Source organism: Scleropages formosus, chromosome 19, assembly GCF_900964775.1.
Source record: "Scleropages formosus chromosome 19, fSclFor1.1, whole genome shotgun sequence".
Lineage (NCBI taxonomy): Eukaryota > Metazoa > Chordata > Actinopteri > Osteoglossiformes > Osteoglossidae > Scleropages > Scleropages formosus.
The window spans coordinates 19557057-19834385 of NC_041824.1; the positions used below are offsets into that span (position 1 = coordinate 19557057).

General features: G+C 43.0%; 8 protein-coding genes, 2 long non-coding RNA genes and 1 pseudogene across 12 annotated transcripts; 6 read left to right on the forward strand and 5 right to left on the reverse strand.

Annotated features, from left to right (window-relative positions):
• The first annotated feature begins 15760 nt into the window (after window positions 1-15760).
• On the forward strand, window positions 15761-17215 carry LOC114909183 (craniofacial development protein 2-like; annotated as a pseudogene).
• Window positions 17216-21370: 4155 nt separating this feature from the next.
• On the forward strand, window positions 21371-25282 carry LOC114909184 (Fc receptor-like protein 5). Its single transcript, XM_029246485.1, has 10 exons — window positions 21371-21397; window positions 21483-21767; window positions 21857-22156; window positions 22616-22906; window positions 23002-23277; window positions 23900-24190; window positions 24287-24562; window positions 24668-24958; window positions 25072-25238; window positions 25277-25282. The coding sequence occupies exons 2-10, from the start codon at window positions 21587-21589 to the stop codon at window positions 25280-25282; spliced, it is 2079 nt and encodes a 692-aa protein (XP_029102318.1). The 5' UTR covers window positions 21371-21397; window positions 21483-21586.
• A 23222-nt stretch (window positions 25283-48504) lies between these two features.
• On the forward strand, window positions 48505-49208 carry LOC108939073 (putative high affinity immunoglobulin gamma Fc receptor IC). Its single transcript, XM_029246153.1, has 2 exons — window positions 48505-48777; window positions 48883-49208. Exons 1-2 carry the CDS (start codon window positions 48546-48548, stop codon window positions 49155-49157), a joined length of 507 nt encoding a protein of 168 aa, XP_029101986.1. The 5' UTR covers window positions 48505-48545; the 3' UTR covers window positions 49158-49208.
• Window positions 49209-49211: 3 nt separating this feature from the next.
• Window positions 49212-50548, forward strand: LOC108939075 (uncharacterized). The gene is made up of 3 exons (XR_001966483.1): window positions 49212-49644; window positions 49729-49788; window positions 50309-50548. It is a non-coding gene; the product is annotated as an uncharacterized LOC108939075 (long non-coding RNA).
• A 2089-nt stretch (window positions 50549-52637) lies between these two features.
• On the reverse strand, window positions 52638-53514 carry LOC108939253 (uncharacterized). The gene is made up of 4 exons (XR_001966496.1): window positions 53433-53514; window positions 52977-53042; window positions 52843-52902; window positions 52638-52729 (listed from the first exon to the last, which is right to left on the reverse strand). It is a non-coding gene; the product is annotated as an uncharacterized LOC108939253 (long non-coding RNA).
• A 1221-nt stretch (window positions 53515-54735) lies between these two features.
• On the reverse strand, window positions 54736-57754 carry LOC108939142 (Fc receptor-like protein 5). The gene is made up of 7 exons (XM_029246486.1): window positions 57748-57754; window positions 57290-57583; window positions 56900-57196; window positions 56460-56744; window positions 56089-56364; window positions 55233-55523; window positions 54736-54761 (listed from the first exon to the last, which is right to left on the reverse strand). Exons 1-7 carry the CDS (start codon window positions 57752-57754, stop codon window positions 54736-54738), a joined length of 1476 nt encoding a protein of 491 aa, XP_029102319.1.
• Window positions 57755-60773: 3019 nt separating this feature from the next.
• On the reverse strand, window positions 60774-77232 carry mybpha (myosin binding protein Ha). 2 transcript variants are annotated; one of them, XM_018760234.2, is made up of 14 exons: window positions 76964-77232; window positions 75739-75813; window positions 75442-75489; window positions 75096-75230; window positions 74183-74350; window positions 71918-72006; window positions 71582-71777; window positions 70873-71012; window positions 68908-69067; window positions 67734-67870; window positions 64492-64678; window positions 64142-64192; window positions 62074-62117; window positions 60774-61070 (listed from the first exon to the last, which is right to left on the reverse strand). In XM_018760234.2, the coding sequence occupies exons 1-12, from the start codon at window positions 77151-77153 to the stop codon at window positions 64164-64166; spliced, it is 1554 nt and encodes a 517-aa protein (XP_018615750.1). In that variant the 5' UTR covers window positions 77154-77232; the 3' UTR covers window positions 60774-61070; window positions 62074-62117; window positions 64142-64163. The 2 variants fall into 2 exon arrangements, with proteins under 2 accessions (XP_018615750.1, XP_018615749.1); XM_018760233.2 differs by lacking the exon at window positions 75739-75813 and having other exon boundaries at window positions 76964-77231.
• Window positions 77233-80427: 3195 nt separating this feature from the next.
• On the reverse strand, window positions 80428-81925 carry LOC114909171 (uncharacterized). The gene is made up of 2 exons (XM_029246411.1): window positions 81710-81925; window positions 80428-81529 (listed from the first exon to the last, which is right to left on the reverse strand). The coding sequence occupies exons 1-2, from the start codon at window positions 81750-81752 to the stop codon at window positions 80781-80783; spliced, it is 792 nt and encodes a 263-aa protein (XP_029102244.1). The 5' UTR covers window positions 81753-81925; the 3' UTR covers window positions 80428-80780.
• A 7836-nt stretch (window positions 81926-89761) lies between these two features.
• nav1a (neuron navigator 1a) lies at window positions 89762-147083 on the reverse strand. Of its 2 annotated transcripts, XM_018760614.2 has the most exons (27): window positions 146849-147083; window positions 125964-126102; window positions 120257-120572; window positions 113160-113925; window positions 110900-111304; window positions 108133-108174; window positions 107869-108011; window positions 107043-107219; window positions 105615-105667; window positions 104804-104827; window positions 104145-104222; window positions 99875-99958; window positions 98519-98630; window positions 96287-96408; window positions 95501-95685; window positions 94988-95150; window positions 94637-94832; window positions 94312-94409; window positions 93935-94030; window positions 93521-93689; window positions 92438-92673; window positions 92112-92263; window positions 91917-91991; window positions 91613-91809; window positions 90685-90803; window positions 90342-90539; window positions 89762-90033 (listed from the first exon to the last, which is right to left on the reverse strand). In XM_018760614.2, the coding sequence occupies exons 1-27, from the start codon at window positions 146926-146928 to the stop codon at window positions 89938-89940; spliced, it is 4521 nt and encodes a 1506-aa protein (XP_018616130.2). In that variant the 5' UTR covers window positions 146929-147083; the 3' UTR covers window positions 89762-89937. The 2 variants fall into 2 exon arrangements, with proteins under 2 accessions (XP_018616130.2, XP_018616131.2); XM_018760615.2 differs by lacking the exon at window positions 104804-104827.
• Window positions 147084-248167: 101084 nt separating this feature from the next.
• On the forward strand, window positions 248168-258092 carry csrp1a (cysteine and glycine-rich protein 1a). The gene is made up of 6 exons (XM_018760617.1): window positions 248168-248294; window positions 252054-252163; window positions 254180-254348; window positions 254510-254639; window positions 256049-256142; window positions 256505-258092. Exons 2-6 carry the CDS (start codon window positions 252055-252057, stop codon window positions 256579-256581), a joined length of 579 nt encoding a protein of 192 aa, XP_018616133.1. The 5' UTR covers window positions 248168-248294; window position 252054; the 3' UTR covers window positions 256582-258092.
• A 3269-nt stretch (window positions 258093-261361) lies between these two features.
• On the forward strand, window positions 261362-266859 carry phlda3 (pleckstrin homology-like domain, family A, member 3). The gene is made up of 2 exons (XM_018760616.2): window positions 261362-262418; window positions 265350-266859. Exon 1 carries the CDS (start codon window positions 261969-261971, stop codon window positions 262386-262388), a length of 420 nt encoding a protein of 139 aa, XP_018616132.2. The 5' UTR covers window positions 261362-261968; the 3' UTR covers window positions 262389-262418; window positions 265350-266859.
• The last annotated feature ends 10470 nt before the right edge of the window (window positions 266860-277329 follow it).

Genomic DNA, 277329 nt, shown 5'->3' on the forward strand with positions numbered 1-277329 from the left:
GCTGGTTGTAAAATGCAAACCACGATTCCCAATCCAGGTCTATAAATGCCATGGAAATGGCAGCGAGACCCTGATAGCTGGCACTGACATTTATGACATTTCGTCACATTGACGCACAGTGTGTTTGCTTCATTGGTAACAGGACTAAGAGGTTAAAATAAGAGGGTTTCTGGCTTGAGAAGCATGAAAATGTCATGATATAGATACAGATAGATATGCGACAACAGAACTTTGTGATCCAAATTTTTACAATATCATAAGATAAAACTTCATCAAGATGTGTTATATCAGTTTTTGAAACATAAACCTAAAAGTATGCTATGTAACCATTTTAAAATCACCACAACTGCTTGCACCTTCTGCAGGGAGAATGTACTGCATATGGGATAACTGTAAATCAATTGGAAATAATGTTATTCTCTTGTCATTTTAGTATTAATACCACATATCAGCAAATTTCACTCTAGATTTTGTTTTTTTTTCCATTTATTTATTTATTTATGACATCTTATGCACCTTGCTTTACGCTGTACTTGAGTTCCAATAACACAAGTACAGCAACATAAGGAGTTGTGTTTCAGTTCTTCCTTTGAAGCTCTCGTTCTAAACTGAAGCTTACAGTTGTGGAAGCTCCAGCTACTGAGTCCTTTATTTAGGATTTTAGAAATAATTTAATATTGCTGGTTAAAGTTAATATTAAACTGAGTGTTTTTCTGTACTGTGAGTAGCAGGTTGGAGGAGAATGACCAAGTTCTGCAAGTGGGAAAAAAGCTCATCTCCTATAAGCTCAGAAGAAGATGAAGTTCCAGTGGACATACAGTCCCCAAAACTGCATGATGGGAAAAGTCCAGAGTCTAACAGCTTAATGTTGTTACAGGCTCATAGTAACTTCAGAAAATTGCATTGAAAATGAATTTTTAGACATGTTCTGCCTGGTGTCAACAGGACATGCTAGAAATGTTGGGTGTAACAGTGTGGAGACAGTTTTCATGATTAATCATAACCTTTGATACAATATTTATGATGTAGGCATAATATCCTGTTAATTCCTTAGTGTTCATAAGCTTGTGAAATGACAGGCATAACAGTACCTAGTTTTCAGGTTTTTGTTGTGTCTGTGTGGGTTAACTCCCACAGCTCAAAGACATTTGGTTTAGGTCAGTTGGCAGTTATATGTGGCCATCCTGTGGAGGACCAGCACCCCGTCCATGTGCAACACCTCCACCTTGTGCTCAGCGATTCTGGGATAGGCTCCAGTCCCCCTCGACCCTCATCAAAAACCTTGTTATACAACGTAGCATTCATACATGTTAATTGTTCATGTGTCCTTAATGAAAATGGATGGATGGAGGTAGTTTTGTTCAAGTGTAGATACTGGAGTCCTCCCCTTGTCCACCAGATGTCCCCATTGTCAAACTAGTTTCTTTCATCACATTGATACTATCGCTCTCTCTCTCTCTCTCTCTCTCTCTCTCTCTCTCTCTCTCTCTCTCTCTCTCTCTCTCTCTCTCTCTCTCTCTCTCTCTCTCTCTCCCACCCATGTCAGGGTCTCAGGTTTCTCAAGGGTGCCTCTTCCATGGGACTCCAGTCCATCACAGGATACGAGAATTTATACATTTATAGCAGTTAGATCTGCCAGTATCACTTTCCATCTAGTCCATACACATTACACATACACTTGTGTGTTAGAAATGCAGGTAAAAATTCCAGTTGCCCTGTTTCTATATCTTTCCTCCTAAAAGAAATATATTTTCCAAAAGCATTTATTGTTTACTTATTTGTTGGTTTTTGTTGGATGAGTACACATAGCAATATTTTGAAGATTCCCTGCTTTAAAGATTCATCTTGCCACAATTTGTATTATTACTGTTGTTATATCATCCTCCCTCAGTCATGAATGCAAAGAGAGGAAGGGCCAAGTTTTCTCAGCACCTAGAAACAACAAATCCATTTCTCATGACAGTCACTGAACTAAACACAAAAACTCTGCTCTGCAGTGAACGACACATTGAACAGCTACACAAATATTCACTGTGAAACAGCAACAATTTCAGTTAACATACACACACACACATTGTCTAAAACCCCTTGTCCCAAGCAGGGTGAAGAGAAGCTCGAGCCTAACCTGGCAACACAGGACACAGGGCTTGAGGGGTAAGGGACACACCCAGGATGGGACGTCAGTCCGTCCCAAGGCACCCCAAGTGGGACTCAAACCTCAGCCCCACCAGAGAGCAGGACCTGTTCAAATCCACTGCACCACCACACCCCCCCCCCCCGAATTACGGTTAAACTTTGTACAAAAAATGAACGTGAGTGGCAGTGCACCATGGGAGGAAAAGTTTCTGATTGCCACTACGTTATGGGTCTGTAACAGAGACAGGCTCCAGAACATACTAGTTTGGAAGATGCAATGCAGATTACGTACCATGTATATTTCCTTGTTCATACAGTAAGTGCTTTTCAAGGGTTTTTTAACATGTTCAGTACTGACATGTGTAGATGTACAGAAGTGTACGTAATCAAGTGCACTGTCTCCCAACGTTTCACATTCTCAAATGCCGGAAATTGGTTGGGAAATTACCCAATTTATCCCAACCTATTGAATCCTCTGCCCCATCAGGAGACAAGAGTCAGAGCTGCAGGGATACATACCCACAGGTGATCTTGGCACTGGTGTCTTTCATGGTATCTAGCAGTGTAGGTCACCATGGTGAATAAGGTGTGTGGGCTAGCAATACTACATAGAGTTCTTTAAAAGTTGCTTTAGAGAAATGTGTCTGCTAAATAAATAAATGTAAATGTAAATGTATGTAGCCAATAGAGGGAGGTATGGTCAGTCCAGAGGTATTCTTCCTGTCCCAGGAGGTAGAAGTAGAGGTTCAGAGCTGTCCACTTGACAACCAAGCACTCTTATTCTACATTATTGAAATGAAGTTCCCTTAGGGGCAGTTTTTGGCTGATGAACCGGTCCACCCCATCCACCTCCTGGGAGAGGACAACACCTAGACCTCTGTCTCTGTCTGAGGCATCAGTGCGCAAAATGAAAGGGAGGTGGGCAGACAAGGAGGCGGGGGGTTGGTCAACTGGGTGAAGTTCGGTGAAGAAGCATTTGTAATAATTGACCAGGCCTAAGAATGATTTCACATGTTTCTTGGTTTTGGGTGGGAGGCATGCTGCAGTTTTATCTATTTGGGACCTATGGAAGCCCAGATTGTGCACCTTTGTTGGGTTCCCTATGGAGCAAGTGGTCCCAGTGCAGGGACCTAAGTGTTCCTCCACCCAAGCAGTTGGGGATAAACTCGTGTCAGTGCAGGAACTCAAACACACGTTCTTCTGATTGCACGGCAACAGAACTGACTGCAACGCTAACTGCTGTGGTTTATGGCTTTCCTGAAAGGTATTTACAGCTTAACAACAGCACAGTTTGTGTGCTACAGTTAGTAAAAAAAAAAGGATTTGTTTTTTTCTAAAGCCTGCTGTAGGTGATGCTTCTGGATGTTTCACAAACTACATTCAAGCATTAGTGCAGTGAGAAACCAGAAGCTCAAAGAAGCATCAGTATGTCTCACTTAAAACAAACTTAAACACTTAATTGGTCACACTTAAACAACAAACAACTACCAGGTTCACTTATTTAAATGTTTTTAACGTTACACACTTCATAAAATGAGGTGTAAATATGAGCCACAGATAATAAAATGAAGTTTCAGGGATGTGTTAAATTTGCTCTGTTACGTCTTTGCAGATCAGCTTCTAGAGCATACGTTTAACGTATATATTATATGTTATTATAGTTCTCTTTTTTTTTCAGTTGGCAGTGGATCTGAAACATTAAGAACTATATTGAACCACAATGATCTTAAACACTATTGACATTTAAAAAATGTAACTACAAAATTTAAAAACAAACAAACAAACAAATAAATAAACAGAATTAAAAAAAAAAATCTTCTGTTTGCTTTAATGGATGGCTGAAGGGTTACGCTACACTCTTTTCTCAGATTATAAAAAGTTTCACATCTCAGCTGCATTGCAGCACAGCTTTCACTATTCATATTGAAAGCCACTGGTTAAGTTACAGTACCTATTTAGGGTACGCTTCAGTGTTTCTCACAGACCACCAACACCCGGCAGCCGAGTTCAAAATTAGAAGCTGAGAGATGAAGAACCTGCAGCCAGTCTGTCTGTGATACTGCACCACAGGCCAGATGAGACAGAAAACATTATTATAACTTGGAGAAGGAGAACAAAAAACCAGCACAAGGTCCAAGCCAGACACACATTATGTGACATTATGTCTGTTGAAAGAACCTTCTGTCTCAGAACAGCATACAACAGAATAAGTCAATAATAACAGAAATATATGAAACCGGAGCAAAATATTAACAGTATTCATGTTAGCTGGCATCAGTAATTGTTACATTAACCAGATAAACCTGCTGAGGTCTGAATTAATAAAGAAGAATGTATAACAATGGATGAAACTATGTATACATTAGAAATTCACCAGAATCAATTTATTTAATTTACTTACACAGCATGTCCCACACTGTAAGGTTTTTGTATAAAACTAATTTAATCTCTGAAGGGTACTGCCAGGATTGGATGAGCTTCAGTCACATGATTCATTTTATATGTCCTGTCACCAGCTGTCAGCATTTTTTAATGAGACAGATGTTTCTCTAACACAGAAAGAAAAGGCAGTTTTGAAACAAATGACGGGATGAAAATGTATTGGTTTCTGAAGATTTGTAAGTAGAATCTTTTTTTTTCTTTCATCCTTACAATGAATGAGCAGATGTTTTGCCCTTTATATCACTATAATCGTTGTGTTTTATGCTTTGTACGAATATTATACACAACAAAATAAAAAATATACTGTATTATTATAATTGTTGTTGTTGTATATGATATAATAATAATTATTATTATTACTACTAATAATAATAATAATAATAATAATAATAATAATAATAATAATAATAATAATAATAATGATAATATCCTATTCTCATATTCTCCCTCCCATTCTTTTATAGATACAGCTACTTCATTCTGCCTTTGTTTTGGGGTGGCAAGTAAGTATGTGACGACAAAGTGCAGCATTAAGTCAACAGTCTTATCTGCAGTCATAATTATTATTTTTTTATTAACACTGATAAAAACATATTAATTAACCTTATGTTTACTACTTCAGACTTAAAATTATTCTTAAATTAGAGAGGGTGGGGTTGGGCAATGGTACAGTGGTGCAGTGGGTTTGACCAGGGCCTGCACTCTGGTGGGTCTGGGGTTTAAGTCCTGCTTGAAGTGCCTTGTGAGGGACTGTTGCCCTGTCTGGGGGATGTCCTCTCCCCCTCTAGCCTTGTGCTGGGACAAGTGATTTCAGACAATGTGTGTGTAGGATTATTCTGTAAATTGTTAATCAAAAGCATGTCTTTCAACATGTAACTTTTTCTTTAAATCTTCTTTCTCGAAAAGCATTGAGTGCTCAGGCTGTTCTGACTGCAGACCCTCCGTGGTCAGAGATGTTCCCAGGAGACACGGTTACTCTCACCTGTCATATCAATGGATCTGGAGAGTCACTGAAGGGCTGGAATTTTACCTGGAGCAGAAGTACACAGAAGAATTTAACTTCTGAGATTGAACACTTCACCACTGGACCTGTTCATGTACTCAGTCCAGTGAGAGAAACAGACCAAGGACAATATCAGTGTATTGGGCGAAAAGAAAGTGTACATTTTTACAGTAACCGTCATGAACTCATTGTTTCTGGTGGGTAATTTTAATTAAAATGAGTAATTTATAATCTCTGAAACATCTCATCTTTACACCATTTAAATACTGAAGCCTTGACAAACATTACAGGTGACCGTCCTCAGGCTGTACTGACCCAAGACCCCCCGTTCCCAGTGCTGTTTACTGGTGAAAATGTAACCTTAAAATGTGAGATCAAAAAAGGATCACAGTGGAAATATTCCTGGGGCAAGAAAAACCAACAAAACCTTCTGGAAAAACTTACATCCAAATATGATGATGGCCACCAGACATATAGACTCCAGTCCGTGACAGTGAGAGACAGTGGGCAGTATTTATGTCATGCAGAATACATAAATAACCCAGTAATACAGCCGTACAGTGGATCTCTATCTCTTGAGGTGTTGGGTGAGTGTTGAAATATATAATATACTATATAATATTTTATAATACATATAATACAGTTTTCTATAATTTTTTTTCTCATGACAGACAAATGACGAATTATGAAACGTGAAGCCTTTTGTCAGGGAAAATTACTAATTTAAAATATACATTATTAGAGAAGAAGCCAAAGCAATTCTAAAAAAGTCTGCTGGAGAGATCTACACAGGAGAGAGACTCTCACTGACCCGTACAGTAGATGGAGATTCAACTGGCTGGAAGTATCTGTAGCAAAAAGACACACAGGGAGCAGTTCTGTCCAACACTGACAGCGACAGTTGTACTGTGACTGGTGTCTTTATTTTTTCAGGTGTCCCACAGTCCATCCTGAATCTACAGTCAGGATGGACAAACATGTTCCACACTGAAACAGTCACTCTGAGGTGTGATGTTCAGGGGAGTCCTACTCCCTGGGTGTATAAATGGTACAGAGATGGACAGGAGATTCCCATCAGTGGAGATGGAGACACTTACACAATCCCGTCTGCTGCTCGGTCACACTCTGGACAGTATGAGTGTAGAGGAGAACTTCCAGAGAGAGCAGTGACCTCCCCACACAGTAACTCTCTTCTACTCACTGTATATGGTAGTGCATAGCATTCATATTTTGTATTTATGTTAAGATGCTGTACAATGTTTTTGCTGTGCTGAAATAATACCATGAATGTCTTTCCTACTTCTGTTTATGAAGAAACTCCCCCAAAGCTTCAAATACCCATGGAGACCCCCAGTGAAGACATTTATACAGGAGAGAGACTCACACTGACCTGTACAGTAGATGGAGATTCAACTGGCTGGAAGTATCTGTGGTACAAAGACACACAGAGAACAGAGCTGTCCAACATTGAGAATGACAGGACTGATGGGTCCAGTTACACCATCAGCTCTGCTGCTCCGTCCCACAGTGGACAGTACTGGTGTCGAGCTCACAGAGGGGGGTTTTACTCTCACTACAGTGATTCTCATAAAGTAAATATTCAAGGTAAGAGATTTCATTGTTATTGCTAAGTTATATATGTATTTTCATGTCCGTATTTTGCAATCTTCATAATTCTTCCATGTTGTATTAATATTAATAATAGATTTATCCTGCAGTTCGTCCATATGCTGTCCTGTCTCTGGACACTGGATGGACACAGATATTGACCACAGACAGTCTGACACTGAGGTGTGAGATCCAGGGAGACTTTTCTCTGTGGAACTACACATGGTACTCAGATGGACTTCAGATCCCACTAGAACACAATGGAGAGACGTTCAGTGTGACACCTGAGAATGGATCCTATCACAGGGAATACAGGTGTAGAGGGAACAGAACTGAGAAGCCGTTTTACTCCGTGATCAGTGAGGAAGTAATACCGGCCAATGCAAGTATGTTATTAAAATTCCAATGTGCGTTACCTCTAGAGCAGTTTCAGTGAGTAAAGTGCCAAGACATACCTTTATTCGTGAAGTTATGGTAACTATGTTTCCCCATCTGTTTTTTTTTTTCCTCCAGTCTTCCGTTGTGTGGAAAATTTGCTTCGGATCTGTCTTTGTGGGGTAATTCTGCTCTTCTTGTTTGCCATTGTGACACAGGAATGCAGGTAAATCTGAGATGTAAATATGCAGAAAAAGGGAAAAATTAACTGTGTTTGTGAAGCCTGATAAATATTAAGCATTGTAGTAGTGTATGAAAGAGAAAATATTGTTACATTCCCTACTTAAATTGTACAAATACTGTAATGACCTGCATTACTGTGTTTCAGCGGGGAATTTGTTTATTGTAAATAGTTGAATTATGCATAAATTGTAACTAAAGTGTTCAACCACTGGGGGCACTTCTGGGGAAAATAATGAGGTGACCATGTCCCCCAGTTGGAAGCGGAGAGCCTGGGGGTGCTACACAGGCTGGGAAGGCTGGCTTGAGGTGCAGGTCCTTGAGAAAACAGGGTCCACACACAGAGAGCATTATTTCCCTGTGTGCCGGTGTTCTAATAAAATATTCAAAATGAATACTGCCTGTGGGTCCTTCTTCGCCCCATCTAAACCTGGAGTGCCACGTACCACAATATTTTCATATATTTAATAACTAAAAAAAAATAGTAAAAGACTTCTGAAATGCTCTGTGCCTATAATTTGTGTGATGATTTTCCTTGAATGACCAAACCATTAAGGGTACTATTGCTAATAACCAAAAAAAATTGCGTTACTGTTTCTTTCATACAAAACATTAAAGATACCCTGTGTATTAAAGTAATTTACATTTATTTACTTAGCAGATACGGGGGGGCGCAGTGGTGCAGTGGGTTGGACTGGGTCCTGCTTTCCGGTGGGTCTGGGGTTCGAGTCCCACTTGGGGTGCCTTGCGACGGACTGGTGTCCCATCCTGGGTGTGTCCCCTCCCCCTCCAGCCTTACGCCCTGAGTTGTCGGGTTAGGCTCCGGTTCCCCGTGACCCCATACAGGACAAGCGGTTCAGAAAATGTGTGTGTGTGTGTGTGTGTGTGTGTGTGTGTACTTAGCAGACACTTTTCTCCAAAGCGACTTACAATGGATACTATGTAGTGTTATCAGCCCACACACCTTATTCACCGAGGTGACTTACACTGCTAGATACACTACTTACAATGGGTCACTCATCCGTACATCAGTGGAACACACTCTCTCTGTGACACTCACACACTATGGGTTAACCTGAACAGCATGTCTTCGGACTGTGGAAGGAAACCCACGCAAACACAGGGAGAACGTACAAACTCCACACGGACCAAGCCGGGGTCGAACCCACATTCTTTCACACCCCCCAGGCACTGTGAGACAACAGAGCTACTCGCTGTGACACCATGCCACCCCGCTTCTGTCAACATTCAAAAAAATTAAATTTTTTAAATGTTGTAAAAGGTTTGTAATTTTTTAATTTTTTTTTATTATTTTTTAACTGGAGCAATTCACAAGCACTGATTTGCTTAAGGGAACTACAGCAGCAGATGAGATTCAAACCTGTAATCCCTTGGCCCATAAGGAGTAACTTTACCACTATGTGCACCGTGGTAGTCCCTGACATACTGCTGAAATTATTTCTTTACCAAACACATTGAGAAACAGTGAAATACAATAACCAGAGAGACACTGACAGTTTAAAATAGTAAAAGTAAAAAATAAACCCAGTTTTATAAAAAGTTATGATATCTGAGTTAACATCTTCCTGAATATTAAAAAGAAGAAAAAACTCAGCAGAGGGTGATGCATTACAGTATCTGTACAACAAAGTGTGTTTATTAAATTGTAAAAAATGCTTTTCTGTTGCATACAAAACAAGCATTTCTGGGAATATCTGCAAGAAATTTAAGAAAAGTATAATACATTTCAGTAAACTGCAAAATTGTAAATATGAATTATCTAGGTTATTAAGTGAAAAGATGAATGCACAGAAAGGCTTCTTTTTAACAAAACAATATCAAGTGGCACTTATAACAAAAAGAAAGGTATAAAAATAAGTTTTCTTTTTTTTTCCTTTCTATCAGACAAAACTTTTCAGTACATCTGTGATTGAGCATTTTAATGTTGAACTACATTTCCCAGCATGCCCCCATTGTGTGTATGGACTTCAGTAAAATAGATTCAGATGTATACATGGATCTTTAGACTACTTTTGAAAGGCACTTTTAAAGTATGTTTGTCAGTTTCAATACCAAACTGCTATGATTTAGAAAATTTTCAAGTCTTTACAATTTTTATTAGACAACTCAAAATCTGACAGGCATATTCTTCCACAGCTGCTATTGTCATCTATCCATGTAGGATCCATTCAGACTGAGAGAAGTTGTGGCATATGAGATTGTCTTTCTTTCAAAAACCTCCACTCTTGGTTTAGTTTTGTATGAAAGTAGATGAAGTTTTGCAGTAAAACTTACACTGTCCTACCTCATGCATCGGTGGAAGAATAGAGCATGAAACAGGACACACCCTGGACAGAACATCAGTCCATTGAAGGGCAAACTCTCTCGCTCTGTCACACACACACATTATGTTTCTCCCGAAAACATAATGGCCATCCACTGTGACCTCAAAGAAAAACATTATTGTGCTGCATTTTCATTTCACTGAAAAATTATTCTAGTTCAGCAGCAGCACAATCAATGTGCTAAATTTGAAATTTATTTGTTTGTGGTAACACCTCATTTAGACCCCAGCTGTTCCTGGTTGTTCCACAGACCCACGACATTGAGCCAGCAGTGGAGTGTAAAACCAGGACAGACAGAAGAACCAGGTCACACATAAATAGAATAGTTTCCTTCTCATAGGTTTAAGAAACAACCGTTAAACATGTCTTGGACTTACTGCTTTTTGACCACTGTTTCATTTTACCTACTTTCTAAAGTGTTTGTTACACTTGTAAAATTTTTTGCAAGCTTTTTCTAATTGTCATAGAGACAGGCTGGAGACAGGTCAGCAGTGGACCTAATTGCGGGTTGGTTTTATTCTTTCCAGTGGGTTCGAAGGGCAGGACACAATCAAGGTCAGGGACAGACAAAGGTCTTGCAGGCGTAGATGTTTCAACACAGGCAAGCCAAAACTCGGTAGTCGGAGAAAACAGGCGAGGGTCAAAAACCAGGAACATGAGAATCAAGCAGGACGCAAAGAATGAGATGAAGACACTGAAACTGCAAGACCACAAAGGCGGTTGCAAGAATCCGCATAGTGTTGTGGACACGGAGCTCCTTTTATCCCAGGTTTCATCAATTAACCACAGGTGTTGCCACTCCTCTTGTTCCCAGGGGCGTGACAGTACCCCCCGCCATTATAGGCGGCTCCTGCCACCTGCTGAGGCCGGGGTGGATGCCCCCGGAGCCGGGGCGCCAGACAATCCAGGTAGTCTCTGTGAAACGACATCATCAGGTCTGGATCCAAGATGCTTCTTGCTGGCACCCAACCACGTTCCTCCGGGCCATACCCCTCCCAGTCGACCACAAACTGCAGCTGGCTGCAACATCTTCAGGATTCCAGGAGTTCTTTGACTTGATACGCCAGGGTTTGATACACCAGCCTGCGGGACCTGGAGGTGCGATACTCGATACAGTTTTAGGAGGGAGACATGGAAGGAGGGGTGGACCCGGAGAGACGGGGGCAGACGCAAGTGGTAAGTGACCAGATTAACCTGGCGGATGATCTGATATAGGCCTATAAAGCGGGGGCTGAGTTTTCGGGACAGGAGATGCATTTTCAGGTCCCTGGTGGTCAACCATACCCACTGGCCAGGACGAAAGGAGACGGGCCGCTGGTGGCGATCTGCCTGGTGTTTATACTGTTGTACGCTGCAGCATAGCCGGGCGGTGACCGTTCTCCAGGTTTCCTCACTATTCTGATACCAGGCGACGACGGCTGGGATCTCTGTGCACTCCGGATGCCAGGGGAAGAGGGAGGCTGGTACCCTAAAATACACTGCAAAGGTGTAATTCCGGTGGAGGAATGGTGCAGGGAGTTGTGGGCATACTCAGCCCAGGGCAGACATCGGGCCCATTGCTGCTGCCTCTGGCTACAATAAGACCTCAAGAACTATCCTAGGTCCTGGTGGAGTCTCTCAACCTGTCCACTAGCCTGCGGATGATAATGTTAGGCTTACCGCAACCCCCAGCTTCAGCGAGAAGGCATTCCAGATCTGAGAGGTGAACTGTGGACCTTAGTTGGAGACAATGTCCTCCAGAAGGCCATACAGTCGAAAGACCTGATGAAACAGGGCTTCTGTGGTTTCTGAGGTTGATAGGAGTTGGGGCAAGGGTATCAAGTGACAGGACTTCGAGAACTGGTCGAGGACTGTGAGAATGATGGTGTTATCTTGGGATGGTGATAGGGCTACCAGGAAATCTATGGACACATGCAACCAGGACCGAGCTGGGACAGGTAGAGGCTCTAGCAGACCTGGAGGCTTCTGAGGACGGGTCCGGGCTTGGGCACACATCTCACAGGCCTGTATGTACTCCTGCACATGCTCCCTCATGGATGGCCACCAGTACCGGTCTTGGAGGAGGGAAAGGGTTCTCCAGTGGCTTGGGTGTCCAGCCGCAGGGGAGTCGTGGGCCCACTGCAAGGGGGAAGGTCGGAGTCGGACTGTTACGTATTGTTTATTTTCCGGCCTTTCCGCAGGTCCGGGGTCCTGTTCCTGGGCCTTCTGCAGCTCTTGCTGGAACTGCCACCTTACCAGAGCCACCACGCAATGTTCTGGTGAAATGGACGTGAGCAACACCCTTTCAAAATGCACGCAGGACACAGTGTCTGTCTTAACGTTCTTGAACCCTGGCCTGTAAGTCACCATAAACCAAAGCGTGTGAAAAACAAGGCCCATCATGCCTTCCGGGGGTTCAGTCACCGTGTCTTTTGCAGATATTCAAGGTTTCTGTGATCTGTCAGCACAAGGAATGGATGGGTAGCGCCCTCTAGCCAGTGTCGCCATTCTTCTAATGGTAATTTAATGGCTAACAGTTCTCGGTCCCCAATATTATAATTGCATTCAGCTGGAATCAGCTTCCTTGAGAAAAATGCACAGGGGTGAAGCTTTGGGGATTACTTTGTCTTTGGGAGAAGTCAGCGCCAACCCCTACCTCTGAGGTGTCCACCTCCACCAGGAAAGGGGGTGAGGGATCTGGGTGCTGCAGGATCAGGGCCGTTGCAAACCGCTCTTTGAGCCTCTGAAAGGCGGTCTGGGCCTCCCCGGTCCATGCCAGCTTTGTCCTTCTTCCTCGCAGCAGTGACATCAGCAGGGCCGCCACCGAGCTGAAGCCCCGAATGAACCTACCATAGAAGCTGGCAAAACCCAAAAAATGCTGCAGGGCCTTGACCATCGTAGACTGGGGCCAGTCCAGTACCGCTTGCATCTTGTTCGCATCCATGGCCACGCTGTCAGCCTTCAGCACAAACCTGAGGAAGGAGAGCTGGTTCTGATGGAAAACACATTTCTCTCCCTTAACGTACAGCCAATTTTCCAGCAGCCTCCGTAGAACCTGTCTCACCAAGCAGAGATGCTGGTCCATCGTCTGGGAGTAGACGAGGATGTCATCAAGGTAGACGAGCACTCCCTCGTTTACCAGGTCCCCCAACACATGGTTGACAAAAAGCCTGGAATACGATGACACATTGGCTAGGCTGAACAGCATGACCAGGTACTCGTAGTGGCCCAAGAAGGTACTAAACGCGGTCTTCCACTCATCACCCTCCTGGAACCAAATGAGATTGTACGCACTGCGCAGGTCCAGCTTTGTAAATATTCGAGCTCCGTGGACCTGCTGCAGTGCTGTGGTGATGAGCGGCAAGAGATGTGGGTATTTTACCATAACCACATTCAGCCCTTGACAGTCAATGCAAGGCCAGAGTCCTCCATCCTTTTTTGTAATAAAAAGAATTCAGTGGCTGCTGGAGAGGTGAATGGTCTAATGATGCTTAGGCAGGGACAAGGGGTAAATCCTACATCTAAGGGGAGTCACTCCCGGCAGCAGATCGATGGCACAGTCCCATAGTCTGTGTGGGGACAAGGTAGCTGCCTTATTTCTACTGAACACCTCAGCTAAGTCCCAGTACTCCCTGGGCACGACAAATGTCTTGGCTGTCTCTGGGCTCTCTATTGTGGTGGCTTGACAGGCTAGCGTCAGGCAAGAGGTGGCACACTGTGACACCCCATGCCACTAACTTCCCCCAGCTCCAGATGAAGACCGGGTCGTGCTTCTCCAACCATGCGAATCCCAATATCACAGGGGTCTCCGGAAACCGGATAAGATACAACTTTAGGTCCTCAGTGTGGCATGCCCGACCTGGACTTGTAATAGTGCGGTCTGTTTATCCGCCACTCCCGTACCCAGTGGCTGGCCGTCCAGGGCACTTATCCGGCATGTGGTTACACAAGGACGTACCGGGATGTTGTGGTGCTCAGCGAAGGACATGTCCATAAAGCAGCTGAAGAATGCCTCTAGGGGTACCATGAGCTGTGTGCGGAGAGCAGCACTCACCTCTCCTCCTAGCTGCCTCAGTTCCGGAGCCTCAGGGGATGTTGATGCCTCCTGTGGGGGTAGCCAGGGATGGGGCAGATGTTCCCATGTGAGAGTACCCACCATAATAGCATTTTCTATAAAATGATCCAGTGTCCAGTCCTTCCCTTGGTACGTCAATTTTGCTTGGATCCGGGGGTGCAGCCCACGGTAGAAGGAGGCAAAGAGGGTAGCCTGGTTCCAGCCGCTCTTCTCTGCCACTGTCTGGATTCCCTACTGGATCACCATCAGGCGGTCGCTGGCCGAGCGCGCTGGCAGTGGGTGGTAGAATACCACCTGAAATTGCTTAAGAAAGCGCTCATAGGTGGTGGGCTCGCGCTTGTGCCAGACCATTGTAGGCCAGTCCAGCGCGGGTCCGGTTAGCAGAGGAATCAAGTAGGCTATTTTACTGGCATCTGAGCTATAATCATGTGGTTGGCTAGCAAACACCAGCTCACACTGCATAATATATCCCTGGCATTTCTCAGGTGAGCCGCCATACCTTTAAGGCGTGACCAGCCGGGGACCCATCGCTGGCAGACACGGGGCAACTACCGATGATGTGGGTGGCGCAGTGGAAATGGCTGCCGGTGTGCTCACGGGGACCGATTCGTGTGCCATGGCGGGGTTGCGGACCTTTGACTTACACACCAGGTTTTGGAGCATCTCCAGGATCCGTCGCAGGATCTGATCGTGGAAGCCGAGCAGGGCTCCCTGCACGGACACCACATCTTGCAGATGCTCCAACTCTGCTGGGCAGATTCTTCTGTCATAGAGATGGGCCGGAGACAGGTGAATAGTGGACCCAGTTGCGGGTTGGTTTTATTCTTTCTGCCGGGTTCGAAGGGCAGGACACAATCAAGGTCAGGGACAGATGAAGGTCTTTCAGGTGTAGACGTTTCAGGCAAGCCAAAATTCAGACAAGCCAAAACTCAGTAGTCTGAGAAAACAGGTGAGGGTCAAAAACCAGGAACACGAGAATTAAGCAGGACACGAAGACCGAGATGAAGACACTGAAACTGTAAGACCACAGGGGCGAATGCAAGAATCCGCTTCGTGGTGTGGAAACAGAGCTCCTTTTATCCCGGGTTTCATAAATTAGCCACAGGTGTTACCGCTCCACTTGTTCTCAGGGACGTGACATTAATAAGTATATACTTAAGATAAACTTACTTCATGCTATTACAGATCAAATTTCATATGCAAACAGCAGAAACAAACAAATCAAGCAATACTTATGATTTACTCAGTCAAGGTATGACTGTATTTTTTTTTTTACTGAACCTTACATAATTACAGTGACATGGGAAAGTTTACTTTGTACTGAAATTTATTAGCAACATACAAGGTAACCTACTGAGAAACTTCTTCAGCTTCATAAACTACTGGCAGATGTTTTATCATCATATTGCAGGTTGTTTTCAACCTGCATTTATGTTGATGTTAATATTGCGTAGTACACACGCCCCGCCGTTGCCGGTCCCAAGCCCGGATGAGAAAGGAGGAGGGTTGGGTGTCGGGCTAGCGACCCGTCCCCATAAAACCCATACTGCTGAAGAAATGACGAATATCTCCTCAGCTACTATTCCTGCGAGCAAATCGGGTCCTTGCCAGATGACGGCATCGGAGCAAACCAGCTATGGGGTCCAACGCCTGAAGAAGGATGCGATTTTCTCGGCAAAAACAATTACTAGACTTGGCACCTGGAACGTTCGCTCACTTTACCAAGCCGGCCGGCTTGCCCAACTCCTTCTGGAATTCGACAATTACCGTGTCGATGCACTGGGAATTAGCGAGGTATGGTGGATCGGCAGTGGACAATTGGTCAGTGACGGAAAGATCATCCTGTTCTCCGGTCCTACAGAATGCCATGAACGAGGTGTCTGTATCATTCTAAGCAAACGAGTGGCTGAATCCCTCATCGGATGGAAACCTGTGAGTGACAGGGTAATCACTGCATGCCTCCGGACCAAGAACATCCGAATTATGATCGTTCAAATCTATGCACCGACTGACAGCACCGATGACGCTGACAAGGACGAGTTTTGCGGCCAACTACAAGATACTCTCGACGAAATACCTCCTCATGACTTGAAGATCGTCCTTGGTGATTTCAACACACAGCTGGGTGGTGATCAAAACGGATTTGAGCCTACCATTGGTCCTTTTGTATCATCGGAACATCTGAGTGACAATGGTGAGCGGCTGATCTCGTTCTGCGACCATAAGCACTTTCTTTCCACATTGTCTTATTCACAAGAAGACGTAGCGTGCGCCAGACAGTGTCACCTTTAATGAGATCAATCACATCTGTATCAGTCGACGATGGCGGACATCTCTCACGATGCGCAGGTCTACAGGGCGGTGGATGTTGGCTCTGATCGTTATCTAGTCCGGGCAAATCTCAAGCTCAAACTCAAACGTTAAAGGCAAGTCGTGGTCAAGCTTCCGTATGCCTTAGAAAACCTTAAAGACCAAGATACCACCACAGGGTTTGCCCTTGACCCCCAAAATCGGTTCGAGACCCTTGCTGATATAGCTGACATCGAAGACAGTTGGACGATGATGAAACCCATCATCCGGAGTTGTGCAGACGAGAAGATTGGGCGCCGACAGGGAAAGATTAAAGAACGATGGATCCAAGACAGGACATGGCAACTGATCAATGAAAGATGAAGAACAAAACAGCGTAGGGATCAGGCTGATGCTGGGAATGAACGAGCACTCACGACTACACTATATGCTGACCTCGACCGTCGAGTCAAACGATCATGTCATCGAGACAAGAAAGACTGGCTCCTACGAAATGGGGCAGAAGCCCAGGACGCGGAGGATCGCAGCAACTCCAGAACGTTTTACCAAATCGTTAGCGAGCTTACAATATCGTGGAGCTATTCCAACATCTCAATTAAAGATAAACATGAAAAACTTCTCCTGACCAAAGCTGAACAGGACGGAAGGTGGATGGAACATTTTCGAGACATCCTCAACCAGTCTGAGCCACCTGCCATGTAAGATTTCACCGTAGAAGAGGTGCATAACGACCTAGATGTCAACATGCGCAACATTTCGATCAAAGAGACGAAGATGGACACATCTGCTGGCACCAGGGGAAAGTCCCCGAGGATTGGAGAAAAGGCGTCATCGTTCGGCTCCCCAAGAAAGGCAATGTCACCGACTGTGCAAATTAGCGAGGCATCAGGGTTCCAGGGAAGGCTTTCTGCGCTGTTCTTTTACGTCATCTGCACCGCACTATCGACAAACGGCTGCGAGAAGAGCAGGCGGGTTTCTGTAATGACCGCTCCTGCTGCGAGCAGATCTTCACCCTATGAAATATCATCGAGAAATGTGTTGAATATGGCCATGCAATTTATATCAACTTTATAGACTTCAAAAAGGCATTCGACAGTATCCACCGAGACTCATTGTGGGCGATCCTCCGGGTCTATGGCGTCCCAGAAGCCTTCATCACCGTCTTTAAGGAGCTGTATCTTAACTCCTCATGCTGCGTAAGGACCGACGCAGGGCACACAGCTTTTTTCGAGATCACTACCGGCATCTGCCAGGGCTGCATCCTTTCACCGATCCTCTTTCTCGTTGCCCTTGACTTCATCATGAGAAAGGCAATTGCGTACGTTGAAGCAGGCATCCCTTGGATGGATCAAGATCGCTTGACAGATCTAGATTTTGCCGACAATGTGGCCCTGCTCGCCGAAGACGAAACCCAGCTCCAAAACACAACCGAGAGACTCAGCCACGAAGCCAGTAAGATCGGCCTGCGTATCAGCTCAGAAAAATCCAAGATCACGAAGACCGGACCTGTAGGCGTGCCAGCCAACATCACCGTTGACGCAACACGACTGGAGACAGTGGAGAAATTCACCTACCTGGGGAGCATTGTTTGTCACGATAGTGACGCTAAGACCGGTGTCCAGTGCCGGATCAGGAAAGCTTCGGCCATGCTCCATCGCCTCCAGCACATCTGGACGTCAGTTTCAATCTCCCTCAATATTAAGTTACGACTATAAGCCTCCATTGTCGTCCCAACCGCAATCTACGCATGCGAAACTTGGAAGCTAACAGCGAGCAATGTTCACAGGATAACTTACTTGGGTTCAAGTCCTGTTTCGGGTGCTTTGCAACAGACTGGCATCCTCTGTGGGGTGTGTCCCCTCCCCCTTCGGTCTTGCAATCTGTGTTACTGGGTTAGGCTCTGGTTTGCTGAGACCCCACTCGGGACAAGTGGTTTCAGACAGTGTGTGTGGATCACTTAGGTAAACTGACAAATCATCTATCCTTATGAAAAAAGTGGTTGAAATGAAATGGACAGGGAATACATTTTCTTGAAAGAAAATTCCCTCAAACAAAAAGCAAAAATAAACAACTATTCAACAGACATTGCATTTATTATTAATAAATTATGAATAATTACTGCTGTACTTTTTAACTCATGGTATTTCAGCAGTTCTCAGTGTTACATGTATATCAGCTGACATTTTTAACTGTAGAATGAAATGCCTCAGTCACTGAAGACAATGTGGGTTGAACTTCCCACTAAATTTGCAAGGTATTGAAAAGAAATATTTTATACACTATATTGTACAGAAACCTTGTTTTTCTTCTTCAGTAAGGTGAACAAATCAAGTTCATGGGGAACAGCGAGTGGTACTGCTGTCTCACAGCGCCTGGGTGGTGTGAGAGGACATGGGTTCGGTCCGCACTCAGTCTGTGTGGAGTTTGCATGTTCTCCCCGTGTCTGTGTGGGTTTCCTCCGGGTGCTCCAGTTTCCTCCAACAGTCCAGAGACATGCTGTTCTGGTTCACCGATACTGAGTGACAAAGAGAGTGTATTTCAATGATGTATGGATGAGTGACCCATTGTAAGTAGTGTATCTAACCGTGTAAGTCACCTTGGAGAATAAGTGGTGTGGACTCATAGCACTGCCTAGAGTTCACTGGAAGTCACACTGGAGAAAAGCGTCTGCTAAATCAATGAATGTAAATTCAGGTCGACATGCGTTAAACATGCAAAGGGTGGTGAAACCATAGAACTTACTGGTAAATTTATTTTTATGCACAACAGGCATCAGTAAAAAATGTTTCAACATTTTTTATAAGATTTTGTTATGTCTCTCTATACTTAAAACATAGTTTTCTCTTGAGGTCAGATTGTTTATTTCGTGCCATTTGCAAAATAAGCTCAGTGTTGTCCGTGGTTTCTGCTGTTCTCTGACCTGTGGTACTCAGCAGTGAACATGTTTCTCTAAAGAGCACATGACCTGGTAAAGTCCAATCATGTCATTTCTCTCACTTGCGGAAAAGTATATACACTCAGACAGCATCTTTTGAACAAACTTGAACAAGAGGCTGAACAGCTAGACAGCTGATTTACATAACATGATGAATTCCTGTGGAATATGTTTATGGACTTGTGAGTAGACATTTATGTTACAAAATCATATGTAAGATCATATATAGTTTTATATTTGATAACTTTCAATTAGCAATTCGGCTAAATCATCCAGAGTTAAATACTATGTTTAAAGGTACTTAGCAGAGTCCAACCTAGGAAATTCAACTGGACTACTGCACCTCTCTTGTCCTGTGTCTGCATCTATTTCTCTCTGTTTGTTGGAGTTTTCTCTGAATTGTATGTGTCTTTGGAGAAAAGTGTCTGCTAAACTAATAAATAAATGTAAATTATCATTCAATGATGTATCGAAAACCTGAATATTTCATAGAGAGCCCAGGCAGAGGAAAGCTTTTACCTCATCTTGTGGAAAATGCTCACAGCAATGTTTAATTGTAGAATGCGTTTTAGAACAATTCTGTTGATTTAAGTTTGATTTATTATTCATTGCTTGATAATCTGGGGTGCAGTGGCGCAATGGGTTGGACTGGGTCCTGCTCTATGATGAGTCTGGGATTTGAGTCCTGTGTGGAGTGCCTTATGACACACTGGTGTCCCCTCCCCCTCCAGCCTTATGCCCTGTGTTGTTGGGTTAGGCTCTGGTTCCCTGTTTGGGACAAGTGTTTCAGACAGTGTGTGTCTGTGCTTGATGGTCTAAACATGTAAGAAGTCATACAGTTATTGGTCAGTCATGAAAGCAGCTGACAGGATGTCATATTTAAAGTGTAGATGATACAGGATCTCCTCAGTGTGCTCCAGGTGTCCTCACTGACAGACTTGTTTCTTTTGCTTTGTCGACCCATCCTTTTCCTAATTTCAACAAAGCCTGAGTAGTCTGTAGCAACAACGTGATATATTATATGATTAACAGAGTATAAAGCTTTGCAACTAACTGTGCTTAAAACATTTTGAAACTGAAAAACTGATTGTTTTTCCATAACAGATTTCAAATATATTTCTAAATATTTATGCAGCTCTTTATGACAACTTAATCTTATTGAGAGGGGGTGCGGTGGCACAGTGGGTTGGCCCGCAGTCCTGCTCTACGGTGGGTCTGGGGTTCGAGTCCCGCTTGGGGTGCCTTGCGATGGACTGGCGTCCCGTCCTGGGTGTGTCCCCTCCCCCTCCGGCCTGGCGCCCTGTGTTACTGGGTAGGCTCCGGTTCCCCGTGACCCCGTATCGGACAAGTGGTTCTGAAAGTGTGTGTGTGTGTGTGTGTGTGTGTGTGTGTGTGTGTGTGTGTGTGTGTAATCTTATTGATGTAATTTAGATCAATATGTTTCTGTTGAACAACCACAAATGTATCAGACCCATTGAAGTGAAGATAACTGTTTTATATCATGTACAAACTAAGTTACAAGAGTCACATGTGTTCCACTCTTTTCTCCCACATTCAGTGCGTGTTCACTTCTTCAAAAAATAGACAAGTGTGACAAAGATTAAATGGGCGATTCTGTTCACTGTACAATCATTCTGTTTCACCATCTGTACATCTTCTGAGTAAATTTATACAAGATCAGCAACGTTGGCCGTACATAATATGAACACATACAGTGCACTCTGAATATGTGCTCGAAAGGAAAGAATTGTTAAAGTGGTGGGGAATCTTTAAGAATTTCTATAATATGTATGTATTTATGAAATACAGACGAGATGAAGAAGTTTGTGATTTCTTACTAAGCTGGTGCCTTACCGAAAAATAAACAGCGAAGAACAAATTACTTCTCACAGTGTCACTGTTCTGTTCTTTCATAGACATCATGGCTCTGCTGAACACTTTCCAGAGAGGTAATTCTCCAGATCTTAGATTTTGAAAAATGCCTTTTTCATTGTTTAAATCAAGTAAACAGCTAAGCTTTTCTTTCTGCCCCAGACTGCAGTGCTCAGGTTGTGCTGACTGCAGACCCTCCATGGTCAGATGCGTTCCCAGGAGACAATGTTACTCTCACCTGTCAGGTCACTGGATCTGAGGGCTGGATGTTTCTCTGGAGCAGAGTGAGAAATGGAGAAACCTCCCAACTTCAGGGATACAGTGGCAAAGGAGGATACCGATACGTACTGAGTCCAGTGAGAGAAACAGACCAAGGACAGTATCAGTGTACTGGGAGGAGAGGAAATGAAGTTTTACTCAGTAACTTCCACAACCTCACTGTGTCTAGTAGGTCATTTTAATTAATTAACTAACTGTGAATTTGCCAATAAATTGCTCATTTTCATGATGAAGTTGAGTTTTCTTACATTTTCCAGGTGATCGTCCTCAGGCTGCAGTGATCCAGACCCCCCCAGGCCCTTTGTGGTTCACTGGAGAAACTGTGATCCTCACATGTGACATCAGGAGAACATCAGGAAAGTGGAGATATTCCTGGGCAATGAAGAATAAACAAGGAGCTCTAGAGAGTCTGACTCCCAAGAGCAAAGAAGAGCAACAAACTCACACCATCCAGCCTGTGACAGAGTCACACAGTGGAGAATATCTGTGTCAGGGAGAAAGAGGGAAAGAGAGAGTAATACAGTCTTTACCTGGATCTGTTGTGTTAAAGGTGTCAGGTAAGTAAAGGAATTGTTTATTTGAAAATATGTTTCATTGTCAAACCAAATTAAATATTTGTGTCAAATACCATATACCATCCTTAATTTTGATGAACCTTAAAGTGTTTTTAAATATTTATTATCATAGAAAAGACTGAAATAACACACTCTCAGTCAAGTATATTATATTATATTATATTATATTACATTAAACGGGGGGTGCGGTGGTGCAGTCGGTTGGACCTGGTCCTGCTCTCCGTTGGATCTGGGGTTCAAGTCCCGCTTGGGGTTCCTTGCGGCGGACTGGCGTCCTGTCCTGGGTGTGTCCCCTCCCCCTCCAGCCCTCCGCCCTGTGCTGCCGGGTTGGACTCCGGTTCCCCATGACCCCGTATAGGACAGGCGGTTCAGAAAATGTGTGTGTGTGTGTTAGTTACATCATATTATAACATCCTTTACGTAAATTTATTTTGTTAACAGGTGAAAAGCCAAAGGCAGAAATGAAAAATGTGTTACCCACTGGAGAGGTCTACACAGGGGACAGACTCACACTGACCTGTACAGTAGATGGAGATTCAACTGGCTGGAAGTATCTGTGGTACAAAGACACACAGGGAGTAGTTCTGTCCAACACTGACAGTGACAGGACTGATGGGTCCAGTTACACCATCAACTCTGCTGCTCCATCCCACAGTGGACAGTACTGGTGTCGAGCTCACAGAGGGGGGTTTTACTCTCACTACAGTGATTCTCATGAAGTAAATATTCAAGGTGAGGATCTGAAGAATAATCTGCCTAAAATGTTTTGATTTTAAAATCAGAAAGTCCTGTGTGTTGGACTGTGACTGCTCTCTTTACTTTTCCAGGTGTCCCACAACCCGTCCTGAGTCTACAGTCTGGATGGACAAACATGTTCCCCACTGAAACAGTCACTCTGAGGTGTGATTTTCAGGAGAGTTCTACTCGCTGGGTGTATAAATGGTACAGAGATGGACAGGAGATTCCCATCAGTGGAGATGGAGACACTTACACAATCCCGTCTGCTGCTCGGTCACACTCTGGACAGTATCAGTGTAGAGGAGAACTTCCAGAGAGAGCAGTGACCTCCCCACACAGTAACTCTCTTCTACTCACTGTATATGGTACTGTATACGTCCACTCTATTACTGTCCTTGACCACTTGTCCAGCTCAAGGTTGTGGTGGTCTAACCCTTATCCTGGTGACACAGGATACACCCTGGATGGGTTACACACTGTTGGCCATGTACAGTCACCAGTTAAGCTGAAACACGTGTCTTTGGACTGTGTGATGAAAACTCACACAAACTGGCCTGGTTTTCACAGTAAATCTGAACAGCCTGAGCACCATGAGGTGGCAGCGCTCCCTGCTCCTCCACTGTGCTACCAATACTGTATGCTAAGATTTCTTCATTATATTGGATTAGAGTCAACATGGGTGGAACAGGGGAATGTTAGAATACCCTGGTACTTCGCAAATCCCAGTCCAACAACATATTTAAGGTGAAAAGTTGACTCTGGACTGGAAGCCTCTTCCAATGTGCACAGTACCCTGTCTCCAGATCATCACAATCGTGTACTGGACAACAGGTGATGGATGGATGGATGGATGGATGGATGGATGGATGGATGGATGGATGGATGGATGGATGGATGGATGGAATGTTCATCTCAGTGACTGTCTTCATGAAAGTTGATTAAATAGAAAATACAAGTAAGCTTCTTTTCAACATATTGTTTTCAAAGGAACTGAACCAGAAATACAAATTACAATGGAATCCTGCTGTGGAAAGATTTCCACTGGAGATACTCTCACCTTGAGGTGCACACTGAAGGGAAGTTCTACTGGCTGGAAGTATCTGTGGTACAAAGACGCACGGAGAACAGAGCTGTCCAACACTGACAGTGACAGGACTGATGGGTCCAGTTACACCATCAGCTCTGCTGCTCCGTCCCACAGTGGACAGTACTGGTGTCGAGCTCACAGAGGGGGTTTTTACTCTCACTACAGTGATTCTCATAAAGTAAATATTCAAGGTGAGGATCTGATGAATAATCTCCCTACTAAGGGTTTAATCTTAAAATCAGAAAGTCCTGTGTGTTGTATTGTGACTGCTATCTTTACTTTTCCAGGTGTCCCACAACCCGTCCTGAGTCTACAGTCTGGATGGACAAACATGTTCCCCACTGAAACAGTCACTCTGAGTTGTGATGTTCAGGGGAGTTCTACTCGCTGGGTGTATAAATGGTACAGAGATGGACAGGAGATTCCCATCAGTGGAGATGGAGACACTTACACAATCCTGTCTGCTGCTCGGTCACACTCTGGACAGTATCAGTGTAGAGGAGAACTTCCAGAGAGAGCAGTGACCTCCCCACACAGTCACTCTCTTAACCTCACTGTATATGGTACTGTATTGCTTTCATATTTTGTATTTATGTTAAGATGTTCTGCAATGTTTTTGCTGTGCTGAAATAATACCATGAATGTCTTTCCTTCTTCTGTTTATGAAGAAACTCCCCCAAAGCTTCTAATATCCATGGAGACCCCCAGTGAAGACATTTATACAGGAGAGAGACTCACACTGACCTGTACAGTAGATGGAGATTCAACTGGCTGGAAGTATCTGTGGTACAAAGACACACAGGGAGCAGTTCTGTCCAACACTGACAGTGACAGGACTGATGGGTCCAGTTACACCATCAGCTCTGCTGCTCCGTCCCACAGTGGACAGTACTGGTGTCGAGCTCATAGAGGGGAGTTTTACTCTCACTACAGTGATTCTCATAAAGTCAATATTCAAGGTAAGAGATTTCATTCTTATTGCTAAGTTATATATATATTTTCATGTCCGTATTTTGCAATCTTCATAATTCTTCCATGTTGTATTAATATTAATAATAGATTTATCCTGCAGTTCGTCCATATGCTGTCCTGTCTCTGGACACTGGATGGACACAGATATTGACCACAGACAGTCTGACACTGAGGTGTGAGATCCAGGGAAACTTTTCTCTGTGGAACTACACATGGTACACAGATGGAATTCAGATCCCACTAGAACACAATGGAGAGACGTTCAGTGTGACATCTGGGAATGGATCCTATCACAGGGAATGCAGGTGTAGAGGGAACAGAACTGAGAAGCCGTTTTACTCTCATATGAGCAATGGTGTTGTGCTAAACAATATAAGTAAGAGAATGTTTTATTATTATTTTTTTTTTCTTAATGTTTTCAGTTCTTTCTTTTGCCTACTTACTTCCATACTTACTTGATCAAGTGTCTTTTTTCAGGGCTGAGCTGCATTTGCTATTTTGACTGAGTGAAGATCATGAGAAATTCAGCTGCAAATTTAAGTATCCCTTAGAAGTAGTAGTCAGAATCATTTTATATTATTATTATTATTATTATTATTATTATTACTACTATTATTAAGCCAGTGGTTTAGTGATTACAGCTGGTGCCTTTGAGCCCACTCCCACCACCAGCTGTAGTACCCTAAGTTCTATAACTGGGTAAATAATTATAAGTAGCTTACCACTGAATGTTACATTGGTGAAAAGTGTCAGCTAAATTAATAAATGTATTGTTATTACTATTATCACAGTCTCTTTGTGAACAAGTGAAAATAAAAATTTTAATTTTACGTGTGGGCTACGTGCCCTGCAGAGAGATGAGAAATTTGCTTCCAACAAATTCAAGGTGTTTTACACATCAGAGACCACAGGAACCTCTTTATCATCAATCTAACTAAAGAGAGAGATTCATTTCCTCCATACATCAAATTTTGTGTGAACTTATTACCGTCTATGTGTTAATAATCTCCACAGAGGTTATTTTCTCACAAATCACACTTTGCAGAAAAAGCTCATATCCAGCAGGTGACAAACAGTACCGCAAATTGGTATAACTCCTGTTTGGGTCCAGGATGTAGTATTTTGATGACAATTCTGATGATATTTTTCCCTTTCAAGTTTAGCAAAGCAGGTACGGCAGTGGAAAAGCTGTTGCCATGTAAACATTCCCTATTCAGATTCCAGTTTCACTGCAGTACGGTTTGGCAAAGATAATCAGAGATGTGAGATTTAAAGATTTAAGTAAGATTTCAAAGTGTCCTAGATGTGATTTTGATATGTTACTTTGTTTACATATGTCGATGAAATCCCAAAGAGTTTATACGATATCAGCCCAGAAAGTTCTAATACGTGTAGGTATCTGCAACCAGTTTTCATACATGTGGGGTGTGGGACACTTGTGTGTTCCTTTGCGTTAACTACTGTACTCTGTTAACTACTGTATTCTGTCCGGTTTATCTCATGCCAGGATTACCCAGGTTACCCAGGTGTACTCAGTCAGGGGTACTTACAGCTATTGTATGTCATCACACGCACCTTCTTGCCTCTTTACCTTTCAGGAATATACTTCATAGCGGGACTGTCCGGCGGCCTCATCCTTATAATCCTCATGGTCCTGATTGCTGTTTGTCTGATATCAGGTTTGATTCTTCAACATGTATTAAAATTCCTTATCGATCTCCTGTGTTCACAGAGGGATTCATCCCCTGTTTAGTGGATACAGTTACAATATGAACATTTCACCGTTTCCATGATTTTCTCTGGGGGACATGACACTGCATTCCCAGCCCCTAAAGTCACAAATTTTGCCAGAATATGACAACCAATAGCGTCACCAAGAAAATTCATTTTCAAGAATGGGCTGATGATCATTGAAAAACTTTAACAATGAGTGCTAGAACTGTATGTTCCATCATAATAATAACTTGTGCTCTTCTTTCATACATAGCATTAAGCATCTTCAACATAACTTATTGAAGAATATAAAATGTTTTAACTTTCAAAATCCCTCCAGTCATCGTATTCTCTCTTCAGGGTTATACTTTTAATATGTAAAATTTACATAAATATCATTCATTATATTTTTTCCAGCTAGGTTGCTTTGTGGCTGTCTGAGGGCATGTCCTGTGTTAGCCTGAGTCAGATGGGGTTTGTCCATAATCTTCTAATCCTTTATGAATGATAAGTCATTGTAACAACATATGAGTGAGGCATATACTGTATTGCACAACGCATAAATTGTATTTTTGCTGAGATGTACGTCACTTTGGACAAAAGCATCCGCTAAATGAATAAATGTAAATGTATTGGCTTGCACTACGATTATCAGAAAATCTGAGGCCCATAATCACAATCATGAAATAAAAAAAAAAAAAAAAGACATGAAAGTGAAAAGGTTACCTATCCTACTAATAACCTACAGTAGAACAAGAACCAAAAACAAATTAAATCAAAATAATTTTTTTTTTTCAAATTAATAAAATGAGGAGGATTAAGAAATCTTCCTGATTTTACCAAGAGAGGGACTTATTTTCTAACCCTGCACTTATGAGAAAATTGAAATACTGTGGATAGAAAGTGCTTCGCTGCACAGAAGGGTTTGTCTAGTGTAGTGGGTAGCTCTCTACTAAGTACAGGAAAAAAAAAAGTGCTTCATTTGTATGAATAAATTTCCATAAATTTAATATCTGCTAACCAGGGGATCTGCATCTGTAAAGGACTGGGTATCTTTACCAAAGGCTGCTGTGATTTCTTGTAGGGCAAAGGAAGAAAGCCCAAAGTAATGAGTTTTACTCCATTGTGAATACGGACTACACAAGGCCAGGTGTGGTGTAGTGACTGTTGTCTTCTGACATTGGGTGCTTCTGTTACTTATGAGGCTTTTCCTTAACTATTTTTTCCATCTGCAGGCACTTTAGTCCCACCTACTGCCATTTATCAAGATATTCAGGACACAACTGAAACCACAGGTCAGTCTGTAGCCCCTGTACTCTTTCATTGTACTGATCCTTACGTATCTGTCAGATTTCAAGGGTCTTCTTAGCTCACAGAGATCTTTCCAGATATCCACCCCCAAAAAGCAGTACTTCAGAATAAGCAAACACAAAACCTTACAGAATGTCCAGAACATTCAATGATTATAATTATAATTGCATCTAATTTTTACATCTGCCTGTATTTCTGGATGCTCAAGAAGTACTACGGTATGATTGTCTACTAACTGTGGGATGAGTGGATCACATATGATCACTAAACAACTGACTTACCATTATGTTGCCGCCTTGGTCAAACACAGGAGCTCTTTCAGCACCAGGCTGGTCCGCTTGTGCTGTTGTACTATTCCAAGGAGCTCTTTTCTGCCAACAGACTCATTGTATTAATCCCAAAGAGATTAATAAAGTTTCTTTCTTATTTTCTTTCTTTCTTGCATCTTTAAAGGTCTCACAATGTTTATATCATACAGTGTTATGATTTCTTGTATAGATCAAAAGATGAGAACCAATGAGGTTTACTCCATGATGAATCAGACTACATAACTGCAGGTAAGTACATGTGGGATGTTTCTTTTTAAATTCTTCATTTCTGTTTCTAAAAAGTGTTTTATCATTCAGTTAAGTCCCACCTATTGCCCTGTCTGAGGATATTGTCCATGGCATGAAACCACTGACCACTAAAGTCTCTGCATTCATTCATTATCTTATTATAGTAATATACACATACACACACACTTTTAGAACCACTTGTCCCATACAGGGTTGCGGGGAACCGGAGCCTAACCCGGCAACACAGGGCGTAAGGCCGGAGGGGGAGGGGACACACCCAGGATGGGACGCCACTTCGTCACAAGGCACCCCAGGTGGGACTCGAACCCCAGACCCACCGGAGAGCAGGACTGTAGTCCAACCCACTGCGCCACCACACCCTCCCATCATACTAACACATTTTTAAAATATTTTATATCCGGTTAACCTCTACCCATGTTGTTTCTTCACTCTCAAAACTTATTTCTGTTTCTGCTGTATCTATTTAAATATTTGTAATAACACCAAATGGATTTTTTAAGGTTTTATATTCTGTCTTAGATCTCCATTGCGAAATTTAATAAAATATAATATGCTGTGAATAATAAATGATCAATCTATAAAGTGTTAAATAAAGTGTTTTAGAACTGTGAGTCTGTTTTTGTAGATTCTGTTTCTGAAATCTGTAAAAGAGTTGTTTGGTTTAAAGCTGACCTTCCCGCTATTCTCTGAAGACCTAGTTTTTCACAGCACTGGTGGTTAGATGGTTGTGGTTTATAAAATAAGAACATGTTTTAGGTTTCAGATGTAACTATAGCAGTTCGTCTATGCTGTTGCTAGGCAACTGAAGAGTTGTCCCTTAGAAGTTAACAATACACAGTTCTCACAAAGTCATGACATGTTAAAGTATTGATCTGCTGCAATGTACTCACATTAGTAAACTGAGTACGAGGATGTTCAAACACGTTTCTATATGAACTGTGCACTGGGGCTGAGGTAAACCTGGCCTGCAGCTCCTGGAAGGCGTGACCAGCCTTTTCTGTCCATAGTAGGTGCATGGTCTTGCTTGCAGTCAGAGCAGTGAGCGGGGCTCCAATGTTGCTGTACCCGTGGATGAACCTGCGATAAAAATTTGTGAAACCTAGAAAGCGTTGAAGGGCCTTTACCATGGTGGGTGAAGGCCAGTCCAGCACTGCTTGTACCTTACAGGGGTCCATGGCAACCCCCTCCTTGTTGAGGATGTACCTGAGGAACGATACCTAGGGTTGATGGAATAAGCATTTCTCCCCCATGACGTACAGGTGGTTCTGCAATAACCAATGGAGCACAGTTTATACTTCCTGGACATGTTCTTCTTGGTCCTAAAAAAAAACGAGAATATCGTCCAGGTACACCAGGACGCATTCATTAACCAGATCTCCCAGCTCATGATTTACAAAGGCCTGGAACATGGAGGGGGCATTGGACAGGTCAAAAGGCATTACCAGATACTCATAATGCCCCAGTGTGGTGATGAAGGTTGTCTTACACTCATCACCCTCCCTGATTCAAATAAGATCATAGGCATTCCGGAGGTCCAACTTGGTAAAAATAGTCGTCCCATGTACCCGTTCTAAGGCAGAAGTGATTAGCGATAGAGGAGAAGGGTATCTTACCATGATGGCCTTCAGACCCCCATGATCTATACAAGGCTTCAACCAGCCATCTTTCTTCCCTATGAAGAAGAAGCCAGCGGACACTGGGGTTGTCAAAGGTCTGGTGATGCCCACTGCCAGGGCCTCCGAGATGTAGTTCTTCATGGCTTGCTGCTCTAGAAGGGACAGGGGATAGATCCGACCACGAGGAGGAGTGGTCCCTGGTAGAAGATCTATGGTGCAATCCCATGGGCAATGTGGTGGCAGCTCAGCAGCGCAGGCCTTGCTGAAAACCTTGGAGATCCTGATACTCTGGTGGAATCTCTGCCTGGGAGGCCCCCTCAACTCCTTCCACTGAAGTGGCACAAGAAGGCAGGTGGAGACACGAATGGGAACATTCCTCACCCCAGGCTACAAGCTCCCCAGTGCTCCACAGGAACACCAGGTTGTGACTAGCAAGTCGGGGGAAGCCAAATAATGAAGAACTCGATCTCCTCCTGTGCAAACCCCTTATCCATACAACACCCTGCGGCCTCAGAATTCACCAATGCCCTGGCCTGTAATACCCGCCCAGACCATGACAAACTAATGGGTACCGTTAGCTGCCCGGAACGGAGAGAGGGACTGGCCTGTGGTTCCTGTCAGGTTCTGCATGAGGGACGCATGGGGCAGGAGGACTGAAAATGTCTTGGCTCCCCATAGTACATGTATAGCCGGTCCTGGAAATGGCATCTTCCCTCGTCGGGGATCAGGCACCCCACCCCACCCCTACCTCTGGCTCCTTATCCAGGGAAAGGGATGGGGGAACTGCCACCCACCACCATGGAGCCCGCTCATGGGCTAAATTGTCCATGACCACTGCAGTTTCACTGAAACGGTGCAAGGTCCACTCCTCACCCCTGTATACCAGCTTTGGCAGAGACCGAGTGATTGAAGACCACCTCAAGCTTTTTCTGGAATGCCGCATACTACATATGGGTGTGGGATGACCAGGCGCCGGTCCAGTGAGGAGGGACAATACAAACGTTAACTTTCATTCATCTGCCTGATACATTAGTGGCGAGCTAATAAACACTGGTTCACACTGCATCAGAAATCCTCTGCAGTTTTCAGGCAACCCATCAAACCTCTCCAGAGTAGCCAGGCAGGTTTCCAGTTCAGGGGCTTCTGGGGGAGTTGCGTGAGGAACCTCGCATGGAATAGCTTCTGGTTCCGTGGGGTCTTCAGTGGTGTTAATTATTCCACTGTCCTGGAGAGCAGCAAGCAGCCCATGGAGCATGTCCTGAATCTGTTTCAATGACTCCTCCTGGGCTCCTATCTGAGCGCCTTGTGTCGAAACAGCAAGACGCAGGCGCCTGAGCTCCGCTGCACCCATAGTGGAGGCGGAACCTTCTGTCATACTGTGGTCCGGAACAGAGGACAGATGCAAGTGCGAGCTCCGGTTTTCTTTATTGAGGGGCTTTAACGCAAGAAATGTCAGGGGATGGTCTGGGGTCAGGTGATCCGCAGCCGTTGTTGCAGGATGAAGGCAAAGGGCGAAATTTAGGCGAAACAGACCAGAGAACAATACCAAAAGAGCAAGACTGGAAAGGATGAGTGGAAACCACTGCAGTGGCACATCTGCAAGATTCCTCTTCAAGGTGCTTCCAGGGCATCTCTTTTATGCGGTGTTCCCTGAATCGACGGCAGGTGTCGCTGCTTGACCACTGATTGGAGGCATGACACTCATTTTTCCCCAAAAACATTATTGCTTTTCTGCTAATATTTTGATACAGTTTGATGAGGAGGAATTTCCTTTTATCTCATGATTTTCGTCTGTTACATTTCTTACAACATTTTGTTTTGTTTCTGATATGACATCTTAAAAGTCTTTTTTTTTTCTTTCTTGCACTTTCTTCTTGAAGGGTATTTTACCAAATTAGAATTTTACCATTAAAATGTTAAGTTTTATCAGACACAGAAGGTGTCACGTCCCTCACAGCCAGCACATTGGCGACACCTGCCGTTTTGTGGTGACATCCTGGCCCTGGCCCACCACAGTAAGGGTGCTCCAATGCTTCTTTGGCTTCACCAACTTTCATCGTCAGTTTATTAGAAATTTCAGCACTGTGGCCGCTCCCCTTAATGCACTAACCTCCAGCAAGGAACGATGACTCCCTTGGGGAGAAGAAGCAGAGAGGGCCTTCCAAGAACTAAAGACCCAGTTCACCTCTGTTCCAGTGCTGAAATAACCTGACTCTTCTTTGCCATTCATGGTGGAGGTTGATCCCTCTTCAGTAGGTGTGGGAGCTGTCTTGTCCCAGAGGCAAGGAGATCTGCCGAAACTATACCCCTGTGCTTTCTTCTCTAGAAAGATGACCCCAGCTGAATGTAATTATGACATTGGAAACAGGGAACTCCTTGCTATTAAACTCACGCTAGAAGAGTGGTGCCGTTGGTTGGAAGGCACTGTCCATCTCTTTTTAGTATTTACCGATCACAGAAACCTTGAATACCTTGAAACCGCTAAGAGGTTAAATTCCCTCCAGGCCTGATGGGCGCTGTTCTTTACCAGATTCAACTTCACTGTGTCCTATCAACCAGGTTCCAAGAATAGGAAAGCCGATGCCTTATCCCGAATTCACGACCCTGAACCGACGCCCACCAATGCAGAGGGGATCTTACCCAAGGGATGTGTGGTGGGTCCGGTCCAATGGCAACTTCTCCAAGACCTACAAGAACCCCAGGCTAGTGAGCCTGAACCTCCTGGGAAACCTGCAGGATGAGTTTATGTGCCCAGTTCCTTCCACGCGGCAGTGATGAAATGGACACATGAGGCCCGGGAGGCAGGGCATCCTGGTATCCAGCGCACCCTTTCTCTGTTACAGGGATGATTCTGGTGGCCTTCAGTGTCCAATGATGTCCGGGACTTCGTCTAGGCATGCGCCACCTGTGCTCACACTAGAACCCTGCCCAAAAAGGCAGCAGGTCTCCTGGAACCCCTGCCTACACCAACCAGACCCTGGACCCATGTTGCCCTGGACTTCCTAGTTGACCTGTCGGCCTCCGAGGCTAAGACAGCGATACTCTCTGTTATAGATCGCTTCTCCAAGGCCTGCAGACTGGTGCCTCTCCCGAAGTTGCCCACTGCTTTTGAGGTCACTGAGATCCTATTCGAGCACGTCTTGAAGTTGTACAGACTTCCCAAAGATATTGTTTTAGATCGGGGACCCCAGTTCACCTCCCGAGTATGGAAGGCCTTTTGGAGGCGACTCAGAGTAACGGTTAGCCTTACCTCTGGGTACCTCCCGGCCGTGGAAACTTGGCACAGTGAGAGCGCCTGCGTGTGGAGGACGGTCCGGAACCACCTGCTCCGCAGTATGGAACAATATAAACGTCAAGTGGACTGACACCGACATACCCTTTCCTTTGTACCAGGGCAAAGAGTATGGCTCTCCACCCGGGATTTTAACCTGAAGACACCGTCGAAGAAACTCGGGCCTCATTACATAGGCCCCTTCAAAATAGTACGCCGAGTAACACCGGTTACTTACTGCCTTCAGTTACCTCCTGACCTCCGAGTACACCCCACGTTCCATGTCTCCCTCCTGAAACCAGTAGGAGTGTCCCTACACCAGCTGCCGGGAGACACCACACAAGCCCCTCCGTTGCCTGTTGATGGTAACAGAACCTACAAGGTCCGAGCCCTACTGGACTCTTGCCGACGGAGGGGTCAGTTTGCAGTATCTGGTGGATTGGGAGGGGTACAGCCTGGAGGAACGCTCGTGGATGGCCGTTTCTGATGTTCTAGACCCTGATCTAATTGCTGTCTTTCACAGGGACCATCCAGAGCATCCAGCCCCTCGCCCCCAGGGCCGCCCATTGGTGGGGGGATTGTTGTCACATCCCACGCAACCAGCACATTGACGACACCTGCTGTTTCCTAATGGAAACAAGGATAAAGAGGGACGCCGAGGAAGCCTGGATGCGGAACCTTGTTTTGCCACCCTTGTCTCCTCTCCAGCAGTGTTACAGTGAACATTTTCCGATATCGACCTTTGCCTTTGTATTTCCTGACCACGTTCTTTGTCTAGCCCTCTGTAGTACATTTGCTGATCGCCTGACCTATGCCTGTCCCACGACTTTGTTTTTTGGATTCCGTTTTGGTTTTATTAAACATCTTTTAAAGAAACTCTGCACTTGAGTCCATCCTCGTTAAAGCGCAACCATGACAGAAGGCTTGAATTACATACTTATGACATTGTTGTCTCTAAAATTTATTTTGGTTTCCTTTTCCTCAGTTTCCAGTGCTGTAGAGAATGTGATATGTATCTCTGTGGGCATCTCCGCTCTCTTCATCCTGTCCGCCATTTTGATACAAGAATTCTGGAGTATTCCAGGGTGTTTGAGTCAGACATTCATGAGTAATGAATGAAAAAAATTACAGCTATTAAGTGCTGCTTTACCAAATGTAAAACGTGTTATTAATGAATATGTAATAAATAGAAAGATGATATAATTTGATGTAAAAATACAGTTGCAAAATGAGAAATCTATAATGAGGTTTACAACTTTCTCCACAAAATATTTTTAATTTACTCTCTTGACTCGTATGCTTAACTCTCTGAAATCTACAAGCAAAAAAAAATAAACATTTCAAATGATGAAAAGTTTTCTTTCAGGAAGAAAGATTTTTCTATTTATCTTTTAATGTTGCACAGTGTTTGTGCAGTATACAGTAAGAGAGCATTATTGTGATGCATTTTATTTTGCTGAAATATTGTTCTTACATTTCTCTGACACATTTCTCCCAAGCGATCTGCAATTATTTAAACCCTTAGACAGCTGGGTAACTTTTAGGGTAGCAATCTGGGGAAGTATCTTGTTCAAAAGTACTATAGCCAGTGGTGGGAACGGAACCTGTGAACTTTGGGTACCAAGAGAGCAGCTCTAACCGCTGCTCTACCAGCTGACCTATTTAGCATTGACACAGTCAACGAACTGAACTTAAAACTTATTTGATTGTGTTAAAACCTCTTTTAGGCCACCTTGTTTCTGGCTGGGGGGGCAGTGGAACACTGAGTTTGGCCTGTGCCTACTCTCTGGTGGGTCTGGGCTTCGAGTCCTGCTTGGGGTACATTGCGACAGACTGGTGTCCCATCCTGGGTGTGTCCCCTCCTCCTTCAGCCCTGTGCCCTGTGCTGCTGGGTTAGGCTCCAGCTCGGTAAAACCAGTATAAGGTGATACAAACAAAAGAAAGATGCAAACACAGAAAAACAACAATAATAAGGTAAACAGGAAGCCAGAGAAAACAATCAAAATCACAATAAAAGAGGTTCATAAATCCAGACGCAAGCTCTCCAATGACCTCCAGGAAGTGTCTCTTCAATATCTGGGAAGTCCCGCCTCTCCTAGTCCAGCAAATCAGGTCCATCACTCCTGGATTGATATTGATGGACAGTTGTGACTCCAAAACTAAGTCAGAGGAGGGAAAAACAAATTAAAAAACGCAATGGACACCCACTGTGAATGTAAAGAAGAACATTACTGTGTTGCATTTTCATTTCACTGAAAAACTGTTCTAGTCCAGCAGCAACACAGTTAATGTGCTAAATTTAAAACTTATTTGTTTGTGCTAACACCTCATTTAGACCCCAGTTGTTTCTGGCTGTTCCACAGACTACAGACATTGAGCCAGGAGTGGAGTGTAAGATCAGGACAGAGAGAAGAACACAGGTCACACATAAATAGAACAGTCTCCTTTTCATGCTTTTAGAAACACCTATAAATATGTCATGGACTCATTGCTTTTTAAACAACTGTTTCATTTTACCTACTTAACAAAATGTGTTTGTTACACTTGAATAATTTCTGCAAGCTTTTTCTAATAAGTATATACTTAAGATAAACTTACCTCAGGCTATTACACATCAAGTTTCATGTGGAAACAGCAGAAACAAACATATCAAGAAATACTTATGATTTACTCAGTCAAAGTATGACTGTATTTTTTCTTTTTTTAATGAACCTTACATAATTACAGTGAGATGGGAAAATTTACTTTGTTCTGAAATTTATTAGCAACGTACAAGGTAAGCTACTGAGAAACTTCTTTAGCTTCATAAACTACTGCTAGATGTTTTATCACTATATTGCAAGATATTTTCAACATGCATATATGTTGATGTTAATATATAGTGGGGAAAAAAATTTAAGTAGTCCAAGGCAAATCCCCAGATTGATTTTGTCTGTATATACATAAGTATCTATAGATTATATAGTACACACACAAAAACAAATACATGTTGAGATACGTACATGGTATGTATTTCATTTCCCATTCAAAGTGTAAGGGCTACAACCATAAGAGTCCACAAGATGGGCACATTGTAAGATTTTTCACCTTTTCATGGTCTTTTCAGCCAGTGAGAATGACCACACCAGTTTTTAAAATTAAACTTAATAGAAAATTTAATTTAACTTAATTGGATCACTTAGTTAAACTGACAAATCATCTGTCTTTATGGAAATAGTGGTTGAAATGAAAGGGATGTGAAATAAATGTTCTTGAACAAAAATTCCATTAAACAAATATTTAAGAGTAATTGTATTTATTATTTATAAATTATGAATAGCTACTGTTCTAATTTTTTTGTTTTTATGCACAACAGACATCAGTAAAAAATGTTTGAACGTTTTTAGTAAGATTTTGTTACGTCTCTCTATACTTAAATCATAGTTTTCTCTTGAGGTCAGATTGTTTATTTCGTGTCATATGCAAAACAAGTTCAGTGTGTTCCGTGGTTTCTGCTGTTCTCTGACCTGTGGTACTCAGCAGTGAACATGTTTCTCTAAAGAGCACATGACCTGGTAAAGTCCAATCATGTCATTTCTCTCACTTGCGGAAAAGTATATACACTCAGACAGCATCTTTTGAACAAACTTGAACAAGAGGCTGAACAGCTAGACAGCTCATTTACATAACATGATGAAGCCCTGTGGAATATGTTTATGGACTTGTGAGTAGACATTTATGTTACAAAATCATATGTAAGATCATATATAGTTTTATATTTGATAACTTTCAATTAGCAATTCGGCTAAATCATCCAGAGTGAATTACTATGTTTAAAGGTACTTGAGCAGAGTCCAACCTAGGAAATTCAGCTGGATCACTGCACCTCTCTTGTCCTGTGTCTGCATCTATTTCTCTCTGTTTGTTGGAGTTTTCTCTGAATTGTACGTGTCTTTGGAGAAAAGCATCTGCTAAATTAATAAATGTAAATTAAGTCATTAAATTACAATGATTTATGCATCTGTAAAGGAGAGTCACACTAGGTAGATTTCCAATTAGTAGTAGGCCTATGTGTCAGCTATAAAATAGGTCTGAATATACATTCATACTTTGATATGTGACTTTTAATAACAACACAAATAACTAACGGAACCCAGGAGTGGTGGGTATTTGGACCACAAAGGTTTAAAAGTCTTTAAAACTCCAGCTAAATGTTTATCTCTGTTACTGTTATATAGCTTGATCATTATGAGAGAAGAGAACTCTTTTGAAATTAATTGAACTGAACTGAGTCCCAAAGAGGCCAGATAGTTTGTGCCTGAATTGCAGGTGTGTTGGTCACAAAAAGTGCCAGATTGAACGTGTCAAGGAAAACAGTGTGAAAAGTGACAGCATAGCCAGATTTGGGCAAACTTGATCTACAAGGAGGACAAATGGTAACAATTTGATGCCCACTGACAAGGACATATACATACTTCACAGGGTAGTTGCTAAATGCCATTAAAGTGCAGACTCAAAAATTACTTCCGTATCCACAAAAACTGTATGTTGAGAACTTCACAAAGCTGGAATTTGTGGTTGGGCTGCTGTTCAGATACTGCTTATATTGAAAGCCAACACACACAGAGACACAACCTGGGGTAAGGAGAACAAAACATGGATTGCTGGGCAGTTGAAAAAAGTGTTATGATCTGATGGGTCATTGTTCATATTATTTCATATATACAGAAGGGCTTAGAGTGGAGAAAGCCAAATGCTGGGGTAGCATCTTTGTCAAGGGAGTCATTATGTCCAATGATTGCGTTGCATGGTTGTTTAACGGTATCAAGGAGTATGATTCCATTTCACAAGATGGACTCAATTGTGGAAATACTGTTTCCTCATGATGTTCCCGTATTCCAGGATGACGATGCCACTGTACACACAGCTAAACAAATTCAAGAGCGGTTTAATGATGAAGTCACTCTGGAAAGTGGCTTAGGTCTATTTGAATCCGCACTGCAAGGTTCAGGAATAGCTTTTACCTCATTGCTGTTAGAGTGTTCAACACTGACTAATGTCTCACTTTTTGCAACTAAAATTTACACTGATCCCTGCAAGCACATCACTTGCATTGTCACTTTTAAGTGTTCTGACTGTTTATTGTTATTGGCATTATTTATAGTTTTTATGTGTGTGTGTGTGTAGTACTATCTATTGTGGTGTCTGCAGTCCGTGGAGAAGCACTCAGGAAACAATTTCATAGTACTTTGTACATGGTACTTGTACTTATGACAATAAACCTTGAACATAAACTTGAAGTCTGACTTCAGGATGGAGTCAAATACCTTTCAAGACCTTACCAATTACTAGATCTACACACCATTGAACCTTTGTAGGAAGTTCTGGAGTGAAGTAGATTTTCCCCTTTTTCATCCCCCAAATACCTGGACACTTTTCTTTTTGAATAATGGTGCAGTATCCCACTACACACAGTTCAAGACTTGTATGACAGTGTTCCAAGAATGAGAAACTCCTATTTAGGTCCTTATTGTTAATATACAGGTCGGGGGGTGTGGTGGCACAGTGGCACGGTGGGTTGGACGGGGTCCTGCTCTCCGGTGGGTCTGGGGTTCGACTCCCACTTGGGGTACCTTGTGGAGGACTGGTGTCCTGTTCTGGGTGCATCCCCTCCCCCTCTGGCCTTACGCCCTGTGTTGCAGGGTAGGCTCTGCGACCACGTATGGGACAAGTGGTTCAGAAAATGTGTGTGTTAATATACAGTGTTTTGGATATTCTGTCTGAAATTTTTATGCATTTTCTTGCTGTGTGGGGGCACGGTGGCACAGTGGGTTTGGCCGGGTTCCACTCTCTGGTGGGTCTGGGATTCGAGTCCTGCTTGGGGTGCCTTGCGGCAGACTGGCGTGCTATCCTGGGTGTGTCCCCTCCAGCCCTATGCCCTTGATGGATTAGGCTCTGGTTCATTGCCACCCTTCTTGGGTCCTGTGTGTGCGTGCTGCTGCATTACTTGTTTACAATGAAAATTTCTCCCTATAAAAAGTGTCTGGTATATCAAACACCTGAATATTTCATAAAGAGTCCAGAGGAAAGCTTTAACCTCCTCTTGTGGAAAATGTTCACAGCTATGTTCAATTGTAGAACGCATTTTAGAACAATACTGTTGATTTAAGGTTGATTTATGATTTATTCCTTGATGGTCTAAACATGTAAGAGGTCATACAGTTTTTGGTCATGAAAGCAGCTGACAGGATGTCATATTTAAAGTGTAGATGATACAGGATCTCCTCAGTGTACTCCAGGTGTCTTCACTGACTGACTCGTTTCATTTGCTTTGTCGACTCATCCTTTTCCTAATTTCAACAAAACCTGAGTAGTCTGTAACAACAACGTGATATACACATACACACACATTTTCAGAACCACTTGTCCCATACAGGGTCACAGGGAACCGGAGCCTACCCGGCAACACAGGGCGTAGGGCCGGAGGGGGAGGGGACACACCCAGGACGGGACGCCAGTCCGTCACAAGGCACCCCAAGCGGGACTCGAACCCCAGACCCACAGGAGAGCAGGACTGTGGTCCAACCCACCACGCCACCGCACCCCCACAACGTGATATATTATATGATTAACAGAGTATAAAACTTTGCAACTGACTGGCTGTACAAGATTTTGCAATTAAATAAATTATTGTTTTTTTTTAATAACAAAGTTCAGAAATATGTCTAAATATTTATACAGTCCTTTATGAAGACTTAATTTTACTGATTAAGATAAATACATACACGTGCACTGCTTGTCCAGAGTAGGGTCACGGCGAGCCGGAGCCTAACCCAGCAGTGCAGGGTGCAAGGCTGGAGGGTGAAGGGACACACCCAGGACAGGATGCCAGTTTACTGCAAGGCACCCCAAGCAGGACTCGAGCCCCAGACCCACCACAGGACAAGCTGCAACCAAACCTGCTGCGCCACCGCACCCCCCTGTCACGTCCCTCGCAGCCAGCACATCGGCGACACCTGCTGTTTCCTCATAGAAACGGCTATAAAGAGGGATGCCGGGGAAGCCTGGATGTGGAACCTTGTTTTTGTCTCCTTTGTTTCCTCTCTAGCAGTGTCACAGTGAACCTCTTCCAACATCGACCTTTGCCTATGTATTTCCTGACCACGTTCTTTGTCTAGTCCTCTGTACTACGTTTGCTGATCGCCTGACCTACGCCTGTCCCATGACTTTGTTTTTGGATTCCGTTTTGGCTTTATTAAACGTCTGTTTACGAAACTCTGCACTTGAGTCCGTCCTCGTGAAGCGCAACCATGACCGAAGGTTCCGCCTGCAACCAGGACTCAGTGGAGTATGCACAAATGCATGCGGCGCTTGCCACGCAAGGCGAGATTTTGGGAGCGCAAGACCAGTCACTGCAGTGCCTGGAACAGACAGTAGACAGATTGATCCAGGCTCTACAAGCAGGGGGAATCATCCAACCCGCCACAGTGACGGCCCCCGCTGAACAAGCCCCACCTGCACCACCAGAAGCCTCCAGTCGAGCTACACATATCGCCATTCTGGAGCGGTATGATGGCAACCCCGACCAGTGCCAGGACTTCTTCATGCAATGCGAGTTGGTTTTTGAGAGCTCCCTTCGCATGTATCATACTGATGATGCAAAGATAGCATTCGTACTATCGTTGCTGAGCGGCCCGGCCCGGGCCTGGGCTGCAGCAGGGTGGCGCACGCATCAGAGAACCACCTATGCCGTTTTCCGTGACAAATTTGAAGCGATCTTTGACTACCCGCACGTGGGGCACGCTGCAGGTAACCGTCTCATGCGCCTCAGCCAGGGGAATAGGACCGTGGCTGAGTACTCTCTTGAGTTCCGACCCCTCGTGGCCAAGAGTGGATAGAACTCCACTGCCCTCCTCACCTGTTTCTGCAAAGGGCTGAACTCCCAGATCCAGGAAGAGCTCACGTACAGGGGTGAGGATTGGGACTTCGACCTGTTTGTGGAGACCGCCATCTCCATCGACAGCCCTGGGGAGGCCAGACCATCCACCCGGGGTCCGGCCCCGAGGAGGAACCCGAGCCCATGCAGATAGGACAGGGTCATTTTGGGACAGAAGAAAGAAGAAGGCGTTTGGTGGGGAAACTGTGTCTCTATTGCGGGTCCCAGGAGCATCTCCATGCCATATGCCCGGTTCGACCACCCCAAGGGACCTCCAGAGACACGAAGGTGAGTCCTGGGGAGCACCGGGGACAGTTGAGGTTGCCAGTGAGTATTGCCTGGGAGGGAAGCCAGGTACAGGCAAGTTCCCTAATTGATTCAGGAGCAACGGGCTGTTTTATGGACTGGGGCTTTGACAGAGTGCACCATGTCCCTCTTAAGACATATGAGGTCACCCTGAGAGTGAAAGCCCTCGATGGTCGACCCTTGGGGTCAGGGGTAGTGGATACCCGAATCGTCCCTCTCCTGCTTGAGACAGGAGCCTGTCGCCACGAGAAACTGACCTTCTTTCTGATCCGAGCTCCAGACACCCCGATTATTCTAGGTTACCCCTGGTTGACTCGCCACGACCCGGTCTTCAAGTGGAGCATCAATGAGCTGGTCTCATGGGGAGAGTCCTGTCGTTCGTTTTGCCTCACTCTTCCTTGTTAGGCCACGTCGGTGGAAGGGGTACAGGGCCTCCCCCAGCCGGAGATACCCCCTGACTACGAGGACCTACGAGAACTCTTCAGTAAAGCCCGCGCCGCTGAATTGCCTCCTCACCAGTCCTGGGATTGCGCCATTGACCTCTTACCATGTACTACACCACCTCGGGGTCGGGTATATCCTGTCATTACCGGAACAACAGGTCATGCAGGAGTACATCAGGGAGGCCCTCGCGGCCAGGCTGATCCAGCCTTCTACTTCCCCTGCGGCGGCAGGGTTTTTCTTTATCAGTAAGGAGGACGGGGGACTAAGGCCATGCATAGATTACCAGGGGTTGAACGCTATAACGGTCAAATACCCACACCCTTTGCCTTTGATCGCTCCAGCCTTGGAAAGTATTCATGGTTCAACCTGGTTTACTAAATTAGACCTCCGCAGCATGTATGACTTGATTCGGATCCATGAGGGGGATGAGTGGAAGACGGCCTTCTCCACTACACTAGACCATTGTGAATACAGGGTCATGTCATTTGGCCTAGCTAACGCCCCCTCGGTTTTCTAGGCCTTTCTGAACCACATGTTGGGGGACTTCATTAACTGCTGTGTTATCGTCTATCTAGACGATATCCTGATTTACTCCCGGACCCGAGAGCAACATATCCAGCAGGTACGGTCGGTCCTCTGGAGACTCTTACAGCACCGTCTCTATGTCAAGGGAGAAAAATGTGAATTCCACCAACGCCAGATCTCGTTCTTGGGTTACATCCTGAGCTGGGAAGGAGTTTCCATGGACCCCAGGAAGGTCAGTGTGGTGACATCCTGGCCTCGACCCACCACAGTAAAGGCGCTCCAACGCTTCCTAGGCTTCGCCAGTTTTTATCGTCGGTTCATAAGAAATCTTAGCACAGTAGCAGCTCCCCTTACTGCGCTAACAGCTAGCAAGGATCAAAGACTCCCTTTGGGGTCGGAGGCAGAGAAGGCCTTCCAGGATCTAAAGAAACAGTTCACCTCTGCTCCAGTGCTGAAACAACCTGACCCTTCCTTGCTGTTTGTGGTGGAGGTCGATGCCTCCTCAGCAGGTGTGGGAGCAGTCCTGTCCCAGAGGCAAGGGGACCCGCCGAAGCTATACCCCTGTGCTTTCTTCTCCAGGAAGATGACCCCAGCCGAACGTAATTACGACATTGGGAACAGGGAACTCCTTGCTATTAAACTCGCGCTTGAGGAGTGGCATCACTGGTTGGAGAGTGCTGTCCATCCGTTTGTGGAACCTAGAGATCACAGAAACCCTGAATACCTTGAAACCGTGAAAAGGTTGAATTCCCGATAGGCCATGTTCTTTACCCGTTTCAATTTTACTGTGTCCTATCGACCAGGAACCAAGAATAGGAAAGCCGATGCCTTATCCCGGATTCACGACCCTGAACCGACGCCCGCCAACCCAGAGGGGATCCTGCCTAAGGGATGTGTGGTGGGTCCGGTCCAATGACAACTCCTCCAAGACATCCAAGAAGCCCAGGATGGTGAGCTAGAACCTCCTGGGAAACCTGTAGGTCATGTTTATGTGCCCATTTCCTTCCTCACGGCAGTGGTGAAATGGGCTCATAAGGCCCCGGAGGCAGGGCATCCCGAGATCCAGCGCACCCTTTCCCTGATACAGGGACGGTTCTGGTGGCCTCCGGTGTCCGATGACGTCCGGGACTTCGTCCAGTCCTGCAACACCTGCGCTCAAACCCGGACCCTGCGCGAAAAGGCGGCTGATCTCCTAGAACCTCTACCTTCACTGACCCGACCCTGGACCCATGTAGCACTGGACTTCCTAGTTGACCTGCTGGTCTCCAAGGGTAAGACAGTGATCCTCTCTGTCATAGATCGTTTCTCCAAGGCCTGCAGACTGGTGCCCCTTCCGAAGTTGCCTACAGCTCTTGAGGTTGCTGAGATCCTGTTTGAACAAGTCTTTAAACTGTACGGACTCCCGAAGACATTGTTTCAGATCGGGGACCCCAGTTCACCTCTCAGGTGTGGAAGGCCTTTTGGGGACGACTCGGAGTAACGGTCAGCCTTACATCTGGATACCACCCGCAGGCCAACGGCCAAGCAGAACGCCTATATCAGGATGTAGCAAGGTATCTCCGAGCCTACTGTTCCCAAAGGCCGCACCATTGGGCTCACTACCTGGCCTGGGCAGAGTATGCCCACAACTCTGCACCGCATACGTCCACAGGTATGTCGCCCTTCCAATGTGTTTTAGGCTACCAGCCTGTTCTGTTCCCTGGAGAAACCTCCCAGAGTCCTGTTCCGGCCGTGGAATCTTGGCACAACGAGAGTGCCTGCATATGGAGGACGGTCCGGTCCCACCTGCTCCGCAGTGCGGAATGCCATAAACGTCAGGCGGCCCGGCACCGGCGTACCCTTTCCTTCGTACACGGGAAAAGAGTCTGGCTCTCCACCTGGATCTTAACCTGAAGGTCCCCTCAAAGAAACTCAGGGTTCATTACATCGGCCTCTTCAAGATCGCGCGACGAGTAACACCGGCTACTTACCGCCTTCAGTTGCCTCCTGACCTCCGAGTACACCCAACGCTCCATGTCTCCCTCCTGAAACAGGTAGAAGTGTCCCTTCACCAGCCGCCAGTCGACACCACACAAACTCCTCCGCTACCTCTTGATGGGGACAGAGGCTACGAGGTCCGGGCCCTACTGGACTCTCGCCAACGGAGGGGTCAGTTTGCAGTATCTGGTGGATTGGGAGGGGTACAGCCTGGAGGAACGCTCGTGGGTAACCGCTTCTGATATCCTGGACCCCGATCTGATTGCTGCCTTTCACAGAGACCATCCAGAGTGCCCGGGCCCTCACCCCCGGGGGCACCCTCCTTCTAGGCCCAGGGCATACGGGTCGCCCGTGGAGTGGGGGGTACTGTCACGTCCCTCGCAGTCGGCACATTGGTGACACCTGCTGTTTCCTCATAGAAACGGCTATAAAGAGGGATGCCGAGGAAGCCTGGATGCGGAACCTTGTTTCGCCTCCTTTGTTTCCTCTCTAGCAGTGTCACAGTGAACCTCTTCCGACATCGACCTTTGCCTTTGTATTTCCTGATCACATTCTTTGTCTAGCCCTCTGTACTACGTTTGCTGATCGCCTGACCTACGCCTGTCCCACGGCTTTGTTTTTGGATTCTGTTATGGCTTTATTAAACGTCTGCTTACGAAACTCTGCACTTGAGTCCATCCTCGTGAAGCGCAACCATGACACCCCCAATTTAAATAAATATCTTTCTTTATAGAAATCAAGAATGTATGAGACCCACTGAAGTGGAGATAACTGTTGTATATCATGTACAAAGTAAGTTACAGCTGTCACATGTGTTCTGCTGTTTTCTCACACATTCAGTTAACTGTACGATCGTTATGTTTCACTATCTGTACATCTTGTGACAAAATTTCAAAACTAAAAATCAAGACTTAATCAGCTGCTACACCCCTACTAGACCACTTTACTTGTCTACTTCTGCTCGCTTGGTGGTCCCACGCATGATAAGTAAAGCACAGAGGTTCTCTTTTCTGGCTCAATTGTGGTGGAATGACCTCCCCCTCTCACTGAGAACTGCAGAAACTCTTGTCTACATTCAAGAATGGTCTGAAAATTCATCTTTTCCAGTTTCACTTTGCCCAAGATCTCTCAAGCTCATGTATGGTGTAAATGTTCATGCACCTTGACTTTATGATCATAGTCAGATAAGCCTTTACACAGCTGCTACTCCTGTATTGTATGTAAATGTCTATGTACCATGGGGGTGCGGGGGTGCGGTGGCTTGGACCCCAGTTCTGCTCTCCAGTGGGTCTGGGGTTCGAGTCCCGCTTGGGGTGCCTTGCGACGGACTGGTGTCCCGTCCTAGGTGTGTTCCCTCCCCCTCTGGCCTTGCGCCCTGTGTTACCGGGTTGGCTCCGGTTCTCCATGACCCTGTATGGGACGAGCGGTTCTGAAAATGTGTGTGTGTGTGTGTCTATGTACCTTTAAAAAAAAATAATTAAAAAATTGTAGAAAGGTGATTAGGATTAGTCTGTCTTGAATTTGTGCACCTACTCTAGCAATGAACATCAGTAGAAAGAAACTAACTAGATTCACTTAAGAATAGCATGTTTGCAACAATGTCTCCCTTTCTCTTAATGTAATGCACAAATTGCATTTCTCTGAAGGGGGCATGCTGGCGTGGTGGTGTGGCAGGTTTGGGTTGTGTCTGCTTTTTGCCGGATCTGGGGTTTGAGTCCCACTTGAGGTGCCTTGCGACAGACAGGCATCACGTCCTGGGTGTGTTCCCTCCCCCTCCATCCTTGCACCCTGTGTTGCCAGGATAGACTCCGACTTCCCGCGACCTCGCTGGGCACAGGTGGCTTCAGTCAGTATATGTGTGTGTGTATGTATTTCTCTGACATGTACATTGCTTTGGAGAAAAGTGTTTGCTAAATTAATCAATGTAAATGTAAATTTATACAAAATCAGCAGCTTTAAGTGTACGTAATATGAAGACACACAGAGAACACATACAGTGTACTTGAAAGGAAAGAAATGGAGGGAAACCTTTAAGAGTTTCTATGTATATATTTATGAAATACAGATGAGATGAAGTAATCTGTTATTTCTAACTAAGTTGGTGCCTTTTTTTGAAAAAGAAACTGCTGAGAACAAACTATTTAACGTAATTTGACTGTTTGGTTCTTTCATAGACATAATGGCTCCTCTCACCATTATCCAAACAGGTAATTCTCCAGATCTTTGATTAAGAAAACCTTTTTCAGTGTTTAAATAAAGTAAACAGCTAAGCTTTTCTTTCTGCCCCAGACTGCAGTGCTCAGGTTGTGCTGACTGCAGACCCTCCATGGTCAGATGCGTTCCCAGGAGACAATGTTACTCTCACCTGTCAGGTCACTGGATCTGAGGGCTGGATGTTTCTCTGGAGCAGAGTGAGAAATGGAGAAACCTCCCAACTTCAGGGATACAGTGGCAAAGGAGGATACCAATACGTACTGAGTCCAGTGAGAGAAACAGACCAAGGACAGTATCAGTGAACTGGGAGGAGAGGAAATGAAGTTTTACTCAGTAACTTCCACAACCTCACTGTGTCTAGTAGGTCATTTTAATTAAATAATTAACTGTGAATTTGCCAATAAATTGTTCATTTTCCTGGGGGGGGGCACGGGGGCGCAGTGGGTTTGACCGGGTCCTGCTCTCTGGTGGGTCTGGGGTTCAAGTCCTGCTTGGGGTGCCTTGTAACGGATTGGCGTCCTGTCCTGGGTGTGTTCCCTCCCCCTCTGGCCTTACGACCTCTGTTGCCGGGTTAGGCTCCAGCTCCCTGCGACCCCATATGGGATAAGCAGTTCAGATAATGATGGTGTGTGTGTGTGTGTCTGCATGTCTGCTCATTTTTATGATGAAGTTGAGTTTTCTTACATTTTCCAGGTGATCGTCCTCAGGCTGCAGTGATCCAGACCCCCCCAGGCCCTTTGTGGTTCACTGGAGAAACTGTGATCCTCACATGTGACATCAGGAGAACATCAGGAAAGTGGAGATATTCCTGGGCAATGAAGAATAAACAAGGAGCTCTAGAGAGTCTGACTCCCAAGAGCAAAGAAGAGCAACAAACTCACACCATCCAGCCTGTGACAGAGTCACACAGTGGAGAATATCTGTGTCAGGGAGAAAGAGGGAAAGAGAGAGTAATACATTCTTTACCTGGATCTGTTGTGTTAAAGGTGTCAGGTAAGTAAAGGAATTGTTTATTTGAAAATATGTTTCATTGTCAAACCAAATTAAATATTTGTGTCAAATACCATATACCATCCTTAATTTTGATGAACCTTAAAGTGTTTTTTAATATTAATCATCATAGAAAAGACTGAAATAACACACTCTCAGTCAAGTATTATATTATATTATATTATATTATATTATAGTGGGGGGCGTGGTGGTGCAGTGGGTTGGACCACAGTCCTGCTCTCTGGTGGGTCTAGGGTTCAAGTCCCGCTTGGGGTGCCTTGCGACGGACTGGCGTCCCGTCCTGGGTGTGTTCCCTCCCCCTCCGGCCTTACGCCCTGTGTTGCCGGGTAGGCTCCGTGACCCCGTATGGGACAAGCGGTTCTGAAAGTGTGTGTGTGTGTGTGTGTGTGTGTGTGTGTGTGTGTGTGTGTGTGTGTGTGTGTGTGTGTGTGTGTGTGTGTGTATTATATTATATTATATTATATTAAGAGGGTGCGGTGGCACAGTGGGGTTGGCCTGTGCCTGTTCCCTGGTGGCTCTGGGGTTCAAGTCCTGCTTGGGGTGCCTTGCATCAGAATGGTGCCCTGTCCTGGGTGTGTTTAAAGGATGGATTTTAAATCTTTTACATCTCCTGTGTGTTGGACTGTGACTGCTATCTTTACTTTTCCAGGTGTCCCACAACCCGTCCTGAGTCTACAGTCTGGATGGACAAACATGTTCCTCACTGAAACAGTCACTCTGAGGTGTGATGTTCAGGGGATCTCTAGTCACTGGGTGTATAAATGGTACAGAGATGGACAGGAGATTCCCATCAGTGGAGATGGAGACACTTACACAATCCTGTCTGCTGCTCGGTCACACTCTGGACAGTATCAGTGTAGAGGAGAACTTCCAGAGAGAGCAGTGACCTCCCCACACAGTAGCTCTCTTCTACTCACTGTATATGGTACTGTATAGCTTTCATATTTTGCATTTACGTTAACATGCTGTACAACGTTTTTGCTGTGCTGAAATAATACCATGAATGTCTTTCCTTCTTCTGTTTATGAAGAAACTCCCCCAAAGCTTCAAATATCCATGGAGACCCACAGTGAAGACATTTATACAGGAGAGAGACTCTCACTGACCTGTACAGTAGATGGAGATTCAACTGGCTGGAAGTATCTGTGGTACAAAGACACACAGGGAGCAGTTCTGTCCAACACTGACAGTGACAGGACTGATGGGTCCAGTTACACCATCAACTCTGCTGCTCCATCCCACAGTGGACAGTACTGGTGTCGAGCTCACAGAGGAGGGTTTTACTACAATTATCAGAAAATCTGAGGCCCATAATCACAATCACGAAATAAAAAAAAAAAAAGACATGAAAGTGAAAAGGTTACCTATCCTACTATTTACTAACAGTTGAACAAGAACCAAAAACAAATTAAAACAAAATATTTTTTTTTTCAAATTAATAAAATGAGGAGGATTAAGAAATCTTCCTGATTTAGCCAAGATAGAGACATTTTCTAACCCCACACTCATGAGAAAACTGAAATACTGTGGATAGAAAGTGCTTCACTGCATGGAGAAATTGCAGAAGGGTTTGTCTACTGCAGTGGGACGCTCTATACTGAGTACAGAAAAAAATGTGCTTAATTTGTATGAATAAATTTCCATTAATTCAATGTCTGCTAACCAGGGGATCTGCATCTGTAAAGGGCTGTGTATGTTTACCAAAGGCTGCTGTGATTTCTTGTAGGGAGAAGGAAGAAAGCCCAAAGTAATGAGTTTTACTCCAATGTGAAAATGGAGAACAGAAGGGCAGGTGAAGTGTAGTGAGTCTTGTCTTCTGATTTTGGGTGCTACTGTTCCTTATGAGGCTTTTCCTTAAGTATTTTTTGATCTGCAGGCACTTTTGTCACACCTCTTGCCATTTATGAGAATATTGAGGACATGACTGAAAACACAGGTTAGTCTCTGTCCTCTGTACTCTTTCATTGTACTAATCCTTACTCTATCTCTCTCAGATTTCAAGGATCTTCTTAGCTCACAGAGACCTTTCCAGATATCCATCCCCACAGTACCTTACATTAGTTCCATAACTATCAGTGATAACAACTATAGTCCTATAGTTAAAAATGTGAGTAATTTTTACATCTGCCTGTGTTTGTGGATGCTCAAGAAGCACTACAGTATGAATGTCTACCAACTGTGGGAGTGGATCTGGATCTGGAACTGACTTACCATTATGTTGCCACCTTGGTCAAACACAGGAGCTCTTTCAGCACCAGGCTGGTCCACTTGTGCTGTTGTGCTTATCAAAGGAGCTCATTGCTGCCAGCAGCCATCAGACTCATTTTGAGAGATGAATAAAATTGTCATTCGTTCGTACGTTCGTTCATCAGACTATATAGCTGCAGGTAAATACAAGTAGGATTTTTCATCTTACTTTGTTTATTTCTGTTTCTAAAAAGTGTTTTGTTTTTCAGTTTCAGGCAGTTAAGTCCCACCTATTGCCCTGTCTGAGGATATTGTCCACAGCACTGAAACCACTGACCACTAAAGTCTCTGGATTCATTCATTAGCTTGTCATATTAATATATATTTCTTTTCATATTTTATGTCCAATTAACCTCTGTCCGTGTCATTTCTTCACTTTTAAAACTTCTCATTTCTGTTTCTGCTGTATCCATTTAAATATTTGCAATAACACCAAATGGATTTTTTTTCTTGTGTGGTGGTGCAGTGGGTTTGGCTGGGGCCTGCTCTCTAGGGGATCTGAGGTTCGAGTCCTGCTTGGGGTGCCTTGTGACAGATGGGTGTGTCCCCTCCCCCCCAAAATTGCACCCTGTGTTGCTGGGTTAGGCTCCGGCTCACCGCGACCCTTTCCCCCCCATCTTGGGACATGTGGTGTCTGTGTCTGTATTCTGTCTTAGATTTACGTTGAAAAAACTATAATATGCTATCAGTAATAAATGATCAATCTATAAAGTGTTAAATAAACAGTGTTTTATAACTGAGAGTCTTTTTTGTAAATTCTGTTTCTCAAACCTGTAAAAGAGCTGTTTGGTTTAAGGCTGACCTTCCCACTATTCTCTGAAGACCTAGATGGTTGTGGTTTATAAAATAAGAACATGTTTTCGGTTTCAGATATAACTATAGCAGTTTATCTGTGCTGTTGCTAGGCAACTGAACAGTTGTCCGTTATAAGTTAAGAAGCAAACACAGTTCTCACAAAGTGACAACGTTAAAATATTGATCTGCTGCAATGTAGTCACATTAGTAAACTGAGTACACATGCATTCACTCTTCTGAGTACAAAGGAGTACAACTGAAAATCTTATATTTTTTACAATGGCTTTGAATGATTTATTCATGTTTAATGGACAGCATCCGCTATTAAAATGTACGCAACCTGCTGTTTACAGTATTTTTTTTTTTTGTGCTCAAAGGCAAGTAGCCCATGTTTTCACGTGAAGTTAATAATGAGAAATTGTCTTATTCCAGGTTTTCCTGCTGAATGAAAAAGTGCAACTCATGAAACCATAGATGTATAAATTTCTATATTATGTTACACGGAAAATTCCCTTAGAATTTCTTTGACAATTCATATTCTGAGAGCATTTTACTTATCAAACTCGATAAACCTCATAAAGTAACACCTCTGTTTCATAAAGACCTTTACCCATATCACTTTATCAAACAAGCTCAATATGTCGTTGTGCCACACTCCGTTACAAACACTGACGCTGATATTTTTACAAGACAGGAAACCACTGAAATGAGACGGTCTTCAGTTCAGCATACCTGACTTATTTCCTTCGGTTGCTTTTTCAGTGTAACACAAAAAAAGACGAGACTCTTTCTCTTTCTCTGCAAAATACTGTTTAATGAAACCATCAGATCAATATTTTTTGGTCCTTAACTATCTGGTTAACTTTTCATGCAGTTCAACTTTTCAGAACTATTATCTTAATGACTCAGCATTTCAACTGCTTAATGGAATAACAGTGAACTTTATAACTCAGGTAGCATGTTTTTTACAGACAGGTGGTCCCCGACTTATGGTGAGGTTACGTTCTGCGAAACTCATTGTTAGTCAAAAATTCATTTAATACACCTAACCTACTGAACCTCATAGCCTAGCATACATGCGATGGCCATTACGGGTTTGCCACTTTCATGCTGGGCAATTATTTTGAGTTTCTCCTCAAGAGTCATTTCCCTGCTATTCTTTCCACCAGCAGCAGGAGACACAGATGGGCATTTCTGTGACATTACGGATGCACAAAACAAAAGTGCACAAAGAAAGAATAATTCCAAATGTGGGTCCAAATGTAATATTTGGTTTTTTCAGCAGTCAGATCTGAAAAGAGACCATCCTGTAATAAATTGATTGTTTTAATAATTGAAAATTCAGCATTTTTTTTTTATATAATCTAAGGTAGGCATACTCATAGCTCTATAAGAGCATTATATTATGATAGTCGGTAGTGAACTGTCTTCTATGTCTCTTTACCTGATGTGTTTGTTTTTCTTGCCTTATGCCTGTGTTAAAGTGCTCTGTGTCACTGCGTGAGAAAAGCACTCTATAAAAATGAATTGAACTGAATTGAATTGAATCTATTTATCTGTTTCTTTTTAGAAACCGGCAAAAGGGTCATCAAGTGTCATAACTAAATCCACTGTTTGTCATTTCTGTATGCATTATTGATAACATACTGAGGTCTTTATGGGAGTCAAATGAGAGGTAACAAATAGCAGAAAATGTAGCAAAGAGGCAGAAAATAGGTAGTAAAACACATAGGAAAGTGCATCTGAAGGAAAGATGACTGAAGTAACTAAGAATAGTTTTACCTTAGCTTAAGGTTTTGGGTGAAGATTATAGTAAAATGAGACAGCTGCAGCCCCTGAAAAGAACAAGAACGTTTATTATAAAGAATCATTTCACTAAAACTGTGATTTTTACAAAGGATGACTGCAATGAATGACACTAAACTTTCAATGTGAATTCCAGACTGACCTTGACTTTCGATGCCTTCTTCAATTTCCTCATAAATGCCCATAGATGGTTCAATGTCATCTTAAAGCGAAAAATAGGATTTTGTAGAAATAGACAGAAAAAGGGTCAGAAGTAAAAAGTTTATAACCTCTTACCTGCAGTTATGTAATCCATATTGACCATATAAAACTTCTCATCAGTCTTATTTCTCTTCTTTCGGTCTGCAAAAACAAAAACACATTTCATAAACATTAATATAACACTTCATCAATATAAATTTTATTTCATTGCACTGCATCTCAGGAAGAGAAAATAGAAAAAAATAAGAAACATATCAGGCTCCATTGAATCTTGACAAAGGCTGACCTAATATAAACTGTGATAAATGGTATTAACATCATTGTTAAATACTGCTACTACTACTACTACTAATAATAATAACAACAACAAACAATAATAATAATAATAATAATAATAATAATAATAATAATAGTTGTTGCATTAGGTTCCATTAATATCTTTGAATCTACTCGCTGTATAATTTCAGATTGTGTTATGTCTTTTGATAAGATGATATTTCCATGCAAAATACCATTCTCCTGCTGTTTTACCTGATTTCCTGCATGGTTTTTTGCAAACAGCATACAGAACCACTAGGGTGACGAAGAATAGGACAGAACCAGAAAGCCCCACAGTAAGGTTAATTACTGAAAACAAAACAGAAAATAAATTAGCACAGGTGACTGATAGCTAAAGGGGGGTGTGGTGGTGCAGAGGGTTTGGCCTGTGCCTGCTTTCTGGTGGGTCTGGGGTTTGAGTCCCGCTTGGGGTGGCTTGCGACAGACTGGCGTCCCGTCCTGGGTGTGTCCCCTCCCCCTCCAGCCTTATGCCCTGTGTAGCAGGGTTAGGCTCCGGCTCACCGCGACATTTCAGTCACTGTGTGTGTGTGATTGATAACCAATAATAACCAACCAGAAGTATTGTTTCAGACATATAATATTTTCTTTTTTCATTTTCTTTTATACTGTATAGTGACTGAGTCATAAACATTGAAAACTTGATTGTTATTTCTGTGCAAAAACTTCACTGTCATTCACCATTCATGATCAAATCAAGAAATGTGATTGCCAATTTTTAACTTCATCAGATATGTCGACCAGGGAAGGAATGAACATGGTTTCCTTATGTGTGAATGTTTTTTGGAGTGCAAACACGAGGATAAGATGCAAACACGAGAGCACACAATCTCTGCACACCCTGAGCTACAATGTAACCACTAGCATTACCCACTGTGCCGATGTCTCCCTTTCTTTAGAAAAATAAATATACAACAGATTTTTTAAACCGACAACGTAAAACTTTTCTGAATTACAGTTTTCACTTGATAAGACACCATTAAAAAATGAATTCGTTATGATTTTAATGAATGTTATACACATTTTACAAAGTTGAGCTTTTTTTTTTTTTTTTTGAGCTAACAATTTTCACCAAAATGACTTACTTTGACTTACCATTTAATAAACAGGGTAATTTTTACTGGACTGAATGAAGGTATATACCTTAGTCAAGGGCACTACACTTATAAAATTGTTTATAATAATAATTTTGAACCTGGGTCCCTCAAATCCAAAAGATGCTGTTTTCACCACTGAATCACATTTCCTTTTACAACTTGATAAAAAAAGTATAGATAACTTGTGAACACTGTGGCATGAGCTATCAGAGAATCTGTATTTCACATAAGCAGCATTTTTGTTACCTATTGACTATGTTCTAAAGTAATTTGAGGTTGAACAGGATCTAACTGAATAAATTTACAGTGTTCCATTAAACTGGTCTATTTGCTTGTTTGATTGCCATTATTTGAAGTGGGCAATTCATTTTAGCCAAATTAAGTACCAGGAGAGCTTATAATCACAAGTTCTCCAGCAAAGGGTCACCTGAGTGTAAGAAGAATGGTTTATTCTGTTAAAAGTAATTAAGCAATGTTATGCAGCGATTTTAAGAAGAAATCATATTTACCATATTTTCTTGTTACCAAACCATTGCTGATATCAGAGTAAAATGGCTTCTCTGTTCTGTTTCCTCTACACCTGTATTCAGTCTCATTGAAGGCATTCCAAAATCTCACACTGAACGTCTCTCCATTGTATTCTAGTGGGAGCTGAAGTCCATCTGAGTACCATATGTAGTTCCACCCAGAAAAGTTTCCCTGGATCTCACACCTCAGTGTCAGACAGTCTGTGGTCAATATCTGTGTCCATCCAGTGTCCAGAGACAGGACAGCATATGGACGAACTGCAGGATAAATCTATTATTAATATTAATACAACATGGAAGAATTATGAAGATTGCAAAATACGGACATGAAAATATATATATAACTTAGCAATAAGAATGAAATCTCTTACCTTGAATATTGACTTTATGAGAATCACTGTAGTGAGAGTAAAACTTCCCTCTGTTAGCTCGACACCAGTACTGTCCACTGTGGGACGGAGCAGCAGAGCTGATGGTGTAACTGGACCCATCAGTCCTGTCACTGTCAGTGTTGGACAGAACTGCTCCCTGTGTGTCTTTGTACCACAGATACTTCCAGCCAGTAGAACTTCCCTTTACTGCGCACCTCAAGGTGAGAGTATCTCCAGTGGAAATATTTCCACAGCAGGATTCCATTGTAATTTGTATTTCTGGTTCAGTTCCTTTGAAAACAATATGTTGAAAAGAAGCTTACTTGTATTTTCTATTTAATCAACTTTCATGAAGACAGTCACTGAGATGAACATTCATCCATTCATCACCTGTTGTCCAGTACACGATTGTGATGATCTGAAGACAGGGTACTGTGCACATTGGAAGAGGCTTCCAGTCCAGAGTCAACTTTTCACCTTAAATATGTTGTTGGACTGGGATTTGTGTGGTACCAGGGTATTCTAACGTTCCCCTGTTCCACCCATGTTGACTCTAATCCAATATAATGAAGAAATCTTAGCATACAGTATTGGTAGCACAGTGGAGGAGCAGGGAGCGCTGCCACCTCATGGTGCTCAGGCTGTTCAGATTTACTGTGAAAACCAGGCCAGTTTGTGTGAGTTTTCATCACACAGTCCAAAGACATGTGTTTCAGCTTAACTGGTGACTGTACATGGCCAACAGTGTGTAACCCATCCAGGGTGTATCCTGTGTCACCAGGATAAGGGTTAGATGACCACAACCTTGAGCTGGACAAGTGGTCAAGGACAGTAATAGAGTGGACGTATACAGTACCATATACAGTGAGTAGAAGAGAGTGACTGTGTGGGGAGGTCACTGCTCTCTCTGGAAGTTCTCCTCTACACTGATACTGTCCAGAGTGTGACCGAGCAGCAGACGGGATTGTGTAAGTGTCTCCATCTCCACTGATGGGAATCTCCTGTCCATCTCTGTACCATTTATACACCCAGTGACTAGAGATCCCCTGAACATCACAACTCAGAGTGACTGTTTCAGTGAGGAACATGTTTGTCCATCCAGACTGTAGACTCAGGACGGGTTTTGGGACACCTGGAAAAGTAAAGATAGCAGTCACAGTCCAACACACAGGACTTTCTGATTTTAAAATCAAAACATATTAGGGAGATTATTCTTCAGATCCTCACCTTGAATATTTACTTCATGAGAATCACTGTAGTGAGAGTAAAACCCCCCTCTGTGAGCTCGACACCAGTACTGTCCACTGTGGGACGGAGCAGCAGAGCTGATGGTGTAACTGGACCCATCAGTCCTGTCACTGTCAGTGTTGGAGAGAACTGCTCCCTGTGTGTCTTTGTACCACAGATACTTCCAGCCAGTTGAATCTCCATCTACTGTACAGGACAGTGTGATTCTCTCTCCTGTGTAGATCTCTCCAGCAGACTCTTTTAGATTTGCTTTTGGCTTCTTCTCTAATAATGTAAATTTTAAATGAGTAATTTTGCCTGACAAAAGTCTTCACGTTTCATAATTGGTCATTTGTCAGTCATGAGAAAAAAAATTATAGAAAACTGTATTACATGTATTATAAAATATTATATAGTATATTATACATTTCAACACTCACCCAACACCTCGAGAGATAGAGATCCACTGTACGGCTGTATTACTGGGTTATTTATGTATTCTGCATGACATAAATACTGCCCACTGTCTCTCACTGTCACGGACTGGAGTCTATATGTCTGGTGGCCATCATCATATTTGGATGTAAGTTTTTCCAGAAGGTTTTGTTGGTTTTTCTTGCCCCAGGAGTACCTCCACTCTGACCCTTTCCTGACTTCACATTTTAAGGTTACATTTTCACCAGTAAATAGCACTGGGAACGGGGGGTCTTGGGTCAGTACAGCCTGAGGACGGTCACCTGTAATGTTTGTCAAGGCTTCAGTATTTAAATGGTGTAAAGATGAGATATTTCAGAAATTATAAATTACTCATTTTAATTAAAATTACCCACCAGAAACAATGAGTTCATGACGGTTACTGTAAAAATGTTCACTTTCTTTTTGTCCAATACACTGATATTGTCCTTGGTCTGTTTCTCTCACTGGACTGAGTACATGAACAGATCCAGTGGTGAAGTGTTCAGTCTCAGAAGTTGAATTCTTCTGTTTACTTCTGCTCCAGGTAAAATTCCAGCCCTCCAGTGACTCTCCAGATCCATTGATATGACAGGTGAGAGTAACCGTGTCTCCTGGGAACATCTCTGACCACGGAGGGTCTGCGGTCAGAACAATCTCAGCACTGCTCTCTGGGGAACAAATGGAAGCTTCAGAGTAAAAACCGCATGTTGGTGAGACATTTCCATGGTTAATAATTTACATGGCAAACTTTACATCAAAATATTAATATATTAAGATTTTAAGAAGTAAATCATGTATTCATAAATTTCTTCATATAGGTTCAGTGTCTTACTTGACATGTATGCAAAGAAAATGAAAGTGGTGGCATCTGAAATGAAAAAGTGAAGGAGAGAAAGTACATTATACATTACTTGTTTAATCGTCAGAAACTGACAGTTTTGTGCTATGTCAAAAGAAGAGTCTAAGATACTAAGTCTTATTCTCCTAATGTAATGCACAAGTTGTATTTCTATGAGATGGACGTCGCTTTGGAGAAAAGCGCATGCTAAATGAATAAATGTAAACGCAAATGTAAATGTACTTATTTGCTTAGGATTAGGTAACATTTCTGATACTGGGCAAACAAAATAAACAAGATTATTTTTTTTCAGCTTTCTTTTTCTATAGCATTGCATATTTAAGAATGCTAGAAATGTCACTTTGTTCAAGTTCACATCTCCTTGGGATGAAAGGATGGAAGAGGCCACTAAAGGAATGATGGCTTGGTATGAGGAACTGGTGGAGCGGTGCGGCTCAAAAGGCTGGACGGCTTGGTGTGTGCCCATTGAAGTAGACAGTCTTTGCGTAGGGCTTGTAGTATGTGGGATTCAGAGGTGAGCAAAGTAGAAAGGCCTTGAGAATTGTTACTGAAACTGTGGAGAGCCCTACTTGGGGTGGGATCCCCTCCCGTGGGATCCCCTCCCTCTTCAGCCTTCAGGCTCCAGTTTGCCGCAACCCCGCTCGAGACAAACGGTTGTTGATAATGGATGAATGGGTGGATAGTCCCTCAAAAACTGTAAGGATCCGGGCCCTGAGGCAGCATACCAGCCCCACAACACTGTACTCCTTCCACTTCGCTTCAAATGTGGGATATTATTTTGGTGTTTGCATGCAATGTTTTGTTTTCTCCAAACTTAACATTTTGTACGCTCACCAGAAGATCCACCCTTTGTCTCACCTATGCACAAAACATTTGTGGATGTTGTGAAACATCCTGGTGGTCTTAAGCAGACTTGAGACTTGCGAGGGGCAGCTTTTTTTTAAAAAAAATTTTTGAACATTTTGAAACGTGTGAGAGTATGTCTCCTTTGAAAAAGTTCTGATTTTGTAAATGCAAGTTTTTTTTTTTTCCCTTGTCACACCATTTTTGGTTTATACATGCAGGGTTTACATAATAATCTTCATTTTCGTAAGACAACTTGCTCAATACGTAGGATATCACTGAAAACTGTAAATTGTCGAAACACTTAAATGTCATAACTGAAACGTATGTTAAACTTTCATGTGTCAAAACAAAATTAAAGCACATTTTATGTTACAAAACAAGATTCTCTATGAAGATAATTTACAAAAATTATAAGAATGAATAAAACAGGTTTAATCTTATTTTAATAACTAACTGTTGCAGCTCATTATGTAAGTCATGATGGACACAAGCATCAACAAAATTATAATAATGGTTAATAAAAATAGCAGTTAAATATGCAAAGCAAAAAGTATTTTACTTACAAGTCCATGCTAACTGTAGACACAATTTCATGATGCTATGCTGTCAGATCTGTCTTCTGGTGAACCTCAAATGTCACTAAAGAGGAAGTGAGCACAATGTGACACCTCCTGCAAAGAAAAAAATTCTGTTGAACACATCTTCTGTAATTGTATAACACTGTGGAAAACATTACCACAATAGTTTATTGTCATTATTTGTGTCCTCCAATAAAATTTTTTAGTACTTTTGAGGTCTACAGTACTGCCTTTGGCTCAACACGGCAAGATTCATTCTGATAAAAGTTAAATTATGCCATAGTATTTGCAAAGGATCTCTGCTGAAACCCCTATAATGGTTAAAGTGTGAAATATTTGTACTCAGTTCCATACTTATAAGCACCTCCTTCATGAAGATTCTTCAAAACATGTTTAAACCAACTTTCCTTTGACATTTTGAAGTTTACGATGTCCTGCTTCCAGTCCCTGACTAGATTAGCCAATTCCTTACGTGCTGTTCTTTATTTTATACAATTAGTAAAAACAAATTCATTAATTACTAAAAATTATAAGTAGTTACAGGAATACAAACTAATCATATTGTTCAGCATAGCATAAGTTTTTTTGCTCATCAAAATGCAGTAATTCTTTTAAAATTTTACATTTATTTTTCTATGTAAGCCTCTAAGTTTTAACTGAATCTTGCTTTCATATCATGATGCAGCCAACCTTACAGGACTACATTTAAAATAACTATGAAGTATTCTAAGTAGTATTCTTTTGTTAAGTCCACAGTTATTTCACAAAGCTTCCTGTGCCTCCAGTGTCATATTAACATCTTCACTTCAAATGTTTTCTCAGACAATGTGACTTTTTTTTGTGAAATGAACCTCTGTGTGGTAAAAAATAACCACCATAAAAGCCATCAGTGTGCAACTGTACTTTCCACAGTCTTCTCATATATTTGTGCTAAGACCAAGAGTGCTCACAGATCCAGAGTATAGGTGCGTGATTGCCAATAAGCTATTGTTTGTTACCAGTAAACGAACAGGAAATGGTCACCTGGAGAAAAGTTCTCTTCCTCTTTCACTGCTGCTTCTTCTGTTGGCAGAACAATTTGAAAAAATGGCACGGTGGCACAGCGAGTAGCGCTGCTGTCTCACAGTGCCTGAGTAGTGCGAGAGAACATGAGTTTGATCCCGCACTCAGTCTGTGTGGAGTTTGTATGTTCTCCCTGTGTCTGTGTGGGTTTGCTCTGGGTGCTCTGGTTTCCTCCCAAAGACATGCTGTTCAGGTTCAGCCATAGAGTGCGAGTGGCAGAGAGAGCATGTTCCCCTGATGTATGGATGAATGTCCCAGTGTGTATCTAGCAGTGTAAGACACCTTGGTGAATATGATGTGTGGGCTGATAACACTACACAGAGTTAATTGCTTTCGAGAAAAGTGTCTGCTGAATAAATATGTTAGTGTGTAAGCAGAAATCAGGCAACTCTGACTAAAATTCCTAATTTATGAAACAAGAGATTGTTGGAGGTGATAAAACTTTAAATCAAAATATACATTTTAATGAAATTTAACCTTCGTGCACTTTAACACAACTGTTATGATGCAATACAAGTTGATACACATATTTATTGGGTACACACCTGTTCAAGGTTACATTACAGGACACAGCCAGGAATCTTTTTTCCATCATTTCTTACAATATAACTCAGCTTTAAGCAATTAAACATTATTTTCCTTGGGGTCTGAAGGGCATCTTTAATGAAGTGTAGGCATTTTATGACAAAAAACATCACTTCAGAAGCATCGATTTAATGATACAGGAGGCTGGACAACTCCGCTTGCTAATCGCATCTCTTCTCATATTTATACTTTTCTGCTCTCTCTTCAACCACCTTCATGGCTCTTCTGGAAGACAATGTAAGGCAAAGGAGGAGGGTAAGTAATGGGGTTCAGAACTTTATCAGCAATGAGCCTTACATTTGCATTCTTAGGGCACATGGAAGGATTTTTATTGATGTTTGTACCAGAACCTGTCAACTCACGGTCCAGCAGAGCTAGACAGAGAACTACCTGATTCAGTTTACAGGTTTATCTGAGCTCTTTCTGCTCTGCTGACGATGTAAGGAAAGCTGAAACAGTTGACTGGTCCTGCAAGGCTGCTAGCTGATCAGTCCTGAATGCAGTGATGACATGCATTATAGACACTTGAGGGTCGTTCTATCCTCTCCTCCTTATATTAGTGTTTTACAATCCCCACATTCTATTTTTAAGCTGGATACCATGGTGGCACAGCAGGTAAAGTGCCTCACAGGATATGTGCTGTGAGTTTGAATATAGGTTTGATCTCCACTTAGTCTGTGTAGAGTTTGCATGGGTTCCTCCAAATGCTCTAGTTTCCTCAGTTGAATTGGTGACTCCAAATTGCCTGTGGTGTGTGAATGTGTCAGTTTATGAGTGCGAGTGGCTACTTTGCAATAAACTGATGTCCCATCCAGCCTGTTCCTGCCTTGTCTCAAGGGCTGTGCTTTGTGTATCAGCCCTGCACTATTTACTGGAATGTAATACGACAGGATGTTGATGTTTGTGTCCTTGCTGGCGAGACTCTTAGTCAGGTGCCTTTAAAAGAGATCTTGAAGTCTCGGTGTAGTATAATAAACTGAATATCTGGACAAAATTAGAGCAGTCTCATATGTATCAAATGCTATGAGGCCTAGCTTTCACACAGGTTATAGATGGTCATTGGTAAGGTGTGTAGCGGCAATCTCCTGTCGCCCTCTTTAGATTTCAGTGACAGACCAGAACATTGAACAGAAACTTTTCCACGCACTGAACAGCAAAGTTAAGTATTCTTTACAAACAATGTCCTTCCATCTGTGCAGTGTCTGAAGTGAGAGAGCAATTTACTCACCCTGCTTGTTTCGAGGTTTCTGTTCCTGCTGGTCCTATTTGAAACTGTCAGACACATGAAAAACGGAATATAAGCAGGGGTCTGACAGCAACTGTGCATCACTGGTTTAAGGAGATGTTATTTGTAAGCAGCAAAAGCACAGTATTACAGTATATCATTCTAATAATAATTTATTAGACTGTGATCATACATCTGTGTATATGCTTAGTGGACTGGTCTAGTACTTCCCTGAGAAAATCTGATTTTTAAAATCCTTCTGACCTTTTTCAGAGCCTTTGTTTTCAAGCCACGAGACCCAATAAATTACAAAAAGCCTTGCATGTCCTCCCAGCACTCCATATTGACCCTACAGCACCTCCCTTCCAGACTTTAATGGTGTAGTGTTCCTCCAAAGTGTTTTAAAATGCTCACTATTGGAAAATATTTTGATAAATAAAAAGGTAAGAGTTTCGAACTCACATTAAAGCATGGATATGCTACAGTGCAGAAATATACATGTGTGTTTCTTTACAATGTCGTAAGATAACCGTTAGCTGATGGAAAATCTATAATGAGATATTATCTTGCATCTCTTGCATATCAGCCAAGCAAAGGAATGCAAAAAAAAATTCTTTAAACACTATTTCAACTAATCGCAACATCATTTAAGTGTTTATTAATCTGAACATGAATACGTAATTTCTTTTCTTCCAAAAACTTGAGATATATGTGTGGAAAGGTGCAGTAATGCAGAGCTTTTCCAGCATGAACATTATCAAGCCTTTTCTGCTGGGTGGTCACAGGCTTCTTCTGCTGCTGCTGTCGAGTCAGGGAAATGTGAAGAAGTCACTCACACTGGCCACTCAGAGGATCATTTTCAGCACACCACCTTTCCCTGGGAGAGGCCACATTCCTTCAGTTTAGCGATCTACCATGTATGGCTGCCTCTGGGGGAAGCCAGCTGTCCAACTTCATTAGGACTTCAAAGAAAAGAAAATAAATGAAAAATCCAAGTCTTCCAGTTTCTTCTAGACTTTGAAAAGGTAGCTGTTTTCTCTTCCATCTCCTCATGAAGATGAGGTCCAGCAGTACTCAACTTCAGTCAACCACATGATTGAACTTACTGCTTTGGGGACACTTATGTACTGTATATTCTTTTCTGGAGTCCTAAACATGAAACAGAGAGCTTGCTCTTCAAGAGAATGAGATCTGTAGCCTGGTTTTACACTGAATGAAAAGTATAGAAATTGAAGCCCCTGCTCAGGATCCTCATTCACGTTGTCCAGTAGAGATCTCTGGAAGACCTTGTCTGCTGCATCACATTTTCTGCTACTTCATGGCATTTCCAGGCTGTGAGAAGCAAGTGGTCATATTGTGTGCTGCAGGTATGAACTAGATGATGCAGGGATTGCAGTTTCTTTTCTGTATAAGCCCAACAGGTGGTAAACCAAAGGAATTTAAAGTCACTGACACAATACGTATTCAGGATAAATGTGTATCTCCTGAAATGTGGTTTGAAGCAGATTTCTTTTTGCAACTGCAATTAGGCCACAGAAACCCCCAAGAAATTACTTCCAACCCATAGTGGCTCTTCAACATTTTTCTTAATATTTGACTTTCAGTTTCATGGCAGCAATTTAATGCTAATTTTTCACCATCCACTGTAAGATGTCAGGTTTAAAACTGGGTTTCCACCCACATGTTTGAAATGAAACCAGCCTCACCACTCCAGCAATGATAGGTGTGAGGGTTCAAACCAGCCCCAGCACTCCATATCATGTTGCTGCAATGTCACGGTAATTTTGAGAACCTGTTATGTGTTGACTAGGGTATTCACAGAGCAACCTAGGCTTAAATCGCAGAATCAAGTTCTTCAGAAATGACCCCATCTGAAACTCAGGCAATGTCTTACTAAGATGGACTATCATGTGATTAATGACAAGCTTAATTATACCACATAGTCTTGGGGAAAATTCTTAGCAGGTAACATGTGATCTGCATTCCAGTTTCCCAGAAATTGAAACAAAAAGAGGTAAAAAGCTTGCCCCCTTTTTGCCCCCTTTTGGCACACTGCTATATTCCCACTGACCTGGATACATGTGGATGTGGATCTATTTCTTGTCATCTGGTAGAATAACCTCTGTTGGATGAAAATATATGTAGCCATTAGGTAATTGCTTGCAGAAACAACCTCAGGCAGGTTACATTTGAATTAACCCCTGGTTCCAGCTCTGCCCTCTCATCTTGATTTATATTTGACATTTGTCTTGCATATCACAGAAACAACACTCAAAGTGTTAATTCAGATTGCTCCTCCCCTTTTGACCTAGTGCCACCTCCTTCACCATCCTTATACATCTGGCATGCAGCCATTAAAAATGCATATATTCAGACTTCCCCTTTCTGTCCAAGCTACCCACTACCCTACCTACGACTTACGCTTAACTTCCAGCTTGCAGGCCACTGAAGCCTCCCCATGGTCATTTTTAGCACGGCATGTGTAGACACCACCATCAAAGCTGCAGGGCTTGCGGATCTCCAGGCAACACACGCCCTGATTGTTCATCTGCCGGTACTTGGGGTCATCACCAATTATCATCTGGTTCTTCATCCACTCAATTTTAGGCTGCAGAGAAGGGGAGAATTGAAGGGCAGGTGTTTCAACCATGAAGTGCAGCTGGTGCATTCAGCCCTCTGAACTACTTCACCTTGTATGGGTTAACTGCCTAGGCCATACAACATCTCCCAACGCTGAATAAGCAATAGCAATATATCCATGGCCAGCTTAGGAGTCCTCCACCTAGTGGATGTTGTATCTGTTTATTTGTTCTAAGGACAATTTCTCCACTTTGTCAGGCAGATCATCTGGAAAGCTGGCAAGCAAGCATGCGGCAGCAAAAGCTTAAAAGTCATGAAGCAGTGTAAGTCCAAAGGTTTAGAAAAATGACAAAACTGAAAGGAAATTCAAGTGTCAGACAAACAGCATAGAGAAAGAGAAACTAAGATATGCAGTATGTCTGCAATGCATTAAGTTTTACAATTCCATACAATTTTTAAAACAGAGAAAAAACTGAAAATGTTCTCAAAGTGTTGGTGGTTGAAGCTTAATGACCTATAACTAAGTAATTACTCATGTTAAGTACAATGCACATTACTTTGTTACCTGACATTATTTTGCTTTTCATCCATATTAAACTAAATACATTACTTTAAAAGGTTTCAAACAAATTTGATTATTATTATTATTATTATGTGGCTTTAAATTTAAAAATTAATGAAATTAGGCTTCAACAGAAATTGAGTGCAGGAGCTCAGGAACGGATTTCTATGAATTGATTATTTCTGCCAAAAAAGTGTATATGTGTCTTAATTATATTATATTAAGTTTGCTAAGATGGCTACATAGCATTAGAAAAAGCTTCTTAAATATCATTCTTTAGAACTTTTGGGAAATGCTCTCTTTAGTTCTTTTTTTCCCACTTAAGTTTGTTTCACAATTCAGCTCTTCCAAACATCTTAACTGTCTTAATATATCTAGATCATCAAAAAATAAAATTAAATAAGGACAGTAACAACTCATTAAAGCATATGTCATAAATGAATATTTGTGATGAACATGACAAAAAGTTTAATTTTGCACCATCCAATTACTCTTAGAAACCAATGGACTGAAGGTGAGAAAACTATACAAGCTGAATAAGAGTTGAAACACTGCTGTGTCTTTTTAAACCAGTATAATCCATATTTTTCACAGTCCACTGCATCTGTCTTCCAACCAAACTACACACTATCACAACCACATCACAAGTGAAACATAAGTAACTGTCTAGCAATGACCTTTTGTGACCTTTCTTTAAGAGCACTATTCATCTAGTTAGTTGAAGCTGGAGTCCTACAAAGTAACTGCTGTGTGTATTGCGCCCTGGTTTGAGTGACATATTCATTGCTGGAGAAGCGTGAGAAGTCCCAACATCTTTCCAAGCCGACTGAATTCCTCACCTCCAGAACCATTTGTGGGCTTTGAGTCATGTTCTCTGGACTGTGAAGAAGCCCTATAAAAGCCCCAACTCTAATAGTTTGGCTGCTGGAAAGACAACCTGCTACTGTGGAGGTGTGAGCAGCTGAAAAATTTGTCCTGGAGTGTGTCACCAAATGTTTTCCACTACAGCCAAGTCATCTCTCCATGAAGCATAGAGTCTGGGCCCAACTACTGTAGATTTCACACTGAACATGGTTTGAACCACCAACAGATGGTGATGATGAGCAGCAAAGATTATGAGGACTGGTGTCAAGACACTATGGGAGAGAAGGATTAGTTGCTCGAGACACAACCTCAGTGTGAACAAAGGCTGTAGAGCAAATAGAATAAAGACCCGCAAAATGGTGTTTGAAAAGAGTGACATTTTGACTCTATGTTGAATTCATCGCATCATAAAATGAAAGCAACACCCATCACAAAGTGTGAAGAGAAACAGAACAAGCACCGATAACAAGTGTGAGTTAAGAGGGCAAAAATAGGAATTATAAGAGCCACTTTGCTGTGAGAGATAGGCACCAAGAAGCCTGTTATCCCACAAGGTATTTCCTGTTATCTCTTTCCATAAACTTATAGGCTCTTCATCAGGTTCAAGTGTGTTCCCGCATGAGATTAAAAATGTACTATTAATATAGCACAAAGGGCACTCTTTGCATCAGGATACCCTGTTCTTCTGTTAGAGGACAATACATATAAAACCACTTATACTGTCAGATCTCTCTTTACTGTTTTTACACTTCAGTGGTCACCTACAGATACATGTGATCACCGATAAATTCCTCAGCATGAACCAATACAGATTGGACACACAGGACACAGACAAACAGTGGATGGATTGCAAGTAAAAAGTATGTTATACCATTGTCCAGGAAGGTGGTACTACTTCTACAGCACTGGTCTCTTGCAGCTGTGTACCTTTCTAGTTTCATAGAGTTGTGTTTCTGCATATATTTCTCTAGATCTGTTAATGAAATACACTTTTATTTTCTTTCAGTTGTGCGCCACTTTGGAGAAAAGTATCTGCTAATGTAATGTAATGTAATCATGGTTTCACTTTTGAATACTTTGGACATGGTGGAACAAACACTTCACCTGATGCAACAGGCAGATGTTCCAAAGACAAAGGGGTGGCTTTGTGCAGATTTTTAGATTGTGCAGACTTCAAAGTGGAGGAACAGGCTATGGGCTGAAGTTTGCTATACTTTGTGGGGGTAGGGGAGTGGGGTGGGTCATCGTTGGCCTTGGCATTACTCCCATTTTGTCCCTCGACTTTCTGTTACATCCAACCCAGCTGTCAAGAAACCTGACTCTTGGCGTTCCTTGGCACAAGAGACGGGGAAAAACAAGCAGCAGCAGCCAAAGCGAAATGGTAACAAAGTCTGTAATAAAGCATACTTTTCTTACCATTGGGCAACTGCAACCATATTTTTGTGCAATGCCTGTTGCATGTGGGTAACAGTCCCTCTTTAATTTACTGAGTATGAAGCCAAGGATGTGGTGGGCAGTCAGCGAAAATTAGATGAAATCACTCTGCATCTGGTAATTAGTCTATTCAAGCATTTTATTCCTTCAACATAAAACACCATGTAAGATACCAAAAGAGGCAGTAAGATGCCTCCTTGATAATTATGATTAAGACCTTTACCTTGGGGAACCCCCTCACAGAGCAGAGAAGCTTGGTGGTGTAACCCACAGTGGCAGACCTGTCAGTAAGAGCCGTGGTGAATTTCGGGGCCTCGCCAAAGTCATGTTCCTTGTATTCGGGAGGCTCGTAGACAATGCCTAGGAGAAATCAACCAATCACAATCATGGCTGATGCTTGAGCAGGGGACTAAGAAGAAGGTAGCTGAGCCAAACATCCTGGCAGGCTGAAAAGCTATATTCCCCATTCAGAATTGATTTGATTTCATGTAAGGGTGTCTGGCTCTCAGTCCAAGGTATTAAAAAAAAAAAAAAAAAAAAAACATCTGGCTCCACCTACACGTGTGAGTGTCAGGGGTGCTGGCTTTAACCATTCTTCAGATGACTAAACTGTCAGTCAGTTCAGCATGGAAAATGTGCTGATGATTGACAAACCATACCTGAAAATGTGTATTTGATATCAGTGTAATGCATTTATCATCGAGTATTTCAGCAAATCTTAGGTACCTGTGTAGGTGTCATACTGCAGAAGGTAAACCTGAAAAAATACCGAAAGTGAAGGACATTCATTCCCACAAACAGCAAAAATCCTTTAGCTGTTATTGTGCTTGAAGAAGGGAGTCCCTTGACTACAGTGAAACATCCCAAAGCTTTGAGACACCCATCTTTCTTTGTTTTGCATAGAATTTCATGATATACTTATTTCTTCAAACCTCTCATGGCTTGCTTCTGTTGGGACTGGTATCTGGGCTTAAGGAAACACAGACACACACACATTGTCTGAACCGCTTGTCCCATATGGGGTCGCGGGGAGCCGGAGCCTAAACCAGCAATACAGGGCGAAAGGCTGTAGGGGGAGGGGACACACCCAGGACGGGACACCAGTCCGTCGTAAGGCACCCCAAACGGGACTCGAACCTCGGACCCACCAGAGGGCAGGACCCGGTCCAACCCACTGCACCACCGCACCCCCCTCATTTATGGAAACACAATTCTGAATATACTCTACTCAGAGCACTGTTGTAATACTAGAATAATGTTGCCGGAATGTGAACTGTTTTCTGAGATGTCATCTGTAGAATTCTGTGATACCTGCCTTTCTTCGGCTGTGCTACACAGTGCTTCCAGAAATCCAGGAAGAGTAGTCACTGCATGCAATGAAAGCAGCTCAGCCTCACCTGTTTTCTGAATTCTTGCCGCAGTCTTTGTGACAGAAGCTTGCTCACTCCTTCCAACCTTGTTTTCAGAGAAAACTCTGAAGGAGTAGGAGTTGCCCATGATGAGGTCAGAGACGGTGGCATTCAATTGGTGGTAGTGCTCCAAGACAGTAAACCACTCCTGTTTGGGAGAGATAATGACCTGTAAGACCATTGATCTGAGATCAACAAGGATTTGGAGAACCAAGCTCTGGTCAATGGAAATGAACATGTGCTGCACTCTGGTGTACAGCAACATAACAATGTTTTAGCCATTCCTTTGAAAAGTGGAACAGGACACAAGGGTGTTCATTTAATCTATCCATACATATATATATATATATATATATATATATATATATATATATCGATTTTGAAGATGCTTAACTCTAAAGCACCTTACAATCTCAAGTATACAGTAGTGCATATTCAACAACTTAAAACTTCAAAATTTAGACACAGAATACTTAAAGTCCAGTTTGTTTATTCTGTTCCACTGTTTTACAGGTACATATTACCTGTGATAGCTCATAAATGTAATTCTTGAAGTATATCCCTTAGCAATGACTGCATCCTATTGTAATAGGACTGCAATACCTCAGGGCTCCATCAAGAGATACAGAAAGTATTCAGTTGTACTTCATTCTTATTTGTGTGGTTGGTAGGGACTGGAAAATTGCTTAGTAGGTATAAGACATGCTGTGCAATAACAATTAAAACAAAAAACTGTAGATATCAGGGTAAGGGCTGGGTGTGTAGTAAGAGTACTTAATTTTGTGTTGCTGTCTCTCTTTCCATCTTAACTACAGCAGTTACAAAGTTTTACAGAAGAACTTCTGTAGAAAACAGTCCAATGTCAAGACTGCAATTATAACAGCATGTGTAAGTTTTTACACATGCTCTTTCATTCCAAGTGAAAATCTTTGCCACATCTCTCTTATGTTATCAAGCGCCAGTATTTTTCATCCAAGAGCCTCCAAGGCAGCAGTGTCTTTGAGACATTTTGGTGTCAGGACCCCTGGGCTCCCTAGAGGGGTTGTCAGGACAAGGACATCTGTTACTTGTCTTAAACGACCTTACAAGCCTAGGCTGACATGGGAATAGCCATATACAGTGATGAGACTGTATGTGCCACCCCACCCCTTCACTTCCCCCAATCAACCCTTCCCACACCAGGTTTAGACTTACAGACTTGGCAACGGGCTAAATTAGTCCTCATATCAACCTCATGACAGTGCCCAAACCCCCTCCGCCAGTTTATTGCCACTAGCAGTGCAAAAGCTGGCTGGGCCAGGTTCCTGTCAGTGCTTGCAGGAAGACAATCAGTCATACCCCTAAAAAGCTTTGCTGCCCCTTCCACACGCTCCAGTCGATCTCAAATCAAAACTGACCCACCTCTTAATCCTTGACCCTAAAACCAGAGCGGGAGAGTGCTGGCGGGCATGGGCTACATCAAAAGCAAGCACCCTGTGCTGGTGTGGGGTAAGCAAATACACCATGTGGTACTGCTGCAAAGTCTGAAAGGATTCGTCAAGTCAGCTTTCTGTTCCATAGAAACATTTCCTTGACGTCTTCACACGAGGTTTAATAATAAATGCCCCTGTTCTGGAAATGTCACTGTGTTAGCAGGTTTTGTGTGACTGTTCTAGGACGCCTGGATGCCTGTGGCTCAGGGCTCTTTTTTTCTTGTGGGGCCATGTATGTTGTAAAGTGAGACTCTTGCATGTAGAAGAGTTTTCACTACTGTACACCCTTGCAGATTCTGTATGAACTGGTAATTTACCTTTTCACAATAAATGAAATAGCTTGAGGTATTCATTATTTAACCTATCTCAATAATATTTTTTTAATGAATTCTTAATATATTTTAAAATAAAAAATGAAAGGGTGTCAAAGTGATGCAATTATAGAAAATGTAGTGAGGAAAACAGTAAAGTATCAGGATACCCCAGTCTTTTTGTCAGACTTCTGGACAGCGTATCCGGTGATTTCCGTGTTTCCACTGTCTTTGGGTGGGGTCCATTCCAGAGCAGCATTGAATCCCCAAGTATCCACTATCTTAATGCTGGTTGGAGGTCCAGGAAGCTCTGCAAAGAAACAAGGAGAAATAGTACCCTGTCAGAGACCAAGAGTCATGCAGGAAGGCAATTTTAGAACCGCACCTACACAATCACAATGTGTTTAGCATCCACATGTGATCGTGATAATTTTGTAGCATAATTGATGCTTTTATCCAAAGCAATTTAAAGCATTTAAAAAACTGAATGTTTAAGCAATTTACATTTACATTTATTTCAGATTAAATTCCTGTCTCAAGTGTAAAACGGAAAGGTCCATCACGAGGTTTCAACCAGCAACTTTCAGATAATAGGTCTGAGTCTAAATCCATCATGCCATCTGCATCAGAGACCCCACAATTTCATACTTTCAACCATTTACACAGCTTGACAGATGATAAGGATATTAAAGTTGAGAGGTTTTTGTGGCAGGTTCCGTCCCGGGGTTTGAACAGTTCTTTTATAACCACTCCCTAAGACCAGCTATTCCTATTCAGCAAAGGCAACCGATGTTTTATGCAACCATCATTCATTTCCATACCACAAAAACCACACAGATGCAATCATTAAAACAGCATCGTCACTCAAGTTATACTCACCAACTATCTGAATGGTGATGGTAACCTTGTCCTCAAAGCTGTCCACCTTGACACACATCTCATACTTGCCAGAGTCATCCCTCTCAGCCTTGCGAACGAAAAGGATGCTGTCCTTGTTAGTGTTGCGCACGTTGGCCTTCTTTGGATCCAGGGGCTGGCCATCCTTGGTCCAAGTCACCACAGGCTTGGGTTTGCCCTGCATATGACAGGAATGCCTTTTTTTATCTCAAACACATGATGAAACCAGCAGCTTCTTGACTGAAAAGATTTATGCTCAAAGTAAACTATTACAGGATAGGGAAATGCATGTGGCATAGATTGTGCAGGAATGCTTACATTGAATGGGATGACAAGGTTGACCTGCTCACCAACTTGTTTGACAAGCCTTGCCCTCAAGAAGCGAGGCAGGCGGATCTTGGGACGATCTGTGAGGAAAGAAAGAATGGGAATCTTCAAATAGATTCTGTCATGTGAAACATGTGGTTCTAAGTAAAGTCTATTTGACTGAGTTTGTGTGTGGCTGCACTGCGATGGACTGGCATCCCATCCAGTATGTACCCTTGACTTGCTTATGTAACATGGTCATTACTCTAAAATCTCTAACGTTTCAATGCATATGTAATTGCCTTGCAGTGCATGCTAAGAATGACAGACCATTGGCCCTTAAATAGCCATGTCTTCATGCTGGTGTTTGTGAGGAACACATGTAGAGCAGCTAAAATTAAATTGTACATTCGTATGGCTTTTATGAGCCGTACTCTAAAAGTCAATAAATAACATGGACAATCTGAATAAAGTCAGGAGGAAAACTGTTTGTTGATTAATAGTCTCTAGAAAGGGTTAATCTAAAAATAATGATTTATCTTTAATACTGTTTTCCTATTTGGGATAACCAGACCGTTGGTTCTGTGGTCTCCATAGTCTTAGCAAACAACTGAAATACAAAGTGGGAGCACGGGGTCTTCCCTCCCTTGTGGTTGCACAGCCACAACACTGCTGCTGGAATTCCATGCACCCTGCCTCCATCCACACATGTCTCTATCACTCTACAGGGAATACCGGCACCTCCCCCCCGTCCCACTGCACATACTGTCCCGACAGGATACTCAGTAACTCCATAAACCCATGAGCCCTAATCCACACTAATGGTTACACTTCCCAGCTATTTTGCAGGCATGTGTTAGCAAGCTGGACTTTCATTTAATAGTTTAATTTCCATCCATATCCATTTTTTAATGGATTAATGATGTTTTTACTGAGATCCTATTTGCACATAATGTATAATCAAATACCCACTGGGGATATTGATTTAAATATTACCAATTATTAGTCCTGGTATGACAAACTTAATGTTGCACTCATTTCACTAGTGAAATTAGTGCTGATAAACATAGAATCAGGACCAAAATATCCTTATGGGAGAAGATAAAGCAGGGATCTTCTGAATCACAGCTGTCAAAAGGAGGGCTGAAAGGCAATCTTATTTTGATATTTAAATTTGTGTTTGAAAAGTGAATCAATGTCCTTAAGATTCCATCAAGGACACTTTTAATGGCCTGGAAAGCCCATCCATGATTACATACGACTGCCTACTTTTCATATACAGAAATAGAAGCTGCATTCGCCAAGACATAACTAAGAATCTGAATCTGGTTGCAGAGAAAACCTTCCACAAATGCTCATCTATTTGGATTATTGAGTCATTTCAGAGTGGCAAGTATGCCTGGATAACTTATTGGTATAAGGTCTCTTTACTCGGCACTTTGAGCAGATGACCAGTTTAAATGTACACGTCATACTCACAAAGGGCATTCAGAAAGAAAATTATCTTTGAGCTACTACAGGAAGTTTTTATTCAAGAAAAAGATAAGGTAATTCAATATTTTTAAAAATTAAAAAGTACCAACTGAGCTCAGAGTATGGTTTACATTCCTTTTGTGTGCCTCAACCAGCAGTGTCTGTAAGCTCTTCCAACAATGAGTACCATCTGCCCTCTTTGTCTTGTAAGGGCATGATTCATGTCACAAGTGTTAATGTTCATAATTTAATGCTGATGAGAGCCCATGTCAGCGCTAGGCGCTGAATTTACATACACGCAGCTGCAAAGCCCATTGAGCATGGACACCATTGCCAGAAGACGGTGCCGCGACCACCCCCCCCTAAATTTGATCTGGCTTGATGGCAGAAGCCACCTGAGAGCAGTTGTGAAGGCCTTCTCTGTCTATCCTGGCATGGCAGGGCAACCTTATTTACAAACATTTTTAATAATATCCAACGTGATGAAGTATAACACAACCTGAAAACAATTTACAGTGCTCCCTAACTGTGGATTACATAAGGGTTCCAGCTCTGCTTTTGGCCTTTGAAAAGCAAGGCTTTGCCAAGAAGTGCCCATCATAATATATCTGGAAACATTTGTAATGCTTTATGCACATTTACAGACATGACATACAGTAATCATGGAGAGTATAATCTATTTAGAGTTGAGAGATTATTATTTGTGTGCAGTGTAAAGTAAAATGCATGTGGTGCATGCCAACACAATAGTCTTCAGGGCAACTCCGTGTCCTAAGGGGGTTGCCGCAAGGCACAGTCACTCACCAACCACCTCACGTATGTGGACGGGCTCAGACAGGGTGGCAGGATTACTGGGCCCCCCAGCGTTGACTGCCTTCACACGAGCATGCAGCAGGTCACCGGCGGTCAGGTTCTTGATCACATAGCGGTTGGAAACGATGAGCTCTGGATTTGCCACCACCCAGTCATTTGCTATAAGGAGCAGCAAGCAGACAGTCATCATCCATGTTTAAAACACGGTATTAATGAACTTTCAGCCTTAACTGGTGTGGTAAAGTTGACAATCAATGTGGTGAAGTTCAAAGTCAAATTAATTCTTTGACATATAGAAGTGTATCCTGCATCACTGATCATACAAAGGTGTTCATGTAAAAGAAACAATGAAAAGACAGAAAATTCAAACTCAATCATTGCATTATACGTGCATGTTGTATTTTTTTATATCTAATAACATTTTCCATTTTGCAGCTTAATACTTCAATTGCAAATGGTATTCCAGAACAATCTGTCATTGGTTAAATTTGTAATCTGACAGACATCCCCAACTGACATCAGCTCAAGCCTTCTTTCCAAATGTGGGCCTTGCGCATTAAGTGACATGAAGTGAAACACATCCTTCCTGACATCGGACAGGAGGACTCGATCTTCTTGCAACTTGCTGAGAACAGGTGCTCTAGACCTGATGATGGAGACACCTGCTTATGCCGCTATGTTTCAAAACGTGTGTCCTTTAATTTATGATACCTTGCCTGAAAAGTTGCCACTGCACAGATCAAGTTTAAACCAAAAGGAAGTTGACTTTCGCCAGGACATGGGGTACAACACAGATTTATATATACACCCTGTTGTACATCGTGTCTAAGCGAGAGTCAGCTTCCTTTTCGTTTAAACGTCTTCCAGTCCTTAGCCAGAGACTGAATTAAAAACTGGAACTTACTTTGGTCTTTACAGTATTCCACTGTGTATCCATTCAGGCCAGATTCCCCAATCATTTCTGGAGGTCTCCATTTCAGAGTCAGCGACGTGTCGTTGACATCCTCCACTGTCAGGTTCAGAGGCTCGCTTGTGGTAACTGGGATTACCAACCAAAGGTAGAAGATGGGTGGAAGTTAACCTCAGGTTCAACACCAGGACAAATGGCGTAATGAATAAGTAACACAATTCTGTAGACATTAAACGAATAAAAAAAGCCTGAAAAAAGTGGATTTTCTTTTTTTCAAAAGAAATAATAAAATTGAATACGTGTTTATGTCCTTAAAAGCCTGACTTGTGAGTGATTTTACCTGCTGGAGGAGGAGGCGTTGGTGCTTTGGGCTCCTCTGCAGCTGGGGCTGTTGTTCAATGAACATGAAGTTAGTGGCAGATAATACGAAAGAGAACAACAAAGTAGAACCATTTTCTCAATTCCATTAGCTAAAATGCTCAAATCAACCATTCTTAAATTTTTTCAAAAGTCTCGTTCTGCCACATGAAAGAAAAACAGGAATGATTCGTTTCTAATTTGAATTGTCTGACAATGGCTTTCCTAAATGACATATGGCAAATAAGACAGATGGTTTGTCCTAGGAGTGGTGCTTTACCCTCAGCGGTTGCCTCAGGAGCAACAGGGGCAGCAGCAGCGGCAGCAGTGTCTTCGGCAGCAGGGGCAGCAGCGGCTAGTATTAATTTTAAATTATAGATATTAAGCAACGACAGAAGCACATAGCTGATTAACCAACATAAACTGAATGGGCAGAATAGCAAATAAATCAATAAAAAATAAAGAGGCTGACAGCTTCAATAACCTATTGCTGAGAACCACTGACTTCATAAGTCTATTTTTAGTAAGCTGGGAATGGTCCAACTCTAAATTAAATACCCTATTAGACATTTAGTTCTGGTCAGAATTTCCAATATGACTAATATACATCAGTAATTAAAGTGCAAGATATGTTTGATATTACAATAGATACAAAATATGACGGTACAGCATATGTTAAATTTAAATGTGCGATGTTGCGGGATGCAATAAAACACTAAACACACTGAAAGAGCAGTTTAGGACATTTCGGATAGTTTTGCCATCGATAAATAATGCAGATGTTGGGTGAGGAAATTTACACATGCAAATCATTTGGCGGAATAGCAACTTGTTAGGTATTATGAGGGACCAAAATATATCAGTAATAGTTTTCAATGGAGTTACAGACCAACATAAAGCTTTCTTGAACCCTGGCAGGGGGTGCCCCCAGCCTTGTTATAATGAAAGGAAGAATTATTATCATTAATTAAATTGCATTTAATCTTGAAAAGTAGTCTCTGATGAGGAATCATGCTTATAAAACCATTATCCTGATGTGTTAACGATGCTTACAGTTACACTGAAACTTCTCAGGAAAGCAGGGCAAAGCACTGCAAGCTGTCCGGCCTGAAATGAGACCTAGTACCAGCCAGGGGCTCCTTGCTGCAGCAGCTCATGTTACATACTTCACGAGCAACAGCTACATGTAAGTGTCTGAGATCAAATGAACATGCAACACAGCCACAATGGACACACACTGATCTCTGGACCTGTTGAAAAGGAGCAGCTAGAGTGAAGAACTCTAATGACATTTTTGAGGTGGTTATAGAAATAAATACCATGTTCAGCATCTTCAACTGAGCTGACAAGTATTCAGTGTTAAACCGCTACTACTAAATATTATGTGAATAATTATTATATTGCATTAATAAAGAAAAGTAAGCCAACCTTGTATTCCGCAAGTGCCAGAAGAATTGAAATAACTGGCTTGGGTGTTTAGATGGCTCTTGTGGATGATGCTTTACCTTCTGCAGGAGCCGCTGCAGGGGCCTCCTCGGGTGCAGGAGCGGGAGCTGGCTCAGCTGGAGCTGGTTCTGCCGGAGGTGCGGCTGGAGCGGGTTCGGGTGCCGGGGCAGGAGCACTGGGCTTCTCCTCCACCTTTGGGGGTGCCTTCTTGGCAGGAGATTTCTTTATGGGAGCTGGTTTGGCTGGCATGGTGCTTGAGAACCGTAAGAGACAGCCAGTCCTGTGGATAAAAATTTCCCAGGAGGGTTCTTAAATTTATATAGCCGGTGACTAGCGCCTAGGAACTCCACCCCTTCGACACTTTATATATAGCAGCACGCGAGCAGCGGCATCCCCTTTCCCGATTTGAGAGTCCTAGAGCGTGAAGAGGTCCGAAGGGGACCCTGGCATTTTCAGCGCTCTGCTTGCTGGCACATATCCAATTTTACTAAAATTTCGACCACTTCACCTGCAAAAGGGTATCAACAGAGTGAAAGACATTCAGAAAGACAGAGCGTGTTTATACAATGGCATCGCTGAGAATATCTGAACAGTCGGCTTGAAGATATCAGTTCCTGTGGAGGACCATAGAACACTGTATGGGATCAGACATAAACTGAAACACTTGCTTCTTTGGCTCTGGGATAAAGATACAAGATACTTCTGTTTTGTTTTGTTTTCTTTTGTGATTTTCCAATCCCTTGCATTGCCATTGGACCCTGACTATTTTGTGTACGAAAACAAAGACATTTGTTACTTAGGTCAGCGTCTCTTACAGAACACCAATCTCCTCCTCTTTTTATTTTGAGAAGAAACCTCTACATATCATTGTTTTTCATTAGGCAAAGAACTACATGGGCATGCCAAATACAGAAGAAGTCACTGCTAATATATTCAGTGATGCAAAGTTATATTAAGTAATATTTAAAAATGCAAATTTGTTCAGCACCATAACACTACAGAAATACTATTTCATCATATCTATAATGAGGCAAAAATCATTCTTATACTTTTTTGCGGAAAGAAAGGTTTTTAAAAGGTTATATCTGGGATGTGAGTCACATCATTTGTGTTCTGTTGTGGTTGAACGTAAAGGGTACAGAGCATTGTTGTCAAATCTTACTCGGCTGATAAACCATCTCTTTTGGTTATAAAGCCACTCTTCAATGAAACTTTCATTTTAAAAAGCTTGTTTTGACACTGTGCGTCTACATTACATGTCTTTTGCAGTTTGTTGGTCAAAAACCTTGCTTGGCTGAACTAAAAGATGTGTGTGAGTGTGTCGTTGCTCTGGTTTATGGATGAGTGATTTACTGGTGGTAGTGTACTGTACTGTACTGTACAGTCTCCACTCCCTTTCAAAATGTGTTCCAACCAACCAACAGCTACAACCACTTGTCCCGAGTGGGGTCACAGTAAGCTGGAGCCTTAGCCAGCAACATAGGGCACAAGGCTGGAGAGGGAGGGGACACACCGAGAATGGGACACCAGTCCATCGCAAGGAACCCCAAACAGGACCTAAGACCCGGCAGAGCAGGGCCCAGCCAAACCCGCTGCACCACCGCACCCCCCTTAAGTGAACACCCCCCTTACAACTATATTTGTCAACTTGCTCAGGTACAACCAGTCACCTTATTGATCATAAGGATTGACTGGATTCTTTACGTAGGTCATATCCAGCTGTGGAGACCTGTAAGAGTGTGCCGACAGTTTTGTGTCAAATCTATAAAAGTTATGAACAAATACAAGAAATGTCCATGCAAAAGATGATAATAACTGTATTATAGTGTCCCCTACTGGACAAGATGTCCTATAGAAAATTTCACATTTATGAATCAACATTAATAAGTGTTTGTATTATCATTATTGAAAGTTTTTAATTTTAAATTTTTTAACCAGAAAACTTGTTAGTTCTAATTTCTCACAAAGAGATACAAACAGATAATTATATTTATATTTTTATGTAAATCTATTTATAGCATTGTGTACATTGTCTGTTTATATTATATATTGTATACGTTGTTGCCAGACTGTGGCCTGTGTACTGCACTGTCTTGTCTTGCTTCTGCACTCATCTGTTGTTTTTGTCTTTTTACAGACTGCATTGTGTGTTTTATGAGGCATGGAGTTCCAAAGAGAAACAGAATTTCGTTCTCCTGCTATGTGTAACTCCTCTATAGACACAATACCTATAGTATAATGTTGACCTTGACTTTGCAGATCATCACAATATACAAATGAACATCAATTCATATACCTGTTTTCCCCAGTGGAACTTTATCATAACTTCTCAAAATAGTTTTTGCCTTCAAGCATTAATGTCTCATTCATTTCCGTGCCACACAAATCTGGCAGAACACACCTTTACTGTGAAATTTGAAGTTAATTTTATTTTTAATGAAGCTCAAAGTTAATAAAGAAATGTTTAAATAAGTGATACAAAATAAGTTTTACATATGGATACATGTGAAATTTTTACAGAACCCAACTAACACAAATTAAGGGAATTCTGTATTATTTAGAGTTTTTAAGTTGTGATTAAATATTACAAATACAACACAGACAGACTTCTGGCCTCAGCTGTGTTCATTTGTTGAGCCATTGCACTTGTGTACTACTGTGCTTCTCTTTTGTGCTTCCCTTAACTTTACATATGCAGTTTCTCCTTTATGGCGAAGTGCTCAGATAATGCAATACCATAGTAAATTTTTCGTATAGTACAGTATCTAAAAAACAACTCACGACAACTATTGTTGATCACTAGTGATGGCAAGACATCGATTACTGCCACAAACTAAAAATGTTTTTGGAGTTTTTTTGTAACTGCTAAATGTTTCAGACATATTGAGTATTTATATTGAGGGATGCTGTTGGGGTTATCTACTGTAACTAACATTGCTTGGTTTCATTCATCAGGTCTTGCTCTGGTTCAGCCCTCATCCTCAGATACTGACCATGCATCGATGTTGCTCGCCTACTTATAGGAGCAAGAAAGCACAATCCAGGTATTGTTTTTTTATTTCAAACTTCCACCATAGGAAATTGTTTGTACTGTATCTAGTCATGGTACAGGCTACAGTACATACAATCTCATAAAAACCACTGATTGCCATTAATGTTGAAAATAAATTGTCGATTATGAAATAACTATTCTCATAAATAAGCCTTTAAAGTTTGCGGTGACAAAAGCCAGTAATGTACAGTTTTGAGTTTTATCTTCATTGAATGAGGACAGAGATTGAAATGTCTTGCATGTCCAATTCCTCTTGGTCTTGTCCTCAAACAAAGGACCATTAACGAAATTTAAAATAAAGGGTTGGAAGAAAATAACAGCAACAACAGTCTACAAACAGTTTATTTTTATTATACATAAAATGAGTCACAGACATATCAAATACAATGAGGTCTTTTATAAACTTAAAACATACAAATCGAAAGTGTAAAACGACACATTTCAAAACAGTGACAACCATTTGGCCACTGACTTTGTGAACAACTTTACCTCAACCATATTCCCATTCTGTAGGGTTTTGTCACTTGTGGGCTCCACTTTCTCACAGCTCATGGTATCAGTTCCTTCATTTACTGTTTCCAACAGTGTAGCGCAAGATACCTGAAAGAAACACTTCAAGACGGTAAAACCTGGGTTATCATAATTGTGTAAATACTAGCCAGATTCTAATAGCACAAAACATTCAGATAACACAAAGAAAATGTGAAACCACCACTAGGTTTAACAATAAAACAAAAGTTCAAAATGAATGTTAAATACATGGTAAATAAGTTGCAAAAATATTCTCAATAACTCTTCCCTCTGTAGTTTATAGTACACCGACTCTATAGATCTATAATCTCACCTTGATTAAAGCCACCAACTTTCACAGACAGGAATTTCATAACTTCATTGACCATCAGAGTGACTAACAATTCCATGGTGTTACTGCTGGCCTCTGAGGGAGGTTTCAACACTATCTGGGCACTTTTTCCACCACAAACATCTGAAGTTTCACTCTTTGCTACAGAACGTGACACATCCTGGAGTGGACCACTGGGGCTTGCCGCTGTGGCCGCAATCAGACCTTCGGATTTATCATAATGCTGGGTAAGAAAGCAGAAGAATTCCAGCAGCAAGTGTCTCACACACTTCCCGATGAAGACATGAACTAGCTCAGAGAAAGCCTGCCTTGCTAGTTCCAGCCTTCCGCCTCCTTCTGTCTTTAAAAGTGCCAGCTCAGTGTTGATCCTGTAGGACGCCCTTTTTAAAACGGAGAGAGCATTGCTGTCCACCATAATAAAGCAGTGCACCTCCTGAACAAGCTCAGGTGACAACAGCTGTATGGTTTCTGTAGATCGCAGCATGTCCAGCCTTCTCTCTCTAGCTGAGTTGGTATCTATGAGATCAAGATCTTTAACCTGCTCAGCATCTTGGAAAATTCTCTTCATGATGATGTCCAGAATATTTTTAGCAGTGAGCTCAGTGCTGGTTTCTTCACAAGAAGACTGGAGAGGAAAGCTGGATGGAGGAGCATGACTTGAGCTTGAGATATCAACAAAATGGGAGGATCCCTGACTGAAGATATCTTTTGGTAGGGGAACACTGCTCTCAGCTTCCTCTTCCTTGGTTGTCATGGGTATATCAACAGAATGGTAGGATCCCTGACTGAAGATATCTTCTGGTAGGGGAACACTGCTCTCAGCTTCCTCTTCCTTGGTTGTCATGGGTATATCAACAGAATGATAGGATCCCTGACTGAAGATATCTTTTGGTAGGGGAACACTGCTCTCAGCTTTCTCTTCCTTGGTTGTCATGGATATATCAACAGAATGGTAGGATCCCTGACTGAAGATATCTTTTGGTAATGGAACACTGCTCTCAGCTTCCTCTTCCTTGGTTAAGAACTCCTCACTTGGAAGTTCCAAAAGGCTTTGGCTTGTTGGTTTAAGGGACTCTTCGGAACTGTCAGAATTGTTACTACCGACGTTAGTCACCTTCTTTCAGACACAGATATGATCTTACAGACAAAGCCTAGCCAATGCGTTCAGGAATGAGAAGCAACAATGGTATTTTTAAATGCTCTAAACTGAGCCATATACAATCTGAATCAAAAAGCTGAAAAACAAAGTTGCTCAAAAGCCTTCAGTTTAGAGTTAGGAAAAGTTCTGCACTGTCTCAGTGCACACATTTCATATAGTATTGCGATACACAATCAGCCTTCAACTGATCAAATCTTGACAGTTATAGAAATGATATAGAAAAAGGCATTAAATATCAAATTCAACACCAGGTATACTGGCCTTGACCTGGATGAGGAAGAACTGCTGTCAATAATGGTAATATCAAGTACTAGGGCAAGTGCTGGGAGGGTGATTCTTGTGGCAACTTCTGACACCCATGTTGCAATGTCTGAGCACAGGCTGGTAAATTGACTTCTTGTCATCTATCATAAAGACAGTTAGGAAGATGCACAACATATGGGGGATGCCTTACTATGAAAATATTATTTCTGAGATATCATAAAAATTCTATATTCAGATGACACTGAAATTATAAGATTTTTGCATTCTATTAATATTGTCATAAAATGTTGAAAATGAAAAATGTATGATGTCAAATATTCTTTCCCAGTTGTGAAAAACATTAAATTACAGTAGCATTCTGAGCATTAGTTGGTGGTAAAACAAACTGTGTTATTACCATATTCTGTATGTCACTGCGACCCAAAGTTGCAATAAAAATAAATACCAACATTTTTCTGAAATTTTAGAACTGATACCTCAGCTTTTCCACTGCACATGGCTAGTGTGAACAAATGGGGATTCAAATCCATGCCAGTCCTTAAGGGACTTACCTGTGCTCCAGTGTGGAGGTGTGGGATGAATGCATTTTAAAAATAAAGCTTCAGAAAAAGTTATTTTCAAATGCCATAGGGTAAACAATGTTAGGAATGACTTCATCAAAATTCAACTGCAATACATTGAAGTCTACAAACATAAATGAAAATTAACATACAGTAATAAAAGAATAAATTACAGAAAACTTACAGAGCTGTGCATGCTTTCCTGAACTTTATTCCACTGCCTATGAAACAAAAAGAGAGATCTTGAGATTGAGGAAATAAGTCTAAACTCTTATTCAGGATCTATTACTTTAAATTCTTTTGTTTTACATTCACACCAGATTACATAAAAATAGAATGTAGACTTACTCTTCGTTTAGATGTTGAAGCAATGAAGAAACAAGAGGCGAGACGTTTAGTAAGTGTAAAGGTGGGGAGCACGCACCCCTCACTCTGGCCGGAGGGTCACATGTCTCCTGCAGAGTCGGCGAGTTGCTTTCTTGAGACTCTGCTCGTAAAACTGAACATGTATGAAAGGTGAACACAAGATAGCGATGAACACATTTCCAACTGTGCCAGGCAGCGCAACAACAGATTACCCAGAAGCTTTCTTCCATATCCTCCGGCATGATGGAATTAAACTAATTTTGACTTCTTCCTTGGGCAATCATTTCATTCTCTCAGACATTATACAAACCATACCACAACAATATTTAACTACTGGAGCTAATGAGTTATTGCAGGATTTATGTGTATTCTTTGTTTATGATGCATTATTATATTTAATCATTTCAAAAACAATTGTTTACATTTAGCTGACGCTTTTTCTCCAAAGCAACTTACAGAGTGGAGGTTATAATTATTTACCCATTTATACAGTTGGGTAACTTTACTGGAGCAATTTAGGGTAAGTACCTTGCTCACCAGTACTACAGATGGAGGTGAGGCTCAAACCTGTGACCTTTGGGTCCAAAGGCAGTAGCTCTAACCAGTAGTAGCTGATAGCAGTAGCTGATAGCTATCAGCTATCCCATTCAAATCTTAATTGAAACAATTTAACAGCCATATTTCTTTTATTTGAGAACAGTAGAAAAAAGAATATAATTGAGAAATCTGAAGGAATTTTAATGAGTTAATAAGTTTAATGAATTTTTGCCTCAAGTTAATAAAAAGCAGTCAAAATAAAGTTTCTAGCTATGCACCAGTTTTATTTTTTTTTTTTAATTTTTTAAAAAAAATTAAGAATTGAATAAATTGAGGGACTGCTATCATTCAAATCACACGGTAGCAGCGCTACTTGGGTAATTAAAAACAAAATCAATAACGAATAGGCTTCTGGGCCTAGTTGTGTTTACAACTCAAAGGCCAGGGTAAAAATTTGATAAAACGGGAAATTGTTTGCAATGCTGAAAAGCAGATCTGTCAGCTATCAGGCTGTTACCTGCAACTTTATTTGTGTTCTCATTGGCTTTTTTTCTGAGAAAGAACTTCAGTTTTTCCATCTTGCAAGAGATTCAGATTTCTCAGCCGTTTACTCTAAACGAACTAGGTAGCATCCCTGAAACAAAAAATACATGCATAAATAAAATACAATTATACTTGCTTTCGAACAACATAAGCAAATACATTTTAGTCAGGAGAGCCAAGGCTGTGCTAAACTTTCTGTGACATTTAACTTTGCAACAGCAGATATTTTTTTTTGTTTTTGTGTTATATATATTAACTCTTGTCAGCACAAAGTATATTATATAGTATATTAAATACTATAGATCATTCTTTTACTTTATATTGTTATTAAAACTACATTTTTCATGCATTCTTATTTCAGTAAACTCACTATTTTGTATAAATACACCAGGATTTTTTTTTTGTTTCACAAATTAACATGTCCTACCTATTACAGTTCAATTTCTGGATAGTTTGGTTTCTTGCACAATTTTTTTTCAGCTGCTAACTGCAAATACAACCCTGAAAATGCTGACAGGCTCAGTAACAATTTTAACTGACAGGGTTAAGTGACATCATACTGTAACTACGGACATAGCAACTTGAACCATGTACATAGTAACAGTAACTATGTAGCTATAGACCAGTCTAAAGATGATAGTATTATTTCTTACAAAAACAGTTTGACTTTTTAAAGAAGGGATTAAGTATCATATGTATTTCAATTTACTTTTCTAAATGTGTACCATTTAATAAGGTTGGAAGTAGTGCTGTATATTATTTTTAATACTATGCTGGCCAAAATAAGTTCATGATCTTCCACCAAAAAAAAAAAAAAAAATCAAGTTTTGGCAGGTTCCACACAGTGTGGAGGATAACAGGCAGCAAGGTCTTCTGTTTCCACTGTGAAGGTCAAATTAGGGTAAAGCTTATTTTCGGCTATTAATAAGTCCACCTTATTTGAATTTACACTTTATATATGAAAATATAATTACATTAGATAATTCCATGCAAAAAATGGCCATCTCTTGTAAAAATTTCTGGCACGCCCTATGGCAACCAGACCTTTTGGTCATGTTTTGGTATGTATTACATCTTTATATCTGTGCATTTCAGTGTAAAACAAGACACAAGGTTCTTATCCTATGGCATGACTTTTATTGAAACAAATGAAGAATGTTATATGGATTTGTTGCCTTCATATACCCTGTTAATTCAGCAGGGCTGCTCTGCACTGAAGTAATAAAAAGGTATGTTTCCCACCCTCAAGAGACATTTCCTCTTTGATATTAAGTGATTGTTGTCGCGGATGATTAACTATTTACACTGTTTACAACTGCAATGTTCTGTACAAAATAGGAAGAAAGTTTTACAAATGATTCATTATGAAAAAAAGAACATTTGTTTAAAAAAACAAGAAAAAAAAGTTTAAAAAAGAAAAAAAAATCCCCCTTCCCCCACACATATAGTTAGGTCCTAAAAAAAATCTGAAAACACAAATATGACATGCATTGACAACATTTATAATTCCATCACATTTGCACGTCAGTTACATTACATACCATCATTACACCGTTTTTCTTTTTTTCAATTCTGTAATTAGCAACAAGCTTTCTGCAAATTTTAAGACTCGGGTGACTACTCAGCAACCTGTATTGGCTTCAGGATAAAGAAGAGATGAATATATCAAAGTTAAAAAGTTTCACGTTTTCTCTCCAATGAAAGCTGCGTGAGCAGAATTGTCGCACGCATTGGCTTTGGGTGTCCTAGAGGACAGTTAGTAGTTAACATTTCTCAACGGTGACACATTACAATGATTAAATTACTGGTATCCGAGTGTTTCTTAACTGATCCATGCTGACTTAAGGTAATATTTAAATGGAGGAGAAAAGGCGAAAAAAAAAAAAAAAAAAAGCTATTAGATCACCATTAGGATTGCTTTGCCGCCATTCCAGTGAAAAGTAAGCACACACAAAAGACAAGAAATAACAGTAAAGTCTTCTTTTCCGTCTCCTTGTCAGTCTTTTTAGAGATTCCCACTACTTCAGGCCACTTGAATAGGACCAGAGTCTTTGGCTTACCAGCCCAAACTGTTCAAGCCATATGGTACGAGGTCTCGTCACTAACTTGACTCGCCTTGTAACACTGGAAGTTTGAGCAACAGATTTAAAGCATGTTTTGAATGCATTTAGATAAGGCCACAGGTCCTAAAAATTGTGGTCAAACTGATACACAAGAACACCTTGCACTACCTTAACATTTGTATCTGCCTTCCCCATCCAACACATCTCCTCCATTCTTCAAAGGGAAATTACTGCGGCCCTCACCACCTACGGGAAAGTCATTGCAGATTTGTCAAAGAATAACGTAAGTGGCACATATCTTGGGCAAAATATTTTGTTATTTCAGTTCCTGTACAGAATTGTACAAAGTTTGCCTAAGCCAGTAAAAGTTGCTTTGTAGTGCTCAAACACAATATAGCTGCTCCAGCACGACACATGAACCCACACAGAGGAACAGACACAACAATCAGGCAAATTTCACACAGGCAGGAAAAATGGCTTCTGTTGTCTGCTTGCTCAGGCAGCGGTTGGGGGTTGTCACTCTTCTGTTTATTTTATTTTTGAATTTCTACTTGTAGTTCATCTTCTGCAAGTGAATTTTCCATAACCAGTTAATCAGGCCTCGAGCCAATTTCATTTTTATGTAACCATGGCTTTCATTTCACAAAACATTCCTAATCCAAGTATCTTGCTCCTTTTTGCTATTACTGTGTTTTTATGTACTATTCACACAAAAAATATTGTATAAACAACCTCTGCAGAAATTGCCAGCCTTGTTTCCCAAACCAGACTTAATTACTTAAAACTATTATCCAGCAGTCTGAGATAATCTGATAATAGCTAATAAGGCAAATACTTCAGCAGCAGAACAGAAGCCATTTTGTTCCATAGCCAAACTTGCAAATTAGCATAAGAGGAAAAAAATCATCTCTAAGAAGCTTCATTAAAAAAAATAAAAAAAATAAAAAATTAATAATAATAGAAAGTGTCATTCAGGGAGTTTTTAGAAAAAAGCATAAGTATCCATGACTAAGACGCAATCTCTTGGTACTGACAACTTGGTCAGTCTTCATGATGTGCTCAAACCTACACTGCATGATGGAGTGGGGATTCTAAGACTGCCTTTTAAGACTTGACAGATGTATTTATTTAGTTGTAAGCTATAAGCAAAGCACTGACATTCATATATACAGCTGACTTTCTCATATTGGACCATACTATTATAAAATCCTAAAAATCAAATCAAAAATCTTTCCTTGCTACATTGTTTGAGGACACTTAAAACTATTAACTGCAGGGCTAATTGGAGAGATGACCATTTGGAACTTACTAGACCACAATTGTAACGTTATCCCCCTATAAACTAATGTGGCCTCTCTGCCTCATGTAAAACACCCAATTTTGTCCAAATTACTGGCAGTACTTATTATGGTCATGCAGACTAACAGTAAGGACTGCAAGTGGGAATGGGGTGAAGAAAGACTTTCCACTATCTTTCAGATATTCTTTAAAAAAAAAAAAAAAAAAACTAAAATGTGAGAGTTTTCAGGCAACCTAGAAATTGAGGCATGGAAAGAAGGCTCAACAGGTTAATTTTCAGCAATAGATATGTTTCTCAACATATGCGGGAGGACAGGGTTGCACCTTTTTCCATGAGGAACTGTCATTTCAACTACAGCATAGTTTGATAGCACCAATTTCATCAGCGCTGTTCTATGGCTAGCAAACCATGTGCATGGCATTATATAAAAACTGGAGCAGGCAGCAACTGTACATTCCATTTCCTTTTGAGATTACTGTCTCCTACTTGCATACCTTCTCTGTGTAATAACAAAAAATGTCCAATATTTAAGAATGTAAAGATGCCTGCATCTTAAATGACTATTGTTAATAATACTTCTCATGCTGAACAGTTCAAGAGGTCAACTAAAAGTGTCAGATGATGCAATAAAACTAATGATTAGGCCTGCTGCTGCCACCATTGGCTCTTTCACAATACAGAATGAAACAAGTTAAATACGCATTATAAACCTGAAAAAAGTTCTACTGTATACTTTATATTTTAGATAAGCACTTGTGATTCAAGGTATCACAACACAACATTTCCAGTTTACCAAAACAAAATACAACCTGCATTAAAGAATTTTGCCCACATGTATCGCATAAGAAATCTGAAGAGAACCATCTTAATGGCGTATTTCTCTTCTTGCTGACTATGCAACAAAGGCTCAACATTACTGCTTATAATGGCATCTCAACCCATTTTTAATAGTGTAGGAGCCCATGTTTTTATGCTGAGAATGTTTTATGATGAGAATGTGGAAAAGCGAAGAGCTTCAGGTAGAAGGAAACACTGCCCCCACAGGACATCCAGGTAAACTGCACTTTTAACTCTGTTCTTGGACATTAATACGATAAACTTCAAATCAGTTGTAATACATCTGATGAACCAATCCTACCTTCCAAACATACAAATTACTCAATGAAATAAAGTGCATTGTTTAATATCTAGTAATAAAAGCAGCTTAAAGTCTTATCCTCTACTTCACATTGTCTCAAAACAATACAGTTAGTCCTGCAACCTGCTGAGGGTACTGCAAACTCCGTATCTGATAGACGTTAATTCCTATCCCAGATAGGGTACAGATTTCTGCTGTTATCAGAAATGCTTAATAGTGGGTGATCAACTTCAGGAAATACAACATGGAGTTGCTATATTAAGGCCTTTGTTGAAGCACCATATGATTTAGTCTGTATTGAGAATTGCATACATTTTATAATATAGGTCTTCACAACTTGGACATTTGGGACAATTTCACAAAGTCTTTTCAATGTTTGCAACAGAAATATGTTGAAAACTTTGACAAATAGCTATTTTACCAAAACATTTAATCTAGGGAGAAGTGATGGTCTGAAAAGCATTCACCTTGAATAGGACAAAGATAGAACAGAGTATCATCAGAAATTGTCACTGAAGCCATTTAAGAAAAAGCTGTTTGATCATTCTAAATAGAAACATGGACATAATTTCAATAATTTTTACATGCTTATTTTATCTCTTCACATGAAAAAAAGATTAACAGTACCAAGAGTTTCAATATACAGGATTTTACTGATGAATTTAATTTATTAAGTAATACTATGTCCTGCATATTGGATATTTGATGTCCCTGGTGCCACACAATGATTCCCCCCCCCGGCTACAAGCTGTGAAGACCAATCAGGTGCAAAGAATACTGTAATTTCTATCATCAGCACCTGATTCCTTGGGTAGTATGAATGGTAGAAGTAGAACAGCAATGGATACCAACCTTAAGAATAATCATATTTAAAACATAAAAATCATAAATATTCTTTAAGAAAAAACAAATGTCACAGACTTGTAAATAAAATAAATTCAGAGAAGGGTAGATATCCTCTCAAAGTTTTCAAAACAAAGCTCTTTCCGTATCAAAAAAAAAAAAAAACTGGGTAGATGTAGTTTTCAAGAGAAGTATATTGGAGGTCTGGTAGATGTATAACTATCAGAGTTACTTTGTTTCTGCAAAACTAAAAATAAACTCTTGATGCCGACAGACCCAACACATGGATCCCGAAGTAACAGCACAAGCCATCCAAAATGTTCAGTGTTTAACTTTCAGAAGCTTCTCAAAGCGTGGACTGCATATTGGGGTCCACCGGTGTTTCCTGGTCAGGAGATTCAATGTAATTGGCAGCTTCCTGCAGCTTCAGCAGCATTGCCATCTGGGTCAAACCATCGTAACAGGAAAATTAACATGTTTGAAATGAACATGAGCATGTTTAAGCTGAGTTAGACACTTGTAAGAAATCCTGCACAGTTATTCACTAGACATCTAATCACATTCTCACAAATGTTGACTAAAGAATTCAATAACAAAATTTATAAAGAACAAGTTATGTCAATTTGAAAAACATTATGACCTTTAAGAAACATAATTAATGTTAATACTGAGAAACTTTGACAAAGTGATACCAGCAATGAGGTAAACAAAGGGTTTAAGGTGATCATCCTGAAGGTGAAGATATCTCACCAATGGGTCTGACTCAATGCAGCTGGCTGGATTCTCCTTTACTGTCCTGTCCTCACTGGGTTGGGCCATGCCCCCAGGACCCATGCTTGGTGGAGGTAGGTGGAACAGTTTGGCCTGGTCTTGCTGCGCTGAAGGCCAGGGCAACGTGTCCCTCACCCACTCAACAGGATCCTCCCATGCAGCCTTCTGACCGTGAACCTATCACACAGGAGCAGAGGCAACTCTTCAGACTGTTAAGCTAATGCAATAAGAGTGAAACTTCCTTAGCTTTGGGGGGATATTTTAGTGCTTCATTCACATCAACATGTCCATACATCTTTTTGGGGTGTTTGAGACCACGCACCTTGATGCCATCCTTGGCTCCCTCTTGTAGATAGGGGATGATTGAGTGGTTCCATAAATCTATGAACCAGGAACGGAACTCATCCACAGTTACAGGGCAGGACAAGAAAAAGCAAGGCCCTGTAGAGACAAACACACAGCTCAAAGCCAATAAGCCAAGGAACATGATGTCAAAGGGTCTCAAAAACATTTACGACAATTTGTCAATGATTTTTCGGTGTGGGAATATCCAGTAGCCCCCCCCTTATCCGTGGGTGATGTGTTCCAAGACCCCCAGCAGATGCCTGAAATCACAGATAGTACTGAACCCTATATCTACACTGTGCTTTTTCCTATACAGAAGAAGAAGAAAGAAAACTAGTGACCAATGTCCAGATCATCATACGTATAGATTTTCTTTTTTTTTTTTCCTTTTTAATAAAGGTTTATTTTATAAATTAAAAAAAAAGAAAGGGTTACTTGAGCACAAGTACTACGATACCATGACAGTCGATGTGATAACTAAGATGCTACTAAGTGATTAACGGGCAGGTAGCGTATACAGCGGTGACACCCTGGACAAAGGGATGATTCACATCCTGGGCGAGACAACGCGAGATTTCATCACACTACTCAGAATGGTGTGCAATGTAATACTTATGAATTGTTTGTTTCTGGAATTTTCTATTTACTATTTTCGGACCGCAAGTAAACTGCAGAAAGCGAACCTGTGGCTAAGGGGGGGACTACAGTACAAATAGAAACACTGCTGCTTGAAGCTATCCTAGGAAATTCTACCGAATTCTTAAATGTAGTGTGTATTTCCATTACATTTACATTAGCCCCCCAAAACCTCATCTTTTGCTTAAGGATTTATACCAGTTTTTTATTTATATATATATATATATATATATATGCACTTCCTTCACAACTTTTCCAGGATATCATACCAATAAGGAAGTCGGAGGTACTTTGCTTCTCCAGGAATGTGTGGAGGTGATACCAGAGCTTTGGCACCCAGTCCAGCACCCGCAGAAGGTCCTCGTTGTCCAAGCTACTCTCGTTCTCTGCTTCAACTAGCTTCCGGTGCAGGTAGCGCACAAGGAAGCCGTTGGCCGGCTCCACATTGTTGGAGAATGTCACCATCCTAAGAGAGACCAAAGACCCACAGTTTCAGTGTTCCAGGTAACCACATTTCCATCACCTGTGACACTTGCTCCTCTTTTCTCATAACTCATGCACTGGCAATCTCACCTGAAGCTGAGATGCAAGCCATGGTTGGAAGTCATCTTCACTGTTGGTTGGTTAGTTGTTCCAATAACGTATGGGCTGAAAAAGCAAATGTACCACATGCTAGGCTCGATGCAAAATCAAAGGCAATTTCAGTGCTCAAGAACCATGTAAACAGTGGTTATCTCTTTTGAGATAAACTGTGATGCTGCAACCTACCATTTGTGATACTTGCAGGTCAGGGCACTGTTAACCAACTCGCTAATAGCTGCAGCGTCACTAAGATCATCAAGGATAACAACCAGTGGAATATCTCCTGTGCTTTCCAGGTCAATCTGATTTGCCAGATTGGAAAGATACAGCTGGAGATCCTAAGAATCAAATAAGGAAAGTAAGACATTGGAATCAGAGATTTACCAACAGAAAACTCAAGGCCATGTTGGCAAAGCTGTGTATGTCCATGTCCCTCTTGAAGGATTGGTGGAATGTTTAATAATTCTGAAGCTTTATCCTACGGCTGCCGCAGGCCCCTGTAGCTCCCTCACCTTGCAGGACTGTCGGTGCATGTTGTAAGTTACAGCGATGCCCTCAGTGGCCTCACGGCCGCTACGTTCCACCAGGTACTCCGCAAGCCTGGAGGTGAGGTAGGTCTTCCCAGTGCCACTTGGGCCTGACAGGATGAGGCGCCGGTGCTTGAGGAGGAGGCTGATGTAGTGTTGCATCATGGGCTTAGGGATCAGTGTTTCGAACACCAGACTGTCCACACACTTCTCTTTCAGTCCTGGAAACAAGGGGAAGCCAGAGAGCCATGAATTCAGACATGTTAAAGAGTGAATGCCAACAAACTTGATAAGAATAATCTGATTATATTATCAGACTAGAAAGTTGGTCTAGATACACAGAGAGAAAATGTTTTTGCAAAACTAGGGAACAAACAACATCTTTATCATGACCCTCAATCGCAGAGGAATACAGCTCCTTCAGAGACTTCCAATACAGATGCAGTTATATTACACTGACAAATTTTAATAAAAAAAGGCATATGGTCAGTTAAATAATATCCCACATAATATCCATCATAAAAAAGGAGAAATTTGTGGAGGTGACCAGATGACTGCCATGAGCCAAGTGAATGACCACCAGGCAATACCTGTGAACATAGCACCAAGATATATGAAATTAAAAAAAAAAAATATATATATATATATATATATATATATATATGTTTACATTATCACAGAATATATATATATATATATTCTGTGATAATGTAAACAAAAATGTTCTGACAATTCAAAGTATAGGGTTATGTTGAACAAGATCAACAGTAACTATCTTAGCAGACTAGCAAAGTCTTGTGGCACCAATTCTCACAATATAACAGTGGGCAAAAATACATCAGAAGCACTTCAGAAATGACCTCTGATACTGAGTACAAAAAATAAAATGAAACTCCTAGAGCAGAGGGGCAGACACCATGCTAGGTTTATGCTGGTAATATAAAAAGTTGGACCCCAGTCATTCTTGGCCACAACTGACCAATGGCACCAAAAGACATATCCAAGGCTGAAGGTTTAACCACTACTCTAGCAGCTGCAAGAAATTTGATCAGAGACATAGCCACTGACCTTTCAGTGAAATCAGGATGCTGCAAGAACCCTTAGCCACACAGTGAGAAGGTGTCATTTCAGGCGGCTCTGTCCCCAGCACCCTTTTGCTGTGATTTATTTGGTAGCTGTAGATGGATTCCGTGGACAAGCCCAAACTTGAGGCGAGATCCACTTTGTTGATGTACTCCTGTTGAGAAGCACAGATCAAATGTCAATAGTCTACACTGATACCAAGGCATGTGACAAGGAATGTACATATAATCAATACAACTGAATCATAAAAGTGGGATTGCAGAGTGGTTAGGAAAATTAAACAGAAGTAGGTCTAGAAAGTACATCAATAAAATTAAAGCTCAAAGCTACGTGGGAGATTTTACATTGTTATGGAAGATTATTATCTATCACATAAATGATGTAGTTACTGCAATTTACCTTGAAGGCCTGGCTGATGGCTGCATCCAGCACAGCCCAGTCTGTTTTGCTGTTGACCTTGACCAAGCCTATGAAGAAGTCCTGCTGCTTTACCTCCTGCACAATGACAGATGGCACAGAAGACAGTATTAATGGCTGTAAAAGAAGTCCAGTGTATTTTTTAGCTTAATGTTATGTAGACAAACATGGGCATCCTACAGAACAAGAACAAACAGCTCATTTAACAACTGATACAGCATGACGAAGAGGATGCTCTCAATAAAACTTAGTTAATACTGTAGATGTAATTGCAAGATGCATATTAAAATTTGCAGCCATCTTCCTCGCTATGTTGGGTCAAGCCAGTCATTCTTGGAAAGAGTAAGGATAATGCTCACATCTCTGAAGACTTGTTGGTCAGGCACACGAACCAGCACCCTGATGTGGAATTCATCCTTCTGCAAGGAAAGGTTCAATGAATCCATCAGAGGGGCCTCTGCAGAAAGAAATAACATGTAAATGATATAAGTCAATATACTGAATTAAGAGCCTGCAGATGTGCTATTTTTATGTTTAATTGTAAGTCCCTTTGGAGAAAAGCATCATCTTAAGAAAAAATTAAGCATTTTAATCTCATAGAAGGATCTGGTATGGGAACTAGGTACAGGTATTTAATATTATACTTTGAGCATCAGTCTTTGAAAACTTGTGGCTGAAACCAACCTGGACCACTGCACTCATTGAGGCTCAGGCTGAAAGATTTAGTGAGTGACATGGTCAGGGATTGCCGTGGCGATGAAGACAACAGCAATGTCAGGCCTGAAGGCTGGGAAGTCGAGTTGAGAGGGCCCGAATTAAGAGTAGGGCCCGTGCCAGTCTTCAGCTGGTCATTCTCAGCCTTCAAATTCTCAACAGTCATCTGTTGGGGATTGTAAATGGGGTTAGTTGGGGTGGTTCCAGAAAAGAAGTCCCTGATTACCACAATGACAAAATAATGAGATATTCAGCTACTTCTTTAAATCATGCAGTCACTAGACCAATGGATATTTGTCTGCAACAAACAGGGTACCATACCTGCATATTATTCATGGCTTCCCGTAGCTGCTCCAGCTGGTGAGCGGAGTTCAGGGCTTCCAGGCGGATGTCTGTTAGCTTCATCTCTTTCTCCCAGAGCTCTGAACGCAGCTCTGACACAACCTTTTCTTCGCTTTCCGGCTCCTCTGTCCCTTCAGGAATTCTGTGGAGATGCATTCAGATCAAGTTGAGTTATCAAAAGAAACTATCAGCGTACAAAATTTTAGTAAGTCCGCCCATTTAAACAATTTTTACCACATATTTTCAATAAATCATTTTGGGTTACAACACGTTCGGCAGAGAAATCACACAAGGATGCAAAGGTTTTTGATTTGAATCTTATGTAGGTAAGGTCAAAAAAGGTACTTATCCTAAATTGCTCCAGAAAAAAAATACCCAACTAGATAAATGGGTAAATAACTCTATGCACCTAAACATCTTAAGTCACTTTGAAGACAAGTAAATGAATACAAGCAACACATGACCACAGTACAAAGAGCTACAGTAATTTACATGGAAGAGGAGGCAGAGGTAGAGGACTTGAGGGAAGTGGGTGGGGCATCCCCTCCATCATGGGAGAGTTTGGGGGAAGAGGGGGCTGAGGAGTCAGGGGTTGCGATCTCCTCGATGTCTGAGTACGAGGTGGTGGACTTGGGACCCTTCTTAATGCTGAAGGCCTTGTTGAATGAGCTCCTCAACTAAGGAAAGAAAACAGGAGAGGTTGATGTTAAATGCTGCAAAATCATGGCCTCTGGTGGAAGAAGACCCACATAGAAATAAACACATGGCATATTATTTTACATAAAGCATTGAAGCACATGGTGTATACCAAATTAATCTTCCAATGACAATGAATTGAGAAGACTGGCACATTTTCAAACCACGCAGCCATTCTGGCATTTCACAGTACATCACTGCATCTGCTTGAATGAGAAGGTTCGCCCTATTGACCAGTGATTCAATTTGTATTCTAGTGCTTCTTTTTCCTGTAGTGAAGAGAGGTAAGGACTAGAAGGAAAAGTCAGAGTTTCTCAGCAAAGGGGAGCACTTCAAACACATTAAATTCGAAGGCGAGTGGAGGAAATAGCTGCTTAATTGGAGATGCATGAAGAATGTGAACGGTTAGGGGCTTGATGAATAGTAATCCACATAACCAAGCACTGTAATTTACCTACCTGTTTTACCTTTTTTCACTAGCCAGTCACTAAATATATGGATGGTCATTGTGAAATCATGCACAAAGTTAAACCCTCAGGACAATTTTTACTTGTAGTGGCTTTAAATTTTATAGTTCTTTACCCAGCTCTTCTTCTTTTTCTTCTTGGCATCAGCATCTTTGCAGCTGCCAATGCTGGAGTGGCTAGTGATGCTGTTCAGGCTGGAGATGCTCTCAGAGGAGTTCTGCCGTTTGATACGCAGCTCTGTGGTTGGCAGGAGGAGAAAAATGGGACAGAATGAATGGTCCCAATGGCATCCGGATGAAGGCAAGAGTAGTTACTGGACCAGCATGGCTGGACATCCCAGATAAACTGACTCATGGACAAACCTTATCAAACTCAGCCAAAGACTGTGAGGAGCAGCAAGCTGCTAATGTGGTAACACCTTTGAGCAGGATATTTACAGAGGATTTTTTTCTGAAAGTCTGCATAAATTGTTCTGGAAAAATATTTCCAATAAACAAATAAAAAAAAATAATTAAAAAAAAATCAGTAATGAGTGTCATTCTTAATATAAGTCTGCTTCATATTTTACTGAATCTAAGGTGCTCCCACCAAAACGATGAAAAGTTGAACAGCTCCACATGCATCACAATCATTTCAATATATAACTTAGACCCGAATTAATAATATTACCACAGGAAAAACAATCTCACTATACACTGTCCTGCTATAATTAATTTCATGCTATTATCAAACAATTAAGGGTCTCCTATATAATTAATTCCTCAAATATTTGTTGGATTTTAACTTTTCTAGTCTTTCTACTAAACCAAATTAAATCATGGAAGCTGTTAAAATGTACAGAGAAGGTCCAACTGAAATTGATCAATTTGCAAGGGCCCACAATGTCTCCACCAAAAATTAACTGTAAACAGGAGGAGGAAATAGGTTCAGCGAGAACAATTTTTTTGTGTGTTTTGTATCATTAAGACTAACCCTGTCTCTTCTGTTAAAAATGATAATGTTTCTTGAATTAACCAGTTCTACGCTTGCATTTGGATCAGTGAACTGTACAATTATAGAACATTACAAATGGAAATCAGACTAAACATATCCCAAAAATATCCCATTATAGTGCTGAAACAAAAAAAGTCTTAACCAGTGAAACACATATATTTAACCATTTTTAAAGCCAAAGGACAAATTAATAAATTAGTTCTGGATATCAGCTGAATTAAACAAAGGCTTTTCCAAAGCTAAGAATTAAGTATGTAATAACAGTTTAATTGAAATACTGTAATAACAGTTTTAATGGATAGAATGATATTTGCTGATATTTTCACTAATATAGGAATTCCGGATATTCATTTAATTCATAAATTCCATTTATTATTAAAAATAATAGCAGTATTACATCTTCTTAATTTGACTCATGCCATTTAATCAGCAGCCCATGCAAGCTGAGCTCCTAATTTGCTGTAATTCATTTCAATATTTGGAATGACTCAGAACAAATGGGACAAAACATGTTACTGGAGGGCTCTTTTGAGGCAACCAGTGGACTTAGGTTTCCCCCAGGAATAGATTCATCACTTACCTGATCAGTCCCTTAAAGCAATGTGTGTTTTAAAATTCTTTGGGATTAATCAGTCCCACAGATATTTAAAATGTTGAAATACTATGAATGATTCAGTGTATAATTATGGTAATAAATAACAATACTGTTTAATGACCACTATACTATTAATTTAAATATATATTTACTAATGTTTTCACTATTGCAGCTATTTCAGAATTGACACAAATCATATTAACCCATTTTAAGAAATTGTCCTCAGAGAACACCTTGCCTTTGGCATTACGTCAATCTGACTGTATTCAATGAACAATACATTCACCAAGAACTCATCTGGAACAAAACTAGTATGCAAAAAGGGTCACCAGGAGCAAGACTGAATATCCCTGGAACATATTACATGATGGATTAGAGAAGTTAAATTAATTGTGCCAAATGAGCTGTCACAAACTCCGTTTTCTGACCCTCAGACAAGCGCAATTTCATGTTTTTCCATTGTCTACGGTTAACCTATGCAGTCACCCATACTTTGTCCAGCTCTGCATCACACTAAATTCATCTAGATGAGCCAAAGTGCTTCACTTTGTACAATTGTACAATGAAAGGGATAAGAAGTTCATCATGTTATTTATATTGTTTTGCAACTTATTTACAGCGAAAAATAAACATTCATCTATCTTTCCACAGACATAGTAGATTATCAACAGAAATGGAATTATAAAGTAGCACAAAAAAAAATACACTGATTCAAATGTTTACATAAAAATGCACATTTGGGTGGCATGTCCTTCGTACCTTTGGGAGCAATGTCGGGGTTGCTGAGCGCCCCGTGGATGACGGCTTGGGCCTCGACATTCTTGGCTTTCAGCACCTCAATGGTCTCGCGCAGCTCTATGAGCTCCGAGTCCTATATGGACAGGTACAGCACACCATGGATCAGCTCAGACAGCACCGCCTAGGACAACTACACTTGATGTTGAAGCCATTTCTGACAAGAAGGCACCCACAAATGATGGTGTAGCACTTCTCCCTTCCTCGACCTTTCTGACAGGGAGTACCCACCAAATGATTCCATCCAGAATCGAATATCAAAAGCCCACAGAGAAGCTTCTTAATGCGTTATGTCTCTTCCAAAGTTCACCCTCAGACTGAATTCACAGCTGTATTAACTTAGAGCTTTGTTTTTGGGAAAGGGGAAAGGTGCTCAGCAGGCCGTCATGGCCAGGGTCACCGTGTTTGCTCATCGCTGACTGCACAGCAATTTACCACCAGACAAAGAGCATCTCTTTAACTGTCTAGACGCTGCTCTGAATAGCAATGGGGTGTGAATGATGGAGACTGATGGAGCGTGAAGCCAGACCCCTTCCCCACACCCCCTCACCAAGGTAAGTAGCCTGCCACGTTGAGAGAGGAACGTATGACCGCACAAGAATGCAGGTTGGCCTACCCTCAAGGTAACCGCGGTATCGCTTTTCTGCCACAGCCTGTCAAAGAACTCCATGCTTTTGCTGAACAAGCTAAAAAAGAACAAATAACCACTAAGCTGCCTACCGGGGGGTTGTCTCCGGACTGTGACCTGAACTTCCCTTCATCCCCCACGTCAGAAGGCCATCCCTTCTCCCTGCAGTCTTCTATGTTCCTGGTATAACAGCTCTTTAATGACTAAGGCTATGATGAAGTTGAGCTGCACAGCTGTCAAAGTATACAAACTGTATGGGCCAGCAGCCTTAGAGACACCCAGTGCACCAATAAAGGTCTACATAACCATGTCACACTGTATATCTAATTTACATTACAATACTATGCCAACTACACTACAGCAACCAATACTATACAACCAATCAAGCCTTATAGCATTATTTTCACATATGGGGTTACAGATTGAAAAGTTAGAGCTGCGGCCATTGAACCCGAAGGACCCAGGTTAGAATCCCATCTCCTGCTGTACTGCCCTTGATCAATGTACTTATCTTGAATTACAGCAGTAAAAATTACCCTGCTGTATTAATGACTAAATCATTTTAAGCTGCTTCTTACTGTAAATTGCTTCAGAGAAAAGCATCAGCTAAATGAATAAATGCAGCATTAACTGTGCTGTGTGCTTTATGTTATAGTTTTCTGAACACTTTTCATAACTTAGAGGAAACGTACCTTTTGCTCAGCACTGGCAGACAGTGTCTGCAGGCGGGTGGTCATGAGGGTAAGGCTCTGTTCAAAGGCAGCCACCAAGTTTGCCTGCACCAGAAGAGGGAAATAAGACATAAGAGTCAAGCCACTGCATGTCACAAATGGTCGGAAGGGACTCCACGGGGCCTTCTTTGGTGCGATCGGAGAGGTTCAACACAAGGCATGAACTCAGTTTCACAGAGACGTGCCCCAAAGAATGTCGCATCATGCAGCAGTCTTAACTGCAAACCATCATGAAAACCATCGCAGGTAACGTACAGCTTGATCAAATTTAAACAAAGAAACCCTTAATTACAAAACAAATCCACACATGCTGTCCCTACAGCTGTGGAGTGTGGAACAGGTTCCTAAAAAAACAAGAGCGACTAAGGGATGGAAGGCAGCCAACAGGGGGTGACAGCATGCACCCATATTGGCAAAGGACTGATTGTGACCGTCCGGCGAACCTGACCCGACTGCTCAACCCCAGTGTGTGTTATTAGCCAGATCAGAGTGGCCATTGTCCAGGAATAATGAGAAGCCAAATTATGTACATTTTATCGTAGAGTACCTCTTATTAATCCCCCTTATTACCGAGACCGCTACAGATAATTAACACACTAATTAACCAGCTTCTCATAAACATGAAGCACTGGAAAGTTCATTTTTTGCAAAGACTGGCACTGTAATAAAGCTTAAACTCAATGAACTGGTGATTAGAGGGAATGAAATGCAGAGGACAAAACTCTATTAGTGCTGCGACTGCATTAAGAGTAGGCCGTCGTGCTTCCCGAACAACATTCTCAAACCCTTCGACACAAACAGAAGTAAAAAAGCTCAACCACCCATCAGTTTGTAAACAGGAATAATCACTAAACAACAACAGACATGATATTGACACTCGGGTAACAAGGTTAGTGACCAAAATAATCCCATCCAGTGAGGTCCTATGACTGGTAGTACTTTAGTTTAAGTTGAAAAATGGTGATTATATGTATAAATACACATCACACAGAGACCTATTTTAATATAAATTGGTTGAAATAACACCACAAATTAATCAGTAGGATCGACCCACTACAGAACCCTTGAAGTACTTACCCCAAAATACAATAAAAATTACCCAATTGTAAGAATGGATGATAAAGTATCTTAGAATAAAAACCTAACATTGTATATAGCCTTAAACAGCATCAGCTACATAAATGGAATACTGTGAAATTGCATAAATTTAGTGTAGACTTTTTTTCTTTTTTTTTTTTTATTGAGTGACATCTGGAATTTTCAGTTTTTTTTCCTCACTAACACACAGCTTATCCATAGTCTAATCATGCTAGGGGGACTGATGCTGCTGTATACTCGTGCAAATGAATAACAGGAGGAAGACGATGGGTAGGAAGGAGTGCCACATTTCATTATTCCTTCACTTGGCTGGAGAACACTGATAATGCAGGAGTGCCCTGCATCTGCCAGGAAATAGATTTTCCAGGATGACTCAAATAACCTTGTCAAGCAGAGGGACACGCGCAGCAGGAATCGAGAGCATTATTCATGGAGAGGATTGCGGGCACCACAGGTGGTAGGTACACTAGCCAAGCCAAGCCATTGAAGACGCTAAGGCGCAGCCTGGTAATCATAACGTTCTGGAACGAGCGACTTCCCCCTTTATCCAAAGGATTTACTGGCCCTTGGGGTGAACATAGATTGCTTTTTTCCTGAACTGCACTTTTTTTCGTTCACAAAATGTTTTCTTCCACAGCGGAAGAGGGGATTGGCACAGAACTGCTGAACTGGTTCGAGCCCCCTGGCAAATACGCAGAGGACAAGGACGGAATCCTGTATACCACAAAACACGAGGTAAATCCTTCCGAGGAATCAAGTGCAGATGCAAATATAACAGTTCAGCAGAGGAAACAAAACTGGAAGTTTTTGGTTTATTGTCCAAGACCTTCGAGTAGGAACAACAGAACTTAACTGCTCAATTTCTATAAATTGTTAGAAGTAATTCTGTATAAAAAGTAATAAAAACAACACAAGAAACCAGCACAACTGGCAACAGATGACAGAAACACAACAAATAAAAATGGATTAAAAAAAAAAGAAAAAAAAAACCTGAAAATGAACCCAAAAACTGACAGGCAGGTAGAGTGCAGTAAAGCTATCAGTGTCCCAGTGTCAGGGAGGACAACCTGCAGATAAGTGGCTTCCCCCAATCGCCCCGGGGGCCCGACATTACTGAGCACCGTCTCAGTAACGGCACAGCAGATAATGCAACTGCTAATGGTCCTATCCTCCGTTGTCACCCTCGTAAATCGCACAATGACATTAGGCAGAGGCCAAATGCAAGGCGAGGGTGGCGTCGACTATTGAATGTGTCTCTGATGGATGGGGTTTACCTTGCCGGGGAAGGTGTAGCTCTAGGTCAATGTAGGCAATATACATTTTCCATTTCCAAGATTAATGGCTGCCTCCTCTACCGAAATCAAACAACACGGTGGGCTGGATGTACTCAAGAGTGTTTCAGTACAGACCTATGTACATTTACACCCTCACAGATACTCGAGCTATCCTTTTCTCTCAACACCACTAGCCAAAGCTCATGCTGAACTCCCAACTGTACCATTGCTATTCCACAACGCCCCCACCCTGGGGTAGCAGGTGGTGTCACGGTCAGAGCCAACTACTTGCACTCGAATGACTCAGGTTCGAACTCCAACCCCAGCAACAGTACTCTTGGTCAAGGAACCCTGATTTGAAAGTAAAAGTATATTTTACACAGCAGGATAAGTAGCTTAACACTAAGTCGCTTTGGAGAACAGCATCAGTTAAATAATCAAAATGTAAATGTGCTTCCCTTCTGTGTGATGAACTCAAGTGTGCCTCAGTACATCACTGATGCTCACCTGGTGCCAGGCTGTTTTAGGAAATAGTTAATCTGTATCTGAATGCAGGTCTTTCAGAAGTACAGCTAAACATACTAGCAGGACACTGTTGCCCTCCTGCCGGGACCAGGCAAATGAACTGGTAGAGATTTGGAGAAAAACGAGTCGGTGTGCCAACTGTGCTGAGCTGCCTACGCCTCTATCAAAAGTATTTACATGCACCAGGGGAAGAACTTGGTCACTTTCCTTATGGAGGTTATTAATATGATCCACCACAGCCGCGCTGTCCAAAATAATGAGGCTTTAGGAGGCATGTTATTTCAGGAGAATCTGGTGCAAGTTTTCTAAATGTAAAGACAGTGATGATGACTGGCTGGAAATGATTAAACAAAGCAAAGTCAGACACTCAACCCTCACATGAGTGACCGCTGTGATGATGTCAGAGTCAGCACATCTAAATTGAGTGTGAACATCTGTTTTGGTGCCTCACGCTGTAGCACTTGTGAGTTACCATTACCCATAGGCAAGGGAGATGCATCATCTTCATCACGGTCATTATCACTGTAGTCATAATCATCCTTCCCATCTTACCTTCTCTCCTTCAGGCCTTAATTTACACTCTGAAAGCCAAATATGAGGCAGAGAGGAGATATTTATGTTCCACAGCATGAGAATCCTGTCTAGATTGTTTTCCTGCAGTGTTTAGAAGTTTTTGTGCCAAGTACTCTTGGATATATACATTACGCAATGATGAACATCGTGCCTGTTGTTGAAACCCAAAGCACAAATCCCATCTTGGGTCTGCTTATTGACGATCCATTAATAACCTAATAATCTGACCACCCTGAATAGTGCTTGCAAGATAACCAACTAATTTTGGATTTAACAAGGATTTACTCATGTGTCATAAAATATGAAGAGAATGATACCAAAGAACGCTTTGGTAATATGACATCCCGCACTTTCAAGATAGGCTGGAATTAGAGGCTGATGGTGTGTGTCAAAAACTGGTTAGGTTTCAAGCCATGAGATCGATGGCACTTGAAGCACATGTTAGGAGTTTCTGAAATGTAACAAATATGAAGGAAGAGGGCACAGTCTTGACATTGCGGCAAGAGGTGGACTCAAACGTCTCCTGAGAGATGGACTCAAACTTTTCCTGATTTCCAACTTACTCCATAAACTTCACTAAAACATCTGTCAATCACCTGCAAATTCCCTGTCAATTCCATAAGCAGCTACTGGCGTGATGTGCACACGCCTGCATCTACAAGTCTTTGTCTGTTGGCAAAATGGACTTTCTCACGCCGAGGTGTGCGTTGCATTGAAGAAAAGCATTTGCTGAGTGAATCAGTGTAAATGTAGGTACTTACGTTGGCAGACAGCTGAGTGGTGAGGTTGGCCACCTTCTCCTGGGACGACTCGAGCTCCCTTCTCAGCTTGCGTATTTGCTGTTGGAAAAAGAATAGCAAAGCAATGTGTCAATCAGTTATAGTTAGGCAAAAGGGTCAGCAACTCCTTGTTTGTGACAGATGCCACAGAAAGGACCTACATCACTGTTCTTCATCCAGAAGCTTAAATAAAATTTTCACAATAAAAATAAATGTAGAGAATAAAAATGGTGAAAATGAAAAGGGTGAAATGAGGTGAAGTGGAACAGCGCCAGGGGCACTGCCTTTCATAAGGACATTTTTCAAGGTCTTAAAAGTTGACGCGCTGCAAAAAAAAGAGATGGAAGATGGGGCGCTGGAATGGATGGAAGGGAAATGATGACAGGAACCAGGCAAAGCCGGTGGTCCCAAATCCTCCCTGAAGAGAAAGCCTCTTGACAGATCAAATGGGGGGAGGTCATGTAAAGTAGAACCCTGGTAACAGAAGAAACAAAGTGGGTGTGCAAGCAGTGTGTGGGTGACTTCCACTGGCCACCTTGTTGGGAGCAGAGTTTTGACCCAGCTGGCGTTGATTGGTTGGAAGGGGAGAATCGATGGAGAGGAGACATGAGGGAGGGAAGGAAGGACAGAAGGACACTCACCTCACCCTGAATCCTCTCTTCTGCCTGAGAAAGCATGGAGATGAAGGGGGGAGAGAGAGAGAGAATAAGCTTTTATAGCTAAAGCGGGGCCAGCAAGGGACAAGGTTCAAGGAGGAAAGGGGGGGTGCCACCTGCCCAATGTGTACCATCTTTGAAAACATACTGGACATTATGTAACACTTTCCAAACTTGAGCTCAATCTAAACGATATTTGCTTCAGTAATTCTGTGTGTAGAATTATTTCCAGAATTTGTATGTGCTCAAAAACAATAAGAACATAGCACTGTAAAATGTTATAAAGAATGAATTTGGTGAGTCTGATTGCTTGGAAAAGAGGAGCAAAACCAACATTACAGTAGGTGCTTGGCTCACAACACATGGCTCCAGTATTTCCTTAGAGACTCTTACGTGAGCTTTGGCACATCCTCATGGCTCTGATTACTGGTGTATGTTTTCTCCTCCACAAATGAGTTAAGAGGCGTTGGACAAAGCATAAATCATTTTATTTTCTATGAACAAGGTCCCAAAAAAACCCCAATGGGAGTGACTAGATGTGTAGATGGATATAATCCAAGTAACAAAATCAATGTCTCAAACGGGTATGTGGAAACTTGCACATAGTCCTTGGGCTGCAGCTACATTTGCTATTTTAAGGACTCACATATATTAAGGGCAACCTGTATTGATGCTGTGAACCTTCTCCACCGTAGGGTACAGTACCTGAGACAATTCAATATTTTTACAAAGCTCATAATCCTCATTCCCAAGTACGTATTCAGGGGTTCTGCTGTTGATGGCACCGCTTACTCACCGAGGAATAGCTGGATGAAGCACTGGATGCCAGTGAGAGAACAGAGCCATGCACTGGAGAAACAGAGAGATGATAGAAAGCAACATTTTAAAAATCAGCCTTTTACATTTGTCTATATGCAGTTCAACCACGAATAACGGGACTAATTTGGGGGGGGGGGGGGGGGGGGGGGGGGGGGGGGTCATGTAACTGACTTGTCTTTTCAATCTTTTTTTAAATCATTTTGACAGAGTAAACTTGATATATGTTAGTGATATATTATGCTGCATTTTGTTAAAATATATCATGATGATAAAAGACACCTGTAGAGTCACTCAATAATAAAATGAAAAATGCTGTAATGGAACAGAAAAAATTACCAATGGCAATGTCACCATGACACTTCTATACCAAATATCCATCTACATGCAAATTTGTGTTATTAAAAGTTTGATCGTTCTAATTCCTGGTCACGCATGGATAAACTGTATGGTGGAATTCTAAATGACAAAGTCAAGGCCTAAAGTTCTCAGCCCTGGTTTTAGAAGCATGGCATGTTTTCAGTCTTCCCAAAGTCTTTAAGAACACGATTAAAACAAATTTCAAATCCAAGAGAACTCATTTAATTTTCCCTCTATGCTAAGGTTGTTAGCGGTTTAATTCAAGTCGGAAAATCCGTGGACGCTGCAGCCTGCCAAGATCAGGGTCGAGAACAACTCTACAAATGGGCCCTCTGTGGTCCAACAAAAATAAATAAAAATGTTTGCGTGTTCAGGGCCTGTTTATAAATGAGTTTGTCAATGCTGCCTTCTTTTCAGGTTCTATTTAAAACATTCAAGATCAGCAGCATATAAACACTCGATCTGTAGATTTTGGGTGGTGCAAAACCGAACACAAAAACCAGTGTGCAGGCAACTGCGGCCCCAGTAATGACCAAACTGGGTCACATTTGTGAGAGCTGTGTTCCTAACAGCATCTTTTTCAAGGGAAAAACTGCCAGCAAACAGATGAAGCCCTCCTCCTCTTCATTTCATATGAGATTAAGAGCTGCCTACATCTTACTGGAGAGTTGAGCTGAGGGTTTACACTGAAAACATGATAAATATCAAGCTCTCTCTCAATGTTAGAAGTAATTCTCAAAAAGAATAATTTATACTTTACTGGTGGTCAAGAAATCCATTCAAGGGGGAGGGGTTCCTCTCAGATTGATTGCCAATTCAAAAAAAAAGCCAATTATATGGTGCACCTCTGAACAGACTGACAGATAACATTTTCTTATTTTTTTTAATCTAATTATTATACAATAATTATGCAGAAGTTGTCAAATATTTTTTAAAAAAATTTGCACAGGAGGTAGAATGTGTTTTGGAGGTTATGTGATCTGTATATCTCTGTGACTGCAAAGCGGTCCACCACAAAAACATTTGACAACAATTGCGTTACACTCACCATCATCCCCGGGCTCGCGGAACGATCCGGAGCGAACCATGCTCTTTGGCCGGTCTGCTAGTGACAGCGTGCTGCCAAGTGGGGAGGCGGCATATAGTTCAAAGGAGCCGTCATGGGCTGGGATGCTGTTGGAGCGGGTCATGCGTGGGGTACTGCCATTACTGGGCGTGGGGGCCACTGCAGAGGTGGAGTGGGGGTGGGAGAGAACAAGTGTCAGTGGTAGCTTTTCTACTCTGGAACCACACCTACCTGAAGAGTTCAAACCTGTGACACTGCGTAGGGAAACAGAAAAAAAAACTTTCCCTGGTCCCTGAACATGTGCTTCATATGCTCGGTTAGGGGTTATGGTTAGGATACAATTACATTTATTTATTTGGGGCTAGGGTTTACCTCACATTATGCTACTTACAGTGATTTACCCATTTTTATAGCACGGTCATTTTTACTGCAGTAATTTGGGATAAGTACCTTGCTCAAGGGTACTTCAGCATGGGTGTGATTTGAATCTTTATGCTTTGAGTGGAATGTGACAGATCTTACCACAGCACGACCTCTTACCCTACGTCTATTGGGGGGACCAGTGGGGAAAAAACAGTAAACCTTCAGAAGGACGGTGGAGATGTTTTAACAGCAGCGCAGCAAAAACACAATATTTAGAATCATTCCAGAAGCGATAGATAAAGTTGGGTTGACGTTTAGCAAGTAAGTCTCCAATCAAGTAAAAGTGACAGAGTACTGTCCAGCCTATCGTGTGCGAAATTTCTGTCAATGTATTTCCTCTGTGATGCCTGTGAGCCACAGGACAGCAAGGGTGCGAGATGCTCACCCACACTGGTGAAGGGGCCCTTCCCAGCAGAGGACAGGGGGACCGAGGTGGGTGAGGGTAGCTGCGGGGGGCTCTCGGACTCAGTCAGGCTCACGATGGTGTGCGAGTGGCGCCGCTCCTTGCCCTCATCCTCTGATGGGCGGCTGGCAGGAGGAAGCGGAGACATGGGAATAGAGAAAATGCCGTTACGGTTGTCAAACAAGAGCATGGTCAACTGCAAGATCAGCAGGAGGTCCGCCTGTTGCCAACGCTAAATCAAATTACCTTAATCCCTTCTTGGGTAGAGTGTTCCTGTCCCTTTGGGAGCTGCAAAATGGAAAACAATGACATAATTAAACGCCTGACAGCGCATTTTGTAGAGATTAGCCGGGCAGCTTCGTGCCGCACCCAACAGGGGTGGAAAACAATTAAAGCACCCTGATCAACTCCAGACTAAGTACATAACACATTATGGATTATCTACCAGCTGGGTCCACTTTAATATTTACTATTACTGTGTGTCTTACACATTCTAGAGCAGAACAAGAGTTTAAAATAAATTTGTCACTTGACTTTACAAAGACCGCAAAAAATAGGCTGCTGCCACCAGCATCACACAAAGGGTTCTCCTTATGGGTGGCACCGGCGTGTCAGTTGCTATTCTGTGTTTATTATCAGTTTGCATGATGAATATGTTCGTGTCTGGGTTTTATTGACACTGTCAACCACTTTACTGTAACCAAACTGTGTAGAAAAGGGGTTCAGAATATGACATTACAGTATGCTGCAGCAGCGAGCTAATGCTGAAGAAAATTAAAGCCATGGTGGCAAATTACAGATATGGTATTGAGGTGTTATAATCAACCCAGTAACCATAGCTTCTTAGAGAAAGCAAAGCTGCACGAGGAAGACCAGCTACTTCGGGGTGGGGGGTAACGTGCTGTCCAAGACTAGTCCATCAGCCACCTTTACCCGTGTTTGACTTGCTCATCCAAGGCCTAGGCAACTAATTCAAATAATTCATAAGTGGGGGGGTCTTAACCTCCACATTTGCTGCTACTGTTAATTCTAAAATTTATTCTGCATTTTACAGTTCTATATCTTTGTAATTATATGTTCAATCTACACTCAAGGAAGTTCAGAAATTGTACTGTGTTACATTTGCATAATGAAAATAAAGATTAATTTAGTAGTTTGGTAATCCGTAAGTTCGTTGACTAATCTCCACAAGCACCAGGCTGTGAGGGACTCGTCAACTGCAGATGGCCTAGATACCTGGTCAGCAAGACATGATGGGTGTTAAACGTTTCAGTTTAATCTTCAAAAATATAAACATTCACATTTCCCATTTATTTTTAATGTTTATTTTCTTCACTTATCCATATTCAAGAATTTATTTGATGTGGAGCAACTGTCAATGGAGATTCCATATCCAAATGTTGTTATCTGACACTAAAACAAACCCAAACACTAGGAATGTAGGACTGAGTTAAATTCAGCTCACCTCCACAGTGTTTACTGCTTGTGTCTGGTGTTCCTAATGGTCGGTGATCAATATCAACATAAGGAATAGTGTGCAGGTTTATTGGATGAGTTGTACAGTGAATTTTTAATTCACTGCAGCTTTAACAGAACTAAGCCCATGAATGAATAAATTAATATTTTAATTTTTAAGCTTTATCAATTGTGCCATATTGGTTATTTACAATTTTTTAACTTCTGGTCCTAACTGTGTTCATAAATTGAAGACCCAGTGCATAATTCCCTTCATGTAATCCTAGCTCCTCTTTCAATCTCACCGGAGATAACATGTAACTGTCACATCCACAGCATGCTGTGCTACACCGCATGATGGCACAGTATGAAGGGAGAACTAGAACAGATTCAAACATGTCTAATGATCAGGTGAGGGGTCCATTCCAGGCACAATAGATCCTTTTAAAGCACACTAACCAAAACAAAGTACAGATACCTTGTGGGAGCTCCACTGTAAAAGAACAATGTTACATGACTTAATATGTCACAAGTATCAGAAATGTGCTCTCCTGCAGATTTTGTACATGCGCTGTCCTGCTTCACTTAGACACCTGGACACTTCCCTGGCTGGCCTACAGGTGGAGCTCAACACTCCACAAACAGAACAAACAGCTGCTGAACTCTGAATATTTGCACTGATGCTCAGAAGCGGATGGCAATACCAGCGCCTAGGAGCACCCAACTTGATAAAAACACCATGAAGACGTCATGTCAGCGCTACCCAACATGCCCCCTTACAGCCAGTTTCCAAAGAGAGGAGCAATCCTCAGCATGTCCCTACTTGAGGATCTCGGGCTGAGGACAGAGGCATGTTGGGCTCCATGGGTAGGTAGCGTGTGCTCAACCTCAAAAGGCCTGCAAGCAGTCACCAGTTTTCAGATGCTAATTCAACCTGACAACCAGCAGCTGCCAACGGTGCTACAGCCGGGTGGGAAAGACAAACCACCATGCAGCACCACGAAGGCTGTGCATTGCTAAGATGGACATCCTGTGACAGTCTTACAGTGCATCAGAAGATCAAGGCTACAACAGCTTTGACAAAGACGTGCCATATAAGGTCTGGGCCCAAGATTATGAAGTCAAAACCAAAAAAATAAAAATACTTCAAATGCCACCACCAGAACCACTTGAACAAGATACCCTGCAACTAGACACTTAAACTGAACTGTTATTAAAAATACATTTATTCATTTAACTGATGAGCACTGTCTCCAAAGCGACTTACAATGATTTACCCATTGATACAGCTGGGTAATTTTTTCTGCAGCAATTTACACTAAGCACCTTACTTAAGGGTACTACTGCAGAAGGTGGGATTCAGTCCAGGCTCCTTCGGACCTAAGGCAGAAGCTCTACTACTGTGCCATCTGCTGCCCTTAACCAGATAACTAGGAAGATCAATACAGGTGTGAGCGATTAGCTATTATGCCCAGTTGGGTACTTTATTGGCTAGTTTGTGTTTCGTTCTGTGTGTGTTCCTGTAGAGTTAAAAGTGAGCAGCGGAAGAGTGACTTGCCTTTCTGGATGTGTGATGGAGGCTCTGCTGCTGGCAGACCACCGATCTGTGCCCCTCTCATCTTCCCGGGGTGTAGTTCCAGTGTAGCTTGTAGGTGGAGGAACACTCATATGAAGTTGCAATGACTCCATGCTCCGGTGAAGGCCCGATAGGCGCGGGTAGAGCAGGGGTGAAGAATCCCCAAAGCAGTCTGGGGAGTTGACGTTGAGCACAGGCGCTGGACTGGGTGTTAGGCAAGGGGTTCCTGTACCACCAGATGCTGCCAGGTCCTGCAGCTTAGTGTACGGGGGGACCTTGGGCGGGAGCTGTTCCTGGACACCTACTCCGGAGTCCAGGCTGTTTGAGTTTAGGCTATCCAAATGGGCCAGGCTGGGCGGCTTCCCCAGAGACTTGCTGATGGGCGCTCTATAAATTAAACATGAATCAAAGATGTTGGATCAAGTCTGTGGTTGCCTAGCAACACCATAAAGCAGAACTACAAGAAACATACCATCATGTAATACTGCACACTTCCGTAAAGTTGTATTTGAAAAATAAACCAACTATTACAGTTATCTAAAGACTCATTAGGTGCTTCAGTTAGAAGTACTCCTAATTTATTTCCAGTATGAAATATAGGAGACATATGGTCCTGTGTATAAAAAAAAAAAAAAAAAAAAATCAATACCAGAAAGACTTCCTGAATAGGCAGCAAAGCATCTTAACACATCTACATGGTTTCGGGAACAGCAAATGTTTGGTTGACTGCAAATATTATACAATAATTGTTGCTTGCTTACTTTGGCTTGATTTTGAGAGCGCCGATACGAAAATGTGAATTTAACAGCAAGAGCTCAAGCAAAAAGGAAACAGATTCAATGATACACACTTGGGACAGCTGCAGCAGGAACAGCAAGGGAGCGCTACATTTACATTAATTCATTTAGCAGATGCTTTTTCTCCAAAATAACATACTGTACAATGATTGTTAACTAGTATTCAGCTGACACCTTTATCCAAGGTGACTGACCGCGCTAGATACCCTACACTGAACGTTCTACAATCATTCACTCATATGTACACTAGAGCAAAACACACACACACACACACACACACACACACACACACACACTTCACCTGAAACACATGTCTTTAGACTGTGGGAGGAAGCCAGCACACCCATAGGACATCCACAAAGACACAGGGAGAACATGCAAGCTCCACACAGACTAAATAGGAAGCAGGTTCAAATTACCATAGAAGGCCTGCCTGGTCCTGAACACTGCATGTTAATCTGATGCATGACCAACATATACAATGAAAGAGCAGTAAAAGGTGAATCACAATATTATGACTGGTTCACTATGCAGATGATGTTGGAAAGCGCTAACCACATTAAGCTTAAAACAAGTAAAGGACTCTACCCTTGGACAAACAGTAGAACTACAGGACAGGATCAACAAGAAGTCAGAGAATACCTGTGTCACTGGGCAATAATATTACTAACTGAACCTGGTTCATGAATGAAAAGATAGGGAGTTAAGATGCCTTAATGAAGTATATTGAAGCCAATGTCTAATAACAGAAGAAAACAATCATCCTACACACTGATTTAACTAAAGCCCCACTTTATCATGAAAATTTAGCTGGCAGTATAATTACCTAAATATGAACGTAGTGGGAAAGAAAAAAGGTTTAAACCAGATATCACTGTATATTGTCATTAATGGTTAACATTTGTTTCAGTTCATTGGTTGACTGCAGTGAGAAAAGATTTCTCCTCCAATATCAGAGCAAACTCCAAACCCTGCCATTCCAGTATACCTAACTGACCCAACAGAAACAGCTCTACTGATCCAAAGAACCTGGCAAAACTGTAACCATTAAAAAACTAAGTTCAAAACACCAGTAAAGCTCAGCAGAAGAGAAATTAGACCTTTTAGTTATGTGGTTCCATTTTAAGAAAACCACAGTGCCAACTGTTAACATCAGTGTAATAAAAACAAGCTTGCATTTGGATGATCAAGCATAAAAAGGCCAACTGTTCAAAAAGATGAGCCGACAAAGACCCTTTCAGACCCTCAGGGAATTTCCTCATGCATATGCATTGTCTATGCTCCTGATCACACTCATTAAATTGCTGTTGACCACCCTGTTGTCTTGGTTGAATATTCTTCAAAGCGAACAAGCAACCTTCTGATTACAACACTGGATCCTTAATTCTGCACAAATTGCTGCTCTGCTGGAGAAGGTCAAAAGAACAATATAGTGGAGCCAATACCTGTGCGTAGTGGGAGAAGACAGGTCAGAGAGTTTGCCCCCCATTGACTGTCGAGGGGCTGACACTTGGGAGGTAGACTCAGTGGGCACCTGCAAGGGCTTCATTTGGCTGCACTCCGAGTCCGAAGCAACAGCCTTGGCCTTGGCCTTCTCCTTCTCACGATCCGTCTGGTTAACAGGTCCAGGACCGGGGCTGGCACGGCTGGCCACCTTGCTGCTTGGCTCCTTGAGCCGGGAGCCTGAACCCAGGCCGCCCCCAGCAGAGACTGAGGTGGGCACAGGCTTGAGGCTGAGCAGGCTGGCATCAATGCTGCTGCTCACGGGCCGAGGGCTCGGCCGGCCAGTCAGGCTCATGGCACTGGACTTGGCGGGTCGAGGCAGGCTGCGATACTGGATATTGGTGCGGGCATTGGGTGAGAGAAAGCCCTGGTCACAGTTGGATACATCAAGACTTGTCTTGCGACCCCCTCCGCCTCCACTTCCTCCTCCAGGCTTCACAGGGATGCCAGAGGACCGGGGTGTTTTTCCCACAGTGGCTGATCCGCTAGAAATGGTGGCTCCCCCTGCTGTCATCACTGTGGCTGTGCCAGTGGCTGCGGGTGTCTTTTTATAACCAAAAGAACCTCCGGCAGCAGGGCGGGCAATGCCAGAGGGTGGCTTCCGGTGTTCTCCCCGATCCTTCCCTGCATCCGAGCAGGAGCGCTGCAAACCAGAGGTCTTCACTGCCAACTTAGACTTATCCAAGGCTTTCTGGTCACTCTTGGGAGCTGGAAACACACGCACACACACACACACACACAAAACAGCTCAGGCACTTAAAGACAAAGTTAACCCACTCTATTGTTAGAAGTGGTCTACATTCCGGTGTGTTTAGGCTCTTATTACTTCATCACGATGAGTTTTCCAAGCCTGCAAGCTAAAACAGGCTTTAGCTGTTTTGCCTGGGAAGTATGAAAAGACAGATTAAGAACAAAAGTGACCACACCCTCCCAGAAACATGGCTTTGGTACAATGTCCAAAGCAGTACACAGATGAGAATAACAGGAGGAACATATCATCAAACTGCGGAAATCCATTGCCAGGAGCTGCAGTGTTTATGTTCCTGATCACTGTCACATTAACCAACCCAGGTTCAAATGCCATAAATGTTCCCTGACGGTGCTGTTATACATGCTCTCCATCATCACTCCAGTTTAATCGGTCCTGGCTATCAGAAGTCATGTAAAACACATTAACAGTGATTGAATCTTGTGAAAGTCATCTTGCAGATTTTATATTTCCCCCCAAGAGCTAGTGCACAAGCCACAGAAAACCCCATTTATGTACACGGTACAGTATTTATAATAAATAAAAAGTACTATAACATGTAGGAAAACCTATAGTTGCAAAAAAAGGAAAAAAAAAAGGCTGTGAAGCCTTTTGAATTAACTGGATTACCAGTAACAAACAACCTGCTGAAACAAATTGTACTTCTTGTTTATACTAAAGACATCATTTAAACACTCACAGTATAAAGGCTGAAAAAAGTGTTTGAAAGAGTAAACTAAGCTTCTCCAAAAGCTAACTGGAGTCAGGTGTTTGAGTCGAAAAGATGAGACTGAAGGTGTGGATTGAAGATAAAACAAAGATGCCCTTGGGGAAAGGTGGATGAATTGTTGCCCTCTATCTGATGTGTATCTTGAAACAACTTGAAATTCTAAGATGGATCAAGTGATCACTACCAGTTAAATGGATAATAGCACAGACCTTGACACACTCATCTTAAGAGGGTCAGGAAGCCACATACCACAGCTAGTGCAGTTGTTAAACCTGAAACTTTACACTCAAAGGACCCAGGTTGAAATCTCAGCTCCGGCTGTTGTACCCTTATCATGGTACGTACCCTCAATTGCTCCAATAGAAATTACCTCTGATGTATAAATAAGTGAATCAGCAGAAGGAGCTGAATATTAGACACTTCAAAGAAAAGCAACAGATATGTAAATGCACCTTAGGGAAACTATTTGTGCACAGGAATAGAGGGTGGAGGAACCTGTGACAGAAAGATGCATCTTTTACAGTTAGTCTGAACAATGCGTTGACTGTGGCCTAAAACATTGTTCAGACACACATTGTTAGGAAATCTTATTTCCCATGTTTTATTTGCCATTTGCCTAGTTTGTCTACACAGTGGAATAGTTAAAACATGGGGCTACATTAAGCCCTCTTCTAAACCTGACCATACAAGACAACATGCAATGCCACAGGCTACAAAAGGAGCTTTTTGGGGGGGATCTTGAAGTACGGAAAGGAATGGGGTGAGATTTTTTAGTGAAAAAATTTGGAGGCAGAAACTACTTGACTAGCCAAAGCAAGAAAGGAAATGGGAAAATCCTGCAGGAGAAGGCAATGGCAATCCCCATATTTCCTCTCGGTTGGGGGTTTGAAGGCTGGGATGGGGGCCATATGTGGGAAGCACTACTGAAGGAAGGTCTTCATAAGACAGCAGCCAACATGAGGCTCCGTGACCATTCTTAAGATCAAAGTGTGTCAACATCTGCACTCTACATGATCAGTGTAACTGTCAATTACCTGTTTAAACATCTTGGAACTTCAGGTAATTATTTTTGAAGCAAAGTACAATATTGAGTATATATTTCTATATGTTTAAACATTAAACCACACTCACTGCTTTTCTTGGAAAGGGACACCTTTCACCGTAACTTTTTTTATTAGGTGTAGAAAATCATAACTCCCCGACCTTGCACCACACAGTAAAAGCACATTGATGTCTAGGAACGGTGTACAACTCCAAAAAAATAAAAGATGGCCTCACCACATACTAAGTATTTGTACCATGAACAGAACTGCAGTTTCCTGTGGTCCTTCTTTCAATCACATTTACAGACAACTCTCCGAGCACGATTAAAACCATTTGCCGGAGCACATCACACAAGTAGCTGTACATGGAACTGATTACTGATTTAAAATGCTAAGGTAATTTTGACACAGTGTAGTGTAAATTTACGGAGTAGTTAAATGAGTTAAGTGGGTCCAAAAGAAATATGTTTTGAGATGCTCATTCAATGTTGAGAGGGATTCAGGAGTGTTCAAGGGAGAGGGAGATAATTCAGCATATGAGAGCCAAACATCAAGAACATGCGGACCTTCAATTTTGGACCTCTCAAGTATGGGAGCACTGAGATGCTAGAGGGGGGAAGAAGCACGGTTGTCCGACTTCCATAATTCTGGAAAAACAGGTGTCCTCCTCTCACTCACAAAACCATTCATTATAACTTAGATCTCTGGATAATCACAGACACACAATTCAGATGAGAAGCAAATCAGTCAGCAAAGACGTTTGCTGTTTGAACTCCGTCACAATGGTTGACAGAGTCCTTCAAACTGGTCAGCTGCACGATAAAGACGTAGGTTGCTGACATTCACACACAATCAACCTCAAGTTCCTCTTTGGCTCATTCTCCACAAAAAGAGCATTCGTGCTCCAGATGGCTCAGCCAACACACATTCCCAAAGGCCCACACAGATGTTTGAATCTTTAGGCTCTGGTGAAAGTCCAGTGAGTACTTCTGGGGCTCTTGCTGAAAGAGTGCATCTTTCTATACTGATCCCCCCCAATGCAGTCACCATTAGTGTCCACATCTTCAGTTACATAGTGTGGCTATACTATGCATGCATTCTTTTCATCCTGAACATTATGAAACTGCTATTCTATGCCATTGGTTTTGCTTTCCACTTGAAATATTAAAATTCAATTTTACACAAACAGCTTGGATACTTGATGAGTCAGTCAATGTGAAGGCTGGCTATATGCACTGAAGCAAAGAAACACTCTGGTAATCCAGTGTCCTCATCCCAGAATTACAGTCACCTAATCTCAAGAAGAGATTTGGCAGAAGTAATATAGAACCCCAGGGAACACAGTAAAACCTTGATAATAAGTACTTTTACATTTCCAGACAGTTTTCTCTTCACATGGCTGGATTCAGATTTTTATTATTTCCAGTTTTATATGCATTCAACATGCAAAGTTGAGACAGAGCTAAAATGTCAAACATTTTCATCTTCTGCTATTCGTCAAATGAGGGCCAACTGGACAGCCAGTCCACTTCCTCTTTTCCAACTCCCTGAACAAATGTTATGAGTGTTAAAGTCAACACAGCTGCAGCTGTAAACAAGGCCATGCCATAGAAATACTCAGATTATGCACAAAAACCCTCTAAACTGGTTTCAGCCATTTCGTGTTTATAATCTCAGATTCTTGACTGATTAATTATTAAAAATAAGCAAAATTCCAAATGACATTTAATAAAATTTAGATTAAATAAAAATAATTTCCAAGAGCATCTTACACATTGCTAATACTGATCAGTTCCAACATTTCTTTATTAACCAAAGAACTTTGACATGATCCTATTTGATTAAAGTGATAAACATATTTCTCCCCTCATAATCCATAATTTATGGACCGATAAAGACAACACTTAATTTACCAAATCCCGCTGTCATGTTACCATGGCTCCGAGCTAAGAGTTCTACGGGGCCCGTTAAAAAGCCCCATTTTACAATGACATTTAGGAGACATTTTCGTGCCGCTTGCGCAAACCAAGCGAGGGTCGCTGAACACAGGATGACAGATCTAGGAGAGCCAGGGAACATTCCTTAAGCTGTGGCCTTTAATTATAAATCGACGACAGATGTCTCTGTTGTTGAGTGTTCAATGTGGAAGTCAACTTCAAACACAGTCATCAGCATACACACTGACATCTTCATTGACAGGTTTTTTTTTCTTTTCTTTTTTAATAGCACTGTGTGAAAGGTATTCAGTTGAATAAAAGGCCCACTGCATTCACTACAATATGCAGCTCAGAACTCTGATGTGGTTACTGCATTTAAACCACATTAAGAATGTGAGCTAATATGCTGATAAGTAACAGTTAAACAGATGGAAGCATCTATTTTTTCCCCATTTTTCAAACTCTGCGTAGGAGTGCTGTTGTACACAATCTTTTGGCTTTGAGATCATTGCAGGAATTGCACCTGCCCATACAGACAAGGAAAACAAACCCACTCATCTGAGTTTTATCCAAAAAAAAAAAAAAAGCTGACGTGGACCTGGGTAGGAGGGAAGGTGTGTGCAGCCATCACAGGACCACTTAGGTTCGTGGGCCCTTTTAATGCTCTGTCCTTCATACAGTATCAGTGAATAGTGTGAGTAAACATGGGGAACCTGGCCAATAACTATATGGGATGAACCGGACAGAAAGGTGGAAGCAAAGCAACCCACAACCGTCCCACATCTGTGGGAACTGGTGCAGAAACGCTGCGAAGGCATGTCAATCGAATCCGTGCGGGAAAACGGTCAATCAAAACGTTTCATGAGAAAAGTTTCCAACAAGCGTACTTAAAACTTTTGACTTATCAGAGGGCCTAATTCGTTCCTCAGCAACATAAGAACTTCCACACCTACTCTACGCTGAAAATGTTCAAATGAACATGCAGCTTCCAATCCTCTGAAAAACAACCCAGCCATTCACTGTGGAGCTTTAAATGCAGTCCTCCATAAATATCGTACATGTTCCAGCAGCAGGGAGTCCGCTGAGATTAATAACACGGGTTTTGTGTTCAACTGGCAGGAAGGAGGGATGGGTGGAGAAGGGTGTTTTGCAGCAGCACCTCTGGGCAGCAGGCTCTCCCAGTGATTGGGACTGACACGCTGGAAAGAACATCTGCTCTCCTGTATTTAGAAACGGACAGAGTTCTCACCACTGTCCAAATCGCTAACATCCATTTCCGCTACACGGGAAAGAAAAAATTAGTTTGTGAACAAGACTATGGCGAATAAGCTGACGGACGTCTCACATTACAAATGTTTTCATTTCCATCCATCATTTTGGTATAAACCTTTAATGTGAAGTCGTTCATATTGTAAATATTCACTTCCCCAACAACACAGTGCCATTTGATGATTCTTCCTACTTTATAATTTCTAATTAACTGTGATGTGCTTTCATTTTGATACACTCATTCTGCATTCTTCATTACTGTTACTGTACCTTTCCAGAACCTGTCATCATGTTGGATTCTGTCCAAACTATGGGGAAGTTTCAGGACAGTAATAATGCTGCTTGTGCACAAAGTTTAAATGCCTACTGGCGATCAACAGGAGAAACCTGTGGCAATGGAAGCACATACTCACAGGTTTCCTAACTTTACATGTAGAATATCAGTAATAACCTAGGGATGCTCAGATGTGCTGCAGTATATCCACTCCTGACAACTTGGACTATTTCCTGATGTTCCAGGTATGTGTTTGTGTGTGTAGGTGAGTGGTAAGTCAATTCTCTTTTATGCCAAGTGTGTGTGTGAGTGAGGTGCAGCAGGTGGTATAGAGGATAAAGATGCTACCTTGTGCTCAAAGGACCCATGTTCAAGTCTCACCTCCTGCAGTGATACTCTTGGGCAAGGTACTCAGCCTGAATACATCCAGTAAAAATAAGGTGCTGTATAAATGGGCTGTTTGACAGTTCGACAGGGTACAAGTTTGATTCCTGTTCACTCTGTGTGAAGTTTGCATGTTCTCCCCGTATCTGTGTGGGTTTCCACCCACAGTCAAAAGACATGTTTGAGATGAGTAAGTGACTCTGAATTGCCCATAGTGTATGTGTGTGTCGCACTGCCCTGGCATATAGATGAAAAGAAGCATCCAGCACTGAAACAAAAATTGGATGAAAAGGTATCTGTGCTCATTATAAGCTGCCTTGAAGAAAAGTTTCCGCTAAATGAATAAAAGTAAATGTAAAGAGACAGCTGGTAGCGTAGTGGTTAGCGCTACTGACTTTGGATTTAGCGGTTGTAGTTTTGATTCCCACCTCCAGCTGTTGAACAAGGCACTTACCCTAAACTGCTCCAGTAAAATTACCCAGCTGTCTAAACGGGTAAGTAATTGTAACCTTAACATTGTAAGTCGCTTTGGAGAAAAGCATCAGCTAAATGAATAAATGTAAATTATAATAAATTAAAATCCTAAAGAACTCTGAAGAAAAGCTAAAAGTAGATGGAGTGTGTGTTTTGTCAGCAGCTGACATTGGTCCTTACCTGCCACTTTGAGAAGGCTCTGAGAAGTGTGTGTGATGGGGGAGGTGACCCCAACAGGTGGGTTCCGACCCTTTTTGAGAGCACTCGAGTGGCCCAGGCTCTGTGGTTTCTTCAGTTCTCCCTTGCCCTCGGCCTCCTCACTGCCAGCACCGCTGCTCTCTGGGGGGCGGGACTTCCTCCACTTGCCCGAGGACTCCGTCTTGAGGCTACCCGTGTCATAGCTGCCACCCTCGGCCTTGCGGTGTGCCTTGCCGTCCTCGCTGTACCATGACAGGCCGCTCTCCACCAGGGAGCGTTTCTCCGCATCCGTGCGCAGCTGCGTACGTTAAGGGGGTGGGGGGGGACAGGAAGAGGCTGTTAATAACCATCACCAGGACATTTAATCTTTCCCCTTTGGTCTCCAGCTTCCCTTTCATTTCCATTTGCTTTAGCTATTTGTCCCAAGCTGCCTTTCAATTTCAAGAACAGCAGGTGTAAAAATTGCTGCACTTTAATGTAATGAGGTGGGTTTGATTCTGAACAACCTTTTCACGAGGTTGTTCACTGAATAACCACCTTGAACGGCTCCTTCGAGACTTCTGCCTTAATTAAAATGTAAAACTTTCTAGAAACACAAAGAATGGTGCACTTGCCCAATCTGTACATCTTGTCAGCAAAGTGGACAACAATGTGGGATTCTGTGATCTACTCACTTTGCACCTCTGTCAAACTGGACAACTTACTCATCCGTTTCAATAGGCAATAACTGGGGAGTAACAACCCACTCAAGTCTCTTTCTCACAATACAGTAATGCCGTAACATTGCACGGCATAAGCATTGCCCGTTCCCCTCAACCTCACAATAAACTCTATACAGCTTCTGGTCCATGCCATGGTGAAGTTCTGCCAGGACTACTGCAACTCTTTCCTGTTTGGCCTCCTAGTCTCCTCCATCTAACCCCTCCAGATAATACAAAATGTCACTGCATGACTTGTGTTTGACCTGCCAAAGCTTTCCCATGTATTCCCTCCTTGTCTGTCTCCACTGGTGCCTGTAGCTGTCAGTATCAAGTTCAAGACTCTGTTGATGGTCTTGCAGGTCGTAGCAAATCTGCTCCCGAATACTTGCAGGACCTGATTACTTGGTACACCCCAGCCAGACCACTATGCTCCCCCACCGCTGGCCACTAGATTCTATTACAACATGTCCAGAATCAAAAGTACAAGGTGTCTCAGTTTTGGCTGAAATCTGGTGGAATGACCTCCCTCACTGCTCTCCAGTGGGTCTGGGGTTCAAGTCCCACTTGGGGTGCCTTGCGACGGACTGGCGCCCCGTCCTGGGTGTGTCCCCTCCCCCTCCGGCCTTACGCCCTGTGTTGCCGGGTGGGCTCCGGTTCCCCGCGACCCCATATGGGACAAGCGGTTCAGAAAATGTGTGTGACCTCCCTCATTCATCCACAACTGCATCTTCTCAAAGTTCAAGAAGGCTCTCAAAACAACTTTGTCAAACTCCTTTCTCTCCAGAGCTAGCTGTTCCATAAATTTACCTTGCATCCTGTCATTTAGCAAACATTTTAAAACGACAGCGTTAACCTACTTATAACTGTCTACTCATTCATGCAGCTGAGTAATTTTTACCGGAGCAACTCATAGTACGTACCATATTCAAGGAAAATGAAGCTGGAGATGTGATTTGAGCGCAGGTCTTTCAAGTGCAGGGTGACAGCTCTAACCACTACACCACATATGCTAACCCTTACACATAAATAAGGAACTCAGAAGAAGTCTAGACACCCACAGGATATGGTGTCTAATAAATTTTTATACAAGTAGGACATAAAGAATTAATACCTACTAAAAATTTATCAACCCAAAGTGCTGAATAAATTACTTGTTGTTAGACAGCAGCTTGGGAGAAATAGAAGTTAGAGCATTATAACTATCTTTAAGAAGCTGTACAGTGATACTCCACATCCTGCTGGAGGCCCACTGGTTGTGGGTTCAACTATGCATGGGGATTTGGCATATTCTGCCCATGTTTGCACTGGTATCCCATGATGTTCCAAAAACTGATCTGGTGAATCTGTCTCAAATTCTCTGTGCATGTGTGATAGTCTGAGACTGCACATTCAGCGAAGGACTAGTCCTCCAGATCACAATCCTGTCCTTGATAAGCAGTTTCTGAAAATGAATAGAGTGAACCGATGGACTGATTACGCATGTATTGCATATTGAGAAAACAGAACAGTTTTCAATCTATGAAACTTTCCAAAAGGCTTGACTAACTACATGCAAAGTGTGACATACATGTTTGGTTACAGGTAAGTGGGGCCAAGAGTTTGTGCTAAACTAAAGAAGAGCAAACAGATCAGAAAAGAAATAAGGGATTACAGGAAAATTAATTACACATTTGACTGCAATAAAGAGAATGCCTGTGTTTCAGAAAGTAGATTCCCCAAGATGAATCATTTCTGACTGCTTTTAAATAGTGCAGCCACACCATCATCAACAAAAAGCATATTATGAATGAGCAGCATGCTAAAATCTCTCATCAGCAATAATTTGCCCCAAAAAGAAAGAAACCAAAGGCAAAACAAACACAAAAAAGAGAGAATCAAATTGAGCAAAACCTCAACCTTTTTTAAAAACAAGTCTGTCACAAAACTGGCAAGTTTTCCTGTGTAATTTTGTAAGCATTACAGAGCCTGACCCCCTAGGAACATAAGTCCGGCAAATTTACATCTCAATAAGTTTTAAAAAAAAAAAAAAAAAAAAAAGAACAACAAGCTAAGGAAGTCCAATAGACTGATGGAGGGAATTGTATAGTAAAAGGTAAATCTCATTACTAAGTACAATGAGCAGTAAGGAAACACCAGAGGCAGGGGGGAGTTTCAGTTTTCGGCCTGAACTTGTGTTCATCATCGCAGGAGCAGAGCTCCTAGCTCATAAGCACCACACTGCGGCCTCATCTAAACCACCTTGGCAAACGCTGCGTGACTTTGCAAATGAAGTGAATCTGCAAAAGCCCCCAGTGGCAAATGTTTGGTTTATTAAAATCAACAGAGTCGGGATGCGTTGCTGGGATGGGGACAAGGGGGTTGGGTGCTTGTATCCGCCAACCCTGTTTTTTGGCCAAACACTGCTGTTTCTGAAAGTCACTCAAGTTCTGGGTTGTGAGGGGTCCATCACAGCTCCCCCCCTTAGCATCCTGCAGCTGGAGCCCCCTCACTATTACTGCAGTGCTGTTGCAGCATCTCACTCCCCGGCTTTGAAAAAGCTGCGCTTGTGTAGCTGGAGTCTTTCCGCAAGGCGCGTGCCCGATTGTCGCATGACTGCGCAAGGCTCCCGCTTCCTAGACGATAGACATGATGAGTGGGCACAGAGGGCAATCTGTTACAAATGATAATTAACACAATCAGCGGCAGATGAGATGTGCCTCCCGAGCCCCTAGCTAATGAACTGGTAACACAGAAGAGTTTGTGAGTGTGGCTATCCGTGGGTGGGGGTGGAGGTTTACGCATGGCAAGCGCCAACTAGGTGAGGGGCTGCGGCAGAGAGTCGCATAGAAATTGTCGTCGTCGCCAGAATTAATCTGGCTCGCTTATGCGCGTATGGCTTTGTGCGTCAGTGCACCGCATCCCAAGAACAAGAGGTTGCCATGGCAGCGCTGCGGAGCCCGTTACCCGCTGAAAGCATCCCCACAGATATGTGTGATGACAAGGCAAGGAGTCATTGTGCTTCTGCTGGCAGCAAAGAGAACAGCGCAACCTACGTCCACAACACAGATGGAGATGGTTCTGCTTAAAAAGGCTCTCGGAAGATGAAAATTGAAGAGGAACAGATTACACTGGATTCCCAAATTTGGAACAGGAAGTCTGTAACAGTTTGTAAATCTAACCACTATACTACAAACATTAAAGGTTTTATTATAATAATAATAATAAGAAGAAGAAGAAATTTATTCTTACGTTAGGTTGTGTTTTGTTTTCTAAAAATCTCAGATAAAGCTACACTGATACCTGCCTGTCCTATGCAGGCTGACTGTGTTCCAGAGGCAGGGAACACTGTGGAAAGGACACCGGTCAATTGTTTTATCATCTTAATCTTTGATAAACAACATGTGCAACATTCATCAGCATCTACTGTTATTATCTGTACAATCAATAAAAGCCTACCAAGAGATGTACTGTGATTTATTAATTGGACAGATTCTGTTAAAGTCTCTTCACTATAAAGCATACAGATTGTTTAAGGAATTTTAACATTTTAATTAAATTTGTCACTGGAATGAAATTAAAATGACTGAAAATACATCACATTGCCTCCACGAATTCACATTTAATACTGACTGTGGCATGATTTATTCCGTTAAAGTGTGCAGCACTCATTTTCATGTTATTGATCAACAGAGCTCTCAAACACCAGAAATGAGTTGCAAGCACTGGAATTCAGTTGTCCCACACTCTTACTTTGAGTGCTCTTTACTGCCAACTAATGTCTGCACATGGAAATGAAGGTGAAATTCATTCTACAACAAATATATACAGAATACTAAACAAAATAAAAATTTAAAATACTGGCATTTTCAAAAATTCATAGCATTAACAACACTAGGAACCAATGTACTGAAAGTTAAACTAAGCTGTGCTCACTTTACAAAGTTAACCTAAGGTTGACACCCAGGTGAGAGGGGCAACAGGTGTAATTAGTTACACACGCAATGTTGGCCCAAAACGACCCCATTCTTGCTTTGTCACCCTGTTCACAATCTGCTTGATTTTACAATAAAGTTATTGGACATGGCTGAGTCCCTCCATGCTGCTTCCCGAAAGAGTGACACAGAACTAGTGCAATGCCCCTCAAAGATGTGAACATTTTGGTCACTAAGGAATTTGGTATCAGTCCTCTGAGCAGCATCCAAGGAAGTCTTGAATGAATTGAAGATGTTTGGCATGAGCAGAGCGGTGTTGAATCACACACTTTCAGCTTAAGGCACAGCGGTACATACGGATTTTATTGTTTGATTGTCACATCGTAAATACTGGTGTAACAGAGAGGTGGGTGGGTGGAGGTTGTTGAGTCTGTAGGAGGCACTTATTCTTCTGTGATCCTACCACAGGAGTTGCCCACATTCGGTGGCCTGGAAAGGTTCTCACAAAGAGACCTTACTCTTAAAAACGACAAGTAAAAACCAGCTCTGCTCCAGCTCTCATAGGCCGTGTACACCTGCTGTGGGAGTGCACTGATGAGGAAAGGTGCAAATGAAATTGGGCCTATGTGTACACTAGAGGTCATTTTGGCCTTTCGATCCCTCATCAGTGAAGACACTCTAGCTTACCGAGTCCACATGCTTGCTGTTCCACCACATTTTACATAAAACTGATTTCTGCTTTGAGTTCATGCACCTAAACAGCTTAATCTAGTACAGGATATGCACCTGCGCGTATCAGTGCACTTCAATTATCTATCCTCTAAAGAATATTGGACAGTTTCTTTGAAATGCAGCTACTGTACCATTTCAAAGCAAATGAGTTAAAATAAATTGACCTTCTATGAATCAGACACCTCTGATGACCTTTAGCTCATAATATGCAAGGATGTGCTTTTTTTTTTTTTTTTTTTTCTTTCCATCAGTGTACTGAAGGTCAGATGGTATTGCATACTTTAGCTCGTGCAGCAAGAAGAGCCCAAAGCCTGCACTGATCAACCCCTCCACCCCGTCACTTACCACAACGGCAGAGTTGCGTCGGGAGCCAACAGGCGTGGTGGGCAGAGAGTTGAGGGATGAGCTGGCATTGAACTCCTCGGAGCTGAGGTTGTCCGAGGCATCGCTGAGGCCACTGCTGATGGAGCTGCTCTCATCCCAACTGGAGGAACAAAGGAGGAGCTCAGTCTTAGCCAGGAAAGGAGGAACATGGTCAACCTTTCTATCACATGATAAAGGTATTTTTGTTCTCTAAACACATATAGACCAACATTTCAAATGCATGAAAATTTGCTCTGGGTAAAAATATAGATGCAAAACAAGAGGGTGACCACAGCCTAGAACATGATTTATTAAATTTGGCGATGCCTTTCTCCAGAGCAACTTACAATGTGAGGTTTATCTACAAAGTTTCTTACAATGATTTGACACTTTAGGCAGATAATTTTAACTAACAATTAAGGACCAGCACCTTGTACAATACCAAAAGGTGGGATTTCAAGCTGGGGTCTTTTGACTACACTGCCCCTACACTCCAGATGTCATTGCAACCAAGTTCAACAGTTCATAAAAAGTCTGAAAGATCATAAATGACCGACTACCAGCAAAAAATTCCCTCTGGCACCGATCACACTCATATGACTTATAAATGCTAACTCCAGGTTTAAGAGTCAAACACTCAACCTATTCTACGTGTAGCATACTCTCCGTTTTTACGGTTTCAGCCATAGACGGCGCGCAAATTATGACCCACTCGACATACTACTGTGCATGCTGCAGGCAGACACTGGTGATGCATGGCGCGAGTCTGCACCGTGATTTAGCTGCTGTGATATAGCCCCCTCCACACCTTACAAACATGCCAACAAGCCAGCCGAGACCAAGATGATGAACGACTGGTTTATTGGACCATTCGGCCCCTCGGCAAATGCATGGTGCCACACTTCACTCAGGAGCAGTAAAATAAATCATGGCACTTTCGCATCCATTTTTCACATCTCAGGTCCTGAGTACACTTGTACTCAAAATGAATACATAGACAGGATCCACCCCCATCATTTCTCAATAAATGTAAGGAGCAACACAGTATTACAAATGCATACCAATGTAATATGCAAGCAATAATAAATCTATCTGTATAGTGGATTTCAGAGCATGGCGCTCAAAGGGCTCTCTAGCTACAGAATACACCCAATGACACAAACAGAATACGCAAAGCCTCAATATGGTTCCATAGTTTTCCGAGAGACTGATGGAACAATTGGAAAGAGGTTGGGCAAAAGAGGATGTTCTGCGAAGGTCAGTTTCCACTCTCCTCTGTGTGACCAGGGTGAAGTTTCAGGTTGGGTACACCCAAAAGCCACCCCATGAGCTGCCACCATGGAGCACTATAACACAACACTCACAAAGAGAAACTTTTTTCTTTTCCAAGGGCTGTTTAATGACAGAGGGAGCAGAGCATGTACAGTAACCTCTGTTTAAGACTCTCGACCCGGTCACGTCTCATTCTGCTTGTTAACAGCTGCGGGAAATATCCATGACAGCTGCTGCCGAGGCCCTGTACTACAGACGAAGCTCCAGGGGAGCAACCTGTGCTGGATGTAGTGAGGTTGGGCTGGATAACACTTTCCACACGGGCGCCTCTGCAGGTCACATCAAAGCCTGGGGATACTCCTCAGAAAGAGGGCTGAGGACAGACCAAGGAGGGGACGATGCGGGTAGGAGGATGCTTCATAAAGGAAAGTGTTCGGAGTGACATTTCAACTGAAATACACCCCTGTGCTAACCATTTCGAGCAGTCATGAAAATCAAAGCTAGGACACCAAGGGCTGTGCATATGGAGGGTAAAACCTCAGAAGTGATGCAACAATTCAAAGTGAGAATATGCTGCTTCCCCAGAACTGAACTCACCCCCCACCGCTGGGCCAGAAACAGCAGGAAACAGTGGCATGACACATTTAATATGCCTACCACATGCAAATGAAGACCACCACCACCCTGTCTGCAATAAATCATTTCTCTTGCAAACAGATTGCAGCCCCTCCAATCACCCCATTGAAATGCGCTATTCTGTACTGTGTCTGCCCTATGTAGTGCTCTACTTCTGTCATGTCAAATTCATATCTTACTCCTTACCCTTTGATAAAACAGTATTGTCCCATTTCAGCATTGCTATCAACAATTACTTTGAGTGTTGCATTAAAAAAGCCAAACCTGCCGCATATGAATATGCAGAAAGGAATTAAGAGTCCCACAATTCCTCCACATGTGCCTTAAATAGTTAACACACAAGCATTATCAATCTGATAAATATGGAAATGAAACTACAACCATCTTTGACATGTGTACAGCGTGAGGGCATCTTGCTGCAGACATGGACACTGCAGGTCTCCACGTCGTTCAATAAGAGCCGAGAAAATGAAAGCGGCGAGCCACGCGTTTTGCAGCACCGCCCGAGGATTAAGGGAATCAGTGCCCGGCACGGATCTCGTCGCAAGGTCTAGCTCACAAAAACCCCTGTGCCGCAAACATAAGAGGAAACATTCAAACTTTTAGCTCTGCAACTTTGAAATTCTTTGCTATTGAAGAGGGGGGGGAACAAAAAAAAAAAAAAGTCAGGCAAAGACTCCTGCAGAGCTACGTTGGTTACAGGGGACTCAAGATGCTCCACATCTTGGAAAACGACAAAGGGGGCTTTCGGAATCTCCACCGACACCTCGATACATCTCCAGAGACCATGGAACTTGCACTGGACAATTACTCCAAATCCTTCAAAGTAGACTATTTACCTGAAGGGGGGTAGCTAGCCAACCAAGATCAATCCAGTTTATGTGGCAGTGGACTGTCGCCCCCGCAAAAGGTTTATTTTCTTCAGTCTGATGTCAGTTTTGACTTTTTGTTTGTTTTTCTCTCCTCATCTAACTGGTTACTTCATCATAAAGTGTTTGTGATTAATTCTTATATGTATTGATCTATTCACTTCTTTAACTCTTTCCCCCCTGGGATTTTAGTTGTACTTATTACTTTTAAACATGTTACATGTGACTGCTTGCCATTAATTTTATGTGAAGCACAGCAAGAACACCGTCTGCCTTTGAATAGAGTAGACTCAAACTGTATGTCACTCTATGTTTCAAAAGACTTGTATGAAAAGAAAGTTATAAATTTAGCCACTAAGAAAGGATAACAGGAAGTGCATTCATTACTTCCTGTATTAGCTGTACTACTCTGATCTGTTGTTCTGCCAGCTGTATTGTGAGGTTCTTATCTTGTAGTCCAACACAGCCCCATGTGGAACTTCAAACTGAGCTGTTTGAAGAAAAACTGGGAGAAGTCATCTTTTCCCTTTTCTGTTTTCCTCCAGAACCGTCTGGAGTCAGAGAGAAGCAAATGAAACGTGACCAATCCGATGACCCCATCATATTACTGATGGTCACCCTTATAAGTGTGTGACACCGCACGGCTTGGACCGGATGCTGAACTGACCAACATGTCATCCATCCAAAAGGTACCCACGCTCAGTTCTGCTGTCTTTTTTGCCACCCTGCGACGTATCTACATGACACTCCACTGTATAACTACCAAACAGATTACTCCCTTTTTAAATCCAGTACATAATTCTTAACCAACTGACATGTGCGATACAGCCCGGCTGTTTAAGTCAGACCATTCTAGTTATACCAGCGATCACCCAAGTGACACCAGCAACTCAATGCATTACCACAAGAAAATGACCTTTCAAAGAATCCCTACTGCATTAGCTGCACGCCGTGCATGGTTAGTTCACTGGAAGCTGACAAGCAAATATTGTGATTCTTTGTTGACACCTGGCACAAGAGCCGCAAAGCCTGAGGAACACCCATGCCAAGCGGACAAGTTTGGAACCCTGGGTAGCAAGTATGCTCTATCCCCAATGCAGCACTGGAAAAACCTGGCGGAATGTTTACGGCAGCTCGGTGAATCATGGGAAGGTTTTACACAACTGGGATTGACAAACGGGAAGAGAACCTCAAAATGTACAGATTTGCAGTCCCACCAAGTTTAATGGCAGCCCTGACAAGGCTCTGTGGCAGATGGCAAATTTGCTAATGATGCATGAACAATCAGATGTGATAGAGGCTCGTGTCCAATGGCCTACAATCTCGTTTCAGCAATTACAAAACAACCGCCTGCTGCAGAAGCCCATGGTACTTGGAAAGACCAAACATTTTTGTCAAGAACATTGCTGCTTTTGTCATCTGTAAAGCTTTTATTTCACTGTTTACATTTACATTTGTTTAGCTTAGGCCTCTCTCAAAAAGAAATTGATAATGATATGTTACTAAGAATGATTTTCCTATTTATACAGCAGGGATTTTTTTTTCCTGGAACAATTCATGGTGAGTACTCTGCTGAAGAGTACTACAGCAGGAGGTAGGATTCAGACCTGGGTTCTCCGAGTTCAAGGGATGCAACACTAAACATTATACTACCTACTGTCCTCTTTTGTTGACATGACACGGTCACAGAAGGATATTTGGAATATTTTCCTCTGTTAATCATTCTTTTCATCCCTGAACCCAAAGGCAAGGTCATTATATAACTAATTAAGTCAATTCTCCCAAATCACTGTACTGAAGCCATCTGAAAAGACCCATCTGCCCACTATGGAAAATTGTGCTGACAGCCCTACTTTAAGGATGTGTCTCCGTTAAAGGAATGAATTTTTTTTTTTACAACAAGCCAGAGGGAGGGGACTTTTTAATTCAATCAACCAACAAACACTTGTTTGACAGAAGCCATCTGATATGCTGGACTTAGGTCTTTTAAGGCCACAGCATCACAAACTCAGACTGGCCTTACACAGTACACTGGGCTGGAAAGACAACAGGCACATCATTTACATTTGGCAGATATTTTTACCACCGCAACATACAGTTCGGAGTAAACAAAAGAGCATCCCACACCAGACAGACAGATTAGACACACATACACCACACTACTGGAACACAGCTTCATTGTTTGACACAGCCATTGTTTTAGTTCATTACTCCGCAGAGGGACAATTCTTTTTATTTTGATTACCAACAGCAGCTTCTAAGGATTTGCCATTTTTCCAGACATTAGATGGAAATTATAGGTTATTTTAGCAGCATGTCATTTTACACGAGATTTTTTTTCTTTTAAATAAGTTTACTGAGGGTTTAATGCTAGCTTTGACTGAAATGGTCAGAATTCACTGCTGGAAGACCTATCCTGTTTTTGACACTAACGTTTGGAACTGATCTTTTTTCAGACAATTCCAGGTTCTTTGGAGTGTCAAGAATGAGGCACAAGCAAGCTTTATAAACTGTTTACAGGTCTGCAATCTCCCTAGATGTTTGCCCAACATAAATGGCCACAGTTTCTCCACGATTCTTATTTACCACCAGTCACCCTGATCTGCTTCTACATATAAAGCAGACCATCCGAAGACTCCTGAGCAGAGGGGATAGGTACTCCAGAAATTTCCACGGCAGACAAAAGAAAGGGAAGGCACAAAGGGTAAAGGAAGGTATACGAGTTAAAATAAAAGGCAAACAAATATGTTAATAATAAAGTGTAATTAAGGGATAATTAAATCCTACATAAACAAGCAGGAAAATTTGTACCACATGTTTTGTGAAATTTTTTACCTTCTTCAAGAAGCAGAATGAGTGACAACCTTAGACAAAAACATAACTGAAAATTCACAGTGACCACACTTAAAATTCTCGATCTGCATGATATTCACATGCTGAAGAAAAGACATCTCACAATATTAACATCAACATACCTTCCAGTTTACAACCCTGACTAATTCAGGTGATTACTAAATATGCTCAGAACTAATGAATTACACACATGGTTAGAATGATGATGTATGAAAGGCAAATTATCATGGGTCCATCGAGCACAGGCACATTTGCATTCAAACTCTGTTAATATTAAATTGCACTGAAGATGCACCAAGAACACAAAAGGAGGAATTATAAGCAGGGCAGATTTAGAGTCAATACAAGAACAGCAAAGAAATGCATAAGAATAAAAAGAGTCATCGACTGCCACTTGATTAATTACATCTACAGCACTTAATTCCTGACACGCTCATGGGTATGGTGCTTTATGAGTCCTCCCATTTTGGCACATCAAAAGCCCCCTCCCGCCACCTCTTCCCAGCCGCTCCCACTGACAATGTAACAGTGGCTTGTCAGTCGCGACCGTACTGTTCGCCAAGTGTACTTCCCGAAGCAAACAGCAGCTTTAATTAGGCAGAGGCCAGATAAGCAGCTAAGAGTGACTGTTCTTTCACTGTGAAGGAGGCTGCTCTAAATCTATGGATGCTCAAGTGAGGAATAACTGTACAGAGATCCTTTTACAGTCCAAGCATCAGAGCTGGTCTTTTAAATCATAGCAATGGTCTTCAACCAGCATTACTAACCGCTTGTCCACCACAGGGTCATGGTGGTCCAAACACCATCCTGGAAGCCCAGGGCTTTAAGAAGGGTTCACCATGGACAGGATGCTAGTCCATCTCAAGGCAATGTCTCACACACACATGCAGTTCAGATTCCATTTCACCTGAAACATGTGTTTGGAATGTGGGATGAAACATATGAACACAAGAACAACGTGCAAATTCCCCACAGACTGAGCCAGGATCAAACCCACAATCAAGGAGCTGCAATTCATTGTCCCCACTTTCTGCACCACCGTGGCGCCTGATCTTATTCATTACATTAAACCTTGTTGCTCAAGTAAAAACAAATAAGTTGACTGCACACGTTTGAAACAGGAAGCCATCATAAAATAAAAAATTGGCAAATTCAGGAAATTAGCCATTCCATTTCTCAGACACAGATTGGTAGTATTGAAAGCACTCATGCCTTTTAATGACTTGGCTGGCCACTTAACAGCAAAATCAGGAAAGAAGAAAAACACATTAGAGCACCAGCACATGATGAATGCACATTCTAACAATCGATCCAGGTAAATAAGTACTGGCGGATTTACCTTGCCTAAGTAACGGAAATGCTGAGGCTCTCACTTACGTTATCGAATCTGAACACATCAGAGGTGGGGAGGAGGGAAAAATGGGGGGGGAAAAAAGTCCGTTTGTAACGGGTCATCCATCACTATTCTGGTGCTTCCATTTCATAGTGAACAGACCTAGCTGCTACCTGGGTGAGAGGAGGTATATTTAGAACACCTGTATCTGGGTGATGAAACAATAATGTAAAATGACTATACTGGCAAGAAAGATGGAAAAAAGGTTCAACACAGTTACAATAAGAACATTGGCTGTGGAAGTCTGAAATGCTGGTATTAAAGTATAGAAAATACTGGAAGCAGAATCTTTCTTTCATAGTTTGTAAATGTGTGTACATACAAAGACAAGCTACTTTCCAAAGTTTAGTCTATTGTGGTAGTAAAAGCACGGTCAACTAAAACCCACATACATGGAGTAACTGCTTAACATGCAAAATATATGACCAGCACTGACACAGTGAAATTTGATGAACCGGTAACATGCTGAGTGTGCAAGACTGCAACTTCCCATAACAGTCTCTGACCCGAGCCTTTAACATCTCTGCCGCTGATAAAATTTTATGCATTAAAATGATTTCCTTTACACATTAGAATAAGATTTTTTGTACTGTAACAACTTGCTTCACAAATAAGACAAACAGGATTTTCCAATGCATTTGCAGTTCCTTTCAGCAGTGGCTTTGCCAGGAAATGGAGTTCAGCACTCGACTTGTCACATTTTTGAGGTCCGCCCTAATTTTTCTGCCCTTTATTTATTTATTTTTTTAACAGGCATGCAGATGAATTGACTGTGACTTCAAGGTGGTGTCTTATGTTTCTCAAAATCAACCTAAACGGAATAAAATAACCAGAATGGCTGAACAAAGTAATGTGCATTTCTTAAATGTATTTTTTTTTCCTCCCACATCTACCATTCCAAACTGGAAACTAGCCACTTTTGGTTCCATCTCATCTCTTGTACATGGTTGCTATGCTTGTTGCTAGGCACACAACAAAAGGACTCGACAAGAGCCATCAGCCCATAGGTGGCCTTCCATAATCAAAAAACACATTCAGCCTTCACGGCAAGCTCAACTGGTTGACAGTCGCCTTGGGTTACCTCCTTTCAAGTTTCCATAATGTGACGACCAGAGCAGTAGTGGAGGCATCATTTACTGCAGCTAAATGTACAAAAGTTGGTTAATATTAGTGGGAGCCCTCAGACAATTCATGCAATAGACAGCAGAGCTCATCCTCCTGAGAGTGTCTAGAGACATATGGACTAGATTACCCATCCCCCCAACCCTCCACTCCACATCACAGAATAAGGGGACATCTGCCCAAGCACAACCCAGCCTATCGTCTCCCTCCTCTCACGGGGACTGGGCAGTCTGAGGGCAATGTGTGATACAGTTCAACTGCCCTACGCAAACATACCCAGACTGGCGCAAACACACATCCAATATCAACAGCTGCCGGGGGGGGGGGCATACCATTCCCTCCCTCTGCCTCTTCGTCACTCTCGTGCCATCCCAGGGCCGTCAGATCTGGTGCCAAAGCAAACTACACAGTAGGGAATTGTCTGAATTCACTGACAGTCAAGTAAGTAAACCTGAAAGCTCACTTCACTGGAACATGACACTTAAGACAACTAAAGCAATACATTTGAAAATGTTGATAGATTTCATCTGGTGAATCACAACACTTGTCCAAAGCTGAAAATTATTTGTGATCTATTATTTAAGAGAGAAGCCATAGTGTAAACTAAAAAAAAAAATAGTTAGGTTTCATGGACAAAAATAAGCTAAAATTTAAATTTTCCTCTGTGGCCTGTAGTTTGGTATATTAATAATGGCCAAAGAGTTCTACAAAAAAAATAAAGCAAAACCTGCTTTTGGTTTGCAAAAACACCAATTAATCGAGAAACTGATATCTGGACTTAATCACAACGATAGATGAGCGGGGCTGATTACCAACTGGGAGCGGCTGGAGAAAACATCGGCCAAGCGGTTCCTCTCACCTCTGGGAGTAACAGGAGAAGAGTCTTCCTACCATGTTGGATGGCTACGAGGAACAAAAACAGCTGCGATACCAATTTTCACTAATGCGACTCAACCCGGCTGCTTGGAAACCAGTTCTGGAAAGCCGAGCTCCCGAGGGATGTTCTGCATGAGCCGGTCTCGAGACCTGAGCCGACAGCTCTATTATTTTGTAGCAGAAGGCTGTGATTCCTTACCATGAGAAACTCCCACCATCCATTTTATCACCCGGTTATCTTTACTGGTGAAACAAGGTGGCTAATTTGAGCTGCTTCTGGGGGTACTGCTGCATGGTTTCACCTTTTCGTCATGGCAAAGACTTTCTTCTTGGACTTTCTAGGCACCATCCAGCACTTTTCATGTCAAAAGCAGAGTACACAGAACAGCATGCCCTGGACAGAGCCTGAGGGTCACAGCTGCCGCAGGTCCAAGTGACTAGACAGACTGATTCTGTAGCTCCACTCAGGAGAGCGGGAGCCTTGGCGGTGACCAACGGGGACAGATGGACTGCAATAAGGGAGGCTGCACAGCTCTACTGCCTCAGCCTTCGACCACAGACCGCCCCAAGACAGGAGAAATCTGGACCTTCTGCAGACACACCAACGGTTCACTCAGGATAAACACGTGCGCTGCAGGCACCGTACGCAGTAGGACTTAACATGGCTCGGTGAGCCGCCATTCTGCAGTAATCCAATTTATTCTACCTGGAGCACATTTATTCTAAGACACTTACAATTACACCCATTTATACAGACATATTTAACTAGAGCAGTTCAGGTAAAGAACCTTGCTGAAAAGATACAACGGCCCTCTTTCTGGAACGTGAGCAAACTGATTACAGGTACAGTATCAATATAAGGTTGCTCGAGTACATGTGAGAAACCTGGGCAATACAGTCCTTTCTCCCACCCCATTACAGAGGTACCACATTCCTGAAAAACCCTTCATAATGGGGATTCATAAAGTTGCAGCTGCAATTATTTTGAGTGGTTAAAAAAATCTGTGTTCCTGAGCAAAAAAACAGACCCATTTATACAAAAAAAAAAAAAAAAATTTATATTTATATATATATATATATATATATACACACACACACACACACACACACACACATCACAAAATCACACTAAAATCAACACAGTTACTCAAATAATAATTACCAAAATAAGTTTCCCCATCTTTAATACCTCTATAATGGTATATGACTGTTTACCAGTGGTTATTTACCTCTTTGGTTGGTATTACACTTAAAGGGCCAGTTTTCTCCCACACACATTGTAGGGGAACTAATGGCTCTGCATTGCCCTTTGTGTGCACAAGTCTGTTAGTGCTCTGCTGTACAAATGCATGAACGACTGTAGCGAGTTTAGGGCCACACATCGACCACTGTATGTAAGCCTCTGCAGATTAAGAAACCAGCTAAATACTAATCATTGTATGTTGCTTTGGAGAAAAACTGCTAAAAAAAAAAAAAAAAAGATGTAAACGTCTCCTGCTGCTCAGCTGTCAGGAAGCCCGTGAAACCAAACTTTGGCTCTAAGAGATGTGAAAAAATGTCCTCTAAAGACAAAGTAATGGTATTAAATGAAATTCCTTGCAAAATCAAACTTGGTAACCTGAATGAAAGCATCTCGAAGTATGACTTTACTTGTAAGAGACAAACAGAACAGAGAGGTGTTAAAAAAAAAAAAAAAAAAGGCAACTCAAGTGCCCATCTCTAGAGAAGAGCTGGGAAGCCACAGTGACTAATTTCCTGTTGAAACGAATCTCTACAAAAAGCTATTTGCGTACCCAAACTTTTGACTGGTGCTGTGCATGTCCTTAACCATCCTGCTGCTTTCTCCCACTGAAGTATATTACCTAAAACAATGAGAATAAACTTCAGTGCACCCAAATCACAGCAATAAAACACAGCCATGTTAACAGAGAATAGTAGCTGCTGGAGCATTTTCAACTGCAGGCCTAACAAAAACCAGGCAAAGTGCTGTTGATGCAGCAGACGTCTCGTCTGGCAACTTTGGCAAGCTTTTCACATGAAAAACCGATTCATATTCTTTCCCCTATTTGTTTTCGCCATTAGCCCACCTCCCATCAGGCTGACACTGCCAAAAAATTAGTCTTTGTCAAAGATACACTAATACAAATCAGTTGTGCAAAATGGGTATTAGGGGATTATGCTTCAATTTGTACATAATGGGCCTATAATAACTGGTACTTTCCATCTGTCTGGAGGATTATGGCTGAACTAATATTGGGGGGTCTCCTCTGAGGTAGCTGTAAAACTTTCTGAACGCCACATTTAAAACTCAGAAGAATCAAAGAGAATACTTTTAGTGTCCATAAGATACTAAAGCCTCAAGCTCCACATCTCACCTCCCATCTGTCACCGTAACGATCCTGGAAATTGCCCGCCGTCACCTCAGCACCCTTAGCGTGATAATCTTAAAGACCAGTCAAACAGACTTCGCGGTGTTTAGGCCAACTGTTTCTTATAAATTCCTCAGAAATTATAAGACCCTTGTTCACACTCAAGGGAGTGCGATGTGGAACTGGTGCTGTCCAGACTATAGAATTTATCCACTATTTAAATCTACAGCATTCCTTGACATTTCTTCAAACTTGGTTTGTGGGTAAAACTTTGATTTTGTGTTTGTGTTTTTTTTTTTTTTTTTATATCTACTGCATCAGAAGGGCTGCCGTTGTTCATATTTCCATGATTGCGGTCACCACTCTCTGGTCATCCGTTTATTTCAATGTTGTTATCCATGCGGCTGAGAATCTCCAGCCATAATCTTATCCTGATTAGAACCAAGAGGATCTTGGTCAAGACAAATAACTAATGTTGAGCGAGGACCCATGAGAAAGCCAAGAGATCTGCTGGGGACTGTCTTGGCTCCAGTTCTCCTCCGTCCCAGAAGGGCCCAAGGGACCAAATTACTCACTTGGTCCACAAGTGGTGAACGTTGATACCACATCAGTAACACCCATGCTGAACAACACCCCGCACCCCCTTGAGCAAAGACCAAGAAACACAGGAAGGAGATCTTCCTGGGACATAAATGCAGACAGACAAAAACCAGACCCATGGTCCATAATCCACTGTCTGAGCAATACCGCCTGCTTGCATTTCAGCAACATATTCCGAACATGTTCTCCACTACAGCAAAAGATCGCGGTCAAACAACGGACAAAGTAGCCACTTGAGAGTTTCAGAGAATTTTAAGTCTGTTTCTCACGAAACCAAACCTTAGCGAACTGACATACTTAATAAATCATCACTTACCACTTCCAAAAACTGCTTATTTTGTACTCCTGTGATACACTTAGCTCCATGTTTCTTTACAGCACCACACAGAACACAGAAAAATTGCCACTCCTTTGTCAGACTCAGGGGAAATTAAATACATAACTAGATGTGTAGAAATGAGCATAATCCTAACAGACACTCATAGTAATGAAATATTCTAGTTTTTTGTACAGTTCAGATATCTCTCTCAATCTTTTGCATCATCTTGGTGTCTGGTCTGAGGTTCTCTTCTATCTTGCCTAATGCTATAGAAATGAAGCAGATCTTTCCGTAAAGTTCTTTTTTTTTTTCTTTAAGACGTCCATGCATTCTTGAAATATTTTCTTCATGGAAACTTGCACTAAAAAGGCAATGAAATGTGACTAGACTGTTGGTCAGCAGAAGCAATATTTGCTGAGCTTTTTTCCCTTCCCCAATTTCCACTAACCACAAAAGACTATTACAGATATTTGCTGTAAAAAGAAAATTAAATATGACCTTGATTCTAATGCTAGAAGAATTTAATTTCGGGAATAATTCAAAAACACTGTCGCCAGTTCCAGACACTCTGTACAACCAAGATGGACCCTTCCCTGAAATCTCAAATACCCTAAAGGGGCAAAAAAATTGGACAGCAAAGGTCCGGAGATTCAAAGGTTCCACAAAGCTTAATTTTCTGTCTCTCAGAGCCAAATTTTCTAGTATTTGCATTTTGTTTACAATTATTGGAAATATAGTTTTAAATTAGGGGGGCGCGGTGGCGCAACGGGTTTGGCCGGGTCCCGCTCTCTGGCAGGTCTGGGGTTCGAGTCCTGCTTTGGGTGCCTTGCAACAGACTGGCATCCTGTCCTGGGTGTGTCCCCTCCCCCCTCCAGCCTTGTACCCCATGTAGCCAGGTTAGGCTCTGGCTCGCTGCAACGCTGCTCGGGACAAGCGGTTTCAGACAGAGTGTGTGTGTGTGGTTTTAAATAAAATTTAGCTGATGCTTTTGTCCAAAGTCACTTACACTGTTGACTTACCTACGTTTATTTGCCTATTTGTACATCTAGGCTTTTTTTTTTTTTTTTTTAAATTTAACCAGGAGCAATTTAGGACAAGTACCTTGCTCAAGGGTACTACTGTTGGAAGGGGATTCAAACCTGTGACCTTTGGGTGCAAAAGGCAGCAGCTATAACCACTACGCTACTGGCACATAAACCATGTTTTCCAGTTTTTTAGGAGGAGAGAGAGAGAGGGAAAAAAAAAAAAAAAAAAAAAACACACACACACACAATGGCATCACAGAAACTATTACTGTACTTGGAAATGGATGCAAAGGGGAGAATGACACTGTTTAAACAAAAAAAATATATAGTTGGTTTCATAAATATCCTTTCAAAACTATTTCCTTAGGAGTTTTAGATAACCAGCAGCAAGTAGCACTGCTGTCTCACAGTGCCTGGTGAATAAGGTGTGTGGACTGATAACAGTACCTAGAGTTCACTGGAAGTCGCTTTAGAGAAAAGCGTCTGCTAAATAAATAAATGTTAGTTAAATGTTAATGTTAAATCCCTTAGGATCATAAAACCTCTTGATATGACAGTCACTCTTTGTGACCCACTGACATAGATGCTGTCAAGCCACCGAGTTGGATACTGAAAACTAAGCGTGAAAACTGCATAACAGTCCAAAAGGTTTCCATAACTATGGAAAGTTGCCAAATCAAACAGTACATTTTTCAAATGTATGGGTACAACTGAAGTTGTGATGATGGTGATGGAAGTGCCATTATTTATAGCAACCACTTGCATGGCTTCCCAGGGAAGGGAGGGAACAGAAGTGGTTACAACTACAGTACTTCAAATAGAAGTCAGCTAAACAAAATAATCCTTGTGCAAAAGCAAGGAGACATGGAGAAGTGTCACCTTACAGGAAACAACTAAGTCACCAAGTTTAGACAAGTAAATGACGCCCTTGTATGCATCACACTCACATTCCCATGAAGAGAGACAACCTTGGGATATAAGAGCCCTCTACTTCTGAGAGACCCAGCACAGAAAAGAAATCTGACCTACTGTTGGAACACATCACCTCCCAGAAATGGGTCACAATGATCGTACACCTTTGCTCACTGGTTTGTAAAGTCAGGGGGACAGGTCCCAGGGGATGAGACAGGAGCCCAAGGGCTTTTGTTTCCATGCATGAATTACCTCCAAGAAAGAGCACTGCCTTTCAACATGCATCTATGAACCGTGACCCAGGATGGTGGGGCTTATGGAAAGATCAACTATTGCAATGAGCAAATAGCCTTTCTTTCCAATGTCCATCTCTTGCAGTCCTCATATGATGCCAGTATGGGAGTGGTGATCATGAGGGAGAACCTCCTTAGTCCTGATCCGCACTGGTCTCTCGTAAACTGAAAGTACCAAAGTGTGTTGCTCTATTAAAGCTGCCCTGCAGTTTGTTTTGTTCCACTTACACATCACATTCATAATACAAAATAATTTGTTTTTTCTAAATCAACCTCAGAAAAACTAATGGTATCAACAGATGAAGTGTCGTCAAGTTGCAATATCTCAGACGCCAAATAACTTTGAAGGAAAAAGTCAAGGATGACTGCAGATATGAAAAATACTCTTCCAAAGAATGAAACGGCAATCAATTATGGTGAAGCAATCTTGCATCGCAACGCTGCCGCCTTGTGCTCAATGGACCCAGGATATGCTCAAAGACTCAAATCCCACCTCCCACTGTACTACTATTCAACAAGGTGCCTACCCTTAATTGTGCCAGTAAAAATTACCGAGCTTTATAAACGGGTGAATCATTGCAAAAAAAAGTCAACATTGTAAGCCGTGTTGGACAAAAGCATCAGCTAAATAAAACACAAACATCAAACCAATACTGAGTAAGAGGTGTGCTTCTGTTTCTCCAAACCAGCCACGCTTTTATGTTTCAGTATTCTGCCACATGTATGGTAGGATTTAAGCCCTGCCACAGCTGAGCTATGAGAACAGCAAACTTCTCACTAAAACTAATGGGCATAACTCACTTTAGCATACCAGGTATCTGGGTTATGCCCTTTTGCTCTAGGGCTGCTCCAAATAGCACACAAAAGACCATTATGAACAAAGAGGAAATAAAATTATCATCATCATTCATCTCTTAGTCATGGCTGAAATCAAGTATGGCAAAAATAAAGAAATAAAACATATAAAAGGCTAACATTCACAGTTGTTCGCTGTCAGAGACAAAGAGACATTGAAATTCTATTTCCACATCATCAGAACAGTAATAAGACCTTTCAACCTGCCTACAAGTGCCAAAGTAAAGTTCCCAACATGGCGCTGAGTATTTTAATGGGTTTCCATTGAGGATTCCATTTTCATTTTCCTGCAAACGAAGGAGATGCGAGGTGAGCTTGAGCCGCTACGGCAACCGGGTCGGCTGTGCGGTCAAGGGGGAAAAAAAACCCGAGGACCCACTGGAGAAACCTCTAGCCCCCCTGGCTGCAGTTCTGCGGCATCGAGCACTCCAAGACAAACGTGGCGGAAAACCGCAAGAGCGAGAGAGAGACTGATCTGTCTCGAATTCTCCAGAACCATATGAGAGAATGTCCTACTACTGTTATGAGGCTGTAATACCCATAATGTATGTATTTAAACATTTATTTTAGTTACTTCTTGGATGTGTTTTCCTAAAGCAGTTGAGGTTAAAGGTATGACAGCTGAACCCCTCGTGGGATTTAAACTGCCATTCTATTTCTGCTTCAATCTATTTCCTCAATAAAAACAACTGTCCAGAGGGTTTTAAACGTTCTCTCCTCTGCAATTAAAAAGTGGTGAAGAGCAATGAATTCACCCAGCACAAATAATTTCAATTAAACTGACTGTAGGCTTAAAAAGTCATACCATATGATTATGTTTCACACACAAGCAACACATCATCGTGCCCCATCCTTCTCATGAATACCCTGGAATAATTCAGAGCCTCAAAGTAACAAGTACTGGAACTGGTGAATTTAAGCCTAGAAATATTTACTATTTCCATACTTATATGGTGCCCTTATCGAAAGGAGCTTTCAGATTTAGCTATTTGTACAGCTGCTTGTTTTCCTCTGGACCAATGCATGCGAAGCAGCTCGTCAAGGGCAGCACTAGAAACCCTCCTAGGGGGTGAACTAGCAACCTTTTCGTTTCAACTCCATGAGCATACGATCCACACTATACTCTGCCCTTTAAATGTGCAAAGTTATTTTTTTTCATTACACTGGCAAAGAACAAGTAATGTGGGGAAAAGCAGGAATGATTACAAATTTTCAAAAAATAAAATAACTGTCATCCACATCAAAGTCTACAAGTGCTTAAAATGTTGAAAAATCATGAGGGTGTAATTTCCAGTTTTTTTGCACACCTCAAATCTACTGCGCGGAATAACTATAGTCCAACCTACAAAATATGGCAGTGTGAGATTCTCTCAGCTTAAAACTAGCTGAGAGTTGCTCTAGTTTCTGAACACCTGATTATGATCTTCACACTAGCAGGCTGTCAGGTGTGCAAAACATGCTGGTCCTCACCAGGGCGAGGGGGGTTCTACGCCTCCCCCAGAAAACATTCAAACCACTTATAGGACAGTTAGAGGGAGTGACATCATATCTATGAAGGATCAACACATTCATTAAGCTTTCATTTGAGTCCTTGAATTATGGGCATTTCCCCTCTTAGAAACAAGCAGAAATACAGCTCAATGTGCATGTTATATTAATTCAAGTAAAAAAAAAAAAAAAAAAAAAAATGTTTTTAAAGCTGCGTGCAATGCATGTCTTGTTTTCTACTGACATAAATCATTCCACGTCTAAGTTAAAGATAACCTTGCATCTTGCATTCAACTAACCACAGCAAGCATGATGAACCTGGAAGCTGAAGGCATTTCAAATCGCTCACATTGACTGATATTTAATCCTGTAACAGAACAAATGCTTGTGAAATTCTGACTCAAACATACACCCAAGTACCAAAGAGGGGAGATGTGGAGCTTCCAGATCTACAACCCAAACCACGATACCCCTGGCTTTGAAGTCCTCGCATTCACACAACGAAGGTCAGTCCATAAACATCAGGGGAACGTCACTTAATGAAAACAAGCTCTCTCGGGGCAATAAGTGTTTAATTGGCAGCTGGCATTCAGGTTCGCTTCTGTTCTGATGACCTTGAAGGAAGCAGGCCTCTCCTCCAAGACCGAGGTGCTGTACTCACCACAGCAAGACCTCTCCTTCATGTTCCTTTCTTGTAATCTCGGGTTAAGGTTTTACCACAATCTGCCGGCCTGACAGATGAAATGCAAAGCGGCGAATCGCTCCATCCCTCCGCTATTTCAGAACTTCTGGCCTCAATCTGCCCCACCAGGAAGTTAAAGAAATGGCATAAGGCCAGCGTTCACCTTGGGAAGTAGGATCCTGTGGTGTGTAGAACTGTGTTAAAGGCCTGGTGAGGAAAGAAAAATCCAACAGATCAGGAGGACTCTGCTCAACCTTCCGAGCAGGAACATCTACATATGAAGAGTCAGAATGGGACGACCTGAAACCAAAGCATAGCACTCATTGCACTGAGACTTTGACATGTTGCCAGGCAAAGCCTCTAACTGCTGACCTTCTCAGACATCAGCCTGTCCACATATCAAAAAAAGCAGCATGCTGGGAAAGGCTGTTGTCCATCCCTGTCAGCTTTGACAGGAGCTGCCAGTGGTTTTGTTTACCTTAACAAGGCTCAGAACAAGCCCTCTGGCACCAAACCTGTTCGCAACAGGAAGCTATAAACCTGCAGCCCAAGAGAGGTTGCAATAAAGCCGAAGCACAATATCTAAGGGGGAAATGAATCCTGTTTAAGACCGAAGCAGAGACGTTAGAGTAAATGCAGATATTCTGCATTCTTGTTGTAACGAACAGAACCTCCACAACTTAAATTTGCCACTAAATCGGTACACAGGTTCCTCATGTTACAAATGCAGAAGTGACAGTTTTTCAGAGATGTGTTACAAAGAAGCATCTATGATACTATGGTGATACAAAGAAAAAATTTCCATTATATTTTTTCATGTTTATCTGCATTTGCTTCATACAACTATACTCTAAAATTTCAGTTTGAACCAGTATGAACACAAACTGTGTTTTTAACTGACAAGCTAGTATTTTTATTATAGGCCTGTTCAAGGTCTTGACAAAGCCTCACGTGCAAAAGCACTGGAGGAAATCGGCATCAATGGGCCTTTACCGATTGTGAATTAGTAGTAAAAGTGACTTTCATGTTGCAAGCTAACTGACTTAGACTTCAGGTTCCATTTACGCACGCGAGTTGAGGAGTCGCAGTATCCCGAGAATGACTGAACGCTGATGAACACTTTGGTGACGGTGACCCGCAGCTGTTTATTTTAAAGCATTTCTTGTTAAATCTACTTTTTCCCCCCCGTCATGCACTTTGACAGTGTATGTCAACACCAAACAAGTTCTAATACTACCCTTATTGCAAGCAGGGTCACAAGTCAAGCATAAAACTGGAGGGGGGGGTGAGAGGTTGTGTCTGTCCCATGCCACAAATGGCCTTGCACTTCCACTTGGCTGCGTTCCTTAAGCAGAAGAGCCCATCCCAGACAAAGAAAAAAGGCCAAAGACAACAGACATGTTTAAAGATCCCGGGTAAGTTCGGCTGCCCCGTTACCCTCGTCAAAGTGGCCACCGCACACTCCCCCACTAAGCCTGTTTTCAAAGTGACTAATGATTTGATTGCCCTGCTCCGCACTAATGGGTTTGTATAGGGGGCCGACCCGAGGTTGCCGATCCTGAAAGAGGAAAAACAACACACACTACGGTCAAAATCAATGAGGGCCACACTCTGTCTGTCTTTTCCATGCCCTTGAAAGGTCAGCCACGAGGCACCATTTCAACTAACCCAAATATGATTTCGTTAGAAAGGGTTATAAGGCTGATACGAAGCTCTTGTGTGCCGTGACCGAGAGAAATGGTTGAGCAGCACCGCCCAACCGTCACGACCTCCATCATCCACAGATCACTGCACCTCCACAATGTGGAGCACAAATAAGCTTATCATTTCATCAGCCCCTGCTCTTATACCCTACAGTGTCTCACCCTAATCACATAACCACATAACTATAATCGCATAACCAAATCCATAACTCCCCTCAAACTCCCAACAACCTCATAACCCCATTTACTACTTTGAATTCATTTCTTTTAAGTAAGTCTCAAGTCATTTTAGGCTGTTCCTTCACATGATGCTCATATCAGCTACAGGCACTTCACAAAAAATTAAGTACTTAGTGGCACTGCTTAGTTAAACTTCAGAAAATACACTAGTGTAAAAACAGGTTCCTCTCTAGGAGATAATTATTAATTATGCATGAGAGGCTTCCAAAAATAAATATGCAGATATTTATAGGTATAGTCTAGACTGCTTAACACATCCACAAGTTAAAAGTGCATGGATAAAGCAGAAGGGTCAAGGGAGAGTCCAGGTCTGGGCTGTGAACATGGCCATCTGAAGGTCCCGGGTTCGAATCCCACTACTTATCCTGAACTAATACAGTAAGAACACTCCGAAGCGTATGAATCAGTGTAAAGGATATGCTCTAGGAATGCAGATCACCTTGAACAGAGGAATTAAGTTTGTAGAGGACTTAGTAAGGATAAAGAACCACCAGGTGAGGAAACTGCGGCATCCGCAGAGCGGACCATCAGGAGAATCGCGTGTGCGCGGGAGAGAGAAAGGGAGAGAGAGAGAGAAATCCAGGTCACTGCAGCCGAGGTGCCAACACCCGTGAACACCGCCTGTCACCGCAACCCGGAATAATGGGTTTGGGCCACCGTCTGCGCGCGCGTGCACGCGGTTTGTCATTAAACCGCAACGACGAGTGTGCGACTCGGAACGTCCGCGAGGGAATGGGTCCCCAGACAGACAATTTATAAAAAAAGAAAAAAAAAAAAAAAACGTACTGTTAATCGCTGAAATATTGAAACACTTTCTTAATCACCGTGCACCTACCTAGCCACATATTCCCTGCGTGCGCGTCCCCGACACTCCTTCAACGACCCGAGCAGCGACAGGAAGTGTTAAGATTGATGGAAAAAAGACGACAATGTAACATAATGTAGCGGCCACGACGTCCCCCCCTCAGGATGATGTGCAGACCGAGTTCTAAGCTCGCGGTTTCCCTCCTTCCTTCATCCCCCCCACTTTCAGTTATCGACAAATACACATAATTTATGAACAACACGAATAGATCATTACACGGCTCTACAGCAGGATAATTTAACTGAACGGAAAAAGATGACCCTTACATCACGCGTTCCTACTCTCAGTCAGTGATCCTCACCTTCCAGCGCCACACACACGCAGAAATAAAATTCTCCGTTACTAACGGATATTCATTGATTCCCTCGACCTGCCGACACCTCAGTGGGCGAAGTGCCCAGTCTACCGCGTGGCGTTCATCGTTTTCACTGTCATCATCTTTCCCCCCTGGCTACACACGGTTCAAGGTCCGACGGTCGCACGCGCGCGCCGTACCTCGAGGGAAGGTGCATTGTCCTTCCCGGCCGCTGCGCCGGCAGCTGCAGCGTTTTCCCGCTGAGCACGCGCCCGCTCATCCTCCTCGCGCCGCGCGCCTCCGCCGCCGCCGCTGCCGCCGCCGTTGTCCTGTTCACGCGAGCATGCCGCGCGCGTGCCGATGTGGTGTGTTGCAGTTTTTAAAAGGAGAGGGAAAAAGAAACTGCCTTGGGTTTTTTAAATTTTTTTTTTTTTTTTTTTTTTTTTTTTTTTTGAAAAAAAGATTGAGTCCGTTCGAAATTCAGAGCTCTTCGACAAGAGGGGAAGCGCAAGCGGGTAGCCGCTGTACTCCCCACATGGACGGAGACGCTACGGTTAGGCAACACCCCCAATTGCACCCCGCCCCCCTCTCCGTCTCCCCCCATGGCAACCAGCTGTGCGTCTCGCTCCTCCGCGGAGATACTCATCGAGACCTATGCAAAATCATCATATTTCTTTTACGAGGTCATAGTCTATAGAAAAGCCTTTAAGAATCACTCTAACAAAGACCGCAAAAAACACGAGGCGCATCAAACCGCGCAGAACCTCGCCCAAAACCTGCAGTCGTCCCCCTTCCTCAGTTTTATTGCAAAGTCTTGCGTAGTTTTTATCTCTTTTTCTGGTTATCTTAAGAAATTCTCATGAAAACTGCTATTTCCACAGCGTTCACTCACTGAACAATGAAAAAATCAAGAATCTTTAACATAATGTCTGATGATCCCCCCCTTCCGCCCCCCCATCTTGTTTAAAAACCCGAATCCGCTGTTTTGTTCAGTTAGTTAGCGTACATTAGCTAATACTTTATATTTACACATGATACAAAAATATATATTTCAGTACAAATATATTATAAATACAAAAAAGATGTATTTTAATCCTATGTCCCGCACCTAAAGTTACCCATAAATATGATCCAAATTGTATAGTTGACCCAACCCAAGTGCGTAACTTTATTCTGCTAAAAAAAAAAATCACATTTCACAGGCATGATAAGTGAAATGATTTTCAGAAATAATCTGAATATCTATTTGGAACTTGTCAGATTGTGCTGCTTGATCACCCCCGTGAAATATTGCAGCCTTTCATCCTTACATTGCTTTAGATACCTGTATTTGACATGAATCCACATTATGTCCCTGCTATCAGTGTTCCACTCCTATTCTCTCTTATTGTTAATCAATCAAAAAGAAAAAAGAAAGAAAACTGCTCATCAACAGCTGTATCCGGCCATGTTTTGTTTTTGTTTGTTTCTTTGTGTGTGGAACAACAATCAATTCAGGGAGTGCAGCTCAGTTCTTTGAGGGCAGTCCCTGCACGGTAAACATGGTGAACAGTGATCGCGTAGAGCTCTCTGTTTCTTCAGCTCAGCACAGTGACACAAATGCTTATATGATTTTAGGGCGTTCAGATCAGTGTATCAAGCATTGTAATTTACCCTGGACAAAAGCGCTAGTTGGAACTGCATAGTAATCAATGCAGGTCACTTTGGAGAAAAGCATCTGCTAAATGAATCAATGAAAATGTAAAAGGAATGCTTTCCAAGCCTGTGTGCACACAGATCCTATATTTGTGATTCACTGAGTCAAATAGCTTGGCTCGAACCTACAAACAGCACACTGTGCAGTGAAAACATCTTCTTAAATCTTAAAACTTTTCTTGTTTTCGGCACGGAGATCTTGAATGACCCCTCTTTTGGTCGGAACGCGCTCTGCAGGCCAGGGACAAAGGCGAGCTTCTTCTGAGAGCCTTCTGGAAGCGCCGCGCGGGTGCCATGCCATGCCAGGTGTGCCAGCTGCGAGGGAACGTGAGGGGCATGATTGACCGGGCATGCCCATGAACAAAGACCACACTGATGATGGTGGTCTCACTATAATCAATGGCAGCCCATCGTCCTCTGATCCACCATTCAGGGTCGACACTCAAACTGCGGCAGAGCGTTGAAGCTGCGGTATGTCATTTTTGCGCCCGCATTCTCCAGCACCCCCACCACCTCCCCACTGAGATCATACATTACACTTACATTTACATTTACATTTATTCATTTAGCTGATGCTTTATCCAAAGCAACTTACTATGTTCATTTACTTATATACCCATTTATACATCTTCCATGCACTGGATCTTTTGGAAGATGTATAGATGGATATTTAAGCAGATGGATCTGGTGTGGTGCTTGAAGAACTCCTGTTGATTGGAACATCAGCCTTGAGAGACATACATCACTGGGACAGCTGGTAGTGTAGTGGTTAGAGCTGCTGTTGGACCCAAAGGTTGCAGGTTTAATAATGATAACATTACATAAAGTTCATTGGAAGTCGCTTTGGAGAAAAGTGTCTGCTAAATAAATAAATGTATGCATGTATGAATGTTTCATTCCCACCTGCAGCTGTTATACCCTTGAGCAACGTACTAACCCTAAATTCCTCCAGTAAAGCTTCTGGTGTTTCTAATATTTCACTCTGAAAAGGTCCCTCATGGTATGCTAGATTTCAAGAAAGGTTTCCAGTCAAACCCAGCCCACGGTTCAATCTTCTTCATTTCTGCCATCTTTCAAAAATACCCAGTTGTGTAAATGGGTAAATAATTGCAAGTAGCTTGACCTGTTTAGCCAGTTAAATAAATAAATAAATTTTTATTAAATATCTCCAAATTTCCAGGTGTCCAGTTCACACACCCTTCTGTTTTGACCGACTTGCTTGGCCAGGACTGGAACACACCCCCCCCACCCGCTTCCTCTACCCAAAGCAATCCCATCTCATAGGCTGTTAGATTACACTACACATCATTTATGCCACACATTGTCTAGACAGACTGTCCCGGCCAATTACAGCGACGAGGCGTGTGCTCCCAGGCTTAAGCCACTGCGCCGCTGTGTTTTCCATATGGTTCAGCATGTCGTCACTATTGAGCGTTCACCTCAACACGGGGCCGCTGGATCCCGTGGGAATCCATCAACGAAAGACAGAGATAAGAGCACTCTCCCTTGGTTTGGAAGGAACCTGGGAAATGTCATGCCGTTATCTCAGTCTCTGAGTGCAGTGCTTCTTCTGCCCTTTCAATGGGAGCTTTCTCCTTGCAGGCCCAGCCAACTTCAAACGGCATCAGGAGGCACCACCCCGCCCACCCCAGGAAGGACCATGCCACACACTGGTACAGCTCAGCTCCTGCACCAGCCAAGGCCAAAGACACGTGATAATGGATATAACTTGGCCGCTTCCCTTACACCACCCATGGCATGTGCACCCTAACCTCGGAAGGATGAACCCCCTCCCCAGAGATGGACTCGCCCTCTGATGTAAACAAGGCACCTTCTTGTAGGAGCCCATGACCTGAAACATTCTTCTACAAAACACAAACACACAAATACCCTGCTGCCAACTGGTGCTGCCAGGCTCCCAGTAAACAGGGAACAGAGTGTGTTCATCCAGCAAAGTAGTCCTTTGAAAGGTCAGAAACACACTGTGCTACAAGCCAACCCAAACAGCTGGATTTCACACGCTAATATATGGGCCATACATTAGAAAACAAAATTTCCGACCATACAGAGCAGGACCTGAATACCTTCTGGCGTCAAGCATCAAAGAACGGAGACTAAGGAGGAGAGGGAGAGGCAGAGAATTGCTCCAATGCAGTGTAGGGCACAAATACACTCATACAGAACATGATGCTGTTTCAAGTTACTGCTGCAAAGGGGGATCTACAACCTGGAAAGGATCATGAGCGGCCCTTACTTTTCCACTCAGGCCTTGTACACGGTCACTTACTATTATAAAAGATCCTGTAAAAATGAATATGTGGTTAATTCATTATAAATGAATTATCGTAATTCTGGGAACACTGTTTTTACAGCCCTGCTGTTTCTGCCCTTTTGGAGATCAAGACAATCTCCTGGCAGGGGTGGCAATAGCAGAAGAGCCCCCCTCAACACCTACCCTCCCATGTCATGCAATGGCTGTCTGTAGGCACCCTGATTTTGGGCCCCCCTCTGCTCATCTGAGGGAAACCAGAGCTGAGGGTGTCTGGACCTCTCCCCTGACCCACTGGCCCTGGAGGGACAACACAAACAGGTGTTGTGGAGAAAGAGGAAGGTCTAGAGCTGGGGACAAAGAACCACTGGCTGGAGGTACAGTTTTCTCTGCTTTTTGTCTAAAATTTCAAATTTCAACCTTTTATCACACATCCACCAGTTCACTACCATGCTCCTCTGCTCCCCTTCCCAGATTTCTTTCAGTGCACGCTTCTGCCTATGCTGATTTTTTTTTTTTTTTTTTTAAATAATACAAAGTTGGAGGGGAAAAAGCAGCTTAGAAGTCTGGAAAATGGTTTCCATGGTCTTTTTCTAAAGTGGTTGGACACTTACTGCCAATGATGGCAGAAATAAAGAAGATTGGACCATGGGTTGGGTTTGACCGAAATCCTTCTTGAAGTCAGTTATACCATGATGGATCTTTTCATAGGGAAATATTAAAAATACTGGAAAAAGCAGATAAAAGTTTATGTTTCATACACTGTTAAATATACTGGTTAGTGATATGGTTGCACACCATAACCTTTTATTTTTGAGCTCACTTTCTGTGTTTTAGTGGATTGGGGGAAATGTTCTAAAGGTTCTGATCCTTGGTGGTCATTATGGTATTAAAGTTCAACGCCAGAGTGACAGCCGTCTGGCCTGTTTATGACCCCTTTAGATCTGAGCGAGTCAAGAAATTCCCCAGAGCTCGAAAGTAGGGAGTTCGTCCACCCCCGGATTGAAAATAAATCACAGATCTCTTTAAAGTTTCCCCTCCAGAGTGCCATTTCTGGACAGCGAGAAGGAAAGCATTCTTGGAATTCAGTCAAGTAACAGAAAATGACGTTTCCGTGCGTTTATGTTAGTGTTCAGCACTTTGTGTGTTAGTGTTCAACATGTCTCACGCGAGACCACCCACAATATTCTGGTTTCTCTATGGCTAAAACGGAGTTCAAATTTTCGCTTTATTCTCTTCTCAGTAAATTTAAAAAAGTAGGGTTAGGGCTGTTATCTGTGCAGTGGGGGGGTCATTGTGGGTCAACACGGTACTCTTCTGGATATTAAACGCTGAGACACACAAAAGCCTAAGTTTTTTTAATCATTTTAGAATGAGCTATTCTACATTTCAAAGGTGCTTGGATTTGCAGAATCTGACAAATTGCAAAGTCTTATTGAAATGAGACAAAGGGGTTGGGATTAGTAAAGTTAAAGCCTTCCTTTCTGCTGAAGATTTTCTCTCTGTGGGGTGGGGTGGGGGGTGATGGGATGGGCTTGTGTGTCAAGGACTCGGAATATGCGTTTGTAGGGTCTGACCAGGGGGACGAGGAGGCATGACGCACCTTAGACTTGTTTAAAGTTGAAAGTAACTGGGCTGCCAGTTTTGGGTACAGCAAACCTCCTCTAGTGTCAGAGTTTGGTCTCATGGCTTTCGTCACTTAAATGGAGGACGAACAATATACTATTGGGTTTACAGTCCATCTGGACTTGATGGTCTTCTGACCTCTGCGGACAGTATCAGAACCAAACCTAAAGACCTCTTTCTAAAGAAGACATGAACCCCCATTCTTGTCTCCATAACTGGTCATGAAACATTCATTTGAAAACATGTCAGATGATCTTCTCCAGCATCTCCCTGCTTAATCGGGTTCCGGACCTATCTGGGACAGGACTGCAGTTGAGTTTCCTTTGATTCCCTAATCCTGACAGGGTACCCCGGGATCACGACTGCTTGCTCTACGTACCGCACCGCACCCGTGAAGACGTGACTTTGGCGAGGCAGCTTGAGCCTTGGAAAGATAATGACTAATCCAGCCGCATGACGACATGGTCGCTTGCAGTCCAAGGACAGACTGCAAGTACCTACCAAATTAGTGGTTTTACAATGTTAAAAAATGTTAAAAGCAGCCTTGCATAATAACACAGTCATTTTTCAGCTATCTCCTGATTTTTTTTTTTTTTTAAAATATGCATTATGCTGTAAAATCACTAAATTTATGAAAATTTATATTTTGTATACGAATAGATGTGTAAAATGTCACTCATCCAACCATGAGCAGAAAAACCGTTAATAGTTTGTGTAATGAAGCAGAAGTAAATTGCAGAATAGAGAAAGAATGACAATCTGGAAGTTGAAGAAAAGAACCGCTGGTGAATGCTGCAGGCCAAAATCCCAGAAGGAAGCTGTTGCATTTTAGCCTTGAGTCAAAGGCTTGATCTGAGCCGACTCAGTAAATTACAAAAGTAAATGTCCAGATGTGCTGAATGAATACCAAGTTCCAAGTTGATCTGGTGACAACACCTGCTAAGACATTTGCCCAGGCCACGATCAGGTTCCCACCTGCGAACTGGTGCGCAGGACGATGGGAAGATGGCACACTGCGGTCGACCTCATTTCCAGTGGAATGACAGTGTCCTTTTATGGGGTTATGCCCTCTGCTCTTCACAGCCACCACCGCCTGCCTCTGCCGCCATTCCTCCCTCCCACCGCATACCCAAAGCACCTGTTTTGAGTAGAAGGACAGCTGTTTTCAATGACGGCCTACCAAACTGCCTCAGCCCTTTGTAGGGGGCAAAAGGGCATCAACTGTGTACTTGTTTTGCCGAGGCAGGTCTCCTTACTGCCATGCTTCGGCAGATGGACCCCAGCCTGCAGGAAATTGAAAAATAAGGGATCTGAACATTGCCCTTATCGGTATCACACTGTCACTAGACATTGGCTGCAGACATAATTCGACTGAACTTCTGAATAATGCATTCAGACTGATGGTCTCCAGGTAAACTGCAGAATTCAAGCTTTGTTTGGGCTGTGCCTGCTTTGTGTGCAAAGAAGCTCTTAAACAATCATAGATATCTCTTTAATTACTACGTTTCCACTTAGAGATAACACCACCAGCTAGGAAGATTTACACACACACACACACACACACACATCTTAGCATCTTCTGTCACTTCCTAAATAATGTGTGTGTGTGTGTGTGTGTGTGTGTGTGTGTGTATCGTTACGCATATAGCTTGCCAGGGAAAAAAAAATCAAAATTCAAAATTCAAAGTACGGTTTCTACTGAATGTCAAGTTAAAAAAATTGTAAATCAAGCCATCGTAAATCGGGGACCACCTGTACACTGCATATATATATATATATATATATATATATATATACACACATACATACATACATATATACATACATATATATATATAAGAAATAAACAGGTCCCCTCCTTTAAACAAAATAGTTAGAAAGTACAGGAACAGCCTTTGGATTTTTTCTTTGTTAATCTTCCCGCCTTCATCCTCTCACTTTGTAGACGTCCACTCATCGAAAAATGGAGCTGCTGAAAAATTTAGCAGGGTCTGTTCTGCCCATCCATCCAGCTGCTCCCTGTCCAGCACTGACGTCTCCTCCCTTTGAGACACAACCATCCTGCACTTACATGCAATTCAGAATTAAGAGCAATGGCAATGAACGGCCACGTGTTTTGGAACTCATCCTGTAATTTTTCCCTTATGGTTGTTCAGAACTTGCCATCTTAAAATAGAACTGGGCAGAAAATGAAAGGAAAGTAGGTGGATATGAAGAAGGAGTGTGAATGTGTTCTGATGAAAGGATGTATAAAAGGGGATATACTGTAAAAAGAGAGGGTCACTCCATGATCTTCAGCAGCAAATGGCCAGGTGGGACATGAATATTCCATAATGTTAGGTATCTGTTTCTAGTGTGTGTGTCCACCAAAGACTGAGCACAGAGTTTGGTCTAACACCAGTCTATAGGGAAACAAAAGCTGTGAGTTTGAGTGTGTAAGTCTATCGTTTGGGAGAACGCTATGCTTGACTTGTCATCATGATGTGTCCACCGGTACCTCGGAAGTCATGGTAGATTGACAAAGGGAACGTGTAGATGCCTACTTCCTGTCCAAGCACACACACACACACACACACACACACACACACACACACACACACTTTGCTTACACTAAAATGACCGAATCCAGTACTCAACAATACGTCCTCTGTGTCACCTTTCTAACACTACAGCTCTTGGTTCCTGTGAAATGTGTTCCTTGGCCCTCCAGGTCTTTCATACAACGTATTACTTGGCAGGTGGGAATTGTACATTTTTCTACCTTCTTTGGCCTCCTGGTTGCTTCTAGCTGGCCATCTGTGCATGTGTCAGCTTCTGTTAGAACAAGACCCCACTGTTTTGTTTGAAGGGTGACATGCTGGTGAACTGGAGTACATATTCGTGCACTGAGGGTGATGGACTGTAAAGGTGTCACATGAGAAAGTGGGGCTTGGGGGGCATAGTTTCATTGTAGAAAACAGGTAACATGGGGTGAAGGAGCTCACATTTACATGACATTTACATTTATGCATTTGACGCATGCTTGTCTCCAAAGCAACCTACAGCGCCCTGGTAAACAAAAGTGCCTCCCAACAACAAACAAAGAGCTCAGACACAAACAGAATCTGTGAGCCGTATATTTTCTGTCTGGAATCCCTGGATGAGTCCTGCTGTCACACCCTTGAGTCAGTTAAGTCTAAGTTGAATTCCAGCTGTGCCCTATGTTAGTTTAAACAAAATCATGTGCTTAGCAATCAAGCAGTGCACAGTAATAATCTATTGCTGGCGATGATCTGTAACACCAAATTTTAGGGTGGTTCTGGGAACAGCAATAGTCCCAGAGAGGACAGGGTGGGTTACCGTTGGAAAAATCTCCTCTGGGGATGTTAGCAGGACTACCCTGTCACAGGGATGGGGGAAGAGCAATGGATGAGCACACTGGAAAAAGTAATGGAAAGACCAGTTGTATAGAGAGGCACGTGGCTAGACTGGCTGATCCCAGCTGGCATCTCCATAAGATAGTTAAAGGTCTGGCCCCTTCAGCATTCTCTTCTAGTCTATATCTCCTCAGATGAACTGAAATACAGAGAAATGTCTCATTAAAAGCACTCCAGGCAGGCTAGATTTAATAAAGCAGGAGGATCTCTCTGTCTTCTCTGGGTGTTAAAGCCTGATTTGCTGAATGGATTGAAAGTACCCATAAGTACCAGTAGCACCTTGCTCCTAAATCACTTCAGCCTTGCACAAAACGTGTGCATTCACTGGAAATCGCTACTTATGAAAGATGGAGAAGAATTGAGCTGGAGTGTAAAATAAATTATTGGGACACAGTACAAGAGACATGAACCCATTCATTTTCGATAACTATGAGCTGGATCAGGATTGTGGTAATCTGTGATCATGCTTGGCAAGTATAGAGCATACAGCATGGTAAACTAATTCTCCAGCCATTTGCACAAAGAGGGAACTAGACATGCGCCTTTATTCTCTTTACATGAAAAGGTCTTTCTGGAATTTTTGTTACTGATGATTTGTCGGTCACAGTGTAAGAACTTCCAAAGCATCTCCCCTCCTGCTCTCTGGGGTGTCTCAGCAGGGGCTCATGTCAGACACGTGGAATTGGAATTGCAAAATGGTTCATTTTATTTTACTTTAATGTTTATTTAATAGGGGTGCGGTGGCGCAGTGGGTTGGACCACAGTCCTGCTCTCTGGTGGGTCTGGGGTTCAAGTCCTGCTTGGGGTGCCTTGTGGCGGACTGGTGTCCTGTCCTGGGTGTGTCCCCTCCCCCTCCGGCCTTACGTCCTGTGTTATCGGGTTGGCTCTGGTTCCCTGTGACCCTGTATGGGACAAGCGGTTCTGAAAGTGTGTGTGTGTGTGTGTGTGTGTGTGTGTGTGTGTGTGTGTGTGTGTGTGTGTGTGTGTGTGTGTGTGTGTGTTTATTTAATTTTATTTAAGGGGGGCATCGTGGTTCAGCACGTTTGACTGGGTCCTGCTGTCTGGTGGGTCTGGGGTTCAAGTCCCACTTGGGGTGCCTTGCGATCTATTGGCGCCCTGTCCTGGGTGTGTCCCCTCCCCCTCCATCCTTGCGTCCTGTGTTGCTGGGTTAGGCTCTAGCTCGCCACAACCCCACTCGGGACAAGCGGTTTCAGTCAACGTGTGTATGTGTGTGTCTCCAAGTTGATGTGCTTTTTTGACTCTCAAATTGTTTTTGGGTATTCATTGTTATTTCTTTGCATGTACTGTATGCTAAGTATTTGTGTTTTTCACATAAACTCGTGATGTTGACAAGTTAAATATTTGCACATATTGACAGTCAGTGAGAGGTAGGGTCCTGTCTACTGACCAACTCCCACTCTCTCAGTCTATCGACAATGAGTCACAGCAAGCTTCTGAAGTTTAGAAGTATTTTAAAACATAAAAAAGTTAAGTGAGCTCTTGGCGGTGTTATCGCAAAAGCACTTTCGGCTGAGCTATCTCAATTTATAGTTTTAAGTGTAATATAAAATCAGGGACTCCACAAAAGGTTTTCATGAAAAAATTGTGTGCTTTTCTTAATTGTAGTCTTAAAAAGACAGATAAGAAGGGTTTAAATCTCTACAAAATTATGAAGAATGTTCTTAACCTTCTTCATGTCTTTTCCATTTAGATACTGGATTGAAATTTTTCGGGAAAAAAAACTTTTTTTTTTTTAAAGATAGTCATATTAGGTCTCTTGGATGCATTGTTGTATACAGGTAGGCTGCTTACATCAAAATTATTTTGAATTTAATTAAACTTGTTTGATGAAACAATATTTTTCAGAACCTTTGACCTGTTTATTATCTGACATTTTGATATTTAGCTTTTGAGACAGATAGTGATGCCCTTAAGGAGAATAAAACGATTCCATTTAAGCAAGGAAAGGGTATGAAAGTCTTAGATATATATGCAGAAAGCCCAAAAATCATGGGCTGAGGTCAGATGCATCTTAATGGATTTGCAATACTTTTTATTTTATTTTCATTTAAGAAGCCTTTCCCTTTTAACTGTGCTGTATGGGTTTCGGCTCACTTTCGAAATCATAACATGCTGCCCTCTGTCATTGTGTATGAATGACTGTGCTTACATGATTTCAACAGTGAGCTGAAAACTCATACGATCACAGGGTGACCACGCACAGCTATCCCCAGACAGAGCTCGTGCCGGATTTGAGCCCTAAACCCTGAAGCTGAGCGGCGTCTACTTCACCCTCTGATCCCCTGTGCCTCCCCATTAAAAGACATATTATGCACAATTAATGAGTTTTCATAAAGATGTAAATCCTCAGATGTCCTGATCTGCTCAATCCAAGTCCCGTGCCTGCCCATGAATTCATTCACTCTGATGCTAATTGATGCTGAGCCACGAGCGAAAGGCAACATCGCGATCCGCATCACAGCTATCTGAACCCTTCTTTACCTAAGGAATCAGTGGCAATTCAAATTCCTTTTTGTTTCCCAAATTGGATGCAAGATTTTCCTGATTGCAATCTTGGGGGTGGGGGACGGGGGTTCTGGGCCCCACCAGCTTCATCAAGTTGATTTTACTGGCAAAAAAAGAGAGAACCCCTCTCCTCTCTCTGTCTGCCTGATTTCCGCAGGTTTCTTTTGAGAGAAGCATGGATTTCACGGAGCTCTCGGTTACGGGTGCCGCTCACAACTTGAGAAGAGACACAAAACAAAGGGTGAGAAACACCTCACAGCAGGTGGCAAAGCTCAGATCATTCTTCCGGTACCATTGTAACATTTGGTCCAATGAAAGTGGTTTCAGTAACCGTAAACACAGTGTAGCTTTTGGGGGGTCGGGGGGGGGGGGGGGGGGGGGGGGGGTGATTTTACTGCTTTACTTTGTATTGGGATAAACATTGTTCTCCAGGGATCTTTTGTAGGGAACTGCAGGTGGAAGGATGGTTAGCGCTGCTGCCTCTGGCCAGGACACGTGCTTGAATCTTACCTACTGCGGTAGTACCCTTGCATTGAATCAATACGGTAAAAATTACCCAGCTGTATAAATGGGTAAATCATTGTAAGTAGCTTAACACCGTGGATTGCTTTGGAGAAAAAGCACTGGATAGAAGCATAGAAAAGCTACCCGAGAGACCCTTTGGCACAGCTGGCAGGGCGCTGTTGTCCTACTGTTACCACCTCATGATCCTTCCCAAAAATAGTGCAGCCAAATCCCAAAAACAGAAGGAACCCCCTTCCATGGTGGTTCGCCAGCAACCTCCCGATGTTAACATTTCAACACCACCATTGTTACCAGGGAGTAGGAAGCCCTGGGGATAGAGGTGGGGCAAGGGAAGTGACCCATGGGGGGGTTCACCCCCACTCCCATTACTCCATTATCATGTAAACAAACTACTGAAAGTCCTGTGTCACTCTCCCTACTTGCCAGGCAAGGGGCCAGGAGTTTGCAGGCAGACTGCCCCCCCACGGAGACAGATTTAACCAAAGGAGAACAGAGTTAAATGACTGGAAGGGACAAATTAACATAATGATGTATGGAGTGAGGGTCAGCACACGATGTGCGATATGAAGCCATACATCAGAATTACGGTCCCATCGTGGATGTACCATCGCCCACAAACAAAGGCTGCATTCATACTTGAAGAAAAAAGCATAAAATATCACTAATTAATGGCCCCTATCAGCCTCTCCAGCCCCATGGTTTAGATCCTAACTGACCTGCTGACAGACCTGAACTTTTCCTCACTGTCCCTTATGGGGTGAAAGGAAAATACAGCATGGAAGGAGGGGCAAGCAGAGTGGGGTCGGAGCACAGCGGTGATTTATATAGAGAAACACTGAGACAGGACTGGAGCACCGCTAGTTAGCGGCTGCCGTGGGAGTGTGTATGTGTGTATGGGCAGGGATGCGTTAATCATTACGGCATGCTGGAATGAGTTATCCTGGCCTCCTGGACTGACCCCCACCCCCTCCCGGCCCCCTTGCAGAGACACACTAGCTCTCTGTACCCAAGAAATAGTTGTGACACATGCATGGAGACAAAGACACTGATTTGCACACACAATATGCCTAAAAAGAGCAAGACCATTAATTATTTTAACCTATAGGCCTCTAATTGGCTGATTAGTTTTAATTTAATGGGGCAGCTGGTAGCATAGTGGTTAGAGCTGCTGCCTTTAGACCCCAATGTCTAAGGTTAAAATTCCCATTCTAGCTGTAGCACCCTTGAGCAAGGTACTTACTCTAAATTGCTCCACTAAAATTAGTCAGCTGTATAAATGGGTAAATAATTGCAAATAACTCAACACTGTCAGTCGCTTTGGAGAGAAGCATTAGTTAAATGAATAAATGTAAATGTGTGTAACTTGAAATATTTGTGAGTACAAGGTACGAGGCATCTGTGTTGGTGCGGTGTTCATGTACATAAACTCGGGCACAACCCTAGGCATGTTGTGCATCAGTCAGACACGTGAAATTTGGGTCAGCATACAAACCACTAGACAGGAAAAACTGTGAACGTTGTTAGCACTAGCGGGAAACAGCAGGGCCGTGTGGGGCAGAGGTGGAACGGCATGCCTTGTCCAGCAGGTGGAGCCCTCTGCACAAACCCAGAGCTGACTGAAGGCAAAGTTTCGGCCCCCAGAAGTGCTCTGAATACTCGCAGAACCCAGGCTTGAATCCCTCCTCCTGCTGTAGTGCCTACATAAATTACTCTGGTTAAACCAATCCAGCTGTTTATACTGCTAAATCACAACACAGCTAGCTTAAAATGTACGTTGTTTTGAAGAAAAGCTTCCTGTAAATAAATAAATGTAAACAGGGGAGTCGAACAATGTACCCCCCTGTGTTCACATAAGGCTATTATGTTCCCCTAATAACAGTGTATAACTCCATTGAGGACCTCTGCTTATTTTCTTTGTTCCCCCTAAAGAGTGATGAAGGCCCTGAGTAACAGACATAAATTTCTAACTTTTTGCAGAGACGTCAGGAAGTAATATGGTGATACACCGAACATGACTTTGGGCTCACACGTACGGTGGGGAGAACTTCTGAGAGGCGTAATTAGAAACAGCCCGATCCTCCTATTTCTTCCTCCTCCTCCAAGGCCACAGGGGGGTAAAGAGAAGGCCGACTCCCTCTCAGTCCCATCGCCATCCGGCCTCAGGTCCAAGACCAGCTCTCATCCTCAGAGCTCATTCATTACAACTTCCCTGACAAACTCCCGTCTCATGGGAGTGCCGTGACGGGGGACCTTCGAAGAGTGGGTGTAGGCTGCAACCCACGGCCTTTGACCCTTAGATGCTTGCCATGTGTTTGAGGTTTGCACAACCCGTCTCATGGGGATCAGTGGGTGGAGGGGACTTCAGCGCATGACGCAGAACGAGCACATGACCGAGTGCGATGACACTAGTCTGCATGTCTTACTGTGTGGCAAGAGCATCTGCATACACGCGTGTGTTTGAGTGTGCCCGTTTTCTGTATTTGCTCCTCAGATCTCAAGGTTCAGCAGTTCACTGACCTCATTGGCCCCTGACCTCCTGCCTTTAATGATGCGTAACCTATTTAATGAGTAGAGAACAGAGGCGGTCAACAGGGACCGAGCTGGCGGAAACGGACCCCCCGTAGGGGAATCACGGATTCAGTTTTAATTATAGGCAAAACAGGGGAATTGCTGCCACATGAGCTTCACCTGGCTTTAAGAGCCATAACCCCAGCTGGGCTGGCCTTTGGACAGCAGTGTGATGACGTGTGGTTGCAACTCACTCCGTAAACAGCTGCTGAACCCCAAGCCGACCTCCTATTTACATTGCACCTCTGGAAAAAAGAAAAATGAAAACAAATGACCCACATGGAGGAACAAAATCCAACAGACTGTAACGTGTGCTGGCAGATTATTAGATAAAACTTTTTAACCAACTGAAAAGCAGAAACAGGACAGTCATTGCTTTGCCAAACCGGAACCTGTTTCACACATTTCTGACCGATCCTGCTAGTCAGCAAACTGCTTTCCCAGCAACCCAGCTGACACAGAGGATTTTGGCCATATAGGCATGGTGTTGGGGGTCCCATTCTGGAATATGGAAGAAATGAAAAGTGAGCTCCTACACCCAGTGGGCTTCAGGTGTAGACCCCTGTCCCAGTGGCACCCCCAGACATCATGTGACTTCTCTGTCCCCAATGTAATTCAGTTAATTTTTCTATAAATGTATGACAATCATCACACAGTGAGTGTCTCAGAGTGATTCACACAAGATTGTACAGAAAAAAGCACTGCAGAAACACCCTGTCACGCCCACAACACAACCAACAACACCTGACTCCACACTAACTCATGAGTAATCACTCGCCTTATAAAGACCCTCTTCAGCTCCCATACCGTTGCGGAATCTCGTTTGGGACAACCTCCCTTCCTCGTGTTACTACACTCTTGCTCTGTCCATTATCTCCATTTTTTTTTTTTGACTCCTTGCTTCGTTCTCCGACCACGTCCATGGATCCTCGTTCCTGTCCCGTTCGCCGATCGACCGACCCTTCGCCTGTCCCTGGTTTTGAGACCTTGTCTCTTCCCTCAACGTCTAACGAACAACGCTACACTTGGGTTCAGCCGTCTTGGTTCCCTGTGTTCTGCGTGACATACCCCTAGTAATGACAATAATTATTAGTAACTGGCACAAACAATTAAAATGATTAAAAAATAAGACTGGAAAAGCAAGGGGACAGCAGATGGGAAGGAAGAAAAGCTAAAAAATACAGCTAACCCCTAACCTAAGGAATCTCTATCACCCATATACTCAGTGTGACAACATTTTGACCTATAGTTTATAGTGCTGACATACCAACTTGAAGGTAAATGCAATTAATGGGAAGTAGAAGGACATATTAATATGTGCGGATGTTTGACTGGAGGAAGTATAGATACAGAAGACATTAGATCTTTATTATAATGCACACACGTAATTGCCGGTGGACACTGTAGGCTTTCATTAGATCAGCTGTGTTTGTTCCTCAGCTGTGTGCAGGAAAAACATTGTTCCAAGCAATAAACATCCACTCACTGTATTATATATCGACAGCTGTACAATAAAGAAGTCCAAAGGATGAGAACTATGTTTTAGAGAGCTATACATATAATTTGTGTTTAATGATGGTGACACATCAATAGGTAGCATGGGTAGTGTAGTGGTTAGAGCTGCTGCCTTTGACCCCCCAGAGGTTCCAGGTTTGAATCCTCTTCCACCTGTTCTACCTGTAAGCAGGGAATTTACCCTAAAATTGCTTCAGTAAAGTTACCCAGCTGTATAAATGGGTAAATAATTGTAAGTAGCTCAACATGGTAAGTCACTTCGAAGAAAAGCATCAGATGAATTTAATGCATGGGGGTTGCTTTTGCATTTCCAGAACACAACTCCTGTGTTCAATTATCCCCTCCCACACCCCAGCTTATCACCTGATTTACAACTCTGTTCAAAAGTGACTTTAATGAAGCAGTTTAGATATCAAACTAGAGGGAAAGCGGCACACCATGTGTCTCTGATGCCTGGAAATGCCCAGCCCTGTTTTAAAATGAAACGGCTTTGTGTTTATTTTAAATTTCCCTCCTCTCTGCTGAAAACCCGCACAATAAACAGGAAGCTTTCTCATCTCAGCAGTGCACACAGGAAGAAGTTGACATGAGTCAAAAGTTGACGTGAGTCAAGGGTCAGGGCAAGTCACACTACAAGGTACATGACCACCCCATCTATCCCAGGCAACTGTTGATTTTTTTTTTTCTATGGATCAGAATGGATCACCAGCCTGTTGATTCCCAACCCCCAGTGGGTTACTGGTTGCCACCCGTATTTCTGTCGCTGTCCGTAGGCATGCTTCCATAATCAGAGTCCTGGTTTAAAATCCCGCGGGTGACATGTGAACTGTGACCGAGATCGTGCCCCCTGACCAGAAAAGAATCCAGGGATAAACAATGACACATGGGCGAAACAAAAAGGCCGCGTCACGGACAGGAAAAGGAAATCGGAGCTCGGGGATTCCTATGGGAGGGGTTAGAGAAGGAGTGAGTCAAACCCCAGCCAATGAAATACCCATGAGAGTCAGAACACATCATGTCCATCGTAGATCTCTGAACACACGACAATGAAACACACAGTTATGGAGTCACTCTTTATTATTGTATAATTCGAAATAAAACTAATTTATCACTTAGAAAATTATAGCGGTAAATTTATCCGCAATCATCAAGCACGGCAATGTCTGGCACAGTCCCAGCTGTACCGAGTAATTTATTTTGATCAAGTTGTCAGTGTTTCACGCAACACACAGATTTTATGGGAAACGCCAACGAACACTGAAGGGTGTCAGCAAATTGACTCAGACAGGAAACAAAGGACTTCTTCATTGGGGGGTGTTATGTATTATGCATGATGAGTGTTATAAATGAACAACTTGGGGGCGGCTTAGGGGGATTTTTTTTTTCTCTTTTTTTTACCACAGAGCTTCAGCAAGCTAAAGAATGAAATGCAGCTCAGCTCTCCGTGACCTTTTATCAATTCCCTGACTTTACTGGGAGACCTCAGCAAACAGATACTCCTAATAACTCCTAAGGGTTGGGGGTGCGATGGGTGTGTTGAACATCGGCAGCAAGTGAACCATTAGTGAGATGCGTTCTAGGAACATACAGAAAGAAGAGCACAAATTGGCAGAAAATTTATGATAAAGTGTAAGGATGTGAGGGGGCGCGGAGACGTAGCAGGTTTGGCCAGGTCCCGCTCTCTGGGGGATTTAGGGTTTGAGCCCTGCTTGGGCTGCCTTGCGGCGGACTGGCATCCCATCCTGGGTGTGTCCCCTCCCCCTCCAGCCTTGCGCCCTGTGTTGCCGGGTTAGGCTCCGGTTTGCCGCGACCCCACTCGGGACAAGCGGTTTTGGTCAGTGTGGGTGTGTGTGTAAGAATGTGGCAGTCAGTCAGGATTTACCTACAAATAGACAAGAACACAGAGACATCCACACCTTCGTGATTTCATACTACGGTCACTAGTGATTGAAAAAAAATAAACAAATAAAAAACTATTTAACGTTCCAATAGCCATATATTGTCTGTACAACTAATCTAATTTAAAGCTAATTTAAAGAAAATTGAGCCCACGCATTAATCTTCACTAGGTGGCAAATGTGAGGCATTGTTCAAACCAGAGCATTTTTGAAAATGAGAAAGAGTTTATGTCTCCTTCCTGTTTACAAACTGATAATTATGAGTGCAACAATAATCACCGACCTCAACCCCCCATCCAAGTCATTAGAAATAATTAGCCTCATCTCCAGGACAAAAGCCCAATGTTTTCGAGTAGGTTGAGCACATGGGTAGCATTACCGTAGGTGAAAGGGCCGATTTGGGCGCAGTGTGCTTCACTGCCTGGGGCTAGGTACCACACTGCTAATGGGGCCTCTAATGGGTTAATGTCCCCAAAAGGGATCCCATAATTGAGAGGGAGTCTGGCGACCAGTCACTTGCCTTGCGGTCAAGCCCCCCTCCATAGTAGAGAGTGCGGCCACATGGTGGAGTGGCAGTAGTGCTGGTGCCTCACAGACTCATCTAGCTCCTGTTCTCCATGTCTTTGTAAACTCTGAATTTGTGTCCTTCAAATTTCGGATCCTGTCCCTCCACTGATCCTCTCCGTTCAGTCTTCATTCAGTGCTCTCTGCACAGGAAGAAGTGCTGGGGTTAAGTTTCTTTTTGAGAACACTGATTCCCAAGCTCGAGGGAAGCTTTGTCATCGTTGCCATGGTGACGAACAGGCTACCACCACCTGAATATATTAAGCCAATGAGCTCTTTTATTCACCCCCTATTATAGAGGTGTAGCTTAAGAGTGTTTTACATGCATGGCTCATAAAGATGCCCCACTTCTATCAAGGATCAAACAACATTAGCTGCCACACCATGGTAGTTGTAGCCTATTGAGTGCTTCAATGGACTCTTTTTTCTTTACATTATAATAAAAGTTACAACCTGTTTTTACTTCATTAGATCAATAGCACATTTCTGGAAGACATGATTATCTATCTATCTATCTATCTATCTATCTATCTATCTATCTATCTATCTATCTTTTGATTTCATCATGTTTTTCAGTGCAAACTGTATATAACTACAGGTATTATTGCTTTATACCTGTGGGGGGGGGGGGGGTACTGGGGGTTGCCTCCTTTAATAAACTGCTCAAAACTACTTCCTCTTGCAGATTACGTGCCATTTCATGGAAATAATCTTGCAGTAAACTCATCACAAAGAGCTTTAATGCTGACCCAACATCTTCAAGGGGCCACAGGCAAAGCCAAAAGGCACAATCTGTTGCGAAAAGAACCCACTTGGGGATCAAGTTGCATCGTTGCAACACGACTAGCTGGGTTGCACCCATACTGCCCTCCCTTCTCACCCCATGACTATGGAAAAACCACACATGGTCCAAGATCTGGGAGGCTCCCTCATTCTGTCACAAGAGGCCTGAGTCAGAGGAGCAGTGCTCTGAAATAAGAGGGTATTACAAGTTCCTCTTGAAGCACTGACTAAGGAAGGAGGTTGGGGTGCTCCATCATCACCCGGGATGTGTGTTTTTCGGAAAATGAGATCAGAAGTGTATCTGTAACCCCTCCATGTGCCAAAGTTCATGCAGCCAGGCTTAAAGCAGCTGGAATCTTTCCCCTCAACATTCTGCAATGTATTTGTTTTAAGAAACAGTTCTGCAGTCTGGAGATTCTTGGGTAATAGTCTCCCAAGGGTAATAGGGTCCCAGACCAGACTGGACTGGACTGGACTGTTCTAATGATCTCCAATAATGTTTACCTGCGTTTAGTCGAACACGCAATGTCAGGGGTGTAAATTACAGTCCACGATCGCTAGATCCAGGGCCATAAATTGAAGCCTCTGTTTGCTGTCAATGGAAACAGGAAGGTGTGCATGTCGAACATGAAACACATCTGTTTCCATTGACAGATCTATTATGCGGTAGTGTGATCTCTGAGCAACAGAGCCATGCTTGCGGTGTTGAGTTGGTATAATGTTGCAAAACACCATAAGCAAGATGACCTTAATGACTGTGTGATTTCTTATATATACATTTATTTAGTACGTATAAACCTGTTTGTTCATCTTTAGCCTTTGTGAAGGGGTCAAGTATAAAGCACTACAGAAGCATCACTTTCGGAAAAAAGTGTGGTAACGTTACACTATAGAGGAGAAATACTCATGGCTTCAGAAACTGAATGGGTTTTACTATTTGGTAAGGAGATGGCAGGAGATAGCCAACAAAGCCACTGTGATCAGAAGGTAGCGAGAAAGAAGCACAGATTTTAAAAGCCACCCCTCTGATAATCCAGCAATGACTCCTGAGATTAACCCTTTCTTCACCTTTCTTCAGATTGTCACAAAGCAGTAGAAAGCTAGTAGCAGTTATAAGCATTAATCCACTCAGGATGCCAGAGTAATAGACCTGGAGTGTGGTGGACTCAAGTACTGTTTCTCAAAAATGAAAGAAAATACACATACGGTATACACGAGAAACATAACAAATTACACAAATTTTTACACAAACATACAGACAAATAAACACCTCAAGACAAGGACCAGTGCTGTTGTTCTCAATAAAATATCAATGAGCATGTATAAATCCCACGAGTGCACATTGTAAAACTCGAAAACTGTATTGATGTTGGGCAATATAAGAATTCTGATTAGAATTACTTGCATATAATGAGAATTAATGAATTCACTGCTGCAGTTAGTGAAATGGAAATGTTGCACAAAAGGGCACGACTTCTCATCTATATTACAAAGAGTTATGATTTAACAGTTAACATTTAAATGATGTGACAGAGTCTGACAAATATCTGGATTAACTCATTTGCAAAAATGTAAAAATAGAGTTTTACTAGTTTGTCTTATTTGAACCTGATTTAGCTTATAAAAGCACATTTACAAGCAAAGTTGGCTTTTCTGTAAATCAGATTTTTTCTGTGATTTACAGGATGTGAATTCTACAGTGATTCCATAGGCAGTGAAAAGTGACTGTACTACAATTTTACAGGAAGTGATCTGAAAATCCCTCTGCCATTTCAAACATTGTATTCATTAGCTACCCAGGCAGAGTGCTCCAAAGAATAAAGTCAAGAAGAAACAATCCCTTGAAAGAATATGGTGTAACTGACCAAGGTCAAAGGTTCGATGATCAAGAAGAAGGAAAAACAGCCAGCCCCTTATTTTCTGTTAGGCCCTTGATGGTTTCCATGGCAACAAAGGATGAGCAAGAGGATTGGAGAGACACACTTTGTCTCCAGGAAACGGCACGCACTGATGACCGCAGCAAGGTGAAATGTGTGCTATAGTCCTGAAAACTGAACCTTTATCTCCAAGGAATCAATCAAGTAGTCATGTCAGGTTGAACAGAAATGAACAAAGAACAAGCACTTTGAAACAGTAAAATGTTCATGGGAATGATGCTGTTTGAGGAAATATATCTTGAGGAGTTAAACTGGGTGAAAAATCAAGAAGTATAAAGAAGGGGGGGCAGTGGGGCAACAGGTTCAGTTGTTGTCCACTGTGTGGTAGACCTGGGCTTCGAGCCCTGCTTGTGGTACCCAGCAATGGACTGGCATCCTGCCCTGGGTGTGACCTCTACCGCCTCGGCCCTGCACCCTGCACTGCCGGTTAGGGCCTTGCATCACCGCGACCCCGCTTGGGACAAGCAGCTGCTGACAATAGATGGATAAATAAGGAAGATCTTCTAAAATACAGTCACAAGACACATCTGATTCGGCGATTAGCAATTACGATCAGTTACAGTTTATGCATGTGTTTAATGTCCATATGCATAGCCTTATAAGGTACTGTTGTACTCATTGAGTGTACTAATTGAGTACTTTGTTTTTATTCAGTGTTTATGGCAAGATATACTTATTGAATCCAGAGTCTAATACCATGTTCCAGTTGTGCTCCTTTCAAGTTAGTACATTTACATTTACATTTATTCATTTAGCAGACTCTTTTCTCCAAAGCGACGTACATCTCATAGAAAAATACAATATGTGCATTTGTGCAATTTGTGCAGTAGTAGAGAGCAATAGGGAGCAAATGCTGGATTGGTCACACTGACATACTGTAGTAGGTATTGTCTGACACAGAAACCTAGTTAAGGAGATATCCCTCAGTTTTTCCATCATCTTTAATCCAAAATTAATGTATATTGGGAGTAGAGGTTAGTACTCTGACCTGTGGACTGAAGGCTACAGCTTCACATCTAGGATCCTGTGATCCTATTTATGTGCTCCTGAAACAAGAACTGCCATAAAATCTGTTTTGTGTTTAGTGCAATGGATATGGGGTAAGTTTTTTCTGAAAAATGTATTTAAATGATGGTACAGATTGACAAGAAAGGCAGCGTACTTAGATGATCTACATCATGTCAGTGGTTCGTGAGTGCTTTTGGATTAAGCTGGATGAACTATCAGGTGTTAGCACTGAGACCCCCACCCCAGATGGGGGGGTACCTCCTCATCGTGGATGACTCAGGGCAGTCCATGCAACGGTCCCACACGTGTCGGCCAGGGGAGTGCACGATGAGAACATGTCTGGCGTAAGTCCGGGTGAAGTAGTGACTCCTCATCTTGTCATAGTTACATAGTGGGGGACTGGGAGTTTTCTGAGAAAGCACACACACACACACACACACACACACACACACACACACACACACACACACACACACACACACACACACAAACATATCCTGCCATTCATCTTACAGCAGAGTCTTTTGCACTGAGCTCCATGAAGAAATCGGGGGGGAAGCAAGGGGACCAGAGTGGAATATTACAGCTGTCTATAACACAGGCATCTCCGCCAGAGATCATTACCAGTCACCTAATTACCGCAGAACAACGCAGCATGTGGTTCCCACACTGCATGCCTCCGATCTTGCTATAAACAGAGCCGTATGGGACATCCCGGAACCCTGACCCACTCTAAGGTTGTAATGTACATTTAGAGGCTTGGAAACTCAATTTGTTTTTCAGTTCAGTGTCCAGTGTAAATCTGAGTAATCTCAATCAGGGGCATGTTTCCGAGCATTTAGAAAAACCGCAAGTCCTGAAGGATTCATCGATGGCTGTATTATCTCTCTTCTAGGGTTGTGCAATGGTAGCGTTATCTAGTCCAGCGGAGCATCAGAAATACACAGAAAGCATTCCCACAACCCCAAACACTCCTATTACCCCTGGGCGAGCTGCCTGTGTTTTTTCAAATCTGCCAGATAGCCCTCCACCAGGACTGACCACCAATGATGCATGTATTCAAACCCCAACATTTTCTGAAAACAGAGAAACAAAGGGAGCCGAGACCATTTCAAGGAGTCTTTCTGCCCAGTGGTTGTAAAACTGATGGTCAGCAGTTCGCAGGTCCAAATACCTGCTGTTGTACCATTTTAGAGAGCCAATAAATTAGAAGTGAAGAAATACAATTATGAAAAAAAGTCTGTGAACCCTTTCTGGTTCAAAACACAGGAGTAAATCAGCAAGTGTTGCAAAAATAAGAAATTCTGTCTTCAGAGTGGCCAAGTCAGAGTCATGACCTCACTTCTATTGATATGTAGAGGAATTATCTGAAGCAGATTGTTCAGTTCAAAAATATACATGAACAGAAATAGATTTGTATAGAAGAACAGGCCAAAATACCGTCTAACAACTTTGAAGGTCTGATCAGCAGTCACAGAAAGCACAGGTTGAGGTTATTGGCATTAAAGGAGGTTCCACCTGTTCACATACTTTTTTCCATCTGTGACCTTGATTTTCTTAACTGTTTGTTCAAAAGACATATGGCAAACACAAATGTGTGTGTTGTTTTATGAGATATTTATTATCATGACTGAGATGAAGATCAGATCGTGTTTTAGGAGCCATTCATGTAGAAATCCAGATAACTGGCAAACTCTTTCTCACAACTGTATCTGATTGTGTATCAAGTGAAAGATAATGCTCTGAGTTAAAAAAAAATTCAATAATGATGGAACCATTTACTTCCAAGAAGGCCTTGGCAGAAGATGCTGACCTCAAATCAGTTTGAAGCTCATAGTGAGAACTTCGAGACATGTAGGATATAGGGTGATATGAATTGATTTGTAAGAACTAAACCATGAGTGAGGATCCCTGGACATTTGGAGCATATGGAATCCTGAATTATATTCTATCGTAGCTTTTTAATTCTTTTATGAAGTGGTTGCTTCAACAGTAACAAATCTCAAATGTAGTTCCAGGTGTTTAACAGTTAATTGACAGGTAATTTAAAAACTTCATGTAAACTTGTGGAAACCACATAAGTTAGGGGCCACAGTGAGCGCCTTACCCATTTTCGAGGTCATCATCATCATCCTCATCCTCTTCATCCTCATGCAGGCTCCTGGCCAGCAGGTCGCTGTCGCTGAGGTAGCCCGACCGAAGATCACTGTCTTCAGCATCAAGGCTTTCCACCAGCTCAATGGGGCCAAGGCGACCTAAGCGGCCAGGGATGCGGGCTGGCATGGTGTGGGAGCTGTATGATGGCGCACCTGACCCTGGTCCACCAGTGGATGAGGGAGCATCACCTGCCTGCAGGCGTGGGCTGGACTGGCCATGGCGCCAGGAGATTGGCGATGAGCGGTTGGAGAGGCTGGAGATGCTGCGGGCGTTGGTTTCATCACTGTCGTAGCACATTGTGGTCTCCAGGCAACTATGGAGAAAAATGCAATCTGGGTCCTTCAATAAAGGATGACTTTGACCTTGGTCTAGATGCTAATATGATATTTTTACACAGTGCAGAACAAAAGGGGACAACTTTCATACATGAAAGTCTCCACGACCCATATATTGAATCTATAGCTGAATGTGACATTAAAGGACTGTTTTAAAAGCATGAGCCATAACAGGTATGCTACTCCAACAGAAATATTCCTTGGGAAGTCAGGAGAAGTAATCATGAATTTTAAATACTTTAAATCAAATCCTTAAAGAAAAACTTTTTTTTTTTTCTTTTTGAAAAAAGATGTAGTTCTGTAGCAAACCATCAGAATTAAAAGAAAAATTTCAAACATTCTCACCCTGGGAAGGTTCTTCAGCTATGCCATCCTAAATCATATCTGTAAAAATGATCCAGTTGCAAAACTGAGCAGTTTAAAACGGTAAGCTGTATAAACAGCTATGGTAAAAAGGAAATGATTAAAATTAATGGTAGGTGCCATGGTGGATGATTTTACTTAATCTCTGGGGTGAGTGTCGAAGATCTTCTTTCTAGCTCCTTGTGCCAATGGATGGTAAAGTAGAAGTATTAATATCAGCTAACTCTTTGGAGTTATAAGGTAAGCATAATAACAGGTGGGATTTTTAAGCACATTTCTTGACCTACTTACTGCATGCAAATTTCTACTTAAGTTTAGCAGAAATTCCAAATTAATGTTAATGAGGTATTAGTTTATCAGATTTGAAAGAAAGATCAAATAATGAAAATTTTGTTCAGTATAACTTAGTCACATCTTATACCGTATTAAGGAATATGTTTTCAGAAATGAAAATCAGTAGCAGCACTTAATGGCTATAGTAATGATAGCAGTAGTTATAATAATAATAATAATAACAATAATAATAATGATGATGATGATGATGATGATGATGATGATGATAAGGGGGGGCAGGTTTGGCCTGTGCCTGCTCTCTGGTGGGTCTGAGGTCAGAGTCACGCTTGAGGTGCCCTGCAATAGACTGGAGTCCCCTCCTGGGTGTGTCCCCTCCCCCCTCCAGCCCTACGCCCTATGTTGCCGGGTCAGGCTCTGGCTTGCTGCGACCCCGCTTGGGACAAGCGGCTTCAGTCAATGTGGGTGTGTGTGTGTGTAATAATAATAATACTAATAATAATATTGTTCAGAACTACTTATAGTATATGACCCATTTAGACAGTGGTATATTCTCTTGTAGGGGGTGCGGTGGCGCAGTGGGTTGGACCACGGTCCTGCTGTCCGGTGGGTCTGGGGTTCGAGTCCCGCTTAGGGTGCCTTGCGACGGACTGGCGTCCCGTCCTGGGTGTGTCCCCTTCCCCCTCCGGCCTTACGCCCTGTGTTGCCGGGTAGGCTCCGGTTCCCCGTGACCCCGTATGGGATGAGCGGTTCTGAAAATGTGTGTGTGTGTGTGTATATTCTCTTGTGGGGGGTGTGGTGGCGCAGTGGGTTGGACCGCGGTCCTGCTCTCCGGTGGGTCTGGGGTTCGAGTCCCGCTTGGGGTGCCTTGCGGCGGACTGGCGTCCCGTCCTGGGTGTGTCCCCTTCCCCCTCCGGCCTTACGCCCTGTGTTGCTGGGTAGGCTCCGGTTCCCCGTGACCCCATAAGGGACGAGCGGTTCTGAAAATGTGTGTGTGTGTGTGTGTATATTCTCTTGTTTTATTACTTTTTTGTGATTCATACTGTGGTTGTGTCAAAATGCAATATGTTTTTATTATGACCACTTAGCTACAACAGCTTATGCCAAAACAACTTCAATGCTGATTATGTTGATCATGGCCTCTAGCCCAATGGGGATGGGTAAAATCTGATTAATTTTCAACACAAGGATGTTTATTTTCATAAAGAATACAAAAGATGGGCAATATTGCACAATGCTGGAGTTTCTAGCCACTGTTTGTTCAGGGATCCACCTGGGTAGAAAAGGACTGGGATAGTAATTTCCTGTGTTTGGATACTAATAACACACACTGCCATGTATGAGACTGACACAAGGCAGACTGCATTTCATTGTGTTGACTCACAACATTGTACTGACTCTTTCTGAGAAGGTGAGACATAGGTGAGACATAACTAGCCTGTCCATTGGTGCACAGGCCACACTGGTGACTTAACAGGATCTCAGTCATCCGCAAAGCACGAATGCATCAAAAGTACAGTTTTCTTGCCAGCATGGTTACCCCCACAGAGTCATTCCCTGGTCTCAAAATAAAGCCGTGTAGCCTGCTCCAGGATGTTTGCAGCTAAAGTCCCCCATCCTCTATAATGTTGAATCTCTATACATGGCCTTCCCTGTCCTTGGGTCAGCATCCGGCAGCTGTTCTCTGTTTCAAGGCCCCGCTACCCCCCCACACACCTTCACAGCCACTGCATTCCCTGCACACGGACATATCCTGTTGGGTCTGTCCCGACCTTCCATTGTTTTGTGTTTGTCTTATTTCTCCCAGGTGTGCAGACTGCAAACCTCAGCGAATTATCTCCAGGGACACTGATTCTCCACGTTATCCAGTCCATCGCTTCCCTGTATCCACATTGCTCTTGAATTCCACCTATGTCTATTTGCATGCCTTAGGTTCCCACTGAAGATCTTGCATGTCTGATACTTGGAAGATATCTAACTCCTTTCTATTCTTACAGCTGTCAGCCAGGATTAAAGTAGTTCCTTATTTAGAGATTTGGATTCCCACTTACACTTTAATACCAATGCGATCCTGTTACACAACAGAGATGAATAATACCCGCAGGACCCTAGCTCAGTCCCCAGATGAGCATCTCCTTCACAAATCTCCCAACCCCACCAGTATTATATATGTATATAATAATTATATATATGTGTATATATATATATATATGTGTGTATATAATATATATATATATATGCTTATAATATATAATTATTTTTTAAAGAATTTCAAAATATTTATCACTGCACTTCGATGAGTACAATATTCCGGATAGTGATGCAGTGCTGTGCGGTACAGTAAAGCCAATAGGAAGCCACTACTGAGATCCTTTTGTGGTAGAAAACTAGAGTTCTCAGATGATGTTCACCACAACGAATGGGCTTTTAAACTGCTGCATTCTTTTAGGAATGGGTATGATGTCAGTAATGAATGTCAGTAAGGGATTTTTGCAAGTTTCACTGAGTCAGCTGATCATTGCCATGTGGTAGCTATATGTCAGTGAATAAGCACACGGTCACTCTTCATACTCTAAAAGTAAGGGCACAAATCCCCTTTGTGTGAGCATCTGCGACACCCAGTTGCACTGTATCAGCATGAACTCTAAAGAACAATCATCAGAGTTTCATCCAGTTGTACAAACATATTTATGGAAGCACTAGAAATAAGTGCCTTGCTAAAGTGTACAAACAGAACTGGCAGATGATGAGGGAAAAAAAAAACTGTTTTCAGATAATTGCTGCTCTAATTTAAGCTTTCGCCATGATGCAGGTCAGACTAGTCACCAACAAGCAACTCAGATTTTGCATTATTTTTAGGTTATTACCTGAAAGTATTTCTTATTTGATGAAATGAGCTGTACATCAAAAAGAAGCAACACAGAAAATACTCAGGATTCTAAAAATACATAAAAGCAACAAATTCAGCCTCTATTCCCAAGTGAATGGTGATGGAAATTCACTCCCTGTTTTAGGTGGTATACGAGATGATGCTGACTTCTCAATGTGCAGTACCCATGCCATGATGTAACTTTTTGTGGATATAGAGCAGAATTTGCAATAATATTACTTTGGATGAATATAATATATATACATGACTTTGTTGCTGAGTAGAAAGGCACATTTTGTTGGCTGGTTGAAACATTCAAGGACAGAGTTGGTGGTTCTGCACACTGATCAAAAAGACCCCCAGCGGATGTGGCCAAGGGACATTGGAAGACCAAGCACTCTATGGAGATGGACAGAGTAGATGGATGGGGGTGGGTGGGTTTGAGTTCTCCTGGAGATAGATGCTGAGATAGGACTTTTCCCCATAAATTACATCTTCTCTGTCTCCCACACTCTGTGGTCCATATGGACATCTGTGGCAGTGACGAAGTGTTTGGGGATGAGTCAAGTCAGTGGCAACAGTGCTTCAGGCAGACTTTACCAATCCAATTGACTATTCTGTACCAACTGAAGTTTAAATGATCCAGTAGAATTTTGCACCGACACATATTTACACAAGAAATATGTTTTTTACCACAATATGAAATAAATGATTAGTATCCAAAGGTCACACTAGACTACATGGCACACCTTATGTCAAAGTGAATGCTCAGAAGAGGCTCCTGAATCTCCAAAGTCCATTCAGGCTCCACTGGTTCCCATTAGCAGCCTGTTAAGTGGCCAGTTTGGACAAATATGCAATATGCACTATGAGCTCTCAGGGCAGATTTGCTTCTGCCCATTTAGAAAGCCTTTAAAGTTCTCTCCACCCTTCTCCTTACTAAGGTTATTAATATGTAAACCAGCAAGAAATTTTCCACCTGACGACATGGGGTGAATCACTGGTAAGGGTGGAGGCATGGTATTACAGCACCGTGAAGCTTCAGATGTACTCAGGTTTATTTTTATGGGTAATGGAAGAGCTTTGATGGCACAGCTGAAATAAGATTTTCCGTTTAAAGATTGACTGTAAAACTGAAGAAGGAAAGAGTTCAAATGTAAACAACTTGGTGAATTTTGGTTCATTGTTCAGAAGTGCATAGTGGTTAGAACAACCATTTTGCAGACAAAGGACCCTGGGTTCAAATCTGTACTTTGAAGAAGGTACTTTATTTGAATTTTTCCAGTTGCCTAGCAATAAGTAAAGTGTTTTAGTATACGAGATAAGATACCTTGAATAATTGATAACTGAACATTTCAAAGATCTTAATAGAGTGGATTTTGGGTTGAAGATTACAAATCACTCACCTGTGACTCAGCTGTGACCCTCTCAGGCTGGACATTGTGTCCTCCAGGTTCTGTCTGAGGTCCAGAACATTCTGCACTGTGCGCTTCCTCTGTGACTCAGGGTCTGTGACATTGAAAGGTGTTTAAGTATGAAGCCATCAGTCACAATGCATGTTCATGTACATAAATATATAGGTGCCCTTCGAAGCTTTCATTTATTCCAGTTAAACAACTTATATATTTATATCATAACACTATCCCAGTTCAGTTTTTTATATGGGAGAATTACGTCCTTGTCATGAAGTGCTGATTTTTACAGCTCCTTTATAGGTATACTTTGCTTGGCATTTCTGCTGACAAAATGCTGACTGGACATTGTTTCTTTAATACAGAAAGTGTTCAAGCTATGGCTGAAGATCCTTAAATATTTATAAAGTCTGTTACTCAAACGGCCTTCAAATGAATCAAGCATAATCTGGTAGACAAGCCAAAAGGGCCTTCAGCTTTTTGGCTGTGATGATATCCACATCACAGAGTCCCATCTCTGCTTCTTAAACAATGCATCACGATGGTTAAAGGTCTCTTTGTTGACATATTGTGCATATTATTGAAGGTATGAAAGCTTAAATCCCAATTATGGGACTGTGGTTGTATCTCTGACCAAGGTTCATTCAAAACTGTACCAGGCTTTCATTAAACTTATAATGCCTCAGTTAAACTGTACATAAGATGAGCAAAGATAATTAAACCTAGAGCATTAAATTTCTCTGGATATAGCCTTAGAGAAGTAATTTCTTACTTTAATTACACAATACATGGATTCATATTCGTCAGTGCATACTGTACGCAGCCTGGAATGCACTTTTGAAAACCTACAGAAGTCTTAGGAACCACATCTAGAAAAAATTCTTTGTCTTCTGCTGACTGTTGTCTTTGTAATGTCTTAGCAGTTTTCTATATAATGTTTTCATAATGTTGTCACAGCTATACATTGCAGGTTATGACTCTAAAAATTTAATTGCATCATTATGAAATGATACATAAAGACAGCACTACATACAGGCTACACACGCATATATATATCCCCTGTTCATAATTGTCCTGCTATATCTGAGAAATGTTATAGCAACAGCTTTCATCAATAAAGAATTCATGCTATATGCATCTAAGGTGGATCAAGCAAAAAAGAGGCCGCTTGTTTAAAAGAGTGGTCATTTTTTAACCCATTTCTGTGCTAACGGTTAATGGTTTTAATACATCAGAACATCATGTGACACCTTTGTTAATCACATAACCTTATGCACATGTATTCAGGGTAGAGGTGGCATTAAAGTAGCCATAAAATGTTTCTTTGCCCAAGGCAATACCTCCCCTTGTTCACCCACCCTGTGGGGCGGATGGGAGGCAGAGCACCCTCAGTGAGTCCAATCTGTGACATGTGCTCCAACAGGCATTAACATGCAAACAACACTGTTCAGTTTGCCATGGCAACGTTCGAGTGGAACATCCCTTATGGGTGGACTATGAATGTAGCCGTCTGTTAGTCCTATTGCTACAGATGTAAACTCCCCTGGAGGTACGGAGTAGGGGGTCATGGAGGGAATGGGATGGGATGGGGTAAGGAACCCAGTGATGTGACTAAAATTATGAAGATGGTGGTTAGCGGCTTTCAGTTGGAGAGGCAGTGGTGGGCTTCTGAGCAAGTCAAAGTCAAATTCAACCGCATCACTTTTATGTAAAAGCAAAAACATTTTAAAAAAGTATTACATTTAAAAAAAAAACATTTGACAGCTTTGCAAATTTGTTGAATTTTGCAAATATAACCCAGTTCTGGTTTAATGGTGATACAGTTGGTAGCACTGGTGCCCCATAGTGCCTAATCTTGGATGCAGTAATAAATAAATTAACTAGCCTACAGGTGGCATGGTGGCACAGTGAATAGTATTGTTATTTTACAGTGACTGGGGATGGGTTCAATCCACACTCAGCCCAGACAAACTAAGTGAAGAAAATGTAGAGGAGCAAAATATATATGCATTAGTGATTTCAGAGTATAGTAATCGTCAGAAAAAATCTCTCTGGGCTTTCAGTGTCTGTCGTCTACCTGGGTTTGTCAAGATGTAAGACACTGATACTAGGTGGCCAAGGAAATATTGGACTCTCCCCAGAGGAAATCCAGCTCCACTGGGGTTTCCACTGAGCAGTCAGAGTTTAGCAGTACTGCTCAGTCCAACCATGGAGCAGAGGCTAATCATTTTCTAATTTTCCCTTCACAGAAGGATCGGGAGGATCCACTAGTATTTACCACAGTCAACAAACGACTGAACTCCACGACCCAACTGCAGGAGAAACAAGCTTGCAGCAGGAGCCATTCTTGCCAGCAGTTATGACCACTGATACAATTGGGAAGGAGGAGTCTCAGCAGAAGCAAAGATCGTTCACCATTGATTTGAATGCGGAAACTGAAGAGCCTGAAAAAAGTGTCTATCAATCAAAGTTTTCTAAGAGCAAATAAAGCTTTTCAATCATGCCTTCATGATTTATGAGATTTTTTTTTGCCAACCAACTAAACACACATATATTGTGCACACCAATACTTTTTGCCTTTACGGGAACATCATAAATCTACAGAATGTCATAAATTATTGGCTATTTACATCCAGCTTTCTCACTGTCTCTTTTAGTGGCTGTTTGTGTCAAGGATCAGGAGGAATCCTACAAGCTTAGATCAGGTCTGAAAGACTATGCATGCCCTGTATAAAGCTATGAGAAACAGTGGCTGAAGCAACAGAAATTGGTGTGTTTTCATGCCTTTTCTGAGAGGATAAACAGCATGCTGTAGCCTAGGTAGTGCTTTCAGCAAACTGAGGAGATGTGGTTAAAGTTTCAACACCCAGACCCCATGATTGCAGTGTGCACAGGATGGAATCTACCAGGGCAACAGATAGGCCCACCCACAGAATGCATTCATCTAATTATAAATCAATGCATGAGAAGAACATGTGGAACATTAAGTTTAAAAAAAGTATATATGGCTTGAAACTATCTCTTACTTCTTTTTTGCCTTCATAATGAGGCTGGGTGGAATTCTGATACTGCAATTTTCAGTAAAAATTAAGGCACGGTCTGTTAGTTAAAGACAAGGACTGAAGGTTACTAGTTCTATTCCAAGGAGTATGGTACCCATGAGGAAAGCATTTAAGATGAATTGGCCATTTTGCTATATAAATGGCAAAGCCCTAGGCCACTGCATAGAAATGGATCAACAAAGTTGTAAAGGACAAGGGACTGAAATCTCCATTCATGGTAAATTGTATTACTAAACTGGTGTAGAAGGTTTCAGGCTGTGCAGGTAGTTTTTAACTATCAGATTCAAAATCAAGGTAGCTCAGACCCACAAAAATGAAACATCTTTGCAGGGTTTCACCATTGGGAGATACAAGACTGGGAGAGGATGCCCCGTAGCAGAGCTCAACATTGGGTCAGATTTTACCTCCACTTCCCTGATCCACCTCCAGGAGCTCCATCTGGCAAAAAGATCTGCACGGCATCCCAGCTGAGCCTCAGTGTGGAGAATGAAATCTGACAAGTGCAACAGTGGGGCTGCCAGAAGGACGTATCAGCAGTATGGGGTAGGGAATGTGGGGGGGTGGGTGTGTCTCTGTCCACCAGCTGGGAGCTGAATGACCAAGCTCCACCAAAGGTCTTAATATGCTCAAAGACTGATTTCTCACCCACTTATGCTCAAGTAGGATTGATGAATGTATTCTCTGGCACATTCAGTGACAAACTAAGGAAATTAAGTGAATGGGCGCTCAGGTCACTGTCAACTACAGTGTCATCCGTTTACTCATTTGTGACTCTGCAGTTGGAAATACACACTGGATACACAAAGAGCAGCACTGAAGAAAGTCAGTAATGTAAGTGATCATATAACATCAAATATTTAATTTATTGCATCTACATTTAAATTTTTGTTTCCAGCATCACCCACCCATTTAAAGTGATCGCCTACCAAGGCTGCCTACATTTCCTCATATTTTTTAGTAAATAATTTACCAATAATTACCAAAAGCCAATAAATGAATGAATATCTAGAGATCATGTTTAGTCTCTGTTCCTCCTGTGCCTGGTAGTTTTATCTACTGCATATTAACAAAGAAGAGATAAATTCTAGTATACATGTGCATACTCCCTTATGAAAACTATTGCTGAACCTTGTTTATGGTCATTTAAAAAGGTCCATATGGAGTGCCAGTGCATTGCTGTAACAGGGGTTCTACTTGGCCAGGCAGGAGTTAAAATTTTTGTCCATCTGCTTCGACACACTACTCCTAAGCAATCAGGCACCAGCCATTTCCCATGGCTAAGTGGTTAAACCGGAGTCCCCCCCTCCCCTTTTACCTGTGACATGATATGATGAAGGACCATGTTAGAAATGAGGAATTGAGGAAACCAAAGGAATAATTAGCTTGTTCATCATATCAGTTACATTATTGGTTATGTAGCTTAGCACACCGCTGGATCTCACCATGCATTCTGATCAGCAGTGGGCAGGTGATTCTGTTGATTTGGTCAAACCCATGGAAGAGGAGCACAAACTCCTCTCACAGGGGATAAACAGTGTTAAACCACATGTATGTGCATCATTTGTCCTCCCCATCACAGATACCCTGGATAACCACCATCAAAGGAAATGATGTGAATATCACTGGTTTTCAAAAGCAAGGGCAGAGGTGAGACAGCATCATGTGGTGCTCCTTATGGATCCCCATCACTGCTCCATAGATACCAGTCAGCACTGCTAAGCTCCACGTACCAGTCATATACAGACCTCAAAGGTTAAGGAGCCTCACCTGTGAGCAAGATCTGAGCTGCTTCAGTTATAAATCCAGCTGAAGTAAATAAATGCCAACTATGTAAGTTCAAAGTATAAACTATGCATTATTAGAACAACAAAAGAAGTGTCTATTTAAAGATGGTTACTAATGCATCTTAGTCTTGTGGGAAGGTGGATTATGTGTAATCCTAAAATTACTCTTGATAAATAATCAGGATTTGTACACAGATTTATGGGATTTTGGTAAGTGGCCCAACTTGGCCTAACTTTTGGCAAGACACTTAAAGTCCTACCGAGCTGCTTAGGGATAGCCAAAACTGGAGAGCCCTAATGCTCCTGCCGACAGCTAGTCTGCTTATTAAACTTAATGGAGGGTCACGGGGCACCATCAGTTCCTGGACCAGGATGAGATGTTGGACAAATGATGCAACCAAAATGGACTTTACATCTTCTGCAATCAAACCCATTCAGGAGGCAAGATGCCAAAAATATGAAATACTAAGTGTCTCAATGTAATTCTGGCAAGAGTCAGGTCTTGTAAAAATAATTTAGGGGAGTACTAGTAATTTATTATTATTATTCAATCATTGAGCTCATGTTTTTCTGCAAAGCAACTTATAATGTTAGGTACTAAAGTACTTGCACTAACACTTTTTAACCCTTGCATATAGTAGAGTTTTTTTTTTTTTTTCCACTGGTGCAGTTTTGGGTAACTACATTGGTCGGGGTACTGTGGTAAGAACAGGGCCAAACCTGCTATAACAGCTGAAGGCACATAGCAGAGCGTGGCATGCAGATGGTGTAGAGGCTAATGATGGTAGAGCTTTTAATTTGAAGTCCTAGTTTACACCCTCTTGCAGCACCTTTGAGGACAGCCGCCAAAAATAAAGAAATAAATATTAATGAAGGTCGTATCTGTGACAGTAGTGTGTTTGGGTCTAATGCAATTCTATATATCCAGATATTAACAGTAACAAAATATTCGGTGTGTTGTCCTCACTCCCTTTTGTATTTGACTTTTCTATATTTGTATAAAGAGTTAATGTAATATGAAGTAGAAGTGTTAGTTGATCAGTGCTGCCGTGGTGAGGCTCATCTGCAATGTACTCTGGAAATTTAACTTTGCTGCCCCAAAGTTAGTGGTACTTCTACTTAGGCTTGCAGGGCAACTGAGGTAAAGACAGGGCCTGTGAATTATTTATCCACTTAGCATATGCTGTCTTCCGGAATTAGGTTTTTTTACAGCTCACCCCATTCACACAATGTATATTTTATGGATGCAGGTCAGGTAGTGCAATTTGCTCACAGGTGGTGATGCAGCCATAGCTCTTTTAGATTTAGGTTTAGATCTAGGAGCTGGTTTGACACAAGCACAGTTCCTTTAAACCCCTACTTGACGTGTTAGTCAAGAGTGGTCAAGAGTTAATAGATGAGTGAGGCTGGACAGTGTCCAAGAGCTATGTCTATCTAAGTCTCAGAGAGTGGTCTACTCTGGTGCTCTCTACCTAGCTAAGGCTGTCATAAAAACTTGTCTGTAACTAGTTATAGAATGATCTCAACAACTGGCCAGAGGAAAATGCCATTTGTAGTGACTTAGTAAACAGCCATACATAGAGTGTTGTCCTGCATGCCGTAAAGTCATGCTTCCTTCCTGGTACTTGCAACCCACTGGATATTGACAAGGCTCTGCATTCACTTCTGTCATAGTTATACTCTAATTTCTTTTAAAATGTTACTTATGTCTATGGAGCGTTCTTTTAAAAAGATATTAAAATTATCCCATTTGTGTATAGAGCATGCAGTGATTTGTAGGTCAGCACACACAGTACAGTAATATGCATTAATAACAGTACCCAGGATTCTAATAACAATGAAATGCATATTCAACTACTGCATTTTTTATTAGCAATGAAAACAGCAATGAAAACAGCACCACAGATATAAATAGCTGTACTCCAAGATATATTCATTTGCGTTGCAAGAATCTGACTTTATGAGGAGATTAATTTAATACTCCTACTTCAGCTTATGAGGCATTTTTTTGTTTTTTATATGAGGGCCACATTTTGATTTTGTGTGCCTCTTGACAGCTGAGCAGTGCGACACATTTATATTGACATTTATTAATTCCGAAGCAGCTTTTCTTTAAAGTTATTTACAGTGATTATTGCGTAGTATTTAGCTGGCACCTTCATACAAAGTGGCTTACAGCATTAGATACACTAAAGATAATTCCCCACAGTCATCAACCAATCTATACAGCAGAGCAATGTAACCCACACACATACAAGCACATATACATACACACATATATTTTGCTCTGTTCTGGGTTTTTTGCAATAAAGGCTGAATTAATACATAATTATTGAGTATTATACCTATTTATGTTTTGATTGTATGAGTGTTTGTACATCTGTACGGTATATGATAGTTATGAAAGAGCTGAACGAGTACAGGTAAAGAGCCATACTCTATTAAAGGGTCATTAATAAAGGGAAATGACCTTGTTATTTTGTGATATAGTAACTAATGTTAACTATTGTAGTAATTGCATCCATTTAAATGGGATTTTAGTATTTATTTTATGGCCATTATTGTTGGGACTCAGAAAAACTGTTAAAAAAAATTTACTGTTGAAACTAATGGTAGTTACATCTCTTGCTTATGAGAATTCACCTTACCACAGGTTTTTTTTTTTTTTTTAAAGAAAAATCTGAACTGAAACTTATCTGTGTAAACTGCTAATGTGACAGTGTTTGAGACTTCATGTCAACATTTCACACAAAGTCAGTTAATAGGCAATTAAGCGTCACGCAGTACAGAAAACAGAACTAATTACAACTTGTTACGCTGTCTTTATCTCTCTTTTTAATTATCACTGATGCTTTAAATTGAGCAAAACAGACTCAAAAAAGGTGGAGCAGTGGAAGCATTTACGAGTAAACTGTTCTGTGGCCCGGACACCTCCTGTCATGGCATTATCCCCAAAGCACTGTTTTGTTTCAAAAACAGCTATTTACTCGCAGAGTTTTCCCACTTCAGCCAGCGAGTCACAACTGGTTAAAACAAGGAGTCCTGCCTTCCACTTTCTCAAATCTCTCCAGTTACCCTCACCAGCTGGGAAGCAGGATGTCAAAAACAGGAAGTAGCGAATGCGACAAGCCTTATCTGGTGCATGAGCTGCACCCGGACCAACATAAATGGTCCTCATTGTCCTGAATACTCAAATCAAAGTACAGATAGAAAGTGTGCTGTTCAACTGTGACTGCTGTTAACCTGAATTAATATTATTATTATTATTATTATTATTATTATTATTATTATTATTGCTGATAAAGAAAGCGGTATGCAAACATATGTCCCAAAAATCTTAAAAGTAAAGTCTGGATTTTGCTTCAACAGCCACAGAATGCGTTGATAATTTATCATAATTTTTTTTATGTTTAAATGATGTGCATAACAGCTGAAAAAATGCTTTTAGGAACTGGCCGACAGCTCCTTCCCATGACCGCCTGATTTCTTTTCAGGGCTTAGGAGGGAAGTGGAGCTTGACACGGTGAAGGAAAACCTCACACATAATATGCCTGGAGGTCCTGCTGCAATGGAGAAGCCAGCACTTTTTATTTGACCAACATCACTCTTCGTGTCTGATCACCAGCAGCTCTTGTCCTCTGGGCCAGTAGGGCCACTGGAGAAAAAATGCATGACCTAAATAAATAGGAGGCACCACTGCTTACCCCTACCCTGTCTGTCTGCTAGCTCATCCCTGCCCTGAACCCCACTCAGGACTGGAAATAGGAGAAATAGCACCTTCGATGGCATTCAGCTGAGCACCCCCAGGTGCAGAGTTAGATGCCCAGACAACTGCTGGCTTTCTGTGCTCAGCCAAGAACCAGGCCCTCACAGCCACAGCTGTGGCTCACAACAAATGTTGGATTGGGGCCAGGTTTGAGAAAGTCCATCGTCTGGGACAGCCAATTTACACGCTTAATGCCTGCAATTGCATATCAGCCTGGAGGAGGCATACAATTTGTGCCTGTTGAAAAGTTGTTCCCAAACAACACGAAGTGCAGAGCAGCGCCTTTGAGGGGATTTGCATGTGGTGATGATGGTAGTTGTGGTGGTGGTTGAAGATCGGCTGCGTTAAGAAGGAACAACCCGTTCCATTTGGTGTTGGCCTCAGTCATGAAGTAGACATGTGACTCTGGTGAACTAACAACTGCTTGCTGTCTCCAAAGACATGCTTGAAGTTTTGAGATGTAAATATGAATAAGTCACTGCTTCGTGGTAGGCTTGTTGGTGCCCTATAATATGGTACAGAAATGAAGGAACAACCAACCAACTTTAACGTGCCAGTAGATCTGACTCACCAAATTCACAAGCAATGTCCGATGTCTGGCTGAGGGCAAACCTCCACCGGAGCTCTGGAAACACTGAAAGTAATAGTGCAGAGGGAATACTCACCTCGCACTGAAATTACCCCAAACCCAGTGGGGCGCAGCCATGGGTGACACATAAGGAACATTATCTCAGCAGCACTGAGCACCACGTGGAACAAATGGTAAGAGAACATAACAGAAAATAGCATATTTGCAACATGGAAAAATTCCCTCACATTTTCACAAAAAAGATGATCGCGTGTACCTTCGGTGGTTGACTACACTACTTTAGGAAAAGCCTGTAACAATGTTTTCCATGCTATAGACATTATATTTTCCAAGGACCATGATTAGAACAAGTCTGACTAAATTACAAGCTCTGGCAACAGGACTCAGTCAAGGTTAATTAAGGTCTGCAGAACTCAGCTTCAAGGCAAAAATATGGGATGCAAAAGAACACCTACAATGTTACAGCTCCATTCAAAGATCTTGCTTTGAAGCAAGGGAGCTCTTTGGAGGTCGGAACCCTGACGGGGTCTGTATAGTCTGTTTCCAATTAGACAGTTGGAAGCTCTTAGGGAGGCTATAAAAGGTGGTGGGATTCCGGAAACAGAAGCTTTTTTTTGGTATGTTGGTGGTTTTGAGCTTTCAGAAGACTATCACCTCACCGCACTCAGTAATACAAAACACCTCCTTCCGTTCATCCATCCATCCATCCATCCATCCATCCATCCACTTTCTGATTAAAAAAAATCAAATCTGTGGCTGCCTAGGATGGATAATCAGGAAACTCAGAATAAATTTTTGACAAATTGAGGAATGGCGAATGAGAGTCTATCATGTCCAATCTCACCAGCCAACAAGAACCACTTAATGTTTTCCTAAAATGTTTTGATCCAGTTCCACACCTCTGGAGCAAACAGCACATCTATCCAGTGCTTGAGGTGTGTTCAGATGACCTTATTCAATAGCGCCACAGAAAGACACAGTGTGGCATCTCTACACCCTAGTTTATGGGGGAGACTGGATCTAAATGAGAACCACAGCTGATGGACTCAGCTCTGCAGCTTTGGAACAGCTGGTTTTAATCTAATAAAAAATAAAATGTTTAACAACTGTGTCTAAACAAAAGACATGAAACATCCACACTATGCAAGCCATCCACAAAAGGCCAAATTAACAAAAGCCTTCAACTTTGCTGTTTCTTTTAATTTAGATTTAATGAACTTAATTGAGTTCTATAAGAGAGAATTATTTTAAATATCTAATATCAATATTATCACCACATTAATACCACAATCACTGTTAATTTCTAAATTATGAACTAAGTTATTTCTAATTTTGTCAAAAATCTATATAACTCATTGACCATGTCTTCTTTATTCCTTCAGAAGATCTGCACTGTGCCTCACAGTACAACTCTGTACAAAGTAGAAACTCTTTTGGGAGCTCTCCAAGGACCATAGCAAAGTCATTACTGAGAAGAACTCACAGCTTAACCCTGCACACAGTCCCTGTGCAAGTACAGCTGGCACAGCTTCACTGCCTTACTTTTTCCCTCATGGATTTGCAGATGTTTTCACACCAACCTGCTGGCACTCCCTGTGCTCCACCCCATGTCAAATCGTGCTTGTCATGCTATGCCCTGTCTGGGAGCTGCAGAAACTGGAAGTACCTAAGCCTCTCACCCTGACAGATCTGGAAAAGGTTCTCTCATTTGCTTAATTGTAAGACAGGCCTTCTTTGGCACTTACATGTAATTTCCCCCAGCTTAGATTTTGCTCTCCTAAGTGGCAAAGAACTGTAATCGGGCAGCCTGTAAGATGCTCCTTGGGATAGACTCATGGCCCCAGAAAGCAAACACCATGAGAACATCTGTTTCTTTGGGTTTCTTCATTTTACTTCTCATTTTGTCATTTTTAGGGTTCACGGAAGATGAGCTTCTTAACAACCCTTTGAGCTCTTGTGAGCCAGCTTAGCAAATGCACAGTTCTTAGGGTTTTTATGAATTCTAATGCTCTGAGCCTGCTGGAAAAGGAATGCATCTGGTCATCCAGTGTGGACACCTGCTGGGGTTGTCCCCAATTTTTTCTTTTAGATTTGCCAAAAAAGCGGCATGTAAGTGATGGCTCAATAAAGCTGCGCATGGGGCCTATAAAGATGCCAGCGTGATGACAGAATGTTTCCAGAGTGTGAACGCGAGAGGGCACAGATCAAGCAGTGTTGTATACCTTACAAGTCCTGTTACACACATTCTAACAGACCGAGGAAGACACTCAAATACAGGCAAAAACACACATACTCACCAAAACACACACACACACAGTTATACTGTACATGACCTCAAACTGACAACACAAACATACACACTCAATCGCACAGTGACTCACAGATGTTCAGATATTCTCTTATGTTGAAACATGCGATATGACCCTCACGTTATTAGAAACACGCCCACACGGGTCAGCCGAGTAGTGGACTCCCTGTTCTATTGCTCAGCATTACTATCAGCATGTCAGCTCAACATGTTAGATCCTGTTCTTGCAGTATATGATTTGCAGCTGTAGCCTCGGTTCTCCCAGCTGCATCGAGTTCCACAATATACAATACGGCCCTTTACAGGATGCATTAATTGTGGAGTACAGTTGCAGTGTATGGTTCACTGAAGCGCTCTGTTTGATTGCCATTCATGGCCAAGCGCCAGTGTCTGAATCTCCCTCTATTCCCCGGTTCTATCAAGTCCTCTTTGCACGCACTGAGTTGTTAACATGTGATCGCCCCACAGATGCATATCTCGGACAGCTGAGGATGGAGAATGAGGGTGGGGGGCTTAGCTACGAGTGGAATGCGCACAGCACAAAGCAGCTTGTGTGGAGAAGCAAAATAGATACCTCAGTGGCGCTCACTCATTCAGTCTCCCGAAGAGGGGACTGTCTGTCTGCTAGTGCATAGGAAGCTGTCGGGGAAAATCTGAGGGCGCTTGCTGACACAAGGTGAATTGCCCAGCCAGGGGTAATTGATTCACAGTGCCAACCAGTGCAGCGGTGGGCGGCATGACGCCAATCCATGCTCTCTGAGCTGAAAAGCCAGCCTGTTGTTGTCTGGAAATGTGCAGTCGGATGCTGCAACCCTGTACAATCTCCCTGAAGTCACACATAATATTTCATTAACCTTTATTGAGGCCGTGCCTTTGTCAAGGGGGTGTGCAGTGCTAGAAAAGCAAACGTGAAACAATTTATCATTTTATACAGCAGGGTAATTTTACTGGAGCAATTCAGGGTAAGTACCTTCATTGAGAGGACTGCAGCAGGAGTGAGGATGTGAACCAGAGACCTTCATATTACCTTCATATTTCAAGGCAACAGCCCTGACCACTACTGCACCTGCTGTGGCACATGCAGTGACACATACATCAATTAGATCTTCTCTGCAGGTGGGGCTCTTTGATAATTCCAGTGATTCTGTCGTTTGGCTTTCTTTCTGTATCCTTCTTTCATTTGGTGGTCCACTGGCAACTCAGAAGAGCTCACACAGTCTAGAGCAGTGCATGTCTTTTCTTCAGTCTCAGTATGTATGAGGATCAATTGTTTACTTCTGCCATCCTTTGAAAGACACAAGTCCTACTTGGACTTATACCTAGGTGTCTCTCCCTAGACATAGTAAATCAGGTGATTGATTTTTCTGTCTAGCACATGGAAGACTTCCACAAAAAATAAACATACACACACACACACACACACACACACACACACACACACACACACACACACACACAAACAGGCTAATGAAGATATCACCGTGATCCTGGTGGATGATTCATCGCAGGGAGTGTAACTGTTCAATTTCGTAACATCTGGCCTTTCTCGCTTCAGTGTAGTCCAATTTGAATTTTCTGCTGCCATACTTCCTGCCCGCCTTTTCTTGCTTTCTCTGGGATAAAGGTGTTTAGTACCTTGACTTCTGAACCTTGACCCCAGCGTATCCCTTCAGTAGACCCTACTGCCTTGTGCTGCTGCCTTCATGTGCAGAGACCACATGAAAAGCATCTACACAGATCAATATTTTGAACAATAATGGATCCTATGCCTGGATATAAGGTTGTATTATAATCAGGCCTTAGTGTTTGGAATAAAATATATCTGAGTTTAGAAACGGCAAAGATGAGGAAGTTCCTATCAAAGACTCTGAGAGCTGAAATTATAGCCCTGAAAAAATCAACCATGGCCTCTAGAAATGTCTTGGATTCTTGTGTAAAACCACTACCAGACGAAAACGCTGGATGGATGAACTAAGCCAGCAGATGCATCCTCTATAATTGACATGTAGGAGCTAAATATACACACCAAGACCCACCCCTTCTGGGGAAATATACTGGAAAGTATGTTCTGTGGTTTGTTGAAGCCTATGTTACAATACCTCTAAGTATGAGTGTTCATTGTGGCAGCCAGGCTATGCAATTTACATGCATGTTACCCGAAGTCATAGTAAAAACTCAGGTAGAAAATTTCACAGGCTGCAGAAATAATGCAGTATGACAAGAAATTGACCAAATGCATTTTAGGAAGGTTCATTCACTTGAATAAGAAAGTGTTCCTGACCTGTTTTGGGACACGTGCAAAATTAATTTTAATAAAAAAAACCATTAACATTCCATGCAGAAGCCTGTCGACCGAACTGCACCGTAATTGCATTAAATGATGGCAATCCATGGACTGGAAAGGCCAGAAAGAAACGTGTATGTGTATCCATGAATTTTGCAGTGCCGGATTAAGTCATCTGCATCGGTCGATGTGCTTCATGTATCTATGTACGCATTTGTAATCAGTGGAACGCATTCTCACCAAACACCTGTCTTTCACACAATTTGCCCATTCTCTGTCCTATAGTGCTTTTGGTCTGCAAATTTAAATTAAAAAAAAAAAAGAAACTCTGCCGTTCTTTCTCTCTGTCACACTTGGGCATGAGCACAGATGCAATGTCTTACATGGTGCAATGTCTCCATCCCTGATCAGTAATTTTTCAGACAGGTTGTGTTCTTGAATCAAAGTCTACGTACATACATGCAGATAGAATGAAAATGCATGTGCTGAGAAGACATAAAAACTGCGCTGGATGTGTGTAAATGCAATTATGAGAATGCAGTACAGGAAGCAGACTGCAGGCATGCAGATATTAACCCTTTTTGACAAGCCAGAGGTAGTATGTCTCATTTTAGTCCAAATTACCTATTAACAAGGTCAGCAAAGTCCAGCACTCCTATTCTGAGGAAATTGTGCACTCTGATCAGCTTTCCAAAAAACTGTCTACCAAAAAAGACCTGGGGAGATGATCCACAGTGACCCAGAATGAGGAAATTTATTTTGATCAGTAATGTCCGAGTTTAATAAATGCAGCATGCGATCTGAAAGGAAAGTGACTCAAAAGCCCGATGATTTCAGAACTCACAATGAGGGTTAGTCAAGGAAATAAGTAGAGTTTTTCAATCACTGGCTGGGCGAGTCTTTCACCCTTACACAGTCATTGGAATGGTGCCCCAAAATACTTCACCAGCACATTGGAGCTCTTATAAACATATGGCGACAGAAAAAAAAAAAAAAAACAATCTCCGCAATTCTGTTCAGCTATCTTGTCGGAACAGAGGCACTTAGGATGAGTAGCAAAATTCAGGACTATGAGTAAACTATGTGTATTAGATTTTATTTAATTTGAGGGCAAGTGACCTCATAGGGGGGGTGCAGTGGCGCAGTGGGTTGGACCACAGTCCTGCTCTCCGGTGGGTCTGGGGTTCGGGTCCCGCTTGGGGTGCCTTGCGACGGACTGGCGTCCCGTCCTGGGTGTGTCCCCTTCCCCCTCCGGCCTTACGCCCTGTGTTGCCGGGTAGGCTCCGGTTTCCCGTGACCCCGTGAGGGACAAGCGGTTCTGAAAATGTGTGTGTGTGTGTGTGACCTCATAGCCTACAAAGCAAAAGAGCATCAGATAAAATCTTCACAGGATATTAATACCCATCCTTTGGCTGTTTCCTTTGGCACTGGAAGACAATTGTATTTAGAGTTGCTGTCTACAAGTCCATCAGGAAAATCATTGTTTAGCTGAGCATTGAAAGGGCAGGAAGGAATGGGGACCACGGTGACATCACACCATTTCCCCGGCCACTCATGGTACAAACGCCGGGGCACAGGGTACCACCACAGCAGACTCCCCTGAGTGGCATATCCGGGTTGGGGGTCATATGTGGGCAGGATACCAGGAATAAAGAAGGCACAGAAGATGGAGAAGGAAGACAGTGTGTGACATGATGATAATGTATCTTTCCATGAGTCTGTCAAAGAGGATCTTGTCTCTGGTTTACAATCCACACTCATGTGATGGAGACATCATCGTCAGGGGTCTCCCCTAGGATGAACACATAGCCAGGCAATAGGGAACCCCAATAAGGACTGAGACAAGGGACTTCCTCACCTTTGTCTCAGTATGTTTGTGGTGCCAGGCTTGAACTCAAGAACAAGTACACCTTTTTTTCTGTAACACACATATATTTACTTAGCAGACACTTTTCTCTAAAGCAGCTTTCAATGAACTCTGAGTAGTGTTATCAGCCCACACACCTTATTCACCAAAGTGACTACACTGATAGATACACTACTTACAATGGGTCACTCATCCTTTCATCCATGAAACACATTCTCTCTGTGTCACTCACACACTATGGGGAACCTGAAGAGCATGTCTTTAGACTGTGGGAGGAAACCAGAGCACCCAGAGAAAACCCACACAGACAGACAGAACATGCAAATTCCACACAGACTGAGTGGGGATCAAACCCATGCCCTCTTGCACCACCCAGGCACTGTGAGACAGCAGCACTACTTGCTGTGCTACCATTCCATCCAATATATCAGCTTGTTCAATATTTACTGTTGCCATCAAACAGAAACAATGACATTTTACTTTCGCAAGAGACTTTCTGGAAATTAAAGAGAGCATTTTTTGTACATTATGTTCTTCATTTTATTAACCCAGTAATAACTACTCACTCACTCATTTTTTTTATTAAATATTTGTGCTTTCTAGGGTCACAGTGGTCTGGAGCCCATCTTGGAGTTACTGGTCATTAAACTAGGAGGGGTACACCCTAGATATGACACCAGTTCATTGTAGGGTAGCCACTCACACAGGCACACGCTACTGGCAACCTAGAAGCACCAGTTCACTTGAAACACACGTCTCTGGACTGTGGGAGGAAACAGGAGCATCCAGCGGAAACCCATGCAGACATGGAGAGATTACTCAAACTCTTTTCAAACTGAGCCACATTCAAACCAACACTTGAACAGTCCAGGAACTGTGAGGCGTAGTGGTACCTGCTGTAGCACTGCGCCACCCCTCTTCAGTATTTGTGTCATTTTACTGTGAATCAAAAACCTAACTTATAGTATTTTAAAAAAGTAATACACACACTTACGTATTTGCACAGGTCAAACACAGTTTATCTCCACTCGCTTAAATTTTCCACAGATGTTATGTAGAAACTTCCAGCCACATTAACCCTGAACATCTGCTTTCACGCTTCCAGACTGGATAACAAGATAATGCCATCCGGCATAAAACCTAGCCAGTAAAGTAATATAGCCTATAAAGCAATGAGAAGAGCATTAGAGCTAAAAGGGCAATATCTGATCATAGCTCACGCCTAGGCAGGGATGGTGTGGTATCAGCTGCAATTGCCCCATGCACCAGGAACAGTAATGGGGTGAGTCCTACATGAGCTTCAAAGCAAATAAAGGCTGAACTATGTGGAAAAACAAGGTATTTTTGAAATAGACAATTTGAAAAGTGACAAAGGCCGGACACAATTGAAACGAAGGTCAGTGGTTCAGTGGAAGATTGCTTTTTCAACCCCTCACACACATACACATAAACTTCTCCTTACAACCTCTAAGGGAAATAAAGTACCACAGCCTATCATGGACTCCTGGGGGAATAACAAGGTCAGAAATGACAGTTTCAGGAAACGAGGAGGCTGATCAAGAGGATTCTGCTGCGCTGCCTTCTGAGTGGGCAGGGACTGACCAGCTGCAATCTCCTCATTAGTCACATCTCGCTGTTGATGCCTTTGCAGGAGATAATGGGCTTGTTGATGCAGCGCTAACCAAAGCATGCCATGCTATTTTCATGGACATTAAAATGAAAATCAGCAGGTCAGCGGCAACATGCGATGCCTCAGCTCTGATGGACATGTGAAAATGAATATCCCAAGCATCCCTCTTCTCTCTGCTGCTCCGCACGTGAAATCCATCCTCTGACTGTAAACAAAAGAGCAAGTGAGTGCGGCCAGGTGCTTCTTCGATCACTTCCAGTTAGAGAAAATGATTCTTTTCTGTCCTTCCAGATTTCCAGTTGTAAAAGCAAAGGGGGTGGGAGACACCATCTGTCAGCAGCCACACATCAATAGATCAGCTGGGGGTGTTTTCCATGCTGTAAGCAAGGAACTGAAGGCTATTCAGTGGTCCATGATTTAATGTGGGTGCCCCTACTTTTGGAAGAGAAAGGGGGCTGCTGTCAGAAGTATGGTTTGCGAGGCAGATCATATCCGTGGCGACACGTCCATGGTTGAGGCGAGATGATCTGATTATCTAAGGCCACAAGTCACCTCCTGCTTACCATTGTAATGCAAATGGAGGAACAACACAGTTTGCCCCATCTAAATCTACAGTATGCCCCTCATCACCTTGTCAAGACCTTGTTGCCATATATCACTGTCTGAAGGCAAGCTGACACTCCTTCAAAAACTTGATTAGTTATAGCATGTTAGCAGTGGGAAGTGGTTAAGGGTGTACATTGTTAATTTGTTGCTATCAGAAGCAACTCAAACAAGCAGACCCCCGGTAACTTATGCATGCTGGGTTGGTATGTAGGAGTAAGAAAGCAGGGCAGTGCAGAGGGTCTCTGATCAGCAGGCCACGTCATTAGAAGTAGCCTGAAGTGCAAAGAGGTGGATAGATGAAGAAATCAAGGTTGGAGCACAGTACTTACCCAGTATCTGGCTGAAGAGCAGCTGCTCCAGGTCCCCCAGCACCGTCACAACTAGTTCAGGGTCCACCTTGAGAAAGGGCTTTCCCCCATCATCAGCCCCCTTCCCCTTGCCACCTGGATTCGGGTCACTTGCTGCCTTCTTGCTGTTGGAGCTTGCCTTGCTGGAGAGGATTTCATCATCTGATTTACTGTCTTCAGCTGCCTCGAGTGCCTTGCTCAGGGGCTTGACCTCAGCATAAGGCCCACGGGGTATGCGACTGGGCTTGCCTAGAGCAGAGGGGGCTGTCAGTGGGCTCAAAGGTTTAGGCTTGCCCTGGAATAGGGAGTGCTCCGACTTGGATAGGCTGCGGGACAGCTGTGCAGCTCCAGTCCTGCTTCCGCTTCCCTCCTTAGTCTTCCCTGCCTTCACATAGCCGGTGCCGGGCTTAGCCATGTCGTCGCACCACTTTGGCTCATACAACTGCATCTTCTTCTCTGTGTCGGTTAGAATGCATAAGTTGGTGAGCGACTTCTGCTTGCGGAGGCCAGAGGCCACAGGCAGGCGCCCTTCGGAGCCTGCCGCCCGGTACACCCGCAGCTCACCCCGAGAACCTGCTGCCGGTGTCGGAATCCCCACTTTGCCTCGCTTAGCTGCCATGAGGTTTGGCGCGTCCTTGTCCTCTGTCTGGCCGCACGTCTTGGCAGTCCCTCCCTGACTGCCCGTCTTCTGCTCTACCGCTCTGCTTGTCACGCTAGCCCCCAGCATCCCTCCTGTGGGGAACCATCGGAGAGCATCGGTGAGCAGGCGGTGCAGGAAGTTTTCCGAATCGCGGTTTCACCGATATCTCAGCTCCTCTCCCAGGTGTTAGCGTCCAGTGGAGCAGGAAGCCCTCTGAGGGCTGGCTGTGTTTGGAAATCAGGAAAATCGCCCGGTTGATGATCGGAGGACTTGATCGCCTGTGAAACACCCTCCACGTTTCTCGCTGTCTGTTCTGTCAGACTGCTGCTATAGCAGCTGCTCCTCAGCTGCCCAGTCTCCTCCTTTTCCCTCTCTCTCCCTCTCTCACCTCCCTTCCGTGGCCGAATGACGGCGAACACAGCCTGGGCCCCTCCTCCTTCCCTCCTCTATCTCGTGCCTCCCTCTCTCTCCCTCCCGTTTATAGATGCCGTGCTTCAGCATACACCGTGAGGCTTAAGGGGTCGGTGATAAATTACCAGGCCCCTGTCAAATGTGCATAGCCAGCCAAAGCCTGCTGTCTTCTCACCCCCACACACAACTCATCCCTAACCTCCCCACCAACCGCTTTCTCCAAGCTTCAGTGTAGCTCGCATTCATGTAACCTACATTAATATACTGCTAGCCTTATAAAACGGGTGTGGTTCCGCCAGACAAATGGATAAGCCAGTTTCCTTCCACAGTCACATGTTTTACATGAGTGGGTGACTCTAAATTGCACATAGTATGCATGTATGTATGCATGTATGCTTTGAATTGCTCGGCTGTATATGTAGATGAATAACTATACAGAGTTTAGTGCAGTCTATCTATCACCTTGAATAAAGGTCTGGGTTAAATACTACATAGCCTTCTTAGTATGTTTCTTTGGAGAAAAGTGGCTGCTAAATGAATAAATTAAAGTGTAAATGATCCACTAAACACAACTATAAAATATTGCACAGTTCCTCAAATCTGGGAACATCTCTAAATATATACACACATACATACATATATATACATATATATACATATATATGTGTATATACATATATATATATATATATAGAAAATAGTGTAACTAAGCCGACTTTGATTTTTGTTGATGCTATGTAAAATTCTGCAACGCACTTGCATTTAATGGAATTACGATGTGGGTTAAATCTTGTGAATATAAATGGCTGAACTGGTAACCTCTCATGGCCAGCCTAAACTGATTTTCAGTTATTCAGAAAATCCATCTACGTCTGTCAGTCTGTCAGGTTAAATTTACCTTCCCCATCACGTTTGCCCCAATTGTAATGGCTGAATTAGGCAATTAAACATAAACCGTGCCACGCTACCATGTGAATTGAGTGGCGTTCCACATTCCTGTGGGCTGGGATTATGGGGGAGGGGGGCTGTCTCAAGTCCTGCAGGGTGGCACGGGGATTGGCTTTCTATGGCAATCCCATCCCACCCTACCATATCAACCGCATCATGTAAAGGGAAATGTCAGATTAATATGGCAGCCATAGAAATGTCCACTCCCAAAAATTAGTGCAGTGGAGGCACAGCCAAATCGCTCCCTTGCTATTGCCTTTGCTTGGCTGAACTCAGTATGAAGCAGACTTCAGCGAGGCCATGACCACATGGCTCTGACCTCCCAGTCCCACAGTCTGGGCAGCTGGAATGGACTGGAAAAAATGAATACTTCTAAATATATGTTTTGATTCTCCTACATCTGCCACCTCAGCGGTGTTTATGTGGATTTTATTTTGAAGCCACTGGTATAAACTTTGATTCTGTCACACATCGTATCTGGATTATTTTACGAAAAATGAGAAAAAATGAAAATTCACAATTTTTTTTTTTTTTTCCAGAAAGTGGAATAGGGTATTCAAGATTTTCATAAAAAGACATTTGATTTTACACACGTTGAAAACAAGGTTTTCACAAACTCTTGGAAAGAGCAACTTGTAATCTCTAATGGCAGCTTCAAGTCATCCTGGCTCAACTTCTGAGACGCATGCTTTCCCTTTCCTTTATTGAGTTCATTCATCTGCTATGTATGGATTAATAAAATGTTTGCACCAGTCTGGTAGCTCTTTTTTTCCTAAAAAAAAACAAGCCAAAACAATGAAGAAGAAATAAAACAGGAAAAAATAGTATTCTGGGTTTTATCAACTGGTTATTTTGCACTGCAGCAAAACACCTAGTTCACAAAGCAAACCAACCCTGCATCATAGCAGGGTTCAAAAACACAATACAATAAAAGAAGCCTAGCATTGATAAACAAAGCCAAAGCTATACAGCGCATTTCACAGCTGAACAGAAATTAGGTTAAATGAATCCAGTGAAAGAAGCTTAAACAAACTTCAGATGTACTACGTTCACATTATTTCATTTAACTGATGCTTTTCTCCAAAGCGACTGCCAGTGTTGAGCTACTTACAATTATTTAGTCATTTATAGAGCTGGGCAGTTTTTACTGGAGCAAATTTTGGGGAAGTGCCTTGCTCAAGGGTATTACAGCTGGAGGTGAGACTTGACCCTGTGGATCCAAAGGCAGCAGCTGTAACCACTGTCACCAGCTGCCCCATTAAACTAAAACTAATCTGCCAATTAGGAGCCCATAGGTTTGAATTTTTAATGGTCTTGCTCTTTTTTGTCACATTGTATGCGTGCAAATCAGTGTGTGTTTGTTTCCATGCATGTGTCACAACTGTTTCTCGGGTACAGAGAGCTAGTGTGTATTATGTTCTAACGAAGAACAGCCAGCTAGACTGGAGTCCTGTGACACAGTTATGTTAACGAACCCACAGTTTTTTTTTTTTAGTCTGCACTTAGTTCAAATTTATTAAATCAACAAGCTCTCTTGTATATGCTTAGACAACACGGGTCAGTCAACTGTCTACACAACATGGAGAGTGTGCACTATGAAATGTGTGTTTCTCTACCATTAGCATAACTGCACGACCACATTGACCTTAACTACATAACCACAGCAAATAAAATAGTCCTTTTCAATGGTTAGCTGTGACAGTGCACATTGTTATGGTGCTGTTACTGATGCACCTGAAAAGATAAGTGCATATCTTGATACTCTTGATCTCAATGATTTACATAATATTCTTCATATACTAAATATGTTGCACCAACAGAAAAGGAAAAAGTCTTGTTTCAAGCACATGTAAAAAACAAATCTTTGGTTTTTGAACTGTTGGTGTGGTCACCCCTGTGCAACGGTTACAACCAGTATTCAAAGAAGCAGGTGGGGATTTAAATATGCAGATTGTATCAATGCTCTTTCAACACGTCATGCAAAATGTGGAAGATCCCACTAATATCACACGGTACGTGCTTTCACTGTAACCTTGTTACAGCCCCTCACTTACCAAAGTATAAAAAAGCACATATTCAACCTTCTTGATTTGGTACCATTTACATAACTCATAGGATTTTTTGGTATCATTTTAAAGGCTCTTTGGACAGTATGTAAAGTACAGCTAAAATTTAATACAGACTTGAATACGGAGGGAATATTGTACCCAATGGTCAGCAAGTGTCCATCAGAGATAATGGCTTTTGGAAGGATGGCACCTTCACAGCCTCTAAGCCAGACCACTCTGAGGGCAATAAGATGACCAAATGGCCGTGCGTCCAACTCCTTTCCCCATCAGAGAAGCCCTTATGTTCTAGGGCCCTCTCCAGAGAGACAGGGAAAGTTTTGTCTAGGGAAAGGAGTGTTCATGAGGACTGCATACGGTAAACAACCTCTTGTTTATTCACAAGCACGACACTCGGGCGTCACTGAGGCAGCTGGTAGGGTTATGGTGGGGTGCAAGGGATAGACGGGGGAGGTATACATCTAGATGGCTTCACAGAGATGACTTTCATGGGCCCTGACACTGACCCATCTGTCTGGTACCTCTGACCCAGACGATCAGTCGCGACACTTGTATGGTTTCGGTAACAGTATGTGTTTGACGCTTCTGTCTACGGTTGAGAAACATGTTGAAAAACATTTACCGCACCACATGCGTGCTTCGTCCCTGAAACACAGTAGCCTTTTAAAATGTTATGAAAACCACATCTGTGAAGATGAAGCCTAATATGCGAAGGACTTTAACTAAAACTACATTTCTTCTTGAATACCACGAGGGTGTGAACATTTCTGGGCTTGTGGCACCAGCGTCATCAAAAACCCTAGTAAAAGCTTGGTGCCCTTGCAGTTATGGACTGTTTATTGCTGTATGCCCTAAGACAGCTCAAAGAGCTTGACCAGCACCACCTCACCCAGGCACTGGCTTCGACAGCTTCTTGGACCACAGAAGCGGATCAGAAACATCCAGACAAAAAGGAGAGGAAAAGGGTGGGGGGAGGGATCCTGAAGGAAACCCGGCGAGGCTTCGTGTTTCTCTTCGTATTTGCCTGTTGGACCCCTTGTGCCACCGGGGCCCAAGTGCACAGACTTAGACGAGGGGTTTCCTGTCAACACCCAGACGATTGTCTCGTGCGCTGACACATACTGAGGAAACCAAGGCTGATTCACACACTCGCCCACATCCCGCGCTGGCCACACCTCATACACACACACTTGAACATGCCAGCAGTGCTTTGGGGAATACACCAGAGAGCCCTGTGAAATGGATGCAGTTCACTGTCACCTTGTCATAAAGCACAGATATGTGGGACAAGTTCTAGGAAGTTCTAGGGTCAGGATTGGTGCCTTTCTGATTTTGAAACGACTGTTCGGAGGCCAACAAAAACCAATCTCAGCATATTTCCAGGTTTGCTCCAGACCTCCAGAGATCCATCAACAGTCTCTTATAAGCAATCAAGTTCTGAGAACAGCTACAGTGAATATTTGTGATGATTTGCAGCTTATCAACAGAAAAATAAACCCACTCCTTCCCCCTGGAGTCACTTGTGACCCTCGGTTTGCCAAAGTCCTGGGAGGAACATAAATTTTCCCATTTGCAAAGAACAAAACAATGGCTTTCATTAAATTGCATGAGTCAAACATGCTTTATAATGAAACACAATGTTCTGATCAACCTGGTCAAGCTTCCTTCTTAAACAAAAGGTGGTTTTATCAGTAGAATTCTCTTAGTTTAACTCCCTTTAGATTTCCAGCTGTTATTAAACATGTATCTGCCAGATTACAAGATTCCAGCCTTAATCGAAGCCAGCAAGCCTAGCAACAATTTAAAACATGATAACACATTCTAAATCTTTTTCTAATGTATTTAGTTTTTTTTTACTATTTATTTATTCATTCTTTTTTACTTTTTATTTTACCTACGTAGAATTTGTTGTTGACATCCCCAAAAAAGGAGTAGCGAACATTTTATTAGGCCGATGGGCATACAAGAACTTTTCTGAAAAGAATCATTCTTTCATCACAATTTTTCTGAAAATATTAGAAATTCCCGAAAGCAACCTCCCCCCCACCACCACCACACACACACACACACACACACACACACACACACACACACACACACACTTCTATGGATGTTCCAGCTAATGGGTCTTAAACGCTTTTTTGCAACTCAACTCAGACCACCTGCATAGACCAGCAAAAGAGTCGGACCCCAAATGAGAAGCAACAATCACAGAAATGGCAGAAAGCCCCTCTGCACAGAATGATTCGAATCCTGCAAAAGAAACCACAGTGGGAAACTAATTCTACATTCACTATCTTAGTTTTGCTCTTTCTTGACATCCCCTTAGCAGAGCATCATTCTTGGTATGCCCTGCACACACCTCCCTGGAGTATCCCACAATCCTCCTCTGCAGTAGCGGGCTCCATGGAAACGGCACACTGTCTTACAGTCTGATGCTCTTGCCCTCTCCCGTCACCAGAGCAACATCACGTGAGGTTTCTCATTATTTATTATTTTTTTCTTCAGCCATGAATTACCAACCTGCTTGACATGTGCTCATTTGACAGTATCCAAATACAGCAAGATGTCAGGGTGTGAGGTGGATCTTGAGAAAAATATTACCAGGGGTCTCTTACAGGCTGTTTTGCCTGTATGTCAGTGTGTGTGTGCTGTGGCAGTGTATTCCAGAGTGTGCCCTGCATATGCTGATGAGCAATAGGGGGTATTTTTACCGTCCACAGGACTAAATCATAGCATCTACAGACCCAGTTTTTTATTTTTTCTATCCAGCTCTCTACTGCATCTCACTCCTATAGAAACGCTTACATAGACAGGTAACTGAACGCTTACTGACAACTGGAGAGTGTCCTTAGTCATGATCATGCCAAAGAACTTTCAAATGCTGATTGACCCACTTCGGACCACATGGTGATGCAGTGAGCAAGCAAGGAGTCAGATGTGTGTTTACTGGAGATGATTCCTTACATCAGGCTCTGTGGACACTTTCTCGTCCTGCTCTTTTGGATCTGAGTTGTCAAAGAGAACAAATGAGGATGAACCGCGTGAAGGGTGTCAGGGATCGGCATAGCTTCATCTCATGTGAACCCAACCAATCAGTAGCCTGCTCTTCCATACCCATCTCTAGCAAAATTCAAGACTGCATGTGACATGGGTCCCTTTGGAGTCATAGCTCTCACTGTCAGCTCTGATTCTTGTGCTTTAACACCTGATTTTTGGCACCACAGTATTACATTTAGGTTTATTTAGCAGACACTTTTCTCCAAAGTGACTTCCAATGAACTCTATGTAGTGTTATGAGCCCACACACCTTATTCACTAAGGTGACTTACACTGATAGATACACTGCTTACAATGGGTCACTCATCCATACATCCATCAGTGGAACACACTCTTTCAGTCATTCACACACTATGGAGGAACCTCAACAGCATGTCTTTGAACTGTGGGAGGAAACCCATGCAGACACAAGGAGAACATGGAAACTCCATACAGACTGAGTGGAGATCAAACCCACGTCCTCTCGCACCACGTAGGCACTGTAAGACAGCAGTGCTACTCGCTGTGCCACCATGCCACCAGTATATAAGCATGTTATATTCTTATAAGACATCATTTATAAGAGTACAATATAATTTTGAGGTTTTCAGCAGTTTGCCGAGCACAAATTGTACACACAATTTGTCCTCTGATGATGTCACCTCGACTGGTGACGAAACGTTTGCAATCTAAATGCCAAGCTCGGCGAACTGCTGAAAACCTCAGTCAACCTGAGCTACGAAGACCACCAATCTTCTCGATAATTTACAATATAATTTTGTTAAAAATATAGAAAAAAATAAATATATATAATATAAAGTATTATTTTGGTTGTTAAACTGATGGTTTCAATCAATGACTTTTAGCTACGGATTCCTACGGCGTTATATTGCATAGGAATTATTCAAGTGATATGCTTGTCCAACACCAGGCTACATCTTTGTCGTGCTCTACTAATCCAGACAGCGCTGTCAGGATGACCCACATCTTCCTCTTTTCTCTGACAGTCAGCGCTAACCGAGTTGTGCACAGTGACCCCCATTCAAGGACTGTGGCGGTCAGTTACACGAACATCACTTGCAAACGCTGTCTGTGGAAATGGCTGAGGATTTCCTCGACCACACATTTTGTCGTATGTTTGGAAAACATGATTTTAGCCCCAAAGACCCTCAGACTATATTAAAAAGATTGATGTGTGTTTTTCATGGAGCTCCAGTTGAATTCATGTTTGACTTCCAGATCACCAGATTTGAATCTTTTACATCACTTACATTTCCTTAAGAGTGAAGGAGTATCATAAATGTACTTAATTCGAAGGGAAGGATAGTCTTTGCTGATTGTGAGAAATGTTTCTAATTTTCAGAATTTATTGGCATTGAACAATAATACACAATATTGCGCTTGAACTCTTATCTACAAGCATGTTCACTTTAGTTATTAAGGTTAAGTAACTATCTCAAATGCTCAGCAGCAATTCCCCTCTTAAGACTTAGTGAGCTTGAAAAGAACAGCTCAGGACTGCAGTCTGTACTTGTTTTCCCAAACATCTGGAGCCTGTACCAGGGTAAGGGGTGCTGGGGGAGTGGGTGGCAGGTGGGAAGCGAACAGTTTTGTATGACCATTGCAAATATCGGATGATGTCTTGGGCCTTGGAGCAGCTGTGTGGGATGTTTGCCAGTAGAAATGGCAAGGACTGAATGGATTGCAGGCATGAGACTGGGGGTCCCATTGTGGGGGTGGGGGGGTGGCAAGTCTGTTTTCCTGTCTAGGTTCCTGTGGGCCTGTGCGTGCATGATGGCAGAAAAACTACGCTTAAACAAGTAAGAACTAGAGATGAAACCCAACAATGTGTATTGAAAAGAGGGCTCTAAGTTAAAGATACCGTAAAACATTAAGAGCTGTGCATTTCTAGCTGCCCCACCACACACAGCGCCCCCTGCCATATGCTCAATATTAGTTTAATCTTGGAACTCATAATCCTCTAGAAAGCTGTAAACACGGACAGATGTTAAGCCCCTTTTCCCACTCATTTAATTGCCCCAAACTGATTTGTGGATACTGGGGTGTCTTCCAAAAACATAGACAAAAAAAAAAAAAAAAAAAAGGTTTTTTTTTTTTTTTTTTTTTTTGCACTGGAAGAATCACAACATCCTAAGGGACTCAGTTATCACATACCAGTGCATGTGTCAGTCCCTGCTCTGATTTGTCATTTGCCCAGAGTTTCCACCTGGACCTCAGTACCTGGAGTAGTCTATTAAAACTCCAAACCCCATATTTTTCTCTAATACATTGCCTTTTACCTATCATTTGCCTTCAAGTATTATTCCTCTTATAATAATACGGTTATATTTTGTGCCTTAATTGATGCTTTTAGCATAAACCATAAATAACTTATTTTAAGCATTTCTTCAGCTGAGCATTAAAGTAGCACAACATAGACAAAGCAGGCCACATAATCAAGGGTACAACAGGTGAGCTTGCAATGCACAAAATAAAGATTTTGCATCATTACTTACTGTACTAGTTTCATGCGTTACCTTAGACAATGGTCTCAGCTACTTTAGCAGTAGTAGTAATTAGAGTAAGAGTAAGAATATATTACAAAATGCTCCAATTGCACTCTTCTTGTTTCATATTTTCCCCTTTTTGTCAAAGTTGGTTAGGTACAGTAGGTTAAGTCTGATTATGAAGGACCCTCTGTAAGGGAAAATCTAGTCATTGTACCCTCCACGCTCAGTAAAGACCACTGGCAGGGAAGCCTCTGACCTCCTGACATGTGGATAAAGCCCCATTCAGGAGCTCATTGTTCGTCCGCACATGCCAGATGTCAGATTCTTTTGTAACCCAACAGTCACACAGTAATGACTACATTAATCTGTAAAGCAGAATCACAAAGTCTCATTAGAAAGGAAATGTACAAACAGATTTTGACCTCCAGAAACTACAAAGAGACTCTTTTGTGTTGTTTATTCACAAGCACCATATTGACCTGTGTGACTCTTATGCAAAGGGCTTTACCAGGGCAAAATCAAACCATGACTCTCTGTGGACGTGAAGGAACGATAAGAATAAAAACATGAAACTTTTGTGAAAGGTTCACCACGAAGGAAACAAAATTTCACCGTCTGTCTGGTTTTCTTCATATAAGCATGGCTGAATACACTGAATTCATTGCTACATTATCATAATCTGTGCAGACTGTTAACCACTGCTGCCCAGATGTGTCACAGCCTGCCAAAAAGATCCAAGTTAGAATGTAATTCAAATCATTGCCTGTCAATATTTTTAAAAATCCTACTTCAATACTACATCGAATCTGCTGTTTTTGATCTTCTGACTGCAGCATGAACCTAGAGAGGTAAAATATATTTTTTGTGGGGGGAGATAAAATATTTCATGTTCATTGAAACAGAACATCCAAAATGAAATTTTAAAAATTAAAAAAGCCCATTTAATTGAAATTAATCATTTTTTGTGAAATTGCTTTAAAATTGCTTTATTTACAATAATCACAATTTTTAAACAGTTACACATTTGCCTGGAGTAGATTTATTATCATTTAACATATTTTCGCAGAGGCTGGTTTAATCTGTTTTTTTTTTTCTATTTTTTTAAATCCCTGCTTTGCATCTTTCAGAAATTGTTCTGATAAGGGAATTCGATAAGGATTATTGTTCTTACCAATGTTTTGAAGTCTGTTTATGATTGGATTTAGAGAATTACTTGCTATACTGTGTTTTCTGTGAAGAATTTATTATACTGTGACATAACATGCAGTCTTACTACCCTCTTTGACTTAATATTTGTATCAGTGATTTATGTCAGTTATTATGTGGGTCACCACTTAAATGATTACATAAAATTAAGAGCTTTAACAATTCCAGCAAAAATATTTGGAATTGTTTAATTAAGTTAAATGCTTGTTTAGTACGACAAAGCAGAAAGAGAAATGCCTTTTCAATTCATATTCACAAATCATTTGCATTGCAAGAGTAACAACATATTGTGAAAGGTAGTGCAAAAAATTAGCATAAAAAGTCATTAAAAATTTTGTGTAAAATAAAATGCTTCAGTCATTGTACCACACTATATGAACACAGCAAGAGTAAACCATGACAGAGAAGACTGGAGTGGATAGCGAACAGTCCTGAAGGCTGTCACTAAGAATGGATGGTCCCAGTCCACCCAGTACATTTCCTTTGTAGACTTGGAAAGTCCTGGATCAATTCTCAATGGATGCAGTGTCACATTTTGAGTGGGATCCATTCACCTTGGCAGCCAACAAAAGTCAATCTACAGATCAAACCTCACTCAGAATGCTTCACTGGGTCCTGCATCAGTAAGATGTCTGTCATAAACTATACCATTTAAACACATAATTTACTCTTACAGGGAAAGAGGAAATGTTACTCAACTCTGTATTAAGTGACAGTATTACTTAACAGGTCCCTTTCCTCTTTTACAGGACTTGTTCCTCAAAAAAAAAAAGAAGGTGTTCCTCAGGTATAATACTGGGATCCGTTACTTTTTTTCGATTTTTTTTTCCTTTTTTAAACCTGACGAACATTGAATGTTGGTAATGGAGTCTTAGGTGATCATGCTTCTTCAATGAAAGAAAAGAGCATTATAAATATTGAGCAGTATTAACTAATATTGACCAATACTTTTGCAAACTTGCATAACTCAGCATACAGAAAGTAAATAGGCTTCTCTGTTTCACCAAAGTGGGGGTGTGATGGCGCAGTGGGTTGGACTGGGTCCTGCTCTCCGGTGGGTCTGGGGTTCAAGTCCCTCTTGGGGTGCCTTGCGACGGACTGGCATCCCGTTCTGGGTGTGTCCTCTCCCCCTCCAGCCTTATGCCCTGAGTTGCCGGGTTAGGCTCTGGCTCCTCGTGACCCCGTATGGGACAAGCGTTTCGGAAAATGTGTGTGTGTTTCACCAAAAATTTGTTACCCATAGTATGAGCACTCACTGAAGCAGCATGATACGTGAAGATGAGACATGCGAGAAAGCCAGATAAGACCTCTTCTGTCAAGAAGAAGGGAAAGGCGATTCAGGCATGCATTCAGGTTTACGAGTGTGTGTGTGGGGAAAATGAGTGTAGGGAGGCTAATTCCCTTGCAAGACATTTTGACACACAGAACCAGTGATTGCCCCAAGATATGCTTGACATTAAAGGCCCTTGAAAAACTGTCACTATTTATCATTGCTCGTCTGTCAGTTGCCCCCTTTTTCCAAACTCCTCTGTGACTTGCTGTCTCTTTGTTGAGTTTTATCTATAATGCAGGGAGATGGGCAAGAAGAATTCCATTCACTTTCACTCTGGATTCACGATGATTTGCTGATGAATACGTCTGATGCGCAATTCTCATTATACGATTCTGGCAGTGTACGGATTTTCCTACTGAAATACCAGAAAATGTGATTCTGGTGCTTTTTTTAATAACATTCCTTCTACACATTAACAAACACTACATTGTATTTGAATGGTGATTCTTATGTGTATTTATTTAACATTTATTTATTTAACTCACACTTTTCTCAAAAGCAACTAACAGTCAAGCTACTCATAATTATTTACTCATTTATAGAGCAGGGTGATTTTAATTGTGGCAATTCAGGGTAAATACCCTGTTCAAGTATACTAGAGCAGAAGGTGGAATTCAATCTTGGATCCATGAAGTCCAAAGCTGACAGCGCTAATTATTGGATTACCTGCTGCCCCTTGTGAATGTGTTGCTGTTCCAGACTCCTCTTCAGTTACATTGGACGCATGTGTGGAACCAGGATTCTGATCTATGGACAGCTCTCTATGATGAATTTTTGTCTATATTAAGCCAGGCGCTAGCTGGTCCTTGGCCTCTTGCTGGTTCAAAGTCAGTTATTACTGAATTTTCATAAGGTTAAGAATGTGCTGCCTTGGAGGGAACAGTCCAAGGCCTGTTCCTGCTCTAGTTTAAAGGAGCCCCTGGTTGTGGGCCAGCCAGTCTCCGCAGGCACACCCTCTCTCATCTCCTTCTGACAGCCATCATGCTTCTCTGCTCCTCAAACCTTGTCTTCTGACATGAGAGCCTTCGGTCCACCCAACAATCAACCTAAATGGAGATGGATGTGATGTCTACACATAAATCTGTGAAGACACCTGTCAGTGCAGGCAGGCAACACATAAACTAAGACTAGTCAATTATTCACTTTATTTTACTGCATGGCTGAATTGTGGAAAGGTAGGAACACATGGGTATAGTGTAGCCTTTAATACAACAGTGAGTGATCAGAGCTCAAATTCTAACTGTGCTTCTCAGCCAGTTGCTCTTGAGTTAAATATTTTACGTCAAGAGTAATATTCAAATGATTGCTGAAGACATAGCCGGGATTTAGATCAAAGTCTCCATTTGATCGCATGCAGGCCCTCACCTCTCTGTCACATGCAGGTCCTCACGGACTAAATGCCTAAATCCAGAATCCGGATTGGGAAGGACAGATTTGCTAGGATGACTGGAATTGGTGGGAAAGAGGTAACCATGTCAGAATACCCTGAAATACCATAATCCACAGTAGATCAAGCCCTTGTCAAAGCCCTGGCCTGCATAGGAGGAAATGTTCTGAGTTAGTAGGATTCCCTCTATGGAATAATCAGGCAATTCTGAATAATCACAGTTGTGTGATTACATCATGGATGGCTAGCATAAACTGTAATATTCATTATTCTAATTTTTTAAAAATCTTCTGTGTTCTTTACAGCAGTTACAGACGGCTTAAGGGATTTTATACTTATTGCTGGGAGAAATGACCATCCTAAAAACGTTTCTTTAAACAGCGCCAATACTATAAAAGTACTATAGCATTGCAGCTGCATTAACATTATAGTCACAGTTTTATATCCAGTTTAAGTATAAACTTCCAAAAAAAGCTCTTTCTCAAAACAGTTTGTGAATTACTTCATCAAAGAAAGTCATGTTTTAAGACTTGAGCTCATAAAACAGAAATACTTCATGATGATGTGTTCGTATAGGTGCAGGTGCTCCATAAAGGCCTGTTCCGTCATTGCGCAGCTGAGGGGAAATGAAAAACACAGGCTTCTGCCTAAAAAAGCCCTTCTGCAAGGCTACTGGCCCTTGATGTGGGTCAAAGGTCAGATCCCCGCAGTCACCTTTCATCTATCCAGCTAAAATATGAATGGAGCCAGTTGGTGGCGCGGCTGAAGTCAGTCCTCTATCCACAGAATCTCCTTACACCCCCTATCCTGCCTCTACCTTTCCTCAAGTGCTTATTCATTGCAATTGCAGAGATCATTGCACCCGGGTGTGATGACCATGGCTGCATACCTTCTCTGATCCATCCCTGACTGTCAGCAATCTGCAAATGCGGAAGCGGTCTAGACCGGAGCCTCCTCTGGTTAGGCGGTTATGTCAGTCAGAGCTGAACTTGGTGGATTAGTCCCCACTAGGGAATTGGTGCAAGCCCCCTCTTTTCTTGCACGCTCTCACTAGCCCACACATAAACCAGGTGCAAGGATTTGGAAGTTCCCACCCCAGCCCTGTATCTACCCACCACTATCTCAACATTGTCATTTGGAGAAGGGGAACGAGTCAAAAACTGATTAAAACACCACTTCTGTTCACAATACTCTGTCATTTTTAACCTCTTCTCAAAACTATACATTTAAATAACGTACACTTATCCTCCAATTTATGGTTTCCCAATAGCCAGTTTTTCCCTTCTCCAGTCTGCAATTATTAATAGCACATATCTTTGCAAGTAGGTTAACATCGTAAGTCGCTTTGTATAAATTTTGAAGAAATGTAAATGTATCTGTTTTGTTACATATAGGAAATTATGAAAATTGCACCAAGAGGCTGTGTGAAAAAGACCATGAAATGCACTGCATTGTGGGAATTGTGTACCCAAACCTTCAACTGCAATCTGGCACTCTGTGTTACTCCCGTGTTTGGTTTTGTGTACTCTGTTTTGCACCATAGTGCTTCCATTTTCTTATTACTAATTTACTTCAGTTTGACACATAGTTTTCATCTCCCTCAAGCTAGTCCACACCCTCTAGGGTTGTACTGTAAGTTTACTTTGTAGTACCATTTTGTTTTTTAAATTAATTTTGTATATACAAGACAATTCATGAATATAATCTTATTTCTTAAAATGTCAAAATCTACCATTACTCCACAGAGCCAGTAAACCTTAAAAAATCTACAATAATATAACAGATATTTAACAAATTTTATCTTTAACCAAAGAAAAAATACAAAATACAGCAAATTAAATAGAAAACTCATTGCTTATACAAAATGCTAACTTAAAAAAAAAAAAACAAAAAAAAAAAACTTGAATCTAGAATGGTGTCCAACTATATTTATTACTGCCGCTGCATACAATTCAAAAAAGCTTTGGAGACACATGGAATTCAAAAAAGTTTTGTGGACATGCCAGCAATTCAACACATGAAATTATTTATTTTATATTATCAGGAGAATTTGTATGAAAAGAAATGGTACCATTGTAATATGTTACATTATTTCTTCCTCATGATATCAGGCATCATTCAGAGTGACTTTGAGGTGACCTTAGGATGGGGGTGGAACAAATTAGAATATTTTAAGACATAATATAATGAGTAATTTCATTTTCCTGTTTTCAATATTCGTTCAATTTTCACAATCTAGGGAATTAGGACCAGGGGATATGTGTAATGGGGGATATGTGTCACGGGGTATACATGTATCTTAGAGTGCTGGGTAGACTGCAGTGAGAAGAGAGTCAACAATCATCATCTGCATTCTCTGTTTTTCATGTAACATGACATTTTAGATCTCATGTGTAGTAGACATGTTTGAACAATTTTGCCTCTGTTGTGTTTAGATGTACATTTTCAGATGTGTACCGGTGAAGGAGACTTCACTGGAAATTACCTGTATGTCACTGGCTGTTAAAATCAAGCAGGATGCTTCTACTCACCAGTAGAGAGGTCCTCGCAGCAAACCTCCATGGAGTCCGATGAGCAGTCGCTGAAGTCCTCCATGGAGGAAGCATCATTTTCCTCCCGAATTTGTAACCTGTAATGGACAGGAATCCCTCATCCAGACTCCTATGAACCAGCGTATGGGTCTTTGCTGACTTTGAATCTCAGTTACAATACCATGTTAGACTGCGGGAGGACAAACTCAATTTAGGACATATTAATGGAATGTTGTGTTATATACCGCCATTATCATTGATCACAGCCTTTTTTACATGAGACTGCAAAGGAATTAGATAGTAAAAAGACACCTTGTCCCTCAGTAAATGTTCTGTAGCTAAGAAACTAGGGACACGGGCCTTCAGTGATACAACATGGATTAAAATATAATAGAGAGCCATGTGCTGCAGCTTTAAAAGATACAGTCAGTAGATATCAGTTCTGTCATGATGGAAATTTAGTTATTACAAACAAATTAATATGTTACAGTTACCATTGTTTTATTTTTGTACTTCAGTAACACAATATTTGTCGTTTTCCTTTTATGATTGCAAATCCCACAGCAGGGGGCAGCAGGCAGCACAGCTGATAATGAAATTGTCTCTTAATATGGTTTTAGGCCCACAATCCGCTACAGTGTTGTTGAGTAAGGTGTTCATCCTGAATGGTTAAATTATTCTTGTAGCAATAGTTACTGTTACTCCTACTACTGTAGTGTGAGTGGTTTGAATAAAAATGTCACCTAAGCAAAATATTATTATTATTATTATTATTATTATTATTATTATTCTCATTAGTAGTAGTAGTAGTAGTATATGCGAAAAAACATATTAATGTTACATTGTTAATGCTTATATAAATTGTCCAGGTTTATCCAGGTTTATCTTCCAAAATACTGAAGGTTTGTTTCACAAAATTTACCAATATGCAAAAAAATTTGAATGTTTTAGGAAAATTCACAAGTGAAGGCAGCTGTAAATTTAGTGAAAGAATATCAGACAACAGTAATAACTATGAGTGTATTTTCGAAATCTCGCTGTGTGGTAACTGTTATTCAAATTGAGAAACCACAGTGAAAGCTGGCAGAGGACTGTATTTGTGTATCTGGCAGTAAATAAAGAGGACTAGTGGCAAAGGGAGGGTTACAGCTCACAGATACATCAGAAAAACATCATAAAGTGCACATAAGATGTTGTGATCATTGAAAGGGAACAAGGAAGAGGAGAGCAGGTGCAAGCTGTAGATAGGACACAAAGAACACCACGCATGTGGCCTAACTGTGGACATAAACGGTGAAAGTCTTTGAGATAAACATGCATGCAGACTAAAAAGATCATTCAAAACATGTTTCTTATTATTGCATCTCATCTGATATGAACTTATGGCTCTTTCCATTACACTTAAAGAGATTTCATTGACCTTGTAGGTCAGCAGTGCGTGTGTGATGTATGGTGCTCTGGTGTCATGTTTGTATCATTGTCCACAAGGGTCAATGGACATGAAGAACTCACCTGTACCTGAACGGCGCAACAGCAACCATGTTGACACCATGTGCTCGTTTCCCTTTGGGCAGCGTGACGGGTAAATCATCCACAGGGGGAGGTGCAGGTGTAGCTGGGGACAGAGCCTCAGGGGTGGCCATTTCTTCGTCGGAGATACTCCCACGTTTGTCCTGCTCCAGGCCACGTTTTGTCCTTTGGGGGACACGGGACCCATCAGAGGAGAGACCACGCAGCAGGTTGGCGTTGTTGAGTTTTGGCATGGGAAGCTCTACCATTTTAGCCAGTCCTGAGGAACCTGCCTTAGCCTCTTCTATAGTGCTTTGTGGGTCTGTGTTGTCCAGCTCCCTTTGTGGTGGCCTGGAGATACTCCTGGCCTGGTTTTTGTTGCCATTCCTCTTCAGGTCCCGAGGGTCATCCAAAAGGGACACACCTGATGGAGTGTCCAGGGTGTCCTTAGAGCGTGGTGCCTCTTTCCGGGGCACACGGGGGCTGCTGAAGGCGGAGCGGCTGGCACGGCCACGCAGGGCTGCGCTCGACATCCTGGATGGAATCTGGGAGAGGGGCAGGCTGCTCTTCTGGAGCAGGAGCTGGTTCCTCATGGCCGTGTCTCTTAAAAGGTCTCGAGAAGAGGAAGAGTGACAGGATTTGGTTGGAACAGGGATCTGGGTGGTAGGGCGTGGGAGGCTGCTGCCTGAGTGCTTGGGCTCTGGCTTGGGTGAGGGTACCATACTACGGGGTAGAGGGATTCCGGAGCTGGCCTGGGCCCTGGGAGCCGTTTTGACATGTACTCCTCCACTCATGGTCACTGGGGTTCAGTCACAACACTTCTGCAAGGATGGACAGAGGCATCAGTGAACCATCGCAAACACTATATGACTAAGAGTCACTGCAACATTATCCAACACTCAAATCCCATCAAAGAACTTGATATGATTAGTTTTGTAGCTCTAAAGTTTTTGATTTTCATAAAGATGAAGGCACGCTGCAGAAAACGTTGAAATTTTGAAGCTTGTCTAATAGCACTATTCAAATTTTAACACACACAGATTATTTATTAATTTTGCTGACACTTCTCTCCAAAGCTATTTACACTATTAAACTGTCACCAGCTTCAATTAGTTAGTCATTCAAACTATTGGGTAATTTTTACTGGAGCATTTTAGGGCAAGACACCCTGCTCAAGGGTACAACAGCAGTAGGTGAGAACATAAAACCTCAAGAACTGAAGACAATGGCTCTAGCTATTGACAATGGCTCTACTGTTGTTGGGTAAATGCAGATTGTGTGTATGACCAATAATACACCACATCATAAAACTATGGAAAAAAGCAAAAATGGTTAAACAAAGGTACACAAAATCACAACAGGGTTGGAGTCTTGGTCTGGATCTTGCTTGCCGACGTTGCGTGAGACCACACTGAAATTTTCCATGAAGTTTTTAAACAGTAGTCTGCACAGTTCAAAAGTATCACTCTGCAATGGTTCATTTCACTGTATCTTGATACTTTATCACAATATTCCATTTCTGTCAGCACAAATTTAGACTTTGAGAGCGTGCTGATGTGGAATTTAAATAAACTGATTGTATAGCTGGAATAGGGGCGCGGGGGCGAGGGGTTGTGGGGGCATGGCAGGCTTGGCTAGGTCCCATGCTCTGGTGAGTCCAGGGTTTGAGTCTTGCTAGGGGTACCCTGCAAAGGACTGGCATCCTGTCCTGGGTGTGTCCCCTCCCCGTCCAGCCTTGCCCCCTGTGTTGTTGGGTTAGTCTTTGGTTTGCTGTGACCCTGCTCAGGACAAGCGGTTTCAGACAGTGTTTGTGTGTGTGTGTGTGTGTGTGTGTGTGTGTGTGTATACTTTCTTTCTTGAACAACATACAAAACCCTTACTGTAATACTGTAACTTTTGCAGGAAGAAATGCTTGGAAATCTAAAATATGCTCTTTCTCATTAACAGTAATGCAGAAGACATTAAATAACTGTAAAAAAAAATATTTTTGTGAAACATCTAAGTGCCTAAGACTTTTGCACAGTACTGTATATATATATAACAACATTATTATTATTATTATTATTATTATTATTATTATTATTATTATTATCAATACATTGCTCTGCAATGGAAGCAATTCCACGTCATTCCACAGTATGTAGTGTATACAGCATACCTTTACAAACAAAACCAGAAGACTTTGTTCACCCCACATAAAAAGTGAAAGTCCTAAGTCCAGAGCAGAATTGGCTTTTCCTCCGAAGCAAGAAATAAACAAATAGATAAACAAACAAACAAATTAAGTATAGTTCATTCATATAAATGCCACAGTTACATGGCTTATATTTATGTTATTAAATTTAATTTGGCGTACAAGCTTCGAGTTGTGTATTTACTTTGAACCGTGTTGATTTCCCAAACACTATGATTCATCTGCTACAAGATAAGAGTGTCTCTGCTAGAATGAAAGGGCGTGATGGTTAGTCATGCGGTTCGAGCCGAGATATTTCTCTGATGTTTGAAGGTCATCTTTCCCACAGGCCCCCAGTAAAGTCCACGGGGTACTTCATTGTGACATCACTGTGACTAAGTGACTTTGAATCCCACCCAGGGCACTTCTGATACACTGCAGAGTGAAACCAATAGCATCTCACTCTCAAAGGCACTTTGCATTGCTGAGGTTTCAGTTTCAAACTAATGACTCATACCTGTTGTGTTCACTATAAAAAACCGCCGGCGTGGGACAGGTTTGACCCAGCTGGGGAACCAAACCCGTGTCGTCAGCGATCACCACCTCCATGACTTGGCGGGACATCATCCCGCTAAGATGAAGACCTGAATCCCACAAACGAGGGAACTAAATGAACACCTAGGCTCCAGGCAGTGATGTCACCGTATCAGCAGACCTGCCTGCATGTCAGCATTCACCCGAGTAGTGTTTTAAGAACAAAAACTTAATTGAACTCGTTTGGTGTCTTAAGTTTTAAAGGAGAAATACGTACTCTTCCACTCGTATCACTAAACAAGGTACTTATTCCCTTATTGAAATATTTATATGGATAAGATATAAATAACAATTAGATGAAATCAGAAAAACAGACAAAGATGACTTTTTGATTATCTGATGGTGTTTCTCTTTTCCCTTTATTTACTGTGATTGTTATGGGATGGAGGCTTAAAACACAGATTGCCACAGCATGGCCCAGCATGGCACCTGTCCTGTCTGTCACTGCCAGCACTGTCCACTTGCTCCCCCCTTTTCCTTCAAGCAACAAACCCCCACAGTGTCCCCTCATTCTCAGTCCCAGCCTCCCCAGAGACATGGTCTGGTTGTTGTTTATATAAAGTATACCACACACCTTTTTCATTGGTGTTATATAGTGCTTGCCACTCACAAATGCTGTAAATAGGGTAGTTATTAAAGGGCCACCAGACCTGAGTGACAGCAGCCAGAGCAAGAGCATCAGGACCTGAATGAGGCCTGATGAGACCGAAGCCCAGTATATCCACTATCAAACAAGCCATAAAACTAGTAGCAAAAGTCCTGTTTCTGGGACGTTTTAATAGTATTCTGGAAGCACTGGTCTGAGAGGCTTCTTAAAAGTTACTCTGGTTATGGAAGAGATTTTGAAGCTCAGTTCTAACATGGGTCATTCAAGCGAAGACAAAGAAAATCATCTAAAACCATTCTGGTCTGAATAAATTCAAATTCCAGTGGAATGAAACCGAGAGTGTAGAATGAAAGAAGACCTTGACTGCCTCCCATTTAAAAAGACAGACGAGAAGAACTTCTTGAACTCTTTTTGCTGAGCACATCCATACTGTCACCTACTAAAGGGGGAGACTCGCTCATCTTCACCCTGAAGCACGTATAGGATTAATAGCGTGGTGTATTTTACAGCATGCATTGCATGTGTGTTTTCTCTGCCCTTTGAAGTTTTCCTTCCTTCTCAATGCACAACAAATACTTCTGGGGGAAAAAAAAGAAATTGAAGCAAATGTTGCAAGAGGTCACCATAAATCAGCAGACATGCTTATGCATGGCCAAGGATTCAATTTCCATGTAATGTGATTTGGCCAGCTTGCAGTTCAGGAAACACTGGTACTTTTCCGCTGTACATTTCACTCTACAGGAATCTGATGTTGTTCACTTGTTGGAAATAGGGAGGAAATAAATGATGGAATTTTTGAGAAATCTCACATACTTTATATTAAGCAGTAGCAGTCCCCTGAAGTTTCCGGATAATTCCTGCTGCTGTTGTCAGGGGCCGTCAGCGTACTTGTCTTCAGTCAATAAGGATTATGTGAAGACTTTGTGCTTGGACTGAAACGCAGAGTTCTGACCTGCAGTCACATTGTAATCCGGTAGTTTTCAGCTGCAGCGAGCTGGACCAACAGTGCAGCTCCAAAGCGTGCGATAAAGGCCCTGCCTTTGTCCTGCAACCCACCCCTAGTACCCGCATTCCCTGGACCCACCTTCAAACAGCAAAAAGACAGAGCAAGTAAGAATGTCTGTGAATAGAGTTGTGATGGAGCACAGAGAGGCGGAAACAGAAGTCGGGGGCATGACAAGGACAAATCATCCCTGAGATGGACGAGAGGTCCGCAGTCTGCCGCAACGCAACTCCCGACCCCCCTGCAAGGCCCCACGGTTATTGCCCCTCTTCGCCCAGTCAGCCGCAGGTTACAGGGATGCATCAGAGATAAGGTACAAAGCAGCGACTCTCACCCTCGTTCCTTGTGGCTCCTCTCTCACACCCGCTCTTCAGCGTGAGCAGCAGGGGGTCCGATATGAGCGATGACCAGTGTGCGTGTGCCAGCCGCTATCGACGGCGGCGGCATAAATCCCGTAATGCAACTTAATACAATTTCTAAGAGCGTCGTGTGGCGCCGGAGAGAGAGTGAGGTGGAAAGAGAGAGAGCAAGAGGAGAAGGGATAGAGGTGGTGAAGCTGGGGATGGTGCTGGGGGGAGGACAAAGACAGAGTCACTGAGGACAAGCCACCAGCCAGTGACTCAGCCCTGTGAGGGTTGTGTGCATCACAAGGTCTTACACAAAAAAAAAAAAAGACTGCTGGCAGAGTGGCGCCTTTTATCAGCATCCACGAGACACTAGTTCCGGTCGGTGGTGATGCTGATCTGGGTTCTCTCAGGCCTGTGGAGACCAGACATCCTGGGTCAAGGGTAAGAGCGCCCTTGAGGCACACTGCTTCTGTCTGCCATTTCGTTAACAGGGAAAATGCAGTGTAAGATCGGTCTACGTAACTGGATGAACATGTTGCTCCAACACACACTATGTCAATATAGCTAGCATTAGACCCCCAACACACCCCACACTGGTTCTATCCATCCATCCATCCATCCATCCATCCATCCATCCATCCATTGTCAACATCCAAATGTCCCAAGCAGGGTCATGGTTTCAGTGTCCTCATAACGTAGGGTGGTCTCATGAAGGCCAAGCATCTGGAGCCTGGCTGATAGGACCCCAAACACATACCCTCCTCCCGGCTCCCTTAACACTATCCATATCGATGGCGTCACAAGGCCTGGGACCTCCACCACTGAAGAGGCATGAACTCAAGTTCTTTGAACAGGGACAAGGTTAAACTATGCTGCTGAATGGATAAAAATAAAAAAACACCTTTATACAGCTATGTCCACTTAAGCTGAAGAGCCACTTCTCTTTCCCACAGTGAGTTTTGGATTGCTATCCCAGTTGAAACAGTTACAAAAACATAGACTGATTGTTTCCATTATTCCCAAGATTGCACTCATTTTTGGCCCCAAGGATGAAGTGTTGGCTCATGTTTTATGCAGCACTATAAAATTATTTGTACTCTCTTGGCATCTCAAATGAGCAATGTCTGCATCGCACCTGGGTAATAATGGCCGTTGCTTGCTCAGTTAAATAATACCATTGTTTCATGGTGTAAACTTTTGCTAATTTAAGGAAATTTTTCGACAAAGATATGAGAGAGTTGAAATTATGAAATAATGGGCAACACGCTGATTTTACCTGCAGTTCATAACAAAGAAATATTCACAGAGGAGCGATTAGTTGTAAAATTAAATTGCATTGTTAAGTTGCTCCTGGTCTTCAGCACAACATTTGCTCCTGGTCTTCCTTCAGAACTGCTGAATCCCTTTTAACATTCAAGAAAGGTACCACAATACATCTTTTTTGCACCCACTTCTCTCCTCATATCCAAAATCCATACACTTGCACAACATCATCTGTCATCTCTTGCATTTTCCATGAATTCTATAGCCAGTGACTCCTGTCATGTGGTAAAACAGTGGTATTAGAAAAGTGACTGTGCTTCAAGAGTCAGTGTCTGCTGTGAAATTCATTCCTGTTTACTTTGAGATGTACGTCACTTTGGAGGAAAGGATCTGCTAAATGAATACATGTAAATGTACATATAACTGTAAATACAGAACGACACATCCTTCATCCCCCTTTAATGATCCTGCCAAGAATGTCAAAGGTCCGCCTGCTCCTAGATTTACTCACTCCCTCAGATCAAATTCTCACTCGGCACAATTCAGTCAGTCCACCTCCTCATTTGTCGTACATATTACCACGATTATGGCAATTTTACCCTACAGCAGTGCGGGGGCCATGCTGGGGTAGCATGTGGAGGAGGCAACACTGGAATGAGTGTGGAGAGGATGGGGAAATGTCTGCATGCCTCTGGGAGGAACATGCAGAGGCACTGCAAAAACACATGTACAAATTCCAGTCCACCTCACAGCATGTACATCTGCTATAAAATATATCACAGTGTCTTTTTTTAAAATTATACCCGTAAGAAAACAGAAAACATCCCAGAAATAATAGAGGATGTGGAATAACTGTAGTAAAAATAGGGCATTTTTTTCTATTTATCTTGAACTGAAAAAGATCCTTGACTGTCACACTCATTTCAAAACTGACTGGATGGAATAAATCCTGTGGGCTGAGCGCTTCCTGTGTGTTCAGCTTGACCTAATCGTGCTGGAAAGCAGGTCTTTATCCCCATTAAATCTTTCTGCAGCGAGGGTGTGTTTAATCAGCCTGCCTGGCCTATCGCCCCGAACAGACTTGATCAGCAGATGCAGGGGGCCGAGCAGAAAGTGGCCTTGTGGTAATCCACTGCGAGGTTTCCAGGGGCTGCGATAAGAACTTTGGGGTTGTCAGCTCTCACATACATGAGAGTTTACCCCGGTGACCACTCCGTATCCCACCTGTACTCTTTTTCTGACTCTAAATAGTGTGTGTCATTGGTTCTCAATGTTCTCAGGCCCAGACCTCAGACCCCCAGCACAAGCAGACCTTCATGTTGCCTATCAATCATCCACTCATATACATTTATTTTAAACTAATCTATCATCAGAATTATTTTGTTGCCAATGTTTGATTCTCCAAAGAAACTTACATTTTCAACATAACTTTTCAGCTGAATATTTCAGATGGAGGGGGGGTGCTGCGGCTCAGTGGGTTGGACCACAGTCCTGCCTTCCGGTGGGTCTGGGGTTCAAGTCCCGCTTGGGGTGCCTTGCGACAGACTGGCGTCCCGTCCTGGGTGTGTCCCCTCCCCCTCCGGCCTTACGCCTTGTGTTACCGGGTAGGCTCCGGTTCCCCGTGACCCCGCTTGGGATGAGCGGTTCTGAAAATGTGTGTGTGTGTGTGTGTATTTCAGATGGATAAATCCTTGTTAAATACCTTCATGAAGGTTATTAGAGTAGGGCCCCTCTGGGGACTTTGAACTACAACCTTTAAATTGTACTTTCTTATTTATCACCCATAATATTCCTTGTGGATGCCAAATCCTTGCATAACATTTTCTTTTTTTTTTCCTTTTTTCCTTTTCGCACATTTCACCTAATACAGAGATGTTTAAAATTTCTTCTGTAACATGAAATGAATTTAGAATCAAATGCACTATTTTTATTTTACAAAGTAGACAGAGTTCCACTTAACAATCACATTATAGTACAGTAGAAAAATGCAACAAAGGCATAATTACTGTTGAGTTGTTGTGCGTATACAGACATAATGCTTTAATATTAATGATTAATGTAAGTAGCTTGGACTTTGATGATATTAAAGTGGGGATTTGCGATTAGATTACTCCAACAGAGGGATTCAACACAACTGAGGTTAAGTCCACTACAATATGCTGACACTCCAGGATGTGGATTGGGGAGGCGTTCCCATAGCAACAGCAGGGCAAGTCTGAGACTGACAGCCTTTAGGTGCAGAGGGGTTAAGGGAACTGTTACAGGCTCTTTTGCTACTTACTATATTAAACATTTATGCTTCCTCTCCCAAATTAGAGCTATGCTGAATAACAGAAGTTGCAGAGCACAGCTGAATGCCGTGTTGGCTGACGGTTTTTTTGGTCACTTGTCAGTTTCCATATGGGTAGAAGAGCCAAAGCAAGGTGGCCAGGTGATGTACTCATAGTGTTTCCAGTGACCTCATAAATAGAAGGACCACCTTGCTCTGCCCAGTCAGGAACCCCAACTCCCTATGTGGACTTCGGTGGTGTGGATTCTTGCACATGGACCGTGCAGACTGTACACACTCAGATCATCATTTCCCATGGAATTTTCACTCCAGTGTCCCAGCATTGCTTCAGCTGTTTGCTTTTGGAGTTCATTTGGTGATTTCATGAATGGACTGCCCAAAGCACTTGGTTGAACCCAAAAGTAGGCCTACTTGTTGAAAAATGTCCATTCATACTTCAGCCAGGAATTATTAATAAACCTTACCCTCACCATATGCCAAGCTGGCTACTGGCTGGGGAAGGGCCAGGTTATTAGTGTAGGACATTACTGTCTCTATCAAGGAGAAGAATGGTAGCTACAGCTATAAATGGAACTCTCAGGTGCTCTCCTGACAAGGGGGAAAGTAGGAGCTTCCACAGTTGATGACCTGGAACCACAAAATCCATTATCGCTGGTAGCAATGTACTTTAATAAAGGGAAAGCTGACACATTCATATTTGACTTTTATCACAGATATACAGTATCTCTGGAAGTGTTCTCTTTCAGCATTCAGGAAGGGTCTCAAAATGCATCTGTTTGAGATTCACTTTTCTCTGGTTTTTCTATCTGCTCAATAAACATACGTCACATCATCTGAACAATCACCTTTTAGTATGTTTCTGATGAATTGTGCAAGCAGCCGCTGCTGTAATGTGCCAGCAAAAAGGGTGGTTTTGGACAAACTGTGCGCTTCACCTTCTGTATGTCTTTGTTGTGAACTATACTTTTGTTTACTGAGTCTGAGTCTGGAGAAAAGTGTCTGCTAAACTAATACCGTAAAGATAAAAAACTGTCACCTTAGTGTGTCTCTCTTGTTTTGGACTGTTGGTCCTTTCAAAGAGCGAAGCTAAGAACAGGACTTGTTGAGTTTGTCATTTTATAGCTGTATTACTGAAAGCCGGTTTTCGTACACCCCCTCCATGAACCTCCACCTTACCGTGGTGGAGGGGTTTGAGTGCCTGAATGACTCCAGGAGCTATGTTGCCTGGGGCTATATGCCCCTGGTAGGGTCTCCCATGGCAAACAGGTCCTGGATGACAGACGAGACAAAGTGCGGTTCAAAAGCCCCTTATGAAGACAATCAAACCAAGGCTTTCGTTTACCCTGCCCGGTATGGGGTCACTGGGGCCCCACCCTGGAGTCAGGCCTGGGGGGAGTGCTTGCATGCGAGCGCCTGGTGGCCAGGTCTATGCCCACGGGGCCTGGCCGGGCTCAGCCCAAAGCCATGACGTGGAGCTGCTCTTCGGTGGGCTCACCACCTGCCGCAGAGACCGTAAGGGGCCGGTGCGTTGTAATTTGGGCGGTGGTCGGGGCCGAGTGCCTGGCCGACCCAAACCTCGGGCGCCAACTCTGGTTTTTGGGACTTGGAACGTCACCTCACTGGCGGGGAAGGAGTCTGAGCTAGTGCAGGAGGTTGAGAGATACAGTCTAGATATAGTCGGGCTCACTTCCACTCACAGCTTGGGTTCTGGAACCACTCTTCTCGACCAAGGGTGGACTCTCCACTGTTCTGGCGTTGCCCAGGGTGAGAGGCGGCAGGCCGGTGTGGGCTTATTAATAGCCCCCCAGTTCAGCCGCCATGTGTTGGAGTCTACCCCGGTGAATGAGAGGGCTGTTTCCCTACGCCTTCGGGTCAGGGAACGGTCTCTCACTGTCGTTTGTGCTTATGCGCCTAGCGGCAGTGTAGAGTACCCGGTCTTTTTGGAGTCCCTGGAGGGCGTGCTGGAAAGCACTCCCGCTGGGGACTCTGTCGTTCTACTGGAGGACTTGAACGCCTACGTGGGCAGCGACAGTGACACCTGGAGGGGCCTGATTGGGAGGAACGGCCTCCCCGATCTGAACCCGAGCGGTGAGTTGTTATTGGATTTCTGTGCTAGTCACGGTTTGTCCATAACGAACACCATGTTCATGCATAAGGGTGTCCATCAGTGCACTTGGCACCAGGACACCCTAGGACGGAGGTCGATGATCGACTTTGTAGTCATTTCTTCTGATCTTCGGCCATATGTCTTGGACACTCGGGTGAAGAGAGGGGCTGAGCTGTCAGCTGATCACCACCTGGTGGTGAGTTGGATTCGATGGCGGGGGGAAAAAGCTGGACAGACCTGGCAGGCCCAAACGCATAGTGAGGGTCTGTTGGGAACGTTTGACGGAGGCCCCTGTCAGAGAGGTCTTCAACTCCCACCTCCGACAGAGCTTCAACCAGGTCCCGAGGGAGGCGGGGGACATTCAGTCTGAATGGGCTATGTTCCACGCCTCCATTGTCGGGGCTGCGGCCATAAAGTCTCCGGTGCCTGTCGCGGCGGCAATCCCCGAACACGGTGGTGGACACCGGAAGTAAGGGATGCCGTCAAGCTGAAGAAGGATTTTGATTGGGCCTGGCTGGCTCATGGGACTCCTGAAGCAGCTGACGGGTACCGACGGGCCAGATGGAACGCGGCTCTGGCAGTCGCCGCGGCAAAAACTCGGGCTTGGGAGGAGTTCGGTGAGGCCATGGAGGAAGACTTTCGGTCAGCCTCAAAGAGATTCTGGCAAACCGTCCGGCGATTCAGAAGGGGGAAGCGGTGTTCCACAAACACTGTTTACAGTGGAAGTGGTGCACTGCTGACCTCAGCTGAGGATGTCCTCGGGCGGTGGAAGGAGTACTTTGAGGATCTCCTCAATCCCTCCGACACGCCTTCTGTAGAGGAAGCTGAGGCTAGGGACTTGGAGGGGGACTCGTCCATTACCCTGGCTGAAGTTACTGAGGTAGTCAAAAAACTCCTCGGTGGCAAGGCTCCGGGGGTGGATGAGATCCGCCCCGAGTTTCTCAAGTCTCTGGATGTTGTGGGGCTGTCTTGGCTTACACGCCTCTGCAGCATTGCATGGAGCTCGGGAACGGTGCCTCTGGACTGGCAGACTGGGGTGGTGGTCCCTCTTTTTAAGAAGGGGGACCAGAGATTGTGTTCCAACTATAGGGGGATCACACTCCTTAGCCTCCCTGGGAAAGTCTATGCCGGGGTACTGGAAAGGAGAATCCGACCGATAGTCAAACCTCGGATTCAGGAGGAGCAATGCGGTTTTCGCCCTGGCTGTGGAACACTGGACCAGCTCTATACCCTCACTAGGGTGTTGGAGGGTTTGTGGGAGTTTGCCCAACCAGTCCATATGTGTTTTGTGGACCTGGAGAAGGCATTCGACCGTGTTCCTCGTGGCATCCTGTGGGGGGTGCTTTGGGATTATGCGGTTCGGGGCTCGCTGCTGCAGGCTGTTCGTTCCCCGTATGACCGGAGCAGGAGCTTGGTTCGCATTGCCGGCAGTAAGTCAGACCTGTTCCCGGTGCATGTTGGACTCCACCAGGGCTGCCCTTTGTCAGCGATTCTGTTCATTATCTTCACGGACAGAATTTCTAGGTGCAGCCAGGGAACGGAGGGTATCTGTTTTGGTGGCCGCAGGATCTCGTCTCTGCTTTTTGCGGACGATGTGGTCCTATTGGCATCATCAGATCAAGACTTGCAGCGTGCACTGGGGAGGTTTGCAGCCGAGTGCGAAGCGGCGGGGATGAGAATCAGCACCTCCAAATCCGAGGCTATGGTTCTCAGTCGGAAAAAGGTGGATTGCCCCCTCCGGGTTAGGGGGGAGTTGCTCCCTCAAGTGGAGGAGTTTAAGTATCTCGGGGTCTTGTTCACGAGTGAGGGAAAAATGGAACGGCAGGTTGACGGACGGATCGGTGGGGCGTCCGCAGCAATGCGGTCATTGTACCGGTCTGTTGTGGTGAAGAAGGAGCTGAGTCGTAAGGTGAAGCTCTCAATTTACCGGTCAATCTACGTTCCTACCCTCACCTATGGTCATGAACTCTGGATCATGACCGAAAGAATGAGATCGCGGATACAAGCGGCAGAAATGAGTTTCCTCCGCAGAGTGGCTGGGCGCACCCTTAGGGATAGGGTGAGGAGCTCAGTCACCCGGGAGGAGCTCGGAGTAGAGCCGCTGCTCCTCAGCATCGAGAGGAGCCAGTTGAGGTGGCTCGGGCATCTGTTCCGGATGCCTCCTGGACGCCTCCCTGGTGAGGTGTTCCGGGCATGTCCCACTGGGAGGAGGCCTCGGGGCAGACTCAGGACACGTTGGAGAGACTATGTCTCCTGGCTGGCCTGGGAACGCCTTGGGGTTTCCCCAGGGGAACTGGAGGAGGTGTGCGGGGAGAGGGAAGTCTGGAGGACTCTGCTTGGACTGATGCCCCCGCGACCCGGCCCCGGATAGCGGAGGAAGATGGAATGGAATGGAATGGTTTTCGTACACATATCCGGCAGAGAGGTGTGTGCTGGTTAAGCATGGCAAAATTATGGAAAAATGAGCATAAATTCATTTTGTTTCCACAGTTAAATTATTTTAAAAAAGATTTAGCAATCTCTTATTATTGTTTAGATTACTTTTTTAATCTAAACAATAGTAAAACAGTTTTCTCGTCTATATCATCTCCCCATTCACCTGACAATAGATGTGCAAAGTAGATTCACACACACACACACACACACACACACACACACACACACACACATTTTCAGAACCGCTCGTCCCATACGGGGTCGTGGGGAACCAGAGCCTACCCGGCAACTCAGGGCGTAAGGCCGGAGGGGGAGGGGACACACCCAGGACAGGACGCCAGTCCGTCGCAAGGCACCCCAAGCAGGACTCAAACCCCAGACCCACTGGAGAGCAGGACCTGGTCCAACCCACTGCGCCACCGCATCCCCCCATGATAACATACATACTGTACATATAGAAACAAACAAACAAACAAATAGTTAAATATATCACTGGGACAAGTGGTTGTTGGCATTGGTTGGATGGAATATGTCACTTAAGCAATTTCATTTTAATACCTTCTAAGATTTTAACGACCAAGCCTGAGGTTACAAATCTCAGTTCCTTCATCCATAATATCCCCTTGTGTTCTTAACACTGTTGTAAGAGTTGCAACTCAGAACTTAGACCTACCTGATGGCAAAAGGTGAATTTGGTCCTCATCAGTGAGCAATATCATGCAAGACAGATCTGTACTGGTGTAGTAAAGAGGAAACCCAAGATCTGGTAATCAAGGAGCACAAGGACTGCAGTACACTTTACACCTGTCTGCATGTTGTCCCTCATGTACCAGTCAGAAATCTCATTCTCTGGTTTTGCAACCCAAAACACCAAACACCTGAGCTGCAACAAATGGAAGACACTAGTGCAATGACTGGTGTATGTGTCATCCTTATTGTTGTTCGTTCAGAGCGGGGAAAAAGCACATGCCTGCTGTATAGAAATGCTATTAACCATCTCACTGGGAGGGGGTGATTACATGAAGCATTTCTGACTCCTCAGCTCTGTGCTTCCCATCAGCTCGTCTCACAAAGTACTTCAGACCAGCACGTTTCTTTCTAAATTGGCCTTCCCCTTCACCCCATTTTTTCCATCACTCTCAGATAGCGTGTCATTACTACACAGGAGGAGGACTGCCCTGAAGAGGTCATGATCACAAACAATGCATTCACTTTTTGAATGCCAGCAGGCAGCAGATCCTGGAGGCATGAAAATTTTCCTCCCCAGAAAAATACCCCTAAATACATATACTGTATGAGTATATTTATTCAATTAACTGATGCTCTCTAAAGCAACTTACACTGCTGATCTGTCTATGATTATTTATCCATTTATAAAGCTGAGTAATTTTACTGGAGCAATTTATGCTAAGTACTTTACTCAAGGGTAGTATACCTAGAGGGGGAACCAAACCTGCAATCTGCGAGTCCGAACACAGCAGCTCTAACCATTACACTATCAGCTGAGTGGTTATAGCTGAGCACCCTGATTTACCCCTTTCTACAGCTGAGTAATTTTTACTGAAGCAGCTCAAGGTACAGCAGAATATGAGGTTTGAAACTGGGTCCAAACATACATAGATACCAGTTGCCTGAGTGCGTGAATCACCGAGTAGTTCTCTAGAAACTGATGTGTGAAAAGATTGTTGCTGCAAATGGGCAGCAATGGCAGAAAACAGACTGCAGCTTTCCCAGCTCACGGCTTCTCGATATTCTAAAGAATACAACAACTTAAGTGGAATTGCTCAAGGTCATTTGAATACCAGTGCTGTGAAAAAAACTATTTACAGTTTTCTCTATCTTTCTCTCAGTTCTAGTGGTGTACAAATGGAGCTCAAAAGAGGGAAAATTATACCAGTATTGTTTTTATGTCATTTCTTGGTGTGAAAGATTGCAAAATATGCGGTCTTAGGTGTGGAAAAAGCAACTCTCCCCTAACCTTAACCATCCTTATTAAGATGGTAATTCAAGACACTTGTTTGAATACGATCAAGCCTGATGTGAGCCAGCCTTGTCCAATATACATCTCAACATAGAGTCCTGATATAGCATAAGTCCCATGCCTTTTTAGCAAACATCACTCAAAACTTTCCAAGGTTACATATCTTGGCCATATATAAACAAAGCATGAATGATACCGGATGGCTAGATATCAAAATGGATATATATTTATTTGACACATTTGTCCAAAGCACCTTATAATTATTACAAGCATTTACCCAGCTGGGCAATTTTAGATGAGTACCTCATTTAAGCATACTACAGTCAGAGGTGGGATCAAACTTGTAACCTTCAAAGTTGAAGGCAGTAGCTGTAACGCCTACATTACCATCAGCCCGGCAAACAGGTCTACGTTTTGCACCTGAATTTTCAATACTCCCCTGGCATGATGGCACATTCCCAAAGCCAGGGTGGTACCTCCCATGAGGCATTATAATGGCAGTTTTGCCAGACTGATTCTATCTGGAGGAAACGGTAATGCCCCAAAGGGGAAGTCTGGAAAAAAACAATAGAATTAATGTCCAAAATGTGATCAGTACAGATGTAAATACTGAGTATATACTGTACATGGTTACAGAAACAGCAAATGAATTTTTCCCTAAAGACTTAATAATGGTAACTGTTACCTCTAAAAGCCAAAATGTAAAAAGAGAGTAATGGGGGGGGGCATGTTGGTGCAGCGGGGTTGGCTGGGTCCTGCTCTCTGGCGAGCCTGGGGTTCGAGTCCCACTTGGGGTGCCCTCTGATGGACTGGCATCCCATCCTGGGTGTGTCCCCTCCCCCTCCAGCCCTGCTCTGCTGGGTTAGGCTCCAGTTTACCACAAGACAGTGTGTGAGTGTGAGAGTGAATAATTGAGGTACATCATGTCATGCTCAAACAAACTTTCTGAACTACTTTGCACAGCCATTTTGGAGGTTCTGGAACCTCAGTTGAACTATAGTCAAAGCCACACTATACTCCCTAAATGGAGAAAATTTTGGGGAAAAAATTGAAAAGGGAATTACTATTTTAAAAGGCAAATACTTTTGACAACACTGTAGATATCTCTTCACATATTCACATTTATGATGCGGAGTCAATTTAAGGCTCTAACATATTCTGTTTGCTTTAAACAGCAACCATATGCAATTTGACTGAAACTCTGAAGATGAAATTAGGTTGAATATAGTATAAAAAAAAAGTAAAGTTGAATCTTCTGGAAACACAGCCATTCCTTTTAAAGAAGTGCATATTGAACAAGCCCAGCCCTTGAACTAGACCACAAGGAGCTACCGCAGTCGGCGTAGCCGCGACATTGATTCCGAGCCACCCGGCAGATATTTCCGTCGGCGTAACCTGTAATCAGCCATGTCATCGAGGAGCTTTTACACGTCTGGAGGGGAGTCGGGAGCCGCAGGCAGCCCTTCCCCGAAGGGAGCCGGTGATCTATGTGATGCCAGCATCACCCCTGCAGCAGCTGACTTAATGAAACAAAATGTAATTTTAACCCCCGGTGCACTTTTCAAGAACATAGCTCACGTATGAATGAGTAAACTGAGCAGCTCCATGTTCCAGACCCAACAAGTTACCGTTGGTTCAAAATGTGCACCAGTCCCAGTCGTCACATTGGCCTGCTGTCATAAGACCGATACAGTAATTTAGTGCTGGTGTACGAACGCAGCTCTCTAGCCGGCAGTGAGAAGTGACGTTTTCTCTAAGGCCTAACACTAGGCCCACTGGACCCTCTCTTTAGCCCCTGATAGCAAACAGTGGCTCCAGTGACCTGACTTCCACCTCAAGATGCTTGTGTGTCTGCAGTGCACTGCCCCCTACTGCTGGATCCGACATGACACACGTGCCGGATCGGTTTCCTCAACTGCAAACTAACGGATTAGCAGTTCGCAGAGCTGTGACTGTCACGACTCTCAGTTTCCTGATTACACTGAGGATCAATGAAAGTGCTGTGCTCTGGTTTCTGCGAATCAAAATCAGTGTGCTCAAAACAAATGTCTGATTGTGAGACATCCACATGGACCCTGTAGGAGATGTCAGCTCCAGATAGTCAGGCAGTGACCTCACTGTCTTCCTGAATGAGTCACGTTCCCACCGCTGCTGTCGGCTTAGCGCTGGGGACCAATCAAAGCAACGCACTATAGCGTGGGCTCTCACTTTGTCTTTACATTTATTCAAAGAGCAGATGCTTTCTTCCAAAGCAGCACAACTATTTGTAACTGGTATTTATGTGACACCTTTACCCAAGGTGACATACAGTGGCGGACACGCTACAGCAAACTCCCTACAGTCATTCACACATCTATAGAGCAGAGCAGCGAAACACTCACAGTGGGCAGCTGGAATCAACAATTCAGCTGAAAAATTACTTTATTGATGGACTGATTGATTATTTATATACTGTAAATAATCAAAACTGGATGATCTTGTTCAACATTCACTATTTTTTGCAGTTTTTCAGATGTCAAGTACTGGCAGCTAAAGCCGTAAACCGAAATACGGTAAAATGTACACAATGAAAGAGGAAACAAAGCAAAGCAAACATTTGACCTAAATTAGCATGCGCTCCAGTGACAGGACACAGACAGTAGCCAGCACTGTAGCAATATACATCCTCAGAAAAATGAATGCATCTAATGTGTGCTTTAGGATGTGTTTTTGAAGATGGGCCTTTTCGGCCACAAGATCTATTTACCGTCTTTAGGTAGCAATTTCAGATTCCAGGATTCAGAACTTCCAAAAATGTCGGTTAAACCTCTTTTCTTCGGTTACTGAAATACTTAGTTTCTAATAGTAGTTTATAGAATAACAATACTAGTTTTACCCCAGTACCCTAAACATCCAATTCAGTCTATTTTTAAAGAAGCTGCCGATTTTCAGCCTACCTGCTCTGCTGGATATCCACTGGAAATGAGCAGAAAGCGCCCAGGGACTTTGAATTTGGCCATTGGAAGGCCCGCCCCAGGAACAATGGGATGTTTTTTTCCCTTGATGATATTTGCATCCCAGGCAGGGCGGCTTCACTGGCCACAGCTACAGGAACCCGGAAGCCGTCATAACCGCTAACTAGGAATTCGCCAATCAACAAACAGGACCACTTTCAGTTTTTACCCTTTCTGTGACTTCTGCAGTCCTAGAGCTCTACCCTTACATTACAAATGACGATTCCGAGCAGGTTTCCTCCTGTTATTGCCACTTATTGGCAAAACCTGGTTTGAACCAAATAAGTCTGACGATGAGAAAAATATTCTCTGCCACGAATGTTCATCTAGCTGAAGACCAATCAGTGTGTCTTTCCCAATGATCTTGACAAAACAACATAAAAATCCACTGGAGCACAGTAAAAAATCATAATCTTTATAGCAATACATATGCACTAATTTACTATTGAAAAGCACACCTTCCTGACAGCTCACCATGCTGGCACGAACTGCATATATCTAAAGTCCGTCATGCCGTACAAGCTGATAAATTGGGAACCACGGATGACATTCACAAAATATTAAAGCGTTCAATATAAATCGCATACATGTTAGTAGCTCTAGCGGAATATTGTACTCACTTAATTCATAGGTGACGGAATAGGAAACCCAGACGTCTCATCTTGTTTAAGCGTGGAGACTCGCCAAGCACTCGGTCTCCATCGTTCATTTTGCTGACTCGTGCTGATATGGCATCCCATTGCTACCCTCCAGTATTAAAACAATCCGCACCCCGGTCTCCTTGATCATTACCTCAACACAGTTCTCTCAGGTCGATCCACTGCATGAAAGAGAAATCTCAAAACTCCCCCCCCCCCTCTCCCCTGCCCCACACACCTGCAAATCTGCCCTCAAAGCTCCCGACAGTCAGGCTGGATCAGGACCGCATGCCCACTGTGGCACCCACTCCGCTGCCTTGTCTGTCTGGTTCTACCCATGCCCCCCCCCACACACTCTCCACAACCGCAGTACGACTGCAGCCCCCCCAGCCCTCCTGCCTCCTTCTGCAAATGGACTGACTGGATCGGTGCCAGTCTGGGCCGAGGTGTGAGATGGAACAGGAGTCGCGGGGTGGCCTAGGGTGCTGCCGATGTCCTTTGCACCCAAGGGCAAGCCTGTGATCTGGCAGCTCCGGAGGTGGTGCCCGTTTAATGCCAGCTGGTTCAGCCCCGGAGATGAAGATGAAGATTAAAGTGAATGTGCTTTCCAGTCTGTTTTAGCATCCTGCTCTAAGTTTCACCCCATACCATGATTTATACATCTTGTGGGTGTCGGCAAAACTTTGGAAGGGAGATCATTCCCAGGCAAATCATGCCGGGCCAACGTGGCTCCTTTATGCGCTTGAAAAACCACCTACTATTTGTAAACAAATATTTGGAAACTTTCCATGTTTTGAGAAATTCTGTTTTTCAGATGACAGATTTTTTTAATACTTTAAAAAATAAAGCAAAAATTTTTACACAACAGTGCTGGGTCACAGCAACACTGAGACAGAAACAGTATACCAAGAAATCACAGATACTGTACATCCACATATGCAAAAAAAGGGCAGGAGCCTTCTATATTTCACAGGTGTGATCTGACCAGAGGATAGATTTTGTCCAGCATACGAAATAAGATAATTGTCTATCAATGCTAATTCTGTTAAAAACATGACAGGTTCTTGAGCAGAAGGTTCCCATTCTGGTCAGAATGGGCATGAAAAGGAGTGCAGATGGATCCCGCAGACACCAGCTACTGGATGCCTCCATGAGTTAAGTATCGAGGAGGGGGCGTAACGGGTTTAATGAGCGACACAGGAGCTAATTACCAGCACGCAGCTGTGCGACGGCGTCCGCGCTCATCGAAATCAGACACGCTCCTCTCAGGGGGACAGGAAGTGGAGGAGAGGGACAGCAATTACAGTGACTGTAATAACAGGCCAGGAGATGAAGAGTAAGAGGAAGGAATCTCATCACCGACTCCTATGTGGGGGGGTGGGGGGCGTCTTAAGATACCTAAAATTATCTCAACATTCTCCTCTGCGTAAAAACTGTGTTTTACCCGTGCTGCTGCTTTTAGTTCAGATGGCTGCAGGTTCAAATAATACCTAATACAAAGTACTTACTCCAGTAAAATTACCCAGATGTGCAAATCTGTCGATAATATCAGGTAGTTTAACATAGTAAATTGCTTTAGCAAAATGAATAAATATAATTTTGCTCATTTACATAGCAGCGCGTTTTACAAGAGTAATTTGAATTTTGCTCAAGGGCAGCTTCTCCTGGGATTTGATAGGCTAACCTGCAGGGCTGTGTTTTTAGCTGTTATTCTGTGCTCATAGGTTCAGAAGTGATTTCCTTCAGCGGTCCACAGTAAACTCCAGGGGTAGGATGAGGAAGAGCGCAGCTGAAACTGAACCCGAAGACCTTAGGGTGAGATGGTCCTGCCATCACCTTGGGTAAAGTGTTCATTACCATCACACAGCCATGAGCTGATAGAAACCCCCCCATGCTCCATCCCATACATATAGGCAGAAATAAAATCTCCACATTACTTCAGAGCCCCAGAATAGTTTCTAATTTTTCATTTTCGTTTTCATCTATTTTTAAACCCAAGTGTATTAGTCCCTTTCTCATGTCACCGAATCTCTACTTTAAAAGTGTATTTCCTGAACAGGTGCTATTTTGATGGAACTTTATCCTCTGTGGGCAAACAGTAAATAACTTGATCGGGACAAGAAATGACACTCCGTGGTACTAGTGGCACATTTTACTACTTTGTCAAAGTATTAAGGGAGCACCATGTTTGGCAGGAACGAGATCAATAGGACAGACGTCTGGTCCCCTGTCCAATTTGAATGTAGGACACTTTTGGACTGGATGAATGTCAGGTTTCAACATTGATTTTTACGTTTGTTCATTTAGCATATGCTTTTCTCCAAAGCAATGTAAAATGATTACTCTGTAGTATTCAGCTGACACACACACACATATTTTCTGAACTGCTTGTCCCATATGGGGTCACGGGGAACCGGAGCCTACCCGGCAACACAGGGCGTAAGGCCAGAGGGGGAGGGGACACACCCAGGACAGGACGCCAGTCCGTCACAAGGCACCCCAAGCAGGACTCGAACCCCAGACCCACTCAAGAGCAGGACTGTGGTCCAACCCACTACGCCCCCCCACTACACATACAAATACACACACACACACATTTTCTGAACTGCTTGTCCCATATGGGGTCACGGGGAACCGGAGCCTACCCGGCAACACAGGGCGTAAGGCCAGAGGGGGAGGGGACACACCCAGGACAGGACGCCAGTCCATCGCAAGGCACCCCAAGCAGGACTTGAACCCCAGACCCACTAAAGAGCAGGACCTGGTCCAACCCACTGCGCCACCACACCTCCACTATATTCAGCTGACACCTTTACCTAAAATGATGTACACTGCTACACCTATAAGACTCATTTCAGTTAATGTCATGTATGTTATGATAGTTCCTCTTTTGAAATGTGTGGAATTTTCATTTCTTCTTTCATTGGTCATGTTCTTCATTTTCACAAAAAGAAAGATGTTTCTGGGGACAAAATATATCTCTTGTGTCCCCAGGGGTCCATGAGCTCAAAAACACTACCCTACAATGTAATGGTGGAACACCTGCCCCTAAACTGTCTTTATTGCTTGAAGAAAAGGTGACTCAGGATGACAAACATGGCCTATATTGTTAAAAAGTTTCGTTTCTAATTCTCGTTTTTCGCGGGTCTGGCCATTCTGGAGCTTCCCAAAAGAAGTTGTGAAATTGTTTCTTGCCTTTGATGTTCAGTACGACATGGAGATGGACTCAACCTGGCCAAACATCAGACGCCTCTAATGGCTGCAAGCAAAATCCCCGTGTGCGTCCATCTGAATGGGAGCCGTTGCTACGGAGACGTGAAGCAAACACTGAGCACGGGTGGAAAAGGAGTCCCAGGGAAGCAGCTCCAGCTCTGTCAAAATGAACGGGGTGCCAGGCAAACACTGAAAGAGGAGCTGGTCAACATGAGCTGAGCATTGAAATGCTTATGTGCTTTATTATAGTATTACTGTGAGTGGGAGGAGGGGCACAACAATCTTAGCCATACTTCCACACCATAGTTGATGCAAAGTTAATTTTTATTATACTTCTGTCATTATTTGTTTAGCAAGTATTTGCTCAGTATCTGCTCAGTATTTGTGGCTTGCATGTTCTTTTATGTCTGTGTGGGTTTCCTCGGGGTGCTCTGGTTTCCTCCCACAGTCCAAAGATAAGTGGTTCAGAAGGGTTGGCGACTTTAAATTGCTCATTGTGTGTGAGACAAAGAGTGTGCTTCACTAGTGTATAGAGGAGTGACTCACTATAGGTGGTATATAGCAGTGTAAGTCACCTTGGTTGAAAACATGTGAGATGCTGCTCCTTAGTGGTCATTGGAAGTCGCTTTGGAGGGAAGCATCTGCTAAATGAATAAATGTGAACTAACTTGTCCATTTTCAATATACTCCTGCAAACTGTAATACTTGAGTTGGCAACAAGAACAACATCAGGTATTGTGAAGAAAGAATGAAATTCTCCACAATTGGTTATTGAAATAATAATAAAAAAGAATCCTTGATAAAATGGGGAAAAACAAACCAGACCACTTTGTGGAGGATAAAACACAAAGAAACAGATTTTCAGTGATCCATAAGCAATCAATGTCAGACCCGACATAATTTCTGCCTGACTAACAGTGCAACATGGCCAAGGAATTCAGGCTATATATCTCTGCTCAACATTTAAGGCCTTATCTATAAATCTCTATTTAGTCTTGATTGGAGTTATTGAAGAAATACTGAATTGCAGAGCTACTCTGAAATGAACATCAAAAAATGAATGGGAAATTGCTTAGTTGCGTTGGTCTGGTGAACCATACCGTACGTGAGTTTAAGTTCAGAGTTCTAGCAGAAGTATGAAAATCATGGTCCTAATTCATTATTTTGAACATGTGCCTTCGATGTAGTGCCAGTTTCGGGTGTAGCCCTTTGCCAGGTGGCAGCTGCACCAATGAGTTCACGTGCAGCGGTTAAGGGACTCAAGGACTCTGCACCATTTCAGTAAGAGATGAGCTTTTTGGGGGAATATATTCCATACGGAGACGCGGTGGGATGCCACGGCCAGACCATAGCTACTAATGCAGGCCCAGGAATTGCAGCCTGGTGCCCCCTGCTGGACACAAACACAACCTGCATCACTCCAGCATCTCCACTACGTATGTCGACTTCTACACACAGGCAGGACGGAATGCACGAAACTTCATCGGGTCCTACGGCCAGGTGTCTTCGGGGTCCCAAAGACCAAAACTGTCGCAGTGCTGGTAACGTCTGCACGTCACCTTTCCCATAGCCCAAGGGCAGAAGTGCCAGCTCCCAGAAGATCAATGGTGCAAGAACTTAATGGTGTCCTCAACACGCCTGCAGTCATTACACTAATGGGAGCAGCTAAAGATAGCATGAGAAAGACAGAGGAATTGCTCATTATCTCACTGATGGGGCAGGAGTGCAGCTGGAGGAACACACCCCCTTCAGTTCCACACTGAGGATGTGCGCGGGCCCACCTCGGTCGATGTGATGGAACAGTCAGCGTTTGCCCCCTACCGAGAGAACAACTGCAGGGTGTTCCCAGAACACACCCTCCTTTTCGGAACAGAACAAAGTGTGTATTTTTGTCTTTTTAATTGTCTGCTGGACACGTCAAGAACGGAGGAGCTTGTAGTTTTCCCAGCCCATGAACATAGTGCTGTAGATATGGGCATGAATGTGTTTACGCACCTCATATAAAGGTAGATCAGTTTCCTTCCTGAACTGTAAATATATTTGTTGGTGTTCAAAACTCTTGGACTTTAACCACTGCGATACGTGTGTCTTTTTTTCTTTTTTCTTTTTTTTTAATTTCTGTTGCCTGGGGAATAGAGGAAACTATTGCTGCTGCTTCATGTTCTAGATCTTTTAATCAGTTCTCAGACTCACATTAAAAACCATGCAAAGTACAAAGAGTTATTATGGAAGTCAGCTGGTAGAACAGTGGTTAGCATTCTGCTCTAAAAGCCTTTAGATCCAGAAGTTGCAGGTTCAAATCTGTTCTCTAGTTGTAGTACCTGTGAGTAAGGTACTTATCCTCAAAGTACTCTCCTAAAATCACCAAGCTGTATAAATTTGTAATTAATTGCCAGTTGCTCTGGAGATCAGTGTCAGGCAAGGATAAACTCAGGCTACTCCTGTATCTTATTAAAAATGAGAGTATACAAGTTATTTTTTACATCTAATTTGCCAGAATGACAGTGGAAAAGAAACGCAGCAGAGCGAACCCTCTGTGTTTGTCACTTTGGCTCTGATATAACATTAGAAAATAAGTAGGAGAACAGGTCTGGCAGAAAATTAACGGACATCATTGCAACTCAGTGCACTTGAGCGCTGAGAATAAGGATGTGCAGGTGGCACGCTGGCACAGCAAGTAGCACTGCTGTCTCACAGCACCTGGGTGGCATGAGAGAACATGGGTTCCATCCCCACTCAGTCTGTGTGGAGTTTGCATGCACTCCCATCTCTGTGTGGGTTTCCTCTGGGTGCTCTGGTTTCCTCCCACAGTCCAAAGACATGCTGTTCAGGTTCCCCCATAGTGTGTGAGTGACAGAGAGAGTGTGTTGCACTGATGTATGTATGGATGAGTGACGCAGTGTATCTAACAGTGTAAGTCACCTTGGTGAATAAGGTGTGTGGGCTAGTAACACTACATAGTATCCATTGTAAGTTGCTTGGGAGAAAAGCAGCAGCTAAGTGAATAAATGTAAATATGTGCAGGAGAGCACAGTGCAGCATCTCATGTAAACAGGGAGCAGGATGGTGTTTGTTCACACACACAGCTGTCTGTGTGTTCAGCAGCTGGGAAGATTACTGAGCAGATTCCTCTCTCCAGAGGCATTTCACCCTGGATTGGGTGCAGTTACAGGTGTAAAGTATGTGTAACTCAGGACACTCCTTGTATTTCATATATATGGTTTATACTTGGGGGGGGGGGGGCATGGTGGTGCAGTGGGTTGGACCAGGTCCTGCTCTCTGATGGGTCTGGGGTTTGAGTCCTGCTTGGGGTGCCTTGTGATGGACTGGCGTCCTGTCCTGGGTGTGTCCCCTCCCCCTCCAGCCTGACGCCCTGAGCTGCTGGGTTAGGCTCCAGCTCCCCGCGACCCCGTATGGGACAAGTGGTCCAGACAGTGTGTGTGTGTGTGTGTGTGTGTGGAGAACTGTCCGAATTAGAAAATGCATCACACAAACGAGCAAGGATACAAGTATGTCTTAAAAATACATCCCTGTGGTAAAATGGTCCAGCAAAAGACAAAGGTGTTGCTCTCAACAAAAGGCAACATGTCGATGACATTTTTTTTTTGTAGTTATATGTTTATGATTCTTTTGTTCAAAAGCTGGAACTGCATTTGTCCTTCATTTAAAATCTAGGGCTTCAATATTTAATCTTACTTACTTCTTTATTTTCTTTGTCTGGCTGGTAGCATTAAGCAGTGTCCTGCTGTGCCACTTAACAAAGCGCAAAACAAAAGTGTGGTTGCCTAGCAACGTGTTTACAGAAAATAGGAACCTGCAGACGGTCCATTGCAGTGAAAGCTGCAGTCGGCACCAACTCAGGAGACCACTTGAACCGCTGGCGTTCGGGAAGAAACACGGATCTTGTGTTCTGGAAAATTCAATAAAGCGAACAAATAGCGCAGGCCGTCTGGTGGGTGGCGGATGAAAAGCCGACTCTTGCGTGTCGAGGGTATGTTAGGACAAGAGTCTGTTTGTCCTGCAGCCACCAGTAAACACCACCTTGTTATTTTTAGAGAGAAACCTTGAGGCTCGTGTCGCGTGCCGCCCTGCAGTGGTCCGACCAGACACATGACATCTTGCTTGACATTTGGTCGTCCACGCAACAAAATGGAAATTGAGGCAAAAGCATCAGCAGGAACATTATTTGTAATGGAAAACAACAGATAAAGTAAGAAAAAACCTTATATATGTGTGTGTGTGTGTGTATACATATACTGTATGTATGCAGTATGTATATATCTAGATATACATTTGTCCTAGAACAGATGTTCATGGTACAGACAACTAGTATAAATAGATTTTCTGGTCCCACTGCTGAATGTTTATCCGAGTTATATTGCATGTTATGCTTATTTGTAATATTTATTTATTTTATTTTATTTAATACGTGCTTTTCTCTAAAGCAAAATGCAATTATTACTATGTAGCATTTAGCTGACAGATTTATCCAGCACTTAGAGTGTCAAATACTGATAGATACAGTCTATTTGTATCTATCTATACAGAAGAACAATTAACACTCTCTCACACACACACACACACACACACACACACACACTGGACACACTTGGACTGTGGGAGAAAACATTCAAACTCATTCAAAGTCATTCAAACCCATGTCTGAACTGATCCCAGGCCCTGTGAGGCACTAGTGCTACCTGCTGTGCCACATACTTAGCCAACATGTTTATTGCACTCCAGAGTAACAAGGAATGTTGTTGAAATTCAGTTTGAATATTTCAGCAGCAGAGCCCCTTATTGGACTTAAACTGACAGCCATCAGGAGAAGCCTTTATCCTTAACCACGACTGGGCAAAGTGGTATTTATATAAAATTTTCTCTCTAGGAAGTATTGCTTTGTAATACAGAACACTTTTAAGGCCTTAGAAAACTCTCACACACACACACACACACACACACACACACACTGGCTAAAGCTGCTTGTCCTAAGCGGGGTCGCAGTGAACCGGAGCCTAACCTGGCAACACAGGGTGTAAGGCTGGGGGGGGGGGACAAACACACCCAGGACAGGATGCCAGTCCGTCACAGGGCACCCCAAGCAGGACTCGAACCCCAGATCCACCAAAGAACAGAACCCGGCCAAACCCCCCGCGCCCCCACACCCTGCTTTGGAAAACTTCAGAGCAAGAAATTCTCAAGATATTCATCTCGCAGCAGAAGTTGTGACTCACCTTCAACGTACGTTTCTGCAGCCGAACGCATCGCACACCCAACTGGGTGCGTTGCGGGGATGTTAATGTGCGACACTTTGAATGACGGGTCCAGCTGAAGGCCGAGCGCTCGAGAAGGGTCTCTTTCTTTTCAGTCGACGACGGCAATCTTGCCGAAAAACACCCAGAACATTCTGGGACCGAGAGCGTACCAGTCTGTCACTGTGCACTGCCAGAACCGAGATGGTAAACTGCGGTAACTTACTCCATGCGCTTGGCTCTGCTTCAGTCGCGGAGCTCCGAGGCAGTGGCCTTCACCTCTAGCGAGTCGCGTCTTGTCCGGTCAGCAACCTCAACTCTTCCCCACGCAAGACACGGCGAACCGTACTTCTGAAGCCATCGGTTGCACACACACACACACACACTGCCTACCTATAAGTGCAGCTGTGTGAGAGACAGGCGTGCGACAGCGGACCACGCAGGGCTTCGCAGCGACTAAAAATAGGGTCCTACGGTCTCCAATTAGCGGAGTGCAACGCAGAAAGGAGAAGTTTTGCTTGGGGCATTTTGGCCAAAGTTCCTCTTTCACTCTTTGGAAACAATGACACTTGTTTTTCAGCTCTTCATTCTGAGACTTTCGGCCTTGTTGAACTCTGCTTACCGTGGTAAAGGCAGATCATAATCATCTCCTTTTGCACATCCAGTATTTAGTGAACGTGGTTCCAAGGGGTGAAAAGAAGTCAGGGATATAGATCCTACGCCCATCCATTGCGGTACCGCAGTTAAACACGGGAAAGCTTCAAGCAGCAGGGGGCGTAGTTGTTAGAGCTGCTGCCTTGCACTCGAAGGACCCACGTTAAAATCCCACCTTGTACTGTAGTACCCTTGAGCAAGGTTCTTACCCTGAATCGAGTACTTTAACATTATGTGTCACTTTGGAAGAAAGTGTAAATCAATAAGGTAAAATAGAGCAGAAATTACCCTTTAACACTGTAAGCCACTTTGGAGGAAAGTGTCACTAAATGAATAAACTGAAACGGAAATTTGTTCCTAGGCTTATTATCAATCTATTTTACTCATTTTTTTACGGTGGTGTTTTAAGTGACCCGTTTAGAGCTCAAGTGCAGAGTTTCTCCCAGCACTTGAGTCCCCTCTTCCAAGTCTGTGTCTTTAATCACTACACCACCTACTACCCATGTTTCGGATTTTTAAAACAAAGTCGGACCCCCACTGTTTGCATTACGCGTCTTGCTTCAGAATACTACATCTCAATACTGGAAGCTTCAACTTTGGCCTTGATGTATCATAAGCCACCTGCTGGAAGGGGCACCACTGTGGTCATTTTCCAGGCACACTGAACCTCAATTTGTCAACCACTTACAAAGTGGACGCTTGATTCCAGGAATTCATAACACAGCGGCCGAGGTCCCTGAAGAGCCCCTGGAGTGAAGACCCTCCTGGGCTGCTCTGATTGCGGAGGAGCTGTTCCTTAACCGTCCTCCAGGACTGAAATGTTTGCACTGCGTCCTTGAGGGTCATTGAGACCGGAGAGCGATCGGAATAAAGAAGCTGTTGACACAGTGAAGGGGGGGGGGGGGGGGGGAATAGGGAGAGCGCGGTCTGTGTAAGATCATGAAAAAAGATACACAAAGGATATGCAACACACACACTAACACTGTGAGTATAATAATACTTGTATGAATTATTCTTATTATTAATAATAATAATAATAATAATAATAATAGGAGACACATTGACCAAATGAGCTCTGTTGTCCCCCTGGTAAACCCAGAGGGTCATAATTCGGTGTGGTGGCGACAGTGTCCGGCTCACCCTTTCATCCAGGCACCGGTTAACTTGGTCCGCTGGGCTTTCGGAGTCCGAGCCTGAGTTCAGTAGCTCTGTCTCTCTCTCTTTCTCTCTCTCTCTCTCTCTCTCTCTCTCTATCTCGGTGCAGAGCACAGAACATGTGATCACGGCACAACCCTGTGGTCCCCACCGGTAAGGACGGTGTCCACCAGCATCCCTGTCCCCTGTTGCAAGGGAGGTCCCCGTGGTTGCAGGTTCCAGGGGTGGCGTGTGCTCGGCTTGCCGTCGCAACACAAAAGACACGAGCGGCTGTCTAGACGGACGCGTCGCGTGGGGTCTCGGCGATGTCTGCGGAACGCGTCGCCTGGGCGGGGTGCGCTGCACGGTTTTGCTATGGGGAGCCAGGAAGGGGGAGGGGGACGCATGTCGCTGTTGTAGCCATATCACTCACTTAGCCCACCCCACACACATACACACACACACACACACACACACACACACACACACAGACACAGACCCGGGGCAAGGGTTCGCCCCCTTTCTGTCTCCCCGTAATGAAGGACGGCAGGCAGCCGCCGATGGCCACAAAGGGCTGCCTGTGCCAGCATCACCCTGAGGCCGTCGCCGGGGGGGTCGAGCGGGCACTTTTGGCGGGCCTGAGATGATGTAAGCACCACCATCTGCGCACTCTGCAAGAGGGGAGACAAAGTGGCAGAGCGACAGGGAAAGACACGGGATCGAGGACAAGCAGAGTCCTTTGGGTTTGGGTTTGAAGGGAAATAAATACCGATCTGAATACCCCATTTTGTCCCCAGCTTGGCGTACAAAGGCAGCCAATCGGCAGCGAGCCTCGGTACATCACCCGCACACCCGACGCCTTCATCCCCAATTACCCACAATCCCCCAGGGCTCCTTTATCTTGACTTCTTTTCCTCTTATGTTACTGCCACTTACAGTGTTAGCGCTGGCGCTGGCCGTGCTCTGAGGGTGTATAGCGGCACATGGCACACATTTCAAACGGCCCATTCAAAGTGCTCTTTTCATAGGGGTTCACCCCTTTCCCGCAATTTCAGCGCGGTGTTCCTGAGAGACGGCTCCATGATTCCGTGTTAAAGACCCCCCGCGAAGCGGCCTAAACTGAGGAGCACCTGCTCACGGGAGCCCTACTGAAAATAGGGCTCCCGTGTGTGAAAATGTTACGATATTTCGATGTGTAAGACTATAAATAGTACGCCACGCTGTAAGAAAGTAGTCAAGTGTAAGTTATAAATGGAGGATTGGAGTCAATGAAGTTGAGAAACTTTTCTCATGATGAATTAGTATATCTGGAATGAAGCTCTTGGTCCTGTTCAGGATGCCCCCCCCCCATCTAACCATGATGAAGACCACTACTGGAAACACCACCCTTTGGACCCTCAAACCATTTACGCAGCACAGCAATGTTACGTGCGTGTAAGAGATCAGGGCAGGTCATAGCACATTTATTACATTTATTTATTTAGCAGACGCTTTTCTCCAAAGCAACCTCTAATGAACTCTATGTAGTGTTATCAGCCCACATACCTTATTCACCGAGGTGACTTACACTGCTAGATACACTACTTATACTGGGTCACTCATCCATACATCAATGGGACACACACTCTCTCCGTCACTCACACGCTATGGGTGAACCTGAACAGCATGTCTTTGGAGAGTGGGAGGAAACCAGAGCACCCAGAGGAAACCCACACAGACATGGGGAGAACATGCAAACTCCACATAGACTGAGTGTGGATGGAACCCATATCCTTTCATACCACCAAGGTGCTATGAGACAGTAGTATGTCTGTGTACCTTTAAAATAATAAATAAATACACACACACACACATCTTCAGAACCGCTTGTCCCATACGGGGTCACGGGGAACCGGAGCCTAACCCGGTAACACAGGGCGTAAGGCCGGAGGGGGAGGGGACACACCCAGGACGGGACGCCAGTCCGTCGCAAGGCACCCCAAGCGGGACTCGAACCCCAGACCCGCCGGAGAGCAGGACTGTGGTCCAACCCACTGCGCCACCGCACCCCCTTAATAAATAAATAAATAAATAAATAAATAAAAATTGTAGGAAGGTGATCAGGAATTGTCTATTCGGAGTTTAATGCAGCTACTCATACGATAAACATTGCTACATATAGTGGAAAGAAACAAACTTTACTTAATCATGTCTGCAACTATGCCTCTCTTTCTCCTAATGTAATGAACACATTGTATTTTCTATGAGATGTACGTCACTCTGGAGAAAAGCGTCTGGTAAATGAATAAATGTGAATGTAAATGTTCAAGCTGTTCAGATCAAACTGCCCTTACCACTGTAGTAGCTTGAGCAAAGTACTTACCCTCAAGTTGCTCCAGTAAAATAGCCCAGTAGGGTAAATAACTGTATTTATCTAAACGCAGTAAGAGAAAAGTATCAGGAAATGTATACCAATCAAAATCATTACCATGGAATATATGTTTTTGTTTTTTTTTTTTGGTTAAACTTAAATATTTTTCCCGGAACTCAAATAAGGTAAAGTCTGCTACAACGTGCTGTATTCTAGAACTTTCAGGAGCCTGGCTAAGAGCCGCTGCTGAGGCTCAATCTACAGGTGACCACAAGGGGGAGACAGCAGACAGTCAGTGCAAAGCATGCAGTACATCTGCTCTATCTACATTTATTTATTTAGCAGACCCTTTTCTCCAAAGCGACTTCCCATGAACTCTATGTAGTGTTACTATCAGCCCACATACCTTATTCACCACAGTGACTTACACTGCTAGATACACTACTTACACTGGGTCACTCATCCATACATCAGTGGAACACACTCTCTCTGTCACTCACACAAGGGTGAACCTGAACAACATGTTTTTGGACTGTGGGAGGAAACCAGAGCACCTGGTGGAGACCCACATAGACACAGGGAGAACATGCAGACTCCACACAGACTGAGCGGGGATGGAACCCATGTCCTCTCGCACCACCCAGGTGCTATGAGACAGCGCGCTATTTGCTGGGTTACTTTGCTGCCCAGTGTATTTGTTTCTGTGAAAAATAAATAACAAATATAATGGAAATATAAAATAACAGCGAATACTCCCTGATACCCCTTAACTGATAAGCAGAAGTAGTGTCTGCTTGCAAATATATACATGAATGTCCTTACTGATATATATGCATCTTTATTCAGTTTTACACATTGATGATTTTAATCAATATATAATTTAAGGACCCATACAACCCATACATAATTATGGGATTCTCCTCCATTTATATCTGCTTTTTATTGATCAATATTCAGTTTCTTTTTCCCCTCTTATTCTTGAATAGACTGTAATTCATTCATGTAATTTGTAAAATATGCTTTATATTTATACTGTTGCTGTGGCAATAACGCTGTTGTCCTAGTTTGTCATTCTATATTACAATGTGGTAAACACTGATTATGGTCATAACTCTTGATATTACTCCAGTCTGACTGCAAATGTTCTTGGTCCCATTCCAAAAAAGAAAAAAATATTAATAACAATTGGATGGAGCAGTCAACATGTAAAGACCGTTTTCGCCAAAGGTCTCAGTTCTGTGAACACAGTGCTGCTTGAAAGTATGTGGAACCTATAGAGATGGTCATTATTCTTGCATAAAGTATTAAAATAATTTTATAAAATCTAAATATTAAAATAAATGCATTGTCTGAACCGCTTATCCCATACGGGGTCGCGGGAAGCCGGAGCCTAATCCAGCAACACAAGGCATAAGGCTGGACACACACACACACACACACACACACAGACACACACACACACACACACACACACACACACACACACACACCAAGGACAGGATGCCAGTCCACCGCAAGTGGGACTCGAACCCCAGACCCACCGGACAGCAGGACCCGGTTCAACCCACTGAGCCGCTGCGCCCCCCTAAAAATAAATAAATGTATAAAATAAAATAAATGTATAAAATTAACAATTAACTATGATTTATCCACCTGACTCTACTTACCTGCTTGGTTTAATCAATGTAATTTGGGGTTCACTTATATTTACACCTGCACTACTTGCATGTTTCTACTACACACATGATTTCCTCCGAAGCACCATATGGAATTGGTCATTACACACCTGTTATGTCACATGAGAAACACTAATCCTCATTAAATATCCATTTTGTGGTAAAACTAAGGGGCACAAGGGGTTCACACACTTTCAAGCAACACTGTCTATCTTCCTTTTCAGTGCAAAAACAACACAATCGGTCATTGCCAGTTTCAGCCCCGTACTGTTCTATTCCCATTGTTGTCGATGTTGAAAACTGGTATTCAATCAATTTGCAAAACACAAGGAAATATGAGGCTAAATTGTGTCACAATTCATGTAACAAATCAATTCTGCCTTTTTGGAAAAGACTCAGTGTTACCTGTGTGTTTAACTGATATTACAGAAGCCGAAGTTCACCTGAAATAATCATCAGCTGTGTACTGATCCGTCCAGTGATCCTGTGCGTACACGTGGGACGCAGACAGGGCTTCAACTCAGACCATGTGGAATTTCTTAAAAGACCTACTGCTGCGTTCGCCAAAGGAATGTAACATATGTGAGGTCAGGTCAGCAGTGCTTAGTATAAGACCAGACCCATGGAAGGCGGGACCGAAAGGCACTTAGTCCTGATATGGTCATTGCTGGCAACAGGAACATGATTTGATAGCAACAGGACCTTTTAGAGACACACACAGACACTGACTGAAGTCGCTTGTCCCAAAGGGGGGGGTTTGCGGCGAGCCGGGGCCTAACCCGGCAACACAGGGTGTGAGGCTGGAGGGGGAGGGGACACACCCAGGACGGGACGCCAGTCCATCACAAGGCACTTGAACTCCAGACCCACTAGAGAGCAGGACCTGACCAAGCCAGCTGCACCACCATACCCCCTTACATATGTATATGTATATATAATTGCATATACATGTACACATGTGTAGTTATATATAGAGAACATATACGTATATATGTATATATCTGCATATACAATAAACATATATACATACATAAGTGTGTGTATGTGTGTGACTATAGATATAGCTATACATATAGATATAGATATGCAAATATTTGCAGGTACCTTAATGTTGCAATATGGTCTGGAGCAAAGCATCGGATAAATGTGTATACATGTTTTTTTTAATTAATTTTGGGGATGGGGAAATTCTGCTGCTGTCCCCTGTCTCTAAATAGTTGGTAAAGTTGTGAGCCCGAGTTCCGCTCTGGTTCAGTGGAATCCTCTCCCACATGTACAAAAGACACTTTTTTGCAGATCGAGGTGTGCAGTGACTTTGCATAATTGAACCCGTGTCACCTTTGAGAGGGACGTGATGCAGCAGCGATGCTTTGTCAGGCATTCAAATGCCAACTGTCACTGGCCAGTTCATCGGAGCGCCTGTGAAAAGAGTAGCATCTCTGATTTATAGGCTACATACACTTGACCTTTATGTTCCTAAGGGGCTAGTCAAAGTTTATGGGGCATGTTGAGTAATTTCAGACTATGTGGTTTAATGGGATTGTGAAATGAATTACTTCCATTTCACATATTTTGTGAACCGTATCTACAATTCAGTGACATATCTATTATGCTTTAATGTTAAAGGTCAGGGGATTGGAAAAAAATGCTCCATTATACCCTGTGGTATCTACAAAATATAGTGATATCTTTAAATTATAGAGTAGAAAACAAAGTATATAAAAATGGCAGCGAGCAGAAAGGATGTTGAAACTTGAGTGAAAGGATGCAGGTTCAAGTCTCAAGAGGGTTCTTGCTGTTGTATCCTTGAATCCTGAGTTAGATGTACTGTGGTAACAATTATTTTTTACACTGAACGGGACGGTGAATTTCATGTTGTACTTGTTCAGTCTCATAATGTGTGTCCCTTTCTTGCTGTAGGGTTTGTGGTGATTGTAGTTCGGTTTATTATCCGGTCATTATGTGATCTTGCTTTTCCTGCATTAATTTCGAATGGTGTTGATTACTGCAGTAATTTAATTTACAGGCGACCTTTTATTTGTATTATATCTCCGATCCTTTGTCTGTGTTACTGTGTGAGGAAAAAACGAATGTAGTTGAATTTAATACAACTAAATTTAATTTAACCTAATTTAACCACATTGAATCTAATTGAATCTAATCTTCTCCAATTGAATTGAACTGAATTGAACTGAATTGAATTGAATTGAATTGAATTGAATTGAATTGTGTGCTTGCAGGGGCTCCATTCATGGACAACAGAGTAGTTCATCACTGAAACTCCTTGGCGCAGTTCATAGGTCTGGGATTTAACTCTGTGTGTCTCTTGTCTGTCTTTCCTTCCAAGCAGATTGACTCAACCCACAACCAGCTGATGCTCATTGGTGCATGTCTACATATGAGTGTAGCCTCATTGTATAATAAATTTTGTATTTAATACCTTCCTTACTGCTGTCTCATTATACAGTATAACAAATGTGGTATTTTACAATTCAGAGAAGTGTTCATACATTACAAATAATCTGAAGAATTACACTAGTTACTTGTCCTAAGGGGTTTTGTCTGGACCGCTCTACATACACACCCCATATACATGGTGTTTTCATGTTGGCCACGCAGGTTATCTTCAGATTAGAAGAACAGTTTTGGTTACCAAAAACAAGTCACACGGGGCCGTTAGTACAGGGTGCGGAAGCCTTTCATTTTTTCTCTGTTTACTGAAACAGAACTATCTAAATGACCGGATGGAATTTCTGCTCTCCTTCCCTTTGGCTTCTCCCACATCCCTCTCTCGATATCAGTCAGTCGCTATATTCTTCTGCCCTTTGCGGTGTCTCTACATTTTCTTTTTCACACTTCATCCATCTTTCACACACAAAACTCAGTCTCAAACCTTCTAAAACTTTCATTGACTTTAATGCTCCTCTGATTCTGATTTTCTCTCTCTCTCTCTCTCTCTCTCTCTCTCTCTGACCCCACCCCTCTCATTGAACTGGCTATTTGGCCCCACCCACTCTCATTTGACTGCCAATATATAGCTCCACCCTTCAGATAACTGTGGCCCCACCCCTCTTTTATAACAGACTGTTTGGCTCCACCCCTCTCCTGTAACTGACTCTTTGGCCCCACCCACTTGCATATAACTTAGTCTAAATGGCCCCGCCCCCTCTGTTATAACTGCCTCTCTCTGGCCCCACCCCCTCAGTTATAACTAACTCTGTCTGACCCCACCCTCCAACTGAGTGTGTAGAGCGGTCCGACAGCTCTGGTGTGTCTCCCCAGCACGCTGGTCAGTGCAGCCACCCCGTGCCTCATCAGGAGCCTCAGACGAACAACTCCAAGCAGGACGCCACAGGTAGGAGCGGAACGTTACCCAGCAGCCTTTGCGCTTCCTCATGCTCTGCATTCTTCACACTCCTATGCGGATGTGTGTCTAGGAGTTATGAGCTTAAAAGCCTCAGCCAGAGTGCAAAATCTGCTTCTCCTCCCACTGCTCTGTGTTTACTCCTAGGGACTGTTTTTATTCCAAAGGAATTCATAAAAAACACTGGTGAAATATGATGTTTCTAGAGCAAAAGAAAGAAACGGAAGACTAAAATGAACCGGAAAGCCATTTAATGGAGTTTTACACCTTTTCCGAGCTTCATTTACCATGCAGCTCTGCCTTGTTAACAGCAAGCTGGGACTTGATCAGGAGAGACTCGTTTGCTGCCAGCAGTGAGCTCTGAGTGCAGTGAGTGCAGTGACCTGTAGCCAACATCTCAGAAAGCTGCCGGAAAACACACTGCTCTGCAGTTTCGACACCCAAGCAGCAACGCTTTTGAATTTTCTCACGCTTTAGTTGCTGCTCTTCTCGCTCTAAATTCTTTGAGACCAACGGGCAGCAGGTGGCGTAGCGGTTAAAGCCGCTGCCTTGGCCGGGTTCAAATCCCGCTTCCAGCTGTTGCACCCTTGAGCATGGTACTTCGCTGAAATTGTTCCAGTAAAAATCACAAGTCACGGTGGGGAGAAGTCTCAGCTGGAAATGTGAATGTAAGAGGTGGCGGGATGTTTGTTCACATGCTTCTGAAAGATGACGAAACACATTTATGCATCGCGCACTCCAGCTGTGTTTGTTAGTCACAGGGGGCCTGCTGCATTATGGACACACACACACACACACACTTGTGAGAGGAAGGATCAACCACACCCTGTCTGTTCCTGTGTTTGTGGAGCTCGTGGAGGGAGCAGCGCACTAGTGTGGCCCTCGGTGTGCGCAGCGCGCGCTCCGAGGGCACCGCCGAGGACCTTTGCGTGAAACGCTACTCGCCGGTTGTGACGCGTCAACAGTTGTTCCTCAGCGGTTTTAAGTTAAAGCCATTATGATGGTGTTGCTGTATCACAACCAGTCAAACTTGTCACTTTGAACAGCTATGTTTCTGGTTCTCCTGTCCAAAAACAGCCCAGTATAATGGTTTATAAAACATTAGGTATAAAAATATACATGATCACCTGATGTTGTTACTCCATTTTCATTCCTAGTCCCCATGCATCTCGATCACATGAATGATACCACTCATGTGTGCTGATAAATCAGAAGTTTGGTACTCTTCCTCTTTATTATAGTCTCATCCATTCGCTGCAGTCGCCCAGATCTACATTTACATATTTAGCTGATGCTTTTCCCCCAAAGCGACTTACAATGTTAAGGTTACAATTATTTACCCATTTATACAGCTGCTTAACTTCTACTGGAGCAATTCAGGGTAAATACCTTGCTCAAGGGTACTACAGCTGGAGGTGAGGCTCAAACCTGCGACCTTTGGGTCCAGAGGCAGTCGCTCTAACTACTATTACGCTACCAGCTGGTGGACGCACCACCCAGTCGCATGAATGAAACGTAAAATCTGGAGAAACTGGTGCTAACTGGCTTGATGGGTCCGGGAGCCCGGTACAGAGGATGTTACGAAACCTCGAGGCAGTCGGACAAAAGAAATGTCAGTTACAACCTCTAGGAGTTGTTTTCTTCAGCAGAGCGGCCCCAGCGCTGTACTTCACCTTTAAGGGCACGCTTGACATCGGTCGTCTTATCAACGTGCGGCCGTGAGCAGGGCTTCCTCTGTGCGGCATCACATCCGCGGGTGAACGGGAAGCGGTGCGTCAGGCCAGAAGGCTGCGAACGAGAAATAATCTTCGGCCATGTTTAGGCCGGACTCGCAGAAGCGTGCGGTCAAACTGAGCCGCTGCAGAAAAGCACAGGAAACGCGTGAAATAAGTGTTCTTGTCGACATATTAAAGCGCTTCATAAAGGAGAACGTAACTTCAGCGTGTAAAAGCTGGTGGGAGTAGGATGACAAACGTGCTTCACTCCAGCAGGCATTAAACTTTAAAGTCAGCATCTGCTTGGATCACATTACATTTATTTCGCTGCAGCTTCTCTAAAGTGACTTACGTTAAGCTACTTATTTTCCCAGTTACATAACTGGGTAATTTTTACTGGAGCAATTCAGGGTAAATAATTTCGTCAAGGGTATAACAGCAGGATTCAAACCTGGGTCCTTCAAGTGCAAGGTGGCAACTCTAACCACTACGCCACCTGCTGGTATGGGTACTCCATTGATATTATATTGCTGTTATGATCACCACGGTTACCAACCACACATTTAAATCCACCCTGTGCTGGTGGGGCGGCAGCTTGTTGGAGAGTATTTTAACAGCTGTAACAAGCAATAAATGGACATGGAACATGACATCACCTTCAGGAAGGAAGTGGGCTGGCCTCAGAGCCTCCACGCCACCAGGATGGAAGTGCCGCTGTAACCTACCTGACAGGAGTGAATAAAAGTGTCGATATCAGCGCAGCGGAGCAACACCCAGCTTGCGTTTCAGTCTCCCATCAATCAAGTTTGTTCAAATCCACACACACCCTGAGCTTTTCTAACATGTTTTCATGAATTCTATACTGAGCCTTAGCAAAAATTACCCATTGCATTAATATTTGTATATGTATGACAGGAAAATGCAAGTAGAGCAGGTTATATTAGCGAAGCAGTTGTACTGATTAAATCCGGTAGGTAAGTAGAACTGGGTGTGTAAATCATAATCATTTATTCATTTTATGTTAATTTCAGTGTTTTTTTGAAAGAATGACCATCCCTATAGGCGTCACATACTTTCAAACAGCACTGTATTAATAAAAAATGTTTGTGTATGTATGCAATTTATATATATGTGTGTATATATATATATATATATATGTGTGTATATATATATATATATATGTGTGTGTATATATATATATATATATATATATATATATATATATATATATATATATGGACGTATGCATACACAACAGCCAGCTAATGTTATCCCTATAGGGTTAACATGCTTTCAAACGGCACTATATAAAAAAGTGTGTATGTAAAGTTTATATATAACCACATAATAGGCAGCTATTGTTATATACAACAGTTGTTTTATAGCTATGTAAAAACAGGAAGTTTTGTGGTCAGTGCCTGCTTTTGCATTCAGAAGACCTAGGTTTGCATTCCACGCCCTGCTGTAGAACCCTTAACCAAGGTTTTTACCCAGATTTGCTCCAGTAAAATTACCCAGCTGTTTAAATGGGTAAATCACAGTAGGTAACTTACCGCTTTAAGTCCCTTAAGGAATGTGTTCAGATAAATGAATAAATTTGTCGGATCTTTATGTTCAATGAGCTGTATTTTCACCTTGTTTGAATCGGAGGAAATCTGACACTGTGTGCGTGTCGGCCTGCGTGTGGAGCCGAGACGCGTCAGCCCCGATCCGTTCCCATTTCACAGCCCAGAATTCCTCTCTCCATGTGAACATAAAATGAGAACCAGATCCTGGAGCGGTAAACAGCCGTCAGGTTGTCGGGACGAGTTGGCAAATCTACATCCGCGTCGGCGGGAGTGCGGAGTTTGTGTCGCGTATTTGTGGTAAACGTACCGTACGATGATGTAATGCTTGGAGGCAAATTAATGCACTGATGGTGAACCTGATGCACTGCACAGTGTTGACCAAAGTGCTGTGTATGACTGAGAAGGGTGTGTGCGCATTGTCCTGTCCTGCCCTGACCGCCCATCATGTGATCTGTGCCCCGACACAGGATGCCTTTTGGTGGGGGAAACAAGTGTGGCTGCTGCCAGAAAACGGTGTACTTTGCAGAGGAGGTGCAGTGCGATGGCCGGAGCTACCACAAGTCCTGCTTTCTATGCAGTAAGCAAGCTTTGTCTCCCACCCTAATTGATCTTTCTTTACGCCATTGCTAGTAGGGTGTTGGTTTGAGTCCCGTGGACCACAGGACTCATACTAACACCATGCTGGCGATGCAGGAATTTAATTGCCTTAGATGCCTGTCCAAGCTGAAACTGTGTATTTGAACATGATGCTTCTTATTAAAGGTATATTCCAGGTTATTCTGTCCCTTTTAAAAAGTTTAAAAAAAAAAAAAAAAAGCACAATAAGAAATAACAAAGTAGCACAGTTTGGGAGTAATATTTACCACATATTTTCTTAAATGGGCCATACACACCTGTTGACTATTTGGCCTCCACCTGTCAAAACTTTTACCTTCAAGAACTTAAGTCAAATGAGGGGTCCCCCTAGGCCGCCGCCTGCCAGCTAATGGCGCCCCCTGTAGTTGAGACCCTGTAACATGTCTCCTTTACTGACCACCAGCTGCAAGATATGGCCTTGGGGCCCATGCTGCGATGCAAAATATTTTATTTAATATAGTTAAATATTAGTTTTCATATATTAATACATTTATTTATTTTATTTTTCTTATAATAATTTAATGAGCTGAACAGCCCCTATTGTATAAATTAACTGATCGATCTTTTTTTTTTTTTTAATTTACTACTTACTTTGGAGCACTTGTTGAGAAATCCCAGAATTTCTGCAGGAGCCCATAGTCAGATTTCAGAAAAACTTCATCTTTTGTGGATGAAGTGACACTTCAGTCCAAAACTCCCTTTTGCAGAAGCATCGTATCAGTTTAAAACCACCGAAGAGAATTTCCAAAGTCGCACTATGAGATGCAGAAAGAATGTTGTTGTTTTTGTGGGCTGGTGTTCCACAGAAGAATGTGTTTGTGATGCAAGAAGGAAAAATCAAGCCACGAGTTATTTCTCAATAAAACGGAGAGACGCTGCCCATATATGGAGAGGTGGGCCTGCGAGTGACGCAGACACCCTGTCCTTATAAGGACACGCTGCCTGTAGGATTCCTGGAATTCACGGCATTCGAACCCTCTTCCCTCAGCAGTACGCATCAGCGATAAATGCTGAGTGACATTATCCAAATTATGCATCTGAAGTGCGGATAGGGAATCGGTGGCTCGGAACACCGTCGTCCGTTAACTCCGGCATTGAATATCCTCATGATGGGACATGTGGGTGTCACGTTTATGAGCCTCTTCAATTTATCCATCATCTGGACATGTCCTAAACAACAGGTGTCCGGTCAATCCTAGCACAGTTGGGTTCTTTGGTGTGTCCCAGTACTGGCACATTCATTCAAAAAACTCTTTATAATATATAGTCACATAGCCCTGGTACGCCTTTGACGGCGTGCCATGAACGACTCTGTGCTGAACCAGAAACGATCCCTTTTAACAAACATACCGATCGCACTTCTGTTAGCAGTTACTAAACATCACCGACATTTACTTTCAAGAACATTAAACATGTGCATGAGTCACAGGTAAAATGGATTAGGACATTTTCAGACCTACCCATTTTATTTTTTACACTAAAGCCACAATTTTTAGAAAGTTTCAGTACAGTTGTTTACTGCGACTCAGATGGCACGAATTATATGCTACTGTTGTCGGCAAATAAAAAGAAAATAAAATGAAAAGCACCACAGTTGCAGTGATGCTGGAAAGTGTGAATCCTTGTGTTCCTCGGTTTTACCGCAAAATGGTTATTTAATGAGAATCGGCGTTTCTCATGTGACATGACAACAGGTGTGTCGTGACCAATTCCGTATGTTGCTCTAGAGGAAATCGTGTGTTTAGTAGAAACGCAGAGGTAGTGCAGGTGTAAAAATAAGCGAACCATAAGTTGCATTGATTGAACCAGGTAGATAAGTCATCATTTAAGTTTATTTTAATATTTTATACAAGAATGGCATCCCTATAGGGTTTACATACTTTAAAGTAGCACCATATGTCACTGCACTTCTGATCCTTGCGCTACATGTTAACTGTTCCTAATATGTGCTTCTCAGTGGTGTGCAGGAAGAACTTGGACAGCACTACGGTGGCCATCCATGGGGACGAGGTCTACTGCAAGGCCTGCTACGGCAAGAAGTACGGCCCAAAAGGCTACGGCTACGGCGGCGGAGCGGGGACCCTCAGCATGGACAAGGGAGAGTCTCTAGGCATCAAGCCAGAAGAGTAAGAGATCCCAGCACTGGAGTGTCGCCCTTTTCCCAGCTCACGTCACTGAATTGATGCAACTGATGAATTCCCCCCCCCGCAACTGCTACTACATGGGATATGAACCCCAGCTACTGAAGTGGATGTTTTCTAGCTCTTCTTGGTCTTCTTTTTCACAGACAAGCCCCCCATCGTCCCACCAACAATCCGAACCCCTCGAAATTCGCCCAGAAGTTCGGCGGCTCTGATGTGTGTCCTCGCTGCAGCAAAGCTGTGTATGCCGCCGAGAAGGTTGTGGGGGCCGGCAGCGTAAGTGTTCCGGGGCCGTAAGGTTATGGTCAAGGAGAAGGTTATTGATTTGCGTGACTTAGGGAAAAACAGGTTACCAGGCATATACCCTACCAGTCAAAAATTTGAGTACACTTTCTGGACTACTCCATGAGGCACGTAGGGGACAGCTGGTGGAATAGTGGTAAGAGCTACTGCTTTTTAACTTAAAGGTCGCAGGTTTGAATTTCAACTCCAGCTGTAGTATCCCTCACCAAGGTACTTGTCCTAAATTGCTCAAGTAAAGTCTTCTAGCTGTGAAGTGTAAATAGATAAATAATTGTAGGTACTTCAGCATTGTAAGTTGCTTTGGAGAAGTGTTGGCTAAACAAGTAGATGTAATGTAAATGCCTCACGTGAATAATTTAAACTGACTTAAATATAGCCAGATGTCCAAAACACACACACACACATTTTCAGAACCGCTCGTCCCATACGGGGTCACGGGGAACCAGAGCCTAACCCGGCAACTCAGGGCGCAAGGCTGGAGGGGGAGGGGACACACCCAGGACGGGACGCCAGTCCGTCGCAAGGCACCCCAAGCGGGACTCGAACCCCAGACCCACCGGAGAGCAGGACTGTGGGCCAACCCACTGCACCACCGCACCCCCTCATGTCCAAACCAGTAGTCAGCTAAATCAGTCTGTCTGAAGCGTTTTAAGTAAATGTAAATATGTATTTTATCAAATCATTTTATTCTTTATTGAGCTTTTTTGTAATACAGATGCTCCTCGAGTTACGATGGTTCGACTTACGATTTTTTTCGACTTTATGACGGTGAGCTGTTGATAGACATTCAGTGGAAACCGTACTTTGAATTTTGAATTTTCCCGGGCAAGTGATATGTGCTGTGGTACTCTTTCACGATACTGGGTAGCAGCGGCGATCCACATCTCCCAGTCTGTCACGCGGTTGTGTTTTGTGCATCCATCATGTCACAGAAACACCCATCTGTGTCTCCTGCTACTGGTGGGAAGAAGAAAAGGAAGGAAATTAGTCTTGAGGAGAAACTCAAGAGAATTGCCCCAGATGAAAGCGGCAAACCTGTAATTGTCATCACACGTATGCTAGGCTATGATGTTCGGTAGGTTAGGTGTATTAAATGCGTTTTCGACTTATGATGGGTTTCACAGAACATAACCCCATCGTAAGCCGGGGACCACCTGTATAGTGTAAAATGTATTTTTTTTCCAGAATTTCTCTGCTTTGTCAGTTTTTATTTTTAAAACATCACAAACAATGTTGCATATGTGGATATGCAAGTGTAATATTGCTTGTCTTCACTGGGTCATAGTCTTAGTTCAGTAAGACAGAGGATAAGCAAAAAACTGTGGTGAGTAATCACAGTAGTCAAATGAGTAATGTAGTAATGTCTTTTTTCTCCCTCTCAGGCATGGCATAAGAGCTGCTTCCGCTGTGCCAAATGTGGAAAGGGTCTGGAGTCCACGACCCTGGCTGACAAGGACGGCGAGATCTTCTGTAAAGGTCTCCATCGCTCACCGTTTTCACAAATAGCCCTGTTGGGTGGGATGGGCTGTTTGGGCAGGTTTCGGTGAAGTTGGATGGGATCAGGTCAGGTAATGTGATCAGTGAACAGTAGTAGTTCCAGTCCTAACAAGGGAATGCGAGCTGTACCGCTGACAAAGGTTCTTTAATTGCTTCTGCAAGCTGACCTAAGAGTTCAGCGGTGAGAAAGTTCAACCCTGTTTTGGAAATGTCAGATAATGCTCCTAAGTTTAAGAATACACCGTACTGTTACAGGACTAGTTTAGGATGAGGTGTAAAAGAGCAGATGCTTCTACTTGGTTCCTTTGTTTTTTCTTTTTTTAATAAAACTTTCTCAACAGGATGCTACGCCAAGAACTTCGGCCCCAAAGGATTCGGGTACGGCCAAGGTGCTGGAGCTCTGTCACATGCTCAGTAGAGCTCCGCAGTCCACCGCAGTTCCCCCACTACTGTCCACCCTACCTTACTGGTCCGTGCTCCACCTAATATTGCAGCGGCTACAAGACAAGGAGTTCCAAGTTTTCATGGTGACTGTTTTTGGTGGGGGGGGGGGTGCATTCTGCTCCCTGGACTGGGGACACACTTTGGTTTCTCGAAGTCCTGCATGTCTCACTACTCACATGGAGGAATGGAAGCACTTGTCCATCATTCCATACTGTATATTTAGGATCAGCTGGTCATCCTTTGGATAGTAATGTTTAAAAATAAACTAACATGTATGAATGCGGTTGCTTTAGTGTTACTAATATAGTATATCAGATATCACTGGAGCTTCTTGCTTATATTGTGGCTACTGTCACCTGAGAGACAGACTTCAGGTTTTATTCTCCAGCTCATTTTCCTTCTAATTCCTGCAAAGTTATGGAATGCAGCTTCCTTCCTTGTGATGTATAAATTAAGATCACACTGTATGGACACTATAGAACTCTAAACACATCCTATGTCCATAGGAGACAGGGTGTTGTATATGTTGAGTCTCTGTGGAACCTGCTCCTGAGGAACCACTGGTCTTTAGTTCTAAGCCTATGGTGTTGCTTGCATTACTTGGACCTCTATCCGGAACATTTTTGCGTCCCATTTGTCCAACACGTAACACAGTTCTGCAGTTTCGCTTTGACAAAGCAGAGTCTCACTTCCGCTTGGAGGCTGGGCACTTCAGCTTCCATTCAGTTTTTTCTTTCTTTTTAATAAAGTAATGTTTAAGCAGATATATTCACACAAGCACACCTTGCTTATTGTACATGCAGTTCTGAGTTGCTGAGTAAAATGGCTAAAAATTTTTTTAAGACATGGTGGCTATTAATATAAACATGACATTGTGTATAGATGCAGGTTCTGTGTGTGTGTGAGACTGTTTACATAGTGGTACACTTGTTTTGTCTGCCTCAGTGCCCTTATTCCTCATTAGCTATCTACCGTGGTATGCGCCACTCAGGAAACTGCTTAATCACAACACAAATTTCCAGCTGGAACATTAAATACAGAAAGATATCAAACAGACGTGATTAATATTTCCGTTAGGACGTTGCACTTAAAATGCCTTGCTTGTACCCATCTGGAAAGAATATTTGGAACAAGGATTATTTTTGTCTGTCTTTCCCGTGAGTAATTTATTACAAATTTTTACTCACGGGGAATGTGGAGCTAAACACAGTGATGAAATAATTCATTAAAAACATTATTTAACAGTTGTTGCTGACAGCCCTCCAATTTGTGACCAAAGTGTAAAGTTTGGGGATAAATGTAATGTTTTAGTATTGGCAGTGATGTGCAATTGTCCCACTTGGTGTATTTTACCTTACGCTGCTTCCACGTTTCCATGTAGCTATTTGCACAAGTTGATTCTCTAAATGTGCCGATGTATGAATATCACTAACAGTTCTCTCTGCATGTGTCTGTTTCTTGGATAAATAAAACAGTCTTCCTGCATGAAAGTGTCCTGTTCCCCTTTAAACAGTTGTAAAAGAACAAATTTCCACTTAGATCCACACTCACGGTATCTGTCAGTCACCTTAGGAGCAGTAAAAACAGAACTTTGAGGAAAAGGGACAAACTTGTGTTCACCGGGCTGTTTATCCTTTGTCAAAGTAAATGAGTCTTGCCATTCGATGACAGAAACTTAATCCACTGATTACATTTTGAGTGGTGTTTACTGGTACTTGTGGCTACAAAAAAAAATATCTCACACATACACCTGCCAGCACAATCTGAAGAATACACACAAACACTAGGAAAGGAGCAGGCTCATCAGCAGACTGCTTCTCAGGCACAGGGAGGACCAAAAAATAATAGAAATGATACTTGGTGGGGTTATACACAGGCTGCAGGGGGTCAGTTCCTCTCTTAACATGTCTACGGGCTACATCAGTAGGTTCGTAACCACACCTCGGGTCCAAATTGAGGGGCTCTTTTCATTCTGTTGATGAAGAGGGTTTTAAACTCCACTCCAAGACTGCGTCATGTCATGTAAAAGGTGAGGGGCCCGTTAGAATAAGGACACCTATTCCACAGGTAAGCTCTTACGGGTACTGAGACCAGAGAGAGACCATCCAGGTGGCCCTGCTGCTACTCAGTGATGGACAGTTACCCCCCTCCTGCACGCACACACACAGAAAGGGTATGGGAACGGTCTGAAGGTCATGTTCTTCATCAGCCAAACAGGCTTTCGCTGACTGCTGATAAGCGATGGTGCCACCTAAGCACAGGGAAAGTCTTACCAAGTCATTGACTGCTGCACTTCCAACTGCAGGTCCAGTTTCCCAGCTGATGGAGATAAGTCTAATGAAAACTGTATAAAGTTTATAATGTTCTTAGCTCTTACAGTTAAAGACTAACCTTATACAAGTTGCATTTCATTTGAATGTGCAGAGCTACAGGGGGGCGCAGTGGGTTGGACCGGGTCCTGCTCTCCAGTGGGTCTGGGGTTCAAGTCCTGCTTGGGGTGCCTTGCGACCAACTGGCGTTCCGTCCTGGGTGTGTCCCCTTCCCCCTCCGGCCTTACGCCCTGTGTTGCCGGGTAGGCTCCGGTTCCCCGTGACCCCATATGGGACAAGCGGTTCAGAAACTGTGTGTGTGTGTGTGTGTGTGTGTGTGTGTGTGTGTGTGTGTGTGTGTGTGTGTGTGTGTAGAGCTACATAGGAAACGCCATGAAAAATAATTACCAGTCGCCCTCTAGTGGACAAGATGTATAACTCGACAGTCTGTCACACCTTTCACACTCAGGGTTGATTCATAAAGATAGGGGTAAAAAATAAAAATTTAATTAGAACACACTGAGGGAAACAAGATCATTCTTTTCTATTGTGGCATCAAAAGGTAAATATCTTGGCACAAGGGTGCCAGAGCAGTATGAGGAAATGGGGCTTGAATCAGAAACCTTCAAGCTATAAGACCATGTCCTTAACCACTACAGTACTCCCTGCCAGATTACCTTCCTCTATTCCTTAAGTATAACACCGGAGATTATCAGTAATAGGTGAAAGAAGTTGAATTTTGTGAAGGATTCTAACATTCTAACAACTTTAAACAAATATAACTGTTTAATGGCTTTACGCAAACTTATTTCATCATGCGCATCATAAGTATCGCATCTTGACCTCCTGGACGTTGCCTCTTGGATGACTGATCTCCATCTACAGCTCCACCTCTCCAACACCGACATCCACTGCACTCTATTCAACCTACCAAGGCGTTCCAACGTATCTCCCCTCCTCGTCCCTCTCCGCTGACTTCCTGTATATGCTTGCATCAAGCTCAACGCTCTGGTTACGGCCTACAAGTCCATCAATGGATCTGCTCCCCAATACCTACAGGACCTGATCGCTCACTCTGTTCCAACCAAACCGCTACGTTCCTCCACCTTTGCCCACCTGGAGGTCGCATGTACAACAGGTCCAAAATGAAAACTCCTGTGGTTACATGTACTCATTCGGCTGACACTTTTCTCCAAAGCAACTTACAATGTTCAGCTACCTACAATTATTTAGCCATTTAAACAACTGGCCAATTTTATTCGAGCAATTTAGGCTAAGTACCTTGCTCAATGATATTACAGTTGGAGGTGGGAATGAAACCTGCAACCTTTGGGTACAAGGGCTGCAGCTGTAACCAGTAGGATACCAGCTGTCCCCTCAGGTCCTCAGTTCTGGTTCAAACACACTGGAATGATGTCCCTCTGTCCCTCAGAACTGCTGAACCCCTCGGAGCATTAGGGTCTCAAAACACATCCCTTCAGACCCACTTGTCTCCTGATGTTCTATTTTGAGAAAACCATGCGACATGAACAAAGACATGGGACATTTGAAAGAAACCGGGCTAATGGTGAACTCCGCAGTTTCATTGTTTTTAAAATGACCTAGGAAATGTTGTGGTGTACATGAACCAGGAGGCCATTCTCTGTCTACAACTCATTGACTCACAGAAACCCTCTGCAAGTCAGCAATGACTCAAAGTCCAACTGGGTTACGGAGTAGCAACGTATGAAGGGGAGCAGGAATGTGTTTAAAGATCGGGTGCTGTCCTGGTTGTCCCTGTTCTTCTATCCATCAGAAGGTGATTGGTTCACATCCCCAGTCCTGCAGTAGTACACTGAGATACTTACCTTAAGTTGATAGAGTAAGAATACCCAGCCGTAAAAGTAAACTTGGTTATAAATTATAATCAGACGTTGTAAATCCGTGAGGAAGGTGTCACCTAAATAAATTATAAAGGTTAGAAATAAATACGCAAATAGATGGATATTTGGTTGTTATCTCACTTAAACTTCCATTCTTTCACCCGAGTAGGAATGCCAGCTGCCATGGCAGTCATGGCATGATGATTCAGACCGAAACCGTCCTGCAGCCCAGAAATGAAGTTCTCTTACTCTGACATGATTTTGTCATTTCCTTAACAGTTTCCATATTTTATTTTTTCCTGTGGACTTTAATTTCCTTTTGGCATAAACGACGGTTCTTATTTGTAGTAATATTGTGTTCGAGACGTTCGCGTTTCAAAGCTCGGCGACGTTTGTTCTTTCTTTCTCTCCGCCTTCACCGTGAACGCGCACGAGAACGACCACAGCCACGAGGCGCTCTTGACCGAGCAAGTCACAAGTGCGCGCCTCCGCGGCGCTCGCGCTCCACCGTAAGCCGGTCGGGGGGCTGTCGGCTTCCTAACGGAGCGGCTCTTATGGTGTGACGTCATGTGCGGGGGTAGGGAGGAGGGGGGGGGGGGTGGTCCGGCAGCGAGGCCGCGTGCCCGGAGGACGGAGCGCGTTCGGGCGAGTAGAGACATGTTAGCGGCACCGTGGCTGCGTTCTGCCAGATTCGGACCGTTCGAGTTATACAACCGTAAACCGTATTACCGCTACGCTAGCCGACAATTTGGGAAACCGGCTGAATTTAAAAATATACATCTTAACTGAAATACATAATTACGCGGCGGGACTGTCAGTGACTGGAAACCAACGGAAAGAGACAGGAACTTTAAATTCGGGCTGGTATTTTTACGTACATGTGGTGGAACGCTGCTCTTTCCAGATGTTTCTTCTTCTTCGTGTTAACATGAACACTGAGGCAGAGCTCTGAGGTAAGGGACTGAAACCCGAGCCGAGGTAGCGGTCTCAGGCAGAGTGTGAAATTGGGGTGAAGGGGGTACGAATTGAGGTTAAAGGTCTGAAGTGCAGCCTGGCTGAGAAGCGAGGGAGAGCTCTGGGATAAAGAGTTGAAAAGTGAGGCAGCAGTCTGAGGTAAAAAGGGGTGAAAACTGAGGTGAAAGTGGTCGCCGCGGACAGAAAGAGAAAGAGCTCTCGGTTCCGGAGGAATCATGAACCCGCAGAAAGTAATGAAGGAAGGAATTCTGGAGAAGAGGAGCAACGGACTGCTGCAGCTGTGGAAGACGAAGCGCTGCGTCCTCACGGAGGATGGGCTGCGCCTGTACGAGTGGAGGCGCGGCGGCGCGCCTGGCGGTGGGAGCGCGCCCGGCGGCTGCAGCCGCAAGGCGAAAGAGCTGCGCTTCGAGCGCATGGCCACCGTGGACTGCGTGGAGCACAAGCGTGGGCTCATCTACTTCACGGTGGTCATGAACGAGGGCAAGGAGATCGACTTCAGGTGTGAGCAGGACGGCACCGCCTGGAACGCGGAGATCGCGCTCGCCCTGGTCAGGTTTAAAAACGTGCTGGCGGTGCAGACCGGCCGGAACAGACACCTGTCACAGCTGGGCAGCACCGGCGAGGACGAGTCCTGATCAGGGACACACTTACCTTATTTCATCAAGGTATGTCATCATGCTGACACATGTACATGCCTTAAATGTCATGTTGGATGGTGACACGTGTTTGATAGTATCGCTGTGTGTATATGTGTATACTTGTGTGTGTATATATATATATATATATATTGAAGCAGCAGACAGTTTCCTCTGAATCATGACAGCTGACATTTCTATTTAGTGTGGGAAAAAAGCATTGAAGTTTAAGCGAGATGACAACCCAATATACAGCTAATTCGCATCTATATTTAGGTTACACCTTCCTCCACGGACTTACAATGTTAGATAACCAATTTTACAATGATTTACTCATTTATACGGTACAGTATTCTTACTGTGTCATTAAGGTAAGTATTTCTGTCAATAATACAACAGCATGAGTGGGAATTTGAACAGGGGCCTTCTTTATACAGTATACACACACACACACACACACACACACACACACACACATACACATAATCTGAAACCGCTTGTCCCATACGGGGTCGCGGGGAGCCGGAGCCTAACCCGGCAACACAGGGCGAAAGGCACGAGGGGGAGGAGACACAGCCAGGACGGGACGCCAGTCCGTCTCAAGGCACCCCAAGCGGGACTCGATCCCTAGACCCACCGGAGAGCAGGTTTGGCCAGGGCCTGCCTGGGTGGTGTGGGGTTCCAGTCCTGCTTTGGGTGCCTTGCGACGGACTGGCGTCCCATCCTGGGTGTGTCCCCTCCCCCTCCAGCCTTACGCCCTGTGTTGCCAGGTTAGGCATCCCTGCTCAGGATAAGCAGTTGTAGACATTGTATTGTATATATTTACACACACGCTATGTATATGATGTATAGAGGAACTGCTCTTATCATAAGAAATAATGGAAAATACCATCCATATAATTACATCATTTAGTAGCATACAGAACGGTTTGACTTGTCAGATTTTTGCCAGTGGCGCGATGTGTTTTATCAACTTCTAAGAATCATTGTGATGAATAAAAAAGAAGAATAAAAAAGATGAGGCTCGTTGTATAAAAACACATTTTATGCAAAAACACGCACGAAGCATCTTGACCAACCATCGAAAAGACCGAACTGATGCTCCATACAGACAGACCATTGCAAGAAGTAGTTCATCAGCTGCCTGTCATATTTATCCCACTCTCCTTGTTTAATTGCTACTGTGTCTGGTATTTTTACATCCTTATTCTTATTTATTTTAACAGCTCCTGTATTTAGGATTCTGTGCATAAATTATGGAAGTAACAGTAGGAGGTAATAATAGCTATGACACATACAGTGCTGTACTGTTGAAATAAATATGCTTGTACAGTATTTTCAGAAACACCTTTCATAACTATGAATTACAACAAACTATTTAAAGTTGTGAAAGAACTTTGTTTTTTTTATAACTTTTAATTTCAAGGGAAAAAAGTCAACTACGTAGTGATGAAGTGTCTTACAGAGAGATGTGGTCACAGCTAAGGAGTGTCATTCATTCAAAACAAGGTATAGCGAGGACAATATCTGTGTATTTTGTATATATTTATATGTAAAACTGTCCATCTTTTTGTCTTTTCTAAAAAAATTTAAATTAATTTAAATTTTTAAATTAATGATATTGTGAAAAATTTTATTGGCATTGCTTTGATTGAGGTAACAAGATTTTTTTTCTGTGTTTGTGTTAGTTCCTGAAGGGTAAAAAATATATAGTCTTTTTTAATGCACAAGGTCTTTAAAAGGCAGAGAACATTTAGTGGGGAGTTGATTTTTTCATGCTGTTCATTCCAAAATACACATAACACAAAGCATCTGCTTTTAATTTCAGTGGTGGCGTTCATTGGTCCATGATGCTATTCGGAAATAAAACATAAATTATTTTAAAACGTAATCCATGTGTAGAAAGCTATAAAAACTAAATACTGTACAGTTTCAGTAAAGGAAACAGCTGCCTGGTGTTTCATATGAACTGTATTATCTTTGCTTTTGTGACTTACCACATATATATTTTCTCTCTAATTTGCCTGAAACTGTGTGTTTGTTGAACAAAATAATCTACATGAATGCAATTAAAAATGTATCCTTTTATTTTATGCAAAGTTATTTTGAGGAGGTGAAGGAACTAGACTGATGTCATCAGTGGAATGACATATCTGTGTGTTTATGGCAAGTGACAGCACACCACCAATGACCTCATGGTCTCATGCGGAAAGGATATCTGTGAAATAGGGTCTGGAAGTGCACTTGTGCCTCTGTATATCAGGCTATGCATAACAGGTCAGTAAGTGTGGGCCCATCACACTTGACACCCCTCTCCACTTTCCTTCGTCTAACGGGGGGTCAGTGAACTAGATCAGAGTCAAATAGCCACCGGAAGTGTGCATGTTTTATGAGTATTCTGAGCTATTTCTTTCTAATTCAATAAAACTATGCAGTATTTTATCTTAATCCAAGTGTTAAAGTTAAGTAAACTTCTGTGTGAAAAGGAAAAAAAAAAGTTTTAAACCCTAAGTTTTACATTAAACTTTGAGCAACTCAGATTCTGGAGTTTCACAAAGCTGTGTTTTTAATACGCCCAAAACCTTATTCCCATCACTTTAGGCTAATGTAGTTGAAGCTACTCTTCATTTTATTATGCAGAAAGACATAGAAAATCAGCAGGATTCTTGTACTGCTAGAGTCAAGTGTCTCCTATGTAAGACACAGAAGACAGAATTCCTGCTGGAATGAGTCAGTGAGTCAGTTTAGTCTTTCACTACCACTTAATTTTATTCTTAAACGTTTTCCAGTTTATGATTCATGAGTATAATAAAAGAGGCAGGTAAAAGTATTCTATGACTTGTAACTTGCTCTTATGCAGTTGCAATACTGTTTATTACAGCCATCTGCAAGTTGGCATTTGTGGTCACGATAGCTCTGCTCGCGAACCTGATGGCTCCATCTGATCATTCTTTTCTCCAGCCTCTTCCCACCTTGGACCCTAGACAGAGTGATCGGCTGACACCCGCACTGAGGGAGAGACTGTGCACATTGGAGGTCAATTGTGCCTAGAATCAGTTCCGGACACCAGGGACCAAACCCCATCCCACAACCCATCTCATGACATCATATTCGCCTGCAATCTTTTTCGCTGGAAATATAGCAGTGGTGTACAGTCCATCATCAAACAAGAAGACCTAATAAGATTTGCCCTTTCACCAAAAAGAGTGGGATCATTGTATCTCTCCTAGAAGACTCTTTGGGTTTCACGAGACACAGAGGACAGGACTGTGAAACAGATGACCATGTGTTCCATTGTCTATCATGAATTGCCACGAAAGGGGCGTCATCTTAATTTAGGTGTCCAACATGGATTGTGTTGCTTTACTTAACTTCACATACGACAGAATGCAGTTATAATCCTACAATTTTTTTCTTTAAAAAAAAAAGTAATTTTTCTCTTCCTCTTGCTACACTTTTAACTTTATTAAACATTGTGAAGCCAAACAGTACCTTATTTGTTCATTAATGTCACCCTGGTTGGTGGTAGGTATAGTGGGAACAAGACGGCTTTAAGAAGTGAGTCATGGAGAATTTTTGTTGGCTTGCGGCAGGCTTCTGGGCCCAAGAGGGTGAAACCAGAGAAGGACGGCCTTTTGACATGAGAGTTCCTTGGCAAAAAGCACCTGTGGCCCCAGCTGGGTAGAAAGGTGACTGACTTGGAATTTCTGGGGTATTCCACTCATGCTGTGGTAAGGTATTGCCTTCTGTGACTCTGGGCAAACCCTCAGAACAGTTCCATTGGAAGACCCACCCAAAACAAGTGTTTTATGACATACACAAGAAATAAAAATCCTAAAATGTTGTGTAAGGGAAGTTTTCTTGTGAGGGAGGGAAGGATGGGAGAGTAAAATAAAGAAAGAAAGGGATAAAGCAACTGCCAAGCAAAATGTCTAGCCGTGGATCTGTCCTTTTTCTCAGCTACTTACTTTAGTAGTACACTTAGGCTTGTGGTGAGTTGGAGCCAATCCTGTTAGGATTAAGAGCACCAAGAATGACCACATTCTAGGTGGAAAATCAGTGTAGCCCTGGGCACTCATATATAAAGTCAGTTACATACCCACAATTGTGGTCGAAATTTTGGAGTGACACAGGTTGGCTCATAATTTTTTTTGTGCACAATGGGTGGAAACTGAATGAAAACCATATAGTCTCCAGGGAAGAGATGCAAACTTTCCACAGAATCAAGCCCCTGGACACTGCAGTGTTAACTGTCCTCTACAGGGAGATAATTTGAAACACTGGGACCACAGAGACTCTTGTCAAAGTTGATTTAATACTGCAGTTGCAGCTGCAAAGTGAGAGTTTACCCCGACCACCAAACTAGACGTACTCAGTGAAGTTCATAAGGCAGTGTGTTGCACAGCTGTCAGCCTCACTGTCAGCTGGCTGGCAGACGGTGGGGGTGGGGGGGCATCCAGAGGTATCTGACAATCGTGTCAAGATAGACGATCAATTTTTTTTTTGAGTTTCATGCAATAACCCTTAAAGAACAAAGGGTGTTATTTACAAAAGCATTGCTTTCAATATTAAAAAAAAAAGTAGCTGTAGTAAATGTTGAATTCAGAATAAGGAAATATCGGATTGTGGAAATACTTTCAATACTTTATATTTTTAAATATTTTTTAAGATACCTTTAAAGTCTTCAGTTTCAGTTTGAATCTTCCGGAATATATTTCTTTTCAAGCAAATAATTCCAGTATATATTTTCCTTTTGAAGGATTTACTAGAAATGTAATTTCTTACCCCTGATAATTTAATCACTTATGTATTAGTTGAGGGGGGCGCGGTGGCGCAGTGGGTTGGACCGCAGTCCTGCTCTCCGGTGGGTCTGGGGTTCAAGTCCCGCTTGGGGTGCCTTGCGGCGGACTGGCGTCCCGTCCTGGGTGTGTCCCCTTCCCCCTCCGGCCTTACGCCCTGTGTTGCCGGGTAGGCTCCGGTTCCCCGTGACCCCGTAAGGGACAAGCGGTTCTGAAAATGTGTGTGTGTGTGTGTGTGTAATTTCTTACCCCTGATAATTTAATCACTTATGTATTAGTTGAGGGGGGCGCGGTGGCGCAGTGGGTTGGACCGGGTCCTGCTCTCTGGTGGGTCTGGGGTTCGAGTCCTGCTTGGGGTGCCTTGCGGCGGACTGGCGTCCCGTCCTGGGTGTGTCCCCTCCTGCTCCGGCCTTACGCCCTGTGTTGCCGGGTTAGGCTCTGGTTCCCGGCGACCCTGTATGGGACAAGCAGTTCAGAAAGTGTGTGTGTATTAGTTGAGGCCTCGGTTTGGCCCACAGTTATAAAACACATTAGAAGAGAGAAACAGCGATGCTCATTATAGTGTCCTCTGTGTTTCTTGTGGCACCGCTAGTACTTACGTAAGGAAAATTAGTTGTGAAATTACATAAAATGTGGGAAATAAAATTAAAGATAAATCGACACTAGAGAATTTGTTTGCATCAGCTTTTTTTAAGGGATTGCCAGACAACTGTCTTTTATTGTGAGCGCTGCCAAATTTTCAACGCAGTGTATCAATTGCACTTCAAGCTTCCCATGTTGGATGGGTGTGGTGGCGCAGCAGGCTTGTCTGGGTCCTGCGCTCTGGTGGGTCTGGGATTCGAGTCCTGCTGGGGGTGCCTTGTGATGGACTGATGGACTGGCGTTGTGTCCTGGATGTGTCCTGTGTTGCCGCGTTAGGCTCCCCCTTGCTGCAACCCTGCTTAGGGCAAGCAGCTTCCGACACTGTGTGTGCTTCCCATTTTTTTGCTGTCTGTATGCCTGTCTGGCTAGTGTAGGTGTTGCGGCTACCCTTCACTCAGCAGGGGTCACAAATATCAGTGATGTGCTGCTCTATACATATATGTCTCAGTCACGTGCGTGGTCCCCTTACCAGTGATGACAAGCTAGAACTTATTTTGAGGATGGCTCAGTTTACATGGAGGTGTGTCAAAGTATATTCTTAATAGGAAGTGAATGTGCTGCTCTTGACGACAGAGTAACTGCCTAAGACATTTTCTGTAGTCATGATCTGCTTTCTATCCTGCATCACAATTCACTACAAAAATTACTGTATATGTGCTACATATATACTTGTGTATACATTTCTGATTTCATTAAACCAGGGTTCCTGTGTTCAGAGATTTTTAGTTGCACACTGAATGTTAAGTACTCTTGCTTTTGTTGTGTAGCTGTTTATGTCATTTTTCAGAGTCACTTTGAACTTCCCTCTGCAGTTTCCTTGCAGGTTTCTGTCCTTAAGCTCCGCAGCATCTGACAGCTTTGAGGTTCCTAATGAAGACTGGATCCCGAAGGCCAGGACAGTCAGTGTATGCAGCTAATCCATGTCTCCACAGGCTTCTAGTTACCCAGTGCGACCTTGTCATCTCATTCCTTAAGTTGTCACATGATTGTTTAGAACATATTACACACTCCTGTGTGAAGTGAATACAAGCATTTTGAAACATTCCTCCTGCAGTGGCGTTCTTCTGTTTGCCCGGTAATGTCCACAGAATTTTCTTTTTATTAACCGCTTTTCGACACAGCCCTCCTTCCTCCCCCACTTCACGTGTGGTGCTCGCACAAATATCCTAAGCTAAGAAAAGCTGCCACAGCATCCTGATCCTCGTAACTCAACGTCACTGAACGTCGCGCACGTGCTTCCACGGTGGCAGTTAAGCATCCAGCCAGAATGCAGGGTAACCAGAACTGGTTGACCAAGATATTTACTCTGAATTTCGGTAGTAGAATGTCCAGCTAGATAAATGGTGGTGTAGAACTGTATGCTGTTCAAGTCCCATTTTCTATACCCAGATAAATGGGGTTTTTCCTGCTGCAGTAAAAGGTGAAGATGTTGGGAAGAAGAAGAATTGAGACCCTGAAACAGGTGAATACTGACAGGAGATGTGACAGGCATTCATGTAAACACACACACACACACCTGTTTCTCCAAAAAAAAAAAAACCTTTAGTTGACTTCCTGGTGCGTCCTTCCCTGCCTCAAACCTATGTGTAGTAAGGGGAGCGGCGCTGAAGTACTCCCTATTTCCCTCCTACCAGGGATGTTGGTGTGAGAGGGCAGATTCTTGAGAGTGGCCCTCCAAAGCCCCAGCATCGCCCCCCCCCCGTCGCACCACTGTGTCAAAGTGGTACCGCGCTGACGTTGGGCTCGCGATGATGAACCCGCCCATCGTCACATTTCTCCGGCCCCGGCCCACGGCTTGGCTACAATAGGCTGATTGTGCGGTGCTTGGAAAGTCCCGTCTTCTGAGCATGGGCAACAAGGCTTGGCTCGGAGGCGAGCAATGAAGTAACCACGGAAGTCACGAACGCAGTCTCCTTTCCATGGTTGTCCAAAAATTAGGGGGAGAAAAACATGTTCTCCTGCCTTGGTTTCAGAGGGCGGAATGTCCTATGAATGTCAGGGACGAGAGATACGGGGGCGGGGGTGTGGGAGCACACGGGGTGGGCCGGCCACCATGTGAACGCAAGGCCCGCTCTAACACTGGGTCGCTCCTGTCTGGCCGCACCGTGGCATTCTGGGAGTCCCGCTGTCACGCAGCCTTTGGTTGCTTTGCCCTGCAGTTCAAGGCCAAGCACTCGTTCATTTCAGGGATAAAGATACAGTATCAGGAGTGGTGTGTAGTGTTGGAACACAGGGGTGAGTGAAACAGTCGATCCTCAGAGAAATGTTCAATCTGAGTAGCGGCCGTGTCGCTCCAACAGTTTGGGTGCAAAACAAAATCATTTCATAATATTTTGGGGGGAGGGTCTGGGGTTCAAGTTCTGCTTGGGGTGCCTTGCAGAGGATTGGCATCCCGTCCTGGGTGTGTCCCCTCCCCCCCTCCAGCCCTACACCCTGTGCTGCCGGCTTAGGCTCCGGTTCGCTGCAACCCCGCTTGGGACAAGCAGTTTCAGACAGTGTGTGTGTGTGTGTGTGTGTGTGTGTGTGTGTGCGCGTGCGCACGTGCATTTTCTGGGTGTATGTAGAGGAGTGGGAAGATGGGGTCAGCTTCAGCATTAGAATTTGTATGCAATCGCCCGTGTGTGTGTGTGTGTGTGTGTGTGTGTGTGTGTGTGTGTGTGTGTGAATGGGCGTAGGCAGGCTGAGAGGAGCCAGAGGAACGTCTTGTATAAACATCACCGGAGGAGATATGATCCCTCCCACCTCTTTGCACTCTCTATCTCTTTCCCTCTAGATGTTCTTCTCTCACTTTCTCATTCTACCCTGCTGCATTCTGGGTACACTGACTGAGTATAGGTCATCATATATGCTTCCACGCACCCATACACACACACACACACACACACACACACATAGACATTCAGACAAGGAGCTGTACAATGATGTTATGTCATTCACACCTGACGCCCTGTTTCTCGCAGCCAATTGCAGTTCTGGTTTCCCCACATGGTCCAGTTCAGCTCCGCTGGGAGTAACTGGGCCGTCACACATATCCTTTCAGAAGAAACGTTGATAGCCTCCCACGTTGGGCAAACGGGGAGCTTTATGGAGTAGGGCTCCAAGTAATGGACAGTATAAACGTTGTGTGAGTCACTCTTCTGGTATTGTTGAGCAATGCGCTCTGACCCCTGACCCTACGCAAATCCAGCGGACCACAGAATGAACAAAAACACTCTCCACGTTCCCCTTGACGAAAAATGTCAACATATGAGGCATTAAATGAAGGGTAAACAAGGTCTTCTGAGAAGAGCGCTGTAACCCAACCCAATGCCTCAGATCCAAGCAAGAACATCCAAGAACAACACCCATGGATGTGGTACCATAATTACCCTGAAGTGCAGCCGAATAAATCTGGGTGGGAAGCGCTAGACCGAAACAGCCGCCATTCGTCCCATTCCGCCTCTTACCTCCGTATCTTATTTCCGAATTCCTCTCACTTGTCACATGCTGGGCTACATGTAGCGCGGACACCGGTGGGGGGAATGGCGTTCGGCGCTCGGAAATGAGTAAGACCGCGTGACACAGTCAATCACGGAGGGCTTCGGTTTCACTGTCACGAGTGTCAGATTATCGCAATAAAAGAAGGTCGAAAGAAAAGCAGGCGCAAATTGTTAGAACGTAATTTATGAGAGGAACTTGGAGGGCACACACCTTTCCACGGGGTGTACTCAGTGTTTTTTACTGCACTGTATATCCAGCAAACATAGGGTACAAATGGTTGCTGTGAACTTAAGCTCTGAAAGAAGCCCCTATAAAATATTCGCTGTTTACTATAAATGAACCCAATTGCGAACAATGCAACTGCTATTGTCTATAGGACACAAATGCAAGTATTAATCCAGCTCACAGTATGTACTTCTAGGTTAATAAAAAGGATGCACGGTAGTCATGGCCACGCGTTTTTTTGTATTGGTCAATGGGAAATATAAAGTAACATGACTGAAATCAAAATTCCTATTGAAATGGTTGCAGCTTGTACTGTTTCTATTACTGGTTACACTTTTAACCACATGGAATATTTGTTTGGCACAGAGACTGATTGGAAAATGAACATGAAGTACCTAAAGAAATTAGCTTCTTAAGAGAAAAATGCATCTTAATGTATTCCCTTTCAAAGGGACCTTACAGTCCAGCTGCACCTTTTTGTTGAATTTAAAGGGTAAAAATGAGTGAACTCTGGGACCTTAAAGTGTATAAATGTCACTTATTATTATATTCATCGCCTCCTTCAGTGGCAGACTGATGTCCCATCCTTGGTGTGTCCCCTCCCCCTCCAGCCTTGTGCCCTGTGTTGCCAGGTTAGGCTCCGGTTTGCTGCGACCCCGCTTGGGACAAGCGGTTTCAGTCAGTGTGTGTGTGTGTGTGTGTGTGTGTGTGTGTGTGTGTGTGTGTGTGCGTGTGTGCGTGCCTCTTTCAGTTATGGGTGTCAGAATGATGACAGATTTTGAAGCACGTACCTTGTGAAAAGCAGTATCAGTGGGTCTGCAACTTTCATCCACAGAATTTTATTCCAATGGAGTATATAGTAGGTGTGATTTTTTAAATTATTTATTAGTTTTATGAACAGCGCAGGGTCACAACAACATATGGGTAGAGATGGTACACCAAGAAAATGCAAATATGTCCACATACATAGAGCAAGGGCTCTGGGTCAAAAGGCTACAATTTATCCCGGCTATGACCACGTAGTATTTATAATAACTCCCAGAAGGGTGTCCCTATATTCCAGAATTCATTGCAGCCATCATGTAAATCAAACGTCAGTTCTGAACACTTCAGACTGTTGTAAAAATCACATCGGCCACCAATGCCAGAATGTCTCGGAAAGTCCAGCACCTGCTTAATCTGAGAGAAATAGCCAGAGTCAAGGGAGGGAGCTGGTCTTCAAACTTGAGACGTGATGTAATGAGAATTCAGGGGACGTATCCCTGGAGCACGCTGATGTGGTGAGGAAGGGACGCATAGGAGTGGGACGGCTCTGATCCAGGATGTTCCCGGCAAGCCAGAGTAAACACACAGTGGCCTCTTTGGACCCCCTCCTGCCACTAACCCCACCTGGCTTAGCACTTTCACACCAAGGGATATGTGGGGGCAGCAGGCGGCTTAATTATTTATATAATTTGGTTGCTCAGCAGAAGCATTATTCCATTACGATCTTTAGAGCATTTCTTTTTTTTTTTTTTCGTTTGTTTAAATCATGTGGCTGGATATTTTCACAAAGGCAGCAGAAGTGTTGTTCTCATGGGTGAAAAAAAAGCGGTGTCTTTCCTCCATCTCCACAATTTTGGTTGTGTGACTTAACTCCTGTAACTCAAGAAATCTAGACACACCAGCGTTAGAATGGTTACTGCAGGCAATGTACAGTTCTACAGACACACACTGTCTCATACACAAAGTGCAGCTTTTAAAAAAAAAAAAAAAAACTTTTGACACAGTTTTATGTTTATTAATTTATTTATTTTTTTATTTATTTATTTGAATGAGGAATACAACCAGACATGGGTCAAATCCCAGGAGGAGCAAAAGTCTTTTCCAACTTTGGATGTGTCACCATTTGCAAAGCCCTGACTCTCACCCTGAATGTCGTCGTCCAAACTCAGCCTCATAAACATTTAGAACAGAACAAGCCAAAGCATCGGTCCGCCAACCAAACAGTGTGAGAAGACGTTTATGTGAAAATGCCGGGGAACCCGAACTGCCGCGCCCCTAAGCATGTGTGATGTTTTTCTCTCTGGTTCTGTCAACCCAAACTGTTTATAGAAATGTAATTTTATCCCACATTTGGTTTGGCATTGTTTTGATAAGATATTTCAGGCAACGTATATGCTCAGCCAGAATAAAACATCTGTTCGGTGACATGCCGTCTGCGAGCACGGCTTTTGGGAGTCGCCGATCTCAACCTTCATAAGACCCAAACGGCTCTCCTTAGGCAGCAATGTGAAAACAACTTATAAACGTAAGTCCTCAGGACTGTCATACTTCACAAATCAACGGTCAAAAGACAAGTCTTTATCCGGCAGATCCCTGGACGGTCTCTCAGCTCTTGGTTTAATCAGTTTCTAAGTAGATAGCTGAAGTTAAGATGACTCATCGTGTTGCCATTGCCTTCGCGAAGGACACGTGCCAGCGCCTGGGAGAAGCGGTGCCCTTCATGCTTGCATTTTTTTCCATTTATCTGACACTTTTCTCCAAAGCATCTTACAATTATTTACCTGTGTATACAGTTGGGGAATTTTCCTGGAGCAATTTTGGGGGAGTGCCCTACTTAAGGATATTACAGGTGGAGGTGGGATTTGAACCTGCAACCTTGGGGTCCAAAGGCAGCAGTGCTAACCTCTCCGCAAAGCATGGCTGGAAAAAGAAATCACTTCTTGGTTGATTCTTTGACTTTCGCGCTTTGTCCACCTGTGGAAAGGTCCCTGTGGCCAACTTGTCCCGGGTCCCGGGAATTGGACTCACAGCAGCCACATAACAGCCACTGACGGATGTCAGTGACATAACGGAGTGAAGCAGGTAAAAGGTCCCCCTGAGCTGCCCTTCTTGTTAGAACATTGGTGAGAATGTTTCTCTCCTCCCAGAGGTTTTACTTTCCCATGGAAAACACTGACGCTTTGCCCCACAGCGCCTCTCGACTCTCCAGGTCAAGCAACAAACACACAGCCTCAGACCACACAGCCCCTTCTGTTTCTTTCGCTTTTACTTAGTTAACTCATCTGCTCTTCTGTTCTGTTAACCCATCATGTTCTGCGTTACTTTTTATTTAGCTCTTACACAGCTTTCTCAAAAGCAGTCAGCATGTGATCATGTTTCATCAAAGCAAACCACATGAGGAATGAAAATTCCAAGAACAGTTCTCATATTTCAGATAGATAGATAGATAGATAGATATTCAGGGTTTTTTGCCTCCCTTACATATCTTATCAACACATAAGCTGTATTCATTAACAGCTTTATACCGAGTGTCAGAAACATGTCAATCTGGTCTCTTTATTCCCTTGAGAAGGTTTGATTTGAACTCCTGTTTTCTGCATCAATGAAAAATAAAATCTCATACCATGGTCATTTCTTTTTCATAGCATCTTATTGCTCCTTTGGAGAAAGAAATACCTCTGAAATTGAAGAGCACACCTTATATATCACATATAGATTCTTGGATTGCTTTTACCCTCCTCATACACACGTTTTACCCATTGCCTACATCACCCATGCTGCCCCTTGAATTCAGACTCTACTGTGGTCATGTGCAAATGGGACCAGAAGGGGGCGATCTCTCTCCTTCGAGATCAAAGCACTCCATCCATTAAATTAAGATGTTTTCACAAGGGTTATTTTTCATTTTTTTTTGACCACTACAGTAGTGCAATAAGCTGTTAGTCAAGGATCCACCGGTGTGACGTGTCTCGAGATGTTGCTTGATCATGGCTTGGATAATAGGATTGATGTAACTGGAAACGGGCTGCCACGACGAGGGTGGAGGATGGGACTTTTGGGAAATAGAAAAATCCTTTCTGCAAAGCCCGGTGAAGGAGGATGCCACTGGAGACCACAGGAAGCTAGTGGGATTCCGGAGGGCAGTCCCCGCGGTCCACAGGGAAAACGCAGGACGCCTGGGTGGCCTCCTCAATGATCCTTTCACTTTCTTTCAATTTATTCCCTGCAATCGTACGCTGGCTCATGTTATTCTCACTTTAAGTCTGTATGAGGATTCTGTCTAGTTAGTTCTGGGGATTTCCATGATGTCTCAAGGGAGCAAGAAAAAGCGAATGTAAAAGCTGTTTTGATTTTTAACACGTTTGTTTCTACAGCAAGAACAAGCTGCAGATCCAGCCCCTCCAGCAGAGCCCAGGCAAGGAAAGAAACAAAAACGGAAAACAAAAGAAAATAACACGCAATGAGTCACTAGGAACGTCTACAGATTCTAAAACCCATCTGAACTCAGGCTCAGCAAATCCTATTTAAATCCCCTACCAGCCTCCTGCAGGAGACCACCATGCAGCATCTCCAGCTCACAGATACAGTCGTCTTCATTTGGCCTCAGCTGAAATCTTTCCCCGATGTGTGGAAGGAAGGAAGGAAGGAAGGAAGGAAGGAAGGAAGGAAGAAGAAACAGAAAGAGAGTGAAGTGATTCCAAAAAGTTGCGCTGTATAAATTGTGTAATTTGTCAAGTTGTGTAGATAAATACCGTATCCTGCATGTATGAAAGAGAATAATGAGCGATGTGTTGTAATGTTGAGGAGACATTGCTCCCTCCAGTCCAAACCAGAGCTCTAAAATTCTGGATCCCCCTGAAGCTGTGATTGAAATCCAGGTGCTTCATGCTCAGACATTAACGGCGTGGCAGGTAATATAGTGCAGCATGTATACAGCATATCCTATATCAGATCACACTCTATAAACTCTAGAAGTGAAAAAAATTTTGGACCTTCATCTATTAGAGCGTATTTCAATGTTTTCATCCTTTACACCACTTCTGCGGTAAAATAAGAAACATCAGCACTTACACTTAACCATTTACTGGAAGCTTTTCTCTGTATCTTTACTGCGCTTTTCAGAGATCACGGCTGCGATGGTTTTGGAAAAGGGGATGATGTGTCGGTCGGGGGTTGCGGGGGGGGGGGAGTATTATGCCCAGCGGTAAACTGTGCATTTGTTCCACCCTTGTCAACTTATAAATAAACCCACTCAGATCAGTTTTTGAGGACTCCCAGAATAGGCTGGTCACAGAGCGGCAAAGTAATCCCAATAATCACCCGCCAGCCCCCTTCCCAGCTAATGGTGATCCTTTTTTCTTCCGCTGTAAAATAGCAGGGTCGTTCAGCAGGCAGATATGTTGGCAGCAGAGGCTTGGCGCGCCCCGTGGGGAGTGTCACGGCACGGTCGCCTCCTTAAAGATCAGGATCGCTCTCGTTCTGCTTAGCAGCCCCCCCCCCCCCCCAAGCAGGCCAGCTTTATACCGTATGTCTTCAAATACATCTTCTGAGTCACATGTCAGTTACAGAAATGCATCTGCCAAACGAAAAAATTAACAATGAATGAGGGGCAGCTGATAGCGTAGTAGTTAGAGCTGCTGCATTTAGACTCAAAGGTTGTAGGTTCGAGCTTCACCTCCAGCTGTAAACACCCAGCCTTTGGTCCTCCTGTTAGGAGAAGCAAGTTGCACTGTGGTCCTCAGACTGGAGCCCACAGGGTTTGGACCCACATGGTGCTGATGGAGTCTGTTTTGGACTCTATGTTCTCCAGTGGCTGTTCCTACAAATTTTAAAGCAGGAATTCCAGTCAAATGGAGGCTTCTAATCCTAGAGAATCCGGAGACTCTGGGGTGTTGACACAACACCTCTGATAACGTAAGTGGTGTAGATACACAAGCTTCACCCCTCCCCCCCTCCGCTGCAATTCCATGAGCTACCAGGTTCCCATTCCTTGCAGAGCAACGTGTGAGGGTGTCCCCGAGGAGTGCTTG

What these genes read in the sequence shown, in the direction of transcription:
- LOC114909184 (XM_029246485.1), top strand. Translation starts at nt 21,587, where the DNA reads ATGTTTCTCTGGAGCAGAGTGAGAAATGGAGAAACCTCCCAACTTCAG. An exon ending in TCTTCTACTCACTGTATATG is followed by an intron (nt 23,278 to 23,899) that starts GTACTGTATACG and finishes TTGTTTTCAAAG; the next exon opens with GAACTGAACCAGAAATACAA. An exon ending in TCATAAAGTCAATATTCAAG is followed by an intron (nt 24,959 to 25,071) that starts GTAAGAGATTTC and finishes TTTATCCTGCAG; the next exon opens with TTCGTCCATATGCTGTCCTG.
- LOC108939073 (XM_029246153.1), top strand. Translation starts at nt 48,546, where the DNA reads ATGTTCCTCACTGAAACAGTCACTCTGAGGTGTGATGTTCAGGGGATC. An exon ending in TCTTCTACTCACTGTATATG is followed by an intron (nt 48,778 to 48,882) that starts GTACTGTATAGC and finishes CTGTTTATGAAG; the next exon opens with AAACTCCCCCAAAGCTTCAA.
- LOC108939142 (XM_029246486.1), bottom strand. An exon ending in TCATGAACTCATTGTTTCTG is followed by an intron (nt 57,197 to 57,289) that starts GTGGGTAATTTT and finishes CAAACATTACAG; the next exon opens with GTGACCGTCCTCAGGCTGTA. An exon ending in TCATAAAGTCAATATTCAAG is followed by an intron (nt 54,762 to 55,232) that starts GTAAGAGATTTC and finishes TCTTACACTCAG; the next exon opens with GTGACCCTTTGCTGGAGAAC.
- mybpha (XM_018760234.2), bottom strand. Translation starts at nt 77,153, where the DNA reads ATGCCAGCCAAACCAGCTCCCATAAAGAAATCTCCTGCCAAGAAGGCA. An exon ending in CCACATACGTGAGGTGGTTG is followed by an intron (nt 72,007 to 74,182) that starts GTGAGTGACTGT and finishes CTTTCCTCACAG; the next exon opens with ATCGTCCCAAGATCCGCCTG. An exon ending in GGCAAGAATTCAGAAAACAG is followed by an intron (nt 67,871 to 68,907) that starts GTGAGGCTGAGC and finishes GATTTCTCCTAG; the next exon opens with GCATTGTCTACGAGCCTCCC.
- LOC114909171 (XM_029246411.1), bottom strand. Translation starts at nt 81,752, where the DNA reads ATGACAACCAAGGAAGAGAAAGCTGAGAGCAGTGTTCCCCTAC. An exon ending in TGAGAGCAGTGTTCCCCTAC is followed by an intron (nt 81,530 to 81,709) that starts CAAAAGATATCT and finishes GTGTTCCCCTAC; the next exon opens with CAAAAGATATCTTCAGTCAG.
- nav1a (XM_018760614.2), bottom strand. Translation starts at nt 146,928, where the DNA reads ATGAGCGGGCGCGTGCTCAGCGGGAAAACGCTGCAGCTGCCGGCGCAG. An exon ending in CCCCGACATTGCTCCCAAAG is followed by an intron (nt 96,409 to 98,518) that starts GTACGAAGGACA and finishes TGCCAACCACAG; the next exon opens with AGCTGCGTATCAAACGGCAG. An exon ending in AGAAAAAGAAGAAGAGCTGG is followed by an intron (nt 95,686 to 96,286) that starts GTAAAGAACTAT and finishes TTCTTTCCTTAG; the next exon opens with TTGAGGAGCTCATTCAACAA.
- csrp1a (XM_018760617.1), top strand. Translation starts at nt 252,055, where the DNA reads ATGCCTTTTGGTGGGGGAAACAAGTGTGGCTGCTGCCAGAAAACGGTG. An exon ending in CTAGGCATCAAGCCAGAAGA is followed by an intron (nt 254,349 to 254,509) that starts GTAAGAGATCCC and finishes TCTTTTTCACAG; the next exon opens with ACAAGCCCCCCATCGTCCCA. An exon ending in CGGCGAGATCTTCTGTAAAG is followed by an intron (nt 256,143 to 256,504) that starts GTCTCCATCGCT and finishes CTTTCTCAACAG; the next exon opens with GATGCTACGCCAAGAACTTC.
- phlda3 (XM_018760616.2), top strand. Translation starts at nt 261,969, where the DNA reads ATGAACCCGCAGAAAGTAATGAAGGAAGGAATTCTGGAGAAGAGGAGC.